Genomic DNA, 288,358 nt, shown 5'->3' on the forward strand with positions numbered 1-288,358 from the left:
ATTCCACATGGAGAATATTTTAATAAATATTCCACATGGCATTTCAATCTTCCCATAAATTCCTTCTTTACACACCACTCACATATTTTTCACTTCCATCTCAATGTTCCTTCCACTCATATAAACCTGTCACCCTTTTCTCCTTGCTTATGCAGAATTTCTTGGTGCTGGCACAGCTTTACTTATCTTAAGTGCCAGCATTTCTGTATGTACAGCTTCTTTCTTAGTCTGTTTTTTGTTGCTATAACAGAACACCATGGATTGGATAATTTATAAAGAAAATAAATTTATTTCTCACAATTAGGGAGGCTGAAAAGCTCAAGAGCATGGTGCTGGGATCTGACAAGGGCCTCTGTGCTTTGTTATCCCATGGCCGAAGAGCAGAAGTTCAAGTGAACATGTGCAAAGGAACAGGGCAACAGGGACTGGGCTCAATTTTCTAATAATCCTCTCACTTGATAACTAACATTCTCCTGTCATAAGGACATTATTCATCAGTGTGAAGCCCCAAGAACCTAATCACTTCTTAAAGGCCTCACCTTCCAATTCCATCACAGTGGCAATCAAATTTTAAAATGACTTTATCTCAGTAAACCTGTTGGCATTTTGTTGCTATACACAAGAAACATTTTCTTTATATCTAGATCCTTACAAATAGATGAATGGATATTATTAAAGTATTTTGAGACACTGCATTTATTAATATGAGTATTTAACATGTCCATAGTATATAAACTTTGAAATTTAATTGATCAACCATTTATTAATATAGTGTGTCAGATATGTTGGTAGATGCTGTGTATATCCAAATATGGAATCATAGTTCTTGCACATAAGAAATTCACAACTCAGCTGTTTCACAAACATGATCTAAATTCTTCCAAGTTTATAAGGAGACTAAGGTAAAATGAGGAAATTAAGGCCCCAGAAGATCATGATGAGTCATGCACCTAGTGTCTGGATTTGCACTCACAGTTTCTAATAATAAATGCTTTTTGTTTAATTGGGCCAGTGAATCACACTGACTATAAAAGTTTGCATACATTATCTTATTTAGTTTTCATAAAATCCTATCTATAGAGTCAAAGACATTTAATCAGTTTACCTTAGATAGGTATCATTAACCCTTTTATCTATCAGGCCAGCTTATGTTTTCGTGTACGCATTACCTCCATACCTGCTACCATGGCCATTTTGTAAAAGAACTCATTAAGCAAACTCTAGGGTGGATGGGGGAAAAGGCGGTTTGATATCCATACAGTTTAGTTTGTTAACTTAATTATTGACTGTATCATTAGCAGCTGGATAAGCAATCATATAGGACAAAATTTCTCCCAGATTAAAGTCATTCCAAGAGGGACACTTTCCAAATTTTTAACAATTCTTTATTCTTAAAATGGAATCCACTCCAGCTAATTTGAAAATAACTTATTACAGGACAATCAACATGTGAATGGGTTTTGTGGTGAGACAGTGAGAGGGGCCAAACTCATTTTGATGCTTTCCACGGTTTCTGGACCTACATATTCTGGTTTTGGGGAAAGAAGAAAAACAGCACCATCACTGCATATTAATTGTTGATTCAGAATATATACTGCTTCGTGAAGGACAGTTCAAAAACATCTCAAGTTATATCTCCCAGCAGGTGCTGTAACTGTCTTCAATATTCCTATCCACTGGTGGTTTATAATTCACATAGTTTCTAAGTGATGTGGTACATAATAAAGCCAATGAATTCTATAGCCATAATCTTATTTGCCTTACTAATTTTGCAAGATTATGAGTTTCTTGATCAGAATAAATATTAGTAGAATGGCATGGTGTTAAGATTTTTTCATATGATGTGAATACAGTTATTACTGTTCTTAGAAGTGTGGTGGGCAAGAAAATTGAAACTATATATAAAATATTTGTTTTTACAGTAAGAACAAACTTCCCTCTATTAGGAAGTACTCTGTGCCATGAGCTGATTTGTTGCTCAATTATACAGCCATATGGAGGCCTTGGAAGCAGACATTGCTGCCATTAAATCCGGCAAAAGTTGGTGGAGAAAAGTCAGCTCCAATGATGGCCAGCTTGTGTTTTTGTGTGTGTGCATTAACTCCATTCTTTCTATCATGACCACTTTGTTAATGAACTCATTAAGCAAACTCTGGGGTGGTTGGGGAAAACAGGCTGATTGATAGCCATATGGTAATTTATGTTGTCAACTTAATTATTGACTGTACCCTCAGCAGCTGGATGAGCGCTCATATAGGGTAAAATTTCTCCCAGACTGGACTCATTCCAAGAGGAAAACCTTCCAAATTTTTACCAATTCTCTATTCTTATCCCTTCTAAGTCCCTGATCATCTTGACAAATCATTCTATAGCTGATTCCCTTACATTTTACTTTAGAACATATTTCTTTCCAACAAACATACATGTATTTTGCCCCCAAATAAATTTTCTCTACTCTTGTCCTTCAGGGCCAAGTCCCAGTAGAGTAGTAAGACACCAATAGTTCACTTCCAGAAAGTGTGGCCATATTGTGTAATGCCATTTGCAAGCTTAGCTGATGGAACTTGCCGATTATCCCTGTCATGCGGACTCTTCAAACACCATTCACTGTGCTTAACGAAATAGCCACATGACAATGCTGTCTCTAATGAAATCTAAAGGCACCTTCGTTCCTGCAGGTAAGTGCTACAATTTAGAATTTTCAGACAAATAGAAAATGAAATAACTAACCAAAACAAAACCTTATTACAGAAAATACTGAAGGATGGATTTCACAAGTAAAAATTATTCGATAAGAAAGGTCTGAGCTTCAAAAGCAAGAATGAATAAAGAAATTGAAAAACAATTGAGAAAATATGAAATAATAACAATATTATTATCTAATTTGGGAAGTTAAAAATAATAGAAATAACACATACATATTAAACTGTATATAAGCCAGACTAGATAAAATATTCAGACTAGATAAAATTCAGATATGTATTATTTATAGGGAATGTAATTAAAAATAAGCATACAGAAATAATAAAAAAATAAAGAATAGAAAAGAATATACCAGGCAAATACTGATCAAAACAATGCTGGGATAGCTAAATTAGAAACAGATAAACTTTAAGGAAAAAGTATTAGTAATAAAATTGTTCAGTAAATTAAGATTATTATGATGATAAAAAACGTTAGTTCACTAGCTAGATATACTAATTCTAGATTTGATTTACTTAATAACATACACACACAGAGCTACAGGTAAAAACTGACAAATCCACCATCAAAGTTCTATCAAGCAGACATAAAAATAGAAGTTATGAACAATCTAAGTAACATAAATATAAATAATGTCCAACTTGCATTGTTTCTTTGCATATATGTACAAATTTGGTGTGTGTGTGTGCCCATATATATATAACAATTAATTATTACCCATTCTTTTTAAATCTATCCAAAACATTTAACCAATTGTCCATGTGCTAGCCTTAAAACTAGAACAAATTTTTAAAACTCAGTATCATAGACCATGTTTGATCACATTATAATCACATTTTAACTGAATATCAAAAACATTTATTAATATATCAACATATAGAATTTTAAAAACATACTTTAAATAGCTAATAATTTAAAGAAGAAAACTTAATGTAAAAAAGAAACTACTTTTAACTGAATGATAATGAAAATTCTATGTCACACATGTACGATAGAGGTAAAACGCAGAGAGGGAATTTAATAAAATTGAATGCTTATATTATAAACATATGCTTGTTTTTTATAAACATTTATTTTTTATAAACATAAATAATACACTGAGCATCCAATTTAAGAAATAAAAAAATTAATAATATAATTTCAAGGAAAAGAAAAGACAATAAGACAAGTTGGAAATCATGAGAGTAAAAAAATATATACCTTCAACAATCTCAAAATTTGTTTCTTTAAAAAGCTAATAAAATAAACAAACTTTTAGAAAGTTTGATCATCTCAATATTTAATAAAAAAAGAATGTTAATTCAGAAAAGCATATATGTTAAAGGTTAGTAAAGCGTACTTGGAAAAACTTTATGTCCATTAACCACTCTGAAAATGCAGGTTAAATATCTACATTGTAGACTTCATCAAAATTCTGAGGACTCAGAAAAAGTAGAAATATGAATGTTTATTAATATATTACCACTAAAGAAACTGAGTTATATAAATTTAACATTTTTTCACACACAAGAAGCCACAAGATTCTGTTGATGTTACACTTAGATTTTACCAAACATATAAGGAATTATAATTTCAAATCCCCATAGAATTTTCCATAAAAAAACCAAAAGTAGGAATACCTTGTGGTAATCAGAATAATGGTCCGCACAAAGATATATGTGTTCTAATCCCTAAACCTGTGAATATGTTACCTTACATAGCAAAACGGATTTTGCAGATGTATACTATTAGGTTAAAGATCTTGAATAAACTTGAAAATCCAGGGACACCCAATAATCACAAGAGTCTTAGAAGGTGTAAGGGAGAGGCGGAAGAATAGAATCAGAGAAAAAAAATATGACAGAATCAAGTTCAAAGCCCTTATGTTTGTAGTAAATTTTTTATAGTAGAAATAGAAAACCAATGCCTTCCTCAACTAATTTTATGAAGCTAATATATTCTTGATACAAATTCTACACAAATTCAGAAAGAGAAAGGGAAATCGTATGTTAACCTTACTTGTGAAGCAAAGTATGAAGTATACTAAAGAAAATATCGGCCAACTGAATCCACCAATGTATAAAAATTAATACATTTTAAACTAGTATGATTTAAGAGGGATGCAAGGGTGGTTTAACATGGAGAAATTAAAGGAGAAGAAATACATGACCATCTCAATAGATTAAAAGTCTTTCCAGCAAAAAATCACCACACATTTCTGGTAAAATGTCAAGCCTGAAATAGATGGGAAATTTCTTAACTTGCTACATGCCAATTTTTAACTCTAGCTTTTATTTATTTATTTTTCATGTTACTATTTAATATTTCAAGTAAAAAAGTAAGCTGAAAAAATAAAGATCACTACAAAATTATCATCTGAGCATTTTATTTTTTTCTGGTGAATGAAACTGGCAGGACAAAATACAAAATAGAACATCAGCTACTAACAGTATCGCATAGGAGTGGTATTAATACAGGAAGTCAGTTGTTCTGATTCTTTTCTGTTAAGGCAAAGATGGCGAAGGTCAGAAGAGTTTACCTGGGAAAGGGAAATGTAGCAGTATATTTTCTTTTAAATTAAAGGGGAGTTCATTCAATCATTAAAGATGATGTATATGTTAATATAATCTTCCTTGTAATCAGAATTTCCTCCTAGCTAATTGAGAAATAGATAGATGGAAATTTAAATACCTCTGTTTTCCACATCCTTCTCCCCTATTCCAAGCCCAGCTTCCTCATTATTAGAAAAGTGTAGATTAATCTATAGTCAATAGCAATTATTTCTATTGCTTGTCTTTGTCTACTTTTCTGTTGAACTAGTTCAATATTGCAGAAGTTTAATTCTATAACTACCAGTCTAGTGAGCATGTTTAACACACACACACACACACACACACACACATATGCACATTTTGAATAACACCACACACATTGAAGGCAAAAAGGATAATAACAATAACAAGAAGAATAAGAAGAATTATGATTATCCTTCAAGGACATAAATAGGGAAAAATGCAACCCTTGTTTATGCAACTCATCACATGCAGCAATGCAGTAGCGGGTTCTTGTTATATTATCCCAATATCCACTTCATTTGCCTTACTTACCTCTTTAGACAGTACTTTTAGACACTTTGCCAAGCAGAGTTGCTTACATTTTTATTTTTGAGGTATATAGCACTTTACAGTTCTTCCTGATAAGGGGTATAGCAGTATTTCTAGAATATTTACTAGAAAATCAATTTTATTTTTATATTCCAGAGGTATTAATCCAGACAATGTGACCTTATTTTTTGCCTGCTCCCATAATGACATTAATAATCTAAAATGGTCAAATGACAGTTTCAGCTTCCAATCATTATTACTCTCATTGTTAGTGGAAAATAAATAAATTCGTTCTGACTAGTTTCAGTGGAAAGGTGTATCTTTAAAATTATTGACAGCTTTTCCAAGTTATAAGCAATGCTGAAGCATTAACTCTTGTTTGAACTTCAAGGAATAAGGCATTTCAAAAATGCTTCTTAATCTGCCATGGTCATGCTGTTCACAGTATCAGCAAGCCATAGCAAAAGTTTTTTCCAAAAGCATTCTGACTCTTTCACAACACAACCAGCAAAATATACATCTTATTCTCCCAAAGCCTAATTCTGAGTTAAAGTATTGTGTGTGCTGATTGGCTGAACAGTAATTATGTGCTGAGCCTTAGACACAAGAGAATCTGAGAAAGAGTTTTATTATTCTATCTCCTGCACATGAGAAGTAATTTGGAATGGGTACCTTTACAATATAAAACACACTTGGGGAGAAATATTCCTTCCCTGAATAATGAAAGCTCTAGTCTACCAGAGCTCAGGGTAGAAAACATAAGATATCCTACAAGATAGTTCCCAGGCTCATAAATTTTCATCTTTCACCTGAAGCCATTGGTAAGTCTTCAATAGTGCATTCTACTCTTCCAATGCTTCCAGATACTGGAGTGCATGAAAATACCAGGGAACACATGCATCCGTTAACTTACGTATTTCCCCATTTAGTGCATTGGTTATGCCCATGAACGATTGTGTGGAAATTCATAATGGCATGTAAGAAATTTGATCAGTACACAAAATACTGCCAAGAGTAAATTTGGAATAATTGTCTAAACAGGCAAGTACCGCTCACTTCATGATGAAACATGAAATTCATGTTCAGAAACAATCTGGCACCCAGTGGCATGCAGCTTACCTTAATGCATGTTACCATAAAGGAGTCTCAAAATTGGTTGAATTGCTAAAAATGTGTCACGTTAGCTGCCAAACTGGGTTCCTGCAGTAATGACGGAACCTGTAATGATAATACTGTGAAGGGAGTCTGTCACTGTACTCATGCATAGGCCACTTTCCTATACCATGGCCTGGACAGCAAAGAAGGATAAGTGATATTCACAAAATGGATAATTCTCTCTTTTTAAGCTATTAAAATTGATTCTTGAGGGTTTTCTTTGGTGAACATTCACAGAGATATATTCAAGTGTAGGGAATATCCTGAAGATATGTCCACAAACTCTTTCTCCACGTTGCCATTAACCTCCCAGCCTTCCGAAGCCCTGACCATTTGACTACTCTGTTAGCCTCTGGCTAGTCCATCTCTTCTTCCAGATAAAGTAAATAATAAAAGTATCCTCCACAATGTTCAACTCTTTGCCCTTCCAGGACACCAATGATTGAAGTTATAACACCATAGATCCTATCTGGATGGAGTAGAGATAATTTTTAGCAACCCTCAAAATCTTGAATTTTATTTTATGACATTATCAGTCCAGAATTTGATATCTGGAATTGAGCCTTTTATGTTATTTAATGCTTTCAGAAAAAAAAATTGTATATTTCTGTTTCTCTGGATCTTTTTTATTTGTTTTCAAATTTTCTGCAGTATAATTTGTCAAGTTCCTCAGAGTCCCAACCTCAGTGAACTTATGATTCACTGATTAACTTGTTCTGTCCACATGTACCACAGGCTACTTGCCATTCTAAAATAAAGGACTCAACACATTTCAATCTTCTTGGTCAGACATTCACTTCTAAATATTCCATATGTCTTTAAAAAATCTATTGCCTAAAATTCAGTCTCTGGTACCAGTAACTGTGTGACTTAAGGTTCCATTTTACTGACAAGCAACAGAAACCAACTCTGGACAAATTAACAGCAACAACAAAAAGATTTACTTGAAAAATAGCTGGAATAGAGATGAGAAATCAAAGGACTAACAACAACAACAAAAAAAGGTGAGGCCAGAGAAATATTGAATCAGGAAATTTCTAGAGATCTCAACAACAAGAATACACAGGTCTTCCGTCCAGTAACAGTCCACCAAGATAATCCTGTTTCAACAAATTTCTTTATGTTACATTGTCAATTTTCAAACTCCTTAGGTAACTTGTTTGATTAGGTGACTTTGGAACAGTTTTAAGGGAGTCGGTCTGAGAGAGCAGAAGCCTGGTCACATGGCAGCTTAGAGTCAATGGGTCTCCTGTCTATGGAAAAGGAACCCCACCAGAGTGTACTACACTCTATCTTAGGCCATTCTGGTAGGATAGAGAATCACTAAAAGGCACAAGTCATGTTTTAATATGTTTCTAAGACTCCTTTAGAATGTCTTTCCTATCTTCTTTTCCCTGAAAGTTAGTGGTTATATAAAATTCTCATATTTGTCCAGTTAATTCAGGTGAAATATTAGATTCTCCTAAAGAGTTTACCAGTTGTATTCTTTATTAACACAGTTGCTAAAATCATGTTTCAATAAGTCATTATTAAAGTTCTTCCCTTGCAGAGTTGGACTATTCATTTCAGCCAATTGGATAGCTGTTAAATATTTCAACACATGTAAAATCCATAAGATCTGTATTTTTTTAGATTAAAATTTTATTTCACTTGCTTGGAGCTAACTTTTATTTGCATTTAAAAACTTATAAGTATGTTGAGAGCAGAAAATAGTACTCAAGTTTCTGAGGTTATTGGTCACATGATTATTGGTTTTATTTAGGAAGAGTTCCACTGAAGTTAAATAATAAGAAAATTACTAGATTAAAACAAATTAACATTATTAAACAAGATTCAAGAAAGACAACAGTTGCAAGATCATGGCACCAAACATCATTTTTAACTTTTCTGGCTCTGGAGCACTTTTATTCATGCCGTGGTCATTTGAATGTCATTTGAGTTGGATGTTGTGTTTGTGCAAAGCTCTTGATGGACTTACGTAAATGTAAAAAATGCTGGAAAAACTCTTGTTCAAAGGAAAATTATTTTCTGATCCCCAAATGAAGGTATCCTGGATAATTGCTACATTCATCCCATGAAGTGAAATATTTGATTACACTCCTCCATCTATAATAACGTCAACTTTTATATTGTTCATTTAGCTATACAATTCAGTTGCTTGGTCTTTGAGATATTTTTGAGAAAGAATTCAAGTGTTTTCTGCTCTATTTTACATGTTTGAAATAATATGTTACTGGCACAAATTCTAACAATAAAACAATACTTTCTCACAAGAAATAGTTTGTAAGTTACATTAACTAGTAATATAAGGAGATGAAGTTAGAGAACTTTTTTGTAAAGTGAAAGAATTGACTGCTAATCTACACAACAGTTATGCACATCAAATGGGTCACTAGATTAACACATCGGGAGAACAAACTGAGGAAAGGGAGCTTGAAAGAATAACTTCAGTGATGGATTAGACCTTGAAGCCTATGTATTTATTAAGACAAGATGCAAAAAAAAAAAAAAAAAAAAAAAGAAAGAAAAAGAAAAAACGGATTCTGCTTCCCACTCCCTGCTGAATATTCAAAGTAGAAAACTGGGCTCATAATTTGCAAAGGCTTTTTCCATCCCAAATGGCAATTGATTAATTCCTCCTGGCAAACGAATTGCTGTGCTATCCCTGTAAGTAAGATATCCTTTGAGATTAGTTTAATTGGAACCCCCATGACTTTCCAAAGATTTGAGGTAGCTCTAATAATTGACACATATATAGTAACTCCATCATAATAGAAAACACAAAAGTCATAGGAAGAGGAAGATACATAACCCAAAACAATGAAGCCGACATAATTCCAATAATGAACAACTAAACTCTAAGTTTCCTGGAGGTTAAAGGGAAAAGGGAAAATCCTAGACAAAAATTCACATTGTTTAATCAAAATAATCAAAAGAAAAAAAAGATGCAAAACAAATTGACCTAAAATATATATTATATTATCAAGTAATGGTGTTAGACAGTCAAATGTAAAATATAAGAATATATTGTTGCCATGCTCTTTATTTTCATTTAATTAACTCCATATAAGAGCAAATTAAATCAAATTTGTTAAATACCTATTTGAATACGATAATCACATAAGAACAAAAAAGATAGTCTCAGCTACTAATTATTTTTCACACCAAGATGGTGAATATTTGTGTAGATATACATTTATTATATATGTTATACATTGCATATATTAGATAATACCTGCATTGAGCAAGAAGAAAATAAGGCACAATTCTAATATTTTGAATGAAAAGTATGAATGACAGGGATGAGGTTTATTGGCATAAATAAATGTGTAAAAATTGTTTTATTTGGATGACTAGTTTCTCCTGCTATAAATTCCTCCCAGGAATTTATAACAGATGTCAGGACAAATGACATATTGGCACCAATGGATATGAAATAAAGTTTATTACTCACACAATAAACCACAAAAATATTTCCAAAGGTGAAGGGCTCAGGTTTGGAAAGGAGTGAAGCAAGAGCAAAGTAGAGAGAAGCTGGGGTCTTTAGAGTGGCTAGGGTGTGAAGCTGAAGAAGAGACCACAGGCTTGGTGGGATTTGGCAGGGGGTTTGCAGCCAATGTCAAAGGCTGAGTGGCACACGAGGACTCTCTTACCTTGCTTGTCCAACATGGAGCAGCTAGGAAGAAAGATGGAATCTAAAAGCTGTCAGCTCAAACATTAAAAGTGGAGTCTGCCTCTTTATTACAAGAATAAAAATAGATGAAATCATCAATTGTTTTGGAAGTTGTGATCCAGTGAAGAGGACATGAGGGGAAGTAAAACAGGACTTTGAATTAGAGAATACGACATCTGGACAGGTTGTTGGGCAAGAAAAAATTCTCTATAAGGCTAAGAAGAACTTTGGCAAGGCCTGAGCACTGTCTCAGGGAGATACTTTTACGGTGGCTCAAGAAGTGACTAGGAGCTGAGATATGTGAAATTAAGAAGTATTTGTGAAGGGGAGAATTTGGCAATGCTTCAGATAACATCCGCTTAGCTGATATTCAGAATATAATAGAAAGTGGGAAGATCACAGATGAAGATTTCTTTTTTTTACTCAGAGAAATGTCTCTAGCAGTTAATGGATGTTTGGTTTGAAAATAGAATTAATAGCCATCTTTAGAAGAACAGTATATTTAAAGTCAATTAAAGGAAAATTATGTATTTCCAGCTCTATCCGGGATAATACAAGAGGTGCTAGATCACCATGTTTTTGTGGCTGAGTAGAACTCCATGATATACATATATCACATTTTATTAACCCACTCATACACTGATGGGCACTTGGTTTGTTTCCACATCTTTGCAATTGTGAACTGTGCTGCTATAAACATTCGAGTGCAGATGTCTTTTTTATAGAATGTCTTTTGTTTCTTTGGGTAGATGCCCACTGCCTGGAGGATGGACACGCTTGAAGCTCTGATTTGGGTGGGGCAAAGGCAATATATGTAACCTAAACATTTGTAACCCTGTAATATGCTGAAATAAAAAAATTATGCATTTCCTGAAAAATAATTTTATCTATAAATATTTATTGAAGATCTAGCTGGTATTATGCATTGTGTCATTCATAGAAGCTCTTGCTAATATAAGGATTGATATCTTCAAAAGCTTGAATATTATCTTAACATGTAAAACATTTTTTCCCAGAAAAAATAGGCTTTTGTTGGGAAACAGTACATAATATAAAACCTGATTTTTTCCTATATCTTATAATGAGCCGATATTTTTTCCTCTATGGAGCTGGGTATGGTGACATGTGCCTCTAGTCCCAGCTACTCAGGAAGCTGAAGTGTGAGGATGGCTTGAGGCTGGGAATTGGAGACCAGCCTGGGCAGCATAGCAAGACCCCATTTCTAAAACATTTTTAAAAATTAGTTGGATATTGTGGCAGGTGCCTGTATTCCCAGTCGCTGGTGAGGCTGAGGTGGGAGGATGGCTGGAGCCCGGCAATTGGAGGCTACAGTGAGCTACGATTGCGCCTGTGAATAACCACTGCACTCCAGCCTGGGCAACATGGTGACCTATCTTTTTCCTCAATGCTGAGAAACAAAGCATTATGCCATTTATCCTAACAATGTTTTTTAGTGGTTTAGTTAATATTTAACAAGTTTAATAAAACATGTTTCATATTTTTATATATTCTTTATAGAAAAATCCAGACTTACTTTCTACCTATCCCAATTTGAAGATTCATTTTATTCATGCTAGAACTGAAAGAAATGCTAGTGAAACAGAATACTTTTTATTTTTAGACCATTCCAATAAGCTGTCAGTTCCAGCAGCCTCTGAGGGTTAGTGCTGACTGATGTGTGCCTAGAGGAAGACTGTTTTATACAACGTTCTAAGATATGGTGTTTTGTAAAATTATAAAAAATAATGGTGGCCTCTCTTACTTCACTAGACAAAAGATGAATTATACAATAATGACATCATTTGGGTAGTTTTCATTTGTAAAACTCTGGACATACAAAGAGTTTACATACAACTTGATTGAAAGATGGGCCAAAGACCTTAAAAGACACCTCACCAAAGAAGATATACAGATTTTAATAGCAAATAAGCATATAAAAAGATTCTCCACCTCATATGTCATGAGGAAAATGCAAAATAAAACAACAATGAGATACCACTATACACTTATTACAATGGCTAAAATCCAGAGCACTGACACCTCCAAATGCTGGTAAGGATATGGAACAACAAGAACTTTCATTCAGTGCTGCTGGGAATGCAAAATGGTGCATGAATGGAAGACAATTCAGCAGTTTCTTACAAAAGTAAACATACTCTTACAATATGGTTCAACAATCATCTCCATGGCATTTTCCCAAAAGAGCTGAAAACTTATGTCCACACAAAAGATGTTTATGGAGGCTTTATTCATAATTGCCAAAACTTGGAAGCAACCAAGATGTCCTTCAGTAGGTGAGGGGATAAACAAACTGTAGTACATCCAGCAATGAAATATTATTGAGGACTAAAAAGAAATGAGTTATCAAGCCATGACAAGATGTGGAGGAAACTTAAATATATATTCCTAAGTGAAAGAAGCCAATCTGAGCGGTCTACATAGTGTATAATTCCAGCTATATAATATTCTGGAAAAGACAAAACTGTGGACACAGTAAAAAGATCAGTCAATTAAAACACGTCAGTAAAATTTAGAAAAAAGATTAGAGGGGAAAGAAGGATGAATAGGCAGAGCTATAGAATGTCATCAAAAGTAGCTTCGCTTCTCTGTAAGTCCTCTGTGAACTACCCATTCAAAGTTCTCTCCCCTCTAATCCCTGGCAACCACTGATTTCTTTTTATGTTTACTGATTTATTTTAATTGACTGATCTTTTTACTGTGTCTACAGTTTTGTCATTAAACATTTGTCCAATAGGACAGAATGTACAACACCAAAAATAAACCCTAATGTAAACTGTGGACTTTGGGTGATAATGATATGTCAATAAAGGTTCACCAATTTTAACAAATACACCACTCTAGTGGGGGATGTTGATAATGGGGTAGGCTATGCGTGCTATGGGGGCAGGAGATAAATGGGAAATATTTGTACCTTCTGCTCAAATTTACTGTGAACCTAAAACTGCTCTAAAATCATTTAAATAAAATAGTTTACCTCTGATCATCATGCATAGTAAACACTTAATAACAATAAGCTATTATTCATATTAACTCTATTTTTATAATCACTAATGCAGTTATCCATTGACTGTGGGAAACACAATGAATTTAGATTTCACAGTGTCCATTTAGCTCTGATGTTAAAAATAAAAGGAATACTAAGAACTTTTATACCATATGTACATGAAACCATAAATCATGGGTTCCTAACTCATTTGGTAATTAAGTGCTAATTAATGATATTAGAATGCTCATTTGGGCAGGTTAACTTTTCTGTATGGTCACCAATCATACCCTGAGTCAAAATCAGCCTTCTTTTTAGTCATATGATTGATGACAAGGAGGAATGAAATGAGTGTGATGAGTTAACATAACACAAATTCATAAATTTGTGTTAATTTCCAGCTGAGTTTTGTGCTGTCACCTCCATATTCCCTGTTATTACCATGCGGTTACTATATAATGCAGTCTGCTTACCCCTCAAGCTGGCACTGCTCTGTTTGATCATTATATTTATTGTGTATTTCAGAGATACATATTTTATTTAGTGCATTCAACAGGAACATTGGACCATGATGGGATTAATCTAAAATTATAATTTGTGAAGACCTTGTAGTACTACATAGAATATTACTAAACAAATAAAAAGTTCTGATTGTTTATGTTTTAGTTTACACATAATTTAAATTTACTTTTTTCCATCTAATCAATACCAGATTGTCTGAATCTTAAATTTTGAGTGATTTATCCCTTATTAAGTCAAATGGTACTTTTTAAACATAAATCAAAACTTCAGAGAATTACAAATTGTATTACACATACACATACACAACGTCTGTCAATTCTGCCACAGTCAAAACATAACCAGCTGCTGCGGAGATGATATCAAGTGGCAATTAAAATAGCACCAGTAATGTTACACTGCAGTGAGGTACAGAAAATATTTTATCTGGTAAAAGCAAGAATTATATTTAGATGGCTGGGATTTATGTTCTATATTAAAAGAACAAGTGTTCTGAAAGAATAATCTTCGGTGCCATCATGTCTGTTTGTGCGTAACGTTGGACATAGCATGGTTTGTATGAGCCAGATACCTGCCTTGTCCAACTGTAGTCCAATAAGCAGTGGTCTCCAAGTATCTTCTGCAGACCAATAGCTCAGCAGAATATTAATAGCTATTCTGTCAAAAAATCTATGGGCAAATGAGATTTGGAAACCCTAAGTTAGAGTTGCGTATTTTTATCTCCAATGAAATTTCAGATTCTTTACTATACTCACATGCATTATGAAATTATTTAATTATGGAACCTGTGCCAGAATAACCAGTAACCATCAGTCAGATAAAATACATGTTTGGGACCAGTAAAGTTGGAAAAAATTTATATTGACATTTAATATTAGCTTACAGTATCAAAAAAGTCAACACTGGGAAAAATCAGAATTTTGTTGGACTTATTAAATTTATTCCACAGTGCTTATTTTGGTATGTATAGTAGGTGTAAACTTGATTGTTTTTCAGTGTTAAAGGCCTTTAATGGGATTGATCCAGAATTCTTTTTTTCAAGCAGCTCTACTGGGGTAATGTTGCATGGAACACACTTAGAAAACTCGGTGTTTTAAATCCCACTCACCACTTTGTCATTCTGCTCATCTAGAGATAATATAACATCTTCCCTGATACCACCAGTTCCTCAGGGAGAGCAATGGGTTGACGTGACTGCCCCAGAGTTCTCCAATTAAAGAAGAATCCAGCCACCTCCTTAGAACATACAAAAAGCCAAGGAACATTTAGGACACATGGTGACACTGAAGAGGTCTTCAGTGGAGCAGTTAGAGGCAATGAATGGGGCAAGATGACTTGTATTAACCCCAATTCTCCTCTTTCAATCTAACAAGGATTCTTCTTGATGCAAAGTTTGTCAACTAAACCAGTAGTTGACTTCTCAAATTTGAATGTGCACATGGGTTACCTGAGGTCTTGCTAGAATGCATATCAGAAGTCATTAGGTCTGGGGTGTGGCCTCAGAATCTATATTTCTAATACTTAACGCATTTTTGCTGGTCCATGAACCATACTTTAAGTGAAAAGGCAAAGGACAACAAATTGCATCTGTACTCAGAATAACCAGCAACTTTTTATTACTTTGCTCTTAAATATGGGTAATTAGACAAAACTCCCCAACTACTTGAAGGAAGACAGAGACCAAAATAGATATCAAGAAGAAGACAAAATGGAGCATGAAGGATATAGATGCCAGAAACAAAATTTTTAAATGGAAAATATAACACCACTCTAGATCATGTATGAAACTAGAGCAGGATTCTAGGGAAAAATAAAATTCAGATCATAAACATTATTCTAGAAATTTAAAATATATGAGAAAAAATATCAATAGACAGTTTGGAGAATGAAATTAGAGAAATCTCCTAGAAAGTCAAATATATACACCAAAAGATTTAAAATAAGAAAGAATGGTTAGGAAATTCAGAAGCAATCTAAGAAAGTAAAAATATGAAAAATAATCTATTTTGTAAGAAAAAAGAGGAGGGAAGGAAATTACGAAGAATAATACAAGAAAATTATTGGAACTGAAGTTATGAGTCTCCAGATGAAAACGGCTTACTGTGTAAGACCCACTTCAGGAAATATGAATATCATACACACCAGGAAGACAGATTCAACCTCAGAATCTAAAGGATAGCACACCAATTCCTCAAAATTCTAATGAAAAATTATTTCCAGGCTAGAATTCTATGTCCAGCTCAACTGGTAGTCAACTATTATGGCAAAATAAAGACATATTTAGATACAAAAACTAAAAAGTGTGTCTTCTATGCATGCATTCTTAGGACATTTCCAGAGCATGTGCTACAGCCAAATGAATTATTAAATCAAGAAAATGACAGACATAGGATCCAGGAGAAAGGTGATTCATGAAAGATACTGGCAAAGCTATCTCCAGGACAATGAGAAAGAAGAGTTCCAAATGGGCAAATGTGTAGGAAACCCATTGAATTGGACCCAAAGAATCAGGCTCCATGTGAAGGATCTCCAGGGTGGGGGTGGGTGGGAGGTGGTAGAATACAAGTAATATACTTGAGCATATAGAAAGTAATAATATGTGGTAAAAAAATGTCTGCATCTGAAAAACATGATAGTCATTTTAAGACAAAAAAGTGAATATACAAATTTGGCAATTAATTCCAGGAAAAATGAAGAGAGATACAGGAATGGAAAAATACCTTTAGTACCTTAGTTGTTTTAACAGTGAAAAACACAGGCATAGTCATAATCATGTAATCAATGACTAGTGGTTTAACCAAAAGAAAGAAAAAAAAAAAAAAAGAAAAGGTTATAACTATGTAGGAGGAGGCTGCCATACATATGCAGATTCAAGATATTCCATTTTCTCCATTAAAATATCAACGAAGTCTAAAATTTCCAAATTTTGGCATCCAAATGCCTTTGCCTTTGGAAGTAGAGTAGAAATCTTTTTCCAACTCCTGAATCCCAGTTTTGGATCTCGTAATTATGAATATGTGTGTGTGTGTGTGTGTGTGTGTGTATTTCAATATTTCAGCTGTGACAGAGACTAAGTTTCCACAGCAATGCTTAAATGTAGTAGCCTTTAGACATTGCTTCTATTCTTGTAACTTAAAGCATGTCTGAGAGTATGGGATGGGCTTATATACTCTTTGTTCACTTCTAATTCTGTACTTGTATGACATAAAGATGTGCTATGTCTAAAAGTGGGAGTTCAGAGAGAGTAAAGGAGGGAGAAAGATTAGACTAAAGATCTTCTAAGTGCTATACAGTGCTACTGAGATTAAAAATACTGTAGATGTCAGAAATTATTATCCTGTTAGTAATTTTAAAAAAAGAAACAGGGAGAAATATAAATTACATAGGATAACTAATTATTAAATTGGTTTCTATGCATTAGTAGTCTGTCAAATGAGACTTGACCATTCACTCTAAAACACAAAGATTGAGATTTTATTAAGTACCCAGCATTATTAGAACATATGCAGTTATTATTTAGACACACACCTTATTTTTAAGGGATTTGTATTATATTAGAAACAATAAAACAACTTCAGAAATGACCATGTAAAGTTCATACCCCAGGCCACAAGCACAGCAATAGTGTGAAGAAGTTAGCACTATTAGCTTCCCTAATGCCTACAATAGCTCACCCATTTCCTTCTGCATCAAGGATGATGGAGAATATAAGGGGCAAAGATTATTTCTTTAGTATTTCTTATTGCCTTGTCTTACTCCTGTTGTCCCCAGCATCTCTCAGAGAAACAAATGCTGTGGGAAAAGTTCATAATTTTCTGTTTCAACCACCAATTTCCCTGTGCAACAGTGGGCTTAGGTAAGGGGAAGAGATGCTATTCCATACAGTCTTCCTTTGGCTTATGCAGGAAGATTGGTCCTGAGAGATTGTGCAGGTACAGTTGGCAAAATTTTGTGTCACAGGCAGAGGGTCTCATGCCAAGCCTGTTTCTCCCTCTGAGAAAGCTGCTGTGTTCCACGCAGCTGAAAGCATCGTGCATAGCTGGCTATGGTAATGCACTAAACTTTCATTGCAATATCTCCATGAAAAAATGCTCTTTTCATTGTTTATATTAGCTTATTTTCTTCTCTCTGTACAGCTTCAAGACACTGTGGGCTATGAGTTCCAAACTTGCCTCTGCTTATTTAGACATTATTGATCCTGTTGCCTCATACATTGCTGACCATGATTGACCTGAAATTCCCTCTATATCATTTCTATTAATAGAAGTCTCCCAGAAGTTCATTAGATACCCAGATGACCCTTTTGAAGCCTTACTTTTCCCAGGGGCAACTTCCAATTCTAATCAACCAATCTCCTCTCCCAATCCCACTAGCAGATTTATTTTGGGAGGTGTGGAGAGGAAAGAATTGATTTGAAAGCCATTTAGAAGGCAAAAGGACAAAACTTAGTGATCAGCTAGATGTGTGGGATGGCAGAATGGAAGCAGTTAAGGTCAACTTCCTGAATTTTGGTGTAGACATATAGGGAGAAGACAAATGGTAGGAATTAAAGAAGGTGGGGAAGAAGAAGATCAACACTCTTCAGTAACCTTCAAGATTATGTTTCAAAATTCATACTGTATATTCAGCTTCAAAATGACATGGTGAAAATAGAGAGAGAATCAGACAGGACATGCGCAGAAAGGAACAAAATACAGGCACAGACAAAAGATGCAACTGGCTTGGATGATGCTATTAGTGGTTGCCATCTGAGATACTTGCCAGAGTTTTCATCCAAGTGAGAGTTTTCAAGGGTCCAGGCCAGAATAATCCTTTTATGTTGGTAGAGAACTGTTGCTTGGTCAGATAAGGAAGATAGAAATAAGAAAGTGGGAGCTAAAAGATGTGAATATGTGGTCTGAGAATGAGTCAATAAAGTTAAGGAGTTGGAGCAGTTATGGATTATTTAAGGAGTGTTATGGAGGTGAAGGACATTGGAAATACAGGACATCAAGGAATTGTGAGTCTAGTGTATTGGGTAGGACATTGATTCGTATAGGGGTTTGTGTTAAAGAACAGGACAGATAGACACTAAGCAAAGAACAATGACTAAGGCAGATAACGCAAAGTTCCTCCTTTGAAGGGAATTACAGTAAGGGGAATGGAATAAATTATTGTGAGGATAAAAAGAATATGACATTCCACAGGAGCCTTATCCAACAGAACTTTCTGTATGATGGAAATGTTCCATTCTACACTGTCCAATAGCTACTAGCCACATGGTATATTGAACACTTGAAATATGACTAGTTTAACTGAGGAAATGAATTTTTAAAACTATTTAATATTTTAATTTAAATACACACATTATGCTAGTGGCTATGAGATTTGATGGTACAGTTCCACAGATATGGAAGAAGAATGGACAGAAAACATAAGGGCAAGGTAGTACATCGTTGACCCTACCACCAAAGCACATCACAGGATGCAGGTGAACTTCACAATCTCTTCCACATATCTTCCCGGCCCGCTTACTATCTACCCTACCCTTCTAAGGGTATAATGGCATGAAGAGTAAAAACAGTAAGTCATATTTAGGGTGCAGAGAGACAAGTATGCTGTTGATAATTACAAGCTCTTTTTAACTAGGTGCTATTAATAAATATGTGTTGTTTTAGTCTTTGCATATGCTCTTTCTTCTGCCAGAATGTTTTTCAAACTTCTATAAAGAGTAGCAATTTCTAGACTAGCAATTTTGGTCCATGGAACACTGAGGGCTCCCAGGATATTTCAGGGATTCCAGTAGATAAAATATATTTTCAAAATATACTATGACATTATTTAATTGTTTTCAGTGTGCTGTCATTTGTACTGGTTTTATAAAAGCAATGATAGGTAAAATAGCACCAATCAAGGCAATGGCACCAAACTCTACAAATCATTGTTGTATTCATTACTGCCAGGCACTTTCAGTTTTCTTAAAAAGGCAATTTTATTTAAAAATGTCTTTAATGAAGCAATAAAATTACTGAATTCATTAAATAGACTTAATTTCTCAACTTTTAATTATTCTGCGTGGCAAAAAGGGAAGTATAAATAAAGCACTAACTCTGGACACTGAAATACAATGGTTATTCCAAAAACATTGTGCAATTGAGTTGCGAGCTGAACACCATTTTCACTTGAACGAATAACTGAAAATTATGATTATTAGGAATTGGGAGTTTGGCAGGCATTTTCTAGAAAATGAGCAAAGTGACTCTACCACTTAAAAAAAAAATTGATGCCATACATGACGAAGGATAGAATTTTAGCTTTGGCATCAAAATTTAAATTTTGAAAAACTTTTATTCTACATTGTAAGCTTAACTGTTTCTCAACAATTAAAGACTTTTTAAAAGACATTGGTGGTAATATCAACAAATGTGATTTTTATATCGTATAATAACATGTCAAAATCTATTAATAGAAGATTTATATAACTGTATGAATGAATATTTTACAAATAACTAATGCACAATGATTCATGGGTAAAATATCAAAGTGTAAGACAGGCCAATGGATTTTAATGAAACAGGATGAGAAAAGTTTACTGATACAGTTTCAGGATGCACATTACAGCTAATTGGTAAGAATTTACCACTTGTTGAATTTTAGTATAATATCAAAGAACACTATATTTAATTATCTGAAAAGGCTATTAAAATTATTTCCCTTGGGCAATTTTACACTGTGTAAGGTGGGATTTTCTTTACTTGCATCATTCAAAACAATATTCTGCAACAGACACAATACAGAGCAGATATGAGAACCCAGTGATGTTCTATTAAGTCAGAAATTAAGAAAATTCATAATATTGTAAAACACTTATACTCTTGAAACTTATCTCACTGATTTTTTTTGAAAATATAACTAATAGTTTTTTTAAAATTATGTTTTTATGTTAGCTGCAATGGTCTTTTATTGTTTGTAAATGAATTAATAAAATATGTTGGAAATTTTAATTTATAATAGTAAATATAGATAAATATAAACAAAAGCTCTTTGGCATCTTCAGTTACTTTTAAGAGCATAAAGTTGTCTTGATACTGAAAAGTATGAGAATCATTTATCTAGAAAAATCTCACAGATTCTGCAGAACCTCAGTCTTAGAAAATCTTTTCCCAGCCGCTGCCTGTTCTGTGTTTGCATAGTAATTTGCATAAATGTTCCTTTGAATGTGTTTATGTTGCATGAGGGAGAAACAAAAGCAGAAACAAGCAGATAGAAACATACACAGGTGGAATTAAGCAATGGCTCCTTGAATAAAATGGAAACAACAGCTCATTTATGGACAAAGACAAAGGAGCCAGTAAATTGTGAAAACGAAAGAAAATGGTAGAACAATGGAGGGAGAACATTTGCCAGATTTTAAGAGTACTGATTGTAAAGAAGAGCCAAGGTAAAAGAATTAATCATAGAAAGGAGAAAGTGTACTTTTCTTTCTACATTGAGAAAGGTAAGTATTGATAAGAAAATCAGCATTGGTGAAATAAAAAGTAAGAATGGCGAGTGCTGTGTTCTGAATGTTTGTGCCCCCAAAATTCATATGTTGAGTTCTAAACATTAGGTGATAAGGCTTTGGGGAGGTGATTAGGTCCTGCAGACAGAGCCCTCATAAAGGAGGTCACTGTACTTAATAAAAGAGGCACTAAAGACCTCTCACCCCTTCTGCCATGTAAGGACACAGCTAGAATGTTCCATTTGTGAACCAGTGATAAATAATATCAGATTATTAATTTTTATATATATATATATATATATATATATATCTTGAAATACGAGGTCTGTCTGGAAAGCATCCCGCCATTGTTAATATGATGAGAACGGTTTACACAACATCAGTGTAACCTGGCAGCCAAGGAGAGTGGACTGGGATGCGCATGCGTGAACAGCGACCACTTCACTGCACGAGTCAGTGGAGCACTAGACCCCGTTGAGCAAGGGTGTGCGCCGTGTGGCTGTCGCACTCAAAACGACTGAGTACAGCGACGAATCTGCATCAAATTTTCTGTTAAATTTAAACAATCCTTTGCAGAAACTGTTCATATGATTCAGAAGGCTTTCAGAGACCATGCGATGAGTGCAGTGCAAATAAAAGTGTGGCACAAACACTTCAAAGATGGTCGAGAATCTGTTGAAAATGATCCACATGCTGGACAGCCTGCAACAAGCAGAACACCTGAGAATATTGAATGTTGAACGTGTATGGGTAGGTTAAGAGACTCTGGGAGAACTGTGTGAGGTCCCAAAGGGCCTACTTTGAAGGGGATTGAGGCGTCATTGTCCTATGTACAGTGTTTCTTGTATCTTCTTCAATAAATGTCTCTATTTTTCATATTACATGGCTGGATACTTTCTGGACAAACCTCATATTTATTATTTCAATAATAAATAGTAGTCACAATTTATTGTACACTATATATCTTTCATACTGGACTATACTTTTCACAAAGGGTAGGAAAATGTGTATCTTATCCCTGGGTACACCCTTACCCATGGATAGCTTATAGGGTCTCACACTAGTTTGATACATAATGAAGTCTTGGTGAATGATGTCAAATGAGTAACTGTGGGTTATTCTATGTGTAAAAACATAAACAGTCCAAAAACAGAAACTGTATTAGGTATTGCAAACAGAAGGAATAAAATTCAGGGAATTGTTTACATGGGTGATAGAAGAGCTGGTGAGTCAATCAGTGATGATGAGGCGAACCAGAGATTAGTAAAAGCTGGAAGCAGCACTAGCCTGGGGCAGGGAAGAGGTGGTGGCAACAGAGCTAGAAGTTGGACTAGCCAAGGGGAGCTGGAGTCATGGTCAGCAACAGTTGTATTATAGAGAAAGGGTTGTTCTACATGATCTGAGGTGATACAGCCTCTGCCAAAGATGTTGCCTTGGTGTTTAACCCTCGCCTAGGAGAGAAAGAAATACTCCAGCTTCTCTCTCATCTTCCAGTTTTCACCATTGGCTACACCTGACCAGTTGGCAAGAGAAGCTAGATGACAGGAAAATGGCATTCCCTGTGATGCAGAATAGAGTGAGGGAAAGGGTGGGAAAAGGGTTAAGGGAGTTACAAGCAAACACCCAGTACACTGGACCCCATGAACCACCTACTAGAGTGATTTCTAGGGGAGCTGGTTTGTGACCAGTGGGACACAAAAATAATTCAGCATAGATAAGTTCAGTGTAGATGTCTTTTCTGACATTATTATTTCAAAAGAGGATAGAACAAAATATTTCTATTTCTAATAAAATGTTATACAGGCTTTAAATCTATGCACATTCAAAATATGTTAATGGGATGGTGCATTGGAAAACATATCTTGATTAATGACTAAAATGGATTATATACACAGACAAAAATAAACATGGTGAGAATAATCATTTCTGGCATGTACAGTATATAACGCTACTAGAAACATAAAGGACAGAATGGCAAAAGTATTTGCTTTTACATAAATGGGAAACATTTATAGCTCCTGGAATATAAAAATGTGTGATTATAAACGATCTTGTGTTTTTCTGACATCAACTTTATGGTCTGAGGAATAGATTTCAACCATCAGAGAAAACATTCCAGAATCTTCTTTTCATTTTTTCATTATTAAAGAGCTAAAAGAGAAATGAGAAAAACATAGTTAGTCAATTACATAAATATGGAGGGTTCTCAGCAACTATGCTCTGTCTCTAAAATAAAGAAAACATTACTAGGGTAAAGAGGATGTTGTCCTACTGTTGGTAAAAAAATAATGTGTTTGTGTGTCTATAATATTAGTGATTAGAGGTATCCAGGAAAAAAAGCAAAAAACATAAATGATGAGTTATTTCTGTCTCATAGTAAAATCTCCTTTGAAAAAAAGTAATACAAGAAAAGTGAATAATTTAAACTCATACTAACCACATCATCTAGTGGTATACTTTAAAATTTCTGGTCACTTGACGTAAACTCATTAAGTAAATGATTGAATATATGGAATATTGCAGGTGGAAAAAAATTTTGAGGACATCAAGTAAAATATCTTTATTATAGGGATGAAAAATTGAGACCAAGAAAGAATAAAACTTATTCCAGTTTGTAGATACATGATACATTACAAATAAAGTTCCTTTTCTTGACTCAAAGACTTGTAATTAGGAGTCTAGAACTGGCTTTGTAGTCAATTAGACTTGGGATTAATTCAGTGCTTTGCTACTTCCCCTTGTTCATTCATCAATTAAATTCTTTTTGACTCAGTTTTTTCATCTACATATGAGGATAAACATATTACCTAACTCATAGTATATTTGTAAAGATGAAATGAGCTAATGTATATAGAGCACTGAGCAGAGTAAGGACACAATAGATGTTATCCTATTTTTGTTCTGCAATACTCCCTGACTTTCCATCAAGCACTGATTAGCCAGTCTTTGGAGTTGAAAATATGGTCTACATCCCTGAGGAGACCTATAGGAGGAGGCAGCAGTCACTCCAATACCCTTGCGATATCTTCATGATTCATTCCAATATCTTCCCATTATCGTGATACTACCATGGAGGTTTTATTGTCCACAGAGTCTTGATTTATTGTTCCCTAATTACTTCTACCACCCATAATGAACAGGCTACTCAATAGCAAACTGACCACTGGAATCCATAAACTATTTAAGCAAATAACTTTGTAATTAAGCCTTTATTAAAGATGTGGAAATGGGAAGAATCAGTGGGGCACAATGCTCCCTGGCTAGGTGGCTTCCACTCTGGGTTGTGGATATAGTGTCTGTGGCCATTCTCTGCCATATTGATAGCACAAAATAAGCAAAAAAGGCAGCATTTAGCAAAGTAGTACATAATTGGTGCTCATGAAGTTCTGTTACAACACAATGGATTAGAAGATATGTAGTTGGAATGTGTGCCAGGGTGATTTTTCTGAAGGTCATGGCAAACACATCAAGGGTTTTTAAAATATTTAGCATTCACTCAGAAAAAATATATAATCAATAATATCAGTGGCCATCATAAAGACAAAAGTTGGGTGGTACAGGAAGTCATCACTATGAAGGTGCTATTTGAAAAATGTCTACAAAGTAGTGAAGAAGTGAGGCTTGTGGCAATGTCTGAGAAAAGCATTTTAGTCAGAGGCTTGGAGACACTTGAAATACATCAATTTCAAGATTCCCCTGAGACCTCTAGGCCTGTGGAATTGGTCCACTTTGCCTTGTCAGAGGATAATGGTACCCCTTGTGTGAAGACTTTGTAGTGGCCTTAAATGTGATAAATGCCTTACAGGATAATCTTGACCTATCCAGGATCTTCCCTCATCCACCCTCCCTGCCTCCAGACCAGTAATTTTGTCAAATCTGAGCATAACCTGAATGGAGAAGAGCTCAGCATGTGAAGAGATGAGAGGAATTTTATACCAAAGGAGCTATCATACTTAGCTAACATGTATAATATATATCAAAATATATATGCCTGGGAATATGCCTGGGAATAAATATTGAAAATACTGAACCAGAAAGCAGGAGAATATAATTACAGATAAGAAGAGTTTTAATTCGGGGCACTTCTCCCATGCCAGGAATTAACACTCAGGCACAGGCCTTTGGAGATGATTTTAATATACTTCTTGGATGATTCTTAGAAACTTGGAAAAGTCAATGGCTCACATTGAGTTAGAAATAGCAGAACTGCTATGGGAGAATATGTAAGCATGGATCAAAAGGCTCAAAGAAGATCGCAGGCTAGAATGAATGTTATGTAAGATTGGAAGACACACCAGCTGAATATGCCAAAGCAATAAAGGCTGCACTGGTGGGAGAAACACCAGCATTCCCAAGGACCACAGTGCTGGCTGCCCTCTGTCTGTATGACAGGGCTGGCAGTGGGAGATTCTGTCACTTCCCCTTAACAATGGGGATGAGAAAATCTCAGAGTAGCAGAGGTTCAGGAACAGCACTTAACACTTAGAAGCAAGGTGGGCATAATGGTCATAATTGCATCTAAGTCAGAATGGCGGCCCTGAGACATTCTATATCTGACCCAGAAGGTGACTCATAAAGCATAGTATACTAGAGGTACCCAACAAGAATAGTGATTTCATATGGATATAAAAACTCAGAGTTAGTGTTCTTGGTGGGACCAGACTAGGTTTCACAAAAAGTCTGGAATTTTTCTGAAACTACATCTGTTATGGACTATTTGTGTCCTCTCATGATTCGTATGTTGAAACCCTAACCCCTGAAAGTGATGGTACTTGGAGATGGGGCCCTGAGAGAGAATAAGTGCTAGATGAAGTCATGAGGGTGGGGCCTTATAAGAACACCAGAGACCTCTCTTTCCTCCTCTCTTCCAACACACAAACAAAGAAAAGGTCATATGAGCACACAGGAAGATGGTGGCACCTACAAGCCAAGAGAACAGGCTTCAAAATAAAATTTGCATTTCTGGTAACTTGATATTGGATTTCTAGCCTCCAGAACTATGAGGAATAAAATTCTGTTGTTTTAGCTACCTAGTCTGTGGTATTTTGTCATGGTGGCCCAAGCTAATACAACATCTTTGCCCAGTTTCTTCATACTCTGTCCTGCTTTCCTTTTGTCCCTGCAGGCTCCTCCTGAGATCACCCTCTCTATCAAGAATCCTCAGCTCAGGATTTGCTCCTAAGGAACCCAACTTAGTATAGTAATGTTTATTCATATATTTACTGAGCATACACCACCTTCCAGGTGTGCCCACACCGAACATGCAATGAGAACAAGACAAGCATTTTACATGGCCTCATAGGGCTTGGTGGCCAGTGGTCTCATTGGCATTATGTACTAGGCATTTTATTAATGGAATTTGATAGTAATTTGTAAGAGTACCTTTATTAAATTCATAATTATCTTTAAAAATGTTTGCTCTTAGTTTCTGGATTTATGGTATCCTGATCACAAAATATGTCATATGGTATCTGTTTTAGCAAAAATGTATTAGCATAATACATTTTATATAAATAGTTCAGAAATATTCAAAGACAAAGTATATTACCTGACTTCTCAACCTGTTTTTTAAGTATATTTTTCTAGTCTTGTTCCACAGATGCCATATTTTCTTGTTTCTCAATCATATCGCCAGATTTCTTTTAAAATACTATTTGTCTGGCTTCTTTATTAAATTATTTCTTCAAACATTTCTTCCCTATTATTCATACTTTAATTGTTTTGCAGCATTTAATCACAGTCCCTATGTTCTTTTGTTCTTCCCTTCCCACTGCCTCCATCCTTATTTGAAGAGATATTAAGGAGCTTCTATTTCAGGATTGGCCAGCAATCGGACATATCCGCTACCCTGCTCTGAGATATATCTCAGGTGTAACCAGAAAGGCAGTTTGTCATACATGATTCCAGGCTAACTCTTGGTGCTTCGTTGGCATTTATTTGGTGTATTTCTGCTTGAAGAGATGGTCTTATTTTATTAATACCCTCTACCTAGCTTCTTATAACTCAAACATTAATAAGTACTCTTTATATCAAAATGTACAATTTCTAGTATGCAAAGCTACCTCATGGTACTTTGTGTGCTTAGCTCATTTACTTTTGAGAACTCCATCCTCTTATTAGGGTTTTAATATGCCATTGTTTTCATCTCCTCTTTGAAGAGCTGTCCTATTTTTATCTAGCAGTCACACTTCTGCAATGATAGGGAGCTATGCAAGTGGACATTAGCAGTATTCTGACCACATTAAAAGAAGTTTCCATTGGTAGATATATTGGCTGGTTTTGCCTAATATCATTGTTAGTACTCAGGTATCTAAGTTCTCTTTTGTTTCTTTTTTTGTCTTTATAGGAATCTGAAAAGAAAATTTAGGAGGATAGAATCAATATCTGCTAGCAAGGAACCATTGAAAACTATAATCAACTAATTACATTTTGAGATTTTTAAATGTAATGTTAACTTTAGCTACATTTTTTTCCAAAGGATAAAGACACAGTCACACTCACCACATGCCCTGAGAACATTCCTTAGGGATGTGATCAACAACATTCCACCCTCTCCATGCCCCAGAGAATCTGTTCAAGATGTCTCCTCAAGTCATTTATTTTATAGAATAATGTTGGACATTGGAGGGGTCCAACAGTATATAAGTTTATAAAAAAGCACGCTAAACATGTTCTAAAAATTAGAATGCTGTGAGAGACCATACAGAGTTACATGTCATTACAAAATATCTAAATGAGGAAACTCAAATAGGAAGAATATTCCAGCATAGTATGAAAAGAGACTTGAGCTTCTAATGAATTTTCTAAAATAATTTATATGTAAAAGCAATTTCAATATGTTATTTTCAAGTTAATCAGCAGTAGAACTACTATTCTATGAAAACATATCGGCACAAAAGTTAAAAATAATCCAAATGCATTTTAAAATATTTATTTACATTTATGGTTATGTTACCCTGTATCTTTTATTTGCCTTATATTGCTTATGGAAGAACACTTGACACTACTTACTTGGAGTAATGTTTTCTGAATATACCTAATCGCTTCGGAAAATAAATTGAACAAAGAGCGTATGAGGGTAATGCTATTTGCACAATGTAAATGTGAGAGCTAAAGATAGAAAATCACAAGAAAAATCTGAGATTTTGTGCACCTGTAAAAACATGTTAGTTTTAAACATATAAACTTGTTAATATTCTTCTGTTTTGATCAAATGTAAAAGTAATTTATTAAATAAACTGGTTATAAATTCACTCGTATTTTAGAATGGGCTGTGGGTGAGAGGATACACTTTGAACCAAGATTGGGGACTCAGGCCTCTCTCCTTATAGAGTGAATGTTTTCCTATCGACTTCTCTTATATTTTTGCAAATAGGGACCTAACTGGTTGGCCAGCCATAATTGTGCAGACATGCTTGACTTTGTAGTCTATGTAAAACAGGATCAGGTAAAATATGGTATTTTCATATTGTATAATTTCAAAAGAGTTCTATAAAGGGATAGTTTACAAAGGTCTACTTAGAGTATGGTGAAACCAAGTGGTGGTAAAGAACCTCAGAAGAGGATGAGGCCTGAAAGAACAAGGGGAGAATGGTAACTGGAATCCAGAAGGACCCTTGTCAAGGGTTGTGACTCAGGGATATAGCCAGCCCTAAATAAGACATGCAAGACAAATAAATTTTCTTCCTCTAGTCCCCATTACCTGAACCAATTTGGAAGATTGAGTTAAGAACACATGGGTGTAGTCTGTACAGGTGAGTCTCCTTGTGTACAGCATAGTGGACGGTGCATCTGGTTTTACCAATTCAGGCTGTTGCTCTAGTGACTCCTCCACCAGGCTCCATTTATCAACCCCTTTCCCCCACTTGCCATCCAATATACATTTTGTAACAGCAGAATAATTTCAGTAGAAAGTGATAAGGGAGCCCTGTATTACACTCATAACTTTATTAGAGTTATCCTTATAAAATTGATTGTAAATGTTTAATGTATGTAATATGTCAAAATAAAAATGAAAATAGAAATTTAATTTTGTAATATGCAATTTATCACTGCATTTAGTGAAACTATGTTACAATGATTTTTAAACTTAGAAACATATATGTTGTTAGGTAAATAAATAAGAAATAGTACATATCCTATTAGAATCAACATTGCATATAAGTCAGTGATTTTTATGATGCAACTACTAGATCAAAAAAAAAAAAAATCCTGGGTCAGGAGGAAATTGAATGTAATGGTCCCATTATTGCAGAATTCAGTGCACAGTATGTTTTTTGCAGCATTCTAAGCATCAATTCACGTGGCTATGTATTACTTGGCATTCAGCCTATCAAAGAGAAGCTGACTGACTCTTACCATGTGCTGCAGCATGGTGATGTGCCAGTGTAGTCTAAGTCACCCTTTCTATTCATGTGTTGCTCCACAGAACAGCTCAGAAATGTCAAGAATGTACTGTACTGCCAATATGTCAAATGCATGGTGGGAAGTACACAGTGAGAAGCTTTCCCTTTTGTTTTCCTGGTTGCATTAATGTATTCTCAGTTCCTTTATGGCTCCAAGTAGGCATCACTTGAACAACTGGTTTTCCTTTTATAAAATATTGCTATGACAGGGAAATATTCATTTTCATAGTACATGCTTTTCTACTACAAGATTATTAACTCAAACCTTTGAGGATTCAGTCCTGTGCTTTACAAATCTGAAATAACCACAGTCTTCAAAATTTCCTGACCAATTCTCAGTCTGAAGTTGAGAATGGGAGACTTTTTCTCTAGTAATTCAAACCAAATATCAACCTCTCCTTTTCCTATTTCTAAATACTCTGTAGCAAATAAAGATAGGAGTTCATTTATCAGGTAGCTAAAAATAAGCACAAAAATTCTACCCTTCATGTTTCTGACCGGAAGCACAAAATACACTATGTTTTGGCACTCAGGGACAGCAAAGAGATTGGAGATGCAGAGCGTGAAAGGAGAAGAGTGTAAGAAGCTATGCACTGTAGGAGGAAGCTTAATGAGTAAGAATGAGGACACCTGTGCTCTGTTCTTGGAACTGTCCCATGATGCCAACTAAGTATTTTAGCTTTGGAAGCCTTACCTGAAAATTGAGGATAACAGCATTTCCCTGCTCTAGTTTACTGAATGATCCTGAGAATCAAGGGAGGGGATAATATGACATTGGAAAATGCCAAGAAAATAGTAAAGTTCTATACAAATACAGCATGAATGTAATAGCAGAATAAAATTTCTTATACAAAGATAGGCACGGATGTAAAAATACTACTGAAACACACAGACACAATTCCTGATAAAACTCTCCTATGCAGGACAATCCGGGCTTAGAGAATCAATCTCTAGGAAAACAAACTATGAGCAATCACTAGAAACTTCTAGAATAGTGTTTGTCAAAATGTGTTCCATGAAAATTTTTTAAATGGTTGCCTAAAGGGCGAGGTTAAAAGAAGAAAAGAAGGAAGGAAGGAAGGAAGGAAGGGGAGGGGAGGGGAGGGGAGGGAAGGGGAGGGTAGGGGAGGGGAGGGGAAGGAAGGACAAACAAAGAAGGGGATTCCATGGTCAAAGAAAATACATTTGGAATCTTAAACAGATAAGATTTTTTGGACTTTAATATTAATATACTGACATTTAACCTCATCATTATGTAAAGAGGGGTATGTAGAGTTTCCCAATTTGTTTGACAATTGAAATTGTTAGAACATACTTTGAAAAATGCTGTTATAGAGGGATTTGCTTAATCAAGCAATTCTGGAAAGCACTCACATCCTGAAACAGTGCAGGTAGCAGGCTTCTTGATACACAGAGAACATCAATCAAAACAAACACAAAAAAGAATAGCAGTTACTCACATTTGTTCACTAATTCACAGACTATAAAATATTCCCCTATGATTATCTCTTTTGATTCTCAAGCCCCTTTAGCAAAACTGTATTGTATCCACATTTGCAGATTAAGAAGCAAATGCTAGTGGAGTTTCAGTGTTTAAGATCACATAGCAAGTGGCGGAATATTAGTCTCAAACCAACGATGTTCAAATTCACATCCCCGAGTTTCCATATAGTCTGCTGCTTCATGGCTGATAAAAATAAAAGATCTTCCTCTTCTTATAAGGTCACTAATCCTATCGTAAGACCTCCACCCTCATGACCTCACCTAACTCTTATCACCTCCCAAAGGCCCCATCTCCAAATACCATTACATTGGGGGTTAGGACTTAAATAAATGACTGGGGTACAGGACTCAAATATTCAATTCATAACAATATCCTTTTATATCTTTCAAGGCAAGGCTGAGGCATAGGCCATAGCTCATGAACTTTTGGTGACTGACAGGGGTAAAAAGTAGAAGTACCAAGCCAATTAAATAGGTTAGTTTAGGTCATTAAATATGAAATGTCCAATTTTGAATCAAAAGTTTAGTTTATTATATCATAAAAAAGAAGCAGTACAGTTAATCAAAGTATGCCCCTAAAGTATTGACCCAGTTTTGCCATCTTAACGGTAGCTGGTTTATGCCAGCAGCAAAGAAGCCTAGAGAGTGAGTGGCCATGAAATTGTAGAAGGCGTTTTATACAGCTTGTTGAGAAATGAATATTTTTCCTTGCAAGAAGTGGTCCAAAGCCTGGAAAAAGCAGTAGTCAGTGGGTGCAAGGTCTGGTGAATATGGTGGATGACAGAGAGTTTCAAGTTCAGCCTCTCCAGTTTGAGCAACATTGTTTGTGTAACATGTGGCCAAGCTGTGTCTTGCAAGAGGATTGGCCTGTCTCTGTTGACCAATCTCAGCTGCTTAATCATAAGCATCTTCATCATTTCATCCAATTGGTTGCAGTAGACATCCACTGTAACGGATTCACCAGGTTTCATGAAGCTGTAGTGGATAATACCAGCGCTGGACCACTAAACAAACACCATTAGCTTTTTTTGATGAATATTCAGTTTTAAGCTGTGTTTCAGCCCTTCATTTTTATCCAACCTTGTGCCAAACACTTCCGATTGTCTAAAAGAATCCATTTTTTTTTATCACACCTAACAATACGGTGTAGAAATGGTTCGACTTTATGTTGTGACAGAAAAGAAGGCAAGCTTCAAGATGATTTCTCTTCCGAAGCTGGTTTAATTCATGGGTACCCGTCTATCCAGCTTCTTTACCTTGCCCATTTGTTTCAAATGATCCAATATTGTTGGAATAGTAAACTTTGCTGCTAATTCATGGGTAGGTTGAGATGGATTTGCTTCCACTACAGCTTTTAGCTGATCATTATCCACCTTGGTCTCAGGTCACCCACATGGCTCATTTTCAAGGTTAAAATCACCAGAATGGAACTTCTCAAACCATTGACGTACTGTGCATTCAACAACCACGTCCTTCCCAAACACTTTGTTGATATTTCAAGCTGTTTCTGCTGCATTTGTTCCATGACAGAACTCATATTTGAAAATAACACAAATTTGTGGCTTATCCATGGTTTCACAAAAATTGCTCTAAAAAAAAAAAAAAAAAAAAACTTTGAGAGATAATCACAAGCCAAACTGTGCATTTGAAAGCATGAGGTGTATTTTCACAAAAATAAAGTGTCAAAATAAAATGTCAGAGATATCAATTTAGTACTTAAGGAAATTGGACATTTCATATTTAATGACCTTAATGGCAGCATTATTGACCCAAATTATTTTATCAAGATCCACTAGTTCAGATTGATAGGATGTCTTAGGCCTTACACTTCTGCATTACTCAGAATGTCATTGAGTACTTGCTAGAATCCAGAGTTGGGTCAGTCATTCTATCCCAGTTCCTAGATGAGGAACTAAAATTGCATATTCTATCTGGCTATAAACAGTAGAAATATTGGTGGCCACCTAACACCTGGCAGGACATGACTTTATGTCTGAAGGCCAGGGTGTTCCTTATGCAGAAGGAGGAGTATAGCTTCTGACAATGTCTTTGTCCTCTCTGACTTTATCCTTTTCCCCTCTACTCGTTTCCTTGGGTTGGGAGAAGAACTTGAAACTTAATAGGACAAGAATTTCCAAGTAACTAATAAAAATTATCTGGGGATATGAATGATTAAATAGGACTTTCGATTATCTTGGTGCATGCAGGGTGTATTGAGTTCTACAAAATGATCAAGGTGTCCTTGGTTGTAGCTGACTTCCCTTCTAGGAAAAGGTTCTGTTAAGCAGTACAGAGTGGCAAATTGGTTCAAATTTAAGGAACACTTCCTCAGCCACAGATGTGAGTGTCCTGGAATACTGAAAGTCCTAGGTAGGCTGTCTCAACCTGTTCCAACAGTTTGAAGCTGAGAGGTGCAATGAATTTAGGATTATCTTGTTAGGCACTGTCCCCAGGGTTTCAGGATGAACAGTACTTCCTGAAAACTTGAGTGAAATGGAATAATTGTTTTGAGCACTGCTTACACATGTAGTGGGCCAGTTCAGCAGAGCACTGTGGTGCTTAAAGTCTTTATAGCTGGTACCTGACCCTGAGATTGGAATGAATGAAGGAGTAGATGGCTCTTGACTTGGGTAAACTAAATGCCAAATTTAAAACTTGAGAAAAGCTAGCTTGAGGAAGCAAAAACAACTCAAAAATGTCAATCTGTAAGAGTAAGATACAAGAAAGGTATATACTCCAATCTAAGGGCTATATGGTGGATATATATTGTTTTATTTTCCCAGAAGTGTTATTTCTTCTTTTGGGAAAGAAATAGACCACAGAGTAGGCAACTTGATCCAAGCTGGGCTAATCATTATACTTCCTCACCACCAGTGACTGACCCAAGACAGACCACTGCTAATTCATATGGTGTCTGTCCTTACACAATCGAAGTGGGGAGGGAGCTATCTGGGGCTTTATCATAAGAAAGCAAATCCCATCCATAGGGGATCTGCCCTCAGGACTTAATTCCCAAAGAGCCCCGCTTCCTAATACCATTACCTTGGGAGTTAGGATTTAAAGTGCATTTTGGGGGAGCGGATATTCAGACCATGGCAGAGATCAAGTATACTAAAATGAACTGATTGCAGTTAGGAAAGAAGGCAGGAAGAAATACTCTGAGGAAATCCTACTTTATATTAGAATCATGTGTAGAATTATCTGATTATTCCTCCTGGGATTATGTCTTGTTAAACCTAGTGGCACATCCACTCCAGAGCATAGATTCTTGCCAGAGTAATCATTTTAAAGCTATTTATTGAATAGGATTAATTTCAAAACACACAGAGACAACACTTTATCTATTCATTCATTGTGTTAAGCATTTATTGAGCAGCCTGTTTGCAATAGACACAGTTCTAATTACTCAGGATACTATAATGAGTATTTGTATTTAAACTTTCAGACCACATTTGCTTTTTTTTTTTCTTTTACCAGTGTGTAACAACAGTCCATAGCTATCATGCCAAAAGCAGTTGATACACTGCAAGAAGACATTCTCCGGTCAAATGGAGACAGCCTAACAAAATATATGAGTGAACAAGAAGTTCTCGCTCTCAATTCGCTGCTCCCTAGACGTCAAACATTGGATGTACCATTTAGCCTCCCAAGGCCTAGGTTTTCTCGTTAATAACATAGTGAAATTTAACTGTATGATCTTTTGGGCTTATTCTAGCTAAAAATAAACCTAAAGTATTCTTTTTAATCTCACAAACCAGTGGTTTTCAAAGTGTGATCTCTTACCAACAGCCTAGAAACTTGTTAAACTGTCTCCTATCTCCCAGTGCAAACTATTTCGGTCAGAACAAAACTTTTTCTTTTTTTTTTTTTTTTTTATTCTTCACGTTTTGAAATATATCCAAGGACTTCATTGGATCTTATAAACAAAAATAAGTTCATGCAAGGAAAAAAAATGAAAGTCTTTATTAAGAGTAACTTTATATTATGCATATCAGTCTTTGAGAATCAATGAGAGATATTATGGTAGTGTGTCAATAATAGTCACTGCCAACAAAATGGGACAAAATAGTTTGGGAATGTTCTTGTGCTAGTCATTATCATAGGATTTCTTTCTGTAGGTTAATTATTAGGTATCAAATGCAATGATTAAACACACACACTCACTTAAGACTACTGACAAGGGTTTATAACTGAAGAAGCAACCACTAGATGATCTCCCATAATTAACTAATTCTTCCTGCTACAAAATTCAGAAAATGAAGAATAAAGAGACAGAAAAAATAACACATTGGTTGTATATTCACATCCATAAATGAGTAAGACCCTTCTCTATTTAGAAAACTGTTATCCTCAGTTTATAAATAATGTATTTTGGGTGTGTAACTGTTTGCAACTAGCATTAGATCATAAGCTAATTTATGCAAAGCATCATCAAAAATTTCATTATTGTCACCTTTGTTGTGCAGTTGTTTTGGTCCAAATCATCATGTATACTGATCTCTGACAGTTTAGGATAAGCCAAAGGAATGAAAGATTTTTCCATAATGGTAATACAAAAATAGGGAGTAAATAGATTTTATTTGTATTCATGTGTTCTTTTGATTCTTCCCCATTCTCCTCTATATTTCTAACTCTGTAAAATTTTCTTTTTAAGAAATATTTTATGGAGATTTGCTTTAAGCAATCTTAAATGACTAGAAGATACTGTTAGATACCACTGGTTTCTCAGTTTGGTCCTGGAAACCAATTTTAACTTTTCCGCTTTCAGTTAATTCTAAATCGTGAATAGCTATGAATATAGGTATAGATAGATGATACCCATTAAATAGTAAATTGTGTTGAGTAAATTCTATTGTGGGTGTGGGCAGTGTTTTTCGGAGTAATAGTTACAATTTGATTTTGATCCAGAATAATTTGGTTCAGTAGCTGCAATGAATATCATAGGAGAACAGATTTTTTTTTTTTTAATCTTTAGTGAAGGAAATTTAAATAGCACGGGAATATCCCTATATTGTAGGAGAATTATTTTGTCCCTGGGAAGGAAAACACCACTTTCTTTCTTCGTATCTAATACCCTTACCTAAAATCATTAAACTTTGAGTTTTGGGGGCTTCCTTATTCACTTGCCTACTATTGAGAGTCAAAACTTCAAATCTAGAAGAGCTGTTTCTCTTTTACCCTAACACTAGCTCCTGCCATTCCTGACCCTTTGTCTTTCTTCAGATATAAGAGTATCATCAAAGATTGGGAATTTCCAGTGGAGAAAGTGTTAAACCTGATATAATTATTTTTACTGTTGCATTTTTGTAAAATAGAGAAGAACCTGAAGAGATAAAGGAAGTTAAAAAAAGTCTATTCTTCCTACATCAGAGAACTTAAGCATATTATTTAACACTTCTAATCATTTCTTCTCTTTTTCTCCTCTCCAATTTTGCTTGCTGCAAAGTGGTTCTTTTATTATTTTCTTGTTTTATTCATCTTACAGCAGCATCTGCTTGCTTTCTTCTTTTTCCTCTGATTTTTCAATGCAATTTTTGGTGCCATATTCTTTTGACACCACTTCTAAATTTTTTCTTCTGTTCTCTTTTGTCCTCTGTATTCCAAATATGACTTCCAAATATTTTGTCACGATGAATTGTTTAGAATGAAGAGAGTGATTGATTAAGAGCCTGCAGAACTGGGTAGAGGAGAGCTGCCAAGATATTCTTCACATACAGAAGCATGTTGGAGCTACCTGGAGTGTGAGAAGCAAGAAACAGAGAGCCCTGCTAAGGCATGACCAAAAGGGGAAACCTATTAAAAGAATGATCTGGAGGAGTGTGCACTGAAGAAAATAGAGCCAGCCTGCCAGGTCAGTAGCTAAATAGCCCATGGGTTTGCTACTAAGGAAATTAAAACTCTAGCTAATGAGAACGGTAGCCACCTACTGAGAATGAATTGAAAGCTTCCTATTAACTCCCTCCCTGGGTCCTTTTGACAGAACAGTAAGAAAGTTATTTCCTATTTGTTTAGTAGCGAAAGACTTGAAATGGAGGGTAAAAAATGATAGAAGAGAAATTGGAGACATATTTTTATTTGGCTCCTTCAGGAGATCCAAATAGGATGTTTCCCCCTCATTGAAACCATAAATCAGCACAGGTCACATAAAGAGGAAGGTCAGTTAAAAAAAAAAAAAAAGGAGTTAGCACAGATAAGTAGTATAGCCAAGATGACTCAGACAGCCTCTGGGGGTTATGGAGGGATTTTTAGTGTGGGACTTCAAATTAATAAATCCGCTATTAGCTTTGTGGAATTAGCAGGATTAGGCTACCTCTTTCAAGAACACTGGTTAAATTTCATGATTCAAGTAGATATGGGGTCGCTATTATGCACATCTCCTCTTTTTTCCTGCAGAAGTAAGAAGTCTAAGTTGCAGGTCACTGGGATAGCAATTGGAGGCCTCCGGACATCATTTGGTTCTGGAAAAGCATTAGGGTCACTTTACTGACCCTAACTCCAACTGCTGATCCTACTGTGGTTGTTTCTAAATTGACCAAATCTCTGGTAGCGGGTGAAGCAAAAGGAATCCAGGCTAGAGGTGAGAAGACACACAGCAGGCTGCTGGGGGCTTTTCAGAACCAAGACAGGGGACGGGCAGGACACGAACTTGTCTCCCTGCACTTCGAATCCAAGGTGGTCCGGGAGAGATCCGGAGGGAAACGTCGAGGGCACCGCAGCTGACAGCCGTGGCGCCACGGCCAGGCGCCCGGTCCGCGGGCGGGGAGCGGGCGCGTGTGCGCGAGAGCGGCGGGCGCGGCGGGAGGAGGCGCAGGCGCGCTGCTCGCCCGTCTGCAGCCCCGCGCCGAGCGCCGCGTCTCGGGGAGTTGATGGCAGCACCACAGTGCGGCCGCTGGGCCGAGCGCGCAGCGCAGCCACCCGCCGCTGCCCAGGGAGCGCCCAAGATGTGGGGAGACCGGGGCGGCAGCGGCCGTAGCAGCGCCAGGGACGGGGGCACACAGCAGCCTCCGCTCGCCCGCCTGTCCTGACCTGCCTCGCTTGTCCCCAAAGAATGTCAGCCAAGTCCAAGGGGAACCCCTCCTCCTCCTCTCCAGCCGAAGGACCGCCGGCAGCCTCCAAAACCAAGGTGAAGGAACAGATCAAAATCATCGTGGAGGATCTGGAATTAGTCCTGGGCGACCTGAAGGACGTGGCCAAGGAACTCAAGGAGGTGAGAGGCGCGGGGACGGGGAGGGAGTTCGGCACCCTTCGCTCCCTCGGGGTTCCCGGTCCCGTTTTCGGTAGGGACTGCCAAATTTGTAAACTCCTGGGAAACTACAGAAAGACGCCTGCAGACTGACTTTCTTTGCTCTGGGGACTCTACTCCGGAGAAGAGTTGTTGTTGCACTTTCTTTTTTTAATCAGGATGAAATCAACTAGTGTCTTAATCGATGGACCTGGGATGGTGGGAACGGCGACCGCACGCGTGTCTGTGTATCTGTGTGTGATGACGGTGGAGGGGGTTAACGGGGGTGTGTCGGCAGAGGAAGACGTGAGCAGCCCGGCCAGAGCCTGCGAGATGCTTCTCTCCTGTCCTCTTGCTCCCCCCGAGTCCTTTGGCAAGTCCGCTCCCCGTCTGGCAGCCTCCCCGAGCAGGGGCTAAAGGGGGGCCGGGTTCTGGGCCCTGGGCCAGGCCAGGGAGGGCAGCCCCGGGGAAGCTTGGCTCAGGCTTCCCTCCCTGTCTCCTGAGCCCCGCTGGGAGAAAGACGACTTGGGCTGCTGGCACGAGAGTCCAGCCTCGGGGATATGGAGGGGGTCTGGGACTTTCTCACTTTCGCAGTTCCTGAAGCATCCCCTTCTCTCCTGCGAATGTCGCTCCCAGTAACTCTGGGCCTTCCCACTACCCCACCTCTCCTTCATTCCTTCCATCCTGTACCCGCTTGTCATTGAACCTGGAGAGCAGGGCGCGCAGGGGAGAGAGAGAGTGTGTGTGTGTGTGTGTGTGTGTGTGTGTAGCGAGCGCGCGCGCCGGGGTCTTGCCACCGGCGTCCTGGCTGTTTGGAACTGAGCCTGTTTTGGTTCTTACACCCTCCCCCCTTCTCACTTCTATTCGCCCCCCCATCCCCACCCCTCCTGATCCGGGTGGAAAGGAGCTGAGATGGTGTCAGGTCTGAGGCTGCGTAACCCACGCGGCTGCTCCGGGCGGGGGCGAGGGCCCGGTTGGAAGGGGTGGGGTCTTCCGCAAGTCAGGCTGGCGCTAGTGGCTTGGTGGAGCCGTGGCACAGTCCCAGCGCGGTGTTCCCCTACTGAATGGGCGCCTGGTGCGGTTCTCGGTGAGGGAGTCCGCAGCCCCAGTTGCGCGAGAGCTGAGACTGTAACTTCCAAGGTGGTGGCCACAGCGGGAGCAGAAGGGGTGGGGCGTAGTCTAGGTCCAAAATTGTAATCCTGTTTCTGAGGCCAAGGAGGAGGAGATTGAGGGTTGTTTGGCTGACTGGCCTCTAGAGATTAATGTCCTGTATTCAGTTTCCAATCTAAATTTGAGGAGAGTCCCCTCGTCACCCCTCTCCCCTTATTACCTCTGTGAACTAAACTCCACATTTGTTACGAAATATAATTCAGTTAAAATGGCCCGTTCGTCGCTGGGGTTCAGTTTGCCTATGGCAAATGTCATTTCTGTAGTTTGTTTCACAGACAGAACGTAATTACTACTGAGGTCCTGAGAGTGGCTGTTGATGTAGATGCAGGGATAAAACTTGTCCGTGTTTTCAGGCTTCTCTAGGATTATTGCTTCACAACTGGTTGACAGATGGAGGGGTTATGCATTGAAATTCAAGTCTAAAGATGTTCGTTTCTTTGTTATTCTCTTATTTGACATCTTTGGCAGGCTGTGTTTTCATCTGAAACATTATGGCGTTTTAAAAAATGAACAAATGGGGCATATTCCTTTTGGCAGAATTATGCCTTATAGTTGAGATTTCTAAGGTGGGGGATTTCTAACCTGCAGCAGCACAGTAAGGCATTTACTGTTTTTGTCAGGCTGAGATTAAGAGAAAGGTAGTCAGTCAAAATTCTGCATCTGTGGGCCATACTTCCTTATGTTATGATGTGTCAGTCCACTCACTATTTTTCGTGGAATAAATTACAAGAAACTGCAAATAGTCCTGGCTCTGCTTTGCATCATTATTCTATGGACATTTGGAGACCAAATAGATCTATGGTGAAACTTTTAACCTCCCTGTGATTCTCAGTTAGAATCACAAAAGTGTAAATCAGGGAGGGAGTCACTTGATCTCTCTCTGTCTTCATTTACTTGAGGATTTTTTTTTTTTTTTTTTTGAGACAGAGTCTCACTCTGTTGCCCAGGCTAGAGTGAGTGCCGTGGCTTCAGCCTAGCTCACAGCAACCTCAAACTCCTGAGCTTGAGCGATCCTCCTGTCTCAGCCTCCCGAGTAGCTGGGACTACAGGCATGCACCACCATGCCCGGCTAATTTTTTCTATATATATTTTTAGCTGTCCATATAATTTCTTTCTATTTTTAGTAGAGATGGGGTCTCGCTCTTGCTCAGGCTGGTCTCGAACTCCTGAGCTCAAACGATCCGCCCACCTCGGCCTCCCAGAGTGCTAGGATTACAGGCGTGAGCCACCGCGCCCGGCCTTACTTGAGGATTTTTAAGGGAAAAAAAAAAGGTAGTTTATAAAAGGAATTAAAAAAAGCATAGATAATGTATTAATACAACCAAGTAGATGAAGAGATCTAACAGATCTAGAGATAAAATTTTGACTTGATGTTTTGGAAACTTTGATTACCTGGGCTTATTTGAGTAAAAATCTCACCATAAAACTGAATTTTATGAATTATGTGATGTGTTTGTTAATTACTTTTGTGTGGATATCATCATCCTAGGTTTGCACATGGAGATGTATATACTATGGCTGAATCTCAAAACATTGAGCTATGTAATATGAATGAGAGTTATTTTGAGAACAAAATATTTATAGGACGTGTTTAACCAATGACATCTTGCAGTTGTCCATCATTTATCTTTATGGGATAATCCTGCATATGTGATTGAACATGTCTTTGATGTGGTTTTGAATAAAGGAATAACACTTTGTTTACTAAAAAGTTTTTAGTTTCTATACCTATGACTTATAAACATTGCTATTAATTAATTCATCAGTTGTCATATTCAATATTCTGGTAGTTTATAATTAGTATACATTAACTGTTATATTTAGAATTCTAATTTATTCATTGGCAGTGCTATGCTTTTAGACCATGATATATTTTGATATAAATTATCAGCAAGCTTTTATAACTTAGAACAGAAATTAAAAATAAAGAAGTGGTTATGACTAGATCACTATGTCAGTTACCATTTGTTTTTCCTTTCTACTTTTTTTTTCAATCTAATTAAAATGAAGTCTTTTGTTTTGAATACTCTGTCCTTTAGTTTAGCATAAGCTTTCAGGGTTGGGGAACCTGTGGCCTTAAGGTGAAATGTGGCCTTCTCTGTCCTGAAGTGGGGCCTTTTGACTAAATCCAAATTTTACAGAACAAATTCTTTTATTAAAAGAGGTGCAGCAGAGAAAGATGAAGCTTTTATTGCCTCTTTGGTGCTTAAAAAAGAAGAATCTTGAAATCAGAAGGCCGCAGGTTCCCCCCCCTGCATGGTTTGAGGTTATTCTGAAATTGCTTTTCTTTGTAGAAGCTTTCTGAACTTCAGTCATTTGAAAATTCAGGTAGTAGAGTAGATTCAAACATAATAGTGGCTACTTGAAACAGCTTAATAAGTAGTAACAAAACTCCAGCTTGTCTAGAAAGAAGAATTGTTTTAATGGGTGTCTTTTTAATGATTATTTAGTTATCATTACTTAGCCAGTTATAATTGTATTGTATATTGGGAGAAGAGGAATAGGATTTCTAGAAAGTCTAAGGGCAGTTTTATTCTGCCCTCAGAATTTAGTAAATTTCAAATAACTAGACTTTTCAGAAATAACATGGGTATTTTGGTCTTCTTTACTACTATGGAAAAGCCTTAAATATAATTTAGTGTATTTGTTCAGCACCTACCCTGTTTCAAGTATTATACTATCTTTTTATTGCTACCAAGATGAATAAGTTGTAGTTTCTGGTCTCAGTGTGTGCAAAAGGTTGGTTTGGGATGTATTTATCCTGCCTTTTGATATCATGGTATAAAAAGGTATTATAGCCTTTAGTGGCCACTCTCACAATAGGCTTGGAAAAGAAAGCAGAATTGAAAATAACAATGACTCTATGTTGATTTATAAACCAATATATGCTATGTAGTTGGTATAATAGTATGGTAAACCTTCAATGAAGATAGAATCTTAAAAAGATGATAAGGTATGAATTTTAAGAAATTTACAATTTATTTAGATTGTCATGATTAATATAAATGGATCAGTGTCATATATAGGAGATCACACATCCAAATATAACTAAATATTGAAGATTTTCAAGAAGGTAAGTCCATTAGAGAAATGAAGAGTCAAAAAGGAAGATTTTGAATCCGTTGTTGTAATGTGGATAAGATTGGAAGAGGTAGACAGGAGAAGGAATTAATAGGAAATAGCTTTTGAATGTAAGATTAATCCATATTGCTTTTCTATACACATTGAAAAAAAAGAAAAAAAAATAATGGTGAAACTCTAGAGTTATAGGGATAAAATTAACCATAACTGGTAGAGCAGGTGTGAGTAATACTTTTTCACTAAGAAATGTAGAAACAAAGCTTTTGCTTTTTATAAATAGTTCTTAAATAATCTGACATTGTTGGGTAGCAATTTGCCTGTTCTTTTATGATCCCACTGGTAACCTGTTTTGTATCAAATGTTGGTGTTAATATGGGATCACAGATCTTGTTGGTTAGAGTGACATTGGAATCTCTAATATTTTCATCTGGAAACAAAATTCATCGCTGCTTTAGCTGGATTCTCTTTTAGACTGATTATAACCTTGAGCATTTTTTGTAGCGTTTCATTTTATGATTTCAAGTAACATGACTACTACATGAGTTGAACTATTTGTGTGTGTGTATATATATATATATATATGTACATTTTTAGTTTTTTATTTTGGAGGAGCATAGGGAGTAGACATAACTCTTATGGAAGAACCAGTTAAAATGAGATGTTTTGTTAGCGTCCTAGAAGCAGTCAGTGATTGGACCCCATGGCTGAGAAGATGTGTCTCAGCATTGTAGCTGTAAACTGTAAAGCCTTAATGGTTTTTCTTATAAATTCATAAACAGAAATAAGTTAAACTTAAGTTTAATTTTGAAAATTTGACAACATGTAGGAAACAGTCTGATTTTGTTCAGATAAAAACAGAATTAACAATTATCTTCAAAATATATTTGCTTTTAAATGTTCTCTCCTTTTTAATGGCTTATCCACTTGAAGTTCTATAGTTTATTGCTTTTGGAAATCCTACTGAGTAGTTTTTGGTTAAAAGTTCATGCATATAAAACTCATTACTAGAACAAATCATTGAGAATAATTGCTGGAATATTTTCCAAGTTCTAAAGTTATGAATGAATGAAATTTAATAGTTCAGTTAATTGTAGCAATAGCTGTACTTTTACTATTCTATAAAGCAGTCTACCTCCACAAATTGAGGTATATTTAGCAAATGCTAAAATACTTTAAAATTTTATTTTCTTTAAAATTTTAAAATGATGGGTTATCATGCTACTAAAAGAGGAGAATGATTCTGAGAACATATAGATAGCCAGTAACCATCCCTCACTGTCTCTCTGTTTTCAATGAATTAAACTGTCCAACACTTAGATAATTAGCTGATAAGAAATTCAAGCAGCCTTAAAGTAATAGGCAGTGTGTTTCAGGCAATAGTGAAGTAATAGATAATAAAACCAATGTAATAGATTTCATTGTTACCTAGATTATGTTTTTTTCACCCTTGCTTCTCTGAAGATTTCAGATATTTAAACCTAAGTTAACAAACAGAGATAGAAATGCAGATATGAGCAAAATATATTTTCCCAAACTACAGAACCTGCTTTCTGTAGAGCTAGTTTATGAAAACTTTCATGGGAAGTTTTGAGAATTACAGTGATAAAATTCCAATAGGTTACTGATTCATTCCAATAGGTTATGATTGAAATGTGTATAAGTGACCTCAAGCTGCAAATGCAGGATCAGTAAACAACAAAGGATACTATTTTTTTAAAGGACAAATTTCTCTTTTTTCTGATTTCAGAAGTAATACAGTATGTGAATATTATAGAAATTTTGGAAAAATTTTGGAAAAAGAAAATTTCCAAAAGAAATTTTGGAAAAAGAAAATTCAAAGGAGAAAATAAAAATTATCTTTAATATTGCACAGAAATTAGCATGCTAAACATTTTGCTATATTTCCTTTCATTTTGCATGCATATTTTAACATAGATGAAGTCATATAAAATTATGAATTATATGCAATGGTATTTGAATAACGTTAGATCATAACCATTACATAGATTTGCTATAAGTTATTTCATATTTCTCTTAATGTTGAGTATTATGTTTACTTCCAATATTTTATGATTACTCTATATCACTAGAAAGAACAGCTTTGGCACTGAAAATAGCTAACACAGATAGCTCTTACTCCCTGCCAGGTACTCTTCTAAGTGCATTTATTTATGTTAAATAATCTAATTTTCAAAACAGTTAGTTGAGGAAGTTATTTTTATTCCCCATTTTATAGATAAGAACACTGAGGCTGGAGAGGTTAAGTCATTTGCCCAAGATCACTTGGCTTATAAGTGAAGTAAGTGATACTTCACTGCCAGGTAGTTTGGTGTCAGAGCCCAGGCATTTAACCACTAAGTTCTATAATAATCCTGTTTCTTAATTTTTTTTTTGCATTTTCTTAGAAGTCAAGGATATGAAAGCTTTTAGTTCTTGATCCATATTGCCAAACTGTCTTCCAGAGTGTGTTCACAAATTTTTACTCACAGCAGCAGTATGTGCGTGGACACCGTTTCTTAAATTTGGAGTGAAGTAAATAAGCCATTCATTTAAGTCTTGCTGTGTCATTTATTATCTTCATGGCAACAGTCGTTGTTTTGGGAGGTTGCACTTAATTTCAGGCACAAGTGTTGAGGCAAAATTAATAGTGAGTAAATTAGACCTTGCAATTTAAATTTTGCAAATAAATGAGTGCTGTAGTGAATTACCTTTAGCTTATTCAACAAAAATGTTGATAAGAATATTGCATATCTTTTTAATATGGCTTAGAAAATAAAGGAACAACTAATATGGGTGCTTGCTGATACCTAGCATTACATAGTTATTTTGAATGAATAAAAATAGTTTGGGAAATATTATTCTTTTGTCACTATCAAATTGCCTTAGAAAGGAGGCATTATCCTTAAGTTTTCTGAGATGTTTAGGATTTGACAGTTGTTTTACTTTCCATTATGACTGATGAATTAGAGAATCTTGTTGAATTCTTTACCAGGCACAAAATTGTTCAACTGGATGATGATTTCATATGTATTTTGTAATTTGATTTCTTAGATTAATTTTAGTGCTACTGATTATAAGCCATCCCGTCTCCCCCACTTATAAGGATATGAGAAACAGCCTTATTCTAAAATTGTTTTCTTTTCCAGTATAATAGGAATAGAGATGTTTTCATTACATCAAAAGTTTGTTCAGTAGGAAGCACTGCTCTAAATTAAGTTTCCCATAGGACCTGGGAACTCAAAGTCAGCAGTATTTCAGGTCTAACCAAGAGCCAGAAAGTAACATTAACTGAAATGAGAAAATAAAGACATATCTAATTATTGTCCAAATCAAAGTAGACTTACAAAGTGGACCCTGTCAACTCAGGACACATGTTGTTTTACCTATATAGCATAAACAATTTTTATTTTTGAGAATGGAAAGATATGAAAATTTCAAAGGAATTAAACTCCCAGACCTCACTTTCAGGCAAGAAATATTAATATTGTTAGGACCAAATTTATATTCATGATCCTTGTTTTCCCTCCTTCTACTTTGCAACTACTACTTCAGTTTGGTGTTTGAGATAAATTTGTACTTGTAGACTAACTGAAGTGAGTCAAATTACATACCTATGCCCAATGAGTCACTTATTACAGTGTTTGGCACACTATAAATAGATTTTCAACTACAAATAACATATGTCATACTTGTCTGGAAAAAGCAAATTTGATAATTTCTAACAGGTTCTCTTCTCTGGTACCACAAAAAAAGGTAACATATATATTGGTGTGTATATGCCACTTTTGTGATATCACATCTTATTTCAAGATTTTAAACTGTACATTTATGTGACAGAAAAATACCAGTTTAAAACATTCAGTGAAATCAATTGCGTTTTAGTGTCAGTGGTTCTTATTTTTTTCTCCATTATCATAGATCCCTTTGAAAGAATGAAAAATGTTGGGGATATTTCTTCTGGAATAAAATCTCATAGAAACATAAATTTCTGTACATGTTCAGAGAATTTTGGATGAGTGAGAAAGACTGAGGTGAAGAGACAAAACCAGTGATTAATTGCCTTTCAAAAACAAAATTAGCTGGTTGTGTGAGGTATAGCTCCATAATTTTCAGGATTAAAACTCCTGGCTCTACAAAAAGGGAAAAATAAAAAAGAAATACTGATGGCTGTAATCTGATGTTTTTTTATTCCAGGGAGCTCATGGGTGGTTTATCAATAATGTACTTCTCTTAGAAAGGCCTTGGTGGATGTAATCGCAGAGTGAGATAGAGATATATATATATATATATATATATACACACACACATATGTATACACACACACATACATAATTTACTGCTTTCCAAAAACTGTAGAATGCTCATGTGTTTAAAGTTTAACTCTCTCATTTTATTTCTTATGATGTGAGCCAGAGTATGTCACTACACAGATGGACAAAATGTTTTCACAGCTCATTGTAAGTTAAGCACATTCTCTTCTTAAAACTGATTCTAGAACAGCATTTTTATTTGTTTTATTACTTTCTTGTGTGACATTAATTCATGAATTATGAAAGATATAATTGAATTCTTGATACGTGTAACTCACTGTGCTGAAGACTGGAAAAGATGCAAAGTGAGTAAGAACCCTCCCTTGAATAACATCACCTCCGATAGGGTGAATGTCACCTCTGGTAAGGGGCTTTAGAGTTAAAGCAGTGTAAATGTGTAAAGGACCATACTAAAGTACACATAGAATGCAAAGATGGAAGAAGCATTCATCTTACTTTCCATTTTAATTGATTTCTCTCTGAGTTAATGAATTCTAAACTCTGCTTAACAAGATGGGTAGTAACTCCTGTAATGAAACATCATAGTTTTGGGATGTGAGGGCAGAACTTTCAAACTCATGCATATGTTGCTTTGTTATTCTGAATTAGAACATTATTCTTAGGGATTATGATAATATACTCTAAATTAAATTTCAACACATATTACTATCGCCAGAAGCTACCTTTATGAAGCAAGTCTCTCCCTGTGAGAAGCTCTGTTGGCAAAGAGACATGAATGCATCTGAAAACAAACAGAAATCAATTATTGTTCTTTTTTAAATATATTAAAATAAATCATTGATGATTTACATATGTGTGACAATCAAGCTTTTATAGGGATATAATTTCTACATTTTAAATTAATTTGACTAAGACATGAAAAATTATGAGAGAATTACTGAAAATGGTAACCAGGTAACTATGTTCTGTTTACTTTTACTGTCAATGATAACGGTAACATTATGTAGGTCAACTATCATTAATTGAAAATAAATTGATAATTTTAAAGCCTAAATATCAGACATATATTTAGGTCTATTCAATTATATGTAGAAGAAAGTGTTTGATTATCTCTTTATTGAACAGATCAATGTTTTTGATAAATTTTTGGAATTGTGTATATATATATATATATATGTAATTTTTTAAACAATAGAATTTGAGGCTATGATGCTTAGTAAGATAACAAAGTATAAATGGGTAAAATCTCACACTTTGAAGCCAGGCTGCTTTGTTTCAAATTGTTCTGCTGTTTAATAGTGGACACATTATTTAACATCTCTCTGCCTTTCTTTCCTCCTTAAAATGGCAATAGTGATAATGCTACCTACAATATAGGCTGGTTTTAAAGATTAAATGAATTGTACATAAAGCATTTAGAACAGTTCCCATGCATAGAGCAAGCACTGTATGTGTATTTGTCAATATTGTTATTATCTGAATTTGTCTGAGCACCTTTCTTCATTTATTCAACCAATAGTTGTTTAGCCCCTCCTATATGCCAGGCACTGCTCGGGATTGGGTGGATTGCTGGGGATATACTGGTGAATGAAACAGACAAACTTTCTTTATGGGTGGGGAGAGCATGGAGAAGATAGGCCAATAGAATAAATGCTAAATTATATTAAATATTAGAAGGTGACAAGTTCTATGAAATAATAGATTAGGATGAGATAAACAGTGATGGGGAGGAGGCGCAACTTTAAACAGGGTGATCCCGACTAAGCCTCTCTGAGAAAGTGGCATGGCAGCATTAGAGGAAAGCTTGAAGGTGAAGGAGCATGTGAAATGCAAATCTAGGCGGGCACTTTCCCAAGTGGAGGGGACAGCCGTCCAAGGGGCAGGTGTCTCATGCCTTTGCAGAAGAACAAGGAGGCAAGTGCGGCAGGAGTGGATGAACAGGGGAAAGAGTGGCGGTGATAGGGTCAGATGGGCGTGGGGGGCATGTCTAAGGATTCTGACTCTTAGAGTAAAACGGGGATTTGTAGGGTTTTGAGCAGACGAGTGACTGGATCTTACCTACACCCATCCTTTCTTTTTACCTTTAACTTCTAGCTCAGGGTTTTCACACTCAGCACTGTTGACATTTTGTGTTGATAATTCTTTGTTATGGGAAGCCATCCTGTGCCTTGTAGGATGATTAACAGCATCTCTGGTCTCTACCAACTATTAATAGACGCCAGCAGCTACCCAAAACGTCAGTGTTACAGCCCTAAGTGTCTTTGGACATTGCCAAATGTCCCCTGGGGGTGGGGGGGATCACCTCTGTTGAGAATTAGCTCTTTCCTCATGTTCCATGTTACTTCATCTTGCTTTCTCTACCCACCTTTTTGTTTCCTATGCTTATCCATCAGGCAATGGGACTTTACGTTTCTTTCATATCTTGTATCCACTATCGTTTTAAAAAATACCATTATCTGTATTTTTCTTCACATTTACTTGATTCTTTTTTCCTTCTTTCAATCTGTGTTAATATACACCTTCTCATTTCCATCTACCACTTCCTTATTTTTTATCTTTCACAATGAAATTTTTAAAAAGTTAAACATTTTCAAGAGATTTGGGTACTTATGTGCATTGCAGGACTTGGAAAAAAGAAGAGACACTTGCAAGGGATGATAGAAATAGCCAAGGCCAAGCTGCTTGTCTTCTTGCCAGTTAGCTCGTGAGTGAGGTCAGTGGCAACCTTGACTGGAAGGAAGGCCTTTCATCTCATCCACCGGTTAGTCCTGTGCCTCTCCTGCCTGTTCCATTTCTGCAGACATAGGAGAGGTTAGAATGGTGTCACTGCTCTTTGCTATGACACAAATTACAGAAGAAATACAGTGATGGTGATGCTGATGACAGCGGTAAGTGCTCACTATTTATTTGCTAGGCACCGTTCTGACTTCACTCATCTACTCCTCACAGTCAGCATTTGTGGTTCCTATAGTTATAGACTAGGAAGCAGAGACAGAGAGGGTAACTAATATAAAGAGCAAGTGATGGAGTTGAACTCTTGATATTTCCCCTTTATCCATAACCAGCTCCCCATTCCTGTCAGCGATACAATCACTCTGCTATTTTTCATGCTTTTAACTTCAACATAATTTCCTTTTTCTCTTTCTCATCCTCTGCCTCCTCTGCATCATCTGTCTCTTTTTCTTTTCTTGCCTTTCTGTCTTTCTCCTCTTCTTTCTCTCTTCCTTTTTTTCTCCTCCCTTTATTTCTTCAGCTTCCTCATCTACTTCTTTGAAATGTTTCCAGATCTTATTCATGCATTAAAAACCCCTTTGAATGCCTACTCTATGCAGGATACTGGGCTTGTCCACAGAGATAAAACAGTCAGCAAAACATGTGGCCCCTGCAGTCTTGGAACGTACCTTCTAGTAGGGAGACATTATTCAAATAATAATAAAAGTAATATTTATTGAAGGGTTTTAAGGGTTATGAAAGAAAAGTGCATGATGCGAAAAGAGCATGCAATCATTTATAAGTCTTGTTGATTCTCGCTGAGCAGGGGATTTTGACTGGCTGCCTTCTTTCCATTGCTACCTCACTAATCCCTATGCTGTTGATTTCATGGATGATGTTTTAATAGGCCTAAAGCTAATCTCTCTGCCTTTTGTTTTCTGTGCCAATTCATTCTTTAAACACTGCCAGATTAATCTAATTCACTGCTTCCTTCAGGCCACACCCCTGCTTAGAAAATCATACACTATCTCCTATTACTCAAAATGTCAAATGACCAAACCCAGCCTTCCAGCCCGACACTCAAGGTCTCATCTTTCCCATATGGCCTTATCTCTATCTTCTCATTGAGTAACACAGAGACCATCCCAGGCTATCTTGATACCATCTCAATATTTTAATCAATTTGATATCTATACCCCTCATATTTATAGTCACTATGGCATTATCTTGTATTTGCTTACACTACTTCACAATTGTTCCCTGTTTGTGAGTTTTCTTTTTTAAGAACTAGTAACCTTTCTCTGTTGCTTACTAATCATGTAACCTTCAATTCGACAGTTTTAAAGTCTCACTTTTATTTAATGAGGAACTTGAACTTGAGGATCCAATTCCAAGTAGTACTTACTACGGTTATTGAGGACTCACACTTGAGTGTGAAAGCCTATTTTTTATTTACTCAAGAAAATTGCTAATAATCCTCCCCATCTCTCCTAAACCAACATTTTTTTCACTCTACCCTAGATGATTCCCATCAGTACAGATGGCAACTTGACCCCACTTCCTCTGAAAGTTATCATACCATTTCTTAGCTCTCCTTCACAAAAAACTTGAAAGAGTTCTTTATATTTGCTATCACCTATTTTCTACTGTTTTTTTCTTAATCCACTCAAATAAGGTCCATACTCTCACTACTATACCAAAACAGCCTCTATCAAGATTGTCAGTGACTCCATGTTATTTATTTAATCCAATAGTCAATTTTCAGACCTAATATTATGTAATCTGGTAGCAGCATTTGACAGCCTCTTTAAAAACCTTTCCTTGTTTAACTTGAAGGACACCATACTGTCTCACCTCACTGATTTTTATTTCTCTGTTACCTTCACTATTCCTTCTCTGGAATATCTTAACTCAAATTTTTATTCTTTTTTTTTTTTTTTTTTAAGTTTGCTCTCCTTCTTGATATTTTTATTCAGTCTTATGGATAAATTCCACTGGGCCCATGACTCCCAAATTCATATCTCCAGCCAAGACTTTTTTCTGAACTTGTATAGCCAGTGGTCTATTCCACATCTCTATAGCTGTCTAAGAGACGTCTTCATCTTACCATGTCCCAAACTGAACCGTGATCTCCCTCCCCCAAAACCTGAGCCTCTGCAGTCTTTCCCACGTCAGTGATGGCATTTCCATCCTTTTAGGCCTTGGAGTCATTACTTACTCCACTTTCTCCCATGAATTATATCCAATTCGTCAGAAAGCCTGGTTGGTTCCATCTTTAAAATGTTTCCAGAATCTGACCAATTTTTATTTCCACCACTGCTACCACCCTGGCCCAAGCCAACATCCTCTCTCACTTGGATCGCTACAACAGCCTCCTGACTATCCTCCTCCTCCTTTGCTCCCTTACGCCTTTTCTCAGCTCGTCAGTCAGATTAAAGTTAGATGACATCACTCTTTTCAGAACCCTGTAGCAGTTTCTCATTTTACTCAAAGTCAAAGTGCTTACAGTGGCTACAAGTTCTTTCCAGGGATTTTATTCCCTTCTCTGTTACTGCTCTGACCTTCCCTTATTTACTACTTTCTCTCTGGCTTACCTTGCTTCAGCCTCAGCAGCAATAATCTTGCTGTTCCAGGAACAAATGTGCTATGCACATTTTCAGTTAGGCATGAGCTCATTCTTTTACCTCATTCAGGTTTTGCTGAAGTGTCACCATACTGCAGCCTATTCAGGCAACTCCATATGTCGTTATATGTTCTGGTATTCGCTATCCTCCTTTCCTTGTTTATCTTTTCTCTACACCTTTTCAGCTTTTGATATACTGTTTACTACGATTTATTTCCTGCCTCTAGAATGTCATATCCTGAAGGTCAGTGACCTCTGTTTGATTCCCTTATGTATTTCAAATTCCTAGAGCTGTGGCTGACATGTAGTAGATGCTCATTAAATGAATTAATAAATCAGTAAGTTAATGGATCTCTTCCAACTGTAAACTTGTGCTTCAAAAGTTCTCAAGGATCAAAACTATCACCTTTTACTTTCCACTGAAATCCACAACTTACAAAGAAAGAATGTGCTCATTGACTCTGTGTGGATTCTTTTTCTTCCCGTCTATTACACATGGTGGTGGTTTGTGAGTTGGTTGTGGGGAGCTCTTGTTTCACCAATTTTGATTCCATAATCTAGTACTGTCGTTAAACCCATCCCTTCAACTTAACCCACATTCTTATTTTTTGAAATGGACAGGGGATCTCTCAGTAATAGCTAGTACAGTGAATGCTTACTGTGTGTCAGACAGACTTCTATGTCTTGTCAGACAGAGTTAATATTAAAAAATATTAACTCATCAAGTCCTCACCCTTCTCATCTCTCAACCAGGGTTCCCAAACTGTCCCTCCCACGTAGAAATTCCGGAGACATTCTGTCTATATAAACCCTAAATGTGGCCTGGAATGTCAGGGCTTCACCTTCAGACAAAAGTTTGGCTCTGATTTGGGAGTGTTCATTATTCCCTCAGGCCCAGGCATGCCATTTTAAACTGTTCGAATTACTTAGAATTATATCTTCTAAATCAGATATAATTCTACATTCTTCTAATAGAATATGTAAACTAAAATGAGGACAGAGTATGCCTACTTTTTACAGCATTCTCTATGTTTTTCTGTTTCTTGAATATTATGCATTTTTCTTTCCATTAGTCATTACAAATTTTAAATTAACTGGAAAATGACATTTAAAAAGGGATATTGGATACTGTTTAAGTAAGTTTTAAGCATTCCACTTATGTGCATAAGAAACAAGCAAGCAGTTTGGTAAGACCTGAAATTATGTAAAACACTGAGGAACTAGGTAATGTCAATGTTTGGCTTCCTTTTCTTCTTTCTTTTCTATACTCCCTCTAGTGTCCAAAAATATGAGTGCTTATAATTAGCCAATTCAGATACTAAAACACCAGAGACATTAATGTAGAAAATAGGGCTTTCTTCACCTAACATTATTTTGTTTTACTCAGATTATATTATTAAGTTACTGAACTTTCAATGTATGGTATGAAAAACACATGCTCTCCCCTCTTACCTGTGGGGATCTAGTCATGCCTGGTCTTTTCACATGTATGTTTTTAATCTGTCCACTTCAGTCAGGAAGGTCATTGGACCTCTGTGTTTAAAGACCATGTTATGTTGCAAACTGTTCCTCAGTTTTTACAACTGAAGTCTAGGTTTTAGTTTTACAATTTGAATATGAACAGAAACCTTCCCACATACTAAATATATGCAAAATATAAATCATTATAAACTATAATAACTAGAGGATTATCTCTGGACATAGAAATTAAAACATTTAAAGACATAATTTTGTTCAATATATTGAAATGTTGTTTAAATATATTGGTTTCAAGCTACCTTAGGTAATAACCAAGATATTCCTCAGAATAACAAAAAGTAAAAAAAAAAAATACATATTGTTGTCATTTAATATAGAATATTAATTGCTAATATTTGTAAAAATGAAGATAATTTTATATTGTAAAATTAAATACATTATTGATATTTACTTATTTTTGAAAATCAGAGACTAGAGTTTGAATTTAAGTTTTCTAAACTGACATACAATATTATTTATGTTTGTTTAATATCCTATAGTTTTTAAAACAAAATTTATTTTTAACTATTATGGGTACATAATAGTTGTATATATTTATGAGGTACATGTGATGTTTTGATGTAGGCATACAATGTCTAATAATCAAGTCAGGATAATTGGGGTATCCATCACCTCACACATTTATCATTTCTTTGTGTTAGGAACATCCCAATTCCTATCTTTTAGTTATTGAAAGTATACCATAACTTACTGTTGACAATAGTCACTTTATTGTGCTATAAACTATTGTTCATTCTGTCGAACTATATTTTTGCAGCCATTAACTATCCCCGCCTTACTCCCTCCTCCCCACTACCCTTCTCAGCCTCTAGCAGCCATATTCTGCTCCTGTAGTTTTTAAACCACTCTGATGCCTACTATTCCAATTGCCCATCATTAGATGAAGTGAAAAAAATAAAATAAACTGTTTTCAATAACTTTCTGAGGCATTATTTTCTAAGCTCTATTCATTCCCTGAAAGTACTTTATGTTATAATGATTAATTCATTTAAAAATGGAATTCAAAACTAAACATTCACCATGTAACATTTTTTTCCGGAAGATTTATATTCAGCACTTAAACCTTATTCATAACAGGCTGTATTGTATGCCCTTGGGGAAACTCACATTTGTTGATATACAGAATAATATGGCGCAGCATGCATGTTTGTGATTGTTTCATTAATCATAGATGGTACGCACCAAAATGCTGGAGAGTTTAACATCTGCTTCCTAATGTTATTAATACCCGTAATGTCTAATGAATTCCATTACTTACCAATAGCCTCTGAGTTACAGAACTCAGGTAACCTGATATATACTTTGCATTGAATACTGGGTTAGCCAATAACACTAACCAGAAACTTTTTGGTGGGGGGGGGGGGATGGTTATCAAGATACTATTCAAGATAATTTTTATTTATAATGTTTTTCTTTTTGTCATTCTACTAAAAAGTGAAGTCCTGTTTTTTATGCTGACAATTTAGTGTTTACTAATGGAGTTAACTACTGTAATGTACAGCTTAGCTGTTGCTTAGATTTGAAATGTTTCTAAACATATTATGTTCTTATTGGTTCCTGATGATGTGTCTCCTCTCCTCAGAAGAACTGATGAAGAAAAGGGGATTTAATGAAAAAGCACTGACACCTGAACAGAGTTTAGAAAGTTAGGAAAAACATGGCAAGGGCTATCACTGAATGGGAAATATATAAATAAGCATGTTTTGTATATACAGTTAGGACACTATTGTTATAATATTGGGAAACCTGAATGTAGGCCTTCTTTTACTGAATTGATGCAAGACGGTAATTGTCTTATATTGTGAGTAAAGCTAAACCGATAAAGTATTTTGTATTCAGAAAATGATTTCCTATACAATTATAATATAAAATATTCTTGTTTTGCTTTATACTAACAGTAAATATATGAGATCTGATTCAATTCATGTCTTCAGAATTCTAAACCGCACAGTATAATACTCATCAACTTAACATTGACCTGAAGTATTTTTTAATGATAAAGTATATGTCAAGCAACAGTTTGGCTGATCTAATTCCCTTTGATATTTGTTTTTTTTTTTTTTTTTTTTTTGAGACAGAGTCTCACTCTGTTGCCCAGGCTAGAGTGAGTGCCCTGGCGTTAGCCTAGCTCACAGCAACCTCAAACTCCTGAGCTCAAGCGATCCTCCTGTCTCAGCCTCCCGAGTAGCTGGGACTACAGGCATGCGCCACCATGCCCGGCTAATTTTTTTTTCTATATATATTTTTAGCTGTCCATATAATTTCTTTCTATTTTTAGTAGAGGTGGGGTCTCGCTCTTGCTCAGGCTGGTCTCGAACTCCTGAGCTCAAACGATCCGCCCACCTCGGCCTCCCATAGTGCTAGGATTACAGGCGTGAGCCACCGCGCCCGGCCTCCTTTGATATTTGTTGATTTTCAAAGTAAACACAGCTATTTTACCAACATTAAAAAATGTATCATTACACATATTGGTTCCATTATTAGTATAGAAAGGAATTTAGTATACATGTGTGCAGTATAAAATTATAGTGGAAGTCTTTGGAAGAGCTTTAGTTTTATTAAAAGTAAAGATAAAAGAAATAATGTATTATATTAATATCTTTACTCCGAATTATAGAAAACACATACATTTATCACTATAGATGGAGTGTGATATATTAACATGGCTACAAGTTTAATTTAAAAATAAGATGTTGCCGGGTGTGGTGGCTCACGCCTGTAACCCTAGCACTCTGGGAGGCTGAGGCGGGTGGATCACTCGAGGTCAGGAGTTCGAGACCAGCCTGAGCAAGAGCGAGACGCCCCCCCTCCCCCCACCGTCTCTACTAAAAATAGAAAGAAATTATTTGACCAACTAAAAATATATATAGAAAAAGTTAGCCAGGCATAGTGGCGCATGCCTGTAGTGCCAGCTGCTCGGGAGGCTGAGGCAGGAGGATTGCTTGAGCCCAGGAGTTTGAGGTTGCTGTGAGCTATGCTGACGCCACGGCACTCATTCTAGCCTGGGCAACAGAGTGAGACTCTGTCTCAAAAAAAAAAAAAAGATGGTTCTGTGAATTGAAGCGAGGTTTCCTAATAAAAGTGATGCTTCATGTAAGGGTCATAAAAAGAGAATTTCGTTAGAGATAAAGAAAATTTTAAATTGTAGCATTTTTAATGAAATTAAGTGAACTTTATTTCAATTTACTTAGAGTCATTTTCTGTTCCAAAATAAATTTTGAAATTGTTTAATTATTATGTTCAAATAGGTTTCCATTACTCAAGAAAACCAAGAAATACCTAATTTGATTTAGTATCCAATCTGCCATTCTAACAGAAATGACCATGGTTTCTTTTTTTGTTGTTGCTATGACTGCCATAATTTATATTTTTAAATGAAATTTAGCATGAGCACAGAAATTACATGTGTAATCTATCTGATACAAGAAAATGAAAAATGTCTCACCTTTTTTTTTGTAAAAAAAAGAGCATATTACTTACTCACTGGGCATTTTCATTCTTAAAATCGGGATATAAGCTCCATGAGAATAAGAACCTTATATATCTTTACATTATCTATCTTACCCTGTTATTTTACAGCAGTGCCTATCATGTAGCAGCCTAGCAAATGTATATTTAATGAAGACCTATAAACATAAAATCATTGACAAGTATATTTAGCTGACATAGAGTGAATAAGGAATTTTCAATATCTGAGTATCTGTGATTTAATCAACTCTTTTTATGTTACTTTCGTTATTTCAGAATTCAACTATTATATTGGTTATGGTAGGTTACAGTAACAAATTAACCCTGAAATTTCAGTTGTTTAAGTCAATAAAAGTTTATTTGTCTAACAGAGCATAATTTCCAATGCAAGCTGGTGGGAGCAGAGATAGAGTCAGTCAGGGACCTAGGCTCTTGTGATACTGCTATCTCAGCATATGGCTTTCAGGAAAAAATAAGGATGCAAGGAGAATTCATACCCACACTGTGTATGTTAGTCTACAAGTGGTACAGATTGCCTGTGCTTACCAAACTGTAGCCCCACCCAAAATGCAAGGGAAAGGAAACCTTTTCATGAACCCATAATGAAAAAAATCAGTTGGCGTTTAATGAACCCAGTATTGTCTTAGAAACAACTTTACTATTTCTGGATTATTGCTTTTCAAAGTAAGGTTTATGGAATATTCATTTCATCAAATAGGTTTTACACATGCACACACATAACTTCTTTACATATGCCAAAAATTTGCCAAACTCAATACATTTGACATTATTTCTTGGGATAAAGATTTTACTTTTTGGAGACCATATGTCAGAACTATTATTCTGTGGAGCAATTCTAGAAAACACTCATCTTGATCACATAGATTGAATAAACGTCAGAATGTGTCATAAAAAAGAAGAAATTCACTTTAGTGGAGTCTTTAGCCTACAGTAAATTCACGAGTCCATCATTTTTTATTTTGCTTGTCAGTGAAAACTTAAATAAAAAATATGTACCATTTAGTTTATCATGGATACAAATTTCTGAGTATCTCAGATGTCAGAGATGGCCAAGAATGTGAAATTAAGTGGAAAAAGAAATGCCTATGGTTGACTTAAGTGATTCTTAACTCATTTGTACAAAGACCATGCACTAAAACATGCTTTATTTCAATCAGTTCTAACTTGGTTTCAGTTGGCACAGAATATTAACATTCTTAATTTTCAGACCATAGTAGGTTATAGATACCAAATTAGAATGGGCTACAGGGCGTCTTTCCCCTGTATGGGCTTATACACTGTCACAAGTGTGAAACAGTATAGAGCCCAATAATAAGAAAACACACAGTATGACTATTAAAAAAACAAGCAAATACATAATGCACAATATTGTTTAATAGAAGAAAAATCTCTATTCCTCAATTATTTAAGTGATCCAAACAAAGTTTAAGTATCATTAGCGTACTCTTTTTTAAAAAGTGAGGCAAATGTATAAAACATTTTAAATGATTGTTAGTTCTAGTACTAAAAGTAAATAAATAATTACATTTCATTTGTAAAAACTGTAACCTTCAGAAATACGGGATTTTCAGAATATATTTTTCTCCATCATGTTAAATTATAAGATAATGGCATAATGCTGTCTTGAATTTGTAGAATGAAATGGGTCTTTTTATTTTTTATTTTCTCTTAATAGGATCATGACATAATTAGGAAGTTGGTGCTTAGTCTTGTAATTAGTGTTGTAAATTGTATATACACATCTATTTTATATAATTTAAATTATTTGTTACAGAATTTAAATATAGTTATATGATTTAAGACATTATATATTTTTTGTTGACAAAATATATATGATTCTATGGGAGAAGGGAAATATAAAATTTTCCTTCCCTGAACTTCAGGAAGAGAATCTTTCTACTGTTTGGAATAATACAGCTGATTGACTTGAGTAAAATTATTTCGTATACATAATTTTTGTTAGCATTTAAAATGACCACTTATGGAATCCTACTAATTTATAAGGAAATATTAATTGCTCAACAGATTTTATAAGTTATATTCCATTTAGAAGAATGGATTTAAAAATATTTCCCTATTCTATAATATTGAATTTTATAAAAATTTGTAACAAATTTTTCTTTAAATTGTTTTCCATAATTCCAATAATATATTAAGGTAAATACTGACAACCTTCAGTTTGGGGCATTTTATTGCTGAAAAATTATAAAAGGACCATAATGTTCAGTACACGTTTGTTTGTTAGATGCGTTTTGGATAATGGCAAATGCCAATATTAAACAGGCATTGACATGATTATCTACATGCTTATAACATCTGTTTTACCTGCTGTGGATTTACTGAAGTTCTCTTAAATGGAGCAGTGATGTATTGTGCAAAGTACAGACCAAACCACAGTGAAATTGTTCATAATGAGTTACTAGTGAGACTTGCAGATGTTGGTGTAAATTATGTCTAGACTTAGTGTCTAATGTTTCCCTGCTGTCACACTGAGTATAACATGAGAAATCACTTGAAAAGAATGGAAAATGACTAGGTTCTGTGATTAATTTTCTTGGAAATCTGTTACTGGCATTGAAAATGCACTAAAAATACTCTACCTTAATTATTTTCTCTTTCTGTATTAACTTAGATACGAGACCTAAGGGTGCACACTCTTTCTCTTTTTTATTGTTACTGATTTCATTTTTTAAAACTATCTGCCATTTTGAGGGAATGATGTCACTTCTCATTTGATTAAATCAGTAAATTTAGAATGACAGAATTACCAGTATACATAGTATTACAGAAATATATTATATAAATGAAGTTAATAAATTGCAGTGTTCAGTTTCTTTGTTTCTTTGTTCATCTTTACCCTTTTTTTTTTTTTTTTTTTTTTTTTTGGAGACAGTGTCTTGCTTTGTTGCCCCAGCTCAACTGCAGTGGCTTCATCATAGCTCACAGCAGCAACCTCAAACACCTGGGCTCAATCAATCCTGCTGAGTCAGCCTCCCAAGTTGCTTGGACTATAGGCGCATGGCACCATGCCTCGCTAAGTTTAAAAAAAAATATTTGGAGAGATAGGGTCTCGCTATGTTGCTCAGGCTGGTCTCAGCATTCTGGCCTCAAGTGATTCTCCCACCTCGGCCTCCCATAGTGCTGGACTAACAGGTGTGAGCCTCCATGTCCAGCCTGTTCACCTTTACTTTTAAGTCATATGTGGAATATGCCTGGATTTCAGTTTTCTAAGGATATATTATGGAACTATTATTGGTTTTAGTTAATTTGTTTGATTTTTAGTTAAAATAAAAAAGCCTTATTGTGTATATACTACTTTAAACCAAAACTGTTACACTTTTTTCTTATTTCTTATTTAACAAGTCTTTAATAAGTTGATGCTATTTAATTTTTTTGTTTAAGCCTTTTATTTTGAGAAAAGTGTGGATTCTCATAGTTGTAAGAAATAATACAGAGAGGTCCCATCTACCTTTACCCAGTTCTCCCCAGTGGTAACATCTTGAAAACTATAGCACAATGTCATGACTAGAATACTGACATTGATATGGTCAAGTTGCAGTACTATCACCACAAGATCTCTCCTGTTGCCTTTATTTGGCTACACTCCCGTCTCCACCATTCCCACCTACTCCCTAACTCCTGACAATCACTAATCTGCTTTCCATTTCTACAGTTTATCTTTTCAAGATTGTTATATGAATGGAATCGAACAATATGTAACATTTCGTGATTGGCTTTTTTTCCATGAAGAGTGAACATAATTCTCTGGGGCTTCATCTGGGTTTTTTATTATTGTTCCTTTTTATTGCTGATCTGTGTTCCATGGTATAGAGGTACTATAGTTTGTTTAACCATTCACCCACTGAAGGACATTTCAGTTGTCAACAACTAGTTGTTTCCAGTTTGGGACTATTATGAATAAAGCTATTGTAAACATTTATGTACACATTTTTGTGTGACCATTCATTATTTCTCTGGAAAAAAATACCCAAGCATGCAATTACTGGTTCAAATGCCAGTTATGTATTTAGTTTTATAAGAAACTGTCAGTTTTCCAGAGTGGCTGTATCATTTTCAGTCCCATCAGCAATGTATAAGTGATCCAGTTTCTATGTTTCTCTGCTTCCTTACCAGCATTTGGTGTCACTACTTTTTTCTTAGCCATTGTGATAGGCATGTTGTGATATCACATTATGGTTTTAATTTGCATTTACCTGATGGCAATGATGTCGAGCATCTTTTCAATTGCTTATTTTCTATGTGTACATCCTCTTTGGTGAAATGTCTATTCCTTTATTTTACCCATTTTTAAATTGGATTGTTTGTTTTTTACTGTTGAGTTTGGAGAGTCCTTCATTTATTCTTGATACTAATATTTGTCAGATACAGAATTGGCTAATACATTTTCTCAACCTGTAACTTGTCTTTTTTTCCTCTTCACAAGGTCTTTCTTAGAGCAAAAGTTTTAAAATTTAATGAAGTTTAATTTAGCAATTTTTATTTTATTATTTATGCTATTAGTGTTAATTATAAGAACCTAGCCCTAGGTTCAGAAACCCCTAAAGGGTTTCTTCTATGTTTTCCATAAAATTTATACTTTTACATTTTACATGTAATTCTGTGATTCATTTTTAAGTTAATTTTTATATAAGGTGTGAGACTTAGGTTGGGGTTTGTTGCTTTATCTATGGATGTTCACTTGTTCTAGCACCATTTGGTGAAAAGACTAGCTTTCTTCTGTTGAACTGCTTTTGTACCTTTATAAAAAAAATCAGTTGTGCATCTTGTGGTTAGACTACTTACGGATTTTCTATTCTGTTCTATTGATCTGTGTGTCTGTTCTTCCACAGGTACCACACAGTGTTGATTATTGTGGCTGTAAAAATCTTGACATAGTGTAGACTGATTCCTTTTACTTTATTCTTTTTCAAAATTGGTTTAGCTATTGTAATTTATTTGTTTTCCATGTAAATTTTAGAATAATCTTGTCAATATCTATTCTACAAAAAATTATGCTGGGATTTTGATAGGCATGTTATTAAACCTGTATACATTTGAGGAGAATTGACAACTTTACAATGTTGAATCTTCTTACAATGAACATAGTTGTCTATTTGGATTATATTATCTGTCTTATTAGGATTTTGTAGTTTTTGGCATACAAATCATGTGCATGTTTTGTTAGAATTCTACCTGTTTTTGGAGTGATTATAAAATAACAGTCTCTCTTGGTATCCATGGGGATTGGTCCAAGAACCTTTCACAAACACCAAAATCTGAGGATGCTCAAGTCCCTTATATAAAATGGCATAGTACTTGCATATAACCTATGCACATCCTCCCATATATTTTAAATCATCTGTATTATTTATAATAGCTAACACAACACGTACACATCACTTCATTCACATGGATTCAACAATGTACTCAATATGTACCAAATTCAAATTTTGCTTTTAGAACTTTGTAGAATTTATTTTTTCAAATACATTTTATCTGCAGTTGGTTGAATCCATGATTGTGGAACCCATGGATACAGAGGGCCAACTGTAGTATATTATTTTTAATTTTGTATTCATCTGTTCATTGCTTGTGTATAGACTTATAATTGATTATCTTTTTTTATTTCAGGAAATTTTGGGGGTACAATTTGGTTACATGTTATGACTTTGCTACATCCAAACCATGATTTCAGGCATGCCCTTTCCCCCCTACAACACTCACCGTGTCCGTTAGTTGTGAGTTTGCCCACTCCCAACCTCCCTAACCCGCAAAGAATATTACTACTGTGTGAGCACCTTAGTGTTGATCAGTTATCTTGTGTTCTATGAACTTGCTGAACTCATTTATTATTTTTAGAAATTTGTTTTTAGATTCCTTAGTATGTGCTATGTAGACAATCCTGTCATTTACAAATACAGAAAATTTTATTTCTTCCTTTCCTATCTCTATGACGTTTATTTGGTTTTCTTGCATTATTCCACTGGCTAAAACCTCTAGGATTATGTTCAATAAAAATGGTGAAAGTGGACATCCTTTTTCTCTGCTCAATTGTAGGGAAAATATATTCATTCTTTCACCATTAAGTAAAATATTAACTGTTGAGGTTTTTTTTTAGATATTCCATATTAACTTAAGGAAATTTCTATCTATTTCTATTTTTCTAAGAATTTTTATCAAGAATGGGTGTTGAATTTTGTCAAATGTTTTTTGCATCAATTGATATGATTATTTGATTTTCTTCTTTAGCTTTTTAACATGGTTAATTAAACCGGCCTTACATCCCTTATATAAACACCACTTGTGTTTATATAATTAATTATGTATATATAGCTGAATTCTATTTGCTAATAAATTGCTAAATATTTTTTTATTTATAGTTATGGTATGTACTTTGGTATAGTTTTATTTTTTTTTACTGTCCTATATTAACTTTGGTATCAGAGTGATACTAGCTTCATAAAATGAATGGGGCAGTCTTCCCTCATTTTAGATTTTCTAGAAAAGATTGTATAGAATTTCTGTCACTTCTTTAAATATTTGGGAGAATTTTCTAGTGAAACCATGAGGACCTGGGGATTTTCTATTTGGGGAATTTTAAAATTACTAATTCAGTTTACATAATGATTATATTAGTAATTAAAATTATTTATTTTATGTTGGATATGGTGAGATAGTTTGTGTTTTTCAAGAAACTTATTCATTTCACCTAAGCTGTCAAATTTATGTCTGTGGAGCTGTTCATAGTATTCCTGTATTATTGTTTAGATATCTGCATAACCTATAGTGATATCCCCAGTTTCATTAATGATATTGGTAATTCATATCTTTTCTCTTGTTTTCTTTGTCAATCTTTTTAAAGAATTATGACTTTTATTGTTCTTTTTTTTTAAAAAAACCAATTATTTCCTTGATTTTCTATATTGTTATTCTATTTTTAATTTCATTGATTTCTGCTCGCATATTTATTATTAACGTCCTTTTCCTTGCTTTGGTTTATTTTGTTCTTTTTTCTAGGTTCGTGAGGTAGAGGCTTAGATTATTGATATTAGACTTTTCCTCTTATTGACTGTAAGTGTGCTGTGCTACACACTTCCCTCTCAGCACTGCTTTACCTGTGTCCCACATATGACAACTTGTATTTTCATTTTCTTTCAGGTCAATGTATCTTTTATTTCCCTGGAGACTTCCTCTTTGACCCATAGATTACTTGGAAGTGTGTTGTTTAATTTCCCACTGTTTGGGGATTTCAGTGTTCTCTTTTTATTATTGATTTCTAATTTGATTCCATTAATGTCAAAGAAGTACTCTGTTATGATTTCAGTTTTGATAAGTTGGCTAATACTTGTTTTATGGCCCAGTATATGGTCTATCTTGGTATATGTTTCATGAACTCTTGAAAAGTATGTGCATTCTGCTGTTGCATGGAGTGTCCCATAAATGTTGATTAGATCCTGTTGTGGATGGCATGGTTGAGATTTGCTGTATTCTTGCTGGTTCTCTTTCTAGCTGTCCTATCAGTTTTGAAGGAGGAGTGTTGAAGTCTCCAACTATAATTGTGGTTTTATATATTTTTTCTTTTAATTCTATTGGTTTTTCTTTCATCTATTTTATAGCTTTGTTTGTGGTTCATACAAATTAGGATTGCTATATCTTTTTAATGGATTGATTCTGCTATTATATTACTATAATGTTCCTGTGTCTCAAATATATATAGTTAATTATACTGTTATAATATATATATAACATTATATATTATATGGAGTTTGCTCTGAAATTTACCTGATCTAATACTAATATAAACACACTCTTGTTTTTTCTTTCTTTTTCGAGATACTGTCTTGTTCTGTTGTCCCATCTGGAGTACAGTGGCAAGATCATAGCTCACTGCACGTTGCAGTCCTGCTTCAGCCTCCTGAGTAGCTGAGACTATAGGCATGTGCCACCACACCTGGCCCACTCTTACTTTTTAAAATTAATTTCTACATGGCCTATTTTCTTCCAACTTTTCCACTTCTCTGTATCATATTTGAAGTGACTTTTTTTTGTAGCTAGTACACAGTTATCCATTTTACTAATCTCTCTGTTTTAATTGATGTAGTTATATCATATACATTTAATATAATTATTGTTATGGTAAGACTTAAGTCTGCCATTTTAGTTTTTGTTTTCTGTTTGTTTTCTTTGATTTTCATTTCTCTATTTTTGTTTTCCTAACTTCTTGTGTTACTTGAATATTTTTAGAATTCCACTTTGATTTATCTATAGGTTTTGTGTTTATCTCTTTATATAGCTTTTTTGGGTAGTTTTTATAGGTATTACATTATATATCTATCTATCTATACAACTTACCATAGTCTATTTGTATTCTCATTTTACAAATTTGAGCGAAGTACAGAAACCTTACCTCCTTTTACATCCTTTTACTTTCTCCCATTTATAGTATATTTGCCTGAAATATTTTTCTACCCACACTTAGAACTTTATCAGACAGTGTTATGCTTTCTTCTCCAACTATCAACATAATAGAGAAAGCTCGAGAGAAATTATATTTACCCACATTTCTGTTCACTATGTTATTTCTTCCTTCCAGAGATTTAAAGTTTCATTTTTTTGTTTCTTTTTTGTTGCTGTTGTTTAGAAGATGTCCTTTGGTCATTCTTTTAGGAAAGGTTTACTAATGACCAATTGTTTTTTTTCCTATATTTGAAAACGTCTTGGTTTCCCCTTCATTCTTTAGAGATAGTTTCACTGGTTATAGGATTCCAGGTAAATAGGTCCTTTTTTTTTTTTTTTTAGCATTTAAAAATTGTATGCTACTTCCTTTTTGTCTCCATGGTTTGTAACAAAAAAAAGTTTGCTGCCTTTCAAATTATTTTTTCCCTATAGATAAGTTGTTATTTTTCTCTTACTGCTTTCAAGATTATTTTTCTTTTTCTTTAGTTTTCAGAAGGTTGACTATGAGATACCTTAGTTTGGATTTCTTCAGATTTATCCTGTTTGGGATTTGCTCAGTTTTCCAAATCTATAGGCTTATATCTTTTGCCAAATATGGGGCATTTTCAACCATATTTCTTTAGCATTTTTTAAACTCTGCCCTCTCTATCTTCTCGTTCTAGAACTCCAATGTTAGCTCTTTGGTTATGTTTCTGTGGTTCCCTGAGTCTCTCTTTGTTGTGGTGGTTTTTTCAGGCTAGTTTATCTCTGTTCAGATTTGATAATTTCTATTTCTATTGTTTTATCTTCAATTTGTGGATTCTTTCTTCTGTCCCTCCATTCTGCTCTTGAGTCCATTCACTGAGTTTTTTATTTTTATTATTGTATTTTCCACTGTTATAATTTACAGCAGGCTCTTCTCTATATCTTTCGTTCTTTGCTAAGGCAAATAATTTTGTCTCAAGCATACCTGTAATTATTCCCTGAAGCATTTTCTGTTATGGCTGTTTTAAAACCTTTGACATCACTTTCATAAAGATGTTGACATCTATTGATTGTCTTTTTTTTTTTTTTTCTTCATTCTGTTTGGGATTCTTCCTGGTGTTTGGTCTAAGTGATTGTCAATTAAAACCTGGACATTTTGCAAATTATGTTACTAGAGTCTGGGGAGATGGTGCAACATGTCGCTGCTAGCAGGCACGGGTAGAAGTCCAGTTACCCTACTCTCTTCTGTTGACACCAGAGGGATGAAAAATAGGGTATAGAAGGGAGTGCTACTCTTTCCTATTTATTGGGTCTTACAGTCCAGTCTTCCTCCTTACTCAGCTGTTTCTGATACCACACAGGTGTGAGTATGGAGGTGCCTCTTAACAGCCTCTTGAGGATTCGACTCTAGGCTCCTCACTTTGCCTTTGTTGGTGCAAGTGAGGGTTAGGACCCCAGTTTTTCTGTGATGTTTGGATGGAATAGGGCAATTATTATTTAAAAGTTTTCTGTCTTACTAGATATCCAGTTTGGGTGGTTTGGCTAGAGAGAGAAAGTTTTTGTTGAATTTTTTTTCCTTCCTCCCTTGAGGTTTCCAGGCTACTGGCTTCTTCAGCTCCAAGTCTGGGATATCTGAGGCAAAAAGAAAACCCAGGGAACTCACCATCTTTTGAGGAGAGGTTTCTTGAAGTCCCTAGCCTGTCTTCCTTCTTCTGTCACCCTTTTAGAATCCTCTTATCTTAGCGTTATATATAATGTCCAGGCTTTTTAGTAGTATTTGGTGGAAGTTATAGAGAAAAGTACATCTCTCCTTCATCTTTCTGGAAGTAGAAATCCTCAATGTCTTTTGTTTTTAGACTGGAACAATAAACTTATTCTGTATTTGATAATACAGATATATTGTAAAATTTAAATTTTTGGCTAAAATGTTACATTTTATATCATGAATCTCAAAAACATGGCAGTCACTTAGAAAGGATCATATATTCTTGATTTCTTGCCTATTCTTAATTAGATGAGGGAAATACCACATGGAAACTGATTTATTTTAAGAAATTTGGATTTCCTGTCAATTTCACTAAATAAAATCTAAATATAGAAATTACGCTAAAAATAAATGTATATTTATGTCTTGTTATTAAAATAACAAACATACCAAAACCTGTCTCTCTGAAAGAAAGCAAAAAAAAAAAATAGCTGGGCATGGTGATAAACACTTTTTGTCCATTTAGTAGGGAGGCTGTGGCAGGAGGATTGCTTGAGCCCAAGATTTGGAGGCTGCAGTAAGCTATAATCATACTACTGCATTCCAGCCTGGGCAACACAGTGAGACCCCATCTCTAAAACAAAAATAAACACAAAAGCAATGCAAAAAAACCACAAATAATTTAGCGTGACAATTAAAGTAAAACCATGAGGAGGTAATTACAATTTATTAATTTTATGGTACATTTTATAAACTTGATATTTTTCCTTATTTATCTTACAGACTGGATAGAATTTAATGTTTGGATAATACTTCCTTGCGTATTTTTTCTAATCTTATTTTTACATAATATTTCAAATACTTAAAGAACAAATTAAGTGACCATTAAATGAAATACACTGGACATACAAGATGAAAAGATTAAGTACTTTCTCTTAAAGAATTCAGGAAGGAGGCATTTAACTTCAAAGGACAGGTAGAAACATAAAAAGCTTTTACAGGAATATATAGAGGTAATGTGAGAGTGCTTAGGAAGATGTATAGAATTAATTTAATGAAGAAATTCTCAGAATTTTGTTTACTCTTTGTGGGTGATCTTGGTTGAAGAATTCTGCCATTAACTTTTTAAGTGAAAATAGGTATATATACACATATATAAATATATAGTAATAGCATTGGAAAGGGGATACTGAATCCATCAAAAGTTTAGGCACCAGATTTTTTTTTTGTCTAGAAAGAAAAAGTGATTTTGAAATATTAAAATACATCAACAAATACTGAAACAAAGTGAATCTTGATAAACAAAGATTAACTTCTAAAAATAAGTCTAGTTTATTAGACTTATTTTTCCTTATATGAAAAATTTCATTATATGGTTGTATAATGTAAAAGCAATTATTTGCCATCTTTTCTTGCACTTATTCTTTAAAGGGGACATTTTTATAAACAACATCTTCTCTGTTGTTTAAAGGAATTTACAGGAAGATTATATTTTCATATTTTGGTAGAGGTCTCATTCATAGCAGTGTGTACAGTGATCCAAATTTAAAAATGAAGAGAGAATGTGGTCCAGTGGCTCATGAAAAAAGAAACTAAATGTCTATGTTAATGGAAAAAACCAAAACTCTGTAAAACAATTTAAAGAGTTTTATTCTGAGAAAAATGTGTGTGACCTTGGCCTGAGGAAATATGCCCTTAAAAGGTCTTGAGAAAATATGCTCAAGGTAGCTGGGTTACAGTTCAGTTTTATACATTCATGGATTACATGTAAAATCATAATAAGTCAGTATGTGGAAGATATATGTTAGTTTGACCACAGAAGGCAGGACATCTTGAAGGGGCTGACTCATAGGTTAAAGGTGAGCTTAAAGATTCTTTAATTTGTAATTGGCTAAAGAAATGATGCTTTGCCTAAAGGCTGGAAATATTTTAAGTTAAGATAAGGAAGCTTCTTAATCAAGAGCCACTGGACCTCTACTGAGACGCAGATGATCTGATAAGTAAATTTATGGCCTGCAGGTGTGATTTAACCTTTGTCTTGCATGGCCTTAGGCCTGGTTATGATTTAGCATCTTATTGTTAACAAAGAGTAACTTCCAAATGGAGGGGGCATAAGGAGGAGTATCTGACCTTCCTTCCCATGGCCTGCAACTCAGATCTAAGGTTTTTTTGGGGTCCCCTTGGCCAAGAATGGGTCTACTCACTTGGCTTGTGGGTCTTAAGATTTTATTTTAGTTCCTCTCTGGAATACATACAAACATTTCTGTGGAGGAATAGAGGGAGTCAAGCATGCACAAAATGAAGTGTGTTAATGAAAGTGTGAATTGGAACAGTAGTTCTGGAGGGAAGTTTGTCAGTATTTATCAGACGCTCTGTAAACCCTTGGTCTCAATAATTCCACTTCAAGGAATCTGTCATAGGAAAATAATCAGAGAAGCACAGCAAATTTTAAGTAAAAGAGTGTGCAGCAAACTATCTATAACATTTTTCTATATTTATTTATTTTAATTTTCTTCATTATTCTTCTCATATTTGTTTTTTTAACATTAGACAACCAAAATATTAATTCCTAATTAGTAAAGAACCCCAGTAAATATTACTTTCAAAATCATATATTAAAATTGAATATATAATACGTTTAAAATACATACAATAGCCAGTCAAAGGTTAAACTTTCTTCTTATTGTCTTTGTTACTCCTCAGGTAGAAAATTCCTTTAATTCTTCCTTATGTTTCTGTCAGGAATGTTTTCAGTGGTAGAGAACAGAAACTGTAATAGACAATTGATATAGGAAGAGGTTTTGCTTGTTTAAAATGCAAGGCCACCTGGTATGGGAATCCAGAGGTCTTAGTTTAAATTCCAGTTCTGTTACTAACTTTGGGCAAGTCTCTTAATCCCTCTTGGAGGCAATTTTCTTTTTATTAGTTGAAGCATATGATGTGGCCATTTTTGTTGATCAAAAACAGTTCTCTACTAGCAATTTCTGCTTCAACCTAATGAAATGAACAATAGACTTTCTCCTGACTCCAACAATCTATGGGTCTAATGAGAAGTTGATGCTGTTGTGTCAGAAAAATAGTTTCTTCTTATTCAAAAGATCTTCAAATGACCTCTGGCCATTCAGAAACCTCTTATTATACAGTGAAATGGTTAGCACAGCAAAGCTAGAACTTATTCTTTCATTTAAAAATATTTTCTGGTTCATAATCCCATGTTAAGCTGAATTTGGCATAACATGGGGTTATGCAACACTTCAAAAAAAATAATCCACCATGACCAAGTGGGCTTCAACCCAGGGATGCAAGGATGGTTCAACATTCACAAATCCATAAATGTGATTCACCATGTAAACAGAAGCAAAAACAAATATCACATGATCATCTTAACAGATGCAGAAAAAGCATTTGACAAAATTGAACACACTTTTATGATAAAAAATCTTAGCAAAATAGGCATGGGTGAAACTTGTCTCAAAATTTTAAAAGCTGTGTAATACAAACCAACAACTAGCATCACACTGAATGGGGAAAAGTGGAAAGCATTCCCCCTAAGAACTGGAACAAGACACAGATGTCCACTGTCACCACTTCTCAACAGAATGCTGGAAGTCCTAGCCAGAGCAATCAGGGAAGAGAAGAAAATTAAGGGTATCCAAATAGAGAAAGAAGTCAAGCTATTGCTCTTTGCTGATAATATGATCTTATATCTAGAAAACCCTAAAGACTCCACCAAGAGACTCCTGGAATTGATAAATGAATTTAGCAAAGTCTCAGGTTACAAAATTAATGTGCACAAATCAGTAGCATTCCTATACACCAGCAACAGTCAAGCTGAGAATGAAATCAAAGACACAATACCTTTCACAATAGCTACAAAGAAAATAAAATACCTAGGAATATATTTAACCAAGGAGGTGAAAGATCTCTATAAAGAGAACTACAAATCACTGAGGAAGGATATTGCAGAAGATGTAAACAAATGGAAAAACATATCATGCTCATTGATTGGCAGAATCAACATTGTTAAAATGTCCATACTAGCCAAAGTGATTTACAGATTCAATGCAATCCTTATCAAAATACCAACATCATTTTTTGCAGATCTAGAAAAAATAATTCTACGCTTCATTTGGAACCTGAAAAGAGGCCGAATAGCGAAAGCAACCTTAAGGAAAAGGAACAAATCTGAAGGCATCACCTTACCAGACTTTAAACTACATGACAAGGATATGGTAACCAAAACAGCATGGTACTGACACAAAAATAGAGATATAGATGAATGGAACAGAACTGAGAAACCAGATATAAAACCATCCACATATTGCCATATGATCTTTGACAAAGCAGACAAAAACATACAAGAGGGAAAAGAATCCCTATTCCATAAATGATGCTGGGAAAATTGGATATCCACTTCTAGAAGATTGAAATAGGATCCATACCTCTTACCACTCATTGAAATTAATTCAAGATGGATAACAGACTTAATCCTAGGACATAAAAACATTAGAATTCTAGGACAAAATGTTGGCAATACCCTTCTAGATACTGGCCTAGGTAAAGAATTTATGAAGAAGACCCCAATGGCAATCATAATAATAACAAAAATAAATAAATGGGACTTTGTCAAATTTCACAGTTTCTGCACAGCCAAGGAAACAAACAGAGTGAATAGACAACCTACTGAATGAGACAAAATATTCACATGCTGTACATTTGTTAAAGGACTAATAACCAGAATCTACAAAGAACTCAAGCAAATCAGCAAGGGAAAAAAAATCAATCCCATGAAAAAGTGGACAAAAGACATGAACTGAAGCTTTTCAAAAGAAGATAGACTAATGGCAAATAAACATATGAAAAAATGCTCATTGTCACTATTCATCAGGGAAAGACATATTAAAACCACATTGAGATATCACCTAGCCCCAGTGAGAATGGCTTTTATCAAAAAGTCCCAAAATAATAGATGCTGGCACAGATGGGGAGAGAAATTAACACTTATACATAACTGTTGGCAGGACTGCAAACAAGTACAACTTCTATGGAAAATAGTGTGGAGATTCCTCAAAGAACTATTAATTAAAGTAGACCTACCATTTGATCCAGCAATCCCACTATTGGGTATTTATACAAAGAAAAAAAGTCATCTAATGAAAAAGACACTTGAATTCAAATGTTTACTGTAGCATGATTCACAATTGCAGAGATGTGGAATCATCCCAAGTGCCCATCAATTCATGAGTGGATTAATAAATGTGGCATATGTATATCATCGAGTTCTATTCAGCCATAAAAAATGAATTAATTCATTTTATAATGATCTAGATGGATCTGGAGACCATTCTTCTAAGTGAAGTATGGCAAGAATGGAAAAAACAAATGCCATATGTACTCACTATTAAATTGGAACCAAGTGAACAGCACTCATGTGAACAGATGAAAGTAAAAGTCAATGGAAATCATGCAGGTGAAGGGGGAGATGGGGATGGGTGAAATCACACCTAATGAGTACAGTGTACACTATCTGGGTGATGGGTACACTTACAATATTGCCTCAAGTGGTACAAAAGTAATCCATGTAACAAAAATATTTGTACCCCTGTGATATTCTGAAATAAAACAAAAGAAAAAAACATATTATACATTGAAACATTTATGATATTTGGGGATCACTAGGTTTAAACAAAGTTAATTGTTACATATTCAAGTTAATCTTGGTTAAAGACATTGAATTCCCTTCAATAAATCTAAGAAAGTTTAAGAATAAATTAGTAAATATGAGTATTGAGCATTTTTATAAATATCATAAAAATAAAATGTTACATTCTTTTCAAACTGTATGGCATAAATTTCATGTTCAATGAAATAAGGGAAAAGGAGAGAAATTATAGAAAAATATTTACTCAGGAATATAAACTCTAAAGATTTAAAAATTTTTTTAAAAATAATACTATTTAATTCATTTATCATTTCTATGAAGTGCCATAATTTTATATGCTCTCATTTAGGTGTAGAAAAAATGAGTTTGTTGATATAGTGTGAATACTCTAATAAAGATAATAATAGACACAGAGTCATTGTAGGGATAATGGTAAAAATAAAAAATGGCAAGGAGATTCAGATAACATTATAAGCTGAGAACATTTTTTGGCACTCAAATAAGAGTCACATTTCTTTGGAAAAAACCTGTTTGTAAAATAATCCAGCTGTTGGAGACACAGTGGTATTTGGCAGAAGTTTAGACCCCTCACCTACTTTGTTCTTCTCTTTTCCCTGGCCTTGGTGCTGATTTTGTTGGAAGTAGACAACCCACCATATTGCACCATCTCACATTGGCAAACTCTGTCATTGGCAACACACCAGAATCAGAAGTGTATTTGAAGTCTTGTATCACATTCAGATTCTAGTGGAGACAAAAGGATAATCAAAATTTCTTTTAATTCCTACCAGGTGTTTCTTAAGTGTGGAGCTGGTAAGTTACTGAAGAAATTGTGGGGATATATTTAAAGATTTTTTTCATTTCCTATCTTGAGACTGCCTGCTTTGAAGAAGTCTGCCATGCACTGGGATGACATTTTAAAAGAAACTCTTTTATTCCAGTCTTTGAGGCATACTACCAATTAAAAAAAAAAAAAATAAAAGAGCAGTGAGTTGCTCCATGTGGGGTTGACATGGATAATGAACATTTGATCCCAGACGGGCAGAGTCTCTGGAAGAAAATGATGATGTGGTCGGTAGAGAGGAGCTCAAGTGGGAATTCAGAGAAGGGCACCAAACCAGTTCCTTGTTGCCCAGCCCTGCAGGTCCCCTCAGCCACAGGGATCCCATCTGAAGCCAAGACTCTTAAGGGGATGACAATGGCTGAGATATTTTCATGCTGCTCCTTAGGCATATTAAATGTGAGTGCCAGAGATTCACACATCCTGAGATTAATTTTGGTATTCAAATAAATCCCCTGAGGCCCATGGTCACAGATCTATTGGCAAAGAAATACCTTGCATCATCAAGGATTTGATCCCACTAACTCCTGGGAACAAGAGGAGGAGTTGATGATAGAAGACAGGAGTGGTTATATTGTAGCACCTCTCCAGGTTATTAGGGATTTTCTGTTTTGTTTTTTTCCTACACATTTTGAATATAATATATAGAGAGAATCAAGCTATATACCAATTTTTGCAAGAATAATCCAAAAAAGAATGCCATCTGATTAATTTAATCCTTTCCTCTCTTCTGCTCTCTTTCTTCTCCCTTTTCAAATACTTTTTAAAAAAATGAATACTGGAAATGAGTTGCAGGATAATATAAACTTAATGAGGCTTCTCATAAATATTTGAGTTGAGAACTGTAATGTCTAAAGAAACTCTGATGGGGTCTTTAATAAAGAAACAATTTCTAATCCATTTGGTTACTAAAGTGTTTCTGAGCAAATGCATTAAAACAATTCAAGTCCTGGATAAGAACCCTAACAGGGAATTTGTTGCTTTAAAGGCGTTGAATATGTTTGTTGCCTCCTGCTTGCGCAGTTGTCCAATCATAAATGTACTTCTCAAATGGGCCCTTTTGCACCCCAGTTAATAGATGGAGAATACTTGAGTAATTGAAGTTGAAATTCCAAAACTTGTTTCTCAAAATTTACTTTTAGTTTGTTCATCGTAAGAATTATCAGACTATCCATCACTATAAGATGAAGATTATGTGCATTTGGCAATTGTGCAAGTGTCAGTTATTTTAATGGAAAAAGTGGAATGGAATTTTTTCACTTTTATAACAGATTACAACAAAGTAAAATTTTAAACAGGTTATAACTTTCTGTTGTCCTTTCTCTTTGAGAAATCTCTCAAAAGTGGTAAAACAAATAAAAAATTTCATGAATTATTTGGCATGTCTATTTTAAACTAACATAACATCTACTTTTTAAGTTTACTGCTTCTCTTCTGAAAGTATGTGTATGTATATGTATGTTTACACATACATACATACATACTAATATGTATATAAATTTACTTCCCTTATGAAAATATGTGTATGTATATGTGTGTTTATATACATAAATACATGTGTATCTGTATATATAGGTAAACATACTTTTATATCTATATGTGTGTATGTATATGTATATGTATCTTCCTTTTTTCTGTATAAAGTGTACCTAATTTCATCACATTCACTTGTAAACCCATATCATATGATGAAAAATAAAACTTTTCTTGCATTGATAACCTGAAAGCATTGATTTCCCAGAAACGATACTTTAAAAATAAACAAACAGACAAGCATATATAGTGTACAGAGGCTGTAGGGTATCTTTTATATGAATTATCATTGAATTACCCCGTGTGCATGTTTGTTTTAATTTAGAATTTTCATAAAAGGTAGCTTTTAGGTATTCTTTAAAATTCTTTCAGTCTGTACCTCTTTTTTATGGAAAAGACAGATACAATCTTATTTTATAAGGAATCTTTGCATAACAAAATTTAAACAATTTAGAATATATTTTGATTAGCTATTTCTAAAACATTTTAAAAAATCTGTCAGAGATATGGCTTGATGTTAAATGTATACATATAATGTAAGCTGAACTGATTTGTATCAGTTAGGACCGTGCTCAGCTGCAAATTATAGAAAACCTGATTAATGGTGGCTTAAACTTAATGGTGGTTATTTTTCTTTTGTAACAAGAAATTCCAGGGCAGGCAGTTCAAGTTACAGCAACAGATCCACAGTGTCATCAAGGACCTAGGCATCTTCTATCTTTCTATTTCTCTGCCCATATTATGTGACTTTTCCCTCATGGTGCCATGATGGATGCTACACCCCCAGGTGTCACATCAGTTTCCAGGCAGAAAAAAGAAGGAAGAGCAAAAGACTAAAAAACCTGCTAAGGAGATCTTACCAGCTGAGCCTGTCTTTTTAAAAAAAATTCCCATCTGTTCCTGTCTTCTCCTTGACCACAGTTAGGTTCCATGACCAGAAGGGAGAGTAGAAAGAGTGTTTTAGTTTTCTGGCCTCAGTGGAAGAAAGCAAGGCAACTGTGAATGGAACTCGGAGGAGTAAATTCATGGTCTGTCACTCCATTCATGTCAGCTTTCTGTCAGTGAACACACCAGGCTAAAGAAATACAACAGGAGAAATCTCTTCTTTGAATGATTTGTCTTAAAGGATAATACTACTTTTATTTTTGAATATATATCCAGAATCTCTGTAGAAACCAGAAACATAACCGCACCATCCCCCCACTGTATGTCATCACTGTACTTTTTATGACATGTATTACCCTACATTTACAATATTAAAGTCAAAAATTTATAACTTTTAAGGCATTTTTATTTTATACATACCTATGCTTTCAAAGATAAAATGGACATTAAAATTTATTTCTATTTTTGATGAAATATATACAGAAAATATTTACTTAAATTACAAAACAATCTTTTCAGTGATCATCATTCCTAATTTATGAGTAGTGTTTCTTGGTGTGAAAAACCTTAAGTTAGCAAAAATGGCAAATGTGTGCCTGCATGCAGAACAGATGGCGTACTTCATCAATTTAGTGTGAGCATCTTACAGAAAAGTGTAATTCCCCCAGGATTAATATTCCCGATCCCTTATCAGTACAGAGACAACGATGGTAAAATGTTGGCATGAGGACGGAGACATAGTTTGTATATATAAAGCCTGAAGACTATAATTTAATGTTTTGGTCATTGTTATTAGTTCATTTTGGTTTGTTTTATTTTATTCTGTTTTTTTTAGTTAAACACACCTTTTTATAGATCAACAAGGGAAAAGGCATGGAAGTCGACTATTTTTTAAGGTCAGTATGAAGTGTTAAAATATGGCAGTTTGAGCTTGGATATCTTTGAAACGGCATGGCTGTCTGAGGAAACAATCAGTGTAAACTGTTTCTGTTTTGCAGAGACTTTCTAAGCTATGTCCTGTTGGGTTGGATGACAACTGGAAGACAGAGCAGTGCATTTATAACAATGGCAGATACTAGCATTTGTCTACCCACAGTTTTTCCCTCCTTCTCCCCTCATATCAGAATCCCACCTTGGTTTGAGGCACTGATGTTCCCATTAGATAACTGTACTTCTCAGCCTCTCTTACTAAAATGTGGTGCAATCAGGCCAGTGATATCTAAGTTTGTCATTGATAGATCTTCCAGGAAAGCTTTTAAAAGGAGCAGACTCAGCTGCACATACTTTCTTCTTTTTCCTTTTATTCCCCTTCCCTTTCCCCTGCTTGGAATAGGGATATAATGTCCAGAGATACAACTTCCATCTGGAAAGCATGAGGATGAAAGCCATGCATCTGGAATAGTTATTCCAGACTTCTTGTAATTGTTACGTCATCCCTGAATTGCTTAAGACTTGATTTCCTGTTATGGAAAACCCTGTGTACTGAAAGCAGTGTTGTTTGGGTTTTCTTTTATGTGCAATTGAACCAATTTTAATTGTTGTAATAACTTAAAAGGAGAATGTGTGGTGCCTAGTGAGAATTTGATCTCTTAATAGCATTCTGCTTCAATATGATATAATCAGTATATTTGATACTCCTTCACACAGGTAACAATCTAGGAAGTTTCAGTTGCTTTAGAAATTAGTAGAAAAGAAAATCTTTAGAACAACAATATTAGCCCCTCTTTATATCTTTATATTCCTGTATTTGTAAACTCAGTCTTCTCCAATATATACAGAATATACTTATAAAATCTACCTTTACTTCATAGACCTTTATTTGAATAATATCTTTCTGAAAACACTTTAGTTTTATACTTGGGGTGTTTTTCCCCACATACAGGGGTCATCTTAGGTTTTAAAGCATTAATTTAAAGCTATGATAAAATCATGGTCAGATTTTATCAACCATTGAATATATTAAATATATAAATGCTGCCATTGACTAAGCTAAATAAGGTTACAAGAAGAACTAGGGTTAGAATTACCTGAATTTAAATACTTATTATCATATGTTCCTTTCTGTTTAACCTGTAACTTTAGTTGGGTGGTAGGGGGGATGGTGATGGTAAATAATTTGCTTTAGTCAAATAAAATTTGTGAAGTTGAAAATATTTACTGATGGGACCGGTGTTCTCTAAAATAGGCTGTTGATTTAGATTATACAGCTCTGTCTTATGTTTATGTTGCCCGTGAATCTGGGTAGTGAATTTTTAATTATCTGGCAAAATGCAGTAGCACAGTAAATCCTTGTCTTTTACATTCACATGTGTTTTGTGTTTCTAGTATTCATCTTGTAAATACTTTAACTCACATGGTTTATAAGCACCACAGGCCCTCTATGGTGTAATCATACATCTGTACGCCAGATTTTCCCCTTGGTTTCTGTTAAATTCTCTTCATCCATCTGTAGGACTGTTTACAACCATATGATTTTGGTATCATGTGGGAATAAAAGGATTGGCTGAGGCCACCAGAAGAGGAATGGCAAGTCATTCTGGGCTACTGAAATGTTTCAGCTGGGTGTAGTCACACGCTAGCACGTCTGCTGGTTGCTGAGGCTCTGTTTTTCTGAGCGGAACATAAAGAATGGCTGAGAAGGGCTGCTCCACTGAGGGTTTATCTATTGCCAGTTCCTTTGTTCATTTGCCATAGTTAAATGTGGTGGCACCTAGGCAATACCTGGTGGAGGGTCATTAAGTTTGAGAAGAGGAAATTACCAATTTTAGGCTGCTGATGGCTGTCAAATTTTCAATTGTCTTTTGATGTTAAAAGCACCAGGTTTTTACCCGGTAGTATTTGAATTAGAGCAGGAAGGGAGGAAATTAATGTGGGCTGAAGTTGTGAGTTGACTAACAAAGCAATTCAATTTTTATTTTAACAATATTTCTGTTCAATCAGAAACTTTCACTAACAGAGGGTTAATAACCTTCTAAATTGGAATTTTGTATTAACATTGAGTAATATACTAGAATGGCCTTTCAGCTCTTCAAGTTTTCTTTCTTTCTTTCTTTTTTTTTTTTTTGGAACATTTTCCCAATTGGACATGCTGGGCTTCTGATGTAACAGGACAACTAATTCCCTGCTCATTGTGCTGCTTGCCACATGTACATGTTTGGATTAGTGCATCAGTGAGGCTCTAACTAGTTCAAGAGAAAGTGTCAAAAAGAGTTTAAGAAGAGTTAAAAGGCCCTTATATTATAATGGACAAACTGGGTAAATACATACTTTAAGTTAGCTAGGTTTGTTACTTAAAGCTGGGCTGTCTTTTGTCATTAACTTCCTCTGTCTTTGTGTTAATTTCTCAACTGTTAAAGTGAGAGAATGATTTATGTCTTCCTCTAAAGAGATAGTATTACGAGCAATGTATTCATGATTGGCAGAACACTTTGTGTTCTCAGAAAGCTATTTAAATACTAAATAATAACATTCAGTGTGTTACATAGGAGCTTGTTAATGTATGTTAGAATACAGTTCATAATGGAAATATGAGAAATGGATAGGTCTTGACAGTTGAAACTGCTCCTTAGTGGAAATTGCTAAAATGAAAAATTACTGCCTGGCATGCTTATCATTGTGCAACAGAGCCTGCTATCTGTGAGGGATTATTTTGCACTTCCTATCATTTGTAGAAAAAGACTATGTCCTGTGAAATGACATCTGTACTCAACATATTGGATGTTAGACATGATGTGATGTTACCATTTTTTTAAACTATCAAAAACAGTCTTATATATAACAGATGAACAAGACAGAATGAACAGGGTTATTGGGTGGAGAATTTTGAAAATGATTTAATTAGGTAAATACATCTACTTAGCATGGTCCCCAGATTGGATACCTACAGGATTCCTGCTTACCTCAAATCTTGAAATTTAGACAGAGCCAATAAATAGTGTGTTACATATATTTCTGATGCAGTTAGGTTGTAATGGCATGAAAGATGCACAAAAAATCAGGAGGCCCAGATTCTGGTCCTGGTTCTGGTCCTGGCTCACCTGTGAGCCATGTGACTTTGATTCTGTCATCTAGGAAATGTGTGGTTGCCTGTTCCCTACCTGTCTGGGATAACTAATATCATTTGGAGGAGAGTACAAGACAATATTATGTGATAGGGTCTGGTTTTCAGCTTTACATCTCAGAAACCTGATTTATTAGCATACTGAATGTGGATCTGTCTCTTAGGGTTCCATATACAAGATCGTAGAAACTAATGAATCAAAACAGAATGTCGGTGCATTAATGTATAATGAGAAATAGCACTACCAAAGGGGCCATCATCTTTTGGCTAGCTAATCCTCTCCCTAAAGGCAAACTACTTGGGAAATCGGAATATAATTAAAAACCTGTACAGGTTGCTTAGAATCAGTTTAGGCTGAACAGCATCTATCTAAATTACCTTAATCCATGCAAATGAAGTTCTGTTTGTCCCTGGGGTGAAAGAGAATGCAGCCTTTGGCTAAAGATACTCTCCTTTGGACTGGGCCTCTGAGAATGTGCATTTCTATGTTTTTCTAAACTTCCATTGCTGCCGCTCTTTCTGATGGGTACATTATTACTGATTTTAGTCACATTATTGCCAGTGTTCATGTCTCATGTCTTGGAGCCACTTCTGGCTCTTCAGAATGACTCGCCTTATCTCTTTCTCACCTATTATGTGGTGGTTTTATAATTTAATTTTCAGAGGGAAACCTTTTCTCCTTTATTTCTAAATTTTCAGTGGAATTGGTCACGTAGCCTCTCCCTTATTGTCACTGCCTATGTTAGCTTAATTCAGTATTTAGAGAACTCAGGTCTGGGGCGACTTTCTACTCAGTTAATGTAGTTATTTGGGGAGTTCTTGGTGTTTAAAAGGCAATTAGACTTCTCATATTTTACTCTCATCTTATAAAAAATCAAATTTATTTGAAACATTGGCCAGGCAAAAGTGGAGAAATGGAATTTTTTTTTTTTTTTTTTTTTTTTTGACACAGTTCAGTATCAAGTGACAAGACACAAACAGAAACCTGGAAAACCTTCTCCAGGTGTGTCATTTCCATCAATTTGGTTTATCTTAGAAAAGTGAGAAAACTTACCCTTTCCAGGAATCTTCTAGGAAAAAGAAGAGCTATTATTTTTAAAAGGCTTTGATGAAAGAGAAATCTGGTTTGAAGCCCCTAAATCCCACAGTTAAATTATTCAGTCTTGTCATTCACCCCAGCAATTAGGCGATGTTTTGTTAGTGTAGTCAAGGAACCTTGAGAGGAAAGCGGTTAATGGAGTTTCACAAACTTTCCCCACCTTGAATTTCAGCACTGCCCTAGATTCAGGCATCTGCCAATCGGCTTTACAGGCTCCCACTTTACCTAAAACCCCTCGCTGTTCCTGGAGTCCCCTTCCACTGTCCTTGTTTTCCCTCCAGGTACAGAGGTAGCATCCAGGAGGCTCATCTCCTTCCCTCCCCATCTACTTTTCCTAACTTTTCTCTTTGGCTTAACTTTCCATTTCCCTGTAGCTTTGTGAGCATGAGGTTCTGGGGGCTCCAGGGGATCAGATCCATAAAAGGTCACCATTGTCCGGCTGTGGTTCATCTCCTAGCCAGAAAAGTCGCAAGCTTGAAGAAGAGGGGGAGCTGCCAGGAAAGCTGAACTGTCACTGATAGAAATTCCCTGTGGGAAATCTCTTGCTCTAGAATATCTGCTTTTGATCATTCTTCTCAGATACTAAAAAGGGAAGAATAGAGTTTTTGGCAGCACAGAAAAAATACTTAATTTGACATTAGATTGAGATCCACCTGTTACAAGAAGATGGAATTGAGAAATGTCCATAAAGATCTGAGATATCTAATCACATTAGAATATTTGCTACTTGTCTATGATATTCACCCTGTCTTTCTTATAGGCACTATCCAAACACCCTGTTTAAAACATATCAAGTCATTCTTCTGCTTATATCCTTCCAGTGACTTCCTGATGAATATGGACTTCTTGTGTTGGTAATCTTTTATTGCTTATCTTTCCAACTTGTTCTCAAGCCCATCTCCTTTGCTCATTATCTTCTAGCCACACTGACCCCCTTCCAGTTCTTATATACTTCATACTCTCAGGGTGCCAGGTAAGAGTATGTTTCCTCCACGTGGAATTCTGTCTCTCCTTACTGTTTACCTGGCTCCTCATCTTCAGACATTCCACCCCCTCCAGCCTTCTCCATCACAATATTCTCTATTATATCTCTGTGTTCCCCCTTTTCATAGAAATTGTCACAATTTGGACTTACATATTTATTTGTGCTTTTATTTAGTGTCTCTCTCAATTGGCAGCGAGGCTTATGAGGTTAGAGATCACATCTGTTTCCTTCATCATCATATGCCCAGTATCGCACCATGTTTGGCATTTATTAGATGCCCGATAAGTATTTTATGAATGAATGACAAATGTATGAATCTAAGATGCTATTTTCATCCTAATGATTTACGGATTCTTTATGCATTACAGCAAGTAGTGAGTGCCTGTCTGGGAACCTTGCTCTGAAGTTCCCACTGTTTTGACAACTAGAACCCAGCTTCCTTCTGTCCATATTAATCTCCTTAGTGGAGGGTCACTTTGCCACACCCTTAGCATTCTCTTCTCAATACTCTTTTTTATGCTTTACATAGCCAGGCTGAGAGTTTTCTAAGTTTTTCTATTTTGCTTTTCTTTTAATTATGAATTTTGTTTTTAAATCCTTTCTCTCTTCTCTCATTTTGCTGTAAGTGGCCAAAAGAAGCCACGAGGCACCTTGAATGCTTTGCTACTTTGGTATTTATTCTGCTGGATATCCTAGTTCATCACTTTTAAGTTCTGCCTTTCACAAAGCCCTAGGACATGGACATAATTCCTCCAAGTTATTTGCAGATGTAACAAGTATGGCCTTCATTTCAGTCTAATGCCTTGTTCCCATGTTTCATCTGAAACCTCATCAGAATGGCCTTTACTGTCCATATTTCTACCAGCAATTTGATCACTGTTACTTAAGTACTCTCCAACAAGTTCCAGACTTTCCTTCCACTTCTGTCTTCCGAGAACTCACCAGAATCACCTTCAATGCTCTGTTTATGGCAATCTAGGCCTTTTCTAGCTTGGTTTTCCAAATTTTTCCAGCCTCTACCCATTACCCGGTCCAAAACCACTTCTACATTTTCAGGTATTAATTATAGGAACAGCCTCACTTCTCAGTACCAATGTTCTTTCTTAGTTGTTTTGTGCTATTGTAACAGAATACCTTAGACTAGGTAATTATAAACACTAGAAGTTTATTTGGTTCATGGTTCTGGATGCTGGCAATTTCATGATCAAGGACTGCATCTGATGAGGGCCTTATTGCTATGGCATCAACTGGTGGAAGGCATCACATGGCAAGAGAGAGCATAAGAGAGAGCAGGAGAGGACTCAAACTTGCTTTCATAAAAACCCACTCTCATGATAATGAACCCACCCCCACAATAATGACATTAATCCATTCATGAGGGCACAAACCTCATGACCTAATCATCTCTTAAAGGTCCCACCTCTCAACACTTTCACTGGGGATTAATTTTCCAACACATGAATTTTGGGGAATACATTCAAACCGTAACAAACATGTTAGATATTTCATTCCACTTTCAACAGAAGTTCCTTTCTAAAATAATCTCTTTTGTCAGTCATTGAAAAAGTTAACATGTGATTAATAATACTGATGTCATAAACTGATGATAACATGGATAATGAGAATTTAGTGTTATGTACTTAAACATAGTACCTTTTCTTGGAAATTACTTGGGATTAATAGCCTCAGAGATACTCTCCTTTCCGATCACTATTTCTTTTTAAAATCTTTATGCTCTCACTCTAATAAACCAGATTAATAGCATATTGTACCAGTTTTTGACACAATCTCTACATGTATGTGTATGTTAATTCATATGATAAATGCATTGTGTTTCTCACAGTTGATTTTAAGCAATATTATGGAAAGAGAAGTACAGTATGTCTTGTGTGGAGTGGGGTTTATGCAAAGATCATATGTTCATTGTCTTTATAGCATTTATGTATTCTGAGATTATTGATGCTTTATTTGGTTGGAAGTTATTTCCATATATTATATTGATAGAATTTCTTTCTTCAAGAATCTCTTGTTCAAGAGAGCCTGACCTAACATGTCTCTCAAATTTAAATCTATAGTGTTTTTCTTTCTCCATACTGAAGATTTCTTGGTGAACAATTTTCACTTTTCTGACAGTTCTTTCTTGGAGTACAGATGCTTCTCCAGACTGTCCTCACAATGCAGTTCAAGACTAAAAGTTTTCTGTTAGAAAGAAAAAAAAAAGAAATATTGTAATATTATCTCTCAAGTGTGAAGGACACGTATATTAGCAATTGTAAGGCATTTATGCTGTGCTTTAAAATCATCCTGTCACAACATTAGCATCTAAAGAATATTAATTTTGTGGAGCAAAGAAGGGCCTACCTAGAGGCTTTTCTTTTTACATTTTCCTCTTTCAAAGTATGGTTATTTCAGGCACTAATCAAAGACATAAAAAGGAATCAGCAGAATATATTGCAAAACTATTTGGTGTATTGCAATGGATTGATGGTATTCCATGGATTTTGGGCATTTCAAAGGCAGGAATGTTTTGCACCATAGACTAATGCTAATTCTACCATGGCAAGGAAAGCTGGTGGTTTCAGAACCTGCTGTTTTATTTCCCATTTTAGCAATTTCCATATGGCTCACATGGTGCCTATCAGCAGGTTTTGCCAGGTAGGACCACTGAGTCACCTGTGGCATTTTGAACATCCTGCTGGGTCTGTATCATAACCAAGAACAATTTCTATTGTTAGCAAATTATGTGAGAAATCCTCATCAGGTAACCACTGCCCGAAGAAAAGGCTTCTCGGGGTTTCCCTGAGTCAGAGCAAAAAAATTGGTAAGAAATCTTTGGCAGCAGATACTTTTACACTGCTGTGCTGGAATAGTCTGGGAGAAAATTGTTACAACAGAGAATATACTGAGGGTGATTTTCTTTATTTGATTTTTTTTTAAATTTCAGCATATTATGGGGGGTATAGATGTTTAGGTTACATATATTGCCTTTGCCGCACCCAAGTCAGAGCTTCAAGCATGTCCATCCCCCAGACGGTGCACACCACACCCATTAGGTGTGAATATACCCGTCCCCTCCTCCCCACTCCCACCTTCCCGACACCTGATGAATGTTACTGCTATGTGTGCACTCAAATGTTGATCAGTTCAGTCAGTCAATACCAATTTGATGGTGAGTACATGCAGTGCTTGTTTTTCTATTCTTGTAAAACTTCACTTAGTAGAATGGGCTCCAGCTCTATCCAGGATAATACAAGAGGTGCTAGATCACCATCGTTTTGTGTGGCTGAGTAGAACTCCATGATATACATATACCAGATTTTATTAACCCACTCATGTATTGATGGGCACTTGGGTTGTTTTCACATCTTTGCAACTGTGAATTGTGCTGCTATAAACATAACATTCATACATTACTGGTAAGACTACAAATTAGTACAACCTCTGTGGAAAGCAATAGGGAGGTACCTCAAAGAGCTACAAGTAGAACTACCATTTGATCCAGCAAGCCCATTACTGGGCATCTACCCAAAGGAACAAAAGACATTCTATAAAAAAATATTTTCTTTATTTGAATACCTTTGGGCAGCCTGATTTTCCTCATTTTAACACATTACTTTTAATGCTTTATTTCCTTACTAGAGTTACACAATCAATACATGAGTTCAATTCATTCCCCTTTAAAATAAATTAAAACATTGCATTTGAAGCAGAAATCTGCTTTGATTGTCCACCGTACATTGTGATTCTTTTTTTGCTCTCCCTCCACTCCTCTACCCATTTCCATAAACTCTTAATAACCATTCTTAAGACTTTTGTCTTAAAAAAAGAGTAACCACTTTTCTCTTGCCAGTGTACCGTTGAATTTGCAGAGCGTGGCGAGAGGATCTAGAGCCCAGGACATGTAGGACAATTGGCAGGTCTGTGCCTCTTAGGCTGCTGATCCATGCTGATTCAATACAGTATTAATTTATTATCCACTGGGTATAAGAGTTAGCTTTGCATGTGCTGATGGCAAATATGGAAAAATGGTATTTATAATGATTATATGATAAAAGGAAGGATGCCAGTCTCTTACATGTGAACTGATTGGAATTTGTGTCATGAATCTTTATATCATAGACACTGAGTGACAAAATAAACCATTTTGTTATAGCAATATTATAAGAAATTATTTTCTATGATGAGCATTCTAATCCAAGTATGAGGCTTTCTGAAGAATAACCTAGTATTGTTTTACCCAAAAAAGATTCCACATGATGAGATGTTAAAAGTCCTAGTTGTCTTGAAATTAACTTTAGTGAAAGTTAATTATGATTCTTATAAAATGAAATCTCTTAAGAAACAATTTTCATTTCTCAGCTAAAACATCTCTTGCACCAACAGTGAAATAGCAGCTTTTCTTTCTTGATGTCACTTATTTTAAAGAAGAAAAATGTGCCAGTTATTTTGATGGGCCCTTAAGATTATGGGTAGAGAAGATAAATAAGATTTCTAGCTTCCTAGAGCTGAAAATGAATACATTTTATGGATTTTTTTCCTTATTTTTTAACATGATTATTTCACTTTTCAGCTTTCTCTTTTTTTATTGAAGAAATCTTTTTTTTTTTTTAAGTTTGGTTAGCTTTTCTTTGATACATCCTTAAATTCATTCCTTCAATTGTTTTATTCTGAATTTTTTCTAGACACCGTTAATTCCTAAACACTATTATTAAAAGCCATTGCAGGAGAAAGCACCATAGGCTTATGAAAGAGTTGAAGCAAATGTCCTCTTTTCATATGATATGTCCAATATTTTATTAGAATTTTGCCCACATAGTTTGATTCTGTTCCTGAAATTATAGTAAAATCAGAATAAAGAGAAAAGAACACAGTAGGTAGTTGATATCTTTCCTTTTAAAGAACCCACTTTGAGAGAAACCTGTCGTCCAAATCTCGGTTCATGTTGGTTTAGTATTTTAACAACATCTAACGCATCTAGCACTTTTACTACTTGTAGCGCATTAACGTTGGGTCCTTTTTGGTTTAGGTGAAGTTTTCATTATTGTATTTTATTGTTCTCAATTTTAACATCTTATGTGAGTTGTCACATATGTGTTACACCTGAAAATTAGTCATATAAAATGTATGACTTAAAGTTATATTCTTTTGTTTACTATTTTGAGGATCTATAGAGTTCTGTCTCTTTCTGACCAAAAAAAAAATTCTTAAATAGAGTACTGTTAAATACCTTTGTTTATTTTATATTGAATTATGGCATACATACTTTTTATATTTTTTCTTCACAGCTTCATAAGTCATGTTCCTCAGGAGATGGGGATTTGTCTACAGAGGCTTTTTAGAAAGTGCCACAGGAGACACCAATAAGAGAATAAGTAAAACAAGATCTGGCAGGGGGAGAATTGAAGTGTTGCATTTACAAGACTGGATGCAGCCAATTCCAGTAGAAGCTCTAAAATTGATATGACCCCAGGGAAATATCTGATTTGGACAAAGATCTTTGTCCCTCTGCATCAACTGTACCTTGTATGGGGGGTTCCTAGTAGAGGGGCTCTATATGGCCATGCATACCCATTGTTTAGCTCTTACTTATAAGTGAGAACATGTGGTATTTGTTTTTCCATTCCTGAGATACTTCACTTAGGATAATGGCCTCCAGTTCCATCCAAGTTGCTGCAAAGCACATTATTTCATTTTTTTATGGCTGAGTAGCATTCCACGATGCATATATATATATATGTATATATATATGTATATGAAAGTGTGTGTGTGTGTTTATCCTATTTACTTTTTGCAATTATTCGTTGATAGACACTTAGATTGAATCCATGTCTTTGCTGTTGTGTACAGGGCTGCAGTATACATACAAGTTCATATATCTTTTTGATATAATGATTTCCTTTCCATTAGGTAGATACCTAGTAATGGGATTGATGGATTAAATGGTAGATCTGTTTTTAGTTCATTGAGAAATCTCCATACTGTTTTCCATAGAGATTGTACTAATTTACATTCACACCAACAGTGTATAAGCATTCTTTTCTCCATATCCTAACATCTACTGTTTTATTTTATAATGGCCATTTTGACTGGAGCTAGATGGTATCTCATGGTTTAAATTTGCATTTCTCCAATAATTAGTGATGTTGCACATTTTTTCATATGTTTGTTGGCCATTTGTATGTCTTCTTTTCAAAAATGTTTATCTATGTCATTTGCCTACTTTTCAATGGGGTTATTTGATTTTTTTCTTGTTGAATTTTTTGAGTTCCTTGTACATACTGGATATTAGTCTTTTGCTGGATGCATAGTTTGCAAATATGTTTTCCCATTCTGTAGGTTTTCTATTTTTTCTGTTGATTATTTCTTTTGCTGTTCAGTTGAATTAAGTCCTATTTATTTATTTTTGTTTTTGTTGTATTTTCCTTTGGGGTCTTAGTCATAAAGTCTTTGCCTACTAGGTCAATGTCCAGAAGAGTTTTCCTATTTTTCTTCTAGAATTTTTATGGTTTCAGGTCTCACATATGTGTCTTAAGTTCATCTTGAGTAAATTTTTATATATGATGAGAGGCATTCAGTTTCATTCCTCTGCATATGACTATCTAATTTTTCCAGAACCATTTATTGAACAGGGTGTCCCTTCCTCAGTGTTTGTTTTTGTCTGCTCTGTCAAAGATCAGTTAGTTAGTTGTAGGTAAATTGCTTTATTTCTGGGTTCTCTATTCTGTTTCATTGATCTATGTGTCTATTTTTATATCAGTACCTTTCTGTTTTGGTTATTATAGCCTTATAGTATAATTTGAAGTCAAATAATATGATGCCTCTAGATTTGTTCTTTTTGCGTAACATGTGTCTTGAATGGATTTGTGCACTTTTCTTAAAACAATCGGAAAGAACATCTATCCCTTCAGTACCACAGTTTTTTAATGCTATAGATTTCTGGATTTATTGCTATTGTTGTGGTTGTTATTGTTATTTAGCTCTAATGGACTGTGTGTACTTTGTTTCTACATGACGCATATAGGTACACAATCTGAACCACAAATTACAGTCTGCTTATTTTTACTGGACTCATTTTGCTTATTTTTTATTTATTGTTGACACATAATAATTGTACATATTTATGGGGTACAGTGTAATGTTTTAACACATGTATACATTGTATAATGATCAAATTAGGGTAATTACCATATCCATCACTTTAAACATTTGTCATCTCTTTGCGGTAATAACATTCAATATCTTCTCTTTTAGCTCCCTTGAAATATGTACATTGTCACTTGCTATGGTCTCTCTACTGTGTAATAGAAAACCAGAATTTATAAGCAGTACTCATTTTTGTGTTAAACTTTTGAGGCTATTATCTGCCTTGTTACTGAATTTAGAATCCTACACCACAAATAAGTGCTCCATAATTCTAAATTAACAGTAGAACCTAACTGAAATGATTTGCTTTTAAATCTTTCATTTATTTGTTATAGTCTTGTATAGTTAGATTTCATTGCCTTTGCATTTCTAGAAAATAATCCATCTTCTCATTACATATATTTATAGTTTTGATATAATTTAATATTTAGCTCAACATTGATGTCATGAAAATATTTGAAAAATTTTAGGTGTAATTGCCTCTTAGGATTGACATATTTCATTAAAATAATTTAGTTACATCATATAGTATTAAGTGTGTTATTTAATAGTTGACATTATTAATGGGCTTTTTGTTTTTACTAATGAGGTGAATATTATCTTGAATTGCAGATATAAACTTTGCCATAGCACAGTATAATAAATTCATTTGTATTTATGAATACTGTAGTTAAACACCATTTAGTATTGATGTAAGTGGATATGGTTTATTTTTAATATTGTTTAATTCTTTTAAGTTGTAGCTACACTCATTGAACATAAATCTTAATTAGTAATTTATATTTTAATATTTATTTTCAATTGAAATCTGTTTTTTGAGGGAGGTCTTTATAATATACTGAAGACATTATTGACTACAGTCAGTGATTTATCATGCTTGAATTTATATGTTTGTTTAAATTAACATATATTTTCTAGTGAAAGTCATCCTCAGTCAACATTTTCAGAGCAAGTATGTATTAGGTTATTGAATATGAAATGTCTGATTTCCTTAAGTACTAATTTTAACAGTTGATATCTCTAACGTTTCACTTTGAAACTTCTTGTTTTATTTTTATTGTGAAGACACATCCTCATTCTTTCAAATACAAAGTTTGGCTTGTGATTATCTTTCAAAGTTTTTTTTAGAGCTACTATTGTGAAACAATGGATGAGCCAAAAATTCATGTTATTTTCAAATATGAGTTCCCTCATGGAACCAGTGCAACACAGACAGCTTGAAATATCAGTGAAGTGTTTTAAGAACGATGTGGTTATTGAACACACAGAACATCAATGGTTAGAGAAGTTCCATTCTGGTGATTTTAATGTTGAAAATGAGCCATGTGGGCGACGCGAGATCAAGGCGGATAATGATGAGCTGAAAGCTGTAGTGGAAAAGAATCCATCTCAACCTATATATGAATTAGCATCAAGGTTTGCCATTACTATTGCAACAATATTGGACCATTTGAAACAAATGGGCAAAGTAAAGAAGCTGGATAGATGGGTACCACATGAATTAAATGAACATCAGAAGAGAAATCATCTGTGAGCTTGCCTTTCTTTGCTGTCATGTGATAAAGGTGAGCCATTTCTACACCATATTGTTACATGTGATGAAAAATGGATTCTTTTTGACAATCACAAATGTTCAACACAATGGTTGGATAAAGATGAAGTGCTGAAACAGTCCAAAACTGAATATTCATCCAAAAAAGCTAATGGTGTCTGTTTGGTGGTCCAGAGCTGGTATTATCCACTACAGCTTCATGAAACCTCGTCAATCAATTATAGCTATGTCTACTGCAACCAACTGGACGAAATGATGAGGATGCTTGTTATAGGCAGCTGAGATTGGTCAATAGAGACAGGCCAATCCTCTTGCAAGACAACACTCGACCACATGTCACACAATATTGCTCAAATTATAGCAGCTGGACTTGGAAACTCTCTGTCATCCACTGTATTCACCAGACCTTGCACCCACTGACTACCACTTCTTCCAGGCTTTGGACCACTTCTTACAAGGGAAAATATTCAATTCTCAATAAGTTGTGGAAAATGTCGTTTGCAATCTCATTGCTACTTGCTCCCCAGGTTTCTTCACTGATCTCATAAACAAACTATTGTTATGATGGCACAGACTTTTGATTAATTGTGGTGCTTCTTGGTTGAGATATAATAAACTAAACTTTTGATTTGAAATCAAACACTTCATATTTAATGACCTAATATATATGTATTCATTTATTGATTAGTTTTTAACCCAACTTGTACTACAAAATATTTGAAGTCATATCAAAAACACTAATAAAAGTGGAATAAAGAAGAAATATATAATTAAACTGAAGAGAAACATAAATAAGTAATAACTGAAAACCAGAAGAAAGAATATTAATATGTAGACCACAAGAAACAATATGGTTCTGGAAACTGAGCTTCCAACTTGGCTCTCAAATTTCTAGGAACCGAATTAGAAAGAGAAATCTGCTCAGTTGTACAACATCCATTGTTAGTGTAATAGCATTATTTTCAATTTACAAATGAGGAAACTGAGATATAGGAGTTTATGAATCTGCCCGATGTCACGTAGCTAGTTGCAACCAGCATCCTAGCACAATTAAGCTGACATTTGTGTACCTTTTCTATGATATAGTTTTCAATATCTGTCAGTTCTTCCACATCCAGGCTTGAACTTAATGATTTAAATACATATTTTAACTCCACTGTTGTTTTCCTTTTTTCTTCCCTTTTAAAATTTACATTATCTTGCTATATTTCAGGAATCTTTGAAAGCCATCTTAAATTCTTCCTGGAACATGGCTGATTATAAATAAATATGTTTATTAAGTGGAACTCTATACCATGCTATTGAGTTCCACAGATCACTGTGAATATGCAATATTGGCCTAATTTAAGAACACATGTAAGGGGATGGGTATATTCACACCTAATGGGTGCAGTACACACAATCTGGGGGATGGACACGCTTGAAGCTCTGACTCGGGTGAGGCAAAGACAATATATATAACCTAAACATTTGTACCCTGCAATATGCTGATATTAAATAAATAAATAATTAATTTAAAAAAGAACACGTGTATTTCCTTTAGCAGAAACATCAATACTGCATTTGTTTGTTTGTTTGTTTTTGCAACTACTAGGTAGGACATTCTGCTACGTGTTGTGAGGGCCCTTGTCTTGCCAAATTCTTATTTTCAAGTAATGAATGTAAACAAAATGGGCACACACAAAGCAGTTACAGAACATGCTGCTGATTATAAGTGATTTTAGTGCAGTTTAATAAATAAGCCTTGGTGAGGACTCACTTCAAATCAAATGGTCAAGCTGGTGCAACAGATGTTGAGCACAGAATTTGTTTTTTGTACTGGAGCAATGAATGGATTATTAGGCAATGGTAAGCTTTGCTCCCTGGTTAAACAATTTCAAGTGTTTAAAAAGAAGAAACAACATTTTTGGACAGGTGTTTTCCCATGCAATAACTTAATACATTAAGGGAGATCTTAAGAGAAATCTTAGTTGGTTTATTCTTGGCTGGGAAAGGGGCTGGGGAACATTCAGGTCCACAATCTCAAATGTAGCCTTTCTGTTCTGAGGGGGAGGGTCACCCATGGTATGAGCTGCAAGGAAACTGTTGTGTCACTGCTAGAAACTGTGGGTCTGGATAATAAAGGTCTCATCTTGTGGTCACCTTCATGTCATTAATGTGAGCCTTGCAGACTTTCCCTTTTATACACCAGAAAACACCTGTCTCCTTCTTCCCAGGAGAAACACAAATCAGGCCATTGCAGTCCCTTGTTGTCATTCCTAAATCTGTTTATACCACTACTTTCAGATCTGTATATCTTCCAGAAGAATTTATGTTATTTAATTATAATTGGGTGCCATTTTTTTTTCCTTGTTTTTTACTTTTAGAATACATTTCTGTGCCTTTTACATTTTCTCCTCAGGCAACAAATCTTGGCAATAACATGAATTATTGCAGTTTCCTCCTTCACTCACTCATTGCAGTGTGCTTATTGAGCTCCACTGTGTGTCCAGCCCTTGGTAGGCCACATCTGTGGTCACAGAGCCACTGCCATCTGTATCCATTCGGCTCTCTACCAGAGGTCAGCGACCCTAAGATAATACGATCTGTAAGCACAACAGCTGGTTAAATCACACTCTAAAAAATGTTGAGCAGCCTGATCTCAGTAAAATCATAGTGAAGTAACAAATGAAAGAGTATCTAGTAATTATTTACTGAGTTTTCAGGCATTTCTAGACCATATCTAGGTTTTCAGTGACATCATTGCAGTGGAACTGTCTCAACTGTTCCAGATGCATCTTTGAAGAGACTCAGTAATGTGTGATCTGATTGGCCAGTGTTAAAATAATTTGCTCAGGTGGGGCCTCTACTCAGGTAGCATTCTTCTCAACACTGTATCACTGTATAGGTGGACTGTAGAGCCCTAGGATCATGGAAAGATAGAGTTAGAAGAAATTTCAGTAATCATTAAAGTAAAAAGAGTGAGCATATCCAGAAAGTACTAGTTATGTGAAATGAAACCAATGTCACACAGTGAATTTATGGTTGAGGTAGGTTGATAACTTAGGTTTATCTACTGTTAAATCATTGCTTTTACTGATCAATTAATTTGTTTCCTATAATGCTGTGTAAATCTTCACTTTGATAGATAATGCTCCCTCAGGTTAAAGCCTCTTCAGGCTAGTCCCCAGGTGTAAGATGTAATAAATCAGAACCACCTCTCCCACCCCACCTCCCACCCCAGCTTTCCTAGTCAAATCTCTGAATTTCAGGAAGGTGGGAGAGATTTGGCAGCGATAGCTCATTCTCGGTCCCTCAAGTCTGGATTGGGTATTTGCCTCTATCCAGAATTCCATGCTGGACTTTGTAATTTATACAAGATCAGGGTACTGGAAGTTCAAGTTAGCATTGGGACATAGCTATTGCAACACTTCTAAATTTCCATGGCTATGTGGCTGCTTGTGCTGCTTCTGAATGGGAGGTGGAAGGCAGAGAAAACAGCAGCGAAAAATTGCTACCTTTAGAACAAAGAGAAGCTGCAAATAGTTAAAGGAATGTAAAAACAGGGGAGACCGCACATTATTGTGATTAAAAATAGAAGCTAAGGGTCAAACTACGCTATGCCTTAGACTAGCTCTGTCTTAGGTAAGCTTGTTAGCTTTTCTAAGTCTCCATTTCATCATCATTTTTGACGGGGAGTAATGCCTTCCTCAAAGGGTTTGTGGAACACATAAAGTCTAATATTGAAGAAGCATTTAATCAATGCTAGTAATGAGTACTAATTTGAAAATAATGATAATACCTATTTTAGTAAGAAAAGGATGATAGAGGTGTTATCACTTATTACATTTACTAAATATGCTTTATAATAAGCACAAAAACAAATACATATAGATTAATCTGTGAAAATCCTGGTATTCTTGCCTTAATTAAACTTCTGTGGAGATTTCCCTTTGTGTTTCATGAAACATCTCTAGCTGAGTGTTCCCTTCTGTTTGTTTCTTTTTCTTTTATTGTAGTAACAATACTTAGTATGAGCTCTACGCTCTTAACAAATTGTTAAGTATATAATACATTGTTGTTGACTACAGGTACAATTTTGTACAGCAGATATGTTGAACTTACTCATCTTGCTTAACTGAATCTTTGTGCCCCTGGACTAGTAACTCCCCATTTGCCCTCTCTCAGTCCCCTGTGAGCCACCATTTCACTTTTTGATTCTATGAATTTGACTATTTCAGGTACCTCAGGTAAGTAGAATGAAGCAGGGGTCAGCAAATCTTTGTGTGAAGAGCCAGATAGTAACTATTTTAGGCTTTGTGGGCAGAGAGGCATAATTGAGAATATATTGCAGATATTTATATAACAAACAAATTTCCATGAATTCTTTGATGGAATTCAAAACAATTGAGTTCAAGTTTTTGTAACATAAGTCTACTAAGAGAATAATTGAGTTCTTTTTTCAGGGGGCAGGGATGATGTTTTTCTTAATTGTGGTTTAATGTTCCCTGTCATCAAATTGATTGCTCATGTTCTTCTGGAAAAACCATTCTTAGCTTATGGGCTGTACAAAAACAGGTGGCAGGCCTGATTTGGCACAGGGCTGTAGTTTGCTGATCCTGGGTCTTAAAGGATTAAGAAAACAGAAGAGCCCAGAGAGATTCTAATCAAATTAACATGTTAATAAGTAACAGTTTAAGTAGCCTCAGGCTAATTTTGTGTCATGAAGTGAGAAATATAGCTGTAACAGTGTCTGAATGTATTTAGATGTAGAGTTCAATTAGGAAAGAAAATTGAGTATGCCATGGGTTCCTGGTTTCTAAAAGAAGTTCTAGAATTTAAAAGTTAACTTCCTTTCTCTTTTTACACTTGCATGAACTTTTTGCAAATAGTCTAGATGGGGTTGACAAATGCTTTCCTGTGTGCATGCTCCCAGATGTTGTGTCCATTTTAGCAGAAGGGAGAGAATATATCAAAGGCAGGGCCAAGGGATGCTCATTTCATTTTCTCTCTAGAAGAACATGGCAGCCTGGAAGTGAAAAGGAAAATAAGAATGGAAATTAACTTTCTCCTTTGTATATTCCTAATGTGAAAACAATATGAAGCGGTGAAAGGAAATCCACATATATCCCCAAGAATGCTTTTTTTTTTTTTTGAGACAGTGTCTCACTCCATTGCCTGGGCTAGAGTGCTGTGGCATCAGCCTAGCTCACAGCAACCTCCAACTCCTGAGCTCAAGCAATCCTACTGCCTCAGCCTCCCGAGTACCTGGAACTACAGGCATGCGCCACCACCGCTGGCTAATTTGTTCTACATATTTTTAGTTGTCCGGTTAATTTATTTCTATTTTTTAGTAGAGATGGGGGGGTCTCACTCTTGCTCAGGCTGGTCTCGAACTCCTGACCTTGAGTCAGGCTGGTCTCGAACTCCTGACCTCGAGTGATCCTCCTGCCTTGGCCTCCCAGAGTGCTAGGATTACAGGCGTGAGCCACCATGCCCGGACAAGAATGCTTTTTTAAATGATACAAAAAAAATTTCAAATTAAGTTACTTGGTAAATATTATTTTAGATAAAAGTTAGCTAGGAGAGGTATTCAGAAGCCTTAATAGTGTGATAAGGTGCTTTGGTCCTCCTGGTAGGCCATGATGAACACCTTGTGAGCTTGGGATGGATAGAATATCTTTTACCTGCTGCTGTGGGACATTCTAGAAGTCAGGTAGAATGGAGAGCTGAGGTCAGGAAAGGGAATCCAAATGTGCTGGCAATAGGAATAAAAACACTTTAAGCTTTTTATACTAAGTGAGCACCATGGAGAGCTACCAAAAGGAAGAGAATACAGCAAAAGTTGAGGAGAGCTAGTTGGAGAGTGGTCAAATTGGTATTGCTCCAAAATGGCCTTCGCTTTAGTGCAGCTGAATGGTGATTGCCATACACATGATTTTATAGGAATCAAGATATTCACCAACTCTGGCAACTTTGCCATATTCTGGGAATGAGGTAGAGGGAAGAGCCTGGCATGACAGGGAGCCTATGGAAAAGGAGAGAATGGGGAAAACAGCGATACCTCAGAGGAAATACAAAGAGTCAGAAAATCAGTTAGGAATTTGAGCTCAGTGAAGGCCTCTGACTTTGCAGCTGAACCGTAGGGATCCAGTGCAGACTGTGATCCAATGCGGAGATCTAGTGCAGAACGTGATCCAATGCGGAGATCTAGTGCAGAACGTGATCCAATGCGGAGATCTAGTGCAGAAGGTGATCCAATGCGGAGATCTAGTGCAGAAGGTGATCCAATGCGGAGATCTAGTGCAGAATGGGAAAGGTGGGGACCTTGATTTTAAGAGTACGAAGAAGATATGATAGAGACACCAGGTCTAGAGATGATTTATGCAGAGTTCAGTCTGAGCATGCCACAGAAGATTGAGAGTGCAGGAAAATCCTGGGAGGCTGGCTGAGACACCTGCCTGGAGACTGCTGACAGATCTTCTTCCCTCCGGCCACACACATGCCGAATGAGGATCACATACTCACGAGGAGTACAGGAAACTGAATAGTGTGGCTTGCTTAAATATCTAGAATAATTTCGATGTTATTAATAAGCTGATTAAAACTATAGGGCCTTATGGAAAGAGGTAATGTTTGGTTGACCCTGCCACAAATTTACCTGGATGATATACCATAGCTTGAGTAGAAAATCACATTTTTGCAATTTCACTAAACACCCAATTTTTATGATTTAATTTTTTTCTCCTCCCTGAAAAACAAACTTAATCTCAACTCAACAGACATTAATTCTTAATGTATATTAGAGCACTACACGTCCATTGATGAAGAACAAGCACATCATTGTTCACTATAATTGCCTGTCTCTTAATAGCATTTATTGAAGGCCCACTAAGTGGCAGGTGCTGTCTCAAATTATAAAGATGAATTTGACATGATTTCTGAAGAAAATAATAGCTTTAGCAATTATGTTAATTTTGACATTATGGTCACTAATAATGAAGAGATACATAAAATTGTTATAAAAGCACAGAGGGCATAGTACTTTTTTTTTCTTTCTGACAGTGTTTAATGATAACTTATTAACAATCAAATCATCTGCTTAGATTGCAAATATACTAAAACATGTATGATAGGGCTTTTTTTTAAAAAAAGTATCTATCTCTAAAACAAAAATATATTTTTTTCTCTGTAAAAAAACAAGCACAATAAATAACCTTCTGGATGATATAACAAATTCTGGTGACATTTATCTATTTGAATTAAGTGCAAAAATTCCTGCTGGGCCTTCACTGTCAAGAGTGCATCAGCTTTCATGGTCTGCAAAGTGTTCCTGTTCCAATCAGCTTACTGAGGGGTGAAAGAGGACAGCGAAATTTTAAACATCCTCTTGAAAAATAATGTGACAAGAGAAGTAAGGATAAACTTTAGTAGTGACTATGAGTCTAAGGATGTAAGAATATGGTATTTTTTTTAACCCCTTTGTATTGGTTTGCACTAAAATAGAATAATTGCCAAAGGATCTAGTTGCCATGACAACTTATCATCTTTTAAGAGCACATAATTTAAGTCACTCAATTATAATACCAGAAAATATTGAACACAATATAACAGCCTTTTTTTTCATTTTTAGCATTAACCTTTTTCACTACATAAAAATAATCTAAAATTGAGTTTTGTGTGCTGGGAGGAAATGAGAAGAAAAGAGTGAAATTTGACATATATTTTTCATTTCTTAGTAGGCTTACATTTCTTAAAAAATATATATTTTTTCCTGTCATTTATCAAGATAACAAGACCTGACCATTGGGAAGCCAAGTACAGGTAATTCTCAAGCAAAAAAAAAAGTTATCCATGTAATCCATGTAATTATGCTACAGACATAAAAATATATATATTTACTTAAACACTGCATGTAAAGCAATTAGCACAATGCCTTCCCCAGAGTAAGCCCTCAAAATAGGTGAATGACAGTAATTCTCTGCTTGCCCTGTATCCATTTTCCTCTGACTTCTCCTCTCTGTCTTTTGTCCATCATTCACTTTATTTCACTTTATGTCTCCTTGCATTTTCTGTTTTATAGTCTCCTATATTAGCTCTTTTTCTCCTTTGCTGCCCTTTTTTTCTTCTCCCTCCTTTTCCTTTAACTAATTAAATAAGATTAAATATGAGAGAATAGCTTAAAACTAGTGCTAGGAGAACTCCATGATAATGAAGCAGCCTATTGTTAAAACAGAAAGGTTGAGTAGCATTTGATTTTGGATGAAGTGATATGCAGGAGATAAGGGTAAGAGAAAGGGATGGCAGGGTGAAATGTGATCAGAAGAGACAGGTGAAGGGTCATTTGAGTAACAGGGAAGAGTCTCCCACCTGCACTCAGGGTGGGAGTTTCTGTCTTCCCATCTAAGCTGGGGAGCTTAATACAATCCCTGCTACCAAAATAGTAGAAAGTTTTAGCAAGAGGCTTTATTAGAGCACGGTGGAATCATATTTATAAACTTACCTACATCATTCCATGCATTGCAGACCTTAGTGCAACAAAAATTGGAAACAGAAATAAATATACAGTTGGTGAAAAATAATTGAAATATAAAAGAAATGTACCAACAGCCTCCTTCTTCTGCCAGATTAAACATTCTCATTGCTTAGCTCCATTTTGTCTGCATTCCAATTACACTGGCTACAACATGCAGGCGTCTTAAAAACCCAGACTACAAGTTTTCTGTTCCCATGTATAGGAAAGAAAACTGTTGAGCAACAACCTTTCTGGAATATAAATATATTCTTTCCCTGTTTAGTGTCAGAGTTTTATAGTTTGATGGCAAACTATAGGTTCCCATATTTGACTCCAGTTTTACCATGGAAAGAGCTGTTCAGGGGAAGTGGCTCAGACCTATAAGAGGATAGTGTCGGGGAGCTCCCTGCTATCTTCCACTCTCTACAAGGCCCTGTGCAGCTCTGTGGTCGTTGTGACCAAAATTCAGGGTGGGTTGTAGTGAGTGAAATACAGGTCTAGAAGAATATGCCTGGCGTCCAGCTTTCCATTCATAAAACCAGTCACTACCAAATACAGTAAACCAGTCAATGGACATACATTCTTTAGCAGGTCATTTTCACAGAAGCTTCAATTGGGGTGTTTTCTTGGGTTATTTGAATCTTTTTATTTCTACCTTCCTATAGGTATCTTCATTCATTTAGGTGGCTTGCTTTGTGACATTCTGCCACTGTCTAAATGATGCTTCAAAACTCTCTAGATTGACATGCATTTGGTAGAGAAGAACCCAAGAGAAAATACAAAAAGAGGAATATCTCCTAAATATAATGCTAAAGTATAAATATTTAATTTACACATACATATTTAGATATGTAAATATGCTATGAAATATAATTAATTTATTGACATGACTCTGCTAAGCTGTGGTACATTAAGTTGTTGAGACAGTGATAAAGGGTTGTTAACTGACATCTAATGAGTTGAATACAACCATTTTCACCTTGTTAACAGTGACTTAATTGAAGAGGTAATTATAAAGAAACTCCTTTAGAAATTTTCTTTTGGGGTATTTTTAGGTTCCTTTTTCTCAAATTCTGAAAAAGCAAGCATAGATTGCATTTTTATCAACAGAGAAGATGGAAATAAAATTTATATAATGATTATGCAGTGTATTCTCAAAATCATAAAATCCTATGGGTTAGGATCCAGAGACACCATGTTGTCCAATTCCTTTCTGAGGCAAGATTAAACAGAAATCTCATGATGCTTCTCCAGCCATACTATTTTAAGTGAAGATATTCCGCAAGTATTTGGAAATATTTTCTATATTTTTTACTTATATTTAGGCTCATTAGGAAAGCTACCTACAGTTCCTTTGAAACATATTAAGATAATTTTTCTCTTTGAATTTAAATAGTGTTTATTAAAATTCTTTAAGTTTATGAGTTAGCCTCTTTTAATTTCAAAATATTAAGGGTGTACAAATGTTTTTGTCACATGGATAGCTTTTGTGATGCTTGAGTCAGGGATATAAGTGTGCCTAACACCTGAATAGTGTCCATTGTACCTCCTAGGTAGGTTTTTGCCCCTTCCCTCTTCCTCTCCCCCCTGCTTGATTTCCAATGACTTTTATTTTTTATTTTTTTATTATTATTATTATTTTTTTTGAGACAGAGTCTCACTGTGGTACCCAGGCTAGAGTGCTGTAGCGTCAGCCTAGCTCACAGCAACCTCCAACTCCTGGGCTCAAACAATCCTTCTGCCTCAGCCTCCCGAGTAGCTGGGACTACAGGCATGCATCACCACGCCCGGCTAATTTTTTTTATATATTTTTAATTGTCCAGCTAATTTCTTTCTAATTTTAGTAGAGACAGGGTCTTGCTCTTGCTCATGCTGGACTCAAACTCCTGAACTCGAACGATCTATCTGCCTCGGCCTCCCAGAGTGCTAGGATTACAGGCGTGAGCCACCTCGCCCAGCCTCCAATGACTTTTACTTTGCTCTGTGCCACTCAGTTTAGTTTCAATTTATTAGAGAGTACATGTGGTGTTTATTTTTCCATTCTTGAGATACCTTACTTAGGATAATCGTTGCCAGTTTTATCCACATTGCTGCAAAAGGCATTAATTCATTCTTTTTTAAGGCTGGGTAGTATACCATGGTGTACATACACCACATTTTGTTAATCCACTCATGAATTGATGGGTACTTGGGTTGGTTCGAAATCTTTGCAATTATGAATTGTGCAGCAATAAACATTTGAGTACAGATATCTTTTTGATAAAATAACTTCTTTTCCTTTTGGTAGATACCAGGTAGTGGGATTGCTGGATTGAATGGTAGGTCTACTTTTAGTTCATGGAGAAATTTCCATTCTGTTTTCTATAGAGATGGTACTAGAATAGAAAAATGCCTAGGCAAAGAATTTATGAAGAAGACCTCTAAGGCAATCACAGCAACAACAAAAATAAATGAATGGGACCTGATTAAATTAAAAAGCTTCTGCACAGCCAAAGAAACAATCACGAGAATAAACAGACAACCTACAGAATGGGAAAAAATTTTCACATACTACACATCAGATAAAGGACTGATAACAAGAATCTATTTAGAACTCAGGAAAATCAGTAAAAAAAAAAAAAAAAAATCAAACTACTCTATCAAAAAGTGGGCAAAGGACATGAATAGAAATTTTTCAAAAGAAGATATAAGAATGGCTAACAGACATATGAAAAAATGCTCAACATCCCTAATCATCAGGGAAATGCAAATCAAAACCACAATGAGATATCACTGAACTCCAATGAGAATGGTCTTTATCAAAATGTCCCAAAACAACACATGTTGGTGTGGATGCGGAGAGACAGGAACACTCATACACTGCTGGTGGGACTGCAAACTAGTGCAACCACTGTGGAAAGCATTATGGAGATACCTTAAACAGATTCAAGTAGACCTACCATTCGATCCAGCAATCTCATTATTGGGCATCTACCCAAAGGAACAAAAGTCATTCTATGACAAAGACACCTGCACCCGAATGTTTTTAGCAGCACAATTTACAATTGCAAAGATATGGAAACAACCCAAATGCCCATCAATTCATGAGTGGATTAGTAAATTGTGGTATATGTATACCATGGAGTATTACTCAGCTATAAGAAATAACGGTGATATAGAATCCCTTTTGTTCTCCTGGAGAGAGTTGGAACCCATTCTATTAAGTGAAGTATCTCAAGAATGGAAAAACAAGCACCACATGTACTCACCAGCAAATTGGTTTCCCTGATCATCACCTAAGTGCACATTTGGGAATAACACCAATCGGGTATCGGATTGAGGTGGGGGTGGGGGGAGGGGATGGGTGTATACCTACATGATGAGTGTGTTGTGCACCGTCTGGGGAATGGACACGCTTGAAGCTCTGACTCGGAGGGATGGGTGGGACATGGGCAATATATATAACCTGAACTTTTGTACGCCCATGATAAGCTGTAATAAAAAGAAAAAAAAAAAAGAAAAATGAAAGAAGAAAAAACCTCCAAAGACCATTCACCAGAAAAAGTCATTATTATTATCTTGCAAATGTCATTCCAGAAATTTTTCTGTATACCAGTAAGAGCTATAGAATGAATGGGCCTGGGTAATGTCTCTCTTCAGTTTTCCATTTCTGTGTCATTCTGGCTTAGAGCAATGTCCCTTAAGTTATAGGCTGATTGTTGCTTTTCTGCTCTTTTCCTCCCCCTTCACCTCTGGCTGTTTACCAAAGGGGTCTACTTCAACTGCAGTTTAGGGGCCAGAAAGAAGACAGTAGGACAGATTACCCCATAGTCTACTTCTCAGCTTTTTTGGAGTGGTCTGGATTTTTTGTGGAGAAATCTTCATGTGTTTTCTCTTCACCCACTTGAATATAAGACATCAATATTAGTAATTCCAAATCAACCTAATCACAGAAGAAACGTTTATTGAGTGCCTATTACTCACAAGCCATTGTTCTAGGGACTTGGGGAAATACCAGTAAATGAAGCAGATAAAGATTTTTAACTCTGTTGGAGCTTAACATTTAAAAGGAGAGATGTACATTAAACAGTAGCCATAATAAATTGGTAAGTTACATAGCATTTTGGAAAGTGGTAAGTATTGTGGAAAAAAGAAAATGTAGACTTCTATGAGGGGGATCTGAGTGCTAGGGTGGAGGTGGGGATAGGTCTCTATTTTAAGTAGGATGGTTATGGAAAAGGTGACATTTGAACAAAGATTTTAAAGAGGGTAGGGAGTTGGCCATGTGACTATCTTTGGGAAAAACATTCTAGCTGGTCTAAATAGCCAGGGCAAAGTTTCCAAGGCAGGACCAAGCCTGGTATATTCAAGGCAGCATGTTTGGCTGGAACAGAGGGAACAAGAAAAGGGCACTAGGAGACGAAGTTAAAAAGGCAGTGAGAGCCTGTCATTGGCTGTTGTACTCCTTGTAAAACTTCAGCTTTTCTCTGAGTGAAATAGGGGCCACTCTAAACTGTTGAGCAAAGGAGCACATGATCTGAATTATATTTTTAAAGGACCACTCTAATTTCTGTGTTGAGAACAGCCTGTAGGATGGCAAGGATGGAAAGAGAGAAAATTATGAGGCTATTGCAATAATCCAGGTTGAACAATGATGCCATGAGGGCTTGGACCAGAAAGGTGGTAGTGAAAGTAGAGAGAACTGGCTGGATGCTGGATATGTGTTCAAAGTATAACTAACAAGCCTCCCTCGCAGGTTAGAGTTAACAGTGAAGTCAAGTTTTGTGGCCTGAGCATTTTGAGGTGCCTCCACTAAGACAGGGAAGGCTGTGCGTGGGACAGGTGTGGGGAGAAATCGGGAGTCCAGTTTTTGACAGGTTGAGCTTGACCGAGTTGCTCAGTAGACATCCAGGGACCGAGTAAACAATTCAAGAGTTTGTGCCAAAGGTCTTACCTGGAGATATAAATTTGGTTGCCACTGGTAAATGGGTAGTATTTATTTAAAGCCATGTAAAGGCTCCCATGACGATGCTATGTCTGTTGCTTTGCTCCTGTGCTCAAAAATCATGAATAACATTACAGATCTCGGCAATAGTTTATTATTTATTGTCATCATGAAATAAAAATATGCTTTGTAAGATAGTTTTTTAAAAACATTTTATTTCGAAGGGTTTTTCGTCACAGAGAATTTGCACCATTAGTACTCAGAATTCGTGTGTACCCACATTCCCTAGCTGTTAAGATTTTAACAATTTACTTTATTCTCTTTCTCTCACTCTGTAATTGTTTTCTCAGATCATTGAGAGTAATTTGTATTCAGGATCCACCTCCATCTCTGAATATTTTGACTTTCCCTTACATATAAAGTAAGGACTTTCCCTTACATATAAAGTAAGGACTTTCACTTACATATCCATAATACAGTTACCAAGATTAAGAAATTATCACTTGTATAATGCTATTATCTTGTCTATAGACCTTTGTCAAATTTCACCAGTTATCCCAAATTGAGTCACTAACCATAGATCATTTACTTATATTAAATGACTGATTTGTTTATAAAATATCATAGTAAACATTACTGGTGTTTAGTTACAGATGTAGTTGGCATAGTTAGTTAGCAAATGACTTTGTGTGTGTGATCTCCCTGTGATCAGCAGAGTGAGAGTTCCAACTGCTTGGGACTCCTTAGGGACCAATTGATTTAAATGTCAGTGATGCACTGATTCCCATAATGCTGCTTGTGACCACCTCTTTGACAATGCCATAATATTGTACACATTTTATTAATATATTATTCAATTTACTTTATAAAGTTACTTTGTTTTTCCAGTTAAATATCTGACACTGTCCAGTTCAAAGTTTCCTACAGATGAAAGATGCCAAAATGTCTTATCTTTTTAAAACAATGCCTGGAAACAGGTACACATGTACACTGTATGGCTACCACAAAACACATGAGTGAATGGAGAGAAAATATGTTCACATGAAAGGATAGCAATTTTGTTATGTGGGAAGAGGTGTGGCATATGTTTACATTTTAGTACGTCTACCTCTGTCCTTATTGGTCACTGATGGATTAAGTCCAATTACTAGGATTAGCTGTCGTCTGCCTCCTATGAACCAATATATTCCCCTTCTCTGTAAGGTTTATTTAGGTTAATGTTTTTCAGTTTGTGTTCCTTAGCACTGTAATGTAATCAATCATTACTTGATTGAAATTTAATTTTAAAAATTAACCATTTAAAGACCTGAAAAATACATATTTATTAATTAAATTTGAATACACAGATCACAAATGTATTTAATTTGTTTAACCAAATTAATTCTTAAAATAAATCCTTCTTTATCATCTCTAAGCATATATTTAACACTTTTGGAAAATGTGTAATTGACTAGATACGGTGTAGTATTATACTTGCTTGGTTTGTAATCATACAAAATTTCTCAATTACTACAGTACATATGTTGCATACTAGGCAATACTCAGAGGCTACTCTAGCAAGTACACCAATATTATCCATTCTGTTATAAAAATATTTTATCCTTGGTACTAATGCTTAATAGATTAGAACCCCTCCCCACCAACTGCTGTGAAGCAGAATAAGCTGAATTTGGCCAAGCAAAATCACAGAATTACCCTGCCGGTGACTGCAGTAAAAATGCTAGCAATGGAACTGAAATAAAATTTGGAGTCAACATAAAATAATTTTTTTTGAACTTTTGAATGATTTTTTTTTTAGTCAGAGATGGTCACCCACATGTCTTAGATTTTTTAACAGTTTTTAAAATATAAACATAGTATTAGGCCGGGCGCGGTGGCTCACGCCTGTAATCCTAGCACTCTGGGAGGCCGAGGCGGGTGGATTGCTCAAGGTCAGGAGTTCGAGACCAGCCTGAGCGAGACCCCGTCTCTACTAAAAATAGAAAGACATTATATGGACACCTAAAAATCTATATAGAAAAAATTAGCCGGGCATAGTGGCGCATGCCTGTAGTCCCAGCTACTTGGGAGGCTGAGGCAGTAGGATCGCTTGAGCCCAGGAGTTTGAGGTTGCTGTGAGCTAAGCTGACGCCACGGCACTCACTCTAGCCTGGGCAACAAAGTGAGACTCTGTCTCAACAACAACAAAAAAAACAAACAAAAAAACAAACAAACAAACAAACAAACATAGTATTAAAAGTTTGAAATATACTTTCTGCTAAATAAAGGAGATTAAGACTGACTGAGTTGTCTCTTCATTGGATTTCATCATGTTGAATATTTACTATTTAGGAAATGCAAGCAAGCTAATGTTTCCATTTCTAATTTGAATAAAAGATTTCCACTACCCCTCTTGCAAGCTACTGGTTTAGTTTAATTGATAAGTATTCTGAGATTTTAAGTGAAGCTGTTGAGGAAACGTGGCATTTTCAGCTGTATTTCTATGAGTCAGGATTTTGTCACTACTCTGTGACCAAAATGGAATCCACAAGTAATTCATCTGTGGAAGCAGCAGTCATCTATAAATCTCAACTGCGAAATTGTGTGTTGTTAAAATACACGTAATTCAATTTATCAGATATACATTTTACTATTTTGAACTTATAAACATTAATATGTGCCACTAAAATGCCTCCTTCAGAGGAGATTAGGGGTTTGAATAAAGGTTTCCACTGCTAAAACAATTTAATAACTGCTAGGTGGTTTGAATTCCTTAGAAAAGAAAGACATACAGATCTATAGGGTGCTTTTAAAAACGGAAAGCATCCTCAGCATTTGCATTAATGTGTTGCAGTTGCAGATAAAAAAGAAAGTTGTCCTCAGTTCCCAGACTCTCCTAAATGCTCCCAAATAATCCATTTCTTTGAGATATCAATCATCTGAGTTATCTTCTTGCTCTCTTTTCCCAGTGGTTCCAGCTGGGCTTGGAGTGGGATGAGCTTGTGCAGCCTACTTAGGGCCACTGCCTGCAGAAAGTGTTGGCTGCTGACTAGCAATTGTATTCTGAGTTTGTTCCCTGGAGGAAGATTGTGAAAAAGTGGGTGAAGTGAAATATAAAGAAATAAAATTGGTTTGAAGGAAAACGGCTAAATCAGGAGCAGACAAGATGACTCCAGGGGCAGAGAAGATTTTTTTGTTTTGTTCTGTTTTTTTTGTTGTTTTGTTTTGTTTCTGTAAATACCTGGGCTCCTGAGAAAACAGAAAGGAGTGCAGTTTGGCTTTTAGCATTTTGTGAAATTTCTAACCAGCAGCTTTGAGACCATTTCTACAACATGAAGAGAAGAACTGATGCAGGTTCTCATGAATATTTTCTGTTGAACACCAGGTTTTTAAAAATCAGGATACTGGTAAAACAAAATAATAATAAATATTATATTAAACCAGTATTTTTCTTGGCAAATTAAAAATATTTTAAACAGGGTAAAATATTTAAAATAACAAAGAAACCAAAAACCAAGAAACAATGCCCATAAATATTCAAAATAATTTCAATGTAGATTTGATTCTGAAATTTAAAGGATTAATAATATTAAATCATATCTGAGTAGCCATCTAAGACTCTTGTGGATTTAAATGTTATCTCCAGCAAAATTTTAGCTACCTTTGTTGGTACAAAAAAGTTTATAGAAGAGCATTATGAGGCATGAGATTCTTGTATTATTCATTGGTTAATGCGTGTTTATCAATTCAATATCATGTAATTGGATGTTGTAAAAAATTATGAGTAGTAAGGTTTTTTTCTTTTTCTTTTTTTTCTTTTTTTTTTAATGCGTAGTTAGCATATGTAGTGGGAATGACTGATTCATTTTTAGAGTCTATTGTCTTTTATATTATAGGTTCTTTGCTGCCTCAAAATCCCTCTTTGGTTGAAATTCATTCCTGCCACTTCTAAAGTCTGAGAGCACAGCTGCCTTCCCAGAGGCTCCTACCTGTGTGGAGCTGGCCAGGTTCTGAGTTTACTTTGAAACCAGGTCACTTTTGGTGAACCTCCACAGGGCTTCATACGGTGATGGCTCATTAATCAGAAAAGACAGGAATGGAACTGTTGTTTTCTTGACTAAGCGAAGCACATTCACATACTCTGTGTTTTGTTCACCAAGAGCCTGTCTTCAGGCCAGGACAGGAATTCTCAGCAGGGCCACTGCAGAGGCCGGTCAGGAGCCTCTTATCTGCTTACACATAGCAGCCAGACTGATCTTTCTAGATTGGATACAAATATGAATATGTCTCTTCCCTCCTTAACATGCTTTACAAGCTTGGTTTTGCTTTTATCAGAAAAGTCCTGGCTTTAAGAGAATCATCAGATTTCTGTCTCAAGTTTGTAAGGCCATATGTGCACTGGCCAAGCCTCTCTTACCACATTCATTTTGTACCTTGTACCCTGGGCAGCCGGTGTTCTGGTCACATAGCCGAGAACTGTTTCCTGCCTCTGGAAAATGTGATGCTCCTTCTTCCCCCAGACGGTAGATGCATGGCATCCTTCTCCCCATTTCTCTCCCCTTTGGTCTGTCCTAACCAGTTCTAACCCATCCTTCAGAACTCGGCTTAAAGAGCGCAGCCTTATAATGATCCTAGAATAGATCAACACCCCCTTTTCCATAGCTTTTAATATTATATACTACTACTTTGTAGCATTGGTCATATCACAACTGTAATTAAATTATGAATTTTGTTACTGACATTTCATTGTCTGCCAACCCAGATAGAATGTAAGCTCTGTGTAGGCACCTGGAACAGTGCCATGAACATGAGGGCTTTGTAACAAATGCATTCAGACACATGCACACAAACACACATATGTATTTTATAAAGAGATTCTTTAGAGGTCTCATAATTGATTGCTTTGGTGTTTGAGGTGGGGCAGGGTAACACAGCCTAGACATATAGCAACAAATGACTGTTTCTTGAAAGCCTGAATGTTTTTCATTACTTCTCAACTCTGCATCATTTCTAGTTACAAAGACAGGATTTTGTTGAGCACTATACACCAAAATGCACATTAAACTGTGCATTCCACTTCTAAGAACTAATGACGAAAAATTACATAGTATATTCAGCCAAAGCAGATTTGGAGCTTTAAAGTGATTACTTAAGGTCATTTTTAACAATTGCCTGTTTCCTAGGATTCAGATGCTGAGATACCTTTATATCTGCATCCTTTTTTATAACAAAAGTTAGTCTTTGGTAAGAATTATGGATCTAGACATGGAGTGTTCCTGCCAGTATAACTGGGGTCATACAACTTTTGGGGCTCAGATGGGTTTGGGGAAGACATGTGCTCACCTACTGACAAGGCATTTTCTCCAGGATGTCTTAGCCACTTCACATTCTTCTGATCTTTCTCGAACCAGTAGGCAGGTGTTTTTTCCCTTTCCTTTACTCTTTTTCATTTTCTTTTTTTTTTTTATTGTGGTCTTGAGTACTCATTGGAGCCATAGATTAAAAATAAGCAGTGTGTCTTCCTGGGACTATTCTGTTGACAACAAATCATTGGAAGATTTCCCCTCTAGTTGTTACAAAGAACCTCTGAAAAAGATACTTCTTTATTAGATAAAACTATTTTTTTAATGTGTTATATGTCATAGGGGGGCATTGTAGTTCAATTTTAGAGCAACCATTAGGTCTTGTTAGAGCCTCAAGCCAGCTTGTTGCAAGGTTTTGAGTGGTAATAGTTAACGCTGCAGTAGCTTTTTGATGAAAATAAAATTTTTTCTTCAAGATATATCTATACCTTTTCTGTTTTTACTTCTAACATGTGACATTCTCTTAACATCTTTATTAATGGCTTCTTAAAGATTTTAATAAACCTCTTAGTTTGGAATAATTTTAGATTGGCATAAAAGTTGCAAAAAGATTACAAAAACTACTTATATACTCTTCACTCAGTTTTACCACTTTTAACATTTTTCATTACATGATACATTTTTGAAAATTAAGAAATTAATGTGGATAAATTAACTAAACTCAAGACTTTATTAGGATTTTACGTGTTTTTCCACTAATGTCCTTTGTTTTAGAATCCAATTCAGGATACCGCTGTGCGTTTGGTCTCCATCTTTTCAACATAGAGACACACGAAAAAATGAGATGGAGATTAACCAAAAGACTGATTCGAGATGTCATGGAATACGTCACTAATGAGAAGAACCAGGACCATAAATCTCATATATTTCAAATACATTACTGAGGCCAGTGTTATCCCATTGCAGTGTCCTGTGTCTAGCACTGAAAATGTTCTTCTTTGGAGGTAGATAAATCTTGGCTTATTCGTATCCATCCCTCACTCTCATGGAGACACCTAAGTTGGTATTTATTAATATATTATTAGCATTCAGTCTTTAAAGAATCAAGAATAGAAATAGGACAATCATTAAGAATAATTATATAATCTGTAGTTTCATTGCTGTGTTTTTAACTATGAGGAAATCATTTGAGGACTGTTAGACGATCTTAATTTTAGGATAGCTAAGAATGGTGCATTTTATGAGGATTATTACATTTCTATGGTTTTGTAATAATTTCCTACTAATAAATGTGGCATAACTTTTTTTTTAATTAGAAATCTGTGGGCTGAATTATAATCCCCTTGCCTTTTAGGTACAGAGATTCAACTTGTAATTATTCAATTCTTAAAAAAACAATTGAACTTTCCCTACATTGTAAAATACTTGGGAAATTTTTCTAAAACATATTAAAATCTGATTAAAACTTGCTTAAAACTACTTAACAAGTGTTGAAGAAGCACTTTCAGATTAAAGAATGTTTTGTAGCAGGTAGTGAGCATATAATAGTGTTATTTTCTTCCTTAACTGAGTGCAGAAATTTTACGAGCTCTGGTGTTGACATTTATTTGGGGACTGTTAGATCAAAATATATTGGCAACATACTCATCTTTTTAGTCATTTAGAGGTCAGTCACTTATTTCTAGATACTGCCATGTAACTTGGTTGTTAATATTTTAGAATGTACATCATATAGTGATTGATATAAACCAATATATACTCCTTCTATTGGATATGCACATGGAAATTATAGATAAATAGGGAACTGATGTGAACAAAAAATGATGTTGGTGAGAATAGTGATTGATAATACTTCATTTCTATCAACAGCATCCACATTACTGATAGATTGTTTGCACAAATCACATATCACATTGGGTTTGTTAGGCCTCTGCAATGCTTTTACTGCCTTTTCTTTCTGGAAGTTATTTAACTAAGGGCAGGCATGCATAATTGAAATGACATCAGGGTTGGAGTCAGCACTTGTTTCTAATCATGGAGCTATTACTGTGGCCTTTACTTGCTCCTTTTAGGTGTCAGTCGCCCCATCTGCGAAATGAAAAGTGTAGACTAAGGACCTATAAGGAATGTGTTGGATTTACAGATGGATGAGTTTTTAATCCTTTCTTTCACAATTGTGTAGAGATGCTAGTCAGTGTCTGTCAGGCTGTGGGATGATCTGGGCCAAATCATGAGTTTCTATAATAATCCTTGGATCTCAATGATTTTCATGGGAGCAGAGGTCTAGACCAGAAGTGTCAAGTTCAAATGCTTCAAGTGATCTGTCAGATAGAGACCTGAATGAAAAAGGAGGATGTAGGGCCCTGATGACCCTCAGAGCCCATTGTCTTTCCAGTGGTGCGGCTGTTACTCAGCTCCCAGGGACTGCAGCCCAGAGGCCTGCCAGATCTGACCTATCAAAGGATGCCGCATATAAGTTGGTTTGCATGAACTCTCACAATCCTCAAATGTTAACTAATTAAATTTAAAGAAACTCACTGTGGACTAAATTAAATATGCTGTAGGCTGGAACTCATTCGTTGGATGCCAGTTTGTGATTTCTGATCTATTTCAGTGGGCTTCAAGCATTTTTGCCCATTACAACAGTAAGCAATGTCTTTCTCATCATGACCTAGTATACACACATATGTGTGTGTATGTACGTGCTTGGGTTACATGCACTGAAACAAAAATTTCCTGAAACAGTATATATGCTCTAATTATGTTTTTTTATTTTTCTGTATAGTATGTTCCTAATCTATTCTATATTTTATATTTCATTTCTCAAAAAAAGTAGTCACACACTCAGTAAGTCATTTGCATAATTCATCAATGGGTTGATTTCCTATTCATTCCTCCTTTGAAAAATCTAGATGGTAATATTCTTGATACTTGAATGTGATTTTTCCACCTAGAGATCAAAAAGCTGACATACCTCCGAGGTGATTTTCTCAGCTTGATATCTTAAGTAACATTCCATAAGCGATGTGAATTTATTGCTAACTGAGGATTTGAGATTTCCATGTAGCCCAAGTAATCAGTACAGTGGGAAATACTAGTATCTCCAAGAAGGAGCCAAGGCTTATTGCAAAGGTAGGAGAAAAGGAACAGAGAAATGCTACTTAGGAAACTAAAATTGAACATCACATGTCTTTTTGGTAAATAAGGTTATTTTCTTCCTTTTAATTACCTACAGATGTCATTTCTTCATGCTTGTTCACATGCACATGGCTGTGTGCATAAGTGTCCTTGTCTGTGCCAAATGTTTTAGTTGTTTTCTGGCAAATCAAAGTAGATTTCTTTAGGTAATAAATATACGTGACTTTATGTATTGGATTCTGTCTGTATGCTTCATATTTTTGTTAGGCACTTCATTTGGAACTAATCAATGTTCTCTATATAACGTGAAGTTCATTGGCAAGGTTTCTTTCAGCTCTAACATTTTATAATTTTATAGTTGACAACTCATATATGGTGGTGGCTTTCATATTATAAAAAAGAAGGCTGAAAAACCTCACTTTACACTTTTATCCTTCTTGGAATGGGGCTAATTTTTAGGAGAAAATATTGGCAAAAGAAATCATTAAACATATACAAAAATAAGATGGCATTTAGCACTTTCCAAACTAAATTATTTAAAACGTACTGCATGGAATATTTTATACTTTTTATTGATATCTATGGAGGAATATCCTAAAACTGTATATTTGGTTAATGCATTATTGATATCATGTTGTACTCTTCTTAATGAATCATTTACATCATTAAAAATAAAATAAAATAAAGACATTTGGTACCTATAGATTTGATTATTTTTAGACCTCCTTACAAATACGTTTGTTCCTCAATTCCCAAACTAAGGTTGAGTATATCATTCTTCAACAGCTTGAAAAGTAGATATGTTCTTGCCAATTTCTTTTTAAGTGATGTAGAATACACCTGGCGACTCCATTTTCTATTGATTTTGACAGTGTAGTTAGACGACAATACAGCCTTCTACTGTTGAAGTAAGCACATACCAGCATTGACTGAGCACTCATCATGCCAAGTGATTTTCATACATTGTGAATTCTCAGAGCACTTACCTGGGGGCATTTTTATCATTTCCATTTTATGAGTGAGGACGCTGGAGTTAATAACAATGTTAAGTTAGTGGCAAGAGCTTGTGTTCTTAACCACAGTGCTGCTCTTTCTCCATATTTAGCTTTACAAAGATTTACTTGCAATTTGCCAATAATTAAATCACCACACTCCCTAGAATATAGAGAGAATGCTTATACCTAGACACATAATTAATATTCATTCAGAATACCTGTTGGGTTGTGAAAATCCTGAATTTTTTTATATAGATTCAATGATAGTTGTGGATCAGACCCCCTACCGCCATTCAAAGTTTCTCCCCAGTGCCTCAACAGGCCCTTAAAGTTTGCTTGGCACAGCAGGAACCAACAGCACTCGGGCCCACGATGTCTCTGATTGATTGGTTTGGTCAACTGATTGTTAAACAGTTTGAAATCATCCCTGCATATCAGTGTTTAACTTGAGGAGACAGGTGCAATGATTTGTCAACTAACACTTCCTGGTCTGCTGAACTGAAAGCACACAGTGGGGAGGAGACCAGGGATTCAGCTAGAGATTTCTTCTCTGCTCTTGGGAGAGTTAAGAGTTAACATTGAATCTAATGAAAGGGCTTTGACCAATTCTAAAAAGCTCAAACCATTATCCGTTTCTAAGTCTGACAAAATACTTCCAGATCCTTGGATCCTTACTTATTCCCGGGAAAGTTCCCCCAAAAGGGGGAATGGCACTATGTAGACCTTGGGGTATAATTTTTGTTGCCAAGTGAGGCAGGAAACAGAAGGATACATCACCAAATCCCATCCACCCATGACCTACCCAGGCAGGGTGGCTGAGTTTGTCTCTAAACTTGGAGGCTCCATCGGCCTGTCCTGAGAGGAAAAATAAAAGAGCTAGTGACTCTTCCCTCTGTCCTTTTCCTCCTTGGATCCTTAATCGTTATTCTCAGACCTGTGTTTTTCTGGGAAGGCACAGCATCTTCATTATGATGCAATTTTCATATCTTACAACGTTAATTATCTTTCAGCATTATCTACAAGAACATAATTGATAACAAAATTCAGTTTTTGTTATCTGTCACAGGATGTTAAAAGAACAGGATGTCAGTCACTGAAGTGAGCAAGGTACTCACTTATTTGAAATTACTTAAAATTTTCTGTACCAGTTATTAAATCCCTTCATACTGAGACTTGCAAATATTCAAAGGAAAGTGAGGATCTCTGAGTCTCTATGGATATAATATATACTTATTTCTTCAAAAATTAATTAAAGTGAACAATGATCCTATCAATTTTTATAAAAGTATGTACCCAGACAGGCAGTAGGTGAGAAATATTATTTATTTTAATTTTCATAAGATCTTACTTCAGCATTATGACAAAAATGCTGTGTAATGAAAATAAAAACACCAAACTTTTTGGTAAATAAATATAATAAATTGTACATTTAGGATGAATCTCCCCAGCTTCTGTGTACTGATAATATAGTGCTAAGTATAAAGAGTTACTGAGGAAAGTAGAGTATATTTTTCAAGCTAAGAAGTTTAATTTCAAAGGAAAAAAAACCACAAAATGTATGACCCTGTTTCCAAATATTGTAGCTAGACCATGTGTGATTGATGTTGCCATTTACTTTGTTTCCTAGCTGTACCTACTTCTAAGTAACGAACTGTAAATATGTTAGCTTTCTTTGTATTCCGCACTGCTTACCTCAGCACATGTAGACAATCTTTTTCAGATGTAGATACATCAATGTTTTGTATTCATTTGATTACTTTAAGTTACTACTCTTGCAAAATTCTTTCCTTAAAGCTCCGGCAGCCTTCAGGAACAGCTCTTTAAGCAAATGTTTTAGTCAATAATAAACAGAAAAATGTTTAAAAATATTGTGAACTTTTTATTACTGGTTAAAAGAAAATGCTTTACTTTAGTTGAATCATGATTATTTTAAAGAAAAATTGGCATGTGTATGGAAAAATAACAGGTCAGTCATTTTAGGCTGCCTGTTGTCTCTGGTTGGCATAGTAACTTCAGTGTTTTAAGGGTCAAATGTTATAATTAACACTCAACTTTTGTGCTTGCTCATTTGTTCTTGTCCTGGATTATCTTTTTTTTTATTTTATTTTTTAATTCACAAATAATAATTTTACATATTCATGAGGTACAGAGTGGTATTTTACATATAATGCATAATGATCTGGTCAGGATGATTGGCATATTCATCATCTCAAACATTTATCATTTCTTTGTGTTGGGAACATTCAATAGCCTCCTTCTAGCTATTTGAAACTATATAATATATTATCATTAACGACAGTCATCCCTCAGTGGTATAGAACACTAGAACTTATTCCTCCTATCTAGCTGTAATTAATATCCTTTAATGAATCTTTCCCAATCCTCCCTTTTCCCCTACCCTTCCCAGCTGCTATGTCCTCTGTTCTACTTTTTACTTCTATGAATTCAGTGGTGTTATCTTCCACATATGAGTGGTAGCATGTAGTGCTTAACTTTCTGTTTCTGGCCGTACCTCCCTGAACCCACCTGATCTCACCTGGAATTATCTTTTATCAGTGGAGCTGGAAATAAATTAGGGCTTGACACATGTTATCTTTTCATGGATTTACTGTATTGTAACATTGTGATGGCATCTGACTTGCCATTAACCAAGAGGTGACTAAGGAATTAGGGAATAAACATCCTGTAAACCACTGCATGACTGCCATGCTCTCTGCTTTTGGTTAGAATCCACAAATTGAATTTCGATTCACTGAACTGAGTTTAAACGCACTGATACCTCACTACTGAAAATGTTGAGGCTTGGTGTTAAAAACAGACTAGCCCCTCTTTCTGTCTCTTCTCTCTCTCTCTCACATACACACACGCCCGCACACACACACTCATAAATATATTTGTTTCTTTTTCTATAATAAAGTCAAATTACCATTCTAGAAGAGCATATTAACCTATTTTTCGAAAACCTCCAAGTTGCCTAATCTTGCATGTTTTTCTATTTTTATTCTTTAAGAGAGGGACTTATTAAAATAATCTTTCTAAAACATACATTCCAGCATGCCCTTCCAACTGTTAGGAATTAGAAGTGGCTATCTGTGTTCTACCTCATCAACTGAAGTCTCAGTCTGGGCTGTAAGACCCCTCTTCATCTTTTGTCTTTCTACTTATGGAAACATTCCCACTAGTTTTCACCCAATGCAGGACCCAGGTGGGCCTCCTTTCCTTCCTTCAGGATATCTTATGCTTTCCCTTTTTCTCTAGCCAGAAACCACCTCCTCTTCTGCTTTAGTCCACCTCTCGTGTATTTTTTGCCCAGCATGCTGTCCCACATCCCCTCTCCACTGTGAGTCCTTGTCTGACTAGCCCGGCATTCAGTGAGCTCTCTAGCTATAACCCTCGTATTAACACTGCCACATTTTCACCTCTTCAAATGGCTATGAGCATGTTAGTGCATTAACTAGATTATGAACTTTGTGAGAGAAGGAACCATTATTTATATTTCTTTGTACTTCTGTAGCATCTCATGTGTATGAAGATTCTAAACACATACTTTTTGATTCTTTAAAATATGCCTTTGTATTGCTGGTATTGAGAAAAATGACCTATATTGGTAATGGTCTAGGAGCCAAGGCATGTCGTGGCTAAAGTAGATAGGGTTAAACATTGTCTCAATTAAAGTTAACTTTCAAATCCAGTAAACTTCATTGTATTCCATGGCTACAGATTTGTCTCACCCTAACTCTAGGTTATTAATTTGCAAATTAATTCAACAAATGCTTGCACTATGCACAAAAATGTTGCTAGTCACCTAAGGATACAATATGTAAAAATAATCAAGCCTCTGCCCTCCTGGAGTTTATATTCTACCCTGAGGGACTAAAATTATATAATCTCTCACAGAAATGTACAATTGCACTCTCACAAGCACTGTGAAATTGTAAAGGATGACTAAGGCGATTTGGCCTGGTTGGGAAAATCAGAGCAAACTTTCCTAGAAGAAATTGAAGAAAGGATGAAAATTAACTAAATGACCAGAAGAGGTATGTCTGTGCTAGGCAGAGAGAATAGCATTCATAGAAATGTTATTAGGAAAATGAGATCTTACACAGGATCTTGCACAGCACTTATTTGTCATTAATCTAGAAAGGCATCTTTAAGCATACTTTCCCCCATTCCTGTTTACTAATAGACTTAAATGTGAAGTTCCAGACATCACAAAATGTTTTGAAATATAATGGGCTTGGACATTGAGTTTGAATAGCTTGTCTTAGTTTTTATACAAGGTAAAGTAGAAGAGAAATTATTTGAATGTAGGGAAAATGAAAAAGACTGGAGAAGTGACAAGTTGAGGGTTAAATAATTTTACATGCACAAGGTGGAGGGAGTTCCTAGGTTTGGTGTTGGATAACTGAAGGTGAAATAAAGTTTTAGAAAGTAACTATACTCACCTTCCATTCTGATGAGAGAAAGAATGTTTCCACTGCCTCTGGTGTTAAGATTGATAGGAGTGAGTGGACCTCAACACCCACAGCAAACGAGGGATTTGAAAATGCGTCTTCTCTGAGTCAGACAGGCTTGGATTTGAATCCTGGTGCTGGTGATTTCTCCAGTTGGAAATAGAAACACTATTAAGAGGATTAATTGAGTTAATATTTGTGTAAACACCCAGCATAATACTTTGAACATAGACATTTCTGCCATTATTTTTTCACTTTCTCTCTCTCTCTCCTTAAACCCTCATCCCTTTCTTTCTTATTGTTAACACACTTTAAAATGCAACATGGCCTAAAGCAGCGAAAGACAGAATATTGGCAGATGCCCTGATTATTTCAGTACCTTCATTGCTCTTTACCAGCCCTTAATGCTGATTCATCTTTTTTCCCTCTCAGGTTTATTAAGTATACTTGACAAATAAAAATTGTATATATTGAAGGTGTGGAATGTGATGTCTCAATATGTGTATACAGTGTGAAATGATCGTCACAATGAAGCCAATTAACATATGCATCACCTCACATAGTTAGCTTTTTTGTGTGTGCTGAGAATATGTAAAATCTACTCTCTTAACAAACTTCAAGTGTACAATTTATTTTTATTATTAACTATAGTCACTATGCTGTGTATTAGTGCTCCAGGGCTCATACACCCCTTTGACTAACATCTCCCCATTTCTCCTCCCCCCAACTGCTGGTAACTACCCTTCTGTGTTTCTGTGAGTTCAACTTTGTTAGATTCCACATATAAGTTAGATCATGCAGATTTTGTCTTCCTGTATCTGGCTTATTTCACATAACATAATGTCCTCCAGGTTCATCCATGTTTCTTCTTTTTAAAGAAGAATGAAAATTTAACTTTTAGAGTCAGATGAACTTGGGTTAAAATGCTGACTCTTTCAGTAACTAGCTTTGATACTGTTAGCCAGTTACTTAATTTAACTTTCAGCTTCATCCTCTATCAAATATGGATAGTAAGAATCCCCTCCTCAAGTTGTTCTCTTAGCATAGTGCCTGGCATATAATCAATACATGATAAATGCAGGTTAGTTTATTCTGTATACTGGAAATAAATCAAACTTAAAGTTAAACTTTATCAAATGTCACTGTGTGTTAAATTTACGTTTTCTACCAACTGTCAATGATTCCTTTGATCAGTGGTTAAGACCAGGGCATTCATCTAAGTGTAGGACAGGATAAACATAGAAGAGAGACTGCTGTTGATGCAGAGCTCATGTTAGTGCCGGGGTGTGGTAAAAGACATCAGCTGCACTGGAAGGATTGCTCGGCTCCCCAGAGGAACATAGGAGTGGATTCTCTGACTTGGTAGAACCCGTTCTCTTGCTGTGCCAGCATCATGTCTTATGCACTTAATAAGTGTTCATTATTTGATTGGATGGATGCATATTTTCACCAGGAGTTCAACTCAGGATGTGCAAAGCATCTTATGGATTTACTTTTTCATTTGAGACCAGAAAATAACTTCCTTGCTGATGATGCCATAAACAAAAATGAGTCTTAGCCTTCCTCTCAGATCCCAAGTCACAAATCTTTATGGTATTTGGGGACAAAAAAAAGTGGCATGTAACTTTCATAGTCATGGCAAGATATACAATAAGTGGACTATTTTGATAAGACCAGGTGAACCTCTGAAGTTTATACTGATTAGAAATTCTATTTGTGTTTTTCAAAAAGCTCCAATGGCATTTTACGGGCATGGTTGGAGATACTGTTTCCAGTGGGAAACACTTCTTTCAGTCTCATTATACTGCCTCAAGTGATTGCGCTGGGAACTAGAAGCTTGATTCTTTGCTACTGATATTCACTGAGCTTACTGTAACTATGACCTATAAAATAGAGCAAATATAAATGGAGTCAAAACAATAAGGTGTACATATTATTTGGGTAGTGGTATTGCCATTTGTAATATAGCTAAAGTCCTATGGAAATTGTAAGACAGTGAAACATAATATTTATTTTTTAGCATTCAAAGCCCATGCTATTTATATCATTTTAAGATAAACTTGAAAATAAGAATGTTTTGTGATATTATATGGATTATTCCTAGCTTGTTCTGAAAAACTGATGCAGATTTTTGTTTTTAGCCAAAAATAGTTTTAAAAAAATTATTATCATTCAAAAACTAATATTTTTTTATATATAAACTAAACCATATTTCTTGATTTTGGATGATCCTTATGGAAATAAAACATGTACATTTTTTAATCAACTTTCTCAATTTGGACACATTATACCTGTAGCAGTGAAAATTGAGCAGAAGAAATCTTTGGTAACATCATGGTCTTTATTTCCGTAGTATGTCATGCCCTAAGGAGTTCTTAAACACTGATTTCCTATTGATTTTTAGAGTTATCCTCTGCATGTTGCTAGTGACAGAAAGATTAGAATTCAAATGAGGAGACCTGAGTTCTGAGTTTACCTGTGAAACTAACCAGTTTCATGATCTTGACTAAATCTTTTCAGACCTGTGGGATTGCATAGTTGAGAGAGTAGACTTGGAAAATTCTGAATTCAGAGTACTTTTCTGGTTCTATAGATGGTCCAGAGATTTTTAACTAACTGTCCAAGACAAACTTTTGTAGGTGAGAAACCTAAAAATATAATCTTGGGTTTCTGACCTTAGTTTCAGTGTTATTTCCACAACACACAGATACCACAAGGAATGAAGATCATAGATTACTAAGTGATAAATCATTTTCTTCCCTTTATTGAAAATAAAATATCATGAGAAGTATATACATATTATATTTTTGCAAAATTCCGCATAGATTTATTATTAAACCATGGTTTGAGGATATCAAAAAGAGCAGTAGTGACCAGAATATAGTGTTGATTTCCTAAGAACCAATCTTATCAAACTCATTTAATGTTTTGATAGGACTACAAAATGGAAATGGTAAATTAGGAACTACTTCCTCTGTACCTTAATTTGATTTTAGTGAGGCATTTTGCAGTGTCTCATGATGTTTTTGTTACACAGAAGGGATTCCTCCAAGGTCAGGAAAGAGAGTTTCTTTGGATTATTGTTCACAGTTTATCAAACACATAATCACTCTAAATAATAATGCATGCAGGCCTGAATTTTAGAAGCTTCTTGATTTTGTTGTGGAAGTGCTTTCTTTTTCATTTTTAAAAAATGATTTTCAAGGTGAATATCTTTATTTTCTAGGTAAATTGTCTTCACAAGGTATTTGTAGGATCATTCGATCATCATAATCTTTTTTCGTCACATTCTTGCAGAGGGATTTTAAGACCCAATCCACAGGAACTGGTAAATTCATTTCTAAGAACTGGAAATATCTTACTATGTTTCAAGGCAATATGCCATCAATTTCTAACATGTACAGATGTAACCACTGTCTTTCATTTCTGCAATGCTTCTGATTAGTGTGTTTTATTTTTCCCAATTCTTTATACCACAGTCAAAACTCATTCTTGAAAAAATGCTCTCAATGACATTATAACTTGGTATAATAATTAACAATGAAACAACCACACTCAGCTCTTATCACTTAGTAATAGTCTTTCTTTGAATGAGATAGCATATAAAAAATTTTCTAGCAAATCACACATTTCCACTTAAATCTAACTGGCAAAGCCTCCTCTAGTCACGTTCCAATGTTATGTTTTATCCCTTTTCAACATTTTTTCCTTACATTGATAAATCCATAGAATGAATACTAACTAAATTCACAGATAATATACAATCAAGAGGGGATAGCAAACATATTGAAGTTTAGAATCAAATTTTCCAAATCAAGTTTGTTTAATGCTATTTGTGGCAAGGACCAGGTGTGTAGGCAGGACTGCCATGTAAAATTTTCTAGCAAACTCCCACTTTGGGTGGCTTTGTGCCAATAATCTCTGTGCTTTCTTTGAAGGGAGTGTTTATAAATGTATAGTGTTTGTTTTTTTTGTTTGTCGCATTCACAGGATCTTGCTAGTCTGAAATTGTAGGCAGAAATCATGACCAAATTTAACAGAGAAGGATTTCAAGTTCTAAATTAATATTTTAAAAAATCAGTTATGCAAACTATAGAATGGGCAAATCCTATTGTAAAAACAAAGCTGGTTTGTAGAACTGGGTTGCTTCATTAACATTCAGTGAAGACATGAGCCAACAGAATAGTAAAGTAATAATGAAATTCAAATTGCAACGTGGCTCCAATCTGTGGGGTAATCCTATTTCCCAAATAAGGGAAAAACTGGGCAAATATAAATAAGAGAACCAGCATTTATGACTAAAGACTATGTTTTTGGTCCTATATTAGTTGTTTCGCATATAGCGTTTCATGTAAGCCTCACGGCATCCCAGATTCCAGCCTTCCCAGCTCACCTTAGCTGGAGCAGCTCTACTGTCTCCAATTTAATACGATGGCAATTTGAAGATTGTGGGTTAGCTTGGGATTGGAAGGAAGAAACATACCACAGACACCTGTCACGATTTCTTATGAATCTAACTGCACACAAGAAAGGTGGCTAAACACAACAAAAGCAGCTACACCCATGTTCCGCTGAGGGGCAGGCATGACAGTGACGCTCTGCAAACGCAGCACGGTGCCAGCGTTGAGGATGAAGCCAGATTCTTGCTAAGCCACTGTCCCTTTACTATGCAGGTTTATATTGCCAGTTTGGGAGGATTTATGTTAGCAATCTCTGTGCATTCTTTCAAGGAAAACTTTGCAAATGTATAGCATATATTTATTAACTTATCAATAGCAAATTCAGCATTCACAAGGTGATATTCTCACTCACAGGAGAGCAAAGTTGGTTTCCTCACTGAAAACAATTTCTCTGTTCCAGATTTCCCATATTCTAACACTCCCTTTCATCTCAGCGGTATTATATAAGATTTATTTGAAAAAAGTTCGCCACTGTTAAAAGTCGGTCAGTTTTGAAAAACACTGTTTTGGGTCTGTTAGTCAGCTCAGGCTGCCATGACAAAATACCATAGACTGGATATTATTCCTAATAATAGGAATGTATTTTTCACAGTTCTGAAGCACGAAGGTCCCAGATCAAGGTGCTGGTCAGTTCAGTTTCCATGAGGGCCTGCTTCCTGGCTTACAGAGGGCTGCCTTCTTGCTGTGTCCTCACATGGTGGAGTGAGAGAAAGAGAGCTTTGATTTCTCTTCCTGTAATCCCATCATGGGGGCCCCCTCTCTGAAGACCTCATCTAAACCTGATTACTTTCCAAAGACGTTAGGGCTTCAGCCTATGAATTTGGGGGGATACAAACATTTACTCCGTAACAGGACCTGTTCTATAAAATGAATAACTTCCTGGTTTTTCTGAATTATAAACACAATGTGCTAGATAACCTTTTAAAGTTTTTTTTTTTTTTTTTTTTTTGGTTGTTGTTGTTTGTTTTGTTTTGTTTTGTTTTTATCTGAGTTTCTCAAATGCTTTTTTTTTTTTTTTTTTTGAGACAGAGTCTCACTTTGTTGCCCAGGCTAGAGTGAGTGCCGTGGCGTCAGCCTAGCTCACAGCAACCTCAAACTCCTGGGCTCAAGCGATCCTCCTGCCTCAGCCTCCCGAGTAGCTGGGACTACAGGCATGCGCCACTATGCCCGGCTAATTTTTCTCTATATATATTTTTAGTTGTCCATATAATTTCTTTCTATATTTAGTAGAGACGGGGTCTCGCTCTTGCTCAGGCTGGTCTCGAACTCCTGACCTTGAGTGATCCACCTGCCTCGGCCTCCCAGAGTGCTAGGATTACAGGCGTGAGCCACCGCGCCCGGCCTCAAATGCTTTTAAAAAAACTTTTTACCATGAAGGACAGCAAGGTTTTAGTTTACAAAACAGAATCCTGACCACTGTCATATTTATTTTCCCATTTAGAAAAAATGATTTTCTTTTATTAAATGATGAGGCCTTGTTTCCATGGACAGGAATTATATGTCAGCCCAGTCATAGTCTTAGAATATAATTATCAAACTTTTCACCAATATCATTCTGAGATTCAGAGAATTCTGAAATGGAAAAATTCACAGTTTAAATGGCATAAAAGAGACCTGTAGCTCAACTCCTAATTTTTTTATCAACTCCAAAGCATACAGAAAACATGTTTTGAATGCTAAAAAGAAAATTTAGTAAATAGCTCACATATTCTCCAATTACCAGTAAGAGCTTTTAGTACTATTTATACCAGAATTAATTTCATTCTTTTGTTTTTGTACCATGCTGTCCAAATGGAGCGTAAGCAATCTACTAAACCATTGATTATCTGGAGGTCCACATCCCCTGTAATTTATCTAGTTGGCTTTTTGGGGTGCAGTCTTGCTCATACCAAACAGAAGCCCATGGGGACTTTTATGTTGAAAATTTCTGTGATCAAAATTCTTCAGCTCAAGGCCATTATTTCTGTGCTTTTCGGTACCTATCTCTGGGATTGATTTGATTTGCTTTAAGAATTAAATAGACACAGAGCTATTTCTAGAGAAAAATCCTGGTATAGCCTGTAGATACTCATTTGTAGTATCATTGATTAAGGATGGAGGCCAAGGCTAGATCTTTGATTTTTCACTTTAGTTTCATTTTGCCACTCACATGCAGAATACTGCTAGCACATTCTGTATGCTTTGTTCAATTTAGGAAAAAGGGACTTCCTCTGAGCAGATGAATTACAACCCCTCTTCCTCTGGGCTGGCTGGCCAACTGCACATCTTGGAAACTGGAGGACTGGCTAGATTTCAGCCCTCACTAATCCTCCACAAGCTAACTCTCTTCAAGGCAGAAAGTACAAAATCATATTTGGCATTCTAGCCTGCATGCCTGGTCCTTTCCACAAACAGCATTAAACAACTTGCTTTTCAGCTCTGAATTGTCTATCTGAGAGTTCCTTTGAAGAACTAGCCGACTCAACTGCTACATGAAGAAAAGTCTTCCAAAATATGTTTGTTTTAGAAGATTTTCCAATATTCTCTCATGTTACATTGTAGTACCATATGGAACACTGGACTCTGGGTGTTTACTGAAGATTGCAAAAAAACACATTTCTAGAAAGCTGTTGAAGACAGCTATTGTTTATAAATGATATTTTTTACAAAAATACTCATAAAAAAGATTTTTTAGCTCTCAGAACCAAGAAATAGCTCTCTCTTCTGAGGTATTTATATGCTTTCCTTTAGTAGAAATAACTAATTGTAAAATTGATATTCTAAGTGTAAATATTTTTTTCCCTTTTCTTGGGAGGGTTGGAAATTCCCACCTTTTTTGTGCTCTTTTGGCATAGCTTTACATACCTGAACTTCTAGATCTACATATATACATACATGCATATATCTATATAATTCATATATATTTTGTCTCCTTTATGTCTTATTCTGCCTATGTGATATTTGATTTTAATTGTATCTGTGCTTTCTTTGCAAATTGCTCCAAATTATAACCACAAATACAACTAATTGAACATTCACTGATGTGATAAAAAATGTGTGGACTGGGTATAACGGTATCTGTGTTCAAATTATTGACCCTGTCATTTGTTAGCTTTGTGACTTGGGACAAATCTCTGGTAGTTCTATGTATTCATTTTGTCACACAAAAATAAAGGGTTTGATTATATATAATTATAATTCCTGTGGTTTCCTTTCATGAAATATGTATTATAATATATGATTATATTTTAATCCATTGAATACTTAGAAGAAATATGAACCACACCTGATAAATAGGTTATTGATAATTTGAAATTATTTAGCATCCTTTGAAATAACATGTTTTTCAAAGTTAGAGTTTTTATACATAGATTCTTCTGAAGAATCATTTTGAAACTCAGGCTACTTGGAAACTAATAATATTTAGGAAACATTTCAAATTTGGAGGTGGGAGGACATAGGTGTTGGTTAGAGGTTTAGAGTTTGTTTTACAAAGTATAGGATCGTTCCATTAGAAATTAAGCATAATATCATGCTTAGGTTTTTTTAACCTTAAGATTGCTTAAATGTTTCCATGTTCTTTGGATTTTTTTATAAGCATAGAAATCAGAAGTTTAAAAGCTATCATTTTAAATGAGCCACTTTTTCAGCAGAAAAAGTAAAGGCACTGAGGGCTTCTCTACTTAAACGTTGAAAGACGATTAAGTAATAAATTAATATAATGATTGTTAGGTAAATTATTTCTTTATAAACAATATATAGCTGTGGAAAAAGAAAGGACATTTGGAAGGATTATAAATATGAGCCACATTCTACTTTTATGTATTTGACATAGGAGATTTTGAAACAAAGTATTAATAGACACCTTGTCACTAGACCCTAATGCAAATTCCATATGTAACTTTTAATATGATTTTTCATATCTAATATTTTAGGAAAAAGATTATCCTTCTGGGAAATAATTGGATAAAGATGTTTTTTAAACCCATATCTAAATCTCTTTAACCAATAACACTAAATGTCAATATCTTCCAATTGTTCTGATGTATTCAATTTTGTAAGGAACTTTATTGCTTACTTTATATGAATAAGGTACAGCTTATATACTCAATTATGGCATCAGAATAAAATATGCAGGCTTCTTTTGAAACTTTGGTAATTTTTTGTTGTGGTTATTTTTGGATTACACCACCCTTAGAGCACAAATTAACCTAGAACATTTGTTAGTTCTAGGCATGTGTTAGTAGTACCCAATCGAAGGGTCCCCATGTATGCAGTACTATAATGGATCGTAATAGTTCTTGGCGAGCTAGTATTCTGATGGTGGATTTACTTATATGGATTTTGTTTGATCCTCATGCTGAAATCTTAGCTGAGCTTTGCAATTTCTTTATGTGTGATATATTAGAAGTTAACTTGAAAAGAAAAAGAATTTTCTAAAAAAATTAAGGCAAGGCATAACCTTGAAATATAAAATGGTAAATTGGTGTAATTACACATATCATTGAGATGAGATGACGTTTTTAGACTCTGTACTCTCTATATGTGGAAATGAGCCCATTCAGATTAATCTGATTAACCTTGACAAAATGGGGATAAAAAATTTAATGCTAGTAGTTTAAAAAAGAACTGGTTCTTCCATGTTTGATTGAATTTCTAATTCATCAAAATGTGGTCTGGAAAAATCCTACGTATTTAGAATAAATCCTGACTCTAATTCCTATCTTTACCACTTAATAGTTGTGAAATCTCTAGCAACTCTCTAACATATAAAAATAAATAAATAATAACCACTACTTAAAGATTTCTGGGATACAAGAAAGGAAGAGTGTTTCCTGTCAAATAGCTTTGTTAATTCTAAAGTGTACTATAAACCTTAGTAGTTATCTTCTTAAACCCAATGCTGCTAAAATTATTCTATCATTATTTTGAGTATTGGGCTTATTGGAAGTGCAATTAACTTTACATTTGCATCACGCATGGATTTCTTTCACAGTATTTTGACATTTTAATTTATTCCAAATAATTTTTCCCCTGAATTTTGACAGGTCTGATTTATCTTATTCATACTTGCATCAGAGCATATTCTATGTTAAATATATAAACATGGCATGATTGATGCTATGGTTTAAACATGAACAAAACTCATGTTGAAATTTAATTGCCATTGTAACAGTATTAGGATATGGGGTCTTTAATAGGTGATTAGGCCTTGAGGACTCTACCCTCATTAATGGATTAGTGCTGTTATTTCAGGAGTGGGTTACTGATGAAAAGGATGAGTTTAGGCCCACTTTTTCTCTCTGTTCAACATACTCTCACTTTCTTTCACCTTCTCTCACCCTCCTCACTCTGTGATGCCTTCCTCCATGCTGTGATGGAGCAAGAAGGCCTTCGCCAAGATCCCTTGATCTTGGACATCCCAGCCTCCAGATCTGTGAGACAAATAGATACTTTCTCTTTAAAAATTACCCAGTCTGTGGTATTATTTAATAACAGCAGAAAACCAACTAAGATATTTGACTAGGGTGTGTAAATCTCTTCCTACCCATTCCAGTGGATACTACCCAACCAATAACTTGACCACCACATACTTTTGTATCCTTTTGAGCTTTACATATATTATTTTGGTGGGGTTTCTTTTTGCCAAAAGTCTATAATTTCTTGGTCCCACAACTCTTTAGTGCAATGTCTTTTGCTGAGGTGTGCTATTGGCTGATGGAAGTGTTTTTGATCACTGAAGTGAGAAATTTAAGCACTTATTTATTGTTTTAAAAGTGATGAATTTTAAATAGTCTGTACACACTGTAAAATGTAAAAGTTTTAAAAGGGTGTGCACTTTACAGTAAGACTTTTCTGGGTCAATCTCTCTGTCTTTCACTGCTTCCCCTGAGAAGCAATGCCTGTTAACAGTTTCTTGAATAACTTCTCATACATACTCTAGAAACAATTTTCTGTGAATTCAATCAGAAAATCACTTTTCCTTAACTTTAACAGCATTATGCTGTTTTTATGTTTCACTGTGGTCTTTGATATATTACTCTAAAATTGATAAAAATGTGATTTTCTTATATGTCTCATGAAATTCTGTCATTTTTTTCCCCCCTGCCCCTAAGGCATACTCAATTCTCATACAGTATCCAAGTAAACAGCTTTTCAGTAGTTTGGTTTTGGTCTTTCATGTTTATCAGCTCAGTTTGTTTTATGCTTTCGTGATTATCATACCTTATAAATCCGTACAGAGGAATAAATCCATTTCCTAAGCTCGATACGTTGCACATGCCATTTAATCCTATACTGGCACTCTCCTATCTACCAATGGACGGTTTGGGTCCCTAACTGAAAACTACGTGTCCAATCTGTGCCACTGATTTTTGGCCTAGTTTCTTTTTCCTGAAGCATAGTCTGCTTGCCCAGGGCCCTGACAACCTGCCTGGCTCTCACAGGACTTCTTACCTGAAGGACTGGGCCGTGCCTTGGTTCTTTAGTTTACCTTCCTGCCACTGTGCCTTAGCTATCACATTTGACCTCTCCAATAAGAATGTTTGTGTGAAATAGACAGAGTACACAGAGGCTGGTAGGGTGTTATCATCAACACAACTTACTACCTTCTAAGGACCTGCCCTGGAAATAAGCTATCTATCACTTTGGAGCAAGCCCTAACTTATCCAGGTCCACTCCACTTTGCACCCATCCCACTCAGGCCCAACAGGTCTGTTGAGTGAGGCTGTAGCTGCACAGTGCATTTCTAATATATGACAAAAGTTTTAATTCAATTAATGGACTATACTGGGACCCTGCAATGTTTCGCTGGTTGTTAGTGCATTATCAATACCTGCTGGACAGGTTTTTGCAAGCTTTGTGTGGCGATGTATTGCTTCTCTGCATATCAGACATCATTTAAGAGGCCTGGAGAACTCAGAAAAACTTATGCGGATGGGACCAGACAGTGTGCAGCAATGGTAGGGATTGCAAATGCAAATACATGATCCTAATAAGCTGGCATTTGAAAATTACAGGTCTCCAGATCACACCCAGGGAGATTTTGGAGTAATAGGTCTGGGATAGAACCTAAAGAACCTGTACCTTTAAAAATTCCATAGATAGGCCGGGCGCGGTGGCTCACGCCTGTAATCCTAGCACTCTGGGAGGCCGAGGTGGGCGGATCCTTTGAGCTCAGGAGTTCGAGACCAGCCTGAGCAAAAGCGAGACCCCATCTCTACTAAAAATAGAAAGAAATTATATGGACAGCTAAAAATATATATAGAAAAAAATTAGCCGGGCATGGTGGTGCATGCCTGTAGTCCCAGCTACTCGGGAGGCTGAGACAGGAGGATCCCTTGAGCTCAGGAGTTTGAGGTTGCTGTGAGCTAGGCTGACGCCACGGCACTCACTCTAGCCTGGGCAACAGAGTGAGACTCTGTCTCAAAAAAATAAATAAATAAATAAATAAAAATAAAAATTCCATAGATAATAAGGTTGCGTAGCTATTGGGGAAGTACTGCTGCATGGAGTAAGTGACGAACTTCGTGTCATTTGTTATGATCAGGGATATGAGATATTTATGGGAAAGATCTTTTCTGAAAGAAACCAAAATAAAGTTTTCTGGGAAAAAATGACTTTTTAATGTCCTATATAAAAAAGAAAATAAAATACCAACTCGTCTACATTAATCTCACCTCCTCCTCTGTCACCTAATCAAGAGAACCATTCTAAATAGAAAATACTATCTAATACTTGTTGATTTATTCTCTATGTTATATACCATGGCACATATGCTATAGCATTTTTTATTTTTGTAGTAAACCAGGTAATACAAAAGTGATAATTACATATTCTTCAGTAACGATAGGTTTATACACCACCACAAACTTTTTGATTCAGATGCTTTTTTTGGCACACAGGATTTGGACATTCATTGTCCAGTACACTAGGTTAACTTTTCAGAACCGTCTGAGTAGAAGTTTTGTGAAAGGAATTTAGCTAATTTCAGAAAAACTGTGAACTATGTTTGGAATGCTGTCATCACTGGCTCCTGATAAACAGGCAAACACGGTGGAATCACGAGCCGTCTCTCTCAGCTTTACCACAGGTGAAATGAATAAACTGTAAGACATTAAACAATATGGATAAATCTTAATAATAAATTGTCAAATGAAGAAAAGGAATCCCAAAGATTATAAACATGATAGTGTTTTTTGTAAATTTGAAAACTGAGGTTTAGAAATATATAGGTGTTTTTTTAGAGAGGAATATGAATGCAAAAAAATGATACAAAAAGGATGAGACAAAATAAATAAGCAAATAGGTAGTATAGATGGCAATGTTATATGGTTTGGGAAAAAAATGAAACGATGTAAGATAATAGAGCATGCTGGATGGAAATATTGGGATGTTATTTGATATACAATGGTCATTGAATTCTTCTGTTTGAAGGTAGCATTTAAGCAGAGAATGGAGGGAAGTGAAGGAGGGAGGCACGTGGTGACAAGAGCGGACATTTGTTCTGAGCAGAGGGAGTAGAAAATGGAAATGCAATAGTAAATGCAGTGAGAGTGTGCTTGGTGTGTTACAGGAACTTCAGTGAAGCCAGTATGTCTGAAGTGGAGTGGGTACAAGAAAGAATGGTATTATCTAAGAGCATAACATTAGGGGAGATTCAGGTCATGGAGGGCAATGAAAGTCATTATGAGAATCTGGCTATCAACCTCAGAGAGATAGGAGTCCACTGGATGGTTCTGAGCAAAGCGGTGATATATTTTTAGAGAATTTCTCTGGATGCTTTGTGAAGAGAAGAATGGAAAGGTCAAGCTTGGAATCCAGGAGATCAGAGATCAGTTAGAAAGCTTTAAGTGATCCAAGAGAAGGATGATGGTACCTTGGGAGAGGATAATCTGGTTATTTATTACTTTGGAAAAAAATTCCCTCAAACTGGGTTGCTCATAACAACAATTATTTTATTATGTATCACATGTTTATGGGTCAAGAGTGTGGGCAGCACCCTCAGCTGAGCAATTCTGCTTCACGAGGAGCTAACTAGTGTCATTTGGAGGCATTCAGTTGGTGGCTTGTCTAGAGGATCCAAAATAGCTTCACGCACATATATCTGGTGCCTTGGAAGGGACATATAGAAGGTTGGGCTCTCTCCTTTCATGTAGTCTCAAGATGCCCTCCCCTCGCCCCCCCCCCCCCCCGCCAGGTCTTTCCATCAGGGTATTCGGACTGTTCACAGGGTGGTTGATAACTCCACTAAGCAAGTATCCAAAAAGACCAGAAGTAGTAGCTGTCAAATCACTTCTCTCATATCCTGTTGGTCAGAGTAGTCACAGAGCCCACCCAAATTCTAGCATAGTGAATTTAAATCTCATCCCTTGATGGGAGAGCTCTCAAAGAATTTGTGGCCGTATATGACCTACCATAGTACAACAGATGCAGTTTGTGAGAAGTGGTTAAATTCTAAACATCACATGTACTCCATAAATATATAACTACTATGTACCCATAATAATTAAAAATAAAAAAACAAACAGGAATGTTGCTAATTTATGTACACCACATGCACTCACTATTAAATTGGAATTAACTGATGAGCACGCAAATGGCAGAGGGAAGTAAAACTCAGTAGAGAGCAACCAGCGGGGAGGGCAGAGGAGAGGAGGGAAATAAACCAACCCAATGGGTACTATGAACACTATTTTGGTGATGGGCACACCTATAGCCAGGTCTCAAGCATTGCAAAAATGATCCGTGTAACCCAAAACATTTGTATGCCCTAATATTTTGAAATAAAAAAATAAACAAAATTCCGGTTAAATTTTAAATGAATAGCCTATAAGTTTGGCTAATGGATTAGAGATGACATTTGAAAGAAAAAGAAGAATCAGTGATGGCCTATTATTATATTTTACTTTTTCTATTTAAACAACTGGAGAGACAAGGTTCCCATTTACTGGGATAGGCAAAATTGTGGGAAGGAAAATCAGAAGGTCCATTTTGTACATCTTAAGTTTGAGTTGCCTGTTACATTCCCAACTTAGACATATAAGTAGGTTTTCAGATATGAGTTGGGAGTTCAGGAGAGAGGTTTGAGCAGAGAGCTGTTTGTGTATAGATGATATTTAAATTAATGGGAACTGAATGAATTTTCTTTAGTGAGAAAAGTATGGGGATAAAAGGAGAGATCTAATTACTGAGCCTAAGGCAAGTTCAAATGTTAGTGATTACAGAAAAAAGAAGCTAGCAAAGAAATCAAGAAAGAGTATGTCATGAAGTAGAAGAACCAAGGGAAAATGATGTGTAGGAAACCTAGTGAAAATATTTAAATATGTAGGGAATGATCAAATTGGTTACACACTGATGACTGCATAAGATGAGGCCTGAAAATTGAACATCATTTTGTTTCTTTTTTTTTTTTTTTTTTTTGAGACAGACTATCATTCTGTCACCCTGGATGGAGTGCAGTGGTGTCATAATAGCTCACTGCAACCTCCAACTCCTGGGGTCAAGCAATCCTACTGCCTCAGCCTCCCCAGTAGCTGGGACTATAGACGTGCACCACAACTCACAATGCCCGGCTAATTGTTCTATTTTTAGTAGAGACTGGGTCTCACTCTTGCTCAGGCTGGTGTCAAACTCCTGAGCTCAAGCAATCCTCCTGCCTTGGCCTCCCAGAGTTCTAGGATTATAAACATCAGCCAACACACATGGCCTGAATATCATTTTGGAACCTGCAATCCATGAATGACTTTTATAGGAGCTATTTTGTTTGAATCATGGAAAAGAAATAACCCAATGGAAGCAACCTCAAGACACAATGTATTGAGAGCAAGTAGAGAAAGCTAATATGGACAAAATCTATAATACATTTTCCACTATATCTCTTGTCTGCCAAAATGAAACATGGCTATTCTCATTCTTGGCCTCTATTTCTGAGCAGAGGCAAATGGAGGCCCCAGACATTTGCATCAGCTTAAGGGAAATTGCTAAAGATAATGTCTGTGACTTTAAGTCTGTGAATTAAAGATTGTTGACTAGAATTATTTCTGGTGGCCATTGTTTATGTTTATGTTTGTCTCCCTCTCGCATTGTTAAATACTTAGGTTTCATTGCTTTGAATTCAAATACTTGTTTTGAAATGTTTTCTTACTCATGTCAAAATGGCAGGAGAAATAAATTCTAATGTTAAGCCTGTCAGAAAAAAATTGAACTTGAAAGCCTTTGGACTTATACTTCTCAGTTGGCCAGAGTTCACACCATTATCTGTTGTCTTATTAATGTTTCATGCCTTGGCTCTGAAGGCATTTGCATTGGAGTTGCTAATTTTATGGTGGCAAAGCTACAGCCTTCTCTTGGACTAATTTAGTAAAACTTTAGCAGGAGCACAATGAGCCTGGAGAGCATTAAGCCAGGAGATGGAGTATCCGAGATCCAAACTTGGCTCTGCTACTCAACTGGATTTTCATGGTAATGGTGATGACAGTGGCAGTAATAGTAACTTCCACAACGTGACTGCAACAGAAGAGGTGCTTTGCTAGTTATGTTAGACATGCTATCTCATAGCATCCTTCCTATCAGTGAGATAAGAATTATTATTTTTGAGATTTTACGGATGAGGAATTGAGGCTTAATGAGGGTAAATAACTTGTCCAGTGTCCCACAGTCTGTTCAGAGTCAACATGGGAAGTTAGGCAGAATCCAGAGCCTATGATCTTTGAATGCCAACTCTTTCCTCTTCCTATATTTTATTTCAATTTAGTGAAGTAAGGATAATAACAATCTACCTACTTCTGTCTTATTTTGGAAAAAAAACCAGAAATACTATATATATATATATATATATATATATATATACTTTTAAAACTGTAAAACACTATGTAATTTTGAGATAATCTCCACAATGAAGGTTGCAATATATTAGTTTAATCTTCTGACTGACTCTTTTTTTTTTTTTTTTTTTTTTGCAGGTTACTGATTTCTAACACTTTTACTTTGGTCTGTTCTTGAAGTTTCCTGTTTTTATTTTTGTTTTTAATTTTAGTGAGATAGAGGAGAAAGTTAAGTGATTTGCCTCTCAGTCTTTCATACCTAAAGCCAAAGGATTTATGTCTTTCCTTTCCCATAATAATGTCACACATTAATAATTAGCAAATATAAATTTTATAGAAGTTTTTATAGCATTGACTTGCCTCATTTTTGAAGTGATTGTTCTCCGTTCAATTATATCTCATTTTTTAAACTAAAAACAGCCAACCATAGAGAAGCATATACAAGATTCAAGAGATAAAATATGTTACTTGATTTCAAAACATGTTTAATTTCATATTAAACTTAGAGGTAAATAATGGGAAGAAAATATCCTAAGTACTATTTTTTAAATAAAACTTTAGGTTCTCTCTCCTTTATGTGTTCAGTTAGGTAAGACCATTTGCATTTGATCTGCTTTTGTTCTGATGTTATTTCACTCAGAGGAATACAAATCAGTAGAATCTAAGGTCATTTACCCCCTATGTCTACCAATTTATGAATTCTGTGAGACTAACACATTCACACATCAAAAGGTATGCTGAAACCATGATGCAAAACATGAGGTTCATTTCCTTTTTCAAATAATCATAAACATAGACTGAACATTGTAAGTTTGTTGAGTATTAGTTTGAAAAATTCAGAGAGCGCTATTTGGATTTTAAAGAAAGTTGTTTAGTAACTGTGACACAGAATTTGATTTAAGCCGTCTTCAAATGGCCTGACTTCAGGATTTAGTCTTTCCTGAAATTTCCCCAAAGCTGCCACGGTGCTGGCTTTCTTTAGAGCAGAAGCTGCTGTATGATCTCCATGGCTGTTTACTTGATGGTGCTACATTTTTACTGGCACCACATGTGCTAACTGAGTATGTTTATTCTTCTAGGCAAATGGCTACATTCACATTAAATCAAGACAATTTATGGAAGAAATTCGTTTGGTGGGAATGCTTCTCACTGGATACTGGTAGTTTTGAGATAAATTAGAACTCTTGAAAGTAACATTGTTTCTGTGTATAAAAATACTATAGGTTCATTTGGCTAATATACTGAAGCGTAAAAAGGAGAAAGTAGAATGTAAGGCATAATCCCAGGGCAAGAATTTTCGTTTCTAATAGAAATCCTTGAATTCTCGAAGTGGTAATTTTCTAAATGAGGCCAATTTTAAATCCTGATGCTCTTGTGGTAGTGGTGAAAGAAATTACTGGTTTTATGAATTCTTATGTTTTAAATTCTATTTAGTTTTTTCATGAAGGTTCTACATGTATCTTTTCAAATCAAATCACTGTAATATTTATAATTATTTTGAATTTAATATAAATATTAAATAATAATATCTTATTATTAAATGTTTTATAAACAAAGAATCTAGTACTATTAGCTAGAAGAATGTAAAAATCACTTAATTCATAATGTTAATTAGGTTAGACTGCATTCTAAGATTTGAAGCCTCTGATGTTACAACTGTTTTTTATATGTACATTTATTCAAATAATTCATATAACAATGTAAAGTAAGTACATGTTTGTTATTAATTGAAAATATTGTGTAGTCAGAGAATACAATGGTGATGATTTTGTAGTGAAATGACCATGTGGAATAAAGGGGTGTACCTCACTCATAATAAACACACCAATGGAACAATTAAAAAAAAAATCACTTAATTCAAGAGACATTTATTGAGCACCTGCAATATGCCAGGACTTTGGTAGATGCCATGAATATAAGATCTCCAACTCCTTATTCTTTAAGAAACCAGTAAGGTTGTGGAATTAGGAATATGATTGGACTATATTGTTACTATGTAGGTAATAAACTTGTTCTCAAAGCACTTTTAAAGAGAAGCAGAATTATCTATAATACCTGCCACTTTGCATTTGTATAATAAATAAGCTAAAGTTAGTACACAAAATGTCTGCAGCTGTAAAGAAAGGATATTTTTTCCTCAATAAGTAATGCTATGTAAATTAGATATGCAGACTAGAAATAAGAAATAAATATTTAACTTTAATTTATATCATTATAAAAAATCAATATTAGAATGATTATAGTTATAAAAGTGAAAAGTAAAACACTACCGATTTTAGAAAATATAGAATATCTTCCTGACCTTATAGTAGGCAAATTAAAAAAAAAAAAAACCATAAAGAAGTTCTCACTGTAATGGAAAAATATTAGTAAATTGACTAAATGTTAATGAACTACTACTTTATCAAAAAAAAATCACCGAGAGTGAAAGAGCATGGCACAGATAGGGAAAGATATTTGTTATATGTCTGTTTGAGAAAGTACTTGTTTACAGAATATAATAATTCCAACCTATCAATAAAGATAATAAAGATATCCTCATACAAAAAATACACTAGAGATATGAATGGCCATTTCACAAAAGAGTATATCCAAATTACCAATAAATATATGAAATGCTATTTTATTTAATTAATTAAATAGAAATGCAAATTAAAACCGCAAATTAAAACCACTTCAGAATATTTCTAAACATTCACTAGAATAATTAAAATGAAAAAAAAGTGATATGGAATATTGGATAGGATCTGGAGCAACTAAAACTCTCATACACTGTTGGTAGAAATGTAAATTGATACAACTGTTTTGAAAACTATGTTTTTGAGTGTACTAAAGTTGAAAATAATGTGGACATTAAAACACATAATTCCACTTCTAGGTATATACCAAAGGAACTTGTTCATATACAGCAGTACTCTTTATTCATGGTTTTGGTTTCTGCCTTTTCAGTTACCTGTGGTCAACCCTGGTCTGAAAATAGGTGAGTACAGTATAATAAGATATTTTGAGAGAGAGAGAGAAAAAGAGAGACACCACATTCACGTAACTTTTATTACAGCATATTTTTATAATTGTTTAGTTTTATTATTGTTGTTGTTCATCTCTCACTGTGCCTAATCTATAAGGTAAACTTTATCATAGGCATATATGTGTAGGAAAAAACACATATAGGGTTCCGTACTACCTGCAGTTTCAGACAACCATTGGAGCTCTTGGAATATGTCCTCCATGGAGAAGGGGGGACTGTCTTTACCAAAAGACATGTAAAAGAATGTTTATAGTAGGATTATTTGCCCGAAACTGGAAGTAACCCTTACACCATAAACCAAACAGGCACATAACAAAAACAACAAATCATGGGGTAATATCGATGATGAACTTAGATGCAAAAATCCTGAAAATATCAGCAAAATGAATCCAAAAGCACATAAAAAATATTTATCATGACCAAATGGGATTTATTCCTGAAATGCAAGGATGATTCAACACATGCAAATCAATAAACATGTTACATCATATCATCAGAATGAAGGACAAAAGCCATATGGTCATCTCTATAGATATGCAGAAAAAAGCATTTGATAAAATTCAACATTCTTTCATGATAAAAACTCTCAACAAATTACATGTAGAAGGAACATACCTCATCATAATAGAGGCCATATATAAAAAATCCACAGCCAACATCATACTGAATGAGGAAAAGCAGAGACCTTTCTCTCTAAGATCTGGATAAGACAAGGATGCCCATTTTCACCACTTTCATTCAACATTGCACTGGTAGTCCTACTCAGAGCAATCAGGTGAAAGAAATAGCATTCAAATTGGAAAGGAAGAAGTCAAATCATTCCTGTTTGTAGACAATACGATTTTATATAGAGAACACCTTGAAGACTTCACCAGAAAACTGTTAGAACTAAAAACAAATTAATTAAAATTGCAGGATACAAATCAACATATGAAAATCAGTAGCATTTCTATATGCCAATAACAAATTTTCTGAAATAGAAATCAAGAAAACAATCCCACTTACAATAGCTACAAAAAATGCCTAGGAATAAATTCAATAAAGGAGATAACAGAACTGTATAATTAAAACTATAAGATATTGATGAAAGAAGTTGAAAAATACACACAAAAAATGGAAATATATCACATGTTCATGGTTTGGAAGAATTAATATTTTTAAAATGTCCATTTTTACCCCAAATGATCTATAGATTCAGTAGATCTATCAAAATAACAATTATATTTTTCAAATAAATATTAAGAGAAAAAAAAAAATCCTAAAATCTGTATGGAACCACGAAAGACTTCAAATAGCCCAAGCAATTTTCATCAAAGAGAACAAAGCTAGAGGCATCACACTATCATACCTAAAACATACTATAAAACTGTGGTAACCAAAATAGCATGGTACTGGCATAAAAACAGACATAGCCCAATGGAACAGAATAGAAAGCCCAGAAATAAATCCACACATCTATACCCAATTAATTTTCAACAAAGGTGCCAAGTATACACAATGCGGAAAGGACAGCCTCTTTAATAAATGGTGCTGGGGAAACTGGATGTCTACAGGCAGAAGAATGGAATTAAACACTATCTCTCACCATATACAAAAATCAATTCAAAATGGATTAAAGACTTAAATGTGAGACCCCAAACTACAAAACCACAAGAAGAAAATAGAAAAAGTTCTATGACCTTGGTCTAGGCAAGGATTTTTTTGATAAAACCTCAAGAGCACAGGCAACAAAAGCAAACATAGACAAACTGAAAAGATTCTGCACAGCAAATGAAACAATCAGCAGAGAAAAGAGACAACCTACAGATTGGAGGAATATATTTGCAAACTATACATCTGATGAGGGTGTTAGTATACAAAAAATATAAGAGACTCTAACAACTCAATAACAAAACAAAAACAGAAACAGAAACAAATAACCCAATTAAAAAATAAGCAAAAGACCTGAATAGACATTTCTCAAAAAAAAAAAAAAAAAGACATACAAATGACCAACAGGTGTATGAAAAATATTCAACATCACTAATCATCAGGGAAATTAAAATTAAAACTACAATAGGATATCACCTCACTCCATAAAAAAGAATGAAATCCTGTCATCTGGGACAACATAGATGAAACTGAAGGGTATTACACTAAGTGAAATAACCCAGACACAGAAAGACAAATACCACATGTTCAGGTAGAATCTAAAAAGTTGCTCTTCTAAAAGTGTAGAGTAGAATAGTGTTTACCAGATGATGGGGAGGGAAGAAGAAGGAGGAAATGAGAAGAAATTTGCCAAGGTGTACAAAGTTACAGTTAGATAGCAATAATAAGTTCTGATGTTCTATTGCATAATAGAATGACTAGAGTTAATAATGTGTATTTCAAAATAGTTAGAAGAAAGGTTTTTGGATGTTCCCATTACAAAGAAATGAAAAATGTTTAAGGAGATGAATATGCTAACTATCCTTGTTTGAGCCTTACACATATATCAAAACACCAGGTTGTACCCCATAAATAAATACAATTATTGTGTCAATCATAAATTTAAAGAAAGAAAGAAAAACTAGAAGTAACCCAAATTGTACATCAATAATAGACTGGATAAATTGTTATATATCCATATAATGAAATACTATATAGCAAAGAATAAATTACATGCAATAGTTTGGATTAATCTTATGGATGGATTCATAATATTTTACTTGCTATATTGAACAAACAAGCCAGACATGATAATTATTTGTATAAAATTTAAAACATATTATATGAATCTATGGAATTAGAAATATGAATCCTGGTTATTTTTCTGGGGAGGTAGTAACTGAGAGAGTGTTTAAGGGGAGCTTGTGGTTTATAGTCTATTTCTTGAACTGCCCCCTAGTTTTCATAGATGTGCACTCTGTCAAAATTCAGAATGCTTTGTATGATTTCTGTGTGCATAGTATACTACAATAAAATGTGTTAATAAAGATTAGAAAAGTGAATAAAGAGAAAATATTTGCAGCTAATGTGTTCCCCAATTTGACTCATTCAAAAGAAAATGCTCAACATTTTTAATATCAAAATTCTTTCTGACATTAAGCAAAAGCCCATTCCTACAAACTGCCCTTTGTCAGATAGTGTCTTAAATTAAGCTATAATTCCTTAATCATGCTACTATTCTATTCTTGGAATTTTGCCTGGAAAAATCAGAAAATTATTATTAATTTTAAAAATAGTGACCAGCTAGAAGCCATCTTTAAAATCTTTATGTTTAACTGTCTATGGGGAACTTCAATTTGGGTAACCCTACCACTTCTTGAAGATATCTGGAATAATTTACTCATTTTAAGATATTCTTTGCTTTTTCCTGAAGGGAGTTTCTTTATTTTTTCTTATTTTTAATTATTTTGTTTATTATATTTTGCTGTTCTGCCATCATTTTAGTCATTTATATCATGAAGGTCAAATGCTTTCTTAGGAATTTATGTGTTTGATATATGAAAAATAGAAGTGCTTTGTTTATATGATTTGATTTTGGATTTTATACTCTGCTGTTTTATAAGTTCAGGGGGAATAAACATGATCAGATTGTATTTGTGATGTAATCCTTCACTTAATAAAGAGGTCTACCCACTGCTTAAGTGATACTCACCCATATGAGTTCATTCTTAAATGGAGTTGGATCCATTTGTGCAGCATATCAGTTTTTGTGAGAGTGAGGAAATGCTTTGCAGTATGGGCATTATTCTGTCTGCAAGGCTCTGGAAATCTTACCAAGTTGGGATAAAGCCTCATGGGAACAGTAATAATATTAGTGTGTTACACATATCTTAGCAAACTGCCTCCTTTTCCCCCATCTTCTACCTCATGGTTCTTGAAGTGCTTGTCCACTATCCCCTCTTCTTTGATGATGATCCCTTTTAATCCTTTCGTGTCTGATTTCCATAAAAAGGAAACCTTGTACAATGTTCATTTCACTTTGCTCCAGATTTTCTGGAAGGAGCCTGCTTTCAAATATGCCTTTGCTTCCAAAAGCAATGGTTGGTTGAAATTAGGATAAATGTGTAAGTTATGATTTTCTATCAAATCTCTAATGTACAAGTTTTTATTACTGAACACTACAAGTTATATGGATATAACTTACATAATACTACTTAAAATGCTGAAAGAGAGGGCTTCTCCACTCTTAGACTTGACTATAGTAATTTGACCCATGTAATTTTTCACTTCAAGCAGGAAAGAGGATCGAGTGATATTTTTAGCTATTAAGTGATCCCCCCTTTGATTTACTTATTTAGAAGTAACAAACAGATACTACTATTCATATGATCTTAAGCCCCATGGTAGTCAATGTATAAATGGTGGTCGAAATGTGTAAGGGAAAATTGAGTATGTTAATGTTAATTTACAAATTATGCACCTTTTATATGTTAATTGTATCCCAAGGTAATATGCTCTTCACTGTATACAGGAGTATATCAGCGAAAATCCACTGTTCATTTTGCACTTATTTTACAAGCACCTGCATATAACACTGAGATGGTTAATTTTATGTGTCAATTTGACAGGGCTGTGGTGTGCCCAAATATTTGTGGTTGTGTCTATGAGGGTGTTTTTGGGTGAGATTAAACGTTTGTACTGAATAAAGCAGATTGCCCTGCCAAATGGGGGTGGCTCTCATCCTGTCAGTCAAAATCCTGAAGAGAACAAAAAGGCTTACCCTGTGTGAGGAAGAGGGAGCTCCTGCCTGACTGCTTGAGCTGGGACACTGGTCTTAAAAGTATACGTATATTATACACACGCACACACTTTGTCCCCCGAAAAAAAAAAATATATATTTTTTTACACACACATACACCACACACACCCTTCTGTTTCTCTGAAGAAGCCTACTGCAAACACCATTTTTAAAAGATTTGCTTTTCCTATGCTGATTCTTTTTTTTTTTTCTTTTTCTTTTTGGAAGCATTGGTGAATTTCAGGAAATTGCTCAAAATGTGTAATTGCATATTCTTGTGAGTTCATATTAATATGATTCACATATAAATATATATATATAGTGATATATTGAGAGAAAAACAATGTATGTTCCAAGGATGTGCTTTGAAATTTTAACAAAGAAATCCCAAACAAGGTTTTTGTATTAATATTTTATCTCAAATGCTTGTGTTTAAAGCTTTGCAATGTTCGTATTGAGAAGTCACTGGCATATGAAATTTCAGTTAGCAAATATGGTCAACTCTGAAAAACGTAGAAACTAGAGAGAGACTGTTTTATTGACATCTAGAGAATGGCATTGGTCCACCCATTATCCCCAGAGATAACAACTTGATTGGCACATTAGCTCAGTTTTGAGGAAATAAAATAAGAGCAAAGAAATAATACCAATGTTTTTTTTAAGATAACATTTAGTTGGGTAGGTTTCTTCTTTGTTTGTAATATGGACACCTTCGTGATATTTTCAGGACACATTTCATGAACACTGCTTCCTGGAATTTCGGAAAATCTTTTTGCACAAATCAATGCAACAGGAAAGAACACACAAATGTTTGCTTTGGTTAGGTAATGTTTGATGTGTCTTCTGCCTCCGTTGATACTGAACCTCTTTGAAATAAGATAAACAATGACACAACAGGATGAATGATAGGCAAGAAAGTACACAGTAGCAGATTCCATTTATTGAGTGATAACTGTGGCAGGCACAAAGCTAGGAGCTTTATTTCTATTATCTCATTTAATTTTTCTAGCAATCAGAGCTGGAGATGCTACTATAATGTTAATTTTTATGGATTTGGAAACCTATGTAGTTACTAACTTACATAAGTTCACACAGTTAGAAAGGGACTGAGGTGTGATCTAAACCCAGTGTTTTTGGAATCCAGAGATGAAACTCTTAAGTGATATGCTAACTTGTGAATTAAGAAAAAAAATATAATGAAAAGTAAAGGGAAAGCAAGGATAAGAAAAAGGTAACTAATTAAAAAAAATTTCATTTTAAAAGAATATATCTTCCATTATGAAAAATTTGGAAAAATAACAGAAATGCAAACTAAAAAAGTCAATTATAAACCTGAAATTCAAGGAACCAATTTTATATTTACCCCCAGTTATTATTCTATCCATAAATTTATTATACTTGATTATGGTCCTATTGTCCTATGATATATGTACTCTTGCTATCTAATTTCTTCACTAAACATTATACCTTAACATTTTTCTGAGTTACTATAATACTTTGTAAACAATTTAATATTACATAATATTACATCAAGTACAGACAGTTTTGATAGCTCAACTTACAATTTTTTGAATTTATGATGGGTTTATCAGGGTATTAAATGCATTTTTGACTTATGATATTTTCACCTTAAAATAGGTTAGTCAGGACAGGACATAACCCTATTGTAAGTCAAGGAGCATCTGTAAATGAGCCATAATTTAATTAGCCATAATTCTATTTAAGAATATTTTTTCATGGTGATACGTAATACAAGTATTAATGACAGTATCTGTACAGCTTTTTCTCAATGTAGAATTAATCTCCTACCTCTGAATATTCATTTTATATAAAAGTTTTAAGTTTTTTTCTTTTTTTAACTTAGTATTTCAGAATATTACAGGGGTACAAATGTTTTGGTTACATAAATTGCTTTTGTACAGTTTGAGTCGAAGTTATAAGTGTGCCAGTCCCCAAGACAGTGTGTATTGTACCCATTAAGTGTGAAGTTACCCATCCCTTCATCCCCAGCCCACCTGCTTAATTTACAATGAATATTATTTGCATATGTGCACATAGGTGTTGATCAATAAGTTCCAATTTAATGGTGAGTACATGTGGTGCTTGTTTTTCCATTCTCATGATACTTCACTTAGAAGAATGGTCCCCCACTCCATCCAGGTTAATAGAAGAGGTATTAGTTCACCATTATTTTTGGCTGAGTAGTATTCCATGGTATACATATGCTACATTATATTAGTGTAATTAATGTAGTATTAATGGTGGGCACTTGGGTTGTTTCCACATCTTTGCAATTGTGAATTGTGCTGCTATAAACATTCGAATGTAGGTGTCTTTTTACAGAACGTCTTTTTTTCCTTTGGGTAGATGCCCAGTAGTGGCATTACTAGATCAAATGGTATTTCTATTTTTAGCTCTTTGAGGTATCTCCATATTGTTTTCCACAGAGGTTGTACTAATTTGCAGTCCCACCAGCAGTATATGAGTGTTCCTATCTCTCTGCATCCATGCCAACATTTGTTGTTTTGGGACTTTTTGATATAAGCCATTCTCACTGGAGTTACCACATCTAACCCAAAAGGACCCATTCAGATTCAGGGTGAAGGAATGTAAAACAATATTCCATGCAAATGGAAACCCAAAGAAAGTTGATGTAGCAGTTCTCACATCAGATAATATAGGCTTCAAATCAACAAAAGTAAAGAAAGACAAAGATGGTCATTATATAATGGTAAAGGGAATAATTCAATAAGAAGACATAACACGTCTAAATATTTATGCACCTAACACAGGTACACACAGATTTATAAAGCAAATCCTACTTGATCTAAACAAAATGATAAACAGCAGCACCATAATAGCCAGAGACTTCAGCACCCCTCTGACAGAACAGGACAGATCCTCCAAAGAGAAAATAAACAAAGAAACAATGACCTTGAACAGAACTCTAGAACAAATGGGCCTAACAGACATTTACAGAACATTCTATCCAAAACCACTGAATATACATTCTTCTCATCAGCTTGTGGAACATTCTCTAAGATTGGTCAGATCCTAGGCCACAAAACATGTCTCAATAAATTTTTAAAAAATAGAATATATACCATGCATCTTCTCAGACACCAGTGGAATAAAATTAGAAATCAACTCCAACAGAAATAGTTATGTCTACACAAAGTCATGGAAACTAAACAACCTACTGCTGAATGATAGTTGGGTCAAGGAGTAAATTAAGATGGAAATCAAAAGATTTCATTAAAAAGAAGGAAATAAATTTTAAAAAGTAAAACAACACAAAGTAACAATAAGAACAACAAACTATGTTCTTCAAACTCTGCTAGCGAAATACATTTGAAACATAAATAGGAAAATATTGTGAAGGACTTTAAAAAACAATCTGGAAGCTCTTAATAGGAATTTGGTATAGTATTTTATGAATGACTTTCTTATTTCGTTCATAATGATAATATTTGTTATAAGAATGTGAAGTTCAGTGTGGTTATTTTTAGGTGATCTGTCAACAAAAAATTGCCGAGAGTGTGAGAGGTCTCAGACTGCCTTAAGTCTGGCTGTAAATTGATATTCCAGAAGCTAGGCAGCCTGCCAGATCTATATTGGTTATCCATTGCTGCATAACAAATCATTCTAAAACAAGGTGGCTTAAAACAGCAGTAATCACATATTATTTCTCATGGTTTCTATGGGTTGCAATTATCTATAGTCTCATTCATCACAGATCTAGGGGTGAGGGCCTGCCGTGGCTATCCATTGGAATGTCCACATGGGACATCTTCATGTTGCCTGATGCCTGGGATTCCTTACAACATGGTGGCTGGATTCCAAGAGCAAGTGTCCCAGGGTAGAGTGTGAGCCAAGCTGAAGTCATTTTGCCTTTTATATCTCAGTCTCAGAAGTAACACAGGATCACTTCCTCTGCATTTTATTGGTAGAAGCAGTTACAGTGGTCCACCCAGGTTTAAAGGGAAGGGAAAAGGGACTTCACGTTTTATTGGAGGATTTCCAATATCATATTTTAACAGGTATATACAAAATGGAATGTGTGCATGTGTGTGTGTGTGTGTGCGTGTGTGTCTTGCACTGATGCTTTTCACCATGCTTGGAAAATACAATCTGCTATTCCATCTGAGGGTTCTAAAAATTGCCAGGGCCTGGCAAACCAGGTAGGAAGCAATGAGTCACATTTGTCTCCTGGAAGTAATTTATTAAACATGACAGGGGTTAGGCCAACTCCCAAGGGGAGACTATATTTTGTCTCTTTTATATTGGTGAATATTTTTGTGGAGAAACTGGGAATTTGCTTTGTGGAATATGACTGGAAACATATCTAAAAATAAAACAACTGTGTCAAGAATGGGATTACAACTGTTTGCAAATCTTGAGATTTGGGCATGTTGAACTTCCAAGGCTAAGCTTAGTTGCCTGACACAAAGCCATCTCTGGAAGTTGCTGGATGCTTTAGAGTGATGATGTTTGTTGTTTGAGTAAAATCTACCTCTTAAGTGCTGGGCTCCCAGACTATATGATATCCACTAGTTGCCTGAGGTTTTGGAGGGCTTGCAGATCACTGGCAGCTGTAATCATTTAGGCGATTGACCCAGGCTGTCCCACATATGCCAGAGATTTGTATTAATAGGTAGTTTTAAACATTGTCTTGATTTTTTTATTTCTTCAATTCAACACTTATCAAACACCTGTGATAGGGCAGGCACTGTGTACTCTGATGAAAGTACAAAGATGAACAAGGTCTCCTCTGAGCAGTAAGGGATCTACCAAAAGAAAGAGACATGCAAATAGGCCATTTCGCTACAGGATGAGAAGTGTCATGATACAAGGTAAAAGAAAGAGAAGTCTTGTAGGTAGAGGGAAAACCACTTGAGGAGAATAGAGACAGGATGCTGCAGGGAGTAATTATAAATTGCAGGACAAAAAGGGAAGTGATGGGAGCTGAGGCTTACAAGGTAAGTACCTTCCAGAACATAAAGGAAGAGTTGATTATTTGAAGGAAGTTATTTGAACTGGATAGACACAACGCCTTCATTTTCCCGAGTTCTGATTTAAAGTCTGGGTTCGCAGTTTCTATAAAAGGATGTCAAAAATTACAAAACTTAAGAGTGAGAAACAATCTTAGAGAGCACGTAGTAAGTAGCTGTATGATTCTAGTTAAATGCAAGGTAATAAATTGATCTAGGGAAGTAAAAGAATATCACAGTTTATTAATAGACTGAAATTTTAATTGCTAAATTTTTTCTTGCCCTTATTCTTAAATTTTAAAATGTATTTTATGAATGCTATTTGAAATTAATTATGCTAAATTTATACTGCTTTTCTGTTTCACATACGGTACCTCATTTGATGCTCAATTTTTTTTAGATAGGCACACAGTAGATTATCTGCATTTTATAATGAACTAAAGAGTACTTTGGATGAGCTGTGAATAGCCCATGATCCAACATTTAGTAATCTGGACAACCAGGAGTAATAATTCTCACCTCTGACTTCAAATTTCATGTTTAAGATTAAGGTACTTTTTGTAAAATAGTAGTCTTCTGAGGTTAAGAGCCTTCTATATAGGAGGTCCCCAGAAACTACTTTTATATGTTTCCTTATTTATTCTTCCCAGTGATCTCACAAGATAGGTGGTGCTACAGAACAATCAAGATTCATAGACACAGTCATTTCCATCCTGATGAAGGCAGAGGGGGACTGAAACCCCTCTTCTCAGAATCCAAGCCCTTGGCCTCTCCACCTGAGTAGATTTGTTCAGCCGTTGTCTTAGTCTCTCAAAAGTACTCTCTCAAATAAAACAGCAAAATATTGCCCTTCCCTCGTGTGAAAGGAAAGGCACAATTGTTAAAACAAGTTAAAATCAATGAACTTTGAAATGTTAAATAAGAACAAGACAGATATGCCAATTCCACCTCTATGCCTGAAGAAAATGTATTTTCTTATTGCAGTGGGTGTACTTTTGTACATTTAAATTTTGAGTCAATGGAATAGCAACACACACCACTACACATTAGTATAAGAAAATTGTGCTGATTTGAAGAAGGAAGTACAGGGTTTTCTGTCTGGTTAAAAATAAAAACACTGCTCCTTCACCCCACCTCCTGCCCCTTTGCCATCTCCCACCCTTTTGACATCTCCCTTACATATTATACCTTAATCTTTGTCTCCTAAAATATTTACAGTCTATTAAGAACTTTATTTATATTATTCAGCACTTCAAGTTAGTGTTTCAAGTTGAGTATGCGTGCTTCAGTTACTTGTAAGCATGGTACCTTCATTTCCAGTATCCCTGTCATCTTGGAGTTTTTTCTTTACATACAGAAGTAAAATACAAAAGTGTATTTTTGATTGATGCATACATTATCTTAATCTTTAAATGCAATAGGTAAAACAATTTTAAGAAATAATAGACTGGGTGCTATTTCTACCTTTAAGAAAAGTCTCATTTTAAGAGACCTAATTCATCAATTTACTACAGGAAGGAAAGCATACTTTTATCTTTGTTTCAAATGTAATATTAAATAATTTCCTCAAGTAGTACAGGCGTATCTCATTTTGTTGTGCATTGCTTTACTGCACTTTGCAGATATTGCATTTTTTACGAATTGAGGTTTATAGCAATGCTGTGTCAAGTCAAGCAAATCTATCAGTGCTGTTTTTCCAACAGCATGTGTTTACTTCATATTTCTGTGTCACATTTTGGCAATTCTCATGATATTTCAAACTTTATCATAGTTATTATGTCTGTAATGATGATCTCGGGTCAGTAATCTTTTATGTTACTATTGTAGTTGTTTTGGGGTGCCATGAACGACACCCATAGAAGACAGCAAACTAATTGTTAAATGTGTGTGTTGCAATTGCTCCATTTTCCAGCCGTTGTCCCAACTCTCTCCCTCTCCTCTGGCCTGCCTGTTCCTATTAGGCCAATTAATAACCCTACAATGACCTCTAAGTATTCAGGTGAAAGGATGACTTGCTCATCTCTTACTTTAAATCAAAGGCTACAAATGATTAAGCTTGGTGAGGAAGGCAGGTCAAAAATGAGATAGGCTGAAAGCTAGATGTCTTGCATCAAACAGGTAACCAAGTTGTGAATACAAAGGAAAAGTTCTTGAAGGAAACTAAAGTGCTACTCTAATGAATACATGAATGATAAGAAAGTAAAACAGCCTTACTGTTGATATGGAGAAAGTTTTAGTGGTCTGGATAGAAAATCAAACCAAACACCACATCACCTTTAGCCAAAACTTAATTCAGAATAAAGCTCTGGCTCTCTTCAAATATATGAATGTTGAGAGAGGTGAGGCAACTGCAGAAGAAAAGTCTGAAACTAGCAGAGGTTGGTTCATGAGATTTAAGGAAAGAAGCTTTTTCTATAACATAAAAGTACAGGGTGAAGCAGCAAGTGCTGACATAGAAGCTGCAGGAAGTTATCCAGAAGATATAGCTAAGATAATTGATGAAGATGGCAACACTAAATAACAGATTTTCAGTGTAGATAGAACAGGCTTATATTGGAAGAAAATGTCATCTAGGACATTTATAGCTAGAGAGAAGAAATCAATGCCTGGCTTCAAAGCTTCAAAGGACAAGCTGACTCTCTTGTTAGGGGCTAATGCAGCTGTTGACTTTAAGTTGAAGCCAAAGCTTATTTACCATTCTGGAAATCCTGGAGCCCTTAAGAATCATGCCAAATCTACTTGCCTATCTTCTATAAATGGAACAACAAAGCCTGGTTGACTGCACATCTGTTTACAGTATAGTTTACTGTTTTAAGCTCATGGTTGAGACCTACTACTCAGAAAAAAGATTCCTTTCAAAATATTACCACTCACTGATGATACAACTGGTCACCCAAGAGCACTTACGAAGATAAACTGGAGAGTAACGTTTTCATGTATACTAGCACACCATCCATTCTGCAGCACATAGATCAATTAGTAATTTTGACTTTGAAGACTTACTGTTTAACAAACACATTTCATAAGGCTGTAGGTGCTGTGAATAGTGATTCCTCTAAAGGATCTGGGCAAATTAAATTAAAAACGTCCTAGAAAGCTTTCACCATTCTGCATGTCATTAAGAATATTTGTGATTCATGGGTGGAGGTCAAAATATCAACATTATTAACAGAAGTTTGAAAGAAGTTGATTTCAACCTTCATAGATAACTTTCAAGTATTTAATACTCTAGTGGAGGAAGTAACTGTAGCTGTGGTGGAAATAGCAAAGAACTAGCACTTCTAAAGTGAAAGCCTGACGATGTCACTGAACAGCTACGACGTCATGATAAAACTTTAATGAAGAAGTCACTTCTTATGGATGAGCAAAAAAAAAAAAGGGATTTCTTATTTGAAGATGCTATGGACATTGTTGAAATGACAACAAAGACTTTAGAATAGTACATAAACTTAGTTGAAAAAGCAGTGGCATGGTTTGAGAGGATCAACTCCAATTTTGAAAGAAGTTCTACTGTGGATAGAATTCTATCAAACAGCCTTGCACGGCACAGAGAACTCTTTTGTGAAAGGAAGATTCCATTGACGCCACAAATTTCATTGTTTTCTTATTTTAAGCAATTGCCTTGATCACTCTAACCTTCAGCAACTATCACCTCTGACGACTCAGCAGCTATCAACATCAGGGCAAGACCTTCCACCAGCAAAAAGATTATGACTTGCTGAAGGCTCAGATAATCATTAGCATTTTTTATCAATAAAGTATTTTTAAGTAAGGTATTCACATTGGTTTTTAGTGTAAATATAATTTTTATGTGCCCTGGGAATCTAAAAAATTGTGTGACTCTAGAACTGAATCTGCATTGTCTCTGAGGACAATGCCTGTATTTGTAAATTATATGGCTTAGTTTAACTTTTTATTGTGAATTTAAATAATTCATTATTGAATGTAGAGAAAAAGTTCTGACAGTGTACCCTCAACCTGGAATTAAAACACCCTTATTTCTCTGTCCCTTATTTTTTTTTTTTAAAGAATAGGACAATCAAATTTTCATCTCTCTATATCTAACATAGGATCCTTAGGTTATTCATACTAAAACTCAGTTCTAGTGATGTTATTTTCCAGGGAGAAAAGTCCCAGCAAACTTTCCGGATTAGAATCTTGGCTCTACTATTTCCTAGCAGTATGACTTTAAATTACTTAACCTCTCTGTGCTTCAATTTTATCATCCGTAAAGTGGAGATAATAAGAAAACCCACTTGATAAGGTTATAATAAGGATTAAATGAGTAAGCTTTTTCTTTCAATAAAGAATAAAAATTAAGCTCATCAACCTTATTTTCAAGGGCTTTTACTATCTAAATTAAAGGCACTTTCTGAAATGTATCTTCTGCTTTTAAAACGTGTACTCCCATTAACCTGGAACATACTTAATTTCTGCATATTTGTTATTGGTTCCAACTTTCACACCTTTGCAGATGCCAATCTCTTTAACGAGAACATTCTCTGTATACTTTTCAATTACCGGAATCTATTAACATTTGGTATAACCTAGCTCAGTCCCAGGATAGTACTCACAAGTTCTCAAGGTATCGGAATGTCCAACCTGGTCCAAAACGTATTCTTTAGTCTGAGGCTGTGGATTTAGGGCAGTAATCCCTTGGCCAACTGGTCAAGGGCCACAAGCCAAAAAACAAATTGGATTCTGAATTTGCTTGCCAAGAAGGTGGCTTAAAACCGGCATAGTTCTATGGCACAGTTTTCCTTACGCGGCAGTCCCCAACCTTTTAGGCACCAGGGACAGGTTTCATGGAAGACAATTTTTCCATGAACAGGCGTGGTGAGGGATGGTTTCAGGATGATTCAAGTGCATTACATTTATCATGCAGTCAAACCTGTCTGCTAATGATAATCTGTATTTGCAGCTGCTCCCAGCGCTAACACCACCGCCTCAGCTGCACAGATCATCAGGCATTCGATTCTCGTAAGGAGCCGCAACCTAGATCCCTCCAAGCACAGTTTACAGCAGGAATCATGCTCCTATGAAAATCTAATGCCACCACTGATCTGAGGGCACTTAATGTGGTGATGCCAGGGATGGGGAACGGCTATAAATACAGATGAAGCCCAGCCTCTCCCCCACTTGATGCTTCAAGACCCAGCTCAGATTTGTGATTCTCCCTTTTTTCACTCATCTCTGTCCTTGAATGCCCATCACAATGTGTGCCTACCTTGCTGCACCCATTCAGTCCTTCTGTGTCCTGAAGTTATGTGTGCCCTCGATATATCCCACTAAGAAATAGTGAGCAATTTGAGGGAGGTTTACCTCATTTTTCTGTTCTCCAAAAGTATTTTGTTAGTAAAAATTCCTTTATAAATATTCTATCTTATGCTTATTCTGTTGATTGATGTTGTTTTATGTTAATTCTGTAAAGACTGATTCAATGTTGAAGTTTTAGAGATTTTTGCTTTTTTTTTAGAAAGCTTGAGAATTTTGAGATGTAGTTAATATATCTAGAATCCTTAGTAACTAAGATTAACACCTGAACTAAGTTATTGGGGGAGTTTGAAGTCAGACAGATGTGGCTTCGTATTACTCTATGGCTGCTTCCCGATTTGTGACCTCCTCAAGTTCCAGTGTCTATAATAGAAAAAGGGAGAAGGAAAATTGCAAAATGGTTGTAGTGAAGGTAGAATAAGACCTTGGCCACAAAGTCTAGCTCCTGTCTTATGATAAATGTTCAGTAAGGGTTAGCTATATTTTTATTACTATAAATGGAGTGTGTTTATCAATGACTCATAATTGTTCATCACAATTCTGTTTGTAATAGTGTAAAATGAAGAAAGCTGCTCTCATTTTGTATTCTTTAGATTTATTCTATTAGTATTCCAAACTATTCTAGCATCAATCAATAATAGTTTTATATATATACTTTTTATAGTAAGTCCTTGATTTTCAAAGAATTCTAAGAGAATATATATGTATATTCCATATAGTCCTCTTTCTTCACTTGTCACAATAATTGTATTATAGATGATACAAATGTTTTTATAAATGGATACTATCTTTATTGGTTTATGACAAATGGATAACATTTCTGTATTTCAGTTTTCTTAGAACTCTCTATACATTATAAATACATATTATAAAGTGAAGTACAAAACAACTTTATGTAGCTAATTTGATACATGAAATAACTGGATTTGTGGGTTAAGTTAGAAACAAATAGTTTATATGTTCAGTTATCTTACGTGTTTTCTGAATTATCTGTGTAATTACTTCCTCTTATCTCATAACTACCTGAATAGTCTAAGTGTGTTGGGTATGTAGGTAGTGTTGGTTAATTTCAATTTTCAGAATTGTAGGAATTGCTATATAATATGGAAAGAATAACTTTGAAATAGTACTCTCATGGTGATTAATAGTGTTGTAAACAGAAATGTGTAAAAGGGCTGGGGATTCCTTATCTTGAATCTTCAAAAGTACGAATTAAAGACACAAGTTTTAGAATAGTCTCTTCTCTAAGAGACAGGCTAAAACAGCTTTGCAAGAGTAGCTTATGTTTCCATTTGATATGTGTAAGATAAAAAAGCCTAGGATTGCTGTTTTAGTCTTTATTTCTTATGAAATATAACAGCTTGAATCTTTATGTGGCATTTTGGACATCTATCACTTTTATCATCACAATGTCTGAGAAGATAAACTATCATAACCATGGAATTATACTATGTTATAGTTTTGCCATGCATACTGATGAAGATGTCATACTACCCTTCCATAAATTTTGGTAACAAACTTGTTTGAAGTCTATATGCTGCTTCAAAAACACTGTCTTTCAAACATAAATTTCGGATGAAAATACTGTACTTATTAACATGAAAAATATACTTGTAGGACTGAATGATGAAATGCAGAATAAATCTTGGAGCAATAAGAGTAGTATTCTGCAAGTGGATGCTTAGTAAATGCTCTTGACTGAATTGATGATTAATGCAACTAAGTTGCAAAATACTATATTTGAGACCACATAATTTGTTTTTATTTTGTATTTGACAGATAATGCTTCAACTGATATATTATATGTGTATGAAATGTATGAATCACAGTAAATAAGATTTTTTAATGTTGTGATTTTAAGAAGATAGCCTTTTGGAAAGTGATGGAACCGTAATCTTTAGTAGTAGTTTATTTCAAAAGCAATTTGAAATACAATTGTTCTACACATTATACCTTTCCTTTTTCTTTGCTGCCCACTCTGTCTATGACCGATCCCTAGGAGGAACTAGTGAGTAGCTGTTGTTATAATATGGAGTCTTCTCAATTATGAACATGAATCATCTATATAGATATGCAGGTCATCTTTATTGTCTTCCAATGAAGTTTCATAGTATTTCCCACAAAGATCTCCCTCATCATTTAAAAATGTTTTAACAAAATGTTTATAATGTATTTTGAAAAATATGACCATATATTCCATATTTTAATACAAATATGCTTCCTGTTATTGCAATATGTTTAGACTCATTACTACAATCTTAATTTGTGCTTTCTACCTATTATTGTTTTGCTTTGCCTATTTTTTCTGATTTTTTTCTTCCTCTCTTGTCTTCTGGTTGACAGATAAAGTTTTCTATGCTATGCTTTCCTTCTTCTAGTCTGGAAGACATACATGCTGATTATTTCTGTTCTCTCCCCCCACCTCTCTGCCCAAAGCAGTGCATAAGTTAATCATAGAAATGTAACATGCAAAATATTGGAGTCTAAATATAAATTTTGCATTTACCCCCAAAGAGGAATTTTCTATTTTTATTACTATATTAATTTTCTTTAAAATTTTAATATAGTTACTGACATATTAATTTCTTATAAGTTTCCCAGTGATTTATTTCCCCTTCTTTAATAAGACAGAAAGCATTTGCACTTTTTAACCTCTCATTTTGTTTAATAATTTCTTATTCTGTCCTATGAGAAAATTTGTATTCCTAGATCTCTTTAAACATATAAATATACTTATTTGAAAGTTTTTGTAACAATACTCTAAAACATTTTTACTTGAAGTGACTTTCTATTTCACTTATGAGAGAGAGATAGAGTGTGTGTGTGTGTGTGTGTGTGTGTGTATTTTTGAGATGAGGTTCCCACTATGTTGCCCAGGCTGGTCTTGAATTCCTGGGTTCAATGAATCCTCCCTCATCAGCCTCCAGAGTAGCTTGGATTATAAGCACATGACACTAAGATTAGCATTCGGTTTCTTAATATGCATCATTTTGTGAGTTTATTTTTGCTTATATTTTTCTCACTGACTCTGCGTTTACCTCTCTCCATCTAGTCATATGTGGTTGCCTTAAACTGGCTCCAGACCCAGAGTCTTCCAGTTTAGATCCAGGTCTTTCCCCACGTGTCATTGCTGATAGTTAAACCACTCTGTCAGCTATTAGACAGATGGGACAATTTCCTCTGTCGTGCTTACAAGGAGATCCTGATGTCTTTCCTCAGGCCCTTGGGACCATATAAGACTTAGGTGGAGGTTTGCAAGAGATATTTTTTGGCCTTCAATTTTGAGTCTGACTCAAATCCTCAGTATAGTTTTAAGCCCTTTATGTTTCTGTTACCCCAGAGGAGTTTTATGTACGTCCAGTTGCCACCTCTGAAGCATAACTCTCCCTGTTTAAGTCCTATTTATATTTTATTAGTCGTACCTGAGTATGGAGTAATATGGGATGCACTAAGACATGTACTTACTATGCCAATTTGACTAGAAGTTTCTCTTTTTTGTTTAAGCCACTTTGGGTTATCTTTTCTTGTTTCAACCCAGAAGACTCTGAATTGTTACAATATGTGTACCTTCACATATTTTAAATACTTTCTCAAAGTGTTTTCAGTTTTGTATTTGTCATTTCAACAAATCACAATAATAATTGGGATTATTTTAACTGTTCAGAAATTTGGAAATTGAATAGAGAGTAACTGGCCTGCTAAGAACAGCATGTTAGTTGTAGCAGAGCTGAGACAAATTTCCAATTATATGTTTTTTAGACTATTTGACCTAAATTAAAAAAAAAAAAATTTCCCGTGTTAGTCATTTAGATTTCAGACATATGCTTTTTGCCACAGTAACAAATCATCTGCATTTACTTACACATTTATTTTTATATTGACTTTTTAATTTAAATATATTTCTTTGAGAAGGAAAATTTCTATCACTGGTTTGATAGAATAGTAATGTTTTTCTAAGTAATATTAAGATAAATACATAACTGTTACATTTTAAATATTTTTCACTTATTACCTAAAGTCATGTTAGTCACCAATCTGATGCTTTTAGGAGAAATTGTAGTAAATCATACCATTTCCTTTACTTAACATTGTATTATTGACTATGGTTATTTAGCCATGCAAATTTCAAGTATCAACAAATTCTCTTTTGTAGCTGCCTCATTGGAACGTGTAAATATCGGTGCCTGGTTCAATTGTTTCAAGAAGGCATTGTAAAATGCACTCATCATATATAGCAACATTGTTCACACAGGCAGTTGTGAAATATATATCTTAGTTTACTCACTTTTCAAGGAGATACTATCTCTTTTCACCTTTCATTGAAAAGTGAAGAGCTCTTAGTGTTTTTTTTTTAAACACTGTATTTCACATAAAATGATACAATGTGAAATATGATAATGATTTATATCTTGTCAAGCACTAAATGGAAGAAACTAAAACAAGCCACTCTTATGCTTTTCACTTTTGGAGATAAATATTTAATTTTTTGAGATATTTTATTGTATAAAGGAAATTTAGCTTGGGACTTACAGAGATTTTAAGTACAGGTAGAGTTGGCTCCCAGAGCCAGGTTATGTATATGGATGCTATGGTAGGGACCCCTGGAGTGAGCCTCATCAGTCTTGTACCATCTCCACGGTTGATCTTGGTTTCAAAGTTCTTTCTACAGTCTGCTTCACAAAGATAGTAATTTCCTACTAGAGCTTCCCTGCTTCCCAAGGCATATTAAGGAAGATTTTTACTAACTTCTTTAAATCATACCATTAGGGGTTTGTGTTCATTCTGGTAAATTCATTTTAGATAAAACTAGGGAAATCTTTGAAATCTGACACATTCTGAGACATTCTCACCCTTCTTTAGTCCCTCTTCCCTTGTAAATAAAGAAATAAATCAACGGTAGCAAATCTTACATCTAGAGACCCACTTTTTTATATCTTTGAATCACTCCTTTCCTCAACTCATCCATGGAGTGGGTAGCAAATCTAGGAGTTGCTGGAGTCCCTGCAGGCAGGGGTAATCATGTGGATGCATGTCCATGGGCCTCGGCATCTTAAGCTCACAAGAAAAGAGGAGCATATTTTGGTTGAAGCCCTTCCCCCATGTTTTCTACAAATATGTCCAATGTTTAGTTTTGATTCTACGTTGATAAGAAGTGAAAGCCAGAGTTTTCTGGTAGCACAAGAATGGAATAAAATTTAGCCTTCTGTGCATAATCTCCATTATTTCCTTACTCTTAGCCCTTCCAAATGTATCTAAGCTTGAAGAAAAAAAAGTGTGCTTATTATGCAAACCAGGTTTCTTAGACTAGGTCCCTGACTCACTTCTCCAAGGAATTGATGGCTCTGAGACATTCTTATGTAGGAACTTTGAATGTTGAAAGCAGCACTGGTATTCAGAATTTATGACAATTACATTATTTTTCAAAATAGGTAGAAGTGAAGAATAGTTAATACAAAACTACCCCGCTAATGCAAAAACAAAACAAAAACAAAAATATAGACATGTTTACAACATCATGGTTTGTTTACTGCTTAACAGTCCAAATTTTGCAAGTACTTTAGTAGTTAGAAAAAAATGGTAGAGTACTTATTAGTGATTTAATATTGAATAAAACAATTAAACCTATTAGTTATAGGAATATATTTATTATGCTAGATTTTACTAACTTATTTTCAATTATACAACTGTATTTCTTTCAAAAAAGTATACGTGATAATTATTAGCTCTCACTAAAACCCTACATGGTATTTCATCTCTTTTTTTTCTTTGTGCTATGATCCTGGTTCTGTTTTTATTTGTGACCCAAAGGAAATAAGCTGGGATTAACTATTTCTGGTGGATTTTTGGAACATAAACTTCATTTCATTATACTTTTTCCAGAATTAGCAAGGTGTCAAAAAGGATTTCTCTTCATGGTCTCAGTATTCTATGAAGAAAATTAATCCCTGAAACTTTCCATATTCAAAAGAGCTGATTATTCATCCTAGGAAGATCATATCTTCTTAAAAATGTACCTTTCTTCCATAAGAAGGGATATTCTTTTTTTTACAACAACTTTATTGAGATATATTTCACATACACCACAATCCACCTATTTGTACAATTCAGTATTTTTTTGGTATATTATATAATCAATTTTCCAATACAGTGGGTATGCTACTTAAATATAATCAATTAAACTTAATCAGCCCTTCCCTTCCATGTACAATTATGTCATTAAAATTTCATAGTACAAAATTCAAAATTTCATAGTAACTCTTTGAATTAAATAAGCAAATCTACTGCCATCTGGATAAGATTCTCTAATTTCAGAACTCCACTTTGAGAAGCAAAATTTTTTAGAGATCAAATGCAGAAAGGTACAGTTGGAAGCTAATAAAATCTCAGCTAATGTAATCATTGGTGCTAATGTCTCTGATACCATCATGGACTGTGTTAGGATCTAAAACAGTTTTCATGTCCTTTGACTCAGCGATTCTACTCTTGTGTGTAGTTCCTGGACAGGATAAAAAAAATGGCAGCGAAACCATGTTTTACTCTCCAAATGCTTTTTTTTTTTTTTTTTTTTTAAATTTCAGAATATTATGGGGGTACAGACACTTTGGTTTAATTGATTAGATTTAAATAGCACAATCTGTGGGGTGGAGCCTATGACCCTGACTGGGTCGAGACTGTGTCCCAAGCCCTATAAAAAGACAGAGTATTTGAGCACGAGCTCGGAGGAGACGAGGCCAAGAGTAGAAGAGTTGCAGACCTTCAAGACCTCTAAGACCTCCCCCAGAAGTCTCCAAGTCAAGATGACCTACAAAGAATACGGATTAGGGTAGAGACTACACTTCCAAATCCTATTAAAGACCCCATTGGGCTCAGCTTCCACAAGAAGCTTTTGTCACAGCCAACACATTATCTGGCAATCTGCAGACAAGACATGTCCTGAAACCTGAAGAGGAGATTGTGTACTAAGGGATTCCAAGAGCTTCCAGAAGCTAATAAAGGATCATTTCCACTCAGTTCACTGCCAAGAAGTGACCCTCAGGGACCATGGCCAAAAGTCTGCCAGCAGAGGTGACCTGCCCAGTTTGCTGGATTTTTTCTCCAATCCCATTTCTCTCTCTTGTGCACATATTTTCTGCTTTGATCGCATCCAAAATTGGATATCAGAAAGGGAGGACTGGGAATTGACCTACCTCTTGTGTCGAGGATAGTGGAGAAAACTGCTTTGGAAGAATGGCAAATCAGAGCACTGACACTTCCTATCAAGCAGCACTGGCCCTGACTGGAGCAAAGTCTGTACGTAAGCAGTGAAGTCCAGCGGTTCCAGGATGATATGACCCTGGATGCAGCCACCACCAGCTCCTTTCTCGTCTTCTCCAATGATTGAAGGAATGTCCAGCATGCAAAGACCCATCATGGCATGATGGAAGACTCCAGCCAATTCGCTCACCTGGCCTGTGTCCTGGGAACACCCTGCTTCTACTCTGGTCAACATTACTGGGAGGATGAAGTGAGAGAGGTGAAGGAGTCGTCTCTGCAAGGAGTTGGTTGACAGAAAGAGGTAGAGCGATTTGTCCTCTAAGCATGGCTTCTGGACCATTAGCATGAAGACAGGAGCGATCCATGCCAACTCCATCCCGGAAAGTAGAATTCCCGCAAGTCCTGGCCTTCAGCATTGTGGGAATTTTCCTGGATGTTGAGATGGAAGAAATCAAGTTTTTTGATGTTGAAAATGATGCCCTCATTTATACATACTGTCCCCTCTCCTCTTTGGAGGCTTTTCATCCTTTCTTCTTTCTTGAGCTGCCAGAAGATGACAACGGTGCTGCCCTGAGAACCTGCCCGTGAGATACTGAGCCCTTCCTGGAAGATTTCTAAGTGAAAGCGACCTTTGGCCTGAAAAAGGTCAGAATGATTAAGGAAGAGACAGTGTGCTCTAGTGCAAAGATTTGGAAGATTTTTTTTTTAAGTAGATTTTGTAGACTTTGTAGCAACAATTTTATAGGTTTATTTGGGGTAAATTTTGTAGGCTTTGTAGCTAAATAACTATGGGATTTGGGGGGATGTTATTAAGAACTGCAAGCCTCAGTTTTCTAGTCTCTAAATGGGAATAATTATATCTCTCAGCCAAATAGCTGTGATGATTACTGTACTAATATTTGTAGTAAATAATAAATGGAGATAGTAGGTTGTAAGTTAACTAGATATTAAACTTTTGTGAATATAAACAATATCTTTTTTATTTCATGCTGTTTTCTATATAATTCCTGGTAATGATAGTTGTCTATGGAGAAAGAAGAATCAAATGGAACCAATGTGTGATGTTTTGATATGACATAAAATTTTAGAGAGAGACAAATACATCCTGGGGAAAACTAAATTTCTCATTTTTATTTTCTCTGAAGCACAGTTTCTTGAAAGAAAAAGAACTTTGACTGAGATACATTTTTAGTGGTGATTCATATACTAGTGGAAATTATCCTTTGCCTATTTCAATAATTGATCTATTGTGTAGTTGTCAAAATGGTAGAGTATACATGACAGGCAAAAAGATCCCAGTAAGCTTAATCAGAGACTGTCAAGTGTATAAAATAGCAAAAGATTCAGAAACTTCTGGAGTTAATTATATAAAGGAGGAATGACTGTTTTGAAGACTGGATCCCTGAATTTATGCCCACCAGGTGCAGTTTCACATGCAAAACCCCCCGCACTTTCTAAGATGAAACGACATCTCCCAGCAAGCCCAGACCTCAGGCTGCTGCTGCTGCTTTTTGAGCTGTAAGAATTCTTATCAACCATGTTAACTCATCATGTATTCATCAAAAATTGGTTTTAAAGTTGCTTTTGAATTTATTATTTGTAGAATTTACATTTTCTTGCAATTAAATTTATAAAATGTCAAAAAAATAGTGGTTAAATATATATGAATGGAATCTGCCGTTTTATTTGTGCAATTCAGTGACATTAATTACATTCACAATGTTGTGCAACTATCAGCATTATCAATGTCCAAACTTTTCCATCACTCCAAACGAAAACTCTGTAATCATTAAGTAATAACTCCTATTTCATTCTCCCCCTAGCCTTTGGTAAACTCTAATCCACTTTCTAAAAAAAAGAGAAAGAAAGAGAGAAGAAAGATAAGAAAAATGAAAAAAAAAGAAAGAAAGAAAGAAAAAAAGAAAGAAAAAAAGAGAGAAAGAGGGGCAGGGGAGGGAGGGAAAGGAAAGGAAAGAAAAGAAGGGGAAGGGGAGGGGAGAAAAGAAAAAGAAAGAAAGAAATATTCCTCATCAAGTTTTGGCTTCTCTTGTCTTCACTTGGCTTCTCTTTTCAAATTATTTTGGGATCTTTGTCAAATTATTGTAGTAACAGATATGATGATCTCAGGATGGGGAGCCATTTGGCCAAGTTTTTAGACAGTGAAAAGGTTCAAGATTTAAAAAACAATAATGCCAGCATGGAGGTGAGGCTCAAAGTAGTGTCTATCTTATCAAATTATTCCCTTCATTCTCTAGATGAAATACTTACAAACTTTTAAAAAATGTTTTATTGAGAATTTCATTTTGTGTGAGTGACACATGTATATGTCCTAGATTTTTCATGTAATTAGCAGATAGAAAAGTAAAAATAAAGCTGTTATTTTTACTATCTGGAAATCTTCCATCCTTTTTCTTTCCCATTTCTGTGAACTGTTCCTGGAATAATAATAGTTTAAATTTTGTGGAAAGCTGCCACAGTCCCACTGTCCTAGAGTTACTTTTTGCACTGCACTTAGCTTTCCAAATTCCCAGGCCTCCCTGCAGTGCTAGTCCCTTTGGTCTTGAGGCTTGTCTTCCTGCTCTGCCTATATTCCATAAATGAGGACATTTAGCTTCAGGCTGTTCAACCACAGTTTAATCCCAGATATGTGTGGCACCATTATCCTGAAAAGGCAAGTGCAGATGCAGTTCCTCACCATTTAATGAATAGATTTGTGGTGGGGGAATTTTTCTCCGTTGATATTCATCTGCTAGTGCCAGTTGAATAAATTCCCTTGCACTGAAAGGTAACTGGTCTAAAATTGAATACTGCCTTGAAATATTCTACATGAAAACTGCACCCTTTCTTTATTTAAACACAGAAGGCCTAAGGTGACAGCATGGGTTTTGGTTTTCAGGCAAAATTAATCAGACTTTAAATATACTTTAAAGCCAAAATTAGTTTCAATACAATTGTATTATCTGACTTGATTCTTTTTGATGATTTGCTATTTTGTGTTCTAAAATACTAATAAATATAATTATTTTTATTGCATAATTTGGCAAAATGTATATATAATATTACTTTTGCAAATCCTTAAAGTTCTCCTTAATACGAATATTAATCCACGTATTCCTTGAAATTGAGGACTCAAACAACATGATCATATTTTCAACCTGAAAACTTACATTTTTATTTTACTAAAATGATGGATGACTTAAGAAGCCACTCTGACTGTACTATTTTTCTATAACTCAAACACTCATTGGACAAAGGCACATAAGCATTTTGTATACTTTTGGAAGATTGTCGGCAAAGCATACAGTTAGCAGTTCAGCAGAAACTGGAGGGAGTACATATAATATTGGTATTGATATTTTATAAATGAGAAATACTAGGTATTATAGTCAGATTTTTATCATTGCATTTTTGGTGGCACTTCAGTTAAAACTGAACTTGAAAGTTTGTAAATTTCTTTTCTGTTTTCTTCTTTCTCTTAGATCTTGATATGTATTATTTTGTTTATAGAAGGTCATCCTTTGTATTTTTCCAGTAATTCCTTAAGCACATTACTAAAATTTATGACTTAATTCCCACAAAGACATTACCAAAAATATGCATGTTGGCTTCCACTTGGGACAAAATAACTAAAACCTAATTCAAAGTTTTAATATTTTATTTAATTCATATGATTGTTTTTTTATGATTGATTGTCTAATTAGATTCAGTTTTTAAATTTTGTATTGTAGGCTTTTCTGGGGTCCTTTGTGTAATTTCAGCAACATAGTTATATGGTATTAGTTGATAAACACTTTTTCTTTAAGGCAATAATACATCATTTAGGTGATCGTCACTAAAAATGAGACTAAACTCTGCACTTTAATTCTTTATATCCAGGTATATGACTCATTTAAGAAATCTGGACTGAAATTCCTGTAGACCTCTGCTGCTTAGCCTAAGACCTGAGCTTTAATTAAGTGTGTTTAGCCCATAAACCAATTTCCTTTGGTTCTCAGAGGCTGGTATTATAAAGATGAGTAAGAGGTTATCACTTCCCTGAAGGAACTTTTAGTGCAGTCAGTTAGATAATGATTAGCATTTGAATAGAGCTTTCCTTAGCAAAGCTCTTTCACACAGGTGGATTCAATTGATGGATATTTGCAGCTTGTAGTTTATGGGTGTTTGTTTGATTCCTAGATAAATCTGATGGCTTAACACAGAGGCATCTTTTTCTTCTATAACCAAACTGTGACCCTGTGCATGTGATGCGTCTTACAAATATACTTCATTGACCACAAGGGAGTCAAGATAACGTGGCAAGCTCAGTGCAAAACCTATCACGATTCTTCAAAAATCTATTCAGCACTCTGTTCTCATGCTGTGGACTCTTTTTGCATTTTCTTGTTGGAAGAATGAGAAAATGCTTATGGTGGAGTTAGCAAAACAGATTGAGGATGTTTATTAATTCTGCAATGGCCAAAAATGTAAGTGCACATTTATCATAAATTCAGATTTGGTACTCTCCCCTCTAACAAATTCAAATCATCATCTGTTATTTCCCAATAGCCAATGCCAAGCATAAAGTTTAGACATTTTCCTTCTAGAATGGACAATAATACTCTAGACCATTGAAATGCAATTTAATGACTTACTTCAAACATTTACTAGATAATTTTCAAACTCTTTCCACTTTGGTTTGATTAGCCTTGTTCGGGGCTGTATCTAAAATACATGAGGGGAATGAAGGAAGGAATTGTTCAGCTTGTAGTTGGCAGGAAATTTCTGTTGCTGAATAAGATCACAAGTTATGGCTGGAATAGTTTGGTAATAGTTTTTCCACTTTGCAAAGCCAGACAATCTCAGCCAAGCAGCAGAACAGAATCTATACTGTCAAAATGGGGAATGGTAGCAATTATAGAGTTGGGGGATTCTGGCAGCACACATAGAATTTGGCTCTTTCACTTTGCCGTGAGGAGGAATGTATTGCCTGTTGCACCGCAGCTTGCTCTGCTGCCGTATTGCAGCTTGGTCTCCAGCTGCATTGCCCAGAGAATAGCTGACACCTAGATTAACCACCAAACTTAAATTCTCGGTTCAGGGTGCTTCATTCAAACTGTTCTGAGAACCTCTGTCAGTACAGATTCTGACAGGCATTGTTACTTCAGTGCTCTCCCAACTTAATAACCGAAAAACAACAGCAAACATTTGTAAGCACTTACTGTGTGATTTAAAAATGCTTAAATTCCTTCCATGTATTAGTTGGTTTAATTATCATATTAACCCTATAAAACTAGTGCATTTTTTAGCCTCCCTTTCAAAGATGAGCAAAGAGAGGCACAGGGAAGTAAGTACCTTGTCTGGACTTACACAGCTCATGAGTCTTACTGTGGAAACCATACGTACTTCGCCACCATTAGTTAATGTGTTGGTATGAAAAATGAAACAGTACTCCAAAGAAAAATTATTCTCTACCATAGGCCCTTAGGGCTTTTTTAAATGGCTTTTTTTTGGTAAAGTTTTTTTTTTTTTTTTTTTTATTTCCTCTGGGTGGAGGAGAGAACAGAGATATGGATATTCCTTTAGAAGTATTAATATAATATAAAGAGCATGATTTTTACCATTTCTTTGCTTTTCCACTTCAACAATATAACTTTATAAATCTCTAATTTTTGTTAGTAATATTAGGAGTATTCATCATAAATTTAAAATGAAATGTGATCAGAAGTTTATTTTTGACTGTTGATTTTGTTAAATGTTTTAACCATAAAATTAATACCAAATAATAATTAGATAATGCCTACATTAGGTAAGTATTTTTAATTAGTATTTTGCATCCAAACATTACAATTTATTATTAATAGAAATGTTTTCTATAATCCATGTGTATCAGTAAAAGTGTGAGCAGGGATTCTGGGCATTTTATTCATTCTCATATTCCCAACAACTAGAAGGGTCCCTAGCACATAGTACTCAATGAGTATCTATTGAATGTACTCATGAATGGATGAATGATGAAGTGAGATGCCTTGAGCTTATTCAAATGTATCATTTTGCTTTCTCTACTAAATATTCAAGGTTATTGTTGATGAAGAATATCAGGTATAACATGGGAAGCTGAAAGAAGCTGAGAAAATTATGCCCTTTCTCAACACCTACGCCAAGCTTGTTCTTTTGAGCTCCTTGAGGAGGGAACTTTTTCATTCATTTCTGTATTTCAAGTACTGATGCATCATAGTGTTCTCTAAGTAGTTAATGAAAGAATGAGTGAATAATTGGACAGACTGATTAATTTAAGTGCTCATCCTTTTATTGATATCTAGTTTGAATAAGTCAAGTAGAGTGACTGCAGTGTTTGGGGAGTATGTTACTAAAGGTGTAAGGCAGAAGTGAGGGGTACACAGTCTGGCAGGAGAAATCTTGCATCTCTGGATTGAGTGAAACCTCATAGACCATAAGCTCAGGGAAAGTTCTTGAAGACTTGATTGACTGACTGATCTATACTCATAGTTCGTATGTCTTCACTCCCAGTATGTGGTCTTTTACCTGAACTCCCTCCATAGACATGTTCACATGTTGACTCCTTCTCTCTTCCACCTGTGTATAGATTTCTATCAGTATACCCTATTCCTTCATACCAACTCCAATGCCTCCACCCCATGCATAACCTCCTGCACCTTGTTCAGTATGTTTTGGAAATTCTAAAGTAAATATACTTTTAAAAGTTTTCTAATTTTCTTAACAGAAGCTCCATAACCTACTCCTACCTCCCCACATGATGGCACAGGGAAACAGTGCTGCAGGCAGACAGTGATAACAGGGTATCAGGAAATGCCTGAGAAGGTCAGCCCTACCTTGACATGATGTTTCCAGGAATTTGGGCAGCACATACCAGCATTTCTAAGAACTATGCAAGTTCTGTATATCATTTGTTATTCAAAATATATGCAAAAGTTGAGATTAACAATTAAATCTCTTCAAATATTAAAATTATTAAATAATGTCCATGAGTACCATGACTAATAATCACAGCAGTGGTGATCATCATATAAATTGTCCCATTTTTAGTCTGTGTTTTATGTTAAAATTCCATGGAGGGAAAAAGTATAATGATATCATGAATTTAGCAATGTTTTCTTTGTAGGGTCCAAAAATATCTTAAGGAACATTTATGGTGTTTTGTAAATTATAAGATTTAATTTCCAAGGTGTCAGGATTAACGAGTTTACGTTAGAATATTCATACTTTCTATGAACAAAAACTAGTTTACATTTCAATAATTTCTCTTTTACATATATTTTTGTAGGAAATTAATTTTGTCCATTAGAAAAACAAAAAAAAATTCCATAAAAGATATAATAGTTTAAAATTAAATGATCATTTTTGTTAAAGATTTATTTGTGATACATAGAACTCATTTATGATTCAGGGATAATCTTGGTTATGCCATATGTGACCATAAGAAGGATGCTTACCTGTAACAGCTGTGAATTCCTAGTGAAGTGAAAACATGCACGGTCAAGGTCGATAACATTCATTTGTTGCAATACTCTATTTTCCTATCATAAAAGGCTGCTAATAAGAGTTTCATTGTTCTCAGTATTTTTCTATGTATAAAAGAATATGAGCTTACTGCTCATTAAGCTCTGATGCTTCAACCTTTCTACCTATGTGGGACTATAGTTACTGTTTGTGTTAAATATAGATACTGAAAATTTCCACATCAAGGTAAAAGCTGACAGATGCACGATCAGTCACTATTGGATTTAAAGAGTAAATTTATTTTATCCGAAACCAAAAATAAAAGATGTCTGGGTAATGTCAAATATTGAAGACCATTGGTAAGTTTACAATCACTGTTTTTCTTTATTCAGTTATATCCCTTTGTTATGCATTTGAGAACACTGTATTAGAATGAATTCCTGTAAGTAATATTGATTTTGTAGTTGAGCACCTGTTATATAAACTTTCTATATTAGTGTACACTGACTTTAAAAATGTAATGAGAAACTAATAAGTCTACATTTTAACGTGTTCTGACTGTAAAACAATAGGGAATGTTATTTGGAATTTAGCTATACTTATCTTCTCAATCAAATTATACTTTGATGTAAGTAAAGGGTACGTTGTTCTATTATTGATAGGAAAGACCCATGTTGACATATTTGGAATTATTGTTTTGTTTCCTTTCCTTTTGTATAAATAATAGGAATTCACCATGAAGCTATACAACATATCCAATATTAAACTCTCCTGTGAAGAGAATGTAAAAATGTAATTAAGAATGTAAATAAGAATGTAATTAAGATATCTCAATTTTAAACTCCAACTCTAATATTAACTTTCCAATTAATATTTTGCAAGTCCCTTATTCAATCTGATTTGCTAAGACCTTATTTAAGACCTAAGTTCTTTAGCTGACCTGACGAACCAGAAAATTCAAGACATTTTTTCCATGTATTCTGTTCGACATGACTTTTACATAAAAAGTAGAACAAATGCTGTAGATCCAGCTTTTTCCACCGAAATAAAGTCTTGGTGGTCTACAACCAGGCAGTATCTTTCTTTATCTAGAAGGCACTAGGTGAGTATAGATTGATGCTCATGTTGTTTGGGATGAAAAGTTTGTGCCAAATTGTTAATATATTCAGAAGCAACCCTTTGTGTGTACTATCTGATGCCTCAAACATCGTCCCCTCAAGTCAAGTATTTTGTACGTTATAGATTGCTGGTGCACTTATCAAACAATGACAGAACCTCTCAATCTCAGTTATAATTTTCCTTGAAAACAAGATTCGTAACTAATTTTTTTTTCATTTCAGCATGTTATAGGGGTACAAAAGTTTAGGTTACCTATATTGCCCTTGTCCCCCCTCCCCCTCCTGAATCAGAGCTTCAAGAGTGTCCATCCCCTAGACGGTGCACATGGCACTCATTATGTACGTGTACACCCATCCCCTCCCCCCCACATCTGCCCGACACCCGATTAATGTTGTTCCTAAATGTGCTCTTAGGTGATTATCAGTGAAACCAATTTGATAGTGAGTACATGTGGTGCTTATTTTTCCATTCTTGGGATACTTCACTCAGTAGAATGGGTTCCAGCTCTATCCAGGAAAATACAAGAGGTGCTATATCACCATTGTTTCTTATAGCTGAGTAGTACTCCATGGTATGCATATACCACATTTTATTAATCCACTCATGTATTGATGGGCACTTGGGCATCTACCCAAAAGAACAAAAGACATTCTATAAAAAAGACATCTGCACTCGAATGTTTGTAGCAGCACTATTCATAACTAAATATAATACTTACCTGTTTCAACTGAGTTCAGTTGATAAAAAATGATGAACTTATTGTTGATGTAATTATGGAGTTAACTAGTGAAAATAGTATTATGGAATTTGCAATGTCTTTCCATAATTGTTATAGGGACCATACATTTTGTTAAAATGTGTGAGTATTTGTTGCATTGAGCAAAAGAGAGATCCTAGCATTTAATGTTGCTATTAATTTTAATCACGGCCGGGCGCGGTGGCTCACGCCTGTAATCCTAGCACTCTGGGAGGCCGAGGTGGGTGGATCGTTTGAGCTCAGGAGTTCGAGACCAGCCTGAGCAAGAGCGAGACCCCATCTCTACTAAAAATAGAAAGAAATTATATGGACAGCTAAAAATATATATAGAAAAAATTAGCCGGGCATGGTGGTGCATGCCTGTAGTCCCAGCTACTCGGGAGGCTGAGGCAGGAGGATCCCTTGAGCTCAGGAGTTTGAGGTTGCTGTGAGCTAGGCTGACGCCACGGCACTCACTCTAGCCTGGGCAACAGAGTGAGACTCTGTCTCAAAAAAAAAAAAAAAAAAAAAATTTTAATCACATTGCTAGTTCCTGAGGATTAAAAAAAAATCATAGGTTAATTCAATAGCAGTTGTCACTCAAAATGGTTTGTTATTAAAGTAGCATACTGGTGAAAATTACACACCCAAATCAAAGAGAAGTGGGGAAATTTGAGGGATTGATGAATTTCAGTGATAGGAAAATGTCTCCTAAGAGTCTAATTTAAAATATAATGAAGAATCCTTTGATATCTTTACCATTTTTGCCAAACTAAAAGTGAGCAGTTTGAACTAATCTAGTAGATTATTTAATTCATTAATTCACTCAATACTTATTGAACACGAACTTTGCACTGGACACTATGCTAGAAATAAGGGATATAAAGATTAATGAGACACAGTTATGGCCTTTGCTATGTTCACATTCACACAGATGGAATAGAAGAGTAAAAAAAAAGTAAGACAAGAGTAAATAGATGTTTACATATGAAAAAGTGTTTTCGGTTTGAGTTGGAGGTAAATCAGAGTAAAGATAAAAGTTAATAAATTGAATTTTATGAAATAAGGATCTATGATGATAATAGAGACCAGCTAAAATTAATGTGGTTCAAAAAACTGGAGTAAGTTTTGTTTAATGGTTAAGTGAATTTCTGAAGAAGGCATGCACAATAAATTGGTAAGCCGTGCCAAACTCTGGTGTCTTAGTGAAATAAAAAGAAAATGAGAAATGTATACCAGAATCTTGCAAGATTGTACATTTCCATAATAACACAGCACATGAAATTTATCTTAAATGTGTCTGTCAAAAGAGTGACCTTGAATATGATAACGGTGAGGAATTACGGAGAACAGTGACAGCAAGGGCGACAGTTGCGATGGTAAACAGCAGATCGGCTTCGACATGATGTGCGGCTCTCCACACTTGGGCCCCGTGACTGATAACCTGCAGGAGAGCGTGCTTATGAGGTGAGGCTGCTTGATTTTGTTGTCAAATCAAAACAGCTTTACAAATTATTCTAGAGAAATGTTCTTTGCATTGTTTACCTTTATCAGCAAACAAGAAGTTCTAGGATGTAGGTCAGTAAGCTTGCTACAAAAGCAATGATGTATGTGAAAATGCCAGAGAGTACTACATTTTGGTGGTTGCTGTTAGAATATTATCTGTCAAGTTTCTGTGCATGGAACAGGTAAATTTACATTTCCCCTTCTCCTTCGCTGGCCACCTCTCATCAGTGTTGTTGCTGAATGCTTTTTGCTTCAACAACCTTTGAAGCAAAGGTTGTAACCTTTACAAGCAACCTTGTAACCTTTACATGTTACAAGGCCTCAGTACTCAGTCTGAGCCGTGTCTCCCTTCCTCTTCCTCCCTGCCTAGTCCCTCCACCCTCTGCTCCCCATCCCAGCTCTTCTTGCTGGTGTCAACCGGTCCCATAGTTTTACAACTATATGTGAATGACTTCCAAATTTGTACCTTTAGCCCTCTCCCCGAGCCCATTCATCACCTCCATTGGATGTTTAATGAGCACCTTAAAATAAGCATGTGGAGAGCAGAACTTCAGAATTTATAGCTAGGCCCTCGACTTTCCTCTAGGTTTCTCTATGTCAGTAAATCACTCCCTCATCTAACAAGTTGCTTGGACCAAAACTCTGGACATCATTCTTGTTTTCTCCCTTTTACTCTCCCCTCACTTCCTATCCTTTGGAAAATTTTGTCAAATCTGCCTCCAAAATATTAATATATCCTGAATCCTTCTTTTTGACCATCTTCACTTACTCCCACCATAGCCATCCTTGTCTTCTAATTAGACTGACCTTACATGAATTCCTGACTAGACTCTGCTCCTTCTCTTGCTTTTCTATAATGCATTTTCTTGAGAGTAGCAAAAATAGTGTTTGGGTGTTTTTGTTTGTTTGATTTTTTAATGTAGAAGAATTTGTGGCCTCCTACGTTGAAAACTTTTGCAGCTTCTCATTGCCACTAGGGTTCCGTCTTTCCCTTTGCCTTGACTATCTACCTTGTGATCAATCCACTGTGATCTCTTCTGACCCCCAGACCCATCTCGTGTCAGTCTCTGATGCCCTTGCCCAGTACTCTGCCATACAAGCTATTCTTTGGGTCTTGGGCTTCCTAAACTTATTCCCGCTGTTGGGCCTTTATGTTTAGTATGCACATGGTTGGCTATTCTATTCTTTAGTCCTATTTCATGTGTCACCTTTTTCAAGAGGTGACGTGAGCATTTGCAGTTCACATGCATCTCTCCCTCTGTCCCTCACTCACTTAGCCTCCTGGTGCAGTTCTATTTCTCATGGTGCCATCTGTAGTGTCCTCGTGGCACTTACCACTTTGGGACATCTTGTTTATCTGTTTGTTTTCTTTGCTGACTGTTTCTTCCTGTCAAATGTAACCTTCTTAAGAGCATGGCTCTCATCTGCCCTTTTCATTCCTAAGTCCTCAATATCTAGAAAAGTAATGACACAATAAATATGTAAGGAGTGAAGGAAAGAGATTCTACAGCTGAGTGTGTTCCTCTTTTTCCATCTTCAGAGGCTTCAGAGAGGTTACCAAGAGATAAAAAGCTGCAGAGAGCTGAAGAAATGTCTTACTCATTATTCTGTTATTGTCTTCTAAGAGCAAAGCGTGACAAGTGTGCATTTCTCAGAACTCAGTGTTCCATATTTTAGCAACTTTTCACACTCCTTAAATCAAGTACTTTTTACACAATTTTGTTCTTTCAAAGACTGTGTCAGAAAGGAATTTGATTTGCAGAAACTTAATGTTAGCACTTTGACAAGTATGCAGTGGGGAGAAAGAATAATAAAAATGTGTACTATTCATGTATCAACACAACACCTTTTATATCTTAGAATTAGGGATCAATGTATAAATAATCTTTCCATGGAAAAAATGAAAGGTAATATAAAGTAGTGCTTTGACGGCAGACACATTTTATTATTTTCAACTATTTACAGAATATACCACCATTTGAAAATGTGCTGCCACTGCAGTTATTTTAGGATAGAGAAGAAAAATAAATATTCTCATCATCAGACTCCTCAGGGAAGAGAAAAAGAAACATACAAAAGTGGAAAGGTTTTATAATGGCAAAAGTATCAAGAGTTAACATAAACAAATGTTGATGAATAAATCTTATCTACCATGCCTAGAATTTCATGGTAATTTTATGTAATTATTATCTATGTCCTAATTGATTTCCATTAATAGGGATTCTGCCTGTGTAAATGATCTCATTGCCTGGGACACAGTGAGAGGGGATTCAGTGGGGATTCTGGGTTTAGAACACCTGTATTTGAAACCAGCTTCCCACTTACTACCAGCCGTGTGCCTTGGGCACATTACTCAGTTTCTTCTTTTGTAAAATAAAGACTAATTAACAAATAATTGCCTTTTGGGGTTGTTTTGAACATTAAATGAGATAATGTTAGCTAATACAGTATCGTTCTATTTATTATCATCTTTACGCTTACCCATGCTATCATTTATTATTAACTAGTATCCTTTCCATGTCATAGATCCTAAAGGTTATATTAGAATAAGTTTTGAGCAGAATAAGAGGTAATTGTACTAATATTAATTTGTTATAGACTAGTTAGACATAAGAGTGATGCTTTCCAATGTATGTCAATGGATGTTACACAGGGAAAAGCAGAATGCATTATTTAAAAAAATTGATAAATGCTGAGTTAAACAAATTTAGTCAGGTTTCTATACATCAGGACTTTTCAGAGCTTTTAAAATATGAGTAAGAATGGATATGTTATTGGCCTGACTTAATCATCCCACATTATATGTTATATGATAACATTAATTTGTAGGTAAGAAAATATTAATGTGGAGATACATGCCATTTAACTGTAGGTTTTTAATGTCTTATAGGTATATACCTAATGTTTGTATAATTCAAAACTTTAAAAGTGTTAATATAAACCATGATCTTCCAAAAGGGATGTAAATTGTACAAGATTTTTCACAATTGAGAAGTTTTACATAGAGTGTCTGGCAATTCACACATAATAAAATGATGATTGATTATGAAGATAACATTCTTATGGTTAGGTAAGAGATTCTGAAACAAAAATAGAATTTTTATTTTTATTTTTTCTATTTCTATTTCTATTTCTATTTTTGTAAATAGAAATTTCTAGCCATAGAAATTCATGTATGAATTTGAAAAGCTTTAATTTTTCAGCATTGCACTCACATAAAATGGGTAAGAGAATTTAAGATGAAACTAAAAGTAACATATAATTTAGACCTGCCTTGTTTCACTCATCTTTGAAAGAAATGTTTTCCTGTGGCTTAAAGTGAATCAAATAGCATGATTAAAGGAAATTGGTATGTGTGCAGAACAAAACTGATCGTGCTTCTGCTTGTCTTTTCCAAAAATATGTTTTACTTCAGTCAAATATTTCTTTCTCTAAAAGAAGCAGCAGGGCATAGCAGTGCAAACATAAACACTGGAGCCAGGTTGCCTGGCTTGAAATTCAGCTTTGCATTTACTAGCTGTTTTACTGATCAAATTAGTCAACGTCTCTGTGCCTCAGTTATCTCATCTGAAAAATGGAGATAATAAATAGATACCAGTTCGCAGGAGTGTTGTTAGTTACTACTTTTAAAGAACTAAGAACTGCGTCTGATCCATAATGTGCACTGTGTATTTGTTAAGTTCAGAAAGCTACATGATTGTTTTCAATTTCTTTTTTTTTTATTTCAGCATATTATTCTTATTTCTTTTTTATTCTTTTCTTTTGTCACATGCCTAGTGTCGGATTCACAAGGATGTGATAGCAGGAAGGATGAGTGTTCAGTGGTACAAATCTAGTTCTGTTACTTCGTCTCTGAACCCACTGATGTTCTATCTTAAAGTGAGTGGTTATTAGAGTTTCTTCCACACCGATGCCTGTGTGGTGGCGGCCAGATTGGAAAATAAGGACTTTGCTACCCTCCATACAAAAACGTGTTGTTTGTGCTTGGTAATGTACTGTATTAATCAAGAGTGAGGTGTGCATCCCTTAGTAGGACAGTAGATTCAGAAATCTTCTAAACATCTTGTTTTATTTGCACTACTGCTCCCTTAAGTTATTTCTATGATGATCTAGTGCATTGTTGTTATTATAGTAGTTACATCTAGTGAGCACTGTGCTAAGTGTGTTTTGCATCATTTAACCTTCATGACAATCTTGTCAAGGAACCATTGTCATTTTCCTCATTCTAAAGTGAAGGAAACCAAGGAAATTAGTGACTTGCCTAATTTAGGATTAGTATAATGTTGAACTGGTTTAGAAATCAAAGAACTTGACTCCAGAGTCTGTGCTTTTAACCACTCTACAGTTCCCTCTTCTCCTGGAAGCCTTAGAACAATAATTGAGAATCTGGGATTTACGCTTCACATATCTTAGTATCAATTTCCCCAAGGCTGAATGAGCACTATCGACATGTACATGCCCCATAAAACTGGATCGTGACATCTGTACCAGCATTATTCATAATGGCCAAAAAATGAAAACAATCCAAATGTCCATCACCTGACGATTGGATTAACAAAATACGATATATCCATACAATGGAATACTTTTCAGCAATAAAACGTAACCAACTACTGACACATGCTACAACATGGATGAACCTGGAAAACATTATGCTACCCAAAAGCCAGATGTAAAAGACTACATAGTGTATGATTCCGTTTATATGAAATGTCCAGAAAAGGAAAATCTGTAGAGTCAGAAAGTAGATTATTGGTAGCCTAGGCCTAGGAATTGTAATAAAGATTAACTACAAATGAGCATGAGAGATCTTTTTGAGGTGACGAAAATGTCCTAAACTTGGATTGTGGCAATGGTTGCACAGATCTGAAAATTTACTAAAAAATTTATTAAAAAAGAGTTGTTCACTTAAATGAGTGAACTTTATTATATGCAAAATATAACTCAGTAAAACTGTTTACAAAGGGACAAAGAAATTAGATCATGGCCCAGAAGTATCTGGACCATAGTTTAGTGATAAGGATGAAGCAGACTGAAAATCAAGTTTAAACTTTTACAGCCCATTGTAATTTTAAAACTTATCTGCCCTCTCTCCATAATTTGTAGAATAAAAGACAAAAAGTCATTTTTAACATCTAGCATAAAAATAAAATGGCAATAAAATAGGAAGTTTTATTTATTTAGAATTCTGTACTGCTACTGTTTCTCTTGGATATGATAAAGTCAATATATCTAACTTTGGAAATAAATTAGTTTTCTGCATTTCATTTAAAATTTTTCTCTTCAAATGAAAATGTTGAAAGGGAAATTTCATCATGTTATTAGATTCATATATAGAGGAAGATCTGTAAAGTATAGAAGAAATCCAGTATTTATAATAGTCTGCGTAAGTAATTAATATACCTCTTTATAGTGAATAGCTCAAGGTTATGTTTTGTCCTTTGATTTTCACTTAGTTCTACTTTGTGAGATATGGAGGGCATTCGTTTATCATTTCCCCCATATGTTAGGCAACAGAGGCGTATAGGGATTAAACCCAACTCCATGTAGCTTTTAAATGGCTGAGATGTGCATAGTACTCAGTTCTCCGGAACGCTAGTCATATGTGATCCTTCTACTCTGCACTCATTGTTTGAAGTAATAGATATTTAACGAGCGCTGACTGATTCTGCAGAGCATGGTAGATATCATAGTTGGGTTCTTAAGCAGTTATAATACTGTCATCTTATAATATTCTTTTAGCATCATATGGTAGTTGGAACTGCAAACAATAAGATTTTAAAATTTGACTTGGAATTGATGCATTATGATAGTCTTTGATGTGTATCATCAGACATCTTCCAATAGATGGAGAACATAATGATCCACACACCCACCATACATGTTTGAAAATAATGTTCCTGAGTGCATCATTTTTCATTCCTGGGCTTTAAGCTTTGTGAAAAAAGATTGGGAAGGTACTACAGATTATTTAACTATTGTGCTGGCTGGCCATACATCAAAGCAAAAGATGAGAGTCACACTGCTGCTTTTACACGAAGGTGTAATCGGGCTCTGATGTAGCTCCAAGTATTTCTTCCCCAGGAATATTCTAAATGGCACATTTCCTGATGCTTAAAAGCCTTAGATCTCAGTCCATTTCTTGTCGACTCAACAACTTAACTATTGAAGAAAGACTTGTCAAAAGCTGGCAAATCCATTTTCTCTCTTCCTTGTTAGTCCTGTTATTAAAGAAATAATAAATAAAAACTTACTGTGTTTTTCTTGTTTTGTTTTGTTCTAAACAGTACCTCTGGACCTGTTCTTAGTATAATTATATTTCTTAATTATATCCCCTTTCTGTTGTCTTTCTTCTCCTGGGTATATTTCTTCTCCTTGACTTCTTTACACTTATCTTTTCATTCTTGCAATCATTGTACATATTTATGGGGGACAGAATGATATTTCGATACATGTATACACTGTATGATCAAATCAGGATAATTAGCATATCCATCACTTTAAGCCTTTATCATTCATTTGTGTTGTGGACATTCAAAGTCCTCTCTTGTAGATATTTGGACGTATACAGTAAATTATGGTCATACACAGTATGTATTGACCTATTCTTAGTATGATTATATTCCTTAATTATATTCCTTTTCTCTTATTCTTATTCTGCTGGGAGTATTTCTGCTTTTAGCAGCAACATGGATCCTATAATCACTTCTTCAATGACTCTGGTTATCTGGTGAATTTATGTTCCTTACGTGTAAAGATGGAGTGTTCCCTGAAAGGTTGACCATCAAGCCGGCATACTTTGTTTCTTACTTGCAGTCCTCCTGTTTTCACTTCATGTTTTCTTGTTTTTGTTTTTGTTTTCTATTCAGAAACTGATGTTCTGACAGAGAGAGAACAAAGATGAGTATCATTTTCAGAAAGCAGTATGCATGGGAACTATGTAAATATTTTTCTAGTTATATTTATTTTGTTTCTAAGACAGTTGTTTTTTACATATAAGTGAGACTGAGTGGGGTGGATTTAATGCAAAGCACATGTGTTGGCAAGTTTGCAGACACTTGTTAGAGCTCTCTGCACATATGTTGAATAATGGATTCTGTTTCTGTTGTGTGTTTTTGGTGAAGCCCAGCACTGTGTTTTTAAAGTCTAGGAAGTATGTAAATTTAGTGGAACTCTTTCTCCCATAAGGCTGTAAAGGGAAAGTATATAAAAATATAAGCAAAAGAGATTAGATTTCTCTAGGATAAAGCAAATTTTTATGTTTCATATTGTTGAATGAAATTGTATATATGTCTTTATATATATCTTTGGCCCCTGCATATTAAGGCAGGGGCCAAAGATTTTCATTGTTGAATTTCCTTAACTTGTTTGAAATAAACACATACATACCTCCTGAATATGTTACCTGAAAAGATTTTTAACATGATGTTTGCAAGTGTATATTTCTAAAGTGCAAATTTTAAAATGCATATGAAGTATTTCTATATGCCTCTTAACTATTTAAAAGATCTTAGAATGTTTTAATTCTGCACTCTACCTTACTGTTCAATATTTTAGATTTAATTTTGTATCATAAAGTAATCATTATTATAGTTATTGTTTTATACAACAATGCTTTAGATTTACTGACATGCTTTCCAATTGCTCTGCTCACTACTGCTTGACGCGCTTGTATAGCTCAGCTTCTATGTTCTAAAAGTATATTGTTTAGTTCTTTCAGTTAAGATCAGTTAGTGGAAGACTTTGTTTTTGTTTCAAATTATATTTATTTGCCTTTCATTTTAGATGATGATTTATTACTGAGTATAGGATTCTAGGCAAACATTCTTTTCCACTCAGCATTTTGAAAATATTAACCCATTATTTTCTGGGTTCTACTGTTGCCTTTGAGTAGTCTGAAATCAACTGTCAGGATAATTTCATTCTTTAGCAATTAATCTGTCTTTTCTCTCTGGTTGCTTTTACGATCTTTTATTTTCTTTTGTCATTGGCCATTATGATGACAAAAACTGAGTATTTTTTTTTTTTAATTTACACTCACATCTCATTTTTTTTGCATCTTTCTGAGGATTCATGATTTTCATCAATTCTGAAAAATTCTGAACTGTCTTTCTTTAAATACGAGCTTATTTGCATTCTTCTTATTTACATTCTCTCTTGCATGTTCTCTCTCGCATGTTCTCTCTCTCACACAACTGCTAAATATTGTTCCTTCTTATTCTATCACATCCATCTCTTAACCACGTTTTAATATTTTTGATATCTTTATAGTTCTCTACTATATTTCCTCTTGTCTGTTCACTGTTTCCTTTTCAGCTGTGTCTAAGTTGATCTTTAACTTGCTCATATGTTTATTTATGTTTATATGTAATATCTTATTCTATTTTTTTAAATTTATGTCTTAGTCACTTTAAACATGCTATTTCACAGTTTCCCTTTTTTATTATATTAAGTTCTTGGATTTCTATTTCTATTGTTCTTTTTCTGGGCTGACTCTCAGTCACAAGGGGTTGTTTTCTTAAATATTTTGTTATTTTTGATTTTAAAGTCATTTTAAGCTTTAAAATCTCCTAAGGTCTGGCTTCCCTTTATTTCTGCCAGATGTTCGTATACTATCACTAGCCCACTGCTTGGCATGGTTGCCAAGATGTAAAGGTTATATAAATTTGAATTCCAAGCCCAGGTAAAGTTTTTTAAATGTTACCAAAAGAAAACCCACTTTTTTCATGCATCTAGAATGCAGGAGCAATGTCCTTGTCTTCCACTTCGAGTAGATACATTTATGTTTTTGCCTACCCTATTACAGGGTGCAAGTGTTCTAGGATCCTGCTTCGATGCAGGTATCTTCACCTCCTTATCATCTGTGGTCCACATAAGTGTCAAACCCCAAATTACTTGATTACCCAGCAAACAATCACTTTCCTCCCCAACCCAAGGTTTGTTTCTCTAACAGCTCATTAGTTTACATTTCTATTTCTGATACTTGGAACGTTGCTTTCCTTTTTGAGCAACTCTAAATAGACATTTTGAGAGAAGTTTCCAGTTATCTAGTTTATCTAGCCTGTAAATTCTGAGAGAGAGAGAACTCTCCCATATCCCTTAGTTGTTTAGCTATGTTTTCTATAAATAGTCAGGACCAGTGGCACATACAAATAAACTGATTTTTAACATTTGGAATTGATTCATCATAAAGAAGCAAGTGACAATAAAATAAATTGATAGTGAAGATTTATTTACATCATAAAAATTCAAAGGGAATTTACTGAATTTAAAATAGAGACATCCTTATCTTTATGTATCACCACAGTAAAATAAGAGTTGATTTTTTAAATTGTTGATTCTGGGGCACATCAAGAGTTCCAATTATATGTGTAAATATATAATATAAACCTGGAATACTTCATTTTTACTGAGCATAAGAGGAAATAGTTTAGAAAGAAAATACCATTTGAGTATTGCTTTTTACTTCATTTGTTTCTTTTTGATGAATCTATTTCCTCTTTGTGTCTTACTATTTTTTGATGCTTTTTAACTCTCTCATATACACTTTTACAAAAATATCTCTTAAAGGGAACCCTGATTTAGCCATTTTATTGTTGGTTTGATTTAGAAGGCATTCAAAGTAACGCATAAAGGCAAAGACATATTGAGATACTGTAATAATCTTATGTCATCCTCCTTGTTAGAAATTTTAAAACTGATTAATTCTTCTTGAACTTTTCTAGTGTTGGCAGATGTCACAGTAACCTGTTTTAAAATGCAGTTTAAGTATCCTGATCTGAAATGCTTGAGGCAAGAAGTGTTTCAGATTTCAGATTTTGGAATATTTGCACATATATAATAAGATCTTTGGGATGAGACCCAAGTCCAAATATGAAATCCATTTATGTTTTATATACACCTCACACACATAGCCTAAATGTAATTTTATACAATATTTTAATAACTTTGTGCGTTCAACAAAGCACTGACTGCGCTTTGACTGTGACCTGCCACGTGAGGTCAGATGTGAACTTTTCTACTTGTGGCATCATGTTGCTGCTCAAACTGTTTCAGATTGTGTAACATGTCAGATTTTATGTTTTCAGGTTAGGAATGCTCAACCTATAGAGAAATGGCATCACCAAGGCCAGTTATTGAGTTATTAGTAATGTGGTATTTTAAAACAGAAGTGTATGCACAAGCTGTTTAAACAAAATATTTAACTCAACATTTTTTGGGATAATTCATGGACACATAGAGACTAGAAGAATTTCAATAATGGTAATCAGTAAGATAATGCCACTGTGAACCAGACACTATTTTGAAATGTTCCATTTATTTACTCATTTAATTCTAACAAGTTCAAGAGATTCCCTTATAATCCTATTTAAATATGAAGTTTTTGAAGGTAGCACCTTCTCAAAGACCTGTTGGGATTTGCAAACAGGCCATCTGCAGTCTGGCTCCACAGTCCAGTTGTGAACTCCTACCCTGCACGCCCTCTTGCTTCACACACACACACACACACACACACATGCCAACACACACCAGTACACATGCACACCAAGACACGCATACTTACACACCTCAACACACACACAAACTAACACACTCACACACAGCCTGTGATGTGATAATTATCTTAGAAATATTTCTACTTCTATCTCTCTGTTTATCTTACTAGGAAGAAAAGGGGTGAACATTCTTACTCTTCAGTTTATAATAATGACCTCAATATAATGGACTATCTGATCAGTGGCAAATGCTCCAATCCTCATGAAAGATGTTATTTTAGAGGAGTCGAGGCACATGTTTCGTAGGAGTGAAGGCAAGATCTTATCTATGCAATTAACTTCAAGCAGTTCTGAAGTCATTACAACACTTACTTTGTTATTATTGGAAAACAACAGATTTTATTTCAAATTTAAGTATCTAGTGACTTAATTCAGCATCTGTGCTTTCTACTTAGAATAAAGAAAAGAATGGCATTTCTTATTAGCAAGTAACTATTTTTTTTGCATTTCCATCTTATATATAATGGTTACCTATTAATCAATGTTAGATATTTAATGATTATTTTGAATTTCATTAATGTAGTTTTAATGTTTAATATTTTAAGTCTTTAGTTATTGTGACTTGTTTAAACTGTGCAATTGTTTGGAAATAAACCTTAATTATAGTTAATTTTAAAGCAAGAAGATCATAAAAATGGAAATAAAGATCTAATGAATAGGGAGAACATTTTGCTTCCTTTCGTGATATATCTATGTATATTATATTCTGTTTTCTTCTATAGTTTAACTAACGAGGCTAAGCTTAGTAAAAAATTCTATAGAAATGACTTTTACCTGCTCAAAATTCAAAGCCCCAAAGTGATGGTAGCTTTACCGATTCTTCTTCACCTTAAAATGCTCTTATGGTCATTTTAAAATCAATGTGAGTGAATTCAAATATGTGACATATAAAATACTACAAGGATTTTTATACTGATGGCATTAACATGTTTGGTGACATATAGAAAGAGAAACATGAGACAGGCACACATAAAGTTTTCGTGAAGGTGGTCATTCTAATGCCACCTAATAGTCTTGTAATTCACCAGGTGTCAGTGAAATATCAGTTCATAAGGCAGTAAAATCTTAGGAAAAATGGTGTTTTATTTACACCCTAATTGTTTACACATGGATAGAGAATTAAAATTACATTTAGGTTGTTTGCATGAGCTTTGCACTTGTGAGTGGAGCCCTAGGTGTGCAATCAAAGATAGAACATGGATTTAAGTGCTATTTTTGTTTTCCACAGGGTAACTTTTGGACAAACTTTTTCCTCTTTATTAAAATGACCTCACTATTCTCAAAAGCATCAAACAAGACAAAACAAAACAAAGGCCACCTTTTCTCCCCTGCTCCCCTGTCTGAGTCTTTCACCCACAAAACCATGGCTGCGCTTTGACCCTTTTAGGTGGATGTAGTCTATCGGTTAGGCAGTTTTCCCTTTGCCATCCTGTGAATTGGCTCCGAGTGACTTGGCTGACATCTTGCAAAGCCTAGAGGCAGGGAGTGTGAGCAATACCCATTACTTAATTTTTTAAATGAGGCCATTGCCAGGTCCAGGCCTTGGCAACCAGAGGAGCAGAGCAGAGTGTGGGGGAGAGGGGGAAAGGAGCAAAAGGGTAGCCACAAACAAGCAAAGAGAGACGGTGAGGGTGAGAAGCTAAAGAGGACGTCCATCTAGTTTAAAATTGTGCTGAGATCACAGCAGAATATGACTTGCCTTCTCTTTATGTAAAATAAATAAATAAAATACTTTTTCTCAATTCATCCATTCAGCGAATGCTTATTGAGGACTGTGTGCCAGTCAGCATGAAAAGGTGGAGAGTCAACAGTTACGAAGTTACGATCCCTGGTTTGCTGGAGCTAACAGATTAATGGGGGGGATTCATGGAGGAGGCAGACAAACTAACAATTAACCTGCTGTTAGAGAAACATAAGCAGCAACAGATATAAGCACTATGTAGTTTCTAAGAAATTGTGAGAGTATAGGAAAGGGAAGAAAATATTTTTCTCCTCTTTTACCTTTAACTATGTTATCTGACCTTTCTGCAGCAAAGGAGAACCCTACTCCCAGGTAGCATTGTCACGTCCTCACAATGTCCTTCATAAAGTGGGGCTGAGGCAAGAGTGAGCCCCAAACAATGTTCCTGCAGGAAAACGCTATCTATGCCTGTAGAAAAAAAAATACATCCATTCATCTGCTCTTGGCTATATAGAACACCTCGGCCCTTCCTCTGTTATAGCTGGTTTTCATTTCTTCCAACGAAAACAAGTATAAGAAAATGTCACTGTTTTCTCTAAAAAACGTGCCATGGACAAATCATCCATATGCAGCTTTACTCTTCATCTGAAGAGGGCGTCATCATGAATCCACAGGTTAGCTTCCCACCCTGACCTCAAGGTTGACATTCTTTTGTGTACTGACCATATTTATCTGGATGTCCCTAGAACTTCAAGCCCAATATGTCAAAAACTGAGTCCATCTGGTTCTCCACCATTCCTGCCCTTTGGAACCTCAAACCTGCCACTCTTTAGGTATGTGGCTACTCAAGCCAGACATTCAGATGCCTTCTGCAACTTTCCTTTCCTCCTTACCCTGTACGTCTAGTCAGTCACCAGGTCCTGTCAGTCCTACCTCCCAAACTTGTCTATCTATCCTTTGTTCCTTCCTCTGGGCCATCACCATGTCCCATCTGGATGATGGGGACACTGTCTTTACTAATCACTCGCAGCCCCAACAGCCACGAAGTGGACCTTTTGATCTTTTCACAGTCAAATATGACCTTGTCGTTTCTCTGTTAAAAATTCTTGAATAGCTGCCTATTTACCATAGGTGTTTAAGCTTGTTTCTAGTGGCAGAAACCTCTTTCAAATAATATTTTATCTCAGTTATAGGAAGTTGATCAGATATGAGGCTTAATGGGTGGGACAGGGACATAAAGAGAGTGGTGGTCTCAGAGAGGCTTTTTTCATCACGCCTTGCTGGATAATCTAAGGTACCTTAGTACATTTGCAGGACAGCTTGAAAACCATTGACCTATAGAAAAAAATTGTAAACTCCCTTGCATGATATGTAAACCCTTAATTATCCACCTGTTCAGGCTCATTTCCTGCACTCTGCATCTTTACACCTCAGGCTGCAACCGTATTGAACTGTTGCTACTGCACAGAATGCTGAGATCTATCATACCTCTGTGCAAACACTGGTCCCTCTGCCCCGAATGTGTACCCCTGGCAGGAATTACAAGCAACTGGCTACTCATCATCTGAAACTCAATGAGTGTCATCCATTTCTTGTCATGCGACCCACCCACCCTTGGGCACACTAAAACTTTCCTTCTCTTTATTGTCCCACTGCTTTTCTACCTTTACCTGTATAACATATTGTCTTGTAACTCTGTCTTAGCATCTGTTTCTCTAAGACACGTGCTGAGGCCAGTATCCATGGCTTCATTCTTGATTTCTGAGTGCCTGCCTAATGCACTGTTTCTGCCTATAGTTCTTAGTCTGAGTCCAGGCACAGGATAAGCATTCAATCATACTGGATATTATTTTTATAATTTCACTTCAACATATAGAATATTGGTCCTCTGAAAAGCTTGCTATATGTGCCTATATTTGTGACATGAATAAATGGATAGCTTGCTTCTTGAATTATTGTAATTAGAGCAAAATTCATTTTAAAGATAAATACAGTCTTAAAATACTTGATGTAGTGATATGTTTCTACATTTTATAAAGAAATAAAAATTAAAATTTAAGTTTGTTGGTAATGTAATTATTGAAAGCAAGAAGAGGCATACATTTTTTTAAAGCCCATAATTGTCACTTTTACACCATTTGGAGCCCAAATATTAGATGTTGAATGTTCTTTTTGGCTTCTTCAGTTTATTATGAGTAAATTTAAGTCATTTGAAAAAGAGTATGTCTAATCTTTAGCACATTCGAGGATTCTCTTTTCTGCATAATTGTATTGTGAGCACTGGTAGTCAAAATCACTACCCATAATTTTAAGTTTGGGTTACATTCCGGTAATTGAGTATTTAACCTTAGTAAGGCTAGAAAAATGAGAGCATGGTAAAAAAAAAAAAAAAATGATTCACTCATTCTTTTGTTTTAGTCAGAATACTACAAGTCTTTAGAAAAGTTAATTCTATACTATACTTGTAATGGCTTATGTTTTATAATTATTAAAATTATTAGAATGCATTTTAAATATCTATATTGAAAACTTGATATATATTACAGAATATATATTATTACAGAAAGCATAAAATGGACTAATGAGCCTTTAATGTAAGCAACAGGTGATCTCTTTTCCAGCTGGAATTGCAATAAACCTGGATAAATTAGGGAGTTGAAAATAGCCTTGGTGCTAATGCTTTTTAGCTAAGGCCATAGAGCTTCCTGGGTAGAGCTCAAAGACTTGGGTTGCAAACCTATTTGTTACCTTACTAGTGGTGTAAGTACTTAGACTAGTTATTTAACTTCTCTAATCTCCAATTTCCACCTCTGGGAAAGAGAAATGATAATAATAACATCACAATGAGGATTAATTGAGATAACATCTGTAAAATTCTTATTTTAATTCCAGGCACAGGGTAAGCATTCAATAAATACTACTATTTTATTTAACTTTACCATATAGAATATCTATCCTCTGAAAAGCTTTATGCTTATAGCAGGGCTGCTGATTTAAAAAAAAAAAAAGGCAAAATGAAATTTCCAAGTATGCTAAGAATAAGAAACTTGGAAAATTTCAAACACTGACATTATACCATGTGTTGTTTAATTTTGTTCATATTTCTAATAAAAGAGCCTCATGGGATTTAAAGATGGATAGGGCAGATAGATGGTACACGTTGACACACACACAGAGTGCAAACAGGGCTTTCCAGAATATCTGACAGTTGGCCATTGCATTTACACCTGAGTCAACAGAAAATCGAATTGCATTTATATTTTCACTTAATCTTGGCTTTGGGGTCAAAATATTTCATAATCATTTGAGCTGAAGGCCAGGCATACCTCTTTTTTTGTAACACATAGGCATGATTCTTCATTTGACCTGGCATTTGGAACAGCATTCCAGCTCCTTTCTTACAGTAATGGATGATGCCTGTGTTTCTGACATAGAACATTGCCATTGAGGGCGTTTCATGGACTGAAAGAGTATTGCTAGTTTATGTACTTCAGTTGGTATATATTGTAAGTTCATAAACCACATTGGAATTTAAATAACTTGAAATGAGAATTTTGATAGAAAGCCTTCTTACCTGACTTTCATTTACAATAGAAAGATTGATCTCTGCAACCAATTCATATAAAGCCAGCTGTTGACTAGAATCAAATAATCATCTCTGTGGCTGTCTTCTGAGTAGGTACTTTGCCAACATTTGTATGTCTTATCATTTCTGGAAAAGCTTAGTTGTTTTCAACTTCTCTGAAATCTACACCTTTTTAATTCTCTTTAAAATTGCAGATTTCTTGGCTCTGTTTACAGCCTGTTACAGAGACTAGACACGGATCCCTTATTTACTAAACCAGTAAAGATTTGAAAAATCGAGTAGCTACTTTCTTGTTTCTTTGTGTCATTATGAATGCTCAACCTGTGTGTTACACAATCATAAGACACACATTCTAATGAAGCTGAGAGATTAAACCTAGTACTGTGTAATGCATAAAAGCCTTGACACACACACACACACACACACACACAGAGAGAGAGAGAGAGAGAGAAAGAGAGAGAATATTTTAGTTGAAGTGTAATTTTAGTTTTCCAAACTACTGTTTTTGACGAGCTATTATGAGCAAAAGTCATTCCAGATACTGTGGAAATAATGAATATGAAAAAGACATAATCCCATCTTCAGAGTGTTTACAATCTAGTAATATAGTACATCAGTATGGTATTTGCTACAAATTACTTGTTTAAACAAAAGAAACAATTTAAAGTCACTTAGTAAGTGGTTTAAGGTACTGGACAATTGGTACATTCAATAGCCCAGGTTCTTTTATTGCTCCATTGTGTCATCCTGGGTTTTGGTATTATACTTACCCTGGTGAATAATTATCTGCAGCACTTCCAGGCATTTCATCTTGAATATCAATGACCAGAAGAAAATAAGTATATACCATATAATCTTGTGGTTATCTTCCTTAAGACTAAGGAAATTGTTCACTGGAAACAGCCCAGCAATCTTCTCTCTATGTCTCATTGCCCAGAGTGAGGATCATGATTGATTTAACGTGATCGTCTGATGAGGAGTCAATGTTCAAGACATACCTACAATCCTACAGATGTGAAGATAAGTTGAAATTTCAAAAAAAAGTTATACAGACTAGAGTTTGATAAATACTATAGGAAGATTATTGGAGTATTATTGAAATATTAAAAAAATGGCAGGGGCTTAGACATAGAGAAAATAAGACAACAATCTCTGTGGGTGTGAGGGATAGATTAAGAAGGTGTCAGAAAAGTTTTAGTCACCTAATTTATAGAGTTTTTGTCATATTACCTCTAACTTGTTCATCATAGCACCTCACACATTTGCAGGCAATTATTTATAAGATTATTTATTGTCTGTGGTTGCCTCCATATTGGCATTTTATAGGGATAGCAGTAATGTCTGTCTTATTCATCAATGTGCTTGTCTCTGTTAAATGAATCAAAAATGAATGAGTGGGCTTGGAGAATTTGTAGAATTTTAGCATCCAAGAAAAGGACATTCCAGGTAGAGGGAACATCATTAGCAAAGTCGTAAGTCAGGAGAACTCAGACACTCGCCTGAATCCTAGTGTAAGCATAGCAGAAGAGTGAGAAACTATGCTGGGACAGTATTACAGAGTATGAAATACATGGATTCTTTCTAGCATACATTAAAGAGAACTGAATGTTTCAGAGTTGGATGGTGACGTAGTAAGAGCACTGCTTTAGTAAGAAAAACTTGGCAATGATATGTTAGATTACAAGAGGAAGAAAGTGGGTATCTGACTGCTGGCTGGAGGCTGTATCAAAAGTCAAGAAGGGTTATTGACATCCAGATTTGGGTTTAACAGAGGAAAAATATTGCAATAAATGCATATATAACAATGTTACAGATGAAAATTGAAAGAAATAAAATACGAGTACAAGAGGAAATAATTATCAATGGGAAGACTAAGAGAAACATGACAACAGAATTTTAGATACCAGAAGCAAGCATTACATTTTGTTTTGTTTTGTTTTTCCGGGAATATGGGTTGCAGAGACAGCATGTTGTAAGGAAGAAAAGGCAATGGTTCTTTCAGTTGTATAACCTGGGTTCAGATACCTGAGTGTGCTATATAAGAGATGTTAAATACTGGAAATTTTATAGAATGAAACAAACAATAAAAAAGTTAGATTGAGTGCTTTCTGAAATGAAGTAAATTATAAATGATTTATATAAGCCTCAAAAGGAATCTACAATTAAGAAAAAGTTTACAATAAGGTCATGACAGAAAAAGCACAGAATGAGAAATTTTAAGAAGGAAATTACTTTCTCCACGTCTGTGAAGAATGATGTTGGTAATTTAATAGGGATTGCATTGAATCTGTAAATCACTTTGGGTAGTATAGACATTTTAACAATGTTGATTCTTCCGATCCATGAGCATGGTATATTTTTCCATCTATTTACAAGTTCTGCTATTTCTTTTCTCAGTGTTTCATAGTTTTCCTTATAGAGGTTCTTTACCTCTTTAGTTAGGTATATACCTAGATATTTTATTTTCTTTGTTGCTATTTTGAAGGGTATTGAGTCTTTAATTTGGTTTTCCGATTGACTGTTATTGGCATATATAAATGCCTCTGATTTGTGTATATTAATTTTGTAGCCTGAGACTTTGCTATATTCGTTAATCAATTCCAGGAGTCTCATGGTTGAATCCTGGGGGTTTTCCAGATATAACATCATATCATCAGCAAAAAGTGAGAGTTTGATCTCTTCCTGCCCTATTTGGACTCCCTTGATTTTGCTCTCTTGCCTGATAGCTCTCACAAGGACTTCCAATACTATGTTGAAAAGTAATGGGGACAGTGGGCAGCCCTGTCTGGTTCCAGTTCTAAGTGGGAGTGCTTTCAATTTTTCCCCGTTCAGAATGATGTTGGCTGTGGGTTTGTCATACATGGCTCATATCATTTTTAGGTAGGTTCCATCAACGCCTATTTTGTTAAGCGTTTTTATCATAAAAGGGTGTTGAATTTTGTCAAATGCTTTTTCTGCATCTAATGAGAATATCATATGGTTTTTGTTTTTGCTTCTATTTATGTGGTGAATTACATTTATAGATTTACGTATCTTGAACCACCCCTGCATCTCTGGGATGAAGCCCACTTGGTCATGGTGGATTATTTTTTTGATAAGTACTTGGATTCTATTTGCTAGTATTTTATTGAAAATTTTTGCATCTATATTCATGAGAGAAATTGGTCTGTAGTTCTCTATTTTTGTTGCATCCTTTCCTGGTTTTGGTATCAATGTTATATTGGCTTGGTAGAATGTGTTGGGGAGAATTCCATCCGTCTCAATATTGGAGAATAACATCCCTAATCATCAGAGAAATGCAAATCAAAACCACAATGAGATATCACTTAACCCCAGTGAGAATGGCCTTTATCCAAAAGTCCCAAAACAACACATGTTGGCGTGGGTGTGGAGAGACAGGAACACTCATACACTGCTGGTGGGACTGCAAACTAGTGCAACCCCTGTGGAAAGCATTATGGAGGTATCTTAAACAGATTCAAGTAGACCTGCCATTTGACCCAGCAATCCCATTATTGGGCATATACCCAAAGGAAAAAAGGTCATTCTGTAACAAAGACACATGTACCCGAATGTTTATAGCAGCACAATTCACAATAGCAAAGATGTGGAAACAACCCAAATGCCCATCAATACATGATTGGATTAGTAAGCTGTGGTATATGTATACCATGGAATATTACTCAGCTATAAGGAATAATGAAGATACTACATCTCTGTGGTTCTCCTGGAGAGAGTTGGAACCCATTCTATTAAGTGAAGTATCCCAAGAATGGAAAAACAAGCATCCCATGTACTCATCAGAAAATTGGTTTCCCTGATCATCACCTAAATACACATCTGGGAACGACATCAATGGGATATCAGACTGAGGTGGGGGTGGGGGAGGGGATGGAAGTATGCCTACACAATGAGTGCATTGCGCACCGTTTGGGGAATGGCAACTCTTGAAGGTGCTGACTCGGGAAGGGGGGATGGGGAAGGGAAGGATATATACCTACATGATGGGTGCAACGCGCACTATCTGGGGAACAGACACGCCTGGAGCTCTGACTTGGGGGGAAAGGTGGTACATGGGCAACGTATGTAACCTGCAATTCTGTATCCCCCATAACAATAAGATGAAATTAAAAAAAAAAAAGAAGGAAATATTGGAAAACATTGACAATTTTTCCCAGCAATTATTTAATTGTTGCCTAATATGTGTTTTGGCTTTAATCATATATTTGTAGAACAGAAAAGCATTTTATGATGTCTTCCAATCTTTTGTCTTGCTTTCAAGTAGATAACAATTAAAATTTTTCAGATACATGAAAATCTGGTTAATTTTGGAGGAGACTTAAAAAAACAGATTTTATCAACAGAGTCACTACATATTTGGGTAATAAATACCAATCTATGCCAAGCCATTATTGTTTAGAATTAATCACTTATACTAAAAAATAAGCTTATTTATTTTTGGTTTGTGACTCAATAGACTACAGTTGGTCAATGATTTTGACTGCTAAGCTTTGACTTAATACAAGTTAATTATAATATCACTCTTCAAATTATTTCTTTACGAATTCCAATCTTTAAAAGAGTTACTCATGAGTTCATTATTTTTAAATCTATATTTGCTATTGGCTGACCTCTGAACTCTAAAAAATTTATAATCTTTTTTAATTTTATACAGCCTGGAAAATGTTGCAGTCCTTTGTAAAAGTATCTGAGTATTATGCTCCTTCTTAATACCATTTCCTAAAGTCCTTCACAAAAACTAGTGTTTATGGGTAATAAGAGGAAATTACCAGATTATATAATTTTATGTGTTTGGAGGGGTGACAAGTATTGAGATCTTGACTTAGGGGCTAGCAGAGAAATAAAACAGCAACAAATTCACATTTAGCTGTGCTGAGAGGACTTATTACACTATTAGATATAGCATTTAGGAGAAGAATGGCTTATCAATGAACTGATATTACTACAAGATCAAGGAAAATATGAGAAGTTTTTGGAACACTGATAAGTATATTTATTTGCCTTTTTTATATGTGGAACTTCTTTGAGCTTTAATATACTACTATCTAATGTAAATATATAAGCAGGGTTTAGAAAAGGCTGATCTACATTGTACCCCTTAGGTGTTTTTGAATCATAGCTTCTATTTCAAAGTGGTGATACATTACTGAACCTAGTTGTACACTATAAATAACAGCTAATATTTACTGAATGTCTATGGTATCTTCATGTTTGTTATCTCAGTTCATTCTTCAAAACAGCTTTATAATGTTGGGTATTAGCACTTTTTCAAATAACTAAGGATTCAAGTCTTTGGGAGATTAATGATGTTCCCAGTGTAGTAGGTGATAAAATGAGAATTAAACTCAGTTTGGTCCACTACCAGTATGCTTTGCTACCTTCCCTTACATTCAGAATTTGTTAAACTCTACATAGAAGCTTTCTACCTGACAGATGGTTGGTTGTTCGGAATGACACTGCTTTTCTATTTTTCTCTCAAGAGAGTAAAAATCTCTGTTTATTATTTTTAAATGAACAAATGTTTGCATATGTCCCAGTTTTGCTGAAAGTGGCAAAACTAGGACATTTCCCCAAAACAAGTATCTTTAAAGAGAACCCAAACTAAGAGCTTGGTTTTCTTTGAGAGAGAGAATTGGTAGGAGGGATAAATATGGGGTTAGTCAGTGGTGTGCTGGTAAATGTTTTACAACTAGCTTTTTGAGGTAGGAAAGCAGAGCCCTTGTTTGTAGCATTGGCCTATTGCCATGGTGTAAATACTCTTAGTATGGCTTATTTCAAGCTACCAACTTTATGTCACTGAATGTGAAATTGCACAGAGTGCACTATTATATAGAAGTTTTAGCATACACAATAGATGTAAATGACCTCAAGAACATAGATAACAATAAAGCATTAGGAAGTGATGAGTTTTGGATATATATCACCTTTGTTTTTAGTAGGATTGTGAGCATATGATTTAATTTTTAATAGTGGCTGCTTTTAACAGTAGGATCACAAATTCCAGAAAATTTAGCAAATGGCTGTTTTGAGCCAGTATGAGCGGGCTCCAGCACACCAGTAGCATGGGTTTGGAGAAGATCTAATTTAAGTCATGTAGAAAATAAACTGTCTGGGGAACATTCTAGTTCTAATTCAATATACTTTTCTCCTACTCTTTTGAAATTTAATATCAGTTTTAAGGTAATGGAAATTCAGTGGTATTTTTTTAGGAAGGTTACAATGCATTTCTTCCTGATTTACATCTATCATTCAGATTTATGGTGCATGACAGTCAAGGCAGCCCACATGATTCATTGTTAGCATCAAGAGTCATCCTGGCAGGGAGAATGAGGATAGCAAAATCTGTGTTTGAGGATCATTGTCATTTCTACTACTACTGAATATACAAGATTTATGAGTTACCCAGGTTCTTAATTTTACTTAAGTTCAGAAAGAAGTATGATAACTGGGTTAAGCATAAACTAAATAGACGTAACTTCAGCCTATAGCCATTTAGAAGATAGTTTTTTATTACTGAATAGCATTTAAAAGGTGAGAGCAGATTATATAATTTGCAATATGGTTTAGGAAAAATATACTATGTTATTTTCAGGGTTGTTAGATTAATAAAATATTAAACTAGAGAAATAGTTAAGACATATTCTTCAATCATATTTCCCACTATACATTTAAATATTTGTTTTCTTATGAGATAAAAATGATGGTAATAACTTGATTATATTTTATAAGGAACTTCATAATAAATTAAATTATATAACTTATGTTAATATTCTGTGAATAAATTTGCCATTCTCCTATATTTGTGGTATCAGCTATGAATATTATATTGTATAATTTATGTAAATTTTCTTTAGAAACTGAAACTAAGTTATATATGCAAAAAGAAAAGGAAAGACATAAATCATCCAAAATTTGACTAATCTAGATTTTCAAATGATTTTTATATGTAAATTATTTTTGTTACTTTCTAGCTCTTTCAGTTGGCTTTGTGTAGACTCAATATAAGATTATTTTTATAGATGTATGCTAGATAAATATCAAGTTAATTAACCATTTTGACAATCAATTTAGATAATTATGCCAAAAAATATATTTACAAAGGTGTCCATGTTTTCAGGATTGATATTCTACATGGACATCGTAAATTGGACCAATGGTAAATGCCCTTTTCATGTAGATTTCTCTTTCTTGTAGTAGTCATGATGTTGTACTTTGGAGTCATATAAGCTTGTTATTTTCTAGTGTATATTACTTTCTTCCAAAGAGTATAATACAGAAAGGGTAGAGGTGGGGAACAACTTTACACTGGAGAAAATTGACAAATGCGGCCTGAAGCCAAGTAATCTAGCTTAACATCAAAACAGTGATACATCATATTGATAGGAAGTATTCTTGAAATGATGTCTTGAGAATGGCATTTTGCCTCTGTGGTCCTCTTCTCCCAAATGAATTTCCTCAATCTAATCATGAGAAAAACATCAGGCAAACATAAGTTGAGTAAAATTCCACAAAATACCTCATCAAAAATCCTGAAAACTCTCAAGGTCATGAAAAACAAGGAAAATCTGAGAAATTGTAACAATGAATTGCAAAAGCCATTATTTCATTTTTTCTTATCACTGAAGAGTACTCTATGGTAAATATTTACACCACATTTTCTTAATTCATTCAGTTGATGGGCACTTAGGTTGATTCCATATCTTTTTGATTGTGAATTGTGCTGTAATAAACATACAAGTATACATATTTTTGATATAATGATTTCTTTTCCTCTGGGTAGATACCTATGACATGGTTTGGATGTTTGGCCCTTCCAAATTTCATGTTGAAATTTGATCCCCAGTGTTGGAGGTGGGGTCTGGTGGGAGGTGGGGTCTGGTGGGAGGTGTTTGGGTCATGATGGCAGATCCCTCTTGAATGGCTTGGTGCCCTCTCTTGATGATGAGTGAGCTCTTGCTTTATTACTTCATGTGAGATCTGGTTTAAAAGAGCCAGGGACCCCTTCCTTCCTCTCTTGCTCCTTCTCTTACCAGGTGACACACCTGCTGCCCCTTTGCTTTCCTCCATGAGTGGAGGCTCCCTGAAGCCCTCACCAGAAGCAGATGCTGGCACCATGCTTCTCATACAGCATGCAGAACCATGAGCCAAATAAAACTCTTTATAAATTACCCAGTCTCAGGTACTTTCTTTATAGCAACACAAAATGGACTAACGCAACCCAGTAGTGGGACTGTAGGATCAAATTGTAGACATATATTTAGTTCTATGAGAAATCTCCATACTGATGTCCATAGAGGTTCTACTAATTTACATTTCTACCAACAGTATATATGCTCCCTTTTCACCACATCTGTGCCCAAATCTATTGTTTTACTGACTTTTTAATAATGGCCATTCTAATTGGAGTAAGATGTTATCTCATTGTGGTTTTGTTTTAATTTGCATTTCTCTGATGATTAGTGATGTTGAGCATTTGTTCATATGTTTGTTGACCAATTGTATATCTTATTTTGAAAAAAAAAAATGCCTGTTCATGTCATTTGCCCCCTTTTTTAGGTTTTTTTTTTTCTTATTGATTTGAGTTCTTTGTAGATTCTGGATATTAGTCCTTTGTCAGACACATAGTTTCTGAATATTTTCTCCCATTCTGTATGTTGTCTATTTACTCTGTTGATTATTTCTTTTGCTGTGTGAAGCTTTTAAGTTTAATGAGTCCTGTTTCTCTTAGTTTGCTTTTACTGCATTTGCTTTTGGGGTCTTAATTATAAATTCTTTACCTAAGGCAATGTTCAGAATAGTTTTCCTAGGTGTTCTTCTAGAATTTTTATTGTTTCAGTTCTTATATTCAAGTCTTTAATCAATATTCAGTTATTCTTTATATATGCTGAGAGATAGGAATCCAGTTTAATTATTCTATATATGGTTATCCAATTTCTCCAGCACCATTTATTGAAAAGGTTGTCCTTTCTCCAGTGCATATTCTTGTTGACTTTGTCAAAGATCAGCTGGCTGTTAATACGCCGATTTATTTCTGGGTTGTCTATTCTGTTCTAGTGGATTATGTGTCTCTGTTTATACCTGTACCACACTTTTTTGGTTACTATAGCCTTATGGTATAATTGAAGTCAGATAATGTGATGCCTCTAGCTTTGTTCTTTTTGCTTAGGAATGCTTTGGCTCTTCAGACTCATTTTTGGTTCTATATAAATTTTAGAATTATTTTTTCTAATTCTTTGAAAAATAATCGTGGTATTTTGATAGGAATTGTATTGAATCTGTAGATTGCTTTGGGCAGTATGGTCATTTTAACAATATTGATTCTTGCGATCCACAAGGATGGGCTATTTTTCTATTTGTTTGCTTTGTGTGTATTCCACAGGTTTTAGTATGTTGTGTTTTCATTTTCATTCTTTTCAATAATTTTTCTTAATATCTATCTTTATTTCTTCATTGGCCCAGTGATCATTCAAGAGCACATTGTTTAATTTTCATGTGTTTGTGTAGTTTCTGAAGTTACTCTTTGTATTGAGTTGTAGCTTTATTCCACTGTGGTCTGAGAAGATACTTGATATGATTGCAGTTTTTAAAAGTTTGCTACGACTTTTTTGTAGCCTAAAATGTGATCTTTCTTAGAGAATTTTCTAGGTGCTGATGAAAATATTCTGTAGTTTTTGGGTGGAATGTACTATAAATTTTTGTCAAGTCCATTTCTTCTAAAGTCCAATTTAGTTGCAATGTTTTATGGTGATTTTCTGTATTGATGATCTGTCTCATGCTGTGATTGGGGATTGAAGTCCCCTTCCATTATTGACTTCTTAACTATCTTTTTCTTTAGGTCTAGTAATATATGTTTTGTGAATCTGGGTGCTTGACTTCTTAGCTATCTTTTTCTTCAGGTCTAGTAATATATGTTTTGTGAATCTGGGTGCTCTGATGTTGGGTGCATATACATTCAACATTGTTATGACCTCTTGTTGAATTGATCCTTTTATCATTATATAATGACCTTCTTTTTCTTTCTTTCTTTTTTTTATTGTTTTTGATGTAAAGACTGATTTATCTGCTATAAGCATAGCTACTCCTGCTCACTTTTGGTTTCTGTTTGCATGGAAAATCTTTTTCCACACCTTTGCTTTCAGTTTATATGTGTCTTAATGGGTAAGGTAAGTTTATTGTGAGCAGCATGTAGTTGGATCATGTTTTTAAATACATTCTGTCAATCTGTATATTTTAAGTGGAGCTTTTAATCCATTTATATTCAAGGTTAATATTGATATGTGAGGCTTTGTTCTTGTCATATTGTTAATTGATTTGTAATTGTTTTATAATTTCTTTGTTTCTTTCTTTTTCTCTTTTTGCCTTTGTGGTTTGCTGAACTTCTGTCATGTTGTCCTTTACTTCCTTTCTCTTCCTCCTTTGTGTGATTGTTTTATAAGACCTGTGAGTTTTATATTTTTACATGGTTTCTTGATAGTGGATATTGACCTTTTTCTTCCATGTTTAAGACTCCTTTGAGTATTTCCTGTAGGGCCAGTCTAATAATGGCAATTCTCTCAGCATTTTCTAGTCTGGGAAAGACTTTATTTCTCCTTCATTTCTGAAACTTATTCTGACAAGATATAATCTTTGGCTTGCAGTTTTATTTGTTTCAGCACTCTGAAAATGCTATCCCATTGTCTTCTGGCCTGTAAAGTTTCTACTGTGAGGTCCACTGTTAGTTTCTTTTATAGGTGACTAGACACTTTTCTCTTGCTAATCTTAAAATTCTCTCTTTCACTATGACTTTAGTGTTTCTGATTATAATATGTGATGGGTACCTTTGAGCTTCCTGTATCTGAATGTCTAACTCTATTGGTAGTTTTGGGAAGTTTTCATCAATCATTTCCTTAAATAGCTTTTCTAAACTTTTTGATCTTTCTTCTTCCTTGGGAATACCAGTAATTCCTAAGTTCAGTCACTTTATGTATTCCTAGATGTTGTGAAGGCTTTGCTCCTTCCTTTTTCGTAACCTGAATTGATTTTTGATACATGTTGGTTTTCAGATTTCTGTTTGATCTCATTTAGTTTCTTCAAAATCAATATTTGGAATTATTTTTCTGTTATTACAAGGAATTCTTATTGATTGGGACCTGTTTGAGGGACAATTGTGGTCCTTTGGTGGTGTCATATTTCCTTGCTTTTTCATGTTTTCTGTGTTCTTCCATTGATATCTGTGCATCTAATGTAGCAGTTTCTTGTTCCAACTTTTTGAAATTGCTTTCAAAGTAGAGAATTTTTTCCTAAAGATATATATATAAGATATATTATATATATATTGGTTGAGTATGTTGTTGGTTGAGTAGGACACTTCAACTTTGATTTTTGTGCCTGCAGTAGTATAGTCCTTGTAAGATGTCTTAGACAGTACACAGGGTCAATGGTATCTGTGATTACCTTGGTGGCTTAAGGAACAGTTATTAGTTGAGGCAGTGGTGAAATTTTGCTGGGGACTTGTGTGGCAGCTGAGGCAGTCATTGGGTGGCTAGCCAGTGGTGGAAGCAGTGGGTTTTGTATGCCAGATTTTAGGGCCCACAGCTTACACTGGCAGCAGTGTTAGTGTGAGGGCCAATTCTTGGGCCTTCAATTGGTTTGCCTAGAAGCTAGTAGTTAGAGCAGAGGGACAGGTATGAGGGAAGGTTTTCAGGCCCCTCAGCAGCTGGTGTGATGTGGGACGTGGTACTAGTGGTGGTGACTCCAAGGCATGTTGGTGTTACTGGTAGCTGCAATGGATTGGGCAGGCTGGTCCCCAGTCCCACAGCTGCCTACAATAGATGGATGAGTATTATATTGTATGCTTAGGAGAGTTCGTTTTCCCCTGTCCCTTTCCAGACAGGTGGCAGCTACAGTCATGTCACCTAGAGCTTGGTCCAAGGACAAGGCACAGCTAGCATTACACTCTCAAATTGGTGCTGCATGCAGGCTTGCAATCAAAGAGGGAAGGGCCCCTTTCAGGCAAGTGGCCTGTGCAAGAAACTGTGGGGAGTGCTGCCCGCTCACGTCTCAATCTCACAGGAGCTTATAGCAAGGTGGTGGGAATTGTCTCAGGCATGTGTAAAAGAGCTAGGACTTCCCTGTCCCTGCTCAGCTGGATGGGGCTGTAACTCGGTCAGCCTCAACTCAACCAGAGGGTAGGCCACTGCCAAGCTTTAAAATCCCAAACTGGCACTTTGGGCTTCTGACCCACAGTTTGAGGTCCTTTCCAGACAAATAGCATGTGCAAATTGCTGGGGAGAATGATGTTCATCCACAACTCACAGCAGCCAATAGCAGGGTGGTGGGAATTTTCCTAGGTGTGTGTAAGAGAGCTTGGGCACCCTTGTCCCTCCTTAGCTGGGCAGAGCTATGGCTGCGTCTACTCGAATTCAGGCCAAGGTTGGGGCTTCAAATCCCCAAATGGCACTCTGGATCTGTGACCAGGAAAGGCAGGGTCCTTCTCAGGTATGGTGGGCTGGCAAGAAACTTCAGGGAGTGTAGTTAGCTTGAGACTCAGCCCCACAGCAGCCAGGTGCAGGATGATGGACAACGTCCCAGGTACATGCTGGAAGGCCTAGTTTCCCTGCCCCTACACAGCCAGGCAGTGTCTGCAGCCATGTCAAGCCAAATCTCAGCTCGAGTGTGGGGCACAGCCTGGTGTCAAACTCTCAAAATGGCACCTTGGACCTGTGACCAGAAAGGCTGGGGCCCCACCTAGGTACGCAGACTGGACAAGAAACTGTGGAAAATGCTGCCCTCACATGTCTCAGTGTCAACTTCAGCCTGTAGCAGGGCAGTGGGAACCTTCCCAGGAGTGCGTCTCTTCTATCCCTCCTTGGAGCTGTGCACCTTTTATACAACTGAATCACTTAGATACTACTTACCGCATTATGATAGGATTTTATTATACTTTAATTTCTGCTGACTGAAATCCTGCAATTAGTAATATACTCTCTGTGCATCATGGAAGAAGAAATCAACTAAATAGAGTTAAATTGTATAGCTACTTTAAAGTTATATCTTTGCTGGTTTTTAGGTCATTGTTCACTTCTTATAGCACCACTTTTCTTAAGAGACATAAGAAGGGTGATTGCTATTATGTGAAAACTATTATTTTTCCCCATAATCTCTCATGTCACATTAAGCTCCAAAGAAAATAGAAAGACTTTCTAACAGTAGTAATCACTCTTCAAAAAAATATTTACTAAAGTACTTATCAAACACACCAGAATAGAAAAGAAAATCACTGTAAGTATAATGTCAACAATTAAAATCCAGTGTAATTAGTTGTGACTACAAATAACTGATGAAAACGACACATTTCAGTTAACATATTTATATATGCTTTGCCAAAGTAGCTTTCTACCAATTTTAAAAGTAGCCACTTCTATAATTTTTGTGTCTGTTATAAACAAATGTAAGCAATTTACGTAGTCAGTCAATTGTTGACCTAATATCATACATAAGTGATATGTTTTGTGCTTAATATTTCTGTAGTAAACTGGAAATTTATTTCATTCAATCTGTAGTTATTATGAGATTACTATCTGTCTGTGCATAAAGTAATTTTTCTTTTACTGAAGATTTCTTCAAGAAGAAAACACATCCAAATGCTTTTGGTAGAAATATTTGAGATTAAAAATAAAATAACTTAATATTTGTATTCCTCGGAATTTTAGATTAAGAAATGTCTGCATTTACCTTTGTAGTAGCCAATTTTTTTTTTTAACCAGAGAGCTTAGATTGTTCAAATGGAGGTTGTACCTCATGCTATTTTATATATATGGAAATATCCCTATACCATCACAAAATCAAACTTATTCATTTATTTTTATTTGCTGACTACTTAGTGTGGTTTAGTTACTATTTTACTTACAGAGCTATAAAGGAAAATTAGAAATGGCACATACATATTCTGGTGTTTGAGGGAGGCAATAACTAGCACAACTCTTGTCAGCCTCAGTTTTAAACCAATTGAGAATAAACTTCAGAGTAAGCAGATTAAAGCTAAAATAACACCTAAGCTTCTAATAAGAGACAGCTTGAAGAATGACTCTTTTTTTTTTTTTTTTTTTTTTTTGAGACAGAGTCTCACTCTGTTGCCCAGGCTAGAGTGAGTGCCGTGGCGTCAGCCTAGCTCACAGCAACCTCAAACTCCTGGGCTTAAGCGATCCTCCTGTCTCAGCCTCCCGAGTAGCTGGGACTACAGGCATGCGCCACTATGCCCGGCTAATTTTTTCTATATATATATTTTTAGCTGTCCATATAATTTCTTTCTATTTTTAGTAGAGGTGGGGTCTCGCTCTTGCTCAGGCTGGTCTCGAACTCCTGAGCTCAAACGATCCGCCCACCTCGGCCTCCCGGAGTGCTAGGATTATAGGCGTGAGCCACCGCGCCCGGCCAAGAATGACTCTTATGTGAAGTGATGTGCTTGAGCCAGTTTGTAAGAGCTTATGAGAGCTGATTGTTGTGTTTTCCCAATTCCATGTTCAGTGACATCATGGTGGTACCTTGAAATCAGCTGAAGTTGAAGTATTTGCACTATGGATATCGTCAATGACACAAATCAGGGAGTTTTTTTCTCCTGGAGATCTGTGTGTTATACATTTAACGTTATACCACCATTTGAAAGAATGCCTTAGTCTAAAAGCTAAGTCCCAGAGTTACCCACTAACTCGCACAAGGCAGATGCCAGGAGATGCACTCCCTGCACCTGGAGTTGAACAAGTGTATTCTCTGCAGATGGCTTACTCATGAGAGAAAGGGAAAACGAAGAACTTTAATTATGTATGCTCTTTCCAAACTCTCCTACTCACTGTACCTTCTCAAGGGGAAAAGAAGTGAGGATGTGAAAAAATGTGACTTCACTTGGAAGAAAACATTGGCAGTGTGAATGAATATTCCCCCACTGATTGCCCCAACCTTCTGTTTTTTATTGTTTTATCTGTTGGACTTAACCATTAAAAGTAGAACTCAGGGGGATGGGGGTGGGGGGAGGGGATGGGTGTATACCTACATGATGAGTGCGATGCTCACTGTCTGGGGAATGGACAAACTTGAAGCTCAGACTCGGGGGTATGGGGAGGCATGGGCAATATATATAACCTGAACTTTTGTACCCCCATAAAAAGCTGAAATAAAAAAAAAAAGAAGAAGAAAAAATTAAAACTTCCCCAAATGAAAAAAAAAAAAAAAGAGTAAGACTTTATTAAAGGTGTGATTGTTTCCCTATGGGGAGGAAATTAGCTTTCTGTTAAGGCAATCTCTTTCTAACTTCATGACCCTGCTATCCCAACACCAACCATTGTTTCTTTGGGTACCTTTCTGGGAATACTGGTGATCAGTTATTTGTTGCTCCCATAGAGCTCTACCTACTGGACCCATATTTGAAAATGAAATATTAGTAGATTTAAATTCCATTTTATCTCTACAGATTCAACTATAGAATTTTTTGTTCTGCAACAATACTTGATTTTAGAATACTTGATTCTTCACATTGTGCGGAGAAACCCATGCTGTGTAACTTTCCAGGGTGACATGTATGTCTGCCTAGTGTATCATCTGTACCCACACATAGGTTGATAGGATTTGGATATTTCTGCAGCTGTTGTTACAGTTTCCCATAGGTGGTTAAAACGTGCTCTGAAGTCTAGTTGTTCATGAAACCAACACCCGTACAATGTCCAGGCAGCACTAAGGAAGAATGAAGCAAACAGAAAATAACTGTGCTCACTATTCCACTCTCCCCATAAAGTGTTGAAGTTGTTCCAAACAACTTAAATCAGTTCCAGATCCAATTAAATCCGTTCCAAAGGTCGTCTGTACTCAGTTATGAAAATTTGCTAGTCTTTTTCTCACCCTATATTATTTCTAATCACATTGTCTAGCAGAAGGCTTGCAATTTGATTAACAGACAGAAATAAGATATTCCAATAATACATATGCATATAGAACTCCCATATGTAAAGATACAAAATACATAAAGAGCTCCAATAATAAAAGGCCAATGGTAAGATGCCCCAAGTTTATAATTAAATCTACTCCCATTTTCTAATTATTTGAGGGTGAAATGGATATTCAAAAAGCAATACTCTTGTAAGTTAAAATCTAGAAATATAGTCTGAAATCAAATTATCTTGCCTTGTTCATCTAAAAACCTAAAGAAATTGTAGCCCTTGCCAATCTCTTGCCAATCTCTTTTTTTCTTTCTTTCATTTCTCCTCTCCCCTATCCTTCCCGGCCATTGCCAATTTCTTATTCTTCCCTCTGGTCAGAATCAGGATCCTTTTGGACATTTAGCATGAATTCTTTCTCTCTCTTTCTCATTCTCCATGTCTCAGTTCTTTTAAGGTCTCAGAAGTTATATTAGTTTGATGCTAAGTCTTTCATGAGCCATACTTTTAAAGACCCAAAGAGCTAATTGGATGCACACAATTATCATAAGCAGTGGCCCCACAAAATGCAAGTTCAAAAGTGAGCCAATTTGACTCCACAACCTAGTAGTTAGGGTTTTTCAAAGACCGTATTTATTCTCGTTCTATTTCTTTGTTGGCTAGATTTCATTATCAAGTACATTATTTTTTAAAGAAATTTTCAAGAGATCTGCATTCTGTGTGTTCTTAGATCCTTGAGAGTTTTTGTCAGTTGTCTCTGTAATTGGAAAATTGTGTAATTTTAAAATACTCTGGTGATATATTTTCTCCTTCAGAATGTGTGAATATTTTTATTTATACATGATATTTGTACATAATTTCAGGATACTTGTGATATTTTGTTACATTTATAGAGCGTATAATGATCAAACCAGCATACTCGGATGCCCATCAGCTCAAACCTTTATGTCTTCTTTATGCTGGGAACATTCAAATCCTCTTCTACCTATTTTGAAATATACAATAAAATATTGATCTAATCCTTTTAAATAGCTTTTCCTTTATCTTCTGGGTTAGTGAATTTTGGTTTGTTATATTTCTTGGGTTCTTGAGGTGTGATGTTGTCTTGTCTCTTGTGTTTATCCTAGAACAGCTGGCTGCCGTGACCTTCTTTGGTCAAAAAGAGACCCAGTAATATCTGAAGGGGGCATGGTTTAAGTTGTAAAGGTTTGGAAATGAACCATTGAGCCAGATCACTTGAATTTTATAGAGAGTGACAGATGTATAGCTGAAACACCTTTGTATTCTGGTTCCTGAGCTGACCACTGAAGGGGCTGAGATAATACAGGTGTCCTTGAACCCAGAGCCCTAGTACCTCTCACCACGTATGCCCTGCCACACACGTTCTCAAGCCAGATTCCTCTTCCCTGTGTCTCAGATTGCTTCCTCAGAGTGAGTGTGGAGTCTAGGGCACATATGAGTGTTTCATTACTAGACTCATCCTAAACTTATGAAACTGGCATATGGACGTATAAATACATGCATAGTTTTAGGCAAAATAAGCATTTAAAGTGCACTTATCAACTTTCTATCTTCTGGTCCCCAAACATATATATTATAGTTATTTTAAATTTGAAATTATATTTCTTATGAACAATTTTTGTTGTTACCAACACATTTTAAATAATGTGATATCAGTGACAACATATTGCGTAACTCTAATTTCTTTTTGTGACAAACATCACTGTAAAGGAAGTGTGCCACAGTGCTCCTTCTGTTTACTATAATACTTTCCTAATGGTGAATCGGAATTTTAATAATTTAACAAGTTATCCAATTAAAATATTCAAAACTTCTCCATGGTAAAACAAGCAAATATACATTTTTCAGGCTTTTTACTTTTTAACATTTTTAATTATAAACATTTTTAAGCGTATATTAAAGTACAGAAAATAATAGGCACATGGTACCAGTGATCCAGATTTAACAAGTTTTATTTTGACATATTTGCTTTAGAGACTTTTTTTCTTATTTGAACTACACAGATACAGTGAAAGCCCTGAGTCCCTTGCTCTCAACTCAATCTTCTCCTTCTCCTTGAAGTTGTTGCTTATCCTCCCTGTTGCTTTTGAACTTTTGCTACATAGGTACCGATGACAACATGTAGTCTTATTTGTGTTTTTAAAATTTGCATAACTGGTATAAATTTCTGAATGTATTTTAAATTATGATTTTATTGTTTAGTGATTGTGGAATAAACAAGTAAAAAGAAAAATGAATTTGAAGTCCTTTTCCATGTTTGATATGACTCTATGCTGTCAAATATATTGGCAAGAATTTTGTTTTTGTTTTTATTTGTGTGTTTGTTTTTAACAAAATGTTCCAAAGATGTTGTAGTCCGTGTGTTCTTAGATCTTTGAGAGTTCCTGTCAGTTGTCTCTATAATTTGAATAACTTGGTGATTTAAGAACAGTCTGAAATAATATATTTTCTTCAGAATGTGTAGACCTGGACATTGAAGTTTGATCTAATCTTTTCATCATGGCTTCTCCTTTCATCTTTTAGGTTGCCAAATTTTGAGCTTGGTATCTTCCTTGGGTACTTGAGGTTTGAGACTGTTATGTCTGTTGTCTTTATACTTCACAGCAACTTAGCGGAGCATGACATTCTTGGGTCACACTTTATTTCCCTCAAAACTTTGTACCATTGCTATTCTATCTTCTGTCATTTGATGTTGCTCTGGAAGAGTCTGAGTGAGCCTGACTTTTCTGCCTTGTACTTAACTTGCTCCTTCTGCTTGCAGATCTATCCTTGAAATGCTGGGTATTTCTTAGTGGCTATTGTTCACCAACAGATCCTAACGGAACACACTGTACAGTTTAAGTAGCCAAATTTCAGTAGTTGCTTCCTTTCAGAGAAATTAGGCTCTTGAATACTCCTTTTTTTCTGTTCCATAATAATAGAGTCTATTTATTACAAAAGTAGTGTTTCCTATGATGTATAATATATCAACTTTGCATTTCCTCAATTCTTATTATTTCTTCTAATTCCCTTTCTAATTTGTTTAAACTTAATCAGTACAGACCTTTGCCTTGGGTACTGTGCTTTAGAGTGACGCACTCTGCCCTCCTCCGGCTGCTATATGAAGCCACCTGGAGTCTGTATCTTCCCTCTAGATCACACTGCAGTACCCGAGACCCTAGAATTCCCTAACCATTGGTTCCAAACACGCTTTGAGACATCAGCAGCCTCATGTCATGAATTTTCTTTCTGAGGGCAGACCAAGCCACTGGTGTAATTATCCTTAGACCCGAGGAATGGCCAATGGTTGACTGCAGGGACTGTGCACAGAGGCTGGAAGTGTGAGCTGGGTTTCCACGCAATTGCATTTGAGGCCCCTCATGGTGTAGCGCACAGCTGCGGTGGGAAAAAGAGGGTGATGGGCCATGGTCAAGGCCTGGGAGGCAGGAATTTGCTCTTCCCTGCCACACTCTGACGTAGAGTGCAGAGTTGTCCATAAATTCTGTATGCAAAATTGGCCTTCCAGCTCTTTTTATCACAGTATATTTTTCAGGATAGGAGGATAGACTATATAAACATTTTAAAACAGGTTATTAGCTTGAAATGGCCTTTATTTAATATTTAGATATATGGTAATTTACTCCTACCCTAGGCCCTAAAAATGTTAGGGGCAGCCTTTAGTGAGGCATCAAGGCCAGTTTTAGGACTAGTACTAAGGCTACATAAAACTCTCTCTTTTTTTCTTTACTAGATAGTATTTCAAATTTCAGACAGTGGATTGTGCCTCTTTAGTTTTTTGGTTTCTGCTATTAATATTAAATGTTTATGCTATTAATATTAAATGTTTATGCTATTTGTGTTACTGAGGAAGGAAATTCTACTTTACTCCACCACGTTTCCTAAACTTTTCACAATGACCTCACTTTTATAAGTAAAAATAATGTTGTATGCTGTGGAAACAGTTGAAAAAGTAGAACAGAGTAGGAAAAAATTTTTTAAAAATTAAAAGTTGTTTTATTTTCACTGTCCTTCAGTGCACACTTCCTACCGTGATTATTTGCTTTTAGTTCCCAGAAATGCTTTCTTTGTCATTGCTTCCTAGAGATTTCACTCCTCATCATGTTCTCTTTAGTTAGTACATTTTGTTCTTTCACTAGCTCAATACCAAAACACTGAAGTTAAGGAAAATGAGCTTAGAAGTAAAAATGTTCATTAGAAAATCATACATTAGAATTTTGCAGTTTACTTCACAATTCAAACTTCACTTTTCTCCTGTCAAGAATCCCTTGCCTCTTTGATAGATGCATTCATATCACTGTAGAGTGCATCTAGTATATTTTTGGAAATTGGATTTTTATTTTGTTGTTTTTGACAATTAAGTCTAAGCCAGGGGTGGGGAACCTTTTCATGTTGGAAGGCCACATTAATTTATCTGTAATCAAATAAGGCCGCATTCAAGAAACTTCAATTAGATATACTTAAAAATTTACATTATTTTTTAAAAATCTAACTATTATGTACTTAAAAATTTCAAAAAAAATGGAAACCATTTGTTAATTTTAAAGTTAACTAACTGTTTAATGACTTTGTTATATCTGTTTTTTTTTTTTTTTTTGGAAAGCATTTGAATATTTGGTGGCATCATGGAGGTCCTCAGTTTTAGTTAAGGGAGTCTTGATTTGGGTTAGGTAGGAGAACGTAGATTCACAGCAATAAGTGGTTGAAAAGCAAGAAAGCATTTTTCGGGCATGTTGCCGAAGGTGTGGGTATTCTACTGCTTTATTCCATGTTTCACCTGGATCTTTCTTAGCATCAAACAATGACTTTGAAATGTCATCTACTGAGAGCTAAATCAATTCCATCTGTAGTTCTTTAGGTGCCTTGGTGATATCAACTAAGTGAGGCTCAAATGCTAATTTGAGTGTAATGTCATGATTCTCAAAGTCATAGAACCTTTCGTTGTATTCTGCAATTAATAGGACAGCTGCGTATTCTTCAAATGACTCGCATATATCATCCTGTTCATCAGTGACCTTTGCTAACTGGGGAAAATGTTCATCTTTGAAGAAATGTTTTGAAAAAAGAGGGGTTTTTTTTTTTTTTTTGAAATGCTTGGATTTTTGGCCATATATCACATATAGACTTAGTTTTATTTTGCAAAGTAATATTCGAATAGCTTTGATTTGACATGATATCACACAGAAATGCTGCATTCCTATAGAAATCTTCTTTCAACAATTCACATTGCTTATTCTGTTCTTCATAAAATTTAACTATCTGGGATAAAATTTGGCTAACACCTATCCCTGCAATAGCCACCACACTTTAGAATGATAAGGCAAATCCTCACTAAATACCTCATCTTTCAACTTTAGCATGTTACAAAACTGATGATGCCATGTTGCATTTGCAGGAATATAGTGAACAATATTTATAACTTGTTGCGAAGTGTCACTTAAAATAGTAGCTTTACCATAGAAATTTTGCTGATGCAAGATATAATGAAAAGAAATGAGAACATCTGGATCTGTTAATATGATTTTAAATCTGTGCAATACACCATTCATGTTTTCCTGTCTCAGAAGGTGCACTGTCTGTACATACACTCACAAAATTTACCAAATTCAGTCCAACTTCAGGATATTGATCTTGAAAGTTGTTGAAAATATTTATTCCCTGTGTTCTATTCCCAAGAGTGCCCAAAGCAAGTTAACTCCTTATAGCAAAGAAAATCTTCTGTTATGACCAGAATGATGTATATAATCTGCGCCAAGTCAGTTCTATCAGTTGATTCATCCAAAGCAATTGAACAATATATATTTTCCCTTTGAAGTAGTGCATGAAGTTGTTCTGTTAAGTTGAGGCCAATTCATACTGCCAAACAGTTATGGTTCTCCTTAAAAGAGGCGGTTGTTTGTAATTTGAAACATTATTGGGGTCTAAGCATCCTACAACTTCAGCAATGCATTCTTTCACAATTTCTACATCACTGAAAGGCTTCCCTCTTTTCCTAAGTATATAAGCTACTTTATAAGTTGTTTTGGTGGCATTATTTTCAGGTCTTATTGCTGCTTAAAAGAATTGTCTTTGCTTTTCCTTTTCATGCTTTAATTTTTGGAATACAACTCTTTATGCCTGGCTCTCTAATTTAAAATATTTGTGGTCCTTATGATTGTTACAATGCTGATGAGAACTGAATTTCTTTAATGTTGATATTGCAGTATGATAAAGCAAGCAAATCATCTTATGTTTAGCAGAAACAAGATAATATTGCAATTCTCAATTCTTATTAAAAAATCTGTTTTCTTCCTTTAGTGTTCTCTTGGTCATCTTTGACATGACGGACTGTTAAGCAGACAGAATTAAAAAATATTGTTGAGCTGTGCAACTATTCACAAATTCCACTTCAAACAGAAATACAATGCACCATTGTCAGAGGCTGATAACAGACTAGTGTACTCGACCCCTATAAACTCTCAGCAACCAGCCTTGTGCAGTAGAGCGACAGTTAGGCGGGGGAAGTTAGAACTAAAGCATGAGTGTAGCAGCCATCAGTTTAGCCCTTAAGGCTTACTGATGCTCTAATTGTGCCAGTCCATCAGGGAAGATTATTTTGTTGAAATTTATTTTATTCTTTGGTATTTTATTTTATTTTATTTTTTATTTCAGCTTATTATGGGGATACAAAAGTTCAGGTTATATATATTGCCCATGTACCACCCATCCCCCCAAGTCAGAGCTTCAAGCGTGTCCCATTCCCTAGATAGTGCGCATTGCACTCATCATGTAGTTATACCCCCATCCCCTCCCCCCACCCCCATCCCCCTGAGTCAGAACATTCAAGCGTGACCATTCCCCAGACGGTGCGCAACGCACTCATCATGTAGGTATACACCCATCCACTGCCCCCCACCCCCACCTCAGTCTGATACCCAATTGGTGTCATTCCCAAATGTGCATTTAGGTGATGATCAGGGAGCAATTTGCTGGTGAGTACATGTGGTACTTGTTTTTCCATTCTTGGGATACTTCACTTAATAGAATGGGTTCCAACTCTCTCCAGGAGAACAAAAGGGATTCTATATCACCATTATTTCTTATAGCTGAGTAATACTCCATGGTATACATATACCACAATTTACTAATCCACTCATGAATTGATGAGCATTTGGGTTGTTTCCACATCTTTGCAATTGTGAATTGTGCTGTTATAAACATTCGGGTACAGGTGTCTTTTTTATAGAATGACTTTTGTTCCTTTGGGTAGATGCCCAATAATGAGATTGCTGGATCGAATGGTAGGTCTACTTGAATCTGTTTAAGGTATCTCCATAATGCTTTCCACAGTGGTTGCACTAGTTTGCAGTCCCACCAGCAGTGTATGAGTGTTCCTGTCTCTCCACATCCACGCCAACATGTATTGTTTCAGGACTTTTTGGTAAAGGCCAATCTCACTGGAGTTAAGTGATATCTCATTGTGGTTTTGAGTTGCATTTCCCTGATGATTAGGGATGTTAAGCATTTTTTCATATGTTTGTTAGCCATTCTTATATCTTCTTTTCAAAAATTTCTATTCACGTCGTTTGCCCACTTTTTGATAGGGTTGCCTCATATAGCCATCTAATCTTTGACAAAGCAGACAAAAACATACTCTGGGGACAAGATTCCTTATTCAATAAATGGTGCCAGGAAAACTGGATAGCCAAATGTAGAAGACTGAAACAGGACCCACAGCTTTCACCTCTCACAAAAATCAAATCACGGTGGATAACAGACTTAAACCTTAGGTGTGAAACGATTAGAATTCCAGAAGAAAATGTAGGAAAGACTCTTACAGACACTGGCCTAGGCAAAGAATTTATGAAGAAGACCCCTAAGGCAATCACAGCAACAACAAAAAAATAAATGAATGGGACCTGATTAAATTAAAAAGCTTCTGCACAGCCAAAGAAACAGTCAGGAGAATAAACAGACAACCTACAGAATGGGAAAAAATTTTCGCATACTACACATCAGATAAAGGACTGATAACAAGAATCTATTTAGAAATCAGGAAAATCAGCAAGAAAAAATTATTCTTTGGTATTTTAAATATGTTCATATTAAAAATAAAATAAAAATATAAAAGACAAACAAAAATGTATTAATAAAAATAAAAGGATTTGTTCTGTAAAATATGGATTTAGTCAAAAGGCTGCGCTTAAGGACCTAGAAGGGCACAGGTTCCCCGGCTCTGGTCTAAGCTGTCTCTCAGCCCATTTGTACTGTTTGGTAAGCAATTCTTTATAAAACAGCTTACAACAGAAAGACCCTGAGTAACATGTGATGACACCCAGGTGGTTCACAACCTATTTTGAGGTGGACCGAAGGTAACTTTTATTTCCTAATAATAATATTGAAGTTGCAAACTTAATTTACTTTAAAAAGATTAACTCTGTCCAGCAATATATTGATTAAAACAGTAAACATATCAAGAACTGGACAGATCCTTATCTGTCTTAAGATACTGATGCCACATGCCTGGGAAGCATGGCCATGTGAGCACATCTTCCTAATCTTCCTACAGGTGATGAGGCAATGAAAGCTTGAGACAAAATGTTTATGAGATAAAATGACCCTCTGACAAAGGACATGCCCTATGTTAATTTATTGCTTGTAAAAGGCTAATGCAGCTATTTTGATTTTGAGGAAGATTTGGCTAAGTGTTCTTTTCAAATGTGCCATAAGAGAATAACTCTGTTATGTCTTCATGTAATGACACTGAGTTTATTAAGCAAGAGGTCTCAGAATGGTGATGTGTGAGCTGACTGACTCCTGAAAACACATGTGGCTGAATCTGCACAATCCTTTTTTTAAAAAATCACACCAGTGTTTGAAAATCTGTCTTTCTAGCTTCTCCTAAAATCCTTTGAACAGAGCAGGGTGAAACCCTTGTTCTATGTTCCCATTAGCTGGTCGCATCCTCCATTCCTCACCGTGGTTCTCTGCTTCGTTGCAGTGTATTCATGCACTTCTGCTTTCTAGCTTGGCCAGCTGGACTTTGTGGTATACTTGAAAATGGCTTATTGCTTTGTAAAAATGTCTCATGTGGTTCTTATGTAAATGTTTGACATTAGCCTTCTGAAAAGAAATATTGTTTGAATGGATAGATATTATAAATATTACCCAGGCTATTTAGTCATTATCCTCTAATTCTTGCTTTCTGCATATGAAAATCATGTGTCCTACAGTCCATATGCCTAATCCTCTACATATTAAATTTGAAATTTCAAAACAGTTTGTTCACACTCATAATTTTATATTACATGGAATATTTTTTAAAATATCTTTCCTAATAATGATATTATGTTAAAGCCATAATTGTCCCACATTTTCTTTTAAATTAGACCTTGGTAAAAGAGAAAGTCTTGTCTTGAAAGAAGAAACAATATTCCTGGGATTTATATTAATAGCATTACAAATATGCTAATTATTTTTTAAAAAGTAATAATTTATAGAGAATTTATGGAAGTACAGTTGAAGTATACAATTTTGGCCACTAGAGGGCTTTGATATTTTTTACCAATGAGATCATAATTATAAAGATAAACAATGAAAAAGGTTATATGGCTACCAAAGGTTTAAGTGTATAATTACAAACTTTTAAATAGGTTGTAATATACAAAATATTCAATCATTTTATCCTAACTATAAGCATAATATGTAATATATTTGACGCATTATATGTGGTGAAGGCAGTGTTTCATATTTTAATATGTGAAGAGTGGTAAATAATGCCGATTAACAAAGGGATAAGTTTTACAGTTTTCGTATGTTCTTTGCCTTAACATTTTGAGCGTAGGACACATTCTACATTTTGCTTCCTTCAATACCACATATAGAGCATGTGTATTTATAGTACCTCCCAATACAATTTTGTTAAAACTAAACAACAGGAATGGCTTTTGCTATGAATACTCTGTTTTTATAAACAACAACAACAACAAAAAAGAATGTTGATGTCTTTCAGGGATTTGGCAACAGAATGAGAGGCATAAAAGATCAATTTTCAAAATCTCCTAGTAGATTTAGATAACTGTTGTGTCTATGATGAAGACTTCCATTGTTTTTCAAATTATGTGTAATCTACTTTTATAAAATATCTCTGGAGCCCCATGAGAGGGAAAACAGATGCTTAGAAAGTCTATTCTGCAAGAATTCCAAATTTTCAATTCCCTCTTTCTCTTCATCTCATATATCTGGATAATTAAATCAGACGTGAAGGTGTTATATTTTAACATGCAACTCCCCTTACTCCATTAAATATGCCGAAACTCAAGCACAGAAAGGGATATCATAATGCTTGCATACCTTTACTAAACCAAGGATAATGTCCCCATGTGCCTTCATACCAACCACACTCCCATCATAATTGAGCTAAACTAGTTGTTTTCAAGTTGAGAAAGCTGTTCTAAAGATGGGCGTTAGAGATTTTCAAATGTTTTCACTAATGCAAAAATAATATAATGCCTCCCTACTTGCATCATTTTCCATAGTGTTCCCTAGGTTTGCTTATGACAAGAATAACCTTTTTTTAATGACTTGCTTTACGGCAATGTGTTTCCACTTCCTCGAGGCTTTGCAAATCATAGATGCCCACATCACTTTTTAGTGTAAACTGTTTGTGGCCACCTATATTACCTTAAGGTGAGGGCTGAACTCATTAGCATGGTGTTGAAGACCCTTGGCTTTCTCACATGTCTTCACCTGCCTCCCTTTCCCTTTCTGTCTTTACACACTTCCTCCTTTTCCTAGCCTGTCCTTTTATTTACTAAACATCTCCCCAAGCGTACACATGTACTCACACACCCAACCCCCTATGCTGTACCATATCAGATGAATTTCTCCTACTAGAACTCTCATTTTACTTTTCAAACCTCTTTTCCTTTACTTTGCATTTTCCGGTGCCTGGAGTACTCTTTTTTCCACCTGATCCTTCAAATTTTAGATATCACAGACAATTTCTCTATGTATGTTTTTTTATAAATGAACAGTGTAGGAAACTAATGCTAGAAAAAAAGACCCAGTATTATCATCACGCAACTAGTGAGACTCCAAACTGTAATTGTATCCAAACATCCTAGCTTTATATCCAGTAAAATTATCAGTGTGGACATTTCTGGTAACATTATTTTCATTTTTGGTAAATATTATTAGTTCTACAGTATAATGATGTGCTTGAGATATTAAAGAGAGGATAGACTTTTCTGATATTTTTGACAAATAATTTAACATTATACATAGATTCTAAGATAATTTAAGCAAGTAATAGTATGATTTACTAAAATTACCCTTCCTTTACATTATATACTGAGCATTTAACTCAATATCTGAGACGTACAAATTAAAAACATGTCAAAGTATCATTTTATGTAAATGTAAATATTTCTTGAAAATATTGATAAATGAAATGCTCTAGTAATCTTTCAAGCTTACTTTATATCATTTGAATATCTTCCCTCCAAAAGAGCTGTTTCGGAAAGTGCCATGTATTTTAAAGATATGTGTATATATAAATAGATATGTATATAAGAGACAGAGAGAAATTAGAAATCTCATGAACACAGCTTATTTACAGACCAAATTCTTTATTTCAAAAATTTATAAACATGCACAAAATGTAAGCAGTAGGCATATAATATAAAAATACTTAGGTACAGTATTTTTCCTTTGATTAATTTATGATTGTTATTTATTTGTTCAATATATACCTATTCCAGACATAAAGTTGTAGGATTCCCTGCCCTCTGCGAGGTTACAATCTTGCCAAGGAGACAAACACTAAGGGGCTAATTATACAATTAATCACTGTGTGACAGTGTGGTGCTTAGTGTGAAGCACACACGCAGGAGCTTGAGGGCTACGTAATGGGATCTGAGGGTGATTGGGACAATTGCCTGAAGAAGATACAGGGGCTAATTCCTGATGTACAAGGAAGAATGAGAGAGAACGAGAGAGCGAGAGAGCGAGAGAACTTATGGTATGTGTATGTGTGATGTGAAGAGTGACTATGCCTAAGTAGGAAATGACTTATACAATGACTCACAGGCAGGAGCTTCGCATCTTCTAATCACTAAGAGAAACTAAAGGCACGTGGCGTGAGGACGCATGGCCCAGGAGCACCCCTGTGTGGATAGTAGGACCTGGATCCTGGGAGTAATGTAACCTTGTTAAGTCTTTGGTCTTTATCCTAAGAGCAATTGGAAACCCTTAAGTGCTTTTAATAATTTATATGATATAAATATATAGAAGAAATGTTTTCATATTTAAAGACAACTCTCTCCAACTGTAATGCAGAGAACGGACTGAATGGAAGAAAGAGCGGACTGGTTACAGAGCAGCTTTGTTCATGTCGCCTTGCTCACGATACCTGCAGAATATTTTTTATTGAGCTAGTTTAACATGTATAGGGAAAATAATAGACAACCTAAAGGGGTTTTGTTTAATTTATACTTTTACAAATGCAAAAAGAAAGTAAATATATCAAAAGCTATAAGCTTGTATTAACGTGTACAGTTCCATTATCTTGAGTTACAGTCTCCTCCTGAACATGGTTAACATAATGGAATTATTTTGAAGTGTAAACACACAAAATGCAAGTAGGTAAGTCTTTTACAGCTATTAGGTTGCTAAAGCAATTAGGATGAAGGATGTTTCCTTTTCCACACTTATGGGAAGCCTCAATAGCAGAATGTTGCCTGTTGAAATAACAGGAGAACTTATGAAAACAAAAATTAAAGTTAGCAATGACATCTCAGTCGTTATAATCTGTGGGTAATATTTGTTATAGGGGAAAGAAAAGTTATAAATTCTTCACTTACTAAAACTAATAGATAAGTAAATGTGGTAATTATATGAAGGGATTATAATATGTAATACATTTTAGCTTTATGGAACTAGGTTGTGCTTTAATATCACTTTCTCCCTTAGCACTTGTTTTATGTTTCCTTGTTCTAAACAGTAAGCATTTCAGCATGTAACAATTAAAAATTATGTATGATAATTTGGGGGATTTCTGCTTCCTTCAAGAGCAACTCATAAATGCTTATGGTTGTATGAGAAAATGAATTAAATGAAACCAGGTACTTTGGTGTTACATTATGGATCCAAAAAAAAAAAAAAAAACCTTAAACATCATGGTTTTACAAATTGTAGAGTTAAAATTTTTAGATCATTTAGTGTTTCAAGTAACATAAACTCTTAAAACTTATGTACTTTTCCAAGACTGCCAGGATTCATTAACGTTTTTCTACAAATCATATCTACAGTTGAATGTTATATTTAGATGTGGGTTATCTATGTACTGTCTATGCTATGGCTATAGAATAATTAGACTTCAAAATGAACTTACTAAAACATGTACATCCATCTGCACTCTCTGTCAAAAGAGTGCAAATTACTTCCTGCATTCTTTTAAAAATGCCACAAATCCGAATATTTTGGGGATTGATCTTTAAAATTTCAACTAGTTTCTAAACTTAACATGACCTACACGGCCCCCTACAACCTGGCTCTTATCTGCCTTTTCAGCCTTGTCTCTTATTCATATGACATTTCTTACTTTATTCTTTACCAACAGATAAAAAATTTTGCTTCATACCTACATACCACTGCACATGCTGTTGCCTCTGCCAAAATATGCCTTTTCCTCCAAATTTCATTTTCATCATTCACAATATCTTTCAGGTATCACCTGGCTTGAAACTATCTCTGAACAGTGTTACAGATTGATCTGCTTGGAAAATCACCCCTTTCCCTGGTCTCCTGTACTTGCAAATCCTTTTACCACTGCACACATCTCACTGTGTAGAAGTTAGTATATTAATAATAGTTTGCATGGGGAATAACTTTATTTTATCATTTTTCTTTGATTCTTTAATTTTATATAGTATATTTTTAACTGTTACCAGGCTAATACGTGTACATGCATCCCCATTTCCAAAGTAAGTTCTTCGTAAGTTTTTATAAGTAAAATTCACCTATTGTATCATCTCTGTTCTATACCTAGGTATGTTCCAGCCTGATAACTCCTTTTGATCATTTGTTTTTGTTTCTGGTAGTCAACTGTCTAAATAATATGCTCAAATTTAAAAAACAAAAAAACTTCTAACACTATCATTTGACTCACCTTTATTGAAGAAAAGGAATTAGGGTTTTTTTTGTTTGTTTGTTTCTGCTTTTTTTTTTTTTTTTTTGCTTTTGTCATATATTGAAGAAAAAAATCAGTAGCCAGCATCCCAGTAATAAAAGTAGAATGAAATAGTGTTAAGGACCCCATAGAGAAGGAAATTTAAATCTATATCACTCAACTTAAACCTCTCAAAAGGGAATTCAAGATTCAAATATTATCTCTTCTATATACCATTATTCTCATCACTCATACTAGAGTAGTTTATTTTTTCCCCATATTATTAAGATGTGACAACTTTCCAGTTATATTGTCTGTTGAATGTAATCCATTATTATTTTTTGAAGCATCTGATTTCTTGTTTTAGTTTAGAATAATTTCATATTAGGACTATGATATAGTTGTTATTCTTAAATTATTTTATTTATTTTCACACTTATGGGTTAGTTATAATGCTTCTTTTGCCTTCTTTCTTGGATACCATTTTTACTGTACTACAATATGTCCTTTATTAACTTTTAAAGAATGGATACAAGGGAATAAAACTGCCTTTGTCCTTAATATCCAAAAATATTCTAATTTTCTCTTACAATGAATTGTTCATTTAGCCAAGTATGAAATTGGGGTTGAAATTGTTTTGCCCTGGAACTTTTGAAGTTACTGATAAAATGTTTTTTCACCATCTGTTCTTCCTGAAGAAATTGTATTGATCATTTGATTTTCATTTTTTCTGGGTGTCCTGTGTTTGTTTGGTAAGTGATTGATTTTGTTTTCTTTTTCATTCACTCTGATCAGCAATTAGTTGGCCCTTTCCATCTGAAGCTCCATTTCTATTGTCAACCATGAAATTTTTTTATTCTTCTATTATTTCTTTGATTATTGCCATTCTACATTTTCTTTTTCTGTTTCTGGAACTTCTTAATCAGTCATTGAAGCTCAAGGATTGATTTTTTTTTTGTTTTGTTCCATGTCTTTTACCTTTTTTCTTATATTTTTCATTTTTAAAAAATTATTTTTTCCTTTTATAGATTTTTAATTATTATGAGTATATAATAGTTGACTATGGTTGTGTATATTTATGGGTACATGTGATGCTGGGATACAGGCATAGAATGTGAACTAATCAAATCATACTAGATGGTTGTTAATTGGTTAATTGGTAAAAAAAAAAATTTTGCTTTATGTTTGAGAATATTTTTTAGATTTTATTTTTATCTTTAAGCTTTTATACTTATCTTTTTAATTTAGCAGTTTATATTTCATATTCCATGTTTTTTTTTTATTTTATGACTGCTTCTTTTTATATAACAGTGTTTTATTATTTTATAGCTGTGAATACATTTTCAAAGCTCTCTAAATACATTAGTTTTAATACAAAGTTCTCTTTAGTTTACTAATAATGACAGCATCATCTTCAGTATTAATAAGTTCATTCATTTTGGTCCTTCTCTTTTATGTTGTTCCTTACCCAAAAATATCTCAAAATGCTTTGTCATATATTTTTAAGATACAGATGTTTTAGAGTCTTTGTATATATGGGCCAGGGGAGAATTGAAGGTTATGAATATGTCAAATGTGTGCTGTGTGTTCAAGATCTTATGGTGTCTAGTCAGAGAGAAGATCAGCTACCTGCTGTGACAACATTCTCATAACCTTCCTAATAGAAAGAATAAAGGAGAGAGATTTATTCTGAGTTGCTACAGACCATACTCAGGGCCTTATCTCCAGAGACAGGGTTAAATAGTCTTAGAGCAAGAATTTTAACTTTTTCTTTAGATTATTAGCAATTGCCATGTTGCCCATCATACTACACATGAAAGAGTATGGGGCCGTTAGACACAATTTGTTCCCTTGTGAAATACAGTGATTCAGCATTGCCTCACTATAACTTTGCATCACTTCTCACTTCCACTCTCTCTGCATTCCACTTACAAATGTGGAATCTTTCTGAGACTTCATCGGTGTTTTTCCTACCTTTTTAAAAATTCATCTACAAATTTATAAAAATATCTGGTTAATTTATAATTTACTCTGAGAAAGTTTTCTGAATTTATTGCTATTTTTACTTTTTTACTTTCATTTAACATTCATTTGGGAAGGAATAAATTAAATACATTTGATCAGTCCAGTTAAAAATACAAATCTGATTTTTTTTATCTTCAGTGTCTTATATAATACGAAACTAATAGTACTTGTACAATACGTATTTGCTGAATCCAAATGAACACACAGAAAAATAAGACAAATTGTACTATAGCTTTATCTTACTTTTGACCAAAAATATTTTTAGATATTGAATATTTATATTATTCATCAGGTTTAACTATGAATTATTATTGTTCATTTATTTTTAAATCTAGTTTGCTTCCAGGGAACAGGGTAAAAATCACCACTTGTGTGCATATTACAAAAGGAAATAACAAAATATCTCCCCCAAATTTGCTATATTCTCTATCCAAAAAAAAAACTTGCAAAACAATTTCAGTAACAATTTTTAAGTATATGTCTGTCCTCCATATTTACCTTCCAACAGGGTGATTAATGTGTATGTTTGTATATATGTGTTTTGTTGTTGTTGTTTCTTTCAGAGGAAGCTTGTTGCCTTGGAATATCCTTTATCCTTTATTTTGTAGCAGAACCATAGCTTTTCACTGGACACACTGAATCCCAGGTAAAAGCCTACATTTCCCAGCCCCCTTGTGTCTAGGTGACTTTATTGGCTGGTAAGATGTAAGCAAAGTGTGTTACTCCTTAAATATCTTAAACAGAAGTAGGTATACCTTCTCCATCTTTTTCCATCCTTCCCCTTGAAATGCATAACTAAAAGCTGAGCTCCAGTCCTGAACTTGGACATGAAAATGAAGTCCGCAGCCTAGGAACAACAGAGCAGAAAGTTAGACAGAGCCTGGGTCTCTGACAACTTCAGGATATTGCCTTACTTACTCTAGATCACTTCCATTATCTACATTATATACTCTATCAAATATACCAAGGAAAAGGAGAAAGAGTTAGATAATACAATTATGGTATTTGGGATGTTTCAAACTGCAAAGAGAGACAGAGATCTTAGAAAAATGTGCAAGTATCTCAGCAACTAATTGGCCCCATCTCTAAGGAACAATAATATTGTTAGGGAAATAATGGTTGCTCTATTATAGAAATCCAAAGACAAATTGAGCAACCCAAGGCAATTCTAGTCATCCTTTTGGAAGCAATCATTTATTATTAATCACCTGAGCAACTTTTCCATACTGGACACTGGACATTTTCAGAAGCCAAGAGAAGCCTGAGTCAGTCCTATTTTTTTAAACATTTCTTATAGATCCTTTTAAATAAATAAATGCAAAAGCTGAGTTCACGAAATTGTGGGAAGATTTAAATGCTTTTATTTATTAAATTATTTCCAACACAAATACAATTCAATATGATTTTACCATTAAGAAGATAATTATAGGATTTATTATATATATACTAATTTATATGTGGTATATCATAAGTTCTGTGATCTAGCAACAGAACACCAAATTGGATGTTGTGTGATGAACTATTTATTTTAATTCTGTCAATAGATCATTGGAATAGATAGAGATATTTTAACTTTTTATGACGTGTGTGGGTTATGATTAAGCTCAGGGAAAGTTGTCCATCCTGTCTCCATGCTTGAATATCCCCACCATCAACTCCACTACATCCTACTTCAGTTCTGTTAGGCTTGTATCTGATCTCTTCTAGCAAAGGAACTGCCAGGAGCTGCCCTATATATTATGGCTCTGTTGGACAAAGTTTTTGTTCCAGCCAGCATTTGAGTCCAGCTACTAAGCATAGTAAAATCATTGTGAGAAGGTAGTGTTTTTACCTGTTTCTCTTGGTAGAAATTCCTATAGCTCTGATTCATTTCTCTTTTCAGTATTTTGCTGCATATGCCACCATATATTAAATGTGGTTGTTTTCATAAATCATTCTTAAAGGTCTTAGAAGAATTCATAAATTTTCTTGAAAAGGTTTCAGTCAGGGTTAAACACCTCCTTTGTCTCCATTAAGTTTGTAATTGAAATTCTTATGGTTGAGAATTGTTGATGAGGAGGCCCTAGAGAAAGAGTCACTCAAATTTAAAGTGTTTTTTGTTTGTTTGTTTTTAAAGCAATTGAATTGTATGTTATGTGTTTTGATTAAACAAGATAAATAGGATTTAGGAAAGTTATAAATACATTTAGAGCCATATAGACAAATATTTAAGGATAAATATACACTTAAGCTCTCTTAGTTGTTTTGGAGTCAGGCTGAGCTATGCTTTGTGTCAATCTTTGGAGCAAAGCTTTAAAGTAACACAGAAAGAGAGTTTATCATCTTTTTCCCTTCCTTTTTCTCTACCTAATCCATTTTTATGTGACTTTTGGGGCCATCTGTGGTTGGTGGGGTTGAAGATCTTGAAAATCAGACCCAAGGAAAGCTGAGAGGGATGAAAATAAAGGCAATAAATGACTTTTCTCACAAGGTCTACATTGATCCAGTTTCTTCACTAAGCAAGTTATTATTGAATTCTCACTGTGTGCAGTCACTGTGCTCTTGGCCAGGGATGCAAGATAGACATGCTTGCATAGTCTGAGGGGACACACAGAACCAGACAATTCCAATACATGAAGGCAATTGTTATAATAAAGGAACACAGTACAATGGGAGCTTAGGAAAAGGAGCTCCTAACAGATATATATATATATATATATTTTATGTAAATATATTTTTAATTTTACATAAATCTATTTTTTTCTGAATTTCATTCTAATGACACTCCTATGGTGTCTTTGTCTTTATTATCTGTAGTTTAAGATTTATTGAAGTAATATAAACTGAATTTTGATTCTCACAAATAACTTAGATCATATAATCATTTAATTTCTTCTAAATCTGCTCCTCTGTTATGAAAAGACTTATGTATATTTTCCCAGATATGAAACCTCAAGCTCATGTGATTCCTAAGTCACATTTATCATTATTCTTTTTATTTTTATTTATTTATTTATTTTTGAGACGGAGTCTCACTTGATTCCCCGGGCTAGAGTGCCGTGGTGTCAGCCTAGCTCACAGCAACCTCAGACTCCTGGGCTCAAGCAATTCTTCTGCCTCAGCCTCCCGAGTAGCTGAGACTACAGGCATGTGCCACCATGCCCGGCTAATTTTTTTTGTATATATTTTATTTGTTTGGCTAATTTCTTTCTATTTTTAGTAGAGATGGAGTCTCGCTCTTGCTCAGGCTGGTCTCGAACTCCTGAGCTCAAAGGATCTGCCCGCCTTGGCCTCCCAGAGTGCTAGGATTACAGGCATGAGCCACTGCGCTCAGCCCATTATTCTTAATTATTCCACAGTCTAACCATGGCTTCCTTAAATGTGTGACTACGAAAAACCTCTTGAGATTGTCAAAAACAACACCTGGCATAAGCTTTCTTTTAAAACTCTCTCTGTTTCACACAATTAGGAAAGTCTTCCACAGGCCCACGTAAACACATTTGGACAGATGACCCAATTTTGAGTTTGAGATACATATTTCTTCTTGGTACCTGATGTTTAAGTAGCATAGATGCTTTTAGATTTATGGTTGGTGTCATGCTGTCTTCTCGTCTGAAGATATCTGCAAAAAAATGTGTCTCTCCAGTCCTACTTTCTTTCATTTTGTTTTCTCTTTAATTTCCATCATACTTGTGGTTACTATTCCTTCAGTTGCAATATGATGCTTTGGAATAGCTTAAGCAAAACAGAGACAGGCAATTATAAGGCTGCAGTGGATTTCTTGTTTGGGTAATTTATTCAACTCTCACTTGGCTGTAATAAAGTTTAAATGGCCAATTAAATAAACCGCAGCACCCTTCAATATATTTACCACATGGAATCTTTAAGGATCACTTATTTCTTTTTATCTTTATTTAATTAATGTTAAATATGTATTATTCAACCTTAAAAAAATAAGGAGATCTTGCTATTTGCCACAATATAGATGGACCCGGAGGACAGTGCACTAAGTAAAATAAGCCAGACACAGAAAGAAAAATTATTGCATGATCTCACTTACATGTGAAATCCAGAAGAACCAACAAAGAAACAAATAACAGTGCTTACTAGGGTTGGGGTCAGGGGGAGAAAATGAGGAGACATAGGTCCAAGGATACAAAGCAGCAAATATGTAGGATGAACAAGTCAAAAGAGCTAATGTACAACAAGAGAACTATCGTTAATAATAGTGTATCATATTCAGGGTTTTGCTAAGTGAGTAGATTATAACTGTTCTTGTCATAAGGGAAAATGGGTAACTACGTGAGATGGTGAATATGTTAATTTGTTTCACTTTAGTAACCATTTTGCTACATATGTATCTTATAACATAATGGTGTATACTTTAAATAACATACACAATAGCATTTGTTTTAAAAATATTTATTTTCAAATTATAGACTATTTCACACATAACAGAAAATAAATTAATATAACAAATATAACCCAGGCTTAACAAATGTGAACATTTTCTCAGAATTACTTTATATCAAGTTTTAAAAAAAATCAAATAATTCAACTATGTAGCTAAAGCTGCCCAGCATTCAGTCATCGTCCTCATTGTCTGAATTTGATGTGTATTATTTATTTTCATGTTCTATAAAAAAAACTACCTGTGTTTCTGTATATAAACAACATATACATACTAAATATATCTTTTTATAATAACTTTTAAAAATATTCAACTTATGTTTTTGAGATTTATCCGTGCTGGTACAAATAGCTCTAGTTAATTCATTTTAACTACTCTTTATTTACTTACCCAATCACTTATTCATATTTAGGTTGTTTCCAGTTTTTAGCTGTGACAAAATCAAAAACCTGCCAGGAACATCCTTGTGTATTTCCATCCCTGCAAACACCTGTTAGAGTTTCCCTACACAGTGTAGGCTGTGTTCCTAAAAGGATTGTACCACAGGACATGTACCTTATAGAATTTATAAGATATTGTTAAACAGTTTCCCTAAATGACTTAATTTACATTTATGCTGGCAATGTATAAAATTCTAGTTATCCACATCATCAACAGCAATTGGGATTATCAGACTGTTTCATTTTTATCAAATCATTAGGTTTGAAATACTATCTCATTTTTCTTTAGTTTGCATTACCTCGGTTACCAGTGAGATTCAATGTGTTTTTATGGAATTTGGAAATTTGGTGTTCACCTCATGTGAATGACTTATTCATACATTTTTTTCCCAATTTTGTCTTTGGGGGTGTGTGTGTGTGCATGTATGTACATGAACATGAACTCGTGATTCTGTTTCATTTATTTATTCACCTCAGTTGTTATTTATACTATACTATTTCTTTAAGAAAGATTCAGACTAAGTCTTTTTGCTTGGTGTTAATATGGCTGCAACAGGTTTCCTTTGGTTATTTGCAATATATGTTATTTCTATCCCTTTATATTCAGTGCTTCTGTGTCTTCTTTTGACAGCAATCATTACTTTTGAATAAATTATTTTAATGTGTTACATTTGTTATGATAACATATGTTGAAATTATGTCTTCTACTTATGCAGTGATTTTTATTTACTATGCCTTTTTTTTAGTTTTGTTATTTTCTGCCTTTTTTAGATTTTTTGAGTTTTCTTTACTTGCTTTTTATTCCTTATATTATTTTGGAAATTAAAATTTTAAATCTGTTATTTCAGTAGTTGCCCTAAAATTTTTCATGTGCATTCTTGACTTATTTAATAAGTTCTAAAGTTAATCAGTATCAAATGTATACTGATTTTCTTCACATACACAAAAAGACAATGACATTAAAATAACTTTAATTCTGATTGTTCTACAATCAGACTTGTTATATTTCCTAGTATTTTAGTTTTACATTTTTATAACCCTGTCCCAAATTTGTCATTAATATATTATTTTTGTAATCAATGCATATTTTGATTTATATGTTTACCAATGTCTTTGTTCATCTATACTTTCTGCATTCCAGTCCTTCCTGCTGATTATTTGCTTTTCACTGAATTGTCATTTATCAGTACTTTTAATACTGAGCTGTAGGAATACTCTCTCAGTCTTTGTTGTCTGCAAATGTCTATTTCTCTCACTTTTACATAAGTGTTAAACTACATTACTTTTCCAATTATTTCTTCCAGTGTGAAAACTATTTCTAAATTGTCTTGAGACTTCTATTACTTGTGTGAAAATCTCTTGTCAGCCTAATTTTTATTACTCTATAAATTTTTGGTTGTTGCAAAACTTCATTGTTTTTCAGTGTCCTGTAGTTTTACTACAGTATGTCTGGATAAGGATTTGTTTATATTTTCTTTGAAACTCTGTGTACTTTCTCTATAGGACTGTTCAGTTCTTTAAAACACTAATTCATTATCTCTTTGAATACTGTTTTTCTCACTTCTAGAACTCATTTAAAAAATATTCAGTACTTTTTCACAACACAATGGTGCTCACAGTCTAGCTGCCATCAAACTCTCCAACCTCATCTCCCAGGTGCCCTTCAACCAGAACGGTCTTTAAATCACTCACACTCAGATGTTTCCTTCTCTCGTAGGGCCTTTCTCAGGCTGTTTCCTGAGCAGACTGCTTGAAACACACTTCTTCCAGTTAGCTCCAACTCCAACTGGTCCTCCAGGCCTTCACCAACCTTTCTCATGGGGTCCGATTCTCCTCTTGTAACATCTTGTATTCTTTAGAGCACTTGGGCCAGTTGCACTTTTACATGTATTTGTTTGAGGGTCTAAAGTTGGGCCCTTTCACTAGGTTTCCTGATCCATGATGAAAGTGTTTTGTTTTTTTTTGTTTGTTTGTTTGTTTTGTTTTGTTTTTATTCCCTTGCCATTTTATAGGCACTCAGGAAATAACACTGTAGAGACTGAAACCAGCCAGGAGCTGTGAAACCATCAGGCACCTGTGCGGTATTTATTCATCTCTGAAAATCAGCTCACTTCCCTCACAGTGGACTCATTTTCTCTCCTTTGCTACAGAATTTAATAGGATAAAAATTGTGGGGTCTAGAACCTCTTCGGGTGAAATAGTACAAGTGCCCATGAGTCAAGTCTGTCCCTCTAACTCTCACGTTCTTTCAACATCCTCCCACTTTGATTTCTACCATATCTGACTCAGAGCTAGAGAATATGCTACTAACTCGGCGGTCATTTATGGATAAATCTTTTTGTTTCCTATATTTTTCTAAAATAACTAAGCAAGTAGTAAAGTAACAACACCTCCAAAAACTGAGTAGGGAAGAAAATGCTTTTGCTCACACTTGAACCAAAGAAATAACCCTTGGGGCATTAACTTAACAAATATTTGCTGACCCCCTAATAAGTACCAGTGGCTATGTTAGGCCTTTAGAATACAATAGAGAAAACAAACGAGGCCCCTACTCTTACTGAGATTAGAGTCTAGATGGGAAACATTATTCCAGGACTCACAACATCAATAAATATTTAATTTAAAGTGATGTGAATGCTTTGAATGAAATGTATAAGATTCCTTGTGAATATTGAACACATTAACTTGATCTATAATGCAGTAAGACATGGAAGGCTTACTTCATGAGTGACTCTTGAGATAAGAATTTAAAGATGTGTAAGAGTTAATTAGACAAAGAGGAGAGGTCAGAGCATTTCAAGAAAAAATATTAGTATCTACAAACATCCTGTGGCAGAAAGCAAATTGACCATTATGAGGGCCTAAAAGAAGAACAGGGAGATTAGGAACAGAAATAAGAAGGGAAACTTATTAGAATTAAGAATGGAGAGTCATTTAGGAGTGAGAGACAGTGACGTGCTGGAACCGACTCATACCGTCTAACAAGGGTCAATCGTTAATTATATTTCCAGAAATTTTGTGAGCTGATTGTTAAGCACAACCACTATTAAAAATAAAACTATAACAATTAAACAAATTACATTATAAACACAGATTTTCAAATTATTACTAGTTGTTCTTAACTATTTTACTGCAGTTTACTCTTATTTGTGCCCGAGTTTGTCTGTCATTAATACGTCAACATAGTGGAAACACTGTACAGTGGCGTGCTGCTGCACATTTCTTTCAACCCCACATTCGGTGATGTTGCATCACTAACCTGAAATCAACCACGGTGGGATTTTACACTTTGGAAATTGACAAACCCTTCCAATCAAGATTCCCTTACACTGCCAAGAGCCAGTAGCAGCACACCATTGAGTGAGACCTTAAAGTACACGTTAAGTATTGATCTTTATCACAGGAGAAATGAGCAGATATTGAAAGGATTTAAATAGGGAGTTGAAAAGCACATATCTGTTTAAAAACAAATCACTGAGACTACAGAAATAGGAAGCCAGGTGACTTCAGGGGTCCATGTGGTTAATAATGGAGGCTCAGACTAGGATCACAGAAGTGAAAATGGAGGAAAGTGAATGGATTTAAGATTTATTTAGGAGCTAAAACACGAAGGACTTATCCTCCAGGAGCCCTGCCCAGAAAGTGAGTGAAAGCATGATGTCAAGAAGAGTTTCTAGACTTCTGACTATTCAGATGGGAAATTTGTATTGGCATTTGCTAAAATAGAAAACATTAAAAGAAATTTGTATTATTTGTTGCATTTGTTGAATGTGTTGAAACTGTGGAATTAGTAGGCCTTTGAAATATCTAAAGACTGGTGGCATTAATCTGCCTGGTACAATCGGTCACTTAAGAGCCCAAGTGCCCATCAACACATGAGTGGATTAATAAAATGTGGTATATGTATAACATGGAGTTCTACTCAGCCATAAAAAAAATGGTGATCTAGTATCTTTTGTAACAACCTGGATGGAACTGGAGACCATTCTTCTAAGTGAAGTGTCGAAAGAATGGAAAAACAAACACCACATGTACTCGATGCTAAACTGGAACTAATTGATCAACACTTACGTGCATATATGGAAGTAAAAATCAAGGGAAATTAAGTAGGTGGGAGGGCGGACGAGAGAATGGGTAAATCCACACCTGGTGGGTACAATGCACACTATCGGGGTGATGAGCACACCTATAACTTTGACTCAAACTGTACAAAAGCAAATTATGGAACCAAACCGTGTCTACCCCCATAATATTCTGAAATTAAAAAAAAAAAAAAAGAGTCTCATAAGGAAGAAGCAAAGTCTCCTTATCCTCCCCAACTTCTGGATGCTTATGTTGTTTTCATTTGGAGCCCAATCTTGCCACCATGTGTTATTGAGCCAACTTCACAGTTGAATAAACTTTAGGCCTAAGTAAGAGAGGAGGGAAAATCTCCATATGGAATAAATGGAATGGAAATGTGTGAAATCAAGGGACTGTCTCCTTACACAAACTATTTTTAAAGTAACCCATAACTTTTCTATTTTCATATATGTGTCATCCTGTATGTGTGGTGGCTGTGAGGATGGCCTGCAAGATCTCTGCCTGCAGGGAGCATGAATGACCGAGGACCCTGGTGCTGTGCTCTGAAATCTAGCATTTGAGCAGAGGCCACACTGCCCACACGTTGCTCCCAGCCAATGACTGAACAAGGCAGAGATACTAACGCAAGCCTGTTACAGGAGATATCAGACCCCCCAGTCTCCTTGCCAAACTTTCCCTAGAACGTCATTGTCTGAGATACTTCCATCCAGTTGTCCTGTCTTTACACCTTCTCTCCTCAACTTGGGTTCAGACCTGCATCATGTTCCGACCTCTCTGCCAGGCTTAACCGATTCTCTGCCTGGTGCCTGTCGCAGGCCTTGAGTGGTTGTGATTTCCTGCCACTCCCCTAGTGATAGCAGACATCTGCTTTTTAATAGCATAGGGTCCTGGGACCAGGGTAATTTTCTGTCCCTTTCCTCAAAGTCACATAGCTTTTGCTTCTGTGCTTTCCCAGAAGCAAAGTATGTTAAACTTCTGTGTCTTAGAAGTTGGAGGGTTTCTTTCTACTCTGCCAGTGCTCAAGGCTTCTACTTTGTAAGTGAGAAGGGGCCAAGAAGTGGATTGGGTTTTGTGCCTGTGTGCCCAAGAGGGACTCTTTCCAGTCTCTTTCCTCCCTCAAGCCTTCACATGAGAAGCTCATGGAAAGGAGACGATGAGTGAGAACAGACAACATTGTGAAGCTACCAAGGATTCTAAATTGTCATGATAGCACATGGTCAGCCTTTAAGTAGTCAGAAAAGTTTTAGCTGTTTTCTTTACTCACTTTGGTGACTGCTGCCTCTTTTTCCTGTGATTTTCCCAAAGTCAAACAGTTGATGTGTCCTGTCTGTTCTTAGGGGGCTTGAAACTCTGGGCAGTTTAGTTCACGTGGTTACCTTGTGATCTCGGTTCTCTCATGGTCTCAAGAAAAATTATGATTTTGCAGGTTAATCTGGCCTTTTCTCATCTTCAGCATGGAGGCGATGCTGTCCTGTAGTCTTCCATATGCTAAGAAGGGAAATTCCCTCTTATTTTGAAAAATTAGTTATATTCCTGCATCAGGTTTCATCTTCTATGGGTATAGCAAAGTTGGGGATAGAATGTATGCATAAGTAGTATAGTATATTTTAGACATGTGAAATTATGTTATCATAATTTCATACCAGGTTGGCAGTTTGTGCAATGGTAGCTATTCTCTAAATATCCTGACTGAAAACGTGAAGCAGCAATGGAATGCACAGTTCAGTATCAACATTCCCATATTAGATTACAGCCAGACAAAAAGAAATTGTTTCTAATATATTTTGCTTTGGGTCATTCTTCAACACAGTTACCTTGTCCTTTCCACCAGGTGGTTGACCAGATCGATACACTGACCTCTGACCTACAGCTGGAGGATGAGATGACCGACAGCTCCAAAACGGACACGCTGAACAGTAGCTCAAGCGGCACGACAGCCTCCAGCCTAGAGAAGATCAAAGTGCAGGCTAATGCACCGCTAATTAAACCCCCAGCACACCCATCTGCCATCCTCACGGTCCTGAGAAAGCCAAACCCTCCACCACCGCCTCCACGGTTGACACCTGTGAAGTGCGAAGACTCCCAAAGGGTAGTGCCAACTGCCAATCCTGTAAAGACCAATGGCACCCTGCTACGAAACGGAAGCTTACCAGGTGGACCTAACAAAATTCCAAATGGAGATATCTGCTGCATACCCAATAGCAATTTGGACAAGGCTCCGGTGCAGCCTCTAATGCATAGACCTGAAAAAGACAGGTGTCCCCAGGCAGGGCCTCGAGAACGGGTTCGGTTTAATGAAAAAGTGCAGTACCATGGCTATTGTCCTGACTGTGATACCCGGTATAACATAAAAAACAGGGAGGTCCACTTACACAACGAACCTATCCACCCACCAGGAAAAAATCCTCACCAGGGGCCTCTCCTCCCTCCTCCACCCCATCTCCCTCCTTTCCCACTAGAAAACGGGGGCCTGGGAATAAGCCACAGTAACAGCTTCCCCCCTCTCAGACCTGCAACTGTGCCTCCTCCCACTGCACCAAAACCACAGAAGACGATCTTGAGGAAATCAACCACTACAACAGTGTGATGTATGCCATTTAAAAATAACTTTTTTTTTTAATTTTCTATATTATAAACATAAAATAATAAGTAATGAGCACTTTCTACTCAAGCAATAAAAAGCCCAAACATATTAATTCTGCATTCAGCAAAGTGGCATAAAAATCACCTGGTAAGTATGCAGTCAGCCTATTGCTTGTATCCTAGGTATGCGTTATTTTAAATGTTGTATCATCAAAAACCTCAGAGTAATGAGAAAATATGAAAACATTGTTTTTGCAATTCTGTGACAAACTGTGACCCGCAGATTTTAAATATTTTGATTTACTAGAAGAGAAGGGATTTGATTCATTTTATTCATGACTAACTCATCTATGCATTAATAACATGTCATACTCTTTGATCTAATACTTTTTACTAAGAAATTTTAATACTGAAGGACTATTTTATTATTTTTTTCTAAAGATGTTTGTCACTAGTTTTTCATTATTAAATGCTGAGGACAATATAAAAAAGTTTATTTTCTATACTATACAATTATGGATTATATGTTCAGCTACACATGTAATAAAATATTTTGGTCTTTGGAAATATCATTATGTCAATAAACAAAAGTAAATAATGACAAAACCAAATGTTCCTCAGAATTAAAGTAGTGGTTCATTTAACCCCATATTAATATCAATCAGAATGAGTAGCAAATTTGACAGATTTTGGAGAATATTATAGTGAGTGTATGTCAGACTTTTCTAAATTAAATATCATATTCCATGTCATAAATAGAAGTTTGCACATTGCATATTTTACATCTCCATTTGGTACTTCAGGAGCCCTCTGGTCAAATCCCCCTATGTGAGGCCGAGCCCTTTAGACCCTCACACTCAGCCTTTTTCCAGAACAGACTAAATTTGAGGCTGTAGGATGTTTTGCCCCCGGCATCAACAAGCTCTCTGCCTCCCTGAGTGAACCCCCATTTATAGGAGGATTATAGGGGAAAATGTAGATGCTTCTGGTAATTGGATGCATTCAGCATTAGCCTTAAGCTTTCTCCTCTTAGAGTTGAAAGATGTCATGTTTCTTTGCTGTTCCATAGAAGAGAAGGAATCTTTTCCTTCTAACATCAAATAAAAGTCCTCCTCTTCAGTCTTATTTGCCAACGTAGAAAACTTACCCACCCATGGGCCAAGTTGAGTTCCCAACTGCATTGATTAGAACTGAGGAGATGTTTTGCCCTGGAGCTAGAAATGAGTTTTTCTCCCCTGGAGTCATGATGAGGACAGGTTCCTGAACAAAATTCATCCATTAAGCGGTAAGAGTAAAGGTAGTCATCTTTGGTGGAAATTTGGTTACTGTGCAACTGGATAAAGAGTACAACAATCTATTTGAATATATGACTTTTGGTCTCTAAACTTTTTTTTTCTTTTTGCTGCTATAGGGAGGTAGTCTTCAATTATTTAATATATTCCTTTGTTGCCTTTTTCAGGCTATATCATGGTAATTTGAAATGCTGTTTTTAAATATTTTCCTATTAAAAATGAGAATGTATTTTAGTCAGAATACAGAAAGAAAAATGGCTTTATTTTTGAAGCAATGATCAAATGAATGAAAAACAGAGAATATTATGTTAAACATTTACTCTGTGTGCTTTTTCTTCTGTATGTGTTAGACATGAAAATAATGCAAGCAAAATAATTCAACTTTTCAGAAAGTTACAAAACATAAGAACAAAAATCAACAAAGGCCATAGTCTGAAATTTATTAACTGTATCATCAGTATGTTTGATAGAATATGAGCCAGATAAATAAATAATTGACTTGTTGAATACCAAAATTATGTGTTCTTAACTTTTTAATGCATTCATAGTTTTGATATAAATAAACCCAGGGTTTCGTTATCTTTCTAGATTTAAATAATAACATCTTTTCACATGTCCGTTAGACTATTCATGATTATAAACTATCATAGAAGACACGAAGTTTTCTCCCTTCAACCCATCTCCCTTCTTCAGCTGGTTATTGTGATCTAATAATCACCATATAGTTTGAGACCTTGACCCTTGCTGATGTCTGGGAACCAAGCTGGATCTCAAGATGAAGCTTTCTGACAATCACACATCATCCATAGAGCAGATAACTTGCTTGCAATAAAGCAATTTGAATAATGAATCATTTAAGCTGGTTGAATAAGGACATTAAGTCAGATGACTAGAAACAAGCTCAAAGGTTCAAATCCATCTTTCTTCCTCCAAGTGTAGACAAATCTTCCCCATGAATGACCATATTTTTCTCTGTGATTAGTGACATATGTCAAAACTGTACTTGTTTTTATTCAACACATTAATAACTAACTATTGGCCTGGAAAACTGAGTTAAATTTCAACCCTGAAATATTATAGTTATTGACATTACTCTCTTATTATGGTTTATTTATTTATAATCAACATTAAATGTTAGCTTAAAACAATATTGGGACTTTCTTTTGAGTTCATTTACTCTAGGTTGTTTTATTTTTCATTAATGTATGGAATATATTGTATCAATATGTTTTCTTGCCCGACTGATAATTTTGCAACATTCACTAGAACTTAGTTATTTCTTTACATATATATAAACTTGTAAAATATAGATATCGATTGACAGGGCATCATGTTATTTGCCTGGAAACTTGCAAATTAAGTGTCATAAGTGGCAGCACAGTTTTTTAATCAGTCACCATTGCTCTCAAAATTTAAATTTTGAAATGCAAGCTCTACACATTATCCATTAAATCATTATAAGACATTGTATATGTTTCCTCTTCCTGAAGATTTTAAACAGAAACGCTTTTCTCAAATTCTTAAAGGAAACTGATTTTTTTAAAACAACATGGATGGGAACATTTTGATTTACACATAGCATGTACCATAGAGCCAGCATTCATACTCCTTTGAAGGTGATATTCTCACAGAATGTAAAATGGTAATATACTAGTTATAACAATATCCATTCATAGTGTAAAAATAGAATGTATTTCAAAAGATACCCTACTCGTTAATTAAATTGGAATAGAAAAGATTTTTGTCTTTTTACTTAAGCAAAGATTGTCCCATTTTTGGAGGTCATTGATGAAAGGCAAAAATAAAATGAAAATTGACCATCATTCTCTTCCCCTACCCAATAGGTATAGCAGTTATAAAAGGAAATAAAACTGGTATTTTTTAGGGCATGCTTAAGCTAAATATAGCTTAGCATTAAGCCAAGAAGGGACCATGAATATGTTCACTTTCTTATTCAACTTCTGTTTTATCTTGGACTTTCAGCTCTATCAAACAACTGCCAATTTTATTCTCCAAATGCTCAAATATATCAACTACTTATCATTCTTTCCATGGCCATGGGAGACTTCACTCCCATAGGTCCCCATTCTTCTGTTCTGCATGGACTCTTAATTCTGATTTCCTTATTAGATTTCTATTGCCTTGTCTCAAAAAAGAAAAAAAAATAAAATAAATAAAAAAATCTTTACAAAAATACTAGGGCATGCAAAGAGAGAAATTTCCCACTTTTCCAATTTGATAGTATTATATTCATAATCTCCCCTCATTAGCTTAATAATATCGGGAAAATGAATGTACTACTAGCTGAAGTGGTTTAATTAACCTAAAAATCTTGTGTTTGAATTATAACTGTATCCTAATTATTAAATGAATAAAGGAAAAAGCCACAGTATTATGTGGCTTTTTCTGGACAGATCAGTAGTTACTTTTAGCATGACTGGAGTAGCAGCTACACATAGTCTGTGAAGCTGTAAAAATCTTTTTATCTCCAGGTTCCAATTATAGTTTTTTTTTTTTGGTGCTACATGAAGGAAAGTCTGAGAAGTTCTGCATATAATTGCACCAGGAATAGTGTAATCAAGTGATGAATCACTGCCTTGACTGAATTTTTTTTTTCCCCATGGAATATATGTGACAATGCAATGCCAAGTCTTGTAATTATCTTGAAGATCTCTATTCTAATTCTCTGTTGGTGGCACATTTTGGTATAATGTGTGCTCTAAATTGTCATGAAAGATTACATCGTAATCTACTTTGATAAAGTATTGGTGATTACTAAGTGAGGTAATAAATTCTATTGCTCTCTTTATGAGCAATAAAGTTCTATAAAAAACCATGTTAGAAAATTAGGTAAAGTATACAGCATCTGACAATTGCTAGACATTGTCACAAAACCACATGATATTTTGGGGGTCATGTGTAACTATGACACTGTAATTACGTTTTTAGTGTAAAAATTTGGAGTTTTAAAATTTTTCAAGTTGCATGATTCTGATATAATGAGACGTGATGCTATGATTAGTGCACACAGCAGCGTTGAACATAACACCGCAGTTAGCCATATCTGAGTGGACCGGCAATTACGTAGGTGTCATTTCATTTGAAGAACTTGGATTTATTATTTTAGGCTTTTGGGAAAAAAAACTAAAGTGCAATGTAAAGAACATAAAGTCATCTTTATGGCAAAGAATATAAAGAGATAATAAAGAACATTCTTTTTTTAAATACATTTAAATTAACATGAGATACAGAATTGTATGAAGGCCAAAGTAAAATAATGAGGAAATATTATAATTGATAACTTCTTATAATTGATAATTTCTAAACTCATCAAAGATAGACTAGGCCGGGCGCGGTGGCTCACGCCTGTAATCCTAGCACTCTGGGATGCCGAGGTGGGCGGATCGTTTCAGCTCAGGAGTTCGAGACCAGCCTGAGCAAGAGCGAGACCCCATCTCTACTAAAAATAGAAAGAAATGATATGGACAGCTAAAAATATATATAGAAAAAATTAGCCGGGCATGGTGGTGCATGCCTGTAGTCCCAGCTACTCGGGAGGCTGAGACAGGAGGATCCCTTGAGCTCAGGAGTTTGAGGTTGCTGTGAGCTAGGCTGACGCCACGGCACTCACTCTAGCCTGGGCAACAGAGTGAGACTCTGTCTCAAAAAAAAAAAAAAAAAAAAAAAAAGATAGACTAATACAGTAACTTCTCTCTGAAACTTTACCTGTCTGTAAGACTAATGTATAAAATATATATTATTATCTTGATTTACAAGCAGAGAAACCCAGGACCTCATTTTTAGTATTTTGCCAAAATTGGCCCCTTAGTAAGTATCGGGCTGGCATTTTAGTGCTGGTATGACTCACCATGCTTTCTCCCCACAACATCAGCATTTAATTATGTTCCTCATACCCCTGAACTTTACAAATCTTTCCTTTATTCTGAGCAGTTATTTTGACGCTTGAAAGGGGTTACCTAATGTTGTTTTGACATTCTTAATGTGTTTGATCTTTGCAGAATATGAAAGGGATTTCAGGCAATTTAGCTACCTTCTAAAATGAATGAGCTGCTGAATAATGCAAGCTTGATTTTCTCGTGTATTATACCAGCTGCTTCACCTTTCAGATTGTTTTCCTCTAAGTTTAAAGACTATTATTTGGATCTTTTCCCTAAGAAGTTCTGATTCCACAGAATTATGCCATTAACCTTGAAAGTGTCACTATCATTCACTGGTATTTCACTTGTGAATTACGTCTATTTAACGTTGACCCCCAGAGCTGAAATAGCAATAGTTCCACTCTGTGGAACCTCTAAAACATCAGTGCATTCAAACTCTCCCTAATAAGAGTATTTGCATCCTTTTGTTATTAGACTACAGATATGATTTTTCCACTATTTGATAATGTAATTGTCAGTCCTCCTAAACACCAAAGGAGATCTGAAACCAGCTAAATAAAACAATATGCTCCTCGGGTAGGTAAAGGTTCATGGTGGCAAGACATGATATCTAACCCTTTTCAAGACGTTATGCCAAACACTTTCTGAGTGGTTTGCACATATTATTTTTCCTCACAACATTATTTTTCCTTCATAAAAATTTGATGTCGTAGACACCATAATAACCACATTTTACATATGAGAAAACTATGGCACTGGAAACTGGCTGCCCACGATTTTAGAGCCTGTAGGGGGTCAAGCTGGAATGAAGGCAGGCGGTCTGCATCCGCAATCCGTATTCTTCACCAGCTTTCAGAACCGCCTAAACCATGGATCCTGCATGGTACACAGGTAATCTGTAGAGGTGAAAGTCGTCATTTTCTGAAACTTGCCTGAGAAAGTGCTGGAAGATATAAGAGAAAAATAATTACATGTTTGTATTAGTCAAGATAGACTAGTTCCCATGTTGTGGTAGCAAATAGCCCCGATATGTCAGAGGCATCCAAGTTATGTCTTGCTCACTCAGAGTTCACCCTGGGTCTGGGAGACTCCGAAGCCCCTTAAGCACTCATTCACCAATACAGGCTGTGCTGATCCTGTGGATCCAGCATCCTCTTCAAGGATCACCACAACAGAGGAAAGGGCAACTGGAGAATCTTACTGGTGTTTTTACCTCAGTGCCTGCATGCTTCATTGGTCAAAACTAGTCACATGATCTTGCCCATAGTCCCCATGTGCCCAGTGAGGGAAAGAGATCTGCATGGAGGTGAGTCCGTCATACCTCACAACTGTTTCCAAAGGGGTAATTTTTGGTGTCTGAATAATTTGAATATTTTATAGATTTTTGTAGACACTCATTCCTTTTGATATTACCTGATATCCATTTAACCTCACCATAAAATAGGATGCCATCCTATTTTAAACAAAGATAGAAAAGAAAGGAATCAAACAACAGTCCTGCTAAACAGTGGGGAGAATTGACAACACTTACAATGAAGAGGGTTGGGTTTTATTGCAGTCTTTAGCTACCATATTTTAATTCTCTCTCACAAACCTATATTTTTTAATTAAACATTTTAGAACTACATACTAAATTTCCATTTGGAAAATTTCCAAATATATAAATTTTTAATAAATTAGGTTAGTATATGAAGAATTGTCCTCTTAAGAATACATAATATAATTTGAAAATATATATATATATTTATCTATGCAGATTCATCAAAGACATATGATGTCCTACCACAGAAATTTGTCACTGATGATGTAAATTATATGTGTATATATAATATTAGTATAGAGGGCAGTATATTAGAATAAAAATATCAATATGAAACTAGAAAGCCTGGGTTTTGAGTCTCAATTTTCCCAATCCTAAGTGTTCTTAGTCAAATTACTTAACCTGGTCTGTGGGTTGCTTTAAAATGAAGATAATGGTGGCACTCTTTTTACATAATGAGGCTATTGAGTCTTTATGTATATATTCTGGGCTTACCTGAGCTTACTCCATTGTAATGTAAGGGCCAAGGAGAGTAATGTCAACAGAACGATGCTGCCATTGCAAAAACTTCATGTGAATTTCTAAGACTACAAGCTTCCGTTCTTTCCTAGGAATGCTGAAATGTAAAATGAATGAGACAATCTGGTTATGCAACTTCAGGATTCTACAAGTCTGCCTCACCAAATTATTCTACCTCATTCTTTGCGTGTGTCAGAACACCTCCCAAACGCTTATAACATCCCCTAGATTGGAGCCAACTAGACTATATTTGACCTTATAGCTAATTACTGTTTACTCAATATTTTGATTTGAATGTCGTTGTTATTTGTTTGGGGTAAAAGCTCTTCTGCTTACACAGAGTGGCTTACACACATGGTTCAGCTCAGTCATATCTTCTGTTTCATTTATTTACTCAACTCCAACGCTCTCTCAGCTCATGTCTCTCTTGCAGTCACAAAAATAGAAATAATGTACATTTTCCTTGCTTTTATCTATTCCCTCACAAGATCTTGATACTGTACTTTTGGCTCAGATTTCATGGTTTTATACATTTTATTCCTACATAGCTATTTGTATATAATTATCTGTCCCCCATCACCACCTAGTTTGCTAACATTTTCCCACATTCCTCCTCTGTACCACCTGCCAACATGTTGCTATAAATCCCTAATTATTTAATGAATGTGAAAGTACTTTACCAACAGTAAAACCTGGAACAAATGCAAATCATTCTTATTAATTTGTGATATTTCTAGCCTATTTATCCATGTTATTTGTTAATATGGGATTGTTTTGTATTTGCCTAGGTTGATGCTAATGATATTTTGTTCATACCATTTATAAAGTAAGTATTTCCTTAGATGTTTTTGTAGCTAATAGTATTAGGTAAGCCTAATGATTTTTCTAAAACTTTGCTGGTTCATATTTAGAAGTCTCATTTTTTATTTATTATATTTTGTGAATTAGCAAGTCAGAAAATGAACATGATAGAAATCTTAGGTGACTGCAACAAAAAGCACATTTTATTAAGCTGTTTTGACAAGTGTAGCTTAGTTTAATTACTTATGATGTGATAATTACATATGTAAAGGACATATATTTATTTAGAGTATAACTTGTCATCTATAAATCTTCTAAAATATTTGTTCAAATAAGAGATTAAATCATCAAGTTTATGCTTAAAAAGAAAATGTTTATGATTGTGGTTAAAAACATTTATCATATTTTAGTGAGGTGCATTTCAAAAGCACTGAAAACTGAAGTCCTGTGATCACAGTGACTTGTGGGTTAAGTATAAGGAAATTGAATATTGCCAATACGAATATAAACATATCATCTGAAAATATTATTTTCTACGAATTCAAACCAGCCTTTGTGAGGAAATAGAGTATTTGGATTCTTTTTACCTCCTTTTAAAACTTCATAGTTGTATCAAATTATGACTGTGCTTTTCTTGATATTTAAAATAAAGTACTAAAATTCTGTTTTTTTGACAGGTTTTGTTTTTTAAGTGGACCTACCATCTATTAGATAATTATTGTTAAAAATATCTCCTCCATATGAATTCTCAGTCATTTTCTGATTACTCAAACTCCAAATTTCAGCTATATTTAGCTTTTCTATCTCCCTTATTCCTTTTATCTAAATAATTTTAATTCCACGCCAAGTCTTCCTTTGTAAAGTCATTCCTAATGACCCTCCTCAGAGAGGCTTTTATCCTCTCACTTCTGAAAGTTGCATTTGCCACCTGCCTGGTCCCTTGACCACTTGCCTGATTTTCCACTCCATTTTTCTGACTTCCAGCAGAGACATTTTCTTTTCACCATGCATCACAATCCAAAAATTTTGATGGTAAGGATTATGTGCTATTTAAAATTCTTAACTCTGGGTTTGGCAGTTCTAACAAAAACCCTTCCACACCTAAGATTATAACCTCCTGATCTATGGAGCCTAATACTGAAAAGAGTGCTCCAGCCTAGTGAGCCCCTGACTCGCGTTGCTTATTTTTGATTGCTGCACCTCCTCCTGGACTTGTGGCCCCAGCCTGACACAACTTCTCAGTGCTGTGGTTTGGTAAATCTTGCTCTGTAGATTTCCACTGTGTATCTTAATCTTTTCCTAACTTAAAAAAAAAAAAAAAATGACAGTGGTAAAATGAGTACAACAGAGGTAAAAATTCATAAAACAAAACCTGAAAATATATATGGAAAGAAATAACCAACTAGTAATTAAATAAATGTAAGTTTTTAAATTGTTTATCCTCTCTCATGTTAGCAATATTATTAAAGGCAGTGCCTATCATTTCTACTTTTGCTAACAAAAAATCATAGGATATTAGAACTGAAGGAAATTAAAATAATTAAATCCAATCCCTTCATTTTATTGACCTCCTAGTAGGCTGAATAGACTTGCGAAAATTCATGCATAGAAATGTAAGTTTCCTCACTTGATATAAAATTCATTCCTATTTACTTAAAGCAAGAAGTTCTCTGTAGAAGATGAATTGCTACATATTGATGTGTTAGAATTAGAATCTTGGCACAAAAGAAGAAATAATCAAGAGAGTTCAGTTAATAATGTAGAGTTCTGTCACATATGCAGAAAGTGCCCAGAGAAAAGAACAAAAGGAAAGGAAAAATAATTAAAATTAAAAAATAAGTTCTCACCACAAAAATGTTATGTGAGCTAATAATACATATTGTTAATTAGCTCAATATAACCATTCCACGATGTATACATATTTCAAAACAGCATTTATATAATAAATATATACGATTTTTATCTGTCAATTAAAAAAATAAATAAAAATGTTCTAAAAAGAAATAAGCAATTATAATCTTTTACTTAATATTTGACCTGAACACAAGAGAATATAATGAATTATATATGAATGTTTAGCTATACTTTTTGCCACCCAGATTAAGATTATAGTATTGATTTTACTTGTTTTGCTTAAATTTGAAGATACACTCTACCTTGACTAACTTAATGTGGAGAAAAAGCTGCTTTTTCCTCTCGGGGATGTATATAGCTGATAGGAGGGATTTCGGAGAGGTCTGCTGTATAAATGTTCCCATGAGGATAAGGCTTTTACTTAGGTTTATATTTAGTCATTCAATTACATGCATTTAAGATCCGTCTCATCCTAAATTCTATCCAAATCACTATGGTGATGTAGATGGGACAAGAATGAGTACTCCCTGCTGGCAAGCATCTCAGTGTCAGATTCAAAGACAAAAATAAAAGAGGTAAATACAATTTGCAATTGCAATTGTACAGATGGCATTCTCCTTAAACTATCCTAAACCTGTCCACTTACTGGAATAAGCACACAAAAGGTATAGGAGTTTTCTTCCCAGTGAGAAAATTCTAATAGGTCTTGTATGGTTATATTCATTTACATCAAATTTATTTCCCAAGCCTAGTGAGCTGAAGCCTCATGTTGTTTTATTCCCTGTAGAGTGCTATCATGTGGGCTGAATGCAGGCATTCTTTCTTTTGCATTTGACTAAATCACTTTAGTAAAGATACAGCTGCCATCTCAGTATGTATTTGTTGACTGAACTCATAGAATGAACAATCAGGTGTAAAGTGCTTTATTGATTACCTTTTCCCATTCTCATAGCTTTTGTCTATTGCTTTTACTTAATGTATTGTTCCTTGTAATGTCTGAGGAGAACTAAGCAAGATTTGAAAAGACTATTTTTATGTCTGTGATTCTCTGTATAAAAGTTTTCTTATTGATAGTTAAAAAGTGTGACATTTACTTAGCTTACAGTTGTAAAGGTTAGTCGTCCAATTTCCTAATCCATGAAATGAGGGAAGCTATTCTAGATTTCTCGTGACCTGAGACCCATGTAAATAGCTGCTACTTACTTGTTATACACTAATCCTTTCAAGAACAGGGAGATGGACTTGCATTTGGCAGTGTACACTACTTCAAGGTATTTTAGGAGCTTTCTATATGAGTTACATATGATGATACAGCTGGGTTTAGGTACGCAAGCAGAACTGTGGGCTTCCCTAGCCCTCCATTGTCAAAATTCAAACACAGAAGCTGATTTAAGAAGCCTTTCTTTTAAGAGACCATAGACTCTTAGTCTCCTTTCTAAACTCTATAGAGAAACCGTTTCTTAAAGAAGGTTATGGGAAACAAAAACTCTCGATGGTGGTGGAGAAGGAGAACATACATTTTGTGCAGAGGGTGCTATGCAAAGCAGAATTCCCACCCAATCTCGGGTCTGAGAAGTGGGCAGTGATGGGTGGGGCTGGGGGAGAGAGAGTTTCTATGCGTGTGGGAAACTAACCTCATTGGCCTGAGGTTATTCTCTTCTTTCCCCTACTTTCCTAGTATAGGGATGTGTTGCAAACCTGAAAGAATGCAGAGTTTCTATAAAAACGTGGTGCTCATTGCACCAAAGAGAACCTGATTTTATTTTCCAGATGGAGGGATGAACAAATCTAAGAATATACGTTCTAAAAATTCTTAGCATTTTATACTATAGAACACCAGTGTACTCAGGAATATTTTCTATCTCAAGAGCTATTTCTCTTTCTTTGCCTTCTGATATATATCAATGTGGATCTCAGTCCTTTCTGAATGTCAGAATCACCTGGGAAGCTTTACCCCCTGAGCCCCATCCTGGACCAATTAAATCAGTATCTCTTTATGGGTGGGCTCAGACAGCAGGTTTAAAATTACCCAGGTGATTATAATATATCATCAGGCTTAACAATCATTAAATAATACGATAAGGAAAATGGTGCATCTGATATCATTTTATCCTAATTGCAGTAGCATAAAATCAGCACTTATTATGAAGCCTATTTACACTTTTTCACCATATGTGCAAGAGACAAAAATGTGCTTAGAACTCTACATTTTAAAAAAGTTTATGTAGAGCATTAAACATTTTTTATTTAGTGTGACATAAAAAGTAATTAATTTCTGACCTACAGATCCACTTAAGGTTAAAATGGGGGATAGATGACTTCCATGTATTATTTTACCACTCAAAGTTTCTGTCATTCACTGGCTCAATGTCTATTCCAAAAAGAGGAAAGTAAAATTGGAAAATTAAATTGTTATAAAGAGTAAAAGATGAATTGCATGCATTTTAAGAATATTGCTTAGTTATCAGTAACATACTTAGGTACCAGTAACTACTGATTATGAATGCAGAATGTTATTTTAATTACATGAAAATGATTCATTAAGAGCTTTTATTCTTATTTGCTGACAGTGCAAGGAATCAATTAAAATATTTTGACCTTGTCAGAAATGTTATATTCCTCATTACCTCCCTCAAATTCTACTTTCTGTAAGTAGTGTTGATAAATTAAACTTACATATACTTTAGTATTTTTCATTTGTGCTTTAAAAAAGCTTAACATATCTGTTTATCTTCTTAATTTTTATTCTAAGGAAGTAGAAGTCAATTTCAGCGTTCAGAAAAATGATATTCTTCAAAGCCCCTTACAAATTATATTTGCTATTAATTACAGTATTTTTCTTTATAATCAGCTTATAGTTTCCACACTAGTCTTAAAGAACTTCAAAACTTTTTATTCTTTTGTTTTTATGCTCTTTAGCTATGAAAAGCTTTTTGATTTCAGGATATGAGCTAACAATAATGACATTATAATCATTTGAATTCTGTATTTAATATTAAAGATAGCAATAACTGTAAACAATTCACAGTGCTCTTCTCTGACCTTGTGGTAATTATTTGTAGAAATAAATATTGCCAGTTAATAAACTTGAACTGGAGCCTGGAGTAGGATGATGTGAATAGAAAAATATTGTAACACATGTTACCCTGAAAACAAATATCAAGTATTTCCACAGAGAAGGTCCTGGTACGTCATTGGTTGCTTATTGCATAACAGAAAAGGCACTTTTGAAAAAACACTTTTATTCAAGAAATTACACTGTATTTTTCATCATTCTCTTTTAACAGCCATGTAGCAAAGTTCAGAGAAATGTAATCTAATTAAAATAGGTACAAAAATGGCTTCAGATGACCTTAGGAATGATCCCAGTAAAGAATTAAAAGGAAAGAGAACATATTCACGTTCATGAAAATGACAGTGATTTGTATTTTATTCTTTTGTACTCAGCTACTTGGAAGAGGGTTTCTTTGGTTTAACTCTGGAGTGCATTTAGACTAAAATGGACTTTATGATTTTACCTTTGATACTATCTAAGCATATCATCTCCATGCCTCCTGACATGATAATATTCATATTCTCACCTGAAGACATTATCAGTTCCTAAAAAGGAAACTCACAGTTTGGCTTTGGGGACATACTATTTGCCCTGTCTGCTGGAAATCTGTGTTGATCACTGTACATTTGGGCTGGGGGCCTTATGTGTCCTCTGGCCAGGATGCAACTGCCAAAGCTCCTTCATTGTTCCTGGCTCTAATGTGCTGATCATTCCAATTGACCCCATGGATGACGGAAATTTATTGTTAAGTTCCTGTAGTCTGTTCATTCATAAAGAAAAGGAAAAAAAAAAACCCACAAGGAATTTTTTTTTAAGTTGTTTAACTGCTATATCATGCCATTATACCTGATTTTTGGAAAGAGGTATTTGGGATTTTCAAGGATCTCTATTGAGAGAATAATTCCATGGTGTGAAACAGAAGGGGATGAAGAAAAAAGTAACATTTACTAAGCCACTGTTACATGCAATGCTGAGTGTTTTACAAATGCTACTGTCATTCTTAAAACAACTTCTGTCAGAGAAAAATTGCACTGGACAGGTTAAACTGGCAAGGAAGGATTTATTCAAGGCTGTTTCAATAGAAGTTAAGACTAGTTCAATAAGACAGAAGGACTGAACTCAACTTTGCTAAGACAAAAGGCAGGCTGCATTTTTAGCACTGAGATCAGTTAGTGAAAATGATGTTGGGGTGGGGGCGGGGGAGGTTGATCAATGAGATTAGGTCTCTGTGTTTGCTAATTGGTGCTTATCAAAGTTAGGCTCCTACCCTTCCGTAGAGACAGAAAGTGGGGGTGGAGGCACTATAATCTTGGATGATTATGGCTCTCAGGTCAAGAAAGACCTTTCTGGATTGTAAAACTGCCAAGAGGCTAGGAGAAAATTTACATCTTAAAGGAGCAGACAAAATTTACAATTGAAAGTTCTCTAAAGTAAATGCTCTAAGGAAAGAGAGGTAAGAGATTTATAGTATAAAAAAAAAAAATCTAAAGTTTAGAGGTGCTTAGGGGAATTTAAAGGCCTCCTTGTTCTTTTAGGTAAATGTTTACTCTCCTTGGTACTAAGAAACTAAGGCCTGGAGAGGTTACCTTTGCTTGCCCTAGTCTCCCAGCTATTAAGTGACAGAAAGGACTTGACCATAATTCTGATCTGCTCCAATGCCTGTGTCCCTCACAATATACCTCAGCCTCATAAAAATACTAGGGGAGAGGAGAATTCTGGCCTACATAGGAGGAATTGCCTATGTGGGGGTCCTTAAATATTTTTCGAAAGCTCTTCCAGATCCTTTAAGAAAAGGAAACTTCTCTATAAAGTTCTATTCATTTAAAATTACTATGTGCCACATTTTTCTATAGTTTTCAACAATATGAATATTTCATTGACTTAAAAACAGATGCAACTTTAGGGCAGGAAGAGCCATCTAATCTGCCTGCCTGTTACGTGTCTTATTTCTAATAAAACCTTCTTACAAACTGCCAGTGATTTTCTTAGGATATTTGTGAAATGACTTTAGAAAATTTCTGTTTATCCTCTTCAATGAAAATTTGTGTTTAGGACTCATGAGTTAAGGCACGATTTTTGACAATAGAAGAAGGAAAGTTAAAATATAATACTTTCACCTACTAATACAAAGAGTTTCTTTCATTAAAACCTCGAGAGAACCAGGGTATGAAAAGTTGTCAGGGACTCTGAAGGACAAGGGGCAATTCTGTTGCACATGATGAGAATTAGGCTCAGCAGCTGCCAGGCTCCCTGGGCTTAGATCCGGGGGGGGCTGGGAACCAATGGCCCAGTGAGACAAAAGTCTTCCCCCCAACTGGTTACTATTTGGTTTTTAGCTTCTAAGAATGAAAAAAAAAAAAAAAAAAGTATAAATTTCTCTGCATAGAATTAGTGTCCATGAAAATATTTAATATTTTTTCTTTAATAATTTGTCTTGATTTTTAATTTTTTAAATGATAGCTATCTAATTTTTCAGTGTTTCCGATGACACCAAAGACACCCTTCACCCCCAGTTAAATCGCCTCTTGAATTTAGTCACTCCCCGGGTTACACCTTCACCCTTCCCAGTCATGCATTTACCATTAAAAAATGTAGTTATTGTGGTTCATTATTCCTTGTTTTTAATCTTAGGATACATGAAAGACAAAAAGCTTTTTGACAATGGATTTATCAAAAGCTTAGAAAATTCAAATCACTTACTCTAGTTATGGCTAACAGTTATTTTTCTCAACTTTTCAATAGAATGGTGATTGCTTGCTTTTATTCTCTCTCATAATAGCAGTAGTGAGCTCCTTGTTGGATTTTAATATTCAGGAAATGATTTCCTTAGGATACCTTGCATGAAATTATCTTAAAACATCTTTACTTGAATATGCCACTGTTCAGGTAAACTTTGGATAGGAAAATCTGAAAATACTACTATTGTTAAGGAAATAAAAAAAGGAAAGTGTAAAGGAGACATTTGTCATTTTATAAAGTACAAGGAGCAATTATCAAGTACTGTAAACACTAGGGAAAAAATTACTATAGCATTAAGCATGTCTGTTTCAGAACCTAACCCTAGAGCCAAAAGAAGACTAGAATTAAACTAGATATACATGCACGGCTTTTTAAAAGAGTTTGGGAAAATAGGAAGCAAATTTGAAGAAGGTGACTAGGCATTATAAAATACATTAATTCTAAATTAGAATTTGGTTATAAAGGTATGACCAGGCCATTCTTAACCGATCATCTGCAAATGATGCCAATAATTGCAGGAAGATTTTTGCAAGGAAAAATTTTATAGTTTGTTCAAAATATCTCCTGAATTTATCTTTACTCTTTGGCACATTTTTAAAAAAATCCTTATAATTACATGTTATCTTACATATGATGGTATCTGCCTGGAAAAACTTATGCTGAGAAGAAACAATTTTTATTAACATGAAAAACCCATATAAAACCCCTTGATCTTAGTATGATATTTCAAAACCAGATAATGGCTTGAGTTAAACAGCATTCATTTTGGTGATGATTTGTTTTTAAATTCACAGGGTCCTGTTACAAGTTGATATATTTAAGGATTTCACAGTTATAAAATGTTTGTAGTTCTAGAAACAAATACCAATTTAGAAATATCACAGCTATCTTGAAGTAAGGGTACTGTTTCTTCCATAATTATGGAGTCTGAATTACATACAGGTCTCTTCAGACACAGTCCTACATATAACGAGGTCTTTCCAGTGAAATTCTTCCAATCAGTTATTTTGGAATGAACCTTACAATTTACATTTACCTGTACAGCTTTATTGTTTTAGGTAATTCCTTCAAATGGATTACAACATTTTTAAGTTTTCAAGAAGAATGTGCTTTACAAAAGTAAACAGACTGCAACTTGATGCATTGGAGAGGACCTGGAATGCTGGGATATTATCACTTATTTGAGCACCCAACTCAGATTAGTCCTCACTAGACCATCCTCACTCCAAATTCCAAGTAGTTTTGATCTTTCTTGGCAAAGTTGAAGCTATAGAAAGTCTCAGAGGTGAGGATTTCCACTAGACAAAATTGTTAAACAAGACCCAGTATTGTTGTGGCCCTTAGAAGGCATAGAAATAGGTGTGTTAGAATTCAGAGATTATTTAGATCAAATTCTCCATTAAACATGAATAACTGAGATTCTGAGAAACAGAGAGAATTTTCTTTAAGGTCTTCAGATATCCTATGACTACAGGCACCCAGGAAGCTTAACTCTCTCTAGGTCAAGTATTCTCTTGCACTATACTATCTTTTCTCCATTACTCTGAGGGTGGAAAGTAGATCAGATATGGAATTTGGTGTAAGGGACATGTATCAGAGGCTAGTATAGAAGTGATCTGACTGTACTCATTGCTGGCCCAAGTAAAAGCAAGTTAAATTTTTTATTTCATTCCCCAGTGTGTCAATGGATGATTGGACAGAGAGTCAAAAACTTAATTGCAATCAGGGAACAGGCTTATAATGAAAAAGAAGTCATTTTTGGTTAGCATGAAAACAATACAGAGAGGTGAGCAGAAGCCTTTAAAGACGCTCATGGCCACAGGTACTCTTACCTTCAGAGCCATCACAAGTTGTTTTTTTTTTTTTTTTTTTTTTTTTTTTTTTTGAGACAGAGTCTCACTCTGTTGCCCAGGCTAGAGTGAGTGCCGTGGCGTTGGCCTAGCTCACAGCAACCTCAAACTCCTGAGCTCAAGCGATCCTCCTGCCTCAGCCTCCCGAGTAGCTGGGACTACAGGCATGCGCCACCATGCCCGGCTAATTTTTTCTATATATATTTTTAGCTGTCCATATAATTTGTTTCTATTTTTAGTAGAGATGGGGTCTCGCTCTTGCTCAGGCTGGTCTCGAACTCCTGAGCTCAAACGATCCGCCCACCTCGGCCTCCCAGAGTGCTAGGATTACAGGCGTGAGCCACCGCGCCCGGCCTCAAGTTGTTAAAATATTCCCTATCCTTCATTAAATAAAATTTGTTTGCAGTTAATTCTTTAGATGGGATTTTAGCATTCCTTCCTGAAATTATTTGACTAAAATTGACTGGTCTGATTGACAGTTGTCTATAATGTCTTTATAATTATATATACTTCATTATCAAAAATAGATGAGACTTTTTGCCGAGAACATTTTTTACAAATTCAGTAAATTTTATACAAATATGAAATAAAGATAATGAAGATAGTATAATGATACATTTTATAAACATACAATTAAGTTTATTAACATTATTTTTCAAAGTTTACTTTTTAAATTTTTTGCATACATATTTATGGGTTACATAAATTTTGATACAAGCATACAATGTGTAATGATCAAATCTGGGTAATTGAGATATCTATCATCTCAAACATTTATTTTTTTGTGTTGGGAACATTCCAGATTTTGTCTTCTAGCTATTTTGAAATGTACAATAAATTACTGTCAACAATAGTCACTCTATTGTTTTCTTGAATATTAGAAATTATTCCTTCTATCTAACTATATTTTTGTACCCATTAACCAAACCCTTTTCATCGCCCCTCATACTCCCTCTCCCAAACTCTGATAATGACCATTCTATTTACTACCTCCATGAGATCCATTTGAAGCTCCCATGTATGAGTGAGAACATGTGGTATTTATCTTTCTCTTCCTGGCTTGTATCACTTAACATGATGACCTCCAGTTCCATCCATTTTGCTGCAAATGGCAGTATTTCTTTTTTTCATTGTGTGTAAATATTACATTTTTTTATCTATTTATCAATTAATGGACTCTTAAGTTGATTCCTTATCTTGGCTATTGTGAATAGTGCTGCAATACACATAAGAGTGTAGATACATCTCTTCAATATATTGATTTCCTTTCTTTTTCATATATACCCAGCAGTGCGATTACTGAATCATATAGCAGTTCCATTTGTAGTTTTTGAGGCACCTCCATACTGTTTTCACTGTGGCTGTGCTAATTTACATTCCCACCAACAGGGTGTGAGCATTCCCCTTTCTCTGCGTCCTTGCCAGCATTTGCTATTTTCTGTTTTTGTGATAATAGCCATTTTAATTGGAGTGATATGATATCTCATTATGGTTTGATGTGCATTTCCTTGATAATTAGTGATGTTCAGCACAGTAAATAGAGCTACAATGGCACAATCAGCACACAGAAATTACAAGATTTTTTTAAAATTTATCATTTTAGGGGCAGGGAAGGGGTTTCTAAAAATTTTTGTTGATTTCTGAAAATCTAATAGGCTCTGGTTATTCTTCCCAATATATCCATGGGAAAAAAGCTCATAATGGGGACATATGACCAACAGGAAAATGTACAGATATCCTAAAAGCATTAAAATTAAAACTATTTCAAAATACTTAGCCAGCATGCCTGAACTATACCATGTACATGGTAGCTAGTGTACCTCACTCCAAATAAACTCTTTCCTGTTATAAGTACAGATATCTTCATAGCACTTATTACTACCATATCTATTGCTGCTATAAGAAGTTACTGCAAAATTAGTGGCTTAAAGGAACACAAATTCATTATCTTATTGGTCTAGTACACAGAAGTCTGAAATGGGTTTCACTGGACTAAAACCAAGGAGTTGGCAAGGTTGTGCTCATTTCTGGAAGTTTTGGAAGAGAATCCATTCCTTTTGCTTTTCCAGCTTCTAGGGGCAGCCTGCATTACTTGACTGATGGCCCCTTCTTGTATCTTCAAAGCCTGCAATGGCTGGTTGACTCTTTCTCACGTTGCATTACTCAGACTCTGGCTCCTCTGCCTTCTCTTAAACATTTAAAGTTCTCTTGTGGTTACATTGGGCACAGAATAAATTCCTCATCTCAAGGTCAGTAGATTAGCAACTTTTGTTCCATCTTCAATCTTAACTCTCCTTTACCATATAGCGACTTACTCACAGATTCTGGGGATTGGGATGTGGATATCTTTGTGGAGCCATTTTTCTGCCTACCACAACTATAATTATTTTACTTATTTGTTTACTTGTTTTTGTCTGTTTCCTCCCATTAGAATATAGACTCAGTGGAGAGTAGTAATCATGTCTACCTCTTTCATTTGCCAGTGATCAAATACTGGTCAAATGAAGACTGAATAAAGGAATACAAATATGTTATGGTTTTAGGGTAGCCAGTTAATACTACCCCTCTATGCTGATTATGTTGAGAATCATTTGAGATTTATACAAAGGTCCAGCAGAAAGATGTCAGTATGTCAGCTTTATTACTGATAAAACCTAGATTGAAGATCTGGGCCATATAGTTCTACAGATACATCTGTCTTGCATTAGACACATTTGACCAAAAGATTTGAAGGTACCTGAAGGTAGAGGCCTGCTTCTACTACAGATGCAATGTGTGTAATGCACAGGAAATATTCCATGAAATAATCCATGATCTACAAAGTGGACAGGGCTGAGCCAAGCATAATCATCACTTCTTCCAAATTCACCAGTCAGGTAACTTACACTTCTCTTTAGAGGGAGAAATGAGGGATTTGCAGAGAGAACCCAAAAGTGTTACTCTATGGAGCGCCTCTCATTTGAGATGACAGGAAAGGCAGTTTCCTCCCTCATTTCCCCACCTAGAAGGTGTTGTGCTCTAAGTTATTAAGTTAGCCTCATTAGACAGTGTGTGCCTTCTTTTTTCCCTACTTACTGACAAGCTTCTGATTCTATGTTGTTGATGCTCCATAGATCACTAATGGCTGGGCTACTCTCAAACTATTTTTAAAAATTGTATAACTTTGAGAAATACAACATGATGTTTTGGTATACATGTACATAATGAAATGATTACTACAAGTTAGCAATTTTACCTATGCATCACCTTTCCTAGTTACTTCTTTCGGATAACAGCACCTAAAATCTACTCCCTTAAGCAAGTTTTCTATATACAGTATTATTAAATATCATCCTCCAGTTATACATTTGACCTCTAGACTTACTACTCCTATATAAATGCAACTTTTCACCTTTTGACCTACATCTACTCATTTCTTTCCCCTCCCCAACCCTGGTAACCACTCTTCTACTATTTATTTCTATATGTTTGACTTTTTAAAATATTCCACACATAAGTGAGATCATGATCAGCAAAGGAAATAATCAACAAAATAAAAAAGGTAACCTATGGATTGGGAAAAAATATTTGTAAACCACATATCTGATAAGGGGTTAATATCCAAAATATATAAGGAACTCACACAACTTGATAGCAAAAAAAAAAAAAAAGTAACCCAATTTAGGAATGGGCAAAAGATGTGAATTGACATTTTTCCAAAGAAGACATATGAATGGCCAACATACATTTGAAAAGATACTCCACATCACTAATCATCACTAATATTAAAGGAAATGCAAAATAAAACTACAATGAGATATCACTTTACACGTATTAGAATGGCTACTATCAGAAAGTCAATTGGTAATAAGTGCTGGTGAAGGTGTAAAGGAGAGAGGCTCTTGCACATAGTTCGTGGAAGTATAAATCAGTACAGCTGCTGTGGAAAACAGTAAGGAGGTTCCTCAAAAAATTAAAAATAGAACTGCCATTTGATCTAGAAATCCTTTTCTGGATATGTACCCCAAAGAAATAAATCAGTACCTTAAAGAGATATTTGTACTCCCATCTTCATCGAAGCATTGTTCACAACAGCCAAGACATAAAAACAACCTGTGTTCATGGACAGGTGAATGGATAAATGAATTGTGAGGTATAAAACATACACACACATAAACACACACACACACATGCACACACACACAAGGATATTATTCAGTCTTAAAAAAGAAGGAGGTACGGCCATGTGTGAAATATGGATGAATACAGAGCACAAAATGTTAAGTGAAGTAAGCCAGACATAGAAAAAAAAATTGCATAATTTTACTTTTATATAGAATCTTTTTTCATACTCTTGAAAATATATTCTTGTAACCTACTTACATAAATGTAGCATACTATATCTATAATCTGTGTGTAGTCAAGGTTTTTAACTTTCCTTTAGTGGGCTAGACAAAGAATGTCCTGACCAATCTAGATATGCATTCTAGTATACAGAGGAATTACTTTTTCCTATTGTAAACAAGAATATTAAAGATAAAATGACAGCATTATTATCTTGATCTTTGACTTCTCCATTTTAAAAGTGGTAAAATAAATTTTACATGTGGTAAATGGAAATTCAAAATCTCAGAAATTTTTTGAAATTTTTATCCTAAAACATGTAATAAAATCATTCATATTATGGATGAAGAATTTGAGTCCAAACAGCAGTAAGTGCACCTTGACTTTCATAAGCAATCTTTTTCTAAATAGTTCTCCTATGTCAAAGCCCAGGTTATATCAGAAAAGTTTTCTCTAACCAAAATTTTTTTTTTTTTTTTTTTTTTTTTTTTTTGAGACAGAGTCTCACTCTGTTGCCCGGGCTAGAGTGAGTGCCGTGGCGTCAGCCTAGCTCACAGCAACCTCAAACTCCTGGGCTTAAGCGATCCTACTGCCTCAGCCTCCCGAGTAGCTGGGACTACAGGCATGCGCCACCATGCCCGGCTAATTTTTTGTATATATATATTTTAGTTGTCCATATAATTTCTTTCTATTTTTAGTAGAGATGGGGTCTCGCTCTTGCTCAGGCTGGTCTCGAACTCCTGAGCTCAAACGATCCGCCCACCTCGGCCTCCCAGAGTGCTAGGATTACAGGCGTGAGCCACCGCGCCCGGCCTCTAACCAAAATTTTTATACATTTCCAAGATCCATGAATCTCCCTAGTTGCTTTAGGTTTACATAATTTGTATTTTATAGTTAGAACATAATAATAAAGAAAAACTATCTGACTTAATGTCTTACTTTTTTCAGGTAAACAATTTCTTCTTCGTGCTAGATATATTTATGACATTATTCATATAATGTCATAAATATAATTAATACAATATTAAGTTTACTAAAATAAATGACCATAGAGGTGAATGGCATGTGTTATTATTATAGTCATTGATTAATATTGAGCAACTTGTTAGAGTATTTATTCAAATAAAATATAGAAGTACCTAATGTAAAATATATAATTGGAGCTTATTTAGTATTCTGAGAAAGAAAGTGTTATGATCAAAGTTACTTTATACCAGAATTGACTTGCAGTGGGAGGTATTGAAATATATTGGTTGCCTATTTCTGACTCCTGTAAGTGGCAATATGGTTAAAATTTTGAACTTTGTATGTCATGCCTTTGAAATAAATTTAGGACTTGATTATGAGTGGCACAAAGCACTGTGGAAGAGCCCATGGAAACTGTTTTAATTTCAATGTTTCACATTTATATTTATAGCCTTTACTACTCAATGAAAAATATATAAACACTCACACTTATACATTCTATTTATGATATAACTGAGTAATAAGCAAGCTATAATGAAGGTTTCTCAGATGCACTCAAAATTTAAAATTAAATAAAAATACTTTTAAGATAAGTCTTCATATATATTAATATGGTCTCTATTGAGAAATATTGTATGTTAATAAACTCCTTATCAATGTCACCTGCAATTTTACTTCCATATTTAATTTCTGAATTCAATAACTGCATCACTTTGCCCTATGATATTCCTATTATCAAGGTATTATAAAAATGAAGCAAAGCAAAATAAGGTGAAAGCTGTGGTGGTGTGTATGAAAATCAAAATAAATTAAACTGCTTGATATGTTTCCTTTTGTTATTCCTTATGTTTGAACATCTTAAGAGATATGCTATTTTTTGAAGTAGGTTTCCCTTCCTTCTTCCAATCTCTTTTGAGATGAAGAGTTAAAACAGAAATAATATAAGGAGCATTTCTTGAGTCTTGCTATTTTATTAACCTAGACCTTCTTTCTATAGAGTAGACACTGAAGAAATCTCGTCTGCTCCCCTCCTGCTGGCCATACACCAGGAGGGTCACTCTCTCACATGGAATTCTGAACATCAAACTGGCTCTTAGGCTTCAGCAGCCACAAGCATTAGTTCAGCCTCTACTGCCTCTCATCTGCATCTATAGCACATATTTAAACAAGCAAACAAAAATCAAGAGAGCCTAGGAAAAAGCATCTCCAGAAATTTTCCAACATGAAGAAGTGTAGATACAAAATGAGGAAATCTAGAAGCTTTCTCCCAAGTTCTTGCTACATTCATTCAACATATATTTGTTGGGCCCCTTCTTTGTCTAACTCTTTTCCAAATCCACCTCCTTCCCTGACATTGTGACCATCAGAGATCTGTTTTCCCTTGTATGTGACTGATACCTGACTGTCTCAGGTAGCAACCCTCTTGTTCTTTGAAACAAGTGGACGTCACCTCTTTTGTTTTTAACCCTACTCACGTTTCTGTCTATTTTCCTGGAAAAAACCCATGGTTTCCATCATCTACTCCATCAACCACCATCAGACACCTGAGGAGCATTATCACCTTATCATCCTATTTGCATGTTTTTTTCTTCCTTCCTACTCCAACTGTATCACCAAGTGAATCACCAGCTCTAACCCCTTGAGGACAGAATTGCATGGTATTCTCCTTTGTGTCACCAGTGGCCGGAAAATTCCTGGAATGAATGTAAGCCTTCATATATGGTCATTGAATTAATAAGCAGAATGCACGAGTGAGTGAATGAACCATGATTCCTGAGCACTTGCTCTGTACTAGGCAATGTGCTCAGAGCTGAAGGTGAGGAATATGGACCTTGCTCATTTACTCAGTGCCTTTGCAGTCTAACAATAATTTTTGTAACCATTTCAACCATTGTTTGACAATTATTTTGATATTAACATGCTTTGTTATAATGCTATAACGTTACATTACTAAAAGGGTTTTTCGGTGCTAATAATTTAGAATACATTTCCAATCATAGAATTATTGAGTCAAATGGTATAAACATTTTAAGCTTTAATTATTTATTAGCTCCTTCACTTTTCATAGAACATAATGAGTTGTAACTAGTGACAGATTCTTGTATATGTATTTAACCAGAGGAAAAATGTTGCTGAAGGGAAATATTGTAGTTGTGTATATTTTATTTCTGGTCAAGTCTTTGTTTCTTTTTTTTTTTTTTTTCTAGTTATCCTTGATCATTTATTTTTGAAAGCTTCTGAGAAAACTCATGGATAGCCTGCAAAAATAATGATTTGATTAATAAACGCATGCAGAAGAGATTTGCATAGAAATAACAAAGCTGCTTTTACGCCCGTGTATTTTCAATTTTCTACTTAACCACTGGCTGCAAACAAAATGGCAGTGCTGCCTCTCACATATCCAGGGGCTTTATTCTTGCCTGGCAATAATCTAGAAAGATGATGACATTTGACTTAAAAGGAAAAAGGCCTGATATGAGCATTGTGCAATATTTCCTTTGTGAAGCATTTGCTGTAATATCCTCCCTCATCTGGGGCTCTCCGTGACTCTGTGCTCTTTATAAACCCGTGTTCGAAAATGAATCGCACTGTTTAGCATCAACACACTATTAATTAAATTTGAATGTCAGAAAGGAAACTTTATAAACAACTTTAGATGTTTTATCTTTTAATATCCATACCTAAATAGAAATATTAGTGAGGTTTTCTTTGTACATTTAACCATGCCTTACATCCAATACTGCAAATTTGAAGTAATAGCAATTTAATATTCTGCTTTTTTCCTCTCAATCTAGAAATTTATTGTTAATAAGACAAAAGTTAAACGTCTTGTGGATTCAACCCATTATCTTTATAATACCTTATACTTTTTAGAACTTTATTGTGAGTTCATATCATGGATGCTATTTCAGGAATCCTATAATGTGCCTCTCTGATGCATAAGATAATTATTATTGATAAATTTTTCCATCTAATGTTTACATCCTGCAGTGAAACCCCAAAAATTTAACATATTTTTGGGCCTACTCAGTAATGTGGAAAAACTATGTCATGTGGGACACTTTTGACTTCAAGTATCAGAAAACACCAACAAAATGGTTTACACGTAAAAATATCAATTATCTTTCATACCAAGAAGACACACGACGCCAGGGATGGTGGTTCAGTAGCTAAAGATATAAGCAAGAAATCAGTTGTTGTTGTTGTTGTTTTCTCCTATCCTTAGTGTTTCTGGCAAATTCCCTTCATGGTTGCTAAATCACTGTCACTGTTACGGATATCACACACAGACTCAAACAAGTCTCCAAAGGAGGAGAATCTTCAATTCTTTCTTTTTTAAAGGCATATTAACCCTTTCTCAGAAGCCATCCAAAAGCCTTCCCCTCACTTCTCATTGGCTGGCATTTTGTGTAACACCTATGCCTAAATAAATCATTAGACACAGAAGGGAACTACAAGTTTTAGTTACAATCCATGGTTTGCCCTGGACGAAGAGAGACACACTCCTCCCTGGATAACATGGTGCACGATGGGGAACCTGGAATATAATCAGGACTCTGCTATCAAGGAATCATAGGGGTCCGTTTTTGGTAGGGAATAACTATTACCTCAAAAATTAAACTAGACCTCAGCTCTGAAGAATTTTACACTGTAACGTGGGTTACTAATAAGACGATAAAAGATTATAAACAGCACCACAATGTGTATCACTAATGAAACTGTGCAGAAGATATTACCAATAAAAAGTGGCATATTGCTTGAAGCAAGGGCAGTATATGTAACCTAGACATCTGTATCCCCGTAATATGATGAAATTAAAAAAAGTGACATATCATTTTAGATTAAGGGGAGCAGTCAGAGATATTACAGCTGAGGAGACCAGAGTACTAATATTATTGTTATTTGATTATGATTGCAGTTTAGGGAATATGTCATAGTTTTCAATTTTTTAGGGCATTAAGTTTTGACAGTATTATGTAAGGTATCTTAAAGACATTTTTATTGCTTCAGTTATACTATATATACGATATCATTGTTATATACTTTTCTTGGGATATATATTCACAGGTAAGATGAAATCTAACTCTTCATTATAGTTTTGTTATTTCAGAGCTGGTGAGTTTGACTAGCACGATAAGGACAATGATGATAGATGATCACAAGCTTACAGACAGATGAGATGGCACTGTTATTATTTAATTTGAGTGTATGTGAAGTCAGATGGATTGCAGGAAATACTTTACTCTGAGTTTTTGTGTTGGTATACTAAGCATCATTAAAACATCACAAAATAAATTAACTCCATCAAGGTAATTTTCAATTATACTGTCATATAAACAGGAGAAAATAGATCATCTTTTTCAATTTTTCTGTTTAAATCACAAAAAGTCAGAGAGAGAGAGAGAGAGAGAAAGAGAGAAGATATGATGACATATTTGTCATTTGGATTTGTTGCTAATGGGAACATTTTTTATGCTCATTAAATCCATTTGCAAGTAGTTCTATGATTTGAGACTTATTGTACAAGAACCACCAAAAAGCCAGTTGTCTCATGAAATGCATGTTCCCAATTCTAGGTGACACTAGCAAAATAGCATGACAGCTATAAGAGAAGAAATTTAAATAGTTTCAATTGTCTATTTTGGGGGAATATTCTCACAACAGATTAATGATATATATTTTATGAATCTTGTCTTAGGCACATTTTAGCTTCAGTTGAGTTTATTTTTTTTTTTAATTATTTCATCTTGATCTCCCATGTAAATGCATGTTAGGTGAGAAAAACATACATACTAATTGATTTGAAATCTCTGGACATTGTGTACAATCTATATAAAATGAAATATTTACCAAATTTGTTCTTAATTTGGAAGAAGGCATGGTACATATTGTCTAAAAAAGTAAATAACCTGATACAAAGCCCCACATATAGTAGAAGGCTTTATCAATTACTTGTTTAGATATAACCCCAAAGTAGGGGAATAATTATATATATTTTATTGATATTTAATTTTGCTAATTAGGGGCAAAAAATAAGAATAGCCATAAGAATAATGCTGTTGCCTCCTGTCTTCTAATCTGCTAAATGGGGCCTCAGTCCCTGCCAATCTGACCCGCCTGACTCAGGATTCAGCATATTTGATACTTTGATGTCCCTACTTATTTAACATTTTCTTCTTCTCTTTTACATTTCCATCCTTCTTTGTTTTTCATTTTTATTCTTCCATTTTCCTACCCCAAATTTTAATTTATTAAACTTTATTTTGATCCATTACTATCTTATTCGTCTCTTCCCAATGAAAAGATATGCATCTTTCTTCTATACACATAAAAAATTAAATCCTCCCAAGCTTCTCACATGCTTTAATTTGGGAAATATTAGAAAATAATGTAGCTCTCACACCTAGACACATCAGCAATTGTTCTGACACTCACATAACTGATCTCCATCTCTGCCAATTTTTTTCTGAGTTTCTCAACTTAGAGTACAACTATTTGGCAGGGGGTGGTATAGTTGTCATCTAGGCTCATTTCTCTTTCCCACTTTTTGATCAGAGAATTATCAAACAATGGGAATTTGGAATATAAATAAGTTTCTTGAATACTTGTCTCAAAATTATAGAAATTTCTGCATTATGCACAATTTTATTGTATTTTTATATTTGTTCTATATTTAAGATAAGTGTTTTCTCAATATGTGTCTTGAATATTTTTGTGATAGATTTCTATTTTTTCCAATTTCATTCTTTTACTTAAATGAACTGTACGTAGTCTTTTGTAGTAAAAAGAGATGGAATATCCAAATACCTTATTCTTTATTCTTCCTTGGTAAGGAAAAGGAGTCTTCCATATCTCAGAGAACTGCAGTAGTCTTTAATTAATAATTAATACATTATCTCTTTTTATCATTCATTTCATCATGAACTGGAAAAAGTCATGTTGGTGACCATCATCATATGGAAATTTTACAGTCCGTGAGCTTCTTTACAAAAATCATATTTTTTTCTGATTTATGCATGTAAGTGCTCAATAAATAGCTGTTAAATAAAATGTATGGAATTCATTTATCCAGCCATCCATTTATTAAATGAGACTTTACTGAGTGATTATTATGTACTATAAATTTTTCTGAGTACACAAAGATATATCAGTCAATAAAAAAGAGAGTACTGCCCTTATTGAAGCTTATATTCCAGAAGGAGAACACAGACAGACATACAATAAACATATTAAATAATTAGATTATATAGTATGCTATAAAGTGATAAATGCTATGGGAAAAATATGTAGAACAATATAAGAGGGATCTAGGACAGGTTAGGAAGACGGGGTATATGATTTGCAATTTAAAATTAGGGCTGTCACGTTTGACCTCAGTGAGAAGATGATATTTTCAACCTAAAATTTGGAAGTAGATACGAGACTAAGCCATGCAGTTATATGCATTAAGAGTTTTGGAGTCAGAGGGAAAAGCATATGTGGAATTCCTAAAGAAAGAGCACCCTTAAGGATTTAAGGAAGAACAAAGAGCTCAGTGTGGCCAAATGGTGTGAACAAGTAGTGGCATTCTGCCAGATCATATGAAACTTCCAAAGCCATTGTCAGGTCTCCAGGTTTTCAACAGAGGACTAATATGAACTGACTGCCATTTTTAAATCATTGCTCTGGCTGCTGTGTTGAGAGCAAGAGTACAAGATGGAAGGGCAGTTAGATGGCTATTGCCATAGCCCAGACAAAAACAATGGCACTTAGACCAGATAGTAAGTAACACTGGAAGTGAAGAAATGTGTTAGCATTCTTGTAGAGCCAAGATTTCTTAAGGTATGAGAGAAAAAGAGAAACTTCTGATAGTAGTTCATGCTGTATATTTCAAGGTTAAGCATTCTCTTTGTGTACAATATAGAAATCTCAAAAGTGATTCTACCAAGATATATTACGTTGGACTAGAATGTAATAAATTATAGGATTTACTGAGACTGTAGCCACAATAACGGTGGTTAACATTTATTCAATATATACTAAGGCCCAGGTTTTGTATGAAATGTTCTTATATATGTTATATCTTTCATTAATTTAAAATATTTGAGGATTTTAGTTTTTTCCTATCTCAAACTAACAGAAAATCACAAGGTAAAGAAATATAAAATCACTAAAATTCTGGTAAATCAGCTAAAGAACAGTCCAGATACCTAGATTGCTTAAACAGCTCAAATTTTTGCTTATCTGAAGTAGAATACCAAGATGGTTAAGATTATGAACTCCAGAGCCAGACTGTTTCATAATTATGCCTGTCTCTACTACACACTGACTGTGAGAACTCGAGTAAGTTACTTAACACTCTTTCTCTAAGCTTCTTCTCATCCATAAATTATGAGTAGTAGTAGCACCTGGGGTTGTAGAAATTTTTTTCTTGATAACCTAAGAATATTTACATTCTTATAATATTTACCTATATCTATCTATATACTCTATATATTCTAAGAACATATATATTCTTAGTGATTGATATATGTATATGTGTATATATCTCTTTATATATTCTTACTGATATATGTGTGTGTGTGTATCAATAAGAATAGTGCATGATACATAGCACTTTTAGTTGTTAACAGCTATAAAGTTTTACTAAAGTGATGTTTCAAGAAATATCAGAAAGGTATAAGGTAGTTATATCACAGTAAAAAAATGGGATATAATTTAAGATTCTACGTAAGACACATTTTGAATTGTCACATTACTTTTTGAAACAATGCCATTATTGTAGTTCATCCTGCAAAAAGCTTTCATAGAATCATATCTATGAACAGAGATTCTAAAACTAATCATTACTTTTTAATGAAACAGTGATTTAACATAAGACTTAGAGGGATTGATTATACGGTAGTGACTAGTCTCCAGTTCATTACCTGGCATGTGTTAGGTACTCAATTTATACTTGTTTATTCTCTGAATAACCTCATTGCAATTTGACTTGTGCTATTATTATACTATCAATTAAATCTCCTTTCAGAAAACATAAAATCAGATTCATTCCTATGCCTCTGATTAGTAATTTCAAGAAGTAAAATATGGAGAAAACTCTTGTTTTTTCTATGAGAGTTTTCCTAAGTAAATAATTTAAACAAGGTTTCAAAAGCATAATTACAAAAAGAAACATATTAATAATTTTAGCAGGATAATCAGAATACAAACAATATGCTGATGGCAAATAATATTTTATATATTCAGTAAAGCAAAATGTGACAGCACTTTTGTTTCTCAATATAAGTCATTCATATACTTGTGCCAGAAAGAAATAAGAATCTTGGTTTTAACATAGCCTGCAATTCATACTCTTTAAAAATTATCTGTCGCTGATTTTCCTGAGTTCTAAATAGATTCTTGTTATCAGTCCTTTATCTGATGTGTAGTATGCAAAAATTTTTTCCCATTCTGTAGGTGGTCTGTTTATTCTCTGGACTGTTTCTTTGGCTGTGCAGAAGCTTTTTAATTTAATCATGTCCCATTCATTTATTTTTGTTGCTGCTGTGATTGCCTTGGGGGTCTTCTTCATAAATTCTTTGCCTAGGCCAATGTCTGTAAGAGTCTTTCCTACATTTTCTTCTAGAATTCTGATTGTATCACGCCTAAGGTTTAAGTCTGTTATCCACCGTGATTTGATTTTTGTGAGAGGTGAAATCTGCGGGTCCTGTTTCAGTCTTCTACAGGTGGCTAACCAATTCTCCCAGCACCATTTGTTGAATAGGGATTCTTGTCCCCAGAGTATATTCTTTCCCGCTTTGTCAAAAATTAGGTGACTATATGAGGATGGTTCTATATTTGGATTTTCTGTTGTGTTCCACTGGTCTGTGTCCCTGCACTTGTGCCAATACCAGGCTGTTTTAAGAACCACGGCCTTGTAGTATTGTTTGAGGTCTGGCAAATTAATACCTCCCATTTTGTTTTTGTTGCTTAAAATTGCTTTTGCTATACGGGGTCTTCTTTGATTCCATACAAAGTGTATAATTATTTTCTCTATGTCTGTAAAGAATGATGTTGGTAATTTAATAGGGATTGCATTGAATCTGTAGATCACTTTGGGTAGTATAGACATTTTAACAATGTTGATTCTTCCGATCCACGAGCATGGTATATTTTTCCATCTATTTGCAAGTTCTGCTATTTCTTTTCTCAGTGTTTCATAGTTTTCCTTATAGAGGTCCTTTACCTCTTTAGTTAGATATATACCTAGATATTTTATTTTCTTTGTTGCTATTTTGAAGGGTATTGAGTCTTTAATTTGGTTTTCCGATTGACTGTTATTGGCATATATAAATGCCTCTGATTTGTGTATATTAATTTTGTAGCCTGAGACTTTGCTGTATTCGTTAATCAATTCCAGGAGTCTCTTGGTTGAATCCTGGGGGTTTTCCAGATATAACATCATATCATCAGCAAAAAGTGAGAGTTTGATCTCTTAATCAAGCAACCCTATCAAAAAGTGGGCAAAGGACATGAATAGAAATTTTTCAAAAGAAGATATAAAAATGGCTAACAAACATATGAAAAAGTGTTCAACATCTCTAATTATCAGGGAAATGCAAATCAAAACCACAATGAGATATCACTTAACCCCAGTGAGAATGGCCTTTATCAAAAAAACCCAAAACAACACATGTTGGCGTGGGTGTGGAGAGACAGGAACACTAATACACTGCTGGTGGGACTGCAAACTAGTGCAACCCCTGTGGAAAGCATTGTGGAGGTATCTTAAACAGATTCAAGTAGACCTGCCATTTGACCCAGCAATCCCATTACTGGGCATATACCCAAAGGAAAAAAGGTCATTCTATAACAAAGGCACGTGTACCCAAATGTTTATAGCAGCACAATTCACAATAGCAAAGATGTGGAAACAACCCAAATGCCCATCAATACATGATTGGATTAGTAAACTGTGGTATATGTATACCATGGAATACTACTCAGCTATAAGGAATGATGAAGATACGACATCTCTATGGTTCTCCTGGAGAGAGTTGGAACCCATTATATTAAGTGAAGTATCCCAAGAATGGAAAAACAAGCATCACATGTACTCACCAGAAAATTGGTTTCCCTGATCATCACCTAAATACAAATCTGGGAACGACACCAATTGGGCATCAGACTGAGGTGGGGGGCGGGGGAGGGGATGGGGGTATGCCTACACAATGAGTGCATCGCGCACCGTTTGGGGAGTGGTAACACTTGAAGGTACTGACTCGGGAAAGGGGGGGTGGGGAAAAAAATATGAAACTATTGTTTTTAACTTGCACTGTTCACTTAATAATTTATCATGAATATTTCCCATATTATTTCATATCATTGTACAAGAAATAATGTATACATTATGAGGACATACTGTATCTAACAAGATATACTGTTAGACTCTTTGATTCTGTAAAATTAAATTGAAAAAAAATAAATAAATAAAATAAATAAATAAATAAAAATTATCTGTCACAATTACTCCAAACTAGTAAATTTTCATGTGCTTTTGAATTACATGATATTCTAGGTCATGTGCTTCTTCCTCATTTATTTTTTCCCTGTGCAGTATACATTCATTTGGTTAGTACTTGGTCTTGATATTGCTACACATTATAGTTTGTAGATGTTCAAAATACTTAATTTTTTAACATGGAATTATTTAAGGCAATTAATTTTATTTCATTCTTGAGATTTTGCATGGATAATATTAATTAATTGTTTAAAATTTTCTGAATATAAAATAAGATAATTAGAAAATATAGAAAAGTATGATATGAGAAAGAAAACAAAACCACCCATAGTCTTAGAAAGCAGGTGACCACCATTTGGAATGTTTTCTTCCAGTCTTTGCGTAAGTTTTTTATAGTTGGTGTCCCTGAGAATATGGTTTTCTCAAATGTTTGTTAGCTTTCCCAACGAATGAGCTATTATTGCAAATGAATTTCAGATTCTTTCTTAGGTTCCATTTTTTTGCAAATTCCAACCCCCTGCCCAACCTTAATTGGAATTGCATGAAATGTATTAATTAATTTGAGAATAATTAATTTTTTGTGATAGTCTTTTTACAGAGTAGCTATTAAGAGTACAGGCAGACACAAGACCAAGGTTCATATTCTAACCCTGGCACTTACTTGCTGTGTTTGTGCCCATAGACAAGTGCTTCTCTCTCTGTTTCAGATTCCTCATCTGTAAACTGGGGATGAGGATTGCATCTATTCCTAAGGGTTGCTGAGAAAATTAAATGTGTTGACTCAGGTAAGCTCTTAGAATAGTGCCTGGGACATTGTGAATTCTCAAGAAATACTAGCTACTATTTTGTTCATGAGTTATATATATTGCCATTTTTCAGGGATTGATTATATCACTCATTACATTTCTCTTCTTATATATCCCACGACTCCTGTGATACTTCTGTTCTTTTGCCTGGTTAACTCCTTGACAACCTTCAGACCTCAGTTTAACCATCACAGCATCATCCCTTCAAAGGACCTTTCAGATCTCTCCCAACTCCACATGTAGTTTGCTCTTGTAACACCCTGGGCGTTCCTAGCATAACATCTCAATGCATGCTTAAATTTCTGCATAATTCACTTACTGTTTCATCAAATATACATGAAAAGCCTACCACATACCAGGCACTGTTCTAAGTTTTGAGGACGAATAGATCGAATTCCAGCCTCAGTGGAATCTGTATTCTGGTTGGGGAGACAGAAAAATCAACTAAAACAGTATAACATAACTTCAGTAACAATACATATTTTGAAGACAAAAATTTCTAAAACAATGAGAGAACATGTTATTTTTTAACCTTGAAAAAGATTATTAGTGCAGACCACTGTGAGAAGATATTTGAACAGAGAACTTAATAAAATAAGAGAACAAGACATGGTGGTACCTGGAGGAAGAGTATCTCAACCAAAGGGGCTGAAGTGGGAGCCAGCCTGGGTGATTTGGTTAATAATGAGGCCAGATGGGCCGAAGAAGAGTGAGGAACAAGGAGTAGGCAAGAGTTGGTGTCATGACAAGATCGTGACTATCTGATTAGTTTCAGTCCCATCTTCAGGATTCTTGGGCTCCTTGAAGGTTGCAAATTTTATGCTTATTTTTTCATTGTCAAGACTTATCTCAAAATATGACACATACAAGTCTTCAGTAAATATTTGTTGAATAACAAAAAAAAATGACTATAAAACAGGAGACAGTGCCCTTCAGAGGTCTGGTCAACTAGAACAGCATGAACAAATCAGACCAGAATGTTCAGGGACCTCATGGGTTTGTGTGGCTGAAAGAGAAGTTGGGAGGTGCTGCAAGAGAGAAGCAAGAGAAATGAGTGGGCGCCAGACCATGCTGGACTCTTGGCACCATTGGGACAAGATAGGACTTTATAGGTAAGTGCAGAGTTATAGGCAGGATCAGGCTACATAAAGATATCAGGCTTTAATTTTGAGGGAAATCAGTCTTCTGATGATATAAAAGATGCAATAAGTATGTAAGTGAAAGGAGGGGTCAGAAATAAGGGATATATTAACATGGTTGAATCTATGGGGTTTTAAAAAACTATATGTCTGGTGTTAAGGAGAGAATGAACGTAGTCTTGTTGGCATCCAGTTTTCTGCTTAAGTACCTGAAGACTGACGCTACTCACTGGCATAGGCATTGGTGCAGGGTGATCTGATTCTGAGGATATGGGACAATATTATCATTTGTTGTTTGAAATGTTCTTTGTATTATATGTCTGGTCAACCAAGTTAAAACAAAACCCAGGAAAAGTACGGTACATTGTATTGTAATACTTTCTTATCCATTTCTTCAGGGAAGATGACTTGCCCATACAATTTTTCATTAAATATTTGTTTAGAATTTTTCATATTAGTATTTATTAGGTACACATTATAAGCTTTAGGAAGGGGAAAAAACAAAATCATAATTTCCTTTTAGTTCCCCATAGAAATAAACAGATGATTACAATGCAAAGCCTTAGCACAGAGAGATGAATGGAGTTAAGTGTTATCTTTGCCATATTGTCTGTGATACAAGATGATACAAAAATCCCCAGGGTTACTCAAGGGTTTATGGCACCAACAGATGGTAAAATCTTGAAAGGAGAAATTAATTGAGTCATGTTGCATTAATTATAATAAAAACCAAAACCTAAATGTAGTGTTATCAATTTTTAAGGTATGTAAAATAAATCAAACATTTTTATTTTGCCAAAAAGGGTGATTTTCATCAGCAACTCCTGTTAAAACATCATTTGATTCTTTAGACTAGTCTGATATCTCTAATGAGCATTTTGTTACAATTATTCTGACTGGTTTGCTAAGTAAATTCCTTTTACTAGGCCAAATGTCTCCCTTCGGGGAAATCTGTCTTGTCTTTTAGGTCATTTCACCAAAATTATGATGTTACTGTGCTCTACTTCACCTAGCTCTGAATGAAAACAAAGAGTTGTGAAATTAAAATAGCCAAACTTATGCTTTTTTAATATCATTATGTAACTAATGAGTAGGTATAATATCTGTGGTACCGAAAAAAATTTTATTTTTGTTTGTCTTTCATCATTCATTTAAGGGAATTAGACAATACCCTGAAAATTTCTTATATGTATAAAACCCTGGACATTTAATTGCCTGAGACCTCTACTAGTTCTAGCAATATCACAACTCTTCAAAAAATAGTGCATTAGATCATTTAAATGACCTAATACCTACATTTATAATTTTTATTAATACTTTTTCAATATAAATTAATTTTTATATTTACATATAAATATATAAGTCTAGATATAGATATATAGGCTATTTCCTTTCATCAATCTGTTTAAGACATTAATTAATGCCTTTTGTGGCTTTGAGGGGATATGTCATTTTTTTTTATATTTCCTCTTTGACCAAACTTGTGCCTTGGTGCCAGAAAGGTATATGTCTCAATCAAAAATATCCTATAATTCTAGCTGCAGCCATAGCGTCAGTGCTGCTATTCAAACTTCAGCCCCAATCCCTCATCAGGCCCTGAGAGATTTCTCTAACATACCCACGCCCATCACCAACACTCTAGGCAGCTTGGATCTTCTATTCTTACTATGGGATTCTCAGGCTGTAATTATTAATATCATCTGTTTACATACCTTTCCCTACTGTACTGTGATCATCTTCAGTGCAAGAAGTATTTTCATTCTTCTGAGTGCTAAATGGCCTAGAAAAATAAATACTGTACAAAATTGATTTTCAATACATCTTTGTTGAATGAATGAATGAATGAGTGAGTGAGTTAATGAATACTATAGTGAGAAGGTAATGGAACCCTTGTCATCTAAGGAACAGAATCTATAAACTCCACCTGTAGCATAACCTCAATCCATTCTTTTTGAACTCCAGAGTTGTGGATGAGATTTAATCAGGCCAACATTTTGGAAATGTCTTGGGAAAGAGGAGAGATTATGATGCTAAACACATGGCTTTGCACTTGGCACTAAATTTGCTCATTTTACGCAATTAAAAGTATTTTTACACAGTTCAGTATTGAATATAGTGAATAAGAGAATGCCAGAGGCTTCATGTAATTTTGGTAGTTCTGATAATGCTTTGAATATGAAACAGAAGGAAAGATATATTTGAAGCTGAAAGTGCTGTCACATTCAGATGTAAATAGTTTTTTTTCTAAACAAAAATAAGGCAGAACAAAGAATTATCTCCTGCAGATTCAAATAGTAGTAGTAATTATCTGTGGATGTCAAGAAATCACAATTGCACTTTTCCTCTGTAAGCCCTCTGAAGCAGTGCAGCTGGGGGTGAGCATTAGGGCTGGCTGTTTAAAGGCCATGCAATGGGGGAGTGTAGAGATGGTAACATCCGCACAACTTTCCTAATTCCCTATAGTATTCTGAGATATGTAAGAATCACATGTTAACAAACTGTGAACTGCTCAAAATCAGAATCCTGGTGTTCTCTCCTGGTTCTTGGCAATGCTGATGGGAAAAGGCACCTATCATCATCACAACTTAATAGCTCACAGTTTAATATGATTTGATATTAGACAAAATGGATAAGAAAAAAGTACTTGCTGTTGGTTTTATTCATTTGTGATGTAGCATAATGGACAGGTCGTATTTATTGCCCATTCTATCTGGAATGTCCACTCTTGACCTCAAGAAAACATTCAGTGTCAACTTCCCATAGAACTAGGTTGAATCCAGGGCTATGTATTAATATACTAAGAAGGCACATTTGAGTGTCTTTGTTGTAAACTGCCTGGTCCTTCCACCCACCCGTGCAGAAGCTTTGTCACCATAGTTTATAAAGGAGCAGCAAAATGTTTTTATAGTTTTCCACATTTGCCTTCTAAAACAGTTCTGCCTATTAAGTTGGACAGCTGCTCATCAACCCACCAAAATCCCCCGCTTCAGCCCCAGAATATCACTGCAACCTCCTTTAACAAAGATCGCCAATGGCATACGTAGTTCTGAATGTCAAATGTCCTGTCCTTGAAATTGTCTCCTTCCTTGATTTTGAAGACTTCACCCACTGTTATTTCTTTCTACTTTTATTCTTTCGTTCCTGAGTTTCTTTCCTGCTTTTTGCCAAGTGTACCTGCTAATCCAAGATTCTGTACTTGCCTGCCTTTGCCTCCCATGTTGCGTACTTTACTGGGATACCCCTTTCGGTTCCACTGCCTCCAGTCCATTTCTAATCGGAAGACTCCCAAATCGGTATCTTTAGAAGAATCTTCTCTTCCAAGTTTCAAATCTGCCACTCGCCTACTACATGACTTTATTTGGGTATCCTGCAGGTGATGCAAACCCAATGTGTCCAAGACAGAATTTAGGCTCCTCCCCACAAACCCATACTGTTCTTTTTCTTTACAACCTCTCACCGTCACCACCCTGCAGACACCCATTTTAACAAGCCATAAGAATATTGCTTAAAGATTTTGAATAGTTTATCTGTGAAATGAGAATAATATTTGTCTTGCAGAATTATTGTGAAGATATGTAATGGATTTGACAAATACTGTTGTTTTAAAAGTTGATATTGTTCCCTGTTTCATGTATCCAGATAAAACCAAGACTTAGACATTTGTTCAGGTTAAAATATGGAGATGCAGGAAATAGGAAGGTTTACTGGTAGAGTCTTCTCTAAGTTTATTTTTATAATCATTAAGAAAAATTTTAAATACATCAATTTTTTGAAGACTCTTAAAGATTAGAAAAACAAGTGTTAATAATACAGGGAAAAAAAAAAACCCTGAAAATAATCTAAATGTCCAAAAGCAGATTAAGTAAACTATAGAATATCTATTCAACAGATTATTAGGCAGCTATTGAAAGTGGTTTTAGTCAGTATTCATAATATTACATGAAAAAATCATGATATAGAATTACATATATCATTTGGTTAAATTATATATATAAATAATTTTCAAAATATGTATTATAGGCCTGGTGTAGTGCTTCACGCCTATAATCCTATCACTCTGGGAGGCCGAGGCGGGAGGATCGCTTGAGGTCAGGAGTTCAAGACCAGCCTGAGCAAGAGTGAGATCCCATCTCTATTAAAAATAGTAAAAATTAGCTAGGTGTAGTGGTGTGCACCTGTAGTCCCAGCTACTCGGGAGGCTGAGGCAAGAGAATCGCTTGAGCTCAGGAGTTTGAGGTTGCTGTGAGTTAGGCGGATAACACAGCACTCTAGCCTGGGCAACAGAGTGAGATTCTGTCTCAAAAAAAAAAAAAATATATATATATATGTATTATAAATATATGTGTAATATGAGACAAATTTTTATAACAGTATTTATTGTAATTTTCTTTTATAACTTAGAAAATCAAATCAAACTGCTAAAGCAACAGTTTCTGATATTAAGAACCCAAAGAAGTATGTAAGTATTTAAACATGATACAATAGTTTGACATACTAATAATAAGAATACGGGATCCTAGAAGCATTTTTCATATTAAAAAATGAGACACAAAGATAGAAAATTATTTTTCCTCTGTTTTCCTGAAAGGAGGCAATATTTTAAGTTACTAAGTTTTAATGATACGATTAGGAAGTGATCTTAAGGGGATATTTCTTCATTTTTGGAAAATAATACCTGTCCAGATTATACTAAATTTCCATATTATCTCCCTATTTTAACAAAAAGTGAAAAGACCTTATTTGGAATCAAATATGAACTTGAGTTTTTGTGGTTTTGTTTTCCCTTGAAAATTTATGTTAGCAGGTTCAAAAAGAGCATTTGTTCAGACTCTACAGGGAAATGCTTTGTCAAACTGGATGGAATATTTTCTGCATCTGGGTAGCAGTAACCAGCAGTTCAGGCACTCAAGTGCCTAATTTTTGACATTGTTTACTCTGTTTATTTTCACTGTATATAGCAACCACATATTACTATAAATCATATGTTGGTGATTATGTTTGGAGTCCACATCTAGTATTTGAGAATTTTATTGCAAAGCTGTATGCATTTTCAAAAAGAATAACTAAGGCTTTAATTTGGTGCTTATATAGCAAAGAATGCCTTAAATACCAGGTGTTCAGTATACCACTGTGCTTTCCCCTACCTTCCCAAAGCCATTTTGTTCTAATAGATGCTGCAGGAGACTGTTCCTTCCTGTTGCTGAAACCAGTGAGGCTCTGATAGCATATTTTGCAGATTCACTGCTCATGATTAAATCCTTTGAATTCTACAATGCTACATTGTAAAACTTCCCCTAAGCTTCCTAGAATTTAGTAAAATCTATTTGGACTGAAAAATTTGAGCATGTGAATTGACTCGAGATATGGATGGACTCCATAATTTTTATAGCTACAGAAAGCCAATATTATCATGCACATGGCTGGCTTCTGAAATTGGACATCTCTGCATTTGTATTAAGGCTCATACTCTCCAGCTATGTGGCCATAGGTAAATTTATAAATTTCTCTGAGCCCTTTTCTCCTCATCTATAAAAGAGGCAGAGCAATATTTATTTTTTGACACAATATTGAGAATTAAAATGAGCAGATGTATGAAAGCATTTAGCATTGTAAATGGCAACTAAAAGATGCTCACTAATGTATTTTGCAGTGTCTGTTACGTGGCCAACATGGCACTAATAACAGGTGATTTAAGCAGTTCCCTGTTTACTGGGGTTTGGGTATTTGTTTGCTTATTGTCTGTCTCCTCCCACAGGATTATGAGTTCCATGATAGCAAGTATGTTATTTATTTTGTTCATACATGGATGGTTGACTAAATAAATGAATGTGTGAAATGTCATATAATTTAAATCTTACAACTAAACAATAAATGGCCAAATGATATTGAGTGGAGAGTTTCAGTTCAGAGGGTGTTCTTCACAGCAGAAAAACATGAAAAAAGACAGGGAATGACAAACAGCATGGTTCCCAGGGAAATTCCCATTGGCTTGATATTGCTGGGCTGTGTAGACAAAGGAGGGGGAAAGTAGTATATCATGGAAGGCTTTGCGTGCCATCCCAAGAACTGAACTTTATTCTATAGTCAAGTGGCTTCCAACTTCCTATATGTGAATCCAAATGGGCTCCTCAGAGTACTTCAAAGCCGCCAAGGAAGTGAAGGAAAAGCCGTGTGAATAGGGCTTTATTTACATGGCTACAACCCCATTTCCCTCCCTTAACCCCAATATGAGATACCAACCCAAACTCTTATTTCCTCCACATATTTTAAATAATATTTTTAGGGGCTTTTAAAGTAATTTTTTAGTTTTAGGACTGATTTTACCACTTTACAACATATAGGAAAAAAATACTATTTTAAAGGTGATAATGGAGTATCTGGAACAGGAGAGCAGTATGGAGATTTTGTATTTTAGGTATGTAGTCCTGGCATCTCTCTTCAGGGTGAAGTCTCAGGCTTCTAAGGCAAGTAAATGTGTTCATCATGGTACAACTGAAGTAGAAAACACAAGAGGCAGAAACACACTTTAGTGTGACAATATACAATCATTTTAGGTCACTCCAAACCTTGCAGAACTTGTGGAATAGCCAGCAGCAGGTGTTCAACTAAAAGTTAGGCAGATGAATCTGAAACTTGGAGAAATTTCTTACCTGAAAGCATCAATCTGGTTGTCAATTACATAGAGGTCAAATTGTAAGAGTAGATAAAAATTAATCAGTGAGAGTTCACAAACAAGAGCAGTGACAGTGTTTTCAGAGACCAGGTTGGGACAGGGAGCCAGCAAGGGGATAAAGAAGAAATGTCAACCAATGTACAAAGAAAACCAGGATAGTTTGAGTAACTGATCTGAAGAACTAGGACCGTTCTGAAGCCACGGGCATGTGGAGTATAAGAAGGAATGAGTGAGGGTATGAAACATAAGATGTCTATTGTATTTATCAAATAGAAAATTAAAATTATACTTCATCCACATGAAAAACAAAATTATTATTTACCCTGAGATGCTCCTTCTAGCACTACCATGACATCTAAGTTGGATTTCTCACCATGTTCAGCTGAGAATCCTTTGCTCTTTTGATTGCCTCCAGACTCACTTAGCCTTATCTTTACTCAGACTGAAAATTGTTCATATGGAGGGTAGAGTTAATCTTTTTATCCTCTATGAGTATTTGTAAGGGGTATAATTAAAGCATAAATTATATACTAAAACAGTGTAACATTAAATGTGAGCCTTTTAAACACATGTTTAAAGTGTGGCATTTGGCTTTCACATTTGTGGGAAAATTGAAATAAAGATGTATTTTATAATTTAACAGATCTTAGAATCTAACAAGAAGTCCTGTGCATAAATCTGATAGAATATTTCACCTGAAAAGATAGAGATCTACGTAGGCAGTAGATATTTGTATTTCAAAGTCTATAGTAGACTACAATATTTTATAAATTCTGGAATACAGAGACTGAGAATGGTGGATTAGTAAACTTCATAAATGTCCTTCAAATGCTATTAAACTATAGAGGAAACCCTGCATATAATGATTTGGAGCTCATTTCAATTCTAATGAAATTTGGGGAGATGTGCTGGATCTGGCTTGCACAAACTCATAAATGCTGATTGTGCACACCTTTTTTGAACTCCACACTTAGTGACGTCATGTGAGTAGCTTACAATCAGCCATGGTGCAACTATTAAAACCATGGAACTTGGCAAAGACTACAAATCCAGCCTTTTTGTTCCCCCTGGAGAGCTAGTTGCTAAAATTTCACTAGCACACCATTGGAGTTGGATCACTGACAAAGGAGATAGATAATTGCCATTGAAATTTATTTGCTCCCTTAGTGGGACTCTTTTTGTGCCCTAGTACATTGAAATACAATTGCATAGGGTACCATACACATTCTTAATTTCCACAGCAAGACAAATCCAGCAATGAAAGTGCATTATGCTATGAATGTTTGGGACCAATTATGTTTGAATGCCTTCCCATTTAAAATATTGCATCATAATAACACGTACAGGCTCATAATCAATAATGCCAATAAAAACTGTTATGTTTGCCAGTAAAGGAGACAGATTGCTGATGTCTATGTAGCAGAGTCCCTGGTGGGAAGGCATGAATATATAGTTGGCAAGTGGGACTAATGCTGGTAGCCCTGGAGGACTACAAATGGGTCTTAACAGGAATAGACACAAAACCTAGACTAGGCTTTGCTCACCTGATGGAAAACTTGGGTGCTTGGAGTGCTATAGAAAACCCAGAATAGAGAAGATTGCACAGATTTTTGACAGCCAACCATCCATTTTTTCAGACCAAGGAACACACCGTACACCTCATAATGTCAAGCAATGGGCATAGAGAGATCCTCCTCAGAGTAATGGCTCAATAGAAAGTGTAATGGGCAATCAAATAATTGGTCGTCTGAAACAGGAAAGGATAAAAGCATGAAGGGTTGGCTTACATGTCTTTGCAAGTGTGTGTTCACATTCCACATGCATGGAAGTGAAGGAGTATCCCCAGTGGATTTTCCTCCATTTTCTGTTTGATCTAGGGAAGAGATAGTGGAGAAGAATGCTGGTATGGCTGTGCAATTCTTAACAAGGTGGGAGTACCCTGATATAATGATTATATATTTTTTCTTTCTTCCCCACATCACCTCAATTTCCCCGCCTACTTGATATAGTGGTCCTAGGACCAAGGCTGAAACTACTAGCTCTGGAAACAGGTATGTTTTCTAGGCAAGAAACTGTAACTATATTTTTAAACCTTATGCCAGAATTGCTAAAGGCCTGATAGGGGTGGGTTGTGCCTTCACTCTATCTGGCAAAATTGAGACTAAGAGTGAATGCAGTTATATTACGTGGTGGTAAAGATGGCTCACTAGTTCTGCACCAATGTAATCTTATCCCATTTGATGGGAGTGTCTCGAGGAGGAGGAAATTACCAGACTGTCATTGCTGCCTGCAATCAGATTCTAATGTCCTTTTCAAAGGTAAAAATGTTTGGGTACAGATGGAGAGAAAGAGGAATAGTTGCTGAGGGTAAAGGAGTTACTAAATGGATTATAAATACAGGGGAATCCAGTATTACATTAATTACTTGAAAAAGGCTGAGAGCAAGAGACGACGTTGTATCTTAACTTGGTTATACAAAATGTTTGAAAGGGTAAAGACTATATGTTTGCTGAGACACACTTGCTTTTGGAACCTGACAAGGTGGAATGGAAGCCTGTAAGCCTGAATGGCTTCACTGTACATACAATGTGATGATGGGCTGGATTTGTTATAATGTGATGGAATGAGAGTCTAGTCATGTGGCAGTATCTTTTGAGCTGTACATTCATTTTATGTACAGGATCTGGGTTTGAAGACCAAGGTTGATTATGATATTGCAAAATATGTAGTTGGTTTTTGATACCATTTCCTGGCATGTATAATAACTCCTAAAATCTTTGTTGTGCTAAATTTCTTCCTGTATTACTGAAAATTATTGAAATTTCTCATGTGGTAGCTCAATATGGTCTGTAATCACTCACAACTTTAGACCTATGCTCAGCTCTCTCTTCAAATTATTACTATCTCCTTGGTTACTTTGTTAATATTCAGCTAGGAAGCATCAAGAGCAGTGATCCCAACTCTTTTGGCACCAGGGACCGGTTTCATGGAAGACAATTTTTCCATGGAGGAGGGTGGCAGCCTGGAATTCTGCAACCTGGTCCCTAACAGGCCTCGGATCAGGGATTGGGGACCACAAATTTAGAGCTTTCAAACTGCAATTACCGCAGAAAGTTTGAATCCAGTCTGATTACCCAGCTTTCCCACAGTTTTTATGAGCTGGTTAAAAGAAGCTCTATCAAGTCATTTTTTTTTATTAATTGCTTTCTTTCTCTTTCTCTCTCTATTTTAGTGTTTTCAATGTGTCCCTTGGACTAAAAAAATATGTAGCCCTTTACAAAGCAAAATGATTTTTACCCTAGTTTAAATATATTAAAACATACTTAACATCACATTTATTTTATTTCAGCTTATATTATCACTTACCACAAAAATATGTGTGTAGAAGGAACAGATTATACTAACTCATTGATAAAACTGTCTGACTGATTTCCTTTTACCTGTCAATCCTCTCATTTTATATATTTAATTTTGGTATTATTCCTTTATCTTTATTCATATTTGTGCCTGTTATTATTAATATGAGATAGTCATCTTTCCAGGCTTAAAATGATGTCATAGAGTGCATTGCGCACCGTTTGGGGAGTGGTAACACTTGAAGGTGCTGACTCGGGAAGGGGGGGGTGGGGAAGGGAGGGATATATACCTACATGATGGGTGCAATGCGCACGACCTGGAGAATAGACACGCCTGGAGCTCCGACTTGGGGGGGAAAGGCGGTACAGGAGCAACGTATGTAACCTGCAATTCTGTATCCCCCATAACAAGATGAAATAAAAAAAAATAAATAAATAAATAAAAAATGATGTCATAGAGATTTTTACTAGTTTGAGATCTAGCTTATTGACTATTTGTGCAAATCATAAATATGTTGTTGGACTCTTTTTTGTTGTTTGTGGTGAACAGTAATATCCACATTGGCTTAATAAATATCTGCTGGATAAATGGATAAAATTTAGGTTCCTTTTTTGTTCAAGTTTCAGTTTTGCAACAGGTCTCCATAATTTTCTCATTGTGCAGTACTGAAACACCATGTCCCTTGAACACCAGCTCCCCATTTCCTCATCAGCCCCTAGCAACTACCATGATACTTTCTGTTTCTATGAGTTTAAATATTATAGATACCTAATAAAAGTGGAAACATAGAGCATTTGTCTTTTGTGATTGGTTTCTTTCACTTAGCATGGTGTCCCCAAGGTTCATTTTTGTTGTATTGTGTGTTAGAATTTCCTTCCTTTTGAGGCTGAACAATATTCCATTGTATGTATATGGCATATTTTCCTTATCTGTTCATATGTAGATGGATATTTAGGTTGATTTCATATCTTGGCTATTATGAATAATTATGTGAAGAACATAGGTGTGCAAACATATTTTGGAGATTCTGATACTTTTGGATATATATCCAGAAGTGGGAATTATATCCATAGTGGCTGCATCATTTTACATTCCTGTATAAACAATGCATGAGTGGTCTTGTTTCTCCACATCTGTATCAGTACTTATTATTTCCTGTTTTTATTTTTTTGGCGGTGGCTATTTGATGGTTATGAATGATATCTCATTGTGATTTTGATTTGCTTTCCTTTAATAGTAGTGACGATGAGCATCTTTCATATGTTTGTTGGCCATTTGCATATCTTCTTTGGAAAAATATAAATTTAAGTCCTGTGCTCATTTTTACTTTTTTTATTTTTTTTATTTTTTTCATTGTATGTTTAAGTGGGTTTAGGGAGTACAAGCGGATTTTTGTAACATGGATGAATTGCATAATTGGAGAAGTCTAGTTAATTTACCCATGACCTCAATAGTGTACATTTTATCCAATAGGTAATTTTTCATCCTGCATCCACCTTCTCCTTCTGGGTCTCCAATGTCCATTAAATCACTCTATATGACAATGAATACAAATTGCTTAGCTCCCACTTATAAACGAGAACATGTGGTATTTGTTTTTTTGTTCCTGGGTTGCTTCACTTAGAATAATGGCCTCCAATTCCATCTAAGTTGCTGCAAAAGACATTATTTCATTCTTTTTCATGGCTGAGTATTGCTCCATGGTGTATACATACCACATTTTTTTGTTTGTTTGTTTGTCACTCATCAGTTGATGGGCACTTGGGTTGATTCCATATCTTTCCTATTATAAATAGTGCTCTATTAAATGTAAGAGTACAGGTATCTTTTTGATATAATGATTTCTTTTCTTTGGATAGATCCCCAGTAGTGGGATTGCTGGGTTGAATAGTAGATCTATTTTTAATGCTTTGAGAAACTGACATACCGTTTTCCATAGAGGTTGTACAAATTTACATTCCCACCAACATTGTATAAGTGTTTCCTTTTCACTGCATCCATGCCAACTTATGTTTTTTTGTGTGTACGTTTTTTTTTTTTTTAATTTTTTAATAAAGGCCATTCTGACTGGAGTAAGGTGGTATCTCATTGTCATTTTAATTTGCATTGCTCTCATGATTAATGATATTGAGCATTATTTTGATATGTTTGCCATTTGTATATCTTCTTTGGAAAAAGTATCCATGTCTTTTGTGTATTTTAATGGTGTTATCTGTTTTTCTTGTTGATTTGTAGAGTATGGATATTAATCCTTTGTTGGATGTATAGTTTGTGAATTTTATAATTTTTTTCTATTTCTGCAAAATCTTCCTTGGGTTTTTGATAGGATTTGTATTGCACCTGTAGATCATTTTGGACAGTAAGGACATTTTAATGCTATTATTTTTTTTCAATATATGAACACAGAATGTCTTTCCATTTATTAATATATGTCTTCTTTAATTTCCTTTAGCAGTATTTTGTAGTTTTCAGTATACGATGAGTCTTTTGTCTCCTTAGTTGAGTTTTTTACTTCATTGTTTCATAACCTATTGTAAATGGGATTGTTTTCTTAATTTCCTTTTTGTGTTGCTTACTGTCATGTATAGAAACATAAATAATTTTACCTGTTAATTTTGTATCCTATAACTTTGTTGAAATCTGTTTTAACAGTGCTTATATGTGTGTAATCTTTAGGGTTTTCTACATATAAAATCATGTCATTTATGAAGAGAGATGATTTTCCTTCTCCCTTTTCAATTTGGGTGACTTTCATTTTATTTTCTAGACTAATTGCTCTGGCTGAGTCTTCTAGTCCTGTGCTGAATAAAAGTGGTGAGAGTGAGCATCCTTTCTTTGATCCTAACTGTATAGGAAAAGCTTTCAGTCATTCACCATTGAGTGTGATACTGCAATCGCTGTTGCTTTTTATATATGACATATATTGTGTTGAGGTAGTTTCCTTCTATTCATAGTTTGTTGAGTATTTTATCATTAAAGCATGCTTAAATTTTTTCAATTTTTACTTGGATCAATTGAGTGCTCATGTGGTTTTTATTATTTGCATTACATTGATTGATTTTCATGTATTGAACCATACTTACATTCCAGGAATAAATCCTCTTTGAACATGGTGTATAATCCTTTTAATGTGATGTTGAATTCAGTTTGCTGATATTTTGTTGAGTCCATGTATCAATCATCAATATTCATTAGGTCTGTAGTTTTATTTTCTTGTAGTATCCTTATCTGGCTTTGGTATCAGGATAAGGCTGGCCTTATGTTATAGAATTAGTTTGGAAGTGCTCCCTCTTTTGGACGGTTTTGGAAAATTGGTGCTAATTCTAATTTACATGCATAGTAGAATTCTTTAGCACAACCAGCCTGTACTAGAATTTTTTTGTTGTTGTTGTTTGAAGATTTTCACCACTGATTCAATCACCTTATTAGAGATTTGTTCAGGTTTTTATTTTTGATTTTATTTTTTTGCTTGTTTGTTTTTTTGAGACAGAGCCTCACTCCATTGCCCTGAGTAGAGTGCTGTAGCAACCTTAAACTCCTGGGCTCAAGTGATCCTCCTGCCTCAGCCTCCTGAGTAGCTGGGACTACAGGCTTACACCATGACACCTGGCTCATTTTTCTATTTTTAGTAGAGATGGGGTCTTGCTCTTGCTCAGGCTGGTCTCAAACTCCTGAGCTCAAGCAATCCTCCTGCCTCGGCCTCCCAGAGTGCTAGGATTACAGGTGTGAGCCACTGCACCTGGCCTTGTTCAGGTTTTTAATTTCTTCATGATTCAGTCTCGGCAGTTTGCATGTTTTTAGGAATTTGTCCATTTCTTCTAGATTATTTATTTTATTGGCATATAACCATTCTCCTACTCATCCTTAGAATGCTAACTCAATACTGATGTTGAACAATGTGTTCTTTAAGAAGAAAGAAAAAAAAAAAGAACTCTCTGAGAATGATTCAAGAAATGTATGAAAGAAAGCGAGCCTAAGTAAATGACTTTCCTGGCAAAAGGTTTAAGAATTGGATATGAGGGTAGTGTAGAGAATCACAGAGAAGAAGAAATGACTGGAAAGAAGATGAAAACGGTGTCCATATAGAAAATGCAACTTTTCATAATAAGTGGAATATGGAATTATTTGACAGTCTTTTTTAAAACATTGGGCATATCAGTAATACACCTATGGAAGCTCCTAGGGATAGCCATGTGATGACCTTCTCTTTGATTTAATGGACTGGAGTTAACTCTTCAGTTAAGTTAGAGGATGGGTATAATAGCAAAATCATAGGAAGGATCTTTCTTTACAAAAAATATGGAGCTCAATTAATTTTCCTAAAGGGTAAGCTAGCCAGCCTAGTCTTTAAAGTTTCTAATCTAGATATGATACCCTTAAAATATTTTTTAAAAATCATATTTAGAAATGCATTGAATTAATATTGTTATTTCACAAATTCTTTTCTTCAATCATCTTAAATTTGATATTAATTTTTCAAGTCTTAATACTGACATGACTGCCCTTATCCTACTTTATTTATTTAATACGGTTGACAACATCACCATTATGACTGAAAGAGAGAGAATGATTTTGTACATGTTAAAAAACCTTCAAGCGTGACCATTCCCCAGACAGTGCCCAACGCGCTCATCATGTAGGTATACACCCATCCCCTCCCCCCACCCCCCACCTCTGTCCGATATCCAGTTGGTGTTACTCCCAAATGTGCACTTAGGTGATGATCAGGGAAACCAATTTGCTGGTGAGTACGTGTGGTGCTTGTTTTTCCATTCTTGGGATACTTCACTTAGTAGAATGGGTTCCAACTCTCTCCAGGAGAACAAAAGGGATTCTATATCACCGTTATTTCTTATAGCTGAGTAATACTCCATGGTGGGATGGGGGGTGGGGGGAGGGGATGGGTGTATACCTACATGATGAGTGCAATGTGCACTGTCTGGGGAATAGACATGCTTGAAGCTCTGACTCGAGGAGTTGGGTGGGACATCCGCAATATATATAACCTGAATTTTTATACCCCCATAAATAAGCTGAAATAAAAAAAAAACTTTTCAAATTAATAGAGACCTTTTATATCTGGGAGGCCGAGGTGGGAGGATTGCTTGAGCTCAGGAGTTCGAGACCTTTTACATCTGAACCTGAATGAAACCATTGTAAAAGTTCACCAGTTTGTAGCTGGTCTTAGATTTCACTTCTTAAGCACAGAGCTCAAAATTTTGTCTATTATGCTGGTAGCTGCCTCTGTGTACCGGTTTGATTTGACATCATCTGAGTGACAGACGGATCTGTGGATCTGTGTTTACTGTCAGTAATTACAACTTTTAGCAGACACTTCCTGCAAGAGGCTATTTAGCAAACAGCAATAAGCAGAGAGACAGGGCCACCTACTGAGACAAACCAAGATCAAATAAAAGACACTGACTAGATCAAGTATTAATATTTGCAGAAGAGATCTGGTTCCTTGAGTTTTTCTGCAACTTTACTGATTCCTGCATATAAAGCTATTATTTATATACTGGATTGAACACTCTTTTGGCACTGGCAAAGAATAAAAAGGCTAATAAGACATGATTCATGTTCTCAGGGAACATAAGCGTAAACAGAAATAGAGGTTAAAGAGAAGCAAGTAGTACAATGAGGAAGGTATAATTTGGGAGGCCACCCTAACAGCAGAAATTAGCAAAAGACACTGAAAACTAAAGTTTCTAAATTAAGTAAGTAGGAGCAATACTTAAGTAGGGTGCTTATGTAAAAGACCTTTTCTATGAGCTATGTTTTAGATGTCGTCACAAAAATTTATAAGATTAAATATTAATATATTAACACACCTGGTCTCCTAAAGTTGCATGTATCTAAACATGTATCATTAAAACTCAAGTGGCTATCAAAAGGCAGGGCTGAAACTGCAGATAACAAGTCCTTGCCTGGTCATACAAGAGGAGAATGGCTTACTTTTCTTTGCTCAACTCAACTGTGAGAGCAAGTTAAAAATAAAAAGGCAGTTGCCATATCTGAGTTGTATATATAAACATCAGCCTCTTAGAACGGTATATTGAATGGTAAATTTGAGACCAAAACTAAGTTAACTCCTAGCTGAGAATCTATTTAGATTGCCTCAACAAAATGTTCTATTTTATATTGCACATATGACATCAGTAACCGTAAAGTTTAAGCCTGTCAGTGGCACTACTTTCTGAGAAGTCTTTTATTTTTTCTCTTTTTGGCCAGAGAGGTTTCTTTGTTTCTCTTATTAGGGAAAAAAACTCCTTACAAGAAATTGCCAATTTAAGAAGGCAGTAGTGTCTTAAACGCGTTTAAAGATATATTGGATGTTTCACATTTTTAGCCTTCTAGAAATCCTACTATTCCTCCTATCAGTTTTGAGTAAGTAGAATTCTGAAGTGATTTTTCAGTAAGACTCCAATAAATTACTAAAACACTTAAACATATTTTAAATCTATGTAATAAATGAATAAAATTAAAAATAGCAGATTTGATCTACTAAAATGTTTTGTGGTAAATATACTCATATGCTTAAATGGTTATATTATAACTTCTTGAACTCTAGGATATTATTCAGTACTGGAAGTTTTGGCTTTTTGATTGATAACTTAATGGCTAACTGATTATTACTCTCAAAATAATGACAATGCCATTGGATACTTGGGCTTTGCTCTTTGTTTTTCTCTTGTTGAAATGATATTTGCACATGAGCAGAGATGGTTCACTGATTCGTTTTCCTTCTCTTCTCAGCGACCCATTCTCTGGCTATTTCATGTAGCCATATGGTGTCTGGCATATTTCTTCACTGTCAAGTTACAATTTTTTTTCTTTGGAATTGATACATTTTTTATAGCCAAATTTACCTAATTTTTCCTTAATAGCTTTTGTATTTTGTGTTCTAGTTAAAAAATACTACTTTCACATAAAAATTATAAATAAATTTACACAGACTTTCTTCTGGAACTTTTTTGTGTTTATGTCTTTTCTTACTTTTAAATATTTTATTGGGAAAGAGCACACTTTTCCTACTGTGCTGCCCTGTCAGCCTTGTCAGAAATCAACTGGGTGTAAGTGTGTGGCTCTGTGTCTGGACTCTCTATTCTCTTCCTTTGGTGTATTTTTGTATCCCTAAACCAATACCAAACTGCCTTAATTACAACAGCTCTGTAAAATGTGCCTATACCTAATAGTGTAAGTCCTCAGCTTTTGATCTTTTATTGCCTTGGTTCTTAACCTTTTTCTTTATTTTTATTTCAGCTTATTATGGGGGTACAAAAGTTTAGGTTATGTATATTGCCCATGCCCCACCCCCCACAGTCAGAGCTTTAAACGTGCCCATTCCCCAGACAGTGCGCATCTCACTCATTATGTAGGTATACACCCATCCCCTCCCCCACCCACATCTGCCTGACACCCAACTGGTGTTATTCCCAAATGTGCACTTAGGTGATGCTCAGGGAAACCAATTTGATGGTGAGTACATGTGGTGCTTATTTTTCCATTCTTGGGATATTGCCTTAGTAGAATGGGTTCCAACTCTATTCAGGAGAACACAAGAGATTCTATGTCACTGTTATTTCTTATAGCTGAGTAATACTCCATGGTATACATGTACCACCGAAAAGTGGGCAAAGGACATGAATAGAAATTTTTCAAAAGAAGACAGAAGAATGGCCAGCAAATATATGAAAAAATGCTCAACATCTCTAATCATCAGGGAAATGCAAATCAAAACCACAATGAGATATCACTTAACTCCAGTGAGAATGGCCTTTATCAAAAAGTCCTGAAACAATACATGTTGGCGTGGATGCGGAGAGACAGGAACATTCATACACTGCTGGTGGGACTGCAAACTAGTGCAACTCCTGTGGAAAGCATTATGGAGATACCTTAAACAGATTCAAGTAGACCTACCATTTGATTCAGCAATCCCAATATTGGGCATCTACCCAAAAGACATTCTATAAAAAAGACATCTGCACCCAAATGTTTATAGCAGCACAATTCACAATTGCAAAGATGTGGAAACAACCCAAATGCCCATCAATATTCTTAACCTTTTTCATTTCTATTAATATATAAATTTTAGAATCAGTTTTTCAATTTCCTCAAAAAAAGACTCCCAAGATTTTTGGGGATTATCTTGAATATATAGATCAATTTGAGGAAATTAAAAATTTTACAATATGCAGTAATCTAGGGGTTTTTTGTACTTTAAAATGATCTTTTATAAAATTGTATGATAGCATGAAAAGGTAGCATTTACTTTACATTTTACTTTCATAGCAAAATCATAGGAAGGAACTTTGCAAAAAATATAGAGCTCAGTTAATTTTCCTAAAGGCCTCTCTCTTTTATCCTTAATGCTATTCTGATCGTTCAATTTCAGAACACTTACGAGGACTACTGGCAATTACTGCAAGGGGATAGATTCCATAGGTACTAGGCGTATGTAAACATCTGAAAATTAGGTAATTATGTAAAACTAATATGAAAATTGTCTTTTAGTTGCATCCCTCACTTCCTTTTATCTCTAGGAAATTGGTGACAATAAATCCATTATCTCTTCAACATGCAATATGGACATCTCCCAAGAGAGTCTGGTTTTATGAAAATAAGGTTAAAGTTTTTTATTTTTATATATCTAGACATAATAAGCAGTGCTCTAAATCATATGGATTTATACCTAAATCAATTAATATGATATACCAATATATTAGGATATATTAATACATAGCTCATTTGATTAAATTTTCTTTATCTTGTATTGTTGGGTAGTATTTTTATATAGAACACTTGAAGATGTTGCTTTAGCTATATTCCTTCATGTATGATACATAATGCTGTTAATATAAATGGTATAATTTTTATTTTCATTTTTATTTCTTATATATAGAAATGCAATCAATATTAATGTTGATCTGAAATTTGTTGATTTTGCTAAACTTGCTTATTAATTGTAATAATTTACATGTAGATTCATATTTTTTACATATGCAATCATATTATCTGTTACTAATTGAAGTTTTATTTCTTCCTTTCTCATCCTTATCTCTTTTATTTCTTCTTCAGTTATTGCAAACTTTTGGTCCTTCAGGGCAATGTTGACTAACAGTGGTAACAGCAAGGATTTTTATCCTTTTGCAGATATCAGGGGGAAAGCATTAACCATTTTGTCATTAAGTATGATATTTTCTGTGAAGTTTTTGTAGATACTATTAGATTTAGAAAGTTTCCTGCTCTTCCTTGTGTTTTTTTTTTTTTTTGCTGTCTTTGTTTTTAATCATTAATGGATATTAAGTTTTTTCAAACGCATTTCCTGTATCTGTTAGATGATGCTTTTCTCCCCAATGTTAGCATTTGTCTGATATATCTTCTTTCATTTATTTACAATTAAGCTTTCTTAATCACTGTTTTTAATATACTTCTTTTATACACTATATAAAGTTTTAATTATTTTTATAAATGCATGATTTTTAACCAATGAATAAATTGATGAAATTAAGATATTAGTTTGTAATTCTTTTATGTTGTCTGCTCTATTTTAATGTTTTTATTTTCAATTTTTAAAATATTTATCTTCAATATTTATCATCAATTTTTAAAATATTTATCTTTTGCAGTTTAGATGTGTATGTGTGTCTGTGAGAGTGTGCATGCACATGTGTGTGTCTATTTTACTCAGAAAATTTGGAAGTTTATAATTTTTTGGCTGTTATATTTGAAAGTTTTAATATTGTACATATTATTTTTTTATCTCGAACTTTATTTTTTTTTATTTCAGCATATTATGGGGGTACAAAAGTTTAGGTTATGTATATTGTCCATACCTCCCACCCCCCCCATTCAGAGCTTCAAACGTGTCCATTCCCCAGACAGTGCGCATCGCACTCATTATGTAGGCATACACCCATCCCCTCCTCACCCCCAACATTGCCCGACACCCGATTAGTGTTATTCCCAAATGTGCACTTAGGTGATGATCAGGGAAACCAATTTGATGGTGAGTACATGTGGTGCTTATTTTTCCATTCTTGGGATACTTCACTTAGTAGAATGGGTTCCAACTCTCTCCAGGAGAACGTAAGAGATTCTATATCACTGTTATTTCTTATAGCTGAGTAATACTCCATGGTATACATATACCACATTTTATTAATCCACTCATGTATTGATGGGCACTTGGGTTGTTTCCACATCTTTGCAATTGTGAATTGTGCTGCTATAAACATTCGGGTGCACATGTCTTTTTTATAGAATGACTTTTGTTCTTCTGGGTAGATGTCCAATAATGGGATTGCTGGATTGAATGGTAGGTCTACTTGAATCTGTTTAAGGTATCTCCATATTGCTTTCCACAGGGGTTGCACTAGTTTGCAGTCCCACCAGCAGTGTACGAGTGTTCCTGTCTCTCCGCATTCACGCCAACATGTATTGTTTGAGGACTTTTTATAAAGGCCATTCTCACTGGAGTTAAGTGGTATCTCATTGTGGTTTTGATTTGCATTTCCCTGATGATTAGAGATGCTGAGCATTTTTTCATATGTTCACTGGCAATTCTTCTGTCTTCTGTTGAAAAATTTATATTCATGTCCTTTGCCTACTTTTTGATAGGGTTGTTTGATTTTTTTCTTGCTAATTTTCCTGAGTTCTAAATAGATTCTAGTTATCAGTCCTTTATTGGATGTGTAGCATGTGAAAATTTTTTCCCATTCTGTAGGGTGTCTGTTTGCTCTCGTGACTGTTTCTTTGGCTGTGCAGAAATCCGAAGAATCAACATTGTTAAAATGTCTATACTACCCAAAGTGATCTACAGATTCAATGTGATCCCTATTAAATTACCAACATCATTTTTCACAGATATAGAAAAAATAATTTTACACTTTGTATGGAATCAGAGAAGACCCTGTTTAGCAAAAGCAATTTTAGGCAATAAGAACAAAATGGGAGGTATTAACATATTATTTTTGGTTAAGAATCTGTGTTAAGTATTTTTCCATGCCAGCTACCACTTGACCTCTGAATTTGTTAGTTATTGTATTATTGTAAATTATTTTTGTTTTATTTTAATTTTAAATAATACAAATTATTAATTTTAATTTTACAAAAGAGATTGAAACCAAACAAACTTAGTGGCTTAAAACAATGTAAATTTATTATAGTATAGCTCTGAAGTCCAGGTGTCCACAGTCAATGAGCTGGAGTTACGGTGTCCGCAAGGCTGATTTCCTCTGTTCTCTAGACTCGGGGATTCCATTTCCTTGCCCTTTTCAGCTTCTAGAGATTGCCCACGTTCCTTAGCTCAGGATGCCCTCCAGCCAGCAGTGCAGCACTCTAACGTCTGCTTCCAGCTTTGCAGCTCCTTCGTTGACTTTGCCTTTATCTGACAGAACCCTGTGTTTATACTGAACCCACCTGGCTAAGCCAGGAAAATCTCCCCATCTCATAAATACTTAATTTAATTACATATTGCAAAGTTCCTATTTTACCTATTGTCATGTAACCTATTTATAGGTTTCTAGGACTAGAAGCTAAACATCCTTGGGGGCCATATCCTGTCTACCATACCCTTTTCTGTCTTTTGCCTTCCCTTAATATTTTCTTATAATGTATTTCATATGGTTTATTTTTCGATATTTATGTCTTATCTTATTTCCACAGGTATTTCATTTTAGCTTTTATTTAAATAAATTCAGTGTTTCTTTTACATCTTGGTTACTAAAATTCAGTTTTGAGAAGTATTTGTTTTCTTCAAGAAAGTCTCACCAGTGGTATATTTTCAAAGTGTTTTTTTTAAATTTTAATGTTTGTAGATGTGGTCTGTAGCTTTTATTGTGAATGTCGGCTTAGTTGGTATAATAGTACTGGGTCAAATTTTCTTCGCCTTAGAATTTCAGAGTTATTGCTCTGTTTTCTGGATCAAATATTATAGTGGAACTTGCTGAAGATAACCTGACATTTTTCTAACTGTAAGTGACTTTGCATACTTTCTTTATCCTGGAACTTCAATTACTTGATCAACATATATTTTACTGTTGATAGTTTTATATCAGATGTTTGCCCTAGGAAAATGTTGTTTTTTCATGATTATTTTTACTTTATTCTATACTTCAGGAAAAATTTTTTTTGGTCTCTGAAAGCATTTAAATCCCATTAATTGGATTTGCTGTTTTAAGAACTCTGATTAACCTTGAGTTGGTCAACTTTGCCTAACTTTCAAACCTTTCTTTTTATTATTTACTATAATCACTTTGTTTTATGCTTTGCCTTCATATTGAATATATTACATTTTTCTGTTTGTTATCAAATAATTTCTCACCTATATCTTCCTTTTCATCTAATATATTTAATAATTCAGTAACAGTGTAGCATTAATCCTGTATTTGTTTTCTTATTCTTCATCTTCCCTTTTCATCTCTCTGTTGTTATGTAATTTTGTCTTTGAGATATTGAGGCATTAGAATGATGCTTTC

The 288,358-nt window shown here is 35.1% G+C and overlaps 1 protein-coding gene across 1 annotated transcript; it reads left to right on the forward strand.

Moving 5' to 3' along the window:
* The first annotated feature begins 38,342 nt into the window (after nucleotides 1–38,342).
* Nucleotides 38,343–232,024, forward strand: PRR16 (proline rich 16). The gene is made up of 2 exons (XM_069492029.1): nucleotides 38,343–38,732; nucleotides 229,829–232,024. The coding sequence occupies exons 1-2, from the start codon at nucleotides 38,574–38,576 to the stop codon at nucleotides 230,582–230,584; spliced, it is 915 nt and encodes a 304-aa protein (XP_069348130.1). The 5' UTR covers nucleotides 38,343–38,573; the 3' UTR covers nucleotides 230,585–232,024.
* Nucleotides 232,025–288,358: the final 56,334 nt, after the last annotated feature.

The sequence above is a fragment of the Eulemur rufifrons genome, chromosome 17, assembly GCF_041146395.1.
Source record: "Eulemur rufifrons isolate Redbay chromosome 17, OSU_ERuf_1, whole genome shotgun sequence".
NCBI classification, from domain to species: Eukaryota; Metazoa; Chordata; class Mammalia; order Primates; family Lemuridae; genus Eulemur; species Eulemur rufifrons.

Excerpts from the sequence above, each read along its gene's own strand:
- PRR16 (XM_069492029.1), top strand. The coding sequence starts at position 38,574 with ATGTCAGCCAAGTCCAAGGGGAACCCCTCCTCCTCCTCTCCAGCCGAA. Across the intron at positions 38,733-229,828 it reads TGGCCAAGGAACTCAAGGAG|GTGGTTGACCAGATCGATAC; the intron begins GTGAGAGGCGCG and ends CCTTTCCACCAG.